At 41.9% G+C, this 221,582-nt stretch overlaps 7 protein-coding genes across 16 annotated transcripts; 4 read left to right on the forward strand and 3 right to left on the reverse strand.

The window, feature by feature from the left end:
* Positions 1 to 9,143: 9,143 nt before the first annotated feature.
* On the reverse strand, positions 9,144 to 52,095 carry LOC125704951 (CTD small phosphatase-like protein). Of its 3 annotated transcripts, none has more exons than XM_048971136.1 (8): positions 51,715 to 52,084; positions 24,908 to 25,065; positions 23,163 to 23,195; positions 19,953 to 20,054; positions 15,921 to 15,977; positions 14,991 to 15,083; positions 11,456 to 11,641; positions 9,144 to 10,280 (listed from the first exon to the last, which is right to left on the reverse strand). In XM_048971136.1, the coding sequence occupies exons 1-8, from the start codon at positions 51,785 to 51,787 to the stop codon at positions 10,155 to 10,157; spliced, it is 828 nt and encodes a 275-aa protein (XP_048827093.1). In that variant the 5' UTR covers positions 51,788 to 52,084; the 3' UTR covers positions 9,144 to 10,154. The 3 variants fall into 3 exon arrangements, with proteins under 3 accessions (XP_048827093.1, XP_048827101.1, XP_048827112.1); XM_048971155.1 differs by lacking the exon at positions 9,144 to 10,280 and adding an exon at positions 14,789 to 14,888 and having other exon boundaries at positions 11,463 to 11,641; positions 51,715 to 52,095; XM_048971144.1 differs by lacking the exon at positions 23,163 to 23,195.
* A 22,707-nt stretch (positions 52,096 to 74,802) lies between these two features.
* Positions 74,803 to 85,211, forward strand: hhatlb (hedgehog acyltransferase like, b). Its single transcript, XM_048970987.1, has 12 exons — positions 74,803 to 74,987; positions 76,754 to 76,893; positions 77,670 to 77,737; positions 78,156 to 78,269; positions 78,803 to 78,997; positions 79,676 to 79,885; positions 80,639 to 80,810; positions 81,417 to 81,561; positions 82,553 to 82,588; positions 82,829 to 83,030; positions 83,400 to 83,541; positions 84,357 to 85,211. The coding sequence occupies exons 2-12, from the start codon at positions 76,788 to 76,790 to the stop codon at positions 84,590 to 84,592; spliced, it is 1,626 nt and encodes a 541-aa protein (XP_048826944.1). The 5' UTR covers positions 74,803 to 74,987; positions 76,754 to 76,787; the 3' UTR covers positions 84,593 to 85,211.
* Positions 85,212 to 86,237: 1,026 nt separating this feature from the next.
* On the forward strand, positions 86,238 to 91,922 carry LOC125704833 (kelch-like protein 40b). Its single transcript, XM_048970935.1, has 6 exons — positions 86,238 to 87,700; positions 88,112 to 88,272; positions 89,343 to 89,450; positions 89,841 to 90,026; positions 90,407 to 90,556; positions 91,231 to 91,922. Exons 1-6 carry the CDS (start codon positions 86,576 to 86,578, stop codon positions 91,340 to 91,342), a joined length of 1,842 nt encoding a protein of 613 aa, XP_048826892.1. The 5' UTR covers positions 86,238 to 86,575; the 3' UTR covers positions 91,343 to 91,922.
* Positions 91,923 to 92,901: 979 nt separating this feature from the next.
* nktr (natural killer cell triggering receptor) lies at positions 92,902 to 111,850 on the reverse strand. Of its 8 annotated transcripts, none has more exons than XM_048970782.1 (17): positions 111,642 to 111,850; positions 108,910 to 108,988; positions 107,708 to 107,782; positions 106,504 to 106,611; positions 105,816 to 105,860; positions 104,129 to 104,216; positions 101,058 to 101,087; positions 100,819 to 100,964; positions 100,319 to 100,547; positions 99,907 to 100,056; positions 99,044 to 99,131; positions 98,413 to 98,561; positions 95,276 to 98,131; positions 94,828 to 94,917; positions 94,029 to 94,088; positions 93,839 to 93,931; positions 92,902 to 93,537 (listed from the first exon to the last, which is right to left on the reverse strand). In XM_048970782.1, the coding sequence occupies exons 2-17, from the start codon at positions 108,971 to 108,973 to the stop codon at positions 93,468 to 93,470; spliced, it is 4,341 nt and encodes a 1,446-aa protein (XP_048826739.1). In that variant the 5' UTR covers positions 108,974 to 108,988; positions 111,642 to 111,850; the 3' UTR covers positions 92,902 to 93,467. The 8 variants fall into 8 exon arrangements, with proteins under 8 accessions (XP_048826739.1, XP_048826722.1, XP_048826730.1 ...); XM_048970765.1 differs by having other exon boundaries at positions 99,907 to 100,053; positions 111,642 to 111,785; XM_048970773.1 differs by having other exon boundaries at positions 95,276 to 98,074; positions 111,642 to 111,785.
* Positions 111,851 to 112,718: 868 nt separating this feature from the next.
* On the forward strand, positions 112,719 to 124,144 carry sec22c (SEC22 homolog C, vesicle trafficking protein). Its single transcript, XM_048971097.1, has 7 exons — positions 112,719 to 112,901; positions 113,880 to 114,091; positions 114,925 to 115,088; positions 116,646 to 116,825; positions 118,406 to 118,524; positions 119,366 to 119,431; positions 119,761 to 124,144. The coding sequence occupies exons 2-7, from the start codon at positions 113,910 to 113,912 to the stop codon at positions 119,959 to 119,961; spliced, it is 912 nt and encodes a 303-aa protein (XP_048827054.1). The 5' UTR covers positions 112,719 to 112,901; positions 113,880 to 113,909; the 3' UTR covers positions 119,962 to 124,144.
* Positions 124,145 to 138,328: 14,184 nt separating this feature from the next.
* vipr1b (vasoactive intestinal peptide receptor 1b) lies at positions 138,329 to 206,771 on the reverse strand. The gene is made up of 13 exons (XM_048971015.1): positions 206,405 to 206,771; positions 195,481 to 195,568; positions 179,144 to 179,254; positions 167,944 to 168,038; positions 151,583 to 151,680; positions 150,575 to 150,707; positions 147,816 to 147,969; positions 147,621 to 147,681; positions 146,773 to 146,845; positions 144,817 to 144,908; positions 144,311 to 144,440; positions 141,686 to 141,727; positions 138,329 to 141,542 (listed from the first exon to the last, which is right to left on the reverse strand). Exons 1-13 carry the CDS (start codon positions 206,459 to 206,461, stop codon positions 141,366 to 141,368), a joined length of 1,311 nt encoding a protein of 436 aa, XP_048826972.1. The 5' UTR covers positions 206,462 to 206,771; the 3' UTR covers positions 138,329 to 141,365.
* Positions 170,841 to 177,795, forward strand: LOC125729369 (G-protein coupled receptor family C group 5 member B-like). Its single transcript, XM_049005675.1, has 4 exons — positions 170,841 to 170,851; positions 172,939 to 173,951; positions 174,054 to 174,160; positions 177,667 to 177,795. The coding sequence occupies exons 1-3, from the start codon at positions 170,841 to 170,843 to the stop codon at positions 174,152 to 174,154; spliced, it is 1,125 nt and encodes a 374-aa protein (XP_048861632.1). The 3' UTR covers positions 174,155 to 174,160; positions 177,667 to 177,795.
* Positions 206,772 to 221,582: the final 14,811 nt, after the last annotated feature.

The following is a 221,582-nucleotide window of genomic DNA, read 5'->3' on the forward strand; positions in this document are numbered from 1 at the left end:
AACCTAAATTTGTCTCTACCTGAGATGGGCTGGTGCAAAGATTTAAATCTGGGGAAGTGATGTGGTACATGTTCTTAAGTACTTGTTTGTAGAGTTGCATTTCCTTGTTCAACCATTCAAGTTCCTGTATTTTGTAAATTCCTCGTGTTTTAACATGTTTTAATACACTTTCTTTCTAGATATATATTTTAAAATCTGGTTGTTCATTTAGAATGGGAATGACAAACAGAATATTGGTTTCAAATAGTATCATTTTTATATTCACGAATGAAACATCAGCATAAAGTATCCAAATCCATAGTTGGGAAGGCATTTATGAGATACACATGGATCAAGGAATTTACATTCTTGTATTTTCTTACATTTAATATATTTGAAACGCAACAAACTGGAAGAACTGAGGAGGCGTACTAAGTAGGTCTGCTCTCTTCCGTATGTATTTTCAAATATGTATTTTCTTACATATTTGAAAGTCCAGTCAATCAAAATTTGTAAAAAAAATAATAAAATAAAAATCCCGCCCGCCCTACCCACCCCTCCAATAAAAAAGGACGAGAACCATTTTTTTTTTTAAGTGACCTTAAATATAAATATCTTTCATTCAAGGGGCGGCATGGTGGTGCAGTGGTTAACACTGTTTCCTCACACCTCTGGGACCCGGGTTGGAGTCTCCGCCTGGGTTACTGCGTGCGGAGTTTGCATGTTCTCCCCTCCAGGTGCTCTGGTTTCAGGCATGCTGAGGCTGACTGGGCTTGGTGTGTGAGGGCTGGCCCCCCATCCTATCCCGAATAGTCTCCGGACCCCCCCCCCCCGGCGTCTTTGGATCTTGTTTTGGATCTTTCATTCATTGCCAAAATACGACATTCGGTCATAAATAACGTTATCGATGTAGTTATCGTGCTGTCAATTGAATTGTTTAGCCTATGTGTGGAGTTTACATTTCCTCTCAATTCAATTTAATTTAAATAACACACAGTCGTCCCAAGGCGCTTTACATGGATGTGATTTGATAAATTAAACATCATTAGAGAGAGTAATACAGGATGGGTATAGGAAGGAAAGAAATGAAATAAAGAAATCCAGATGACAACGGAGGATAGGAAGCAAAAACTCTCAAATAAGGAGAAAAAAAAACTCTGGGGGCCCAAGGTCAACTGGCTGCCCAACCCCCCTGGGCATACTAACATTACTGAAAACAGAGAAGAGTGGACATGCTTGCTAAAAGCTAGATACAAGCTAGCACTGTGTTGGTTTCTTTTTACAGCAATAAAGTTAAATAAAACATAATAAAAAAACTGCAGTTTGGTTAACTGGTGTCGCTAAATTATACAGAGTGTCAGAGCCGGCAATCATATAGCGGACATAGGCAGCCATCTTGGCCTCTTCGGAGGGGATGCCGTTAGTGACGCTTGCTGCTGTATTGCGACCGACTGAGTGCATGCCCTGCAGTAGAGTTCCTTCCCATCCAGGGTGCCCCCTGCTTTGTAATCTCTGCTGTCTAGGAGCCACTCTACGTTCGTAGCGTTCCCCTCTGGATTGACTTGACTGATGGTTCACGATTTATTTAAAATAAAGTAATTACAAAAGCTTAGCTTAACGATGTTCTGGTAACCGAAAAACCGGAAGTCCCTCAAAAGAAGGGGTCCCATTAACAACATGGGAATTAAAACTACATAAGCGTAAATGATTGCATACAAATGAATACAGAATACAAACGTATATAAAAAATATGTAATACGCAACTCAATATGTTTTGTAACATTAATTAGTTTGTCTCGTGTCAAACCTTAGGGTTATTTACGACATTCGTAACCCTGTACTGGATAAGACCATATGAAAAATGTGTGGATGGCTGGATGGACCAAAAGGAGAAGCATGTCTGTGTTTCTCAACTCTTGCAGCTGGCAAAGAAGTATCAAGTACCCCAGGCTCGTCAGAGCTTTCATATTTCATGTTTAGTAGCCACTCACAGAAACTGCGGGACCTTCAACCTACTAAAGAGTAATGCATAATACACCAATAAAAATCCGGTGTATTCTTGGACCACGGGTGGTGAATATTATCCGCAAAGGCCAGTGTGTATGCAAATGTTCCCACCAAAGTGCCAGGACTCTCCAACTAATCGGTCCTTTAATTAGTAATCTAATCAGAATCAGTTTTATTTGCCAAGTACAGAGAAGTACAGGGAATATCTTTTGGTGCAGGTGGTGTCATAGCTTAGCAAATTAAACATACAACTAAAAATCAAAATGTAAAAGTAAAAGACTGTAAATATACACTACCCGCATACACAGTGGCTCTTTCTGGATAAGATCTGTCATCCCTGGTTAAGATGAATGACTCGTATGACTTCAACATTTATTATTGCACCATTTATTTGATTAACAGACCTGCATAACTAGGGCGTTTCACTTCGCCCACAGTTACCTTTCATTTCGCTCATTTAGTCAAAGCACAGATGTGGATTAGGAAAGCAGTTAAAAATGCGTTTAGACCTGACCTTTAACCTTCGGGGAATTCCATCACTCGCATAGGCTATAGGCCTACTTGCCGCAGATCTTGCTTGCCATTTGGGACACGTCCTGCTACCCTACATTGAATTTCTCATGTTTTCAGATCTCCATCAAAATGAAGCACTGCCTTCGAAGAATAAGATTTGACTACGTCAGTAACATTTACTTTTACAGTTGCAGTAATTCATTTATCAGCTCATGTAAAATATCGGATCCTAACATATATGTAGTGTTGATTTTGCAGTTGTAGGCTAATAAGGAAACTAGCGGTACGTACGACTTAAAGTTATAATATAATACATGACGCATCTAGAAGCTGATTCACAAACACGAACACAAAATTCACCCCCAGCATTATTCATGATAATTATGCATCTAGTTACCAAATTGCCCACAGGTGTTTGTGTGTGTGTGAACGGTGTGTGAGTGTGCCCTGCCACGGGTTGGCGCCCCTACCTGAGTTGTAGCCCCCGGGATAAGCTCTGGACCTCCCGTTACCCTGAATAGGACAAGCGGTTACAGAAGATGGATGGATGGATATTAGGGGGACGTTACTTTTCATTCGTCTTCCTTCCCAGACCCGCTTGTCCAGTGTAGGTAGGGGTAAGCTAGGATGCACAGCACACAGGGGAGAGATGCCTGTCCGCCATAGGGCATGCACAGACCATTACAAAAACAAATATGGGCATTTTAGTGACATCAAACAACCAAAACCGAATGTTTTGGACAGTGGAAAGGAAACGAAAACTCAGTGAGAAACCTGGGAGAACAGGCGTACTCCACAGCCACCCAGTTAGGGTGAGAACACGCGTGGCCTGGGATGCGGCAGGTGCCTGGGTACCTTTGCAGATTCAGGGGGCTCAGCACCTCACAGGGCAGCTGGATACGTACAATTATATGTGACAAGGTGACATTTTGTCCAGGGGCCAGATATTTCTAACCACGCCCCACGCTGATAAAGGCATATAAAATACCACAAATAAAACATTATAATAAAACAGGCATCAACCCATTTGGTAAAATATTTCCAACTTAATTTGTCCATCTACTGAAGGTTCAACTAATGTTACCGGCCTGACATCTGCTGGTCTATCATAGAATTATCGTTTTAATTTTTTTATTTTATTTTTCGGTGATTTAAACTTTACTACATTTTTCTACTGGGTACTTTCTAAACATTTTAAACATTATATTTTGGAGAATAGAACACTGGAATCTCACAAACGAAAAGCGACATATATACTGTTTTAGACTTTATGCTTTATTCGTAAAAACACCACGCAAAAACACTACCACGACGTACACGCGAATCGGTCTTTAAGAAGGGGCGACATTACTACGTTTGTTAGCAAGTAAAATACATATTTTATGAAACGGCAAATTAAACATTTCTGTAATGACATGGGAAAAGCTGCAATAGAAAAGCAATTGGCAAATTCTATTTGGGAATGTGGCTTTCTTATTGAAATGATTTCTCTACATGCCATGTTGCCAGTGGATTTACAGCTATAACACCAATCTTGGGCAGGCTAATTTTAGTGTTTCCTTACAGTAGCGTACCTGTTATGTAGTATGCATTTAGCATTTACCAAGCCCCAGATGAATAAAACCTTATTAGAATCCTGGCTTCTTATTCAAATCAATGTGTCCACTTCCTCTCTATGCCCTGCTGCCATTTTACTGTAGATTTACTGTACTGTGCATTTACTTTACATTTACTACAATAGAAAAATCACATTACGCCTGTGTAATTTCACCATGTTAATTATAGGGAGATTTGTGAAATTAAACTGATCCATCCCAGACCCCAAAATCTGTGCAGGATCCTATAGTTGTGATGATTTTTCAGATGTTTTCGTCTGTATTTTGAGGTGTAATTTTGTGAAATATTAACGCTGTAAAGTGTTTCAATTTTGAAATTACACATGATAGGACAATATGCATATCTTTTACTCATTAAGGATTTTTTTTTAAATAAATCTCCAATACGGTGCAGTTGTTAGCATTGTTGCCTCACACCTCTGGGACCCGGGTTCAGGTCTCCGCCTGGGTCACATGTGTGTGGAGTTTGCATGTTCTCCCCATGTCGTCGTGGGGTTTCCTCCGGGTACTCCGGTTTCCCACCACAGTCCAAAACAATGCTGAGGCTAATTGGAGTTACTAAATTGCCCCTAGGAGTGAGTGTGAGAGTGAATGGTGTGTGAGTGTCCTGCGATGGGCTGGCCCTTCATCCTGGGTTGTTCCTTGCCTCGTGCCCATTGCTTCCAGGATAGGCTCCCCGACCCAGTAGGATAAGCGGTTTGGAAAATGGATGGATGGAAATCACCAATACATCATATTTCCATTGCGCTCAACTTGCCATGCATGGATTTTTAATTAACACTAAAATGATTCTCCAACAAAAATGAAATGTTTGCAAGCCATGGCACATAAGTTTCCATTTTGTTCTTTTGTTATTAACCAGGAGCTTATAAATAATCTTAAAATTAATCAAAATATAGCTATAGACCCAAATGTGTTGCTGGTCGAACAAACTGTAGGCCTAGAATGAAGGCCTAGCATGAAGGCCTATCGTGTGTTTCTATCTGTTCACCTGCTAAGTTTCTAAATCATTAACAAATAGGTGTACATCAACACATGATTATTAGTAGGGATGTATCAGAGGAGAGCGCGAAAAATGACACTTTTAAAGGTCATTTTTTGCATAAAACAATTACAGCTGACCCCTTTTAAGTTATGAGCACATGCAACAGTAGGAAGTATTTAAACAAAGCAATACACACATTTCTGTCTTATATACCCATAAGTCTACAGGTCTTCTCTTATACAGTACAATCTCGTTATAATGGACTTTAAGGGTCCGTTATATCCAGAGTTGCTGTATGCCCAGAACATAACCACTGGACACCATTTACTCATGGCACACCCCAGCAGACACACTTGTGGTATAGATTATTATATTGTACATGTAGTAATCCAACTTTACCTGACCAGATGCGTGACTATTAATAATCCCGACTACGTATCTGCGCTGGATATCACCGGCACGCCACGCACCTTGTAGGCTGAGCCTGCATGTCCCTTACAGCGAACAAAATTACAGCTAAAAGTGTTAAGAGTTATAAGCGAAATTCCGTTATATGCGATTCCGCTATATCCAATGCTTTTTCTGCATGTTCTTAAAGGCGCACAGACCAAATTCTGTGCATATTACAACAGCATGGCTCCGTAGTAGAAGAGTCTAGGTGCTAGACTAGGCTGCCTGCAGTTCAAACCAGCAGACCTCATCCGTTATAGACGATATTCCGTTATAAGCGAGTCCACTATAGCGGGATTTTACTGTATAGCCTAGCAGTATGTGGTAGGTGTCAAGTCAAGGCAAACAAGCTTCGTTCAGTATGGAAACATGGAAATATGAATTTCATGTGACCAGTGATTTCACAGTTATGTTAATTGGATAAACCTTTGTTTGCAGGCTTGTGTTATTGCTCATTTTTAATTGTGTCACATTTATAAATATAGGGCCATGAGTACCCCATTTTAATAGTCATGGTTTCTTCTTGCCATTCCATATTAAGCGTAGTATCGTTTGTACAACCCTGTTTACAAAAAAGTGGGATGTCGTGTAAAATGTAAATAAAAACAGAATGCAATGATTTACAAATCTTATAAACAGTAAGTTGAAAATAGAACAAAGACAACAAATGAACTGAGTAATTTTATTGTTTTATGACAAATATGTGCTCAATTTGAAGTTGATGCCAGCAACATTTTTTAAAAGTTGGGACAGGGGCAGGGGCGGCATGGTGGTGCAGTGGTTAGCACTGTCGCCTCACACCTCTGGGACCCGGGTTCGAGTCTCCGCCTGGGTCACATGTGTGCGGAGTTTGCATGTTCTCCCCGTGTCGTCGTGGGGTTTCCTCCGGGTACTCCGGTTTCCCCCCCACAGTCCAAAAACATGCTGAGGCTAATTGGAGTTGCTGAATTGCCCATAGGTGTGCATGTGTGAGTGAATGGTGTGTGAGTGTGCCCTGCGATGGGCTGGCCCCCCATCCTGGGTTGTTCCCTGCCTCGTGCCCATTGATTCCAGGATAGGCTCCGGACCCCCCGCGACCCCATAGGATAAGCAGTTTGGAAAATGGATGGATGGATGGGACAGGGGCATGTTTACCGCTGTGCGGCATCAGCTTTTGCCAACACGACTGATACCGAGGAGACCATTTGCTGGACCTCTGAAAGTGAAATGTTGTCCCATTCTTGCCTAATATAGGATTCCAGCAGCTCAACAGTTCAGGGTCATCATTTTTGTTTTATGATGCACCAAATGTTTTCAATGGGTGAAAAGGCCTGAACTGCAGGCAGCCCAGTCTGGCACCTGGACTCTTCTACTACGGAGCCATGCTGTTCCCCTGAATGTGGTTTGGTGTCTTGGTGAAATACACAAGGCCTTCCCTGAATGGCAGCACAAATTGCTCCAAAACCTGTGTATGTCATTCAGAATTAATGGTGCCTTCCCAGATGTGCAAGCTACCCAAGCCATGGGCACTAATGCATCCCCATATCATCACAGATGCTGGCTTTTGAACTGTCCGCTGATAACAAGCTGGATGGTCCTTCTCTTTAGCCCAGAGGATGTCGGGTCCATGATTTCCACAAAGAATTTGAAATTTGGATTCATCAAACCACAGGACAGTTTCCATTTTCCCTCAGTCCATCTTAAATGATCTCGAGCCCAGAGAGATTGGTGGTGTTTGTGGATCATGTTTAGATACAGTTTCTTCTTTGCATGGCAGAGTTTTATCTTGTATTTGTGGATGCAGCAAAAGCAAAAATTCTTTGCAATATTACATTTAGGAACATTATTCTTAAATTGTTGCGCTATTTGCCCACAAAGTCTTTCACAGAGTGGTGAACCTCTCCCCATCTTCACTGCACAGAGTGGTGAACCTCTCCCCATCTTCACTGCACAGAGTGGTGAACCTCTCCCCATCTTCACTGCACAGAGTGATGAACCTCTCCCCATCTTCACTGCACAGAGTGGTGAACCTCTCCCCATCTTCACTGCACAGAGACTCTGCCCATCTGGGGGTCTTTTTATAGCCAATCATCTTACTGACCTGTTGCGAATTAACCTAATTAGTTACAGATATTCAGCCAGGTCTTTTGTTTAATCATTACACAACGTTTCCAGTATTTTGTTGCCCTCACTGGCATCCAATTCAAATTGACTATTTATTTGTGATAAAACAATAAAACTTTCAGTTTGAACATTTGATATGTTGTCTTTGTTCTATTTTCAGTCAAATATGAGTTCATATTACTTGCAAATCATTGCATTCTGTTTTTATTTGCATTTGATTTCTTTGGAAACGGGGTTGTAATAATGATTCTGAAAACAAGTGGAACGTAATTGATTAAGCCAGCTGTGTTGTTTCTACGCTACTCAACATTGGTTCCTCGGTATCTTATCACTTAGCAAGATCTGACGGATAAATATCACATTGTTGGCCTAGTCCTACTACAGTCCACAGGGCCACCATAATCTAAAAAGGATGTTTGCAAGCAATCTATGAATTATAGTGAGCCTTCTTACTTCATTGCCAAAGTTGGGTAAATCAGATCCAGAGAGTATAAGTCCAGACCAGGATTTTGTTTCAACCAACCAGTAGAGTACTCTGTGACTGCGACTCTTTATGCTCAACTGCTTGGTTGAAACAAAATCTTGGTCTGGATTTGTACTCTCTGGACCTGAATTACCCAGCTCTGTTCCTTGTTAATATAATAACCAGAACACCACTGCTTATACTTGGGTTTAATTCTCTTTTATGGGATCAGGGAGAGACCAGACATCTAAGAATGAAGGGCAAGTTACAAAAACTAAAAAGGTAGGAGTTTAAAAGTGTGAAGTATTCTAAGATATTTCTGCTTCTTATAAATTTTGTGTGTTTGAAAAGCTCAGCACAACCAGTGTTGCCAGACATACGATAATTATCGTATTTGTACGATAATTGTACCCTCTATACGATGTACGATCAATAATTCAAAAAATCCCATAATGTACGATAATTTTACCCAATGAAAGTTATTTCATTAGCACGATAAGGTACAGATCTGTTTTCATCCGGCTGCGCAGACATACTGTAATTGGCTTGTTTATGTACAGTAGTAGCACGTGCCTTTACAGCCAATCAATGCACAACGTAACACGTGGTGACGCACAAAGTAAACTGATGAGCGGTTTAAGCACAGATTTGCATGGCGAAGTTGCAGTTACGGAAGACACAAAGAATGAGCACACGCAACATCGCCATCAGACCTACAGAAATGAATGGGAGAAAGACCCTAGTTTCACTGTGCTAGAGGTGCTGTTCTGCCCAGAGGTGGTTTTTACAAATGTTCTGTAGGTAAAAGTTGCATTATACACTATAATATTCACAGTCTATGATAATATGTGTTATTGAAGCAGATTTTCTGAGCAACGTCAGAATGGAAATTGCGTGTGTACGATAATTTTTCTCAGAATACGATAATTTTAAGATGCTGGTGCGATACTTCAACATTTAAGATCTGGCCACACTGAGCACCACTGAACTATGGGGGGAAGTCACAAACTCCTTCAACAGGGAAAACTAAAGAGTAAACATTTTAATCAATGTGACCAATGAGCTCCACATCTTATGCTGGTCTCTTAGCCTCCATTTGCCATTTTAATGCCCCTAAATCTTTCTTATTGGCTTTTTTATAAACTTTTATCCATCCTTCTGCACTGGGGCCTGTATCATGAAGTGAGATTTGTTGGTTAGCTACATAACCTATTAGATTTAAGGTACCCCAGTTTGGACTTTATCTTTGTTCACTTACATTTAGCCCAGACTACCTTAAATCTGAGAAGTTATTTTGCTGACAAAATTCTGCTTCATAAAACAGGACCCTGATATACAAAAACTTGTTTTCATTTGTTTTCTCATGATAATCAACACAAAACACATCACAGATTCCAAGAAAGAGTTTCCTGTAAGCCACTAGAAAACATTATAATGACGATGATACACAGCTTTCGAAAATTATCAGCATAATAGTTTTAATACACAGCTCCACAATTTAAAGCAATGCCCTGTCAGTATGCTGTATACAAAACATACCATTATAATAATGTATCTGAAAAGGCACTTTATTCGGTGATAAAAGGAAAGAGAAAGAAATTATGTTTTGCATAGCTAAAATAACACAACTGAAAATAATTCTGCATTATCCCTTTCTTCTCTCTTTTTGTACGGTTTTTATTTTTTTTTGTAAATATAAAATGATTGCATACATTTGAAAAAATGTCTTTGATAAAATAACATATCTAGTTGTTTTTAATTCTGCACTCCTCCAAATTAGAAATATAAAGTTAGTGTTTTCCGTGCGTTGGGACTTTCCAGCAGTAGTTCATGGGAATGGGATTCCAAACACTGCGTTCTTGCGAGGGCAGTCAGCGGGAATGAGGCGCCGCTCCCGTCTCCCGCCACTGGACCTGAGGTGGCAGTGTGGAAATGGGATTCCGAACACTGCGTTCTTGCGAGGGCAGTCAGCGGGAATGAGGCTCCGCTCCCATCCCCTGCCGCTGGACCTGAGGTGGGGGTGTGGAAATGGGCTGTGCTACCTGCCCCTCAGGCTTCTGAGAGCACTGCACACATCTTCTTCCACACTCAGGGCCTCGAAGACTGGGATCAGGTCCAGGAGCTCCGTGTCTGTCATGTCGTCGAACCACGACTGAACCGCGACCTGAAGCAGCAGGACAGTACTGTATGGTCAGCACAGCATGTGTGAGATGTACTCTGACAGAGCCCGTTTAAATACCCAGTCTGTGACAACAGCTTTTCACACGTTATTAAGTCAGGTGTAAATTTTCTATCTACATTTTCAATAATATCTCTACCACGAATAAAAAAATGAGTCTCCCTGAACTCGTCAGGAACAGTAACTCTGTCTTGCCTATGGGGGGTGTCAACATCGGAAACTTACCCCCCACCCCCATGACACCCCCCGGCTGAAGCTGCGACTTGGGCTGCTTTTGATTAAGCTGCGTAAGAGCTGTCGCGCGACTGTCTGACACATCGCTGCCTAAGTAAAGGATGAGAGATGAGAAGCCGACAATCCCAAAGTCTCTCTTGCAGAAAAGATGATAATCCATTAGACCTTCTTATTGCGCTAATAAGATTTGTAGATGTTATCTGCTGCTCTAGCAGTAGGAAACAGCAAAATCATGCAGACCTCTTCAGGGTTTGTTTTCACAACACACTACTTCGAAAGGTTTGTTACTGCCAAACTGGCAATGCGAACGCTTTAAAAGGTCCGACTCAGCAATCCGACTCTTTAATCCCAATAAAACTCTGTACTAATAATTCTTAAAAAGTGACACCTTAGCCCAGGTTGCAAAAGCAGCTGAATAATTATTTACGTTTGTGTCATACAGGGTTGACTTTTAGGGAAATGATATTCAGTTTGTTTTGGTTCCGTTTAAAATGAAGGCTTTGTGTGCCCTGGGGGAAGGAAGAAAAAGCACTGGATTCTGGCTCACTGTGCAAGTATTTTACATTTAAAACATAATCATTTTAGCTAGAGAGCATTTTCAATGGGATTTGGTGCAATAGGGTGACAGTTAATGGCCCAAAATGAAGTGCCCAGTTTGCTAGTGATTTTCCTAAAACGTTAACACAGCTAAGGATTGCATGCTGTATGTAACCAGATATTTAGCGTCCTAGAATCGAATGAAGACATAACTTCCATTCACGGTTGTTTATTTAGGCCTATATTAGATTGATTAGGCTAGCTGATGCATAATTTTTCTTCAAAATCTAAGTATTCTCTATGCACAAATGTAAGCCTATGGAAATAGAAGAAAACATTCAAAGGACAATCAAATTGGGGGGGGGTTAGGACAAATACACAGGACTTACTGCATTTTCAGGGTGGAAGATGTAGGAAGCCGGTGAGTTGTCTACTATAATGACACTACTGAGTTCCCTTCCTAAGCGACTGAGGTCCTTCACATAGTTGCCGCGGTGAAAGACGCAGGACTCTCGGAACAGCCGAGCCCGGAACACGCCCCACTTATCCAACAGGTCTGCTACTGGATCTGCGTACTGAAGCAGAGCGTGACAGGATGACCTGGGTTACAGGCAATGAAATCTGATCAAAACTGTACCTCCAGAAAAAAATACTACTATAAAAACAACTATAGCTGTATTTGTTTTATCTACAGCTCACATCCATAACCACTATTGCAGGGATAAGAAACACTATTACTCTGTTGAACAGGCTTCACAGATCAGGTTTCAGCTGTCTGACTGCAGTGAGTGGGAACTCTGGTTTCTTTTCACAGCCCAAACACATACAGTTGGGCAAATTTTTCATCTCAAAATAGATCATAAAGTTTGTGTGCCCAGCAATGGACTGGCATCCCACCCTAGATGAGCTGCATACCTGCGCTGCCTGGGATATGCTCCAGGAACCCTGTGACCCTGTGCCCTGTGCTGCCTGGGATATGCTCCATGAACCCTATGACCCTGTGCCCTGTGCTGCCTGAGATATGCTCCATGAACCCCATGACCCTGTGCTCTGTGCTGCCTGGGATATGCTCCATGAACCCCGTGACCCTGTGCTGCCTGGGATATGCTCCATGAACCCTGTGACCCTGTGTCCTGTGCTACCTGGGATATGCTCCATGAACCCTATGACCCTGTGCCCTATGCTGCCTGTAGTTATGCTCCATAAACCCCATGACCCTGTGCCCTGTGCTGCCTGGGATATGCTCCATGAACCCCATGACCCTGTGCTGCCTGGGATATGCTCCATGAACCCCGTGACCCTGTGCCCTGTGCTGCCTAGGATATGCTCCAGGAACCTCGTAACTCTGTGCCCTGTGCAGATAACCATTCGTGGAAGATCGATGGCTTTATCGTTTTATAATAGCGTAGTCAATGACAAAACCCTCACAGGAAATCGGATAGTGTCCCTCTGACTTGTGATTTGGAGTTTATTTAGACTTCTGTGGATAGGGGCAGGTCCTGAATTTAGGATTATAGAGACCGGGTGTCCTCAGACTGGGGCAACAACAGGTGAGTGGTCACGCCCATCACAAAGATAGAGAAAAAGAAAACTGAGGAGAATATGACACCAAACAGGAAGGTTGGAGTTTCAGTGCAGTGACAAAGTACTTTGCTAATTCCTGCTTTTGCTTATCCGTAGCACTTGATTGTGTGATCGCCAAACAAATTTAACAAAATACAATGGACAACCAGAGTAAACACAAAATACAGATTTAAACTGACCATTTGACTTACTGAAGGAAAGTATTTCACCATCACCCATATGACAAAGTCATTACCACCTAAACTTAATATTTAGTTGTGTATTTAGCAGCGACAACTGCAATCAAACGCTTGCAGTAAGAGTAGATCAGTCATTGGCTTTGCTGTGGAGAAATTTTGGCCCACTCTTCTCTACAGAATTGTTGTAATTCAGCTACACTGGAGGGTTTTTGATTAAGAACTGCCCATTGTAGGTTCTGCATCAACATCTCAATGGGATTGAATTCCGCACTTTGTCTAGCAGGACCCTCCAAAACCGTGCACTCAGAGGTGAACTTGCATGTTCAGATCGGTGTCCTGCTGCATAACCCAAGTTGTGCTTGAGCTGCAGGCCACAGACTGATATCTGGACATTGTCCTTCAGTACTTCCTGGTAGGCAGCTGAATCGCCCAGGTCCCAAAGCAGAAAAGCATCCCCACACCATCGCACCATGTCTGGCTGTGGGTGTGATGTTCTTTGTGAGGAAAGCTGTGTTAGCTTTATGCCAGATGTAGCAGGATCCATACCTTCCAAATAATTCCACTTTTGACTCATTAATCTATAGAACATTCAAAACATTGTGTGTGGCTCAGTGAGCTAAGCCTCTGTTCCTGTGATCAGAAGGTTGCTGGTTTGAGCGCAGCCTCATGATGTCCGTGGGTCCTTGAGCAAGGCCCTTAATTCCTATCTCCCTGAGTCCTGCTATAGGTGGCTGCCTTTTGCAGCCAACTTGCTCTCACATACAGATAGCAGGTTAGGGGGAGGCATAAAGAAAATTTCCCCATGGCAATCAATAAAGGATCAACTATTATTCTCACAAAAGTGTTGAGAGTAATAAATTGTTTTTCTGGCAGGTGTTAGAGGAGCCTTCATGATCCTCTTGTTTGGCAGTGGATTCTGCCTTGCAGCTCTCTCATGGGCGCCATTTATTTCCCCTGAATCATTCTAACCATGGAATCATGAACACAGACATTAACCGACATGACAGAGGTCTGCAGTTCCTTAGATGTTCATCTGGGGCCTGCTGTAGCTTCCCTCATGAGTCTTATATGCATTCTTGGAGAAATTCTGCAAGGTCGGCCACTGCGGGGCGGATTTGCCCCTGTTCCAAGTTTTTCTGTTTGGAGACGATGGCTCTCATGGTAGTGTGTTGGGGCCTAACAGTCTTGGAAAGTACTTTCTTTCCCTTTTCTGACTGATATATTTCACTACAATTCTTTCTCAGGTTTACAGTAGGTTCTTTTGACTGAGGCATGGTGTGCTGCTTCTAGAGACCCACAAAACTCTACATTGCTAGAATGAGTCTATTTGAGTCATGGGTACGTTCAACAGGGCAGGCAGCAATCATGCTTGGGTGAGTCTCGTTGAATTTAGCCAATTATAATTTAGATTTGATTCATTGGTTGATTTAGTCGCTGAGGTGGTTGTTAGAGAAATATGTACTTTTTTATTGTCATTTTGCTAGATGCCATTTCTTAGAAATTACACCCTGCAGCAGCTGATCTTAATTTAGCAATAACCCTTCTTAAGAACTGTCGCTTGAATATTTCCACCCCATACATGGTGATAAACAATGTTGAATGTTATTTGCATATCTTGTTTGTGTACCTCCATAAAAGACACTGCGAGGGGAGTTCCTCTTTCGAAGTTGGCTGAGTTCGACTGAGAGGCGGACACCTCGAGGTCAGGACTGGGCTTCCCATGCAGCAAGTAAAAAGTCATCACAGCTGTCTGTGTTGTTCTGTGTTCAGAGACTGGTTAGTTTCCAGCATATCTTCAGAAGAAGATAACCCTAACAGTGGTAATTACTCTGTCAGATGGGTGATATTGGTGCTGGTGAATTTTTTTTCCTTCCTATCTTGTCCTTTGTATTACACTAATTTTGTTTGGAGATGAGACACAGTAGAAGGAATCAGAAATACTTTGGCATGGCATTGTACCTGGATGCCATTCTGGGGTGGGTATTTGGGCATGTTGGGTGGGCTCAAGTGTTCGAATTGTCAGAGGGATTGGGGAGTTCCCTGGTCTGCATTTGTCGACCTGGGGGGTGCAACAATACTAAATATTAAGATTCTTTTCCCATAAACATGACCCTGACAATGCATCGTCTGTGAGCATGTGACCCAGCTGATTGGGACGCACCTTGGCTAGGCTGGCCGTGAAGAGCACGCACTCGAAGAGCTCACCCATCTTCTGCAGGTACTGATCCACGTGTGGCCGCTTCAGCACGTAGACCTGCAACGGGAGAAAGGCTGGAGGACGCTGTGAGGTGATGCGGCGCAGCCTAAAGTTGGTGAGTATTCTGTAATAACTGTAAGAGGTCAGGACAAGCCCAGAAAATGGCAGCAGCCACTTCAGGGTGCACAAATCTGATCTTATTCCTTTTTACCGCTCTGCTCCTTTTCTTCACTCCGAAGCCTGTGACTGCCCCCGAGTGCAAGTAATCAAGCATAGGCCAACCTGAGCACACGGAGCCTATCCTGGATTACTTGAACCTGGTCACAGCCTTTCTGCTTTTTCCTCATTGGCCACTGGAGGGCGTTTCAGATAAGCGGAAGAATAGTCCTCTTCCACCTATGAAGAGATCTTCTGCTCCTTGGCCTACAGGTTTGACAGTTCAAGCTGCTGTCCGCTCCTTGTTGAAGATCAACATCTGATGTGACAATAGATAGGTAATCCATAGTAGGACATGATAAAAGTTACTCCTACAACAGCCATGTCACAATATCCTAATAGCAAAGGGTATTTAAGGTAAATAAACCCAAATACACTTGATGTGCTGTTTGGCTCGAAGTGCTACAGACATAAACCATTCAAGCAAAACAGGCAGGGACCTGTGGGATTTTGCCTCTACATCATCCATATGTTTGCTGTTGACAGTTACTGAGAGGTTATCACACAGCAAAATGTTACATGCTTATCAGAAAGGCCTGCAAAGACACCAAAGGACTGAGGGTGGAAAGGGAAAACAAATAAAAAATGATTTTCATGAAACTGAGAAAAATAGGAGCCGCTGAATCCATCTCAGCCCATCCTTCCGGCACCTTCTATGGAAAGTTTTCAGCACCATACCTGGTGAACCGTGCCATCGATCTCCACAGGGACGATGAAATCGGCATTGCTAATAGGCTGCAAACAAAAAAAAAAATCAAGTCTGATAAATTAATGTCCTTGCCCTATTGTTGACCGTCTCACCCAACATGCACATTCCAGACTTCTCATCTTAATGACAAACATCCCCCCCCCCCCCCCCGCCGAACTAGTGAGCTCACCATTTCACTGACCTCCACACCACACTACTCATTTTACTGGCAAACCTGCTGGCCTGAACCTCAACACAGCTTCACCTCGGTGCCACTTCAGCAGAAAGAGGGCGATCAGGGCAGTATTAAGGTGTGTTAAGAAATAAAGAGTTCCAGAAAGTTCAAGGGCAGGCAATGCTCTGATTTTCTATGGTAAACAGAAACAAGGCTTCAGGTTTTTCAGCATCCTACCTGGGTGAGTGCTGAGCTTTTGGCAGAAGTTAGCAGTGCGCAGGTATTAAAAATACATTTCACCCAGTGAGCTTGCACCCTGGTAACTATGGCAACCTCTTCTTGATCATACAACCACTGCACAAAATTTTTATAAATAATACATGCATTTTAAACATTTATCTGCTTTAGACAAATTATTTCAGCCAGTTGGACAGCAGAAGAAACACTACAGTCATGGTCAAAAGTTTTGAGAATGACACAAGTATTGGTTTTCATTGGTTTTCAGTCTGCTGCTTCAGTGTTTGTAGATCTTTTTGTCAGATGTTTCTATGGTTTACTGAAGTGTAGTTACAAGCATTTCATAAGTGTCAAGGGCTTTTATTGACAATTAACATGAACATTAAGTTTATGCAAAGAGTCAATATTTGCAGTATTGGCCCTTCTTTTTCAAGACCTCTGCAATTCGCCCTGACTGCTGTCAATGAAGTCCTGGGCTAAATCCTGACTGATGGCAGCCCATTCTTGCATAATCAATGTTTGGAGTTGGTCGGACTTTGTGGGTTTTTGTTTGTCCACGAGCCTCTTGAGGATTGACCACAAGTTCCCAATGGGATTAAGGTCTGAGGAGTTTCCTGGCCATGGACCCAAAATGTCTATGTTTTGTTCCCCGAGCCACATAGTTATCACTTTTGCCGTATGGTATGGTGCTCCATCAAAGGCATGTTCGTCATGTAACTGTTCTTGGACGGTTGGGAGAAGTTGTTCTTGGAGGATGTTTTGGTATCATTCTTTATTCATGGCTGTGTTCTTAGGCAAAATTGTGAGTGAGACCACTGCCTTGGCTGAGAAGCAACCCCACACATGAATGGTCTCAGGATGCTTTACTGCTGGCATGACACAGGACTGATGGTAGCGCTCACCTTTTCTTCTCAGGACAATCTTTTTTCCTGATGCCCCAAACAATCAGAAAGGAGATTAATCACAGAAAATGACTTCCAGTCCTCAGCAGAACAATCCCTGTACCTTTTGCAGAATATCAGTCTGTCCCTGATGTTTTTCTTGGAGAGAAGTGGCTTCTTTGCTGCCCTTCTTGACACCAGGCCATCCTCCAAAAGTCTTCGCCTAACTGTGCGTGCAGATGCACTCACACCTGCCTGCTGCCATTCCTAAGCAAGCTCTGCACTGGTGGTGCCCCAATCCCCCAGCTAAATTAACTTTAGGAGACAGTCCTGGTGCTCGCTGGACTTTCTTAGGCCCTGAAGCCTTCTTCACAACAATTGAATCTCTCTCCTTGAGGTTCTTGATCCGATAAATGGTTGATTTAGGTGTCATCTTACTAGCAGCAATACCCTTGCCTGAGAAGCCCTTTTTGTGCAAAGCAATGACGACTGCACATGTTTCCTTGCAGGTAACCGTGGTTATCAGAGGAAGAACAATGATTTCAAGCACCACCCTCCCTTTAAAGCTTCCGGTCTGCTATTCTAACTCAGTCAGCATGACAGACTGATCTCCAGCCTTGTCTTCATCAACAGTCTCACCTGTGTTAACGAGAGAATCACTGCAATGATGTCAGCAGGACCTTTTGTGGCAGGGCTGAAATGCAGTGGAAATGGGTTTTTTGGGACTAAGTTAATTTTCATGGCAAAGAGGGACTTTGTAATTAATTGCAATTCATCTAACCACTCTTCATAACATTCTGGAGTATATACAAACTGCCAGCATAACAACTGAGGCAGCAGAATCAATATTGTGTTATTCTCAAAACTTTTGGCCACAGCTGTATATGTGGGTACATGGCATTATGGTCACCCAACAGCAGGGGGAGCTATTGCTCTTTTAAAAAAATTTATTCTGTTTCATGACTGTAATTTACGAACAAAATACAAGAATACGGGGTCGCATTATGCCTTTCTTCAGCACAGGAGGATCACAGACATACCTCCTATAGATCTGGCTCTCAAACGGCTGAGATTTCAGGGATCTGACAAGGTCTTCACTTGTCAACATATGTGACAATGGCTCCTAAATTAATGCAGAATCTTGAAATCACGTATCTCCTTCTACTAAATCACATTAATCTGTCATTTGAATATCCCCACAGTTTAGATGTAGGTTTGATATTTAAAGAGAACTGCATTTTATTTTTGTTGAAAAACAAGGAATGCCTGGGGAATTACAAGATGTGATTCTAACCCAGCAAAATCCATCCGCCCTCTACCAAATTTACAATGTGTGCATAAGACAATGTATCCTGAACTAACCAGGACCCCAAGTTGACATCATTTCAAGTAATTATTCCGGTCACGCGCCTAAGGCCTTGGCCGCCACACGCCGGCCTTCCGGTCACGCGCCTAAGGCCCCGGCCGCCACACGCCGGCCTTCCGGTCGCGCGCCTAAGGCCCCGGCCGCCACACGCCGGCCTTCCGGTCGCTCGCCTAAGGCCCCGGCCGCCACACGCCGGCCTTCCGGTCGCTCGCCTAAGGCCCCGGCCGCCACACGCCGGCCTTCCGGTCGCTCGCCTAAGGCCCCGGCCGCCACACGCCGGCCTTCCGGTCGCTCGCCTAAGGCCCCGGCCGCCACACGCCGGCCTTCCGGTCGCTCGCCTAAGGCCCCGGCCGCCACACGCCGGCCTTCCGGTCGCTCGCCTAAGGCCCCGGCCGCCACACGCCGGCCTTCCGGTCGCTCGCCTAAGGCCCCGGCCGCCACACGCCGGCCTTCCGGTCGCGCGCCTAAGGCCCCGGCCGCCACACGCCGGCCTTCCCGTCGCTCGCCTAAGGCCCCGGCCGCCACACGCCGGCCTTCCGGCCGCTCGCCTAAGGCCCCGGCCGCCACACGCCGGCCTTCCGGCCGCTCACCTAAGGCCCCGGCCGCCACACGCCGGCCTTCCGGTCGCTCGCCTAAGGCCCCGGCCGCCACACGCCGGCCTTCCGGTCGCGCGCCTAAGGCCCCGGCCGCCACACGCCGGCCTTCCCGTCGCTCGCCTAAGGCCCCGGCCGCCACACGCCGGCCTTCCGGTCGCTCGCCTAAGGCCCCGGCCGCCACACGCCGGCCTTCCGGTCGCTCGCCTAAGGCCCCGGCCGCCACACGCCGGCCTTCCGGTCGCTCGCCTAAGGCCCCGGCCGCCACACGCCGGCCTTCCGGTCGCTCGCCTAAGGCCCCGGCCGCCACACGCCGGCCTTCCGGTCGCGCGCCTAAGGCCCCGGCCGCCACACGCCGGACTTCCGGTCACGCGCCTAAGGCCTTGGCCGCCACACGCCGGCCTTCCGGTCGCTCGCCTAAGGCCCCGGCCGCCACACGCCGGCCTTCCGGTCACGCGCCTAAGGCCCCGGTCGGGACACACGGGCCACCAGCAAAAATAAGGGGAAAAAAGCCAGTTGGGAATTAGCTCCCTGTGCAAACAATGACTTTAGCGCTGAGGCAAAGTTAATAACTTCTTAAAGTTAATCAATGAGTCCTTCTATTGAAATAGCTGCCTCACACGTCTTTCTTATGAGGGCTCTTCGTATCGCCAGATTGAACATATTCATCGAAACTTGTTTAGTGAGCGAGAAGGAGCATGTGAACACTGCATGTGAAAAGCTACCCACCTACATAAGCTGTTTACGGTTTTCATGCAGATCAGTATTACCTTAAAGGAGCTGTGCACCAATGTTTCGTCCAAGTCAATCACCACACAGTTCTTGCCGTAGTCTGATGTGTTCCTTTCAGGAAGGAGGTATTTCACTGGGGACTGGAAACATAAACAGACCAAAAATGTGGTTACGGCAGTACAAGGGAAGAAAGGGTGGTTGCTGGGATGAGTCGGTCTGATGAAAATACATGACATATACGCAGGGGAAGACATTAGGACTTGGGGTGTTCAGAAGCATGTTCTCATGAAATGGGATGACTTGACTGGTCCCAGTGGAACAGAGGACAGCGCCCAATTCAGTCTGTTTTGGAGGACTTGCTTTGGGTATCTCACTTGGATGGGTTAGTGCTGTTTCTTTAATTTAAAAGTTCCTTTTCTATCCATCTGGTAGCTGAGTGTGTTTCTTTTTTGCCTGACCAATAGAAAACCTTGAAAACATCAAGCCTGAACTCGAACATATATGAACAAGTGTCGCATGTTTCACTTAAGAGTTCATTAAAGGGTGTGTAAGACCTACTACTGCATCAATGTCTTACAATACAATGTGGGGTCAAGGTGAGGTCAGCGTGGGGTAAATTAAGGGTAACCTTACTTAACATTCTTGTATTAAAATCATAAAAACTGACTAGATGAAAATGAACTTGCAACTATGAACTCAGGAGGACCGTGTTGGCCAGTTTGGTTCTTATGAGGTCTATCAAATACTAGTTTCTTCTTAAAAACTGAAAAAAACAACAGCTGTAGTGGTTGTTATCAGCATCCGCAGGATGGTGGTTAATCTGAATTATCAGTTTGGCTAATAACTGTCTCACCCTGTCTGAGCTGACAGAGATACAATGAAAACTGATGGGTTTGCTAGGATCACGCAGGACAGTAAATTATGATGCTCTGGACGACCGTGATGGTTCTTGGAATGAATAAAAAGTTGCTTGATACATCCTTGAAATATGATGAGTTCTGTGAATTTTCTTCATTCACGGGTTCTTCCCTACCAGACTCAGAAAATAAATCTCAAGTACATTTTCCCCCTCTTAGTTACAAATTAGGGCTTCTGCAGGCTGCAGAGTCTTCAGCACATCAAGACAAATTGTGGAATTAAGCTCTGCTGACTTGAGACATTTAGTCTGGTGGAAACATGGGATAAATTGCATAAATCATAATTACAGTTCATTTCTTCTGTCTGCTGCATCTCCAAAAAAACTACTACATACCATTTATCACCTTTTATGTAAGGTAATTTTTTTCCCTGCTAATCATCTGTCCAGTTACAATCCAGGTCAATGTTTACTTTTGAAGGATCCCCTATCCATCCATCCATCCATCCGTCTGTCTGTCCATCCAATCATCCATCCATGCTTCAATAACTTGCAGTACAGGGTTGTGGCCCCAGTAGACACTTGGCATGGGACAGAGGACACCCTGGTTAGCATGCAAGTCTATCGCAAGACACACACTCATACATACAATCAAGCATTGTGGCCAATTCAGAGGCACCAATTAAATTAAATATATCTTTTGGACACTGCATTATCTGGAGAGGAGTGGAATTTATGAACATGGAAACTCCACACCTACAAAGCAGAGGGTGGGAATCAGATGGTTGCTGGTTCAAATCCCATGGTTTGCAGAAGTAGTTTACTGGTCCTTAATCCCACTTGCTCCAGGGCAGTGTTTCTCAACTCAGTCCTCTGGGATCCCAATACAGTCCACAATTTCGCTCCCTCCCAGCTTCCATCACAGCCATACCAGGCATTCAGTGTTCTCAATCGCTCAGTTTGTTCTTGAATGTTTGGTTATTTCTTGATTGTTCGGTTCAGGTGTGCTGGAAGGGAGTTTCCAAGGATTGGGTTGAGAAAAACTGCTTCAGGGATCTGGCTGACCCTGTTTTCTCAGTTGTACTTTAGATAAAAGCTTCTCATAAATTAATACATCTATGAATCTGATGCTAAAAAAATAAGAGAATTATTTAGGTCCAGTCTTACAACACCAGACATACAAAAAATGCTGCCACAAAAGTTGAGAACAGGTAAAATACAAGACAAGTGACACTATAACAAGTTTTAGCCCAATATAATATCTTTTCCTTCCTATTTCAAAATTGTACCGATTTATGTAGCGCTTTCATTGGCTGAGAAGGTCTCCTCCCCTAAATCCATGTTAAAACAGACTGAACCAGCTGTCCACAAATCGTTTGGGCTTCACAGAAGTTGGTGCCGCGTGTGGAATGAAACATGGACAATGCAACAACCCTTTCCATACAGGTGATGTTACACGTACAGAAGATCTGCGTCCCTCAGAAATGGAACGACAGCCATTTCTGAGATAATGCCAGAACATTGAATGTTAAACTGCACATTGACATGAAGTCACCCCAGGATTTGCAACAACCATCCAATACACTCTTGTGGTCTTTGCCTCATTCAGTAGCACATCTCATATGGCTAATCAATACCACACTGACTCTTTAAACTCATTTAATTAATGAATTAATTTGGATGTGAAATGTTATGAATACATGGAATAACTGAGGTGCCCCTGAGGAGAGGTTTGGGAACTGAAGCGGGGTTCATCTAGCCATCCAGCAAGACATCAGTACCTTTTTGGAGATAATACTACGAAACTCCTGATACTTCATATGCTGCTATTCTTCATGTACATAAGTTTGAATGTTAAATTACACTTTTTCATTGTTGTTCTGAGCAATCACTTACTACCCAGATACATAACTTCAAACATTTCCTTTGACTGCTAAACACTTTCACACAGTACTGTATCTACGTATACATGAAGAAAAAACTAAAGTAGACCTCGTGTGATTGGAACCATTTCTGTTTCAGTTTTTTCCTCATCGTTACCGTGGATACCGCAGCTGATATGAAACTGGTCATGAATCATATAGCACAGTTGTGAGAATCCCATTGTAAGAGTGCTCACATCTAGCCGCAGAGATGAAATGCAGGACTCCTGCTGGCCATCCAGCATCACTGCAAAGCTCTACTAAACTATGTATTTATAGTTAATTCACATCCCGAGGCCCAGAGCGTGCACGCGGCGGAGACCTGCTTAAAAAAATCCCCTCCGCCAGGCCCTTAACTGCTCAGAACCGTAAGGTCACACCGTTAATTAAATAAAGTGAACAGGCCGCCCTGTTGCTCTGGGAGAAAATGTGGAAGGGATGAGAGAGAGAGGAAAGAGGTGGATACGTACGCTAGAGGTAGGAAGGACCGGAACCTGGTCATGCTGGGGAGGGTTAGAGAGAGAAAGTGAGAATGAGACCAAACAGTTTCAAAAATAATTGCAAGCGACACAGCAGATCAGCCTGCACTGCGGTCATTTCCAGTTACCACAACTGGGAAAAGGCATAAGCAGTTATACTGCGGGTGCAGGTGGCATTCAGATGAAAATGCTATTTGGACATGTCATTCAATGAAATTAAACCATACTGTACAGTTATATTTCAAAAAGTGGCCTGTGTTAGTCATATCAATGTGTAAAAATAATTTATAGTAAGTATATTTACAATTTTTTTTACAAATTTATCTGGATGAATGACTGTTTGGGTTGTCTCACCTTGTACCCCCCGGGTGAAAAGCATAGAGTCACCTATGGGTAACGGGACTCACAAATACAACTCCTTCGTTAAAGGGTGAATAACGTTTAAAAAAAAATAATAATAAAATAAACATAACAACATTCCCCCGCAGGCAAAGCTCTTCCCACAGCATTATTTGATGCCAGGACAACAGAATAATGGAGACGCCCCTGGGGAATTCGCAGCGAGGGAATCAAATCTCCGCCAGGCACCCGATATACTCCGCTGTCCTCGACATAATTTCTTTCTGTACCTTCCTGGCAGGCTGAAGGAAAATGTACATAAATGCACGCAAACAACAAATGCAGATGTCTGCACTGCCTTTTGGAGTGAGTGGGGGGGGGGGTTTACTCGCTTTTACTTTCCGGATGCTTTCAAGCAGACAGATTGAAGTGCGCTAATTTGGGAACGCTTTGTTTGTGTAGCGCTGACATGGCTGCTCAGTCCAGCGTTCACTAAGGTCAGAGGCTGACGGGATGTACATGTACGAGCGATTCAGACCTCAGACCGCTGTCATGCTTGAATCCGAGGCCAGCATCAGTTAAGAATGAGGTAAACAGAATGAAAAAGCCACATCAAGTGGTCAGGGTCAAGGGCTGGGTGAGGAGAAGATTCATCTGACAGATCAGGTTATCCATCATAATGTAGCAAGGAAAATGTATGGCGTATAAGGTATGTAAGTCAGCATTTCCGGGGGGTGTGTGTGCATTTATGTGTCTGGTGCCTTGATTTTATGTGTCAAAGCCTGCAGATAAGTGTGTGTCTGAGGATGCATGTGAGTGTCCTGCCATTGTTTATTGTATCTAAGTCCCCTCATGCCTGTGTGTGTGTGTGTGTGTGTGTGTGTGTGTGTGTGCATGATTGCGCTGCTGTTGTTTATGTGTTTCTAAGTCTCTGTGCGCCTCGTGCTTTTCTGTGTGTCGGGAGATGGGCAGATTCCAGCAGCGACTTGGCAAAGATGCCTGCCATCTCCGGGCCTGGCTTCGAAAGGCGGCTCAGGGTTCAGCAAGTTCAGGGCAGCTGGAACGATCTGCGGGGCTTGAGAAGGAGCTACGAGACTCTACTCAGGGACAGAACATGAACAAATCCAGTTACGCGTTCTCAGTTGGGGCAGAAACAAATAGGAGATTTCCATTTGTTGTGAGGGACTCTCAAGTTCAGCATGACTAATCTGTATCAGTGAGTAAACAAGACCAGAGCTTACAGGAAGAGAGGAAGCCACTGTAGCTTCAGTGCTGTCTGACATGCACTACTGCCCCCTGCTGGTCCAATCAGGTAACTCTTGACCCAATCACTGTTCCCCACTTTTACTGGTAGCTCTTGGATGGCCCTTTTGATGAGCGACAGGAGGCAGTCTTACCTTTGCTGGAGTACCGTTCTCCCCAGCGGGGAGCACCAGGGCCCTGGAGCCGTGGTTGGATTGTACCGGCTCCACATTGTAGTCGCGTAGGCAGCAGAGAAAGGTGCCAAAGATGCTCCTCTTCCTCTTTATCTTTAAGCTGCCGTCCGACTGCGAGGCTGAAAAACAGACAGCAGCGGCATCAGGTTTACACAGCTGGTCATGGAATTGCACTCCTGGTGGCGATTTCAGAAACTGCATGTCCCAATACCCGGAGGAATCTCACAGGACACTGGGAGAACATGCTAATTCCACATGCATGGAGCTGGGTCTGGATTTAATCCTCCATCTCCAAAAATGTGAGGCTGTCCTCCACATCACATCAGCTCAAAAGAATAAATTAAGCAAAACACATTCGAATCAAATGTTTAGGAGTGTGGGTGTTTTTTTTGTATTTTTTTTTTTTTTACAGAAATCACCCAATGCAATTAACCCTAAACCTAACCCAGTTATCACCAAGGTTTGTCTGAGAAGACAAACACAAAGACCAGGTGCATGTTTCCATGGAGACGCAGAGCCATATTCTGTTCAAAGCAGGTTCATTGCAGGTTTCATTTGTGATGCTACAGGTCCTACACTGAGATCATACTCAAATAGCATGTTCTCCGTTAAGATGCATTATTTAACCTTCAGTAGTTACACCTCACATTGAAAATTTTGCCCTGCGTACATTTATGGCCACTAGTAAACATTAATTAAACTCAAATACAAATTAAAGCGCTAAAGGCGTAGTACAGTTAAGAGTAAGTCAATAAGTCAAACAACTGGACATGCATCCATCCAACCAATTATCCAGGACAGGTGCATGGTAAACAAAGGACACATGATTGTACTGCATACCTGACGATGCCTGTGAAGAGATATATGTGTATGTGTATGTATGTGTCTGTGTGCTACGGAGCCTATCCCAGATCATACCGGGCAGCTTGCTCTCCCCTACATATGTTGTCTGTATGTTATGGAGAGCAAGATGGAGTAAGGAAAAAAGAGCATTTCCCCATGGGGATCAATAAAGAGTCATTATTATTATTATTATTATTATTATTATTATTATTATTATTATTATTCAGCTCTGACTTTGTGGTTTGTTGATGAAGAACAATTCATTCCCATCTCAGGTAACAAGCAGTCAGGTGACCATCTGTCTCTTCTGCAGTCTGTGGTCTAATAGTAAGTAGGCTTCACTCCCTTCTGGGGTACAAACATATGCTCATCAATTAGCAGCAGACAGGGTCATATCAATATGCACCTGGAGCACAAGACTGTTCCCTCCCACTCAACTGGAGAAAAGTATTTGAGTTTCTGTGCCCACCTCCCTCCAAACTCCCATCTGCAAGGCGCCTTTGGACTAAAAGTCAAGATGCATGACGATAAACATACTGTCTTTGAGGGGAATGATCTTTGCTAAAATGTTCTGCAGACAAGCAGGTCTCCTCACAGACGTCTGCATTTTCACCCTGATCCTCATCACTGATCCCACCATAGTCTTTGTAGGCGCCAATGACTGGAGAGTCCCTCTGTGTTTCCGATTCCAGGACGTCCACGACTGTGAGACGGGACACATGCATGCGAAATGTAGGGCTACAAAACCAAAGTCGAATTCTGAGTCAGAGACAGATTCATATTCAAAAATCTGTTGTACCACACAAGTGACCCCTCACCGACAACCACGGAAGAACAAAGCCTTTGTTTGAAACAAAAAAGCTCAAAACCCTTTGTCAAGCATGACCTTCCAGTCTCTTGCATCAACGGTAGTCTCACGTCCCTGAAGAACATTGCATTTGAATCAAAGTCAAAACTGAGTACTATAACAGTTCTAAAAAACATCCATCAAAGCATCAATATAATTTCTTTAGTGGCTTTTTGGATGCCAGCATAAAGTCTGTCCTTCTCTATGTTCAGCCCTGCCAGACTGGCACTGACCTCCTAAACCCCGCTTAATATTTGAGCGCATTATTGACATTTGATTTCAGTCCAATTTCAAATAGCTCATGTGGTCTTTTTAACTCCTATCAAACCGATGTTTAATTTAACCAGTTATGTGAGTGGCAGGGGTCTGAGGTACAATTTCTTTGGGAAATTGTTAAAACTGATCTGGGCCCTTGTGACTCCCCCAGGTCTGTGTAGGGCGCAAACAAATGAAAAACATGGCATTTTCTCCTCCGTCCACACAAAAAAGAGCTCTTTTCTTTCCAGACAGTCCTTAGTATAAAGAAAAGCACAGCATTTTGTCTCCTGTACAACCTTAACGCAAAGAAAAACAAGATATTTTCTCCCGAGTCCAACCTTAACATGAAGAAAAACAAGATTTTCTGTCACCGACAGAGCCTTAACATCCAGAAAGGTGAGGTATTTCCTCTCCCGCTGCTTGGTTTTTATCTGAACTTCCCAACAGAAGCGTCTAATAAAGAGCCTCTAGAGGGCCAACTGTTTGCCCTGAATGGCACTTGAACAGCATGAACCGAGTTGCTATTGCCATTCCCCTAAGCCTTTGTGTTTATCTGTATGGCCGGACAAATAATGGACTCAACGCCGACGAGAGTGTGCAAGTGTTCAGGGACGTTCCTCGGCCTCCCCTCAGATTTCAGCCTTACCACTGATTCCTGCACGTATGCACACATAGAAGTGCTCAAACCAAAAACCAAAGGCTAATGTAAATATATATTAAATCAGAAGTCATTTTATTTGCCATGTACAAAAAAGCACAAGGAATTCAAGTCAAATTCTTTATTGCCAACACATACATATACACATGGAAATACCGTTTGTTTTGCCCACCCATGGTGTTACAATATAAATGAAATTAAATATAAATGCTGTACGAAACAGTGTTAGATTTTGTGGATGTGTGCAGTGGAGTGCAGCTCAAGAATGTCCAAGTGTAACTTAAAAAGACTTTTTTTTTGGTGGCAGCACGACTATAAAGTTTAAACATACCGTCAGGAAAAAAAAATGGTACCCAATCGACCAAACAACGGATGTAATAGCTGAAGATAAAGAGAGAGGCAGAGAATAAGAAAATGTGCTGTAAATAAACAAACATGGAGATGCATGAATAAGGGCAGTATGACAGGATGTGGGGTACAGTTTGGGGTATGTGCAAATGAGAATAAAGTACAGTGGGTGAGTAAGTGTAGACGTGTCCCCTGGGGGCCAGCGTGCTTCTCAGGGGACCGTGTTTCGGAGGGTAATAGCCTGGGGGAAAGAAGCTATTTGGATGGTGAGTTGTCCTTGTCCGTCTGGGCCTGGAGTCTATCCAGAGAAGCAGAGGCCTGGACACACCCTGGGTGGGCGCCTGTACACACTGACACACACTAAAGGCAGCTGTACACTTCTAACGATGCCCGGACAGAATGAAATCACATCTGCGAGGACAGTCTTTCGCAAACTTAAAAACGATACTGCCACCTTGTTCATTCTACATGATGTCACAACCCTAGAAGGCACAGGATGCTTTCGATGAAGCAGAGCCACTTACTGAGCGCAAATACACATATTGTGGTAAGTGCATGAATCATTCTGATAAAGGAGATGACAAATCATTTAAAATGGAAGTCTCTTTTGTTTATTAACAGTCACTCTTGGTTTAACTGCACAGACAGAGAAGCCAGCGATTTACACAACACTCGTGGTGACACACCAACGAAACACATTCCACCACAAGCATTACAGTCACGACATTTACCATATTAATTTACACTATTTACACGCGATGCAGTCCAAAGCATGCTGGTACCTGCATAATTATAGTCCAGGTAACTCCATGGAGTCATATTATGTCAGCCAATCATGGGAAGCAGACAGGATCAGAACAAACAATAAAGTTTGGCTTGGGGACCCTATGCAGGCAATAAACCAACACTGCTTAAAGGACATCAGTTCAGTCAAATTCTTTAGAAGTATGCAGCCACCATAATTTAAACACCTAGCTAGATGTTTTTTTTTTATATATATAACAGGTTGAAACCAGGTTTAACAAGGAGGGTGAGAATCAAACCCCTAGGTTTAAGGGCTGACCAGTGAAGCGCCAGGGGGTATAACATACTGAGCCACCAGTGAAGCACCAGTGGGTATAACATACTGAGCCACCAGTGAAGCACCAGTGGGTATAACATACTGAGCCACTGATAAATCCTCCAAAACTTGACTGAAGGCTCCATTCTGTGTTTGAGAGCAACCACACTAAAAACATGATAGCCCTAAGGCTCCAGGTTCATTGTTAAAAATGTCATTTTAATAAGAGGCTGTCGATAATGTCCCCACAGGAATTCACAAACTCCTTCATAATCCTTTTAAAAGATTTCCTCGTTTCACTACATTTACTAGAAGCCTCCAAAAACAGCTTTGAAGAACAAGGGATAAGGTAGGTTTTCCGAGGCAGTAATCCTGCTGCATCGCTTTGTGGGGGAGGAATTCCCACAGGGCCCTCAGGGTGTCCGTATCCGTAATTCTGTATCCTTCCTCCGAGACACAACAATACCTCAAATTCACCCCATTTTTAAATTCCCTCTAACCACAGGAATTTGCTCCTAGTCTGGACTTTTGACAACTGGGAATGACTCTCCTGTCAGCCAAAACCGCGCATATTCACGACCACCTAGACTACAAACCTCCAGGACGTCTTGTAAAGAGACTCTTTATAACACTCTAACTAGGTATTATAGTTATTCCAGAGCATCAATCAATTACTGAACTTTCAAGAAACTGCTACAACACAAACACAATCTGACCAGAAAATGCAGTCCAATTTCCAAAGTGACGTAAAATGCATTTTTGTATTTTTCAGTTTAGATACACTGCATTGTGAAGAACTGATTGCAATCTTGCAAGAAAGAATGTTTCCTAGAAAAAAAACACTTTCTATAAAGAATTCTTAGCAATGCTGTGGTTTAGGGTAAAACTGTATTTTCTTGGTAAACAAGCTTGACCGTACAGCCCTGTCGCATAAAGGATTCGGTGTGTCATGGTCCTTTGTGTCACACTACCTCTGTAAGGAAATTTGCCCATGAGGAGAAAGAAAGATTTTGCAAAACTGGAGGGAAAAGGAAACAAACGAGAAAGAAACCACAATGGAAGTCTGAAGGAAATTCCTGACATTCCTGGCAGGAGACGACAACAGCAGCCCGCTCCGTGGAACAGAATGAAAATGTGTTACTTTAAAAAAAATGTAAATTCCAGCGTGCTGGAAAATAAACAGCCCCCATTTTTTGTCAACTGACAGCAAGATGAGTGTATGGAGATGGAGGGAAGGTCATTCACACGGAAGATGCGGCATTGCTGGGATCCAGGTGAAGCCTTAGAATTCCGTGCCTTGACAATTCACATGGAAAAGCTATCGTTTGTCGACAGCAACAATTATCATAGACGTGAGCGTGCTGTGGAGTCTTCAAGCACCAAACATGTCTGCCGGCGCCAGATCACTGTGATTGCGGGGCCAGGAATGCCATTCCAGTCCAAAATGAAAGTGGTAATCCCCGCTGATTTGTGGCAAGGGGACTGAGTGTTCCTCACTCACAGTGTCGGGAGTGACAGCGCAAGGCCGTCTGGGCAGCCTGGCAGAGCAGAGTCACAGTATGTTCATGCTGGTTTCATCTGAGCACCTTCAACTTCCATATAACTCACACCAAATAACTAAAGGGCCCACGGAATTAATCATATATACTGTACATACAAATATACTACACATATAAGCTAAGTTAAGGGACGCTAAGATAAAATAAGATAAGATTTATTGATCCCATGGGGAAATACTTCGGCATACAGCAGATTATACTGTATATAATGAGAGTAAGTGAATTTTATTGTCTTATAACTTACCTTAAACAATGTGTGTGAGATCTGAGGTCTACAGTATATCATGAAGCCAGATATTTTTTGCTTAGTCAGGCAACTTTGAGGCTAAGCAGAGGTACCCGGCTTTCGTGACGCTGCTTAACTTCTGCTTAACTTCTAAGTGGAATACATTACCATGTTAAGCCACATGGCTGACTTGCTCACGAGCAGGTGATGTTTCAAGCTCACGCATCTCAAACAGTGCTTGGACCAATCAGAGAGAATATAATGCCTGACGTAACAAACGGATTTTCCCAAGCTCTCCACTCCACCGCTCCATTATTCTCCTTTCCACCATTCTCTCTCTAAATGGCTTGTCATTGAGAATCCTGTGACTGTGGTAAAGTTAACTGTACTTTGGATATCATTTCGGACAGTAATTTCTTTAAGCAAACAAAGTCAGGCAGTTTTTAATCACATATCATTGATGTCCGCAGGCAGTGATGCGCACTGATCATTTTTGCATTTTGAGCCCTTTCACTGTGTGTGCTAAATCTTGTTAATATCTACGAAAAGAGGCGCTCTCTGCCATAACGAGATATTGCTTCAGCATTTTGAGTTGATAGCAACTTCTGCACACTCCTTGGTTTTACAGATTACAGCCGAATTTCAATTAATATTTTAATGTTCACATGTGCACTTTACATTCAATAGCTCTCTTACAATCACTGGTGGTAAACGGACAGAGTGCAATTATTAATAAAGATACAGAAAGTATAGAAGTACATAATCTGAAAACCAAGTGGTGTACATTGTCCCCCATAGTCCATTGCTAAAACCACAATTTATCAAACATGTCTATATCATATAATTTATTTCTATATCATTTAGTTCTATAGTTATTAGTCCATTTATTTTACCCTTGTCTACTGGGACAAGTTTATTTACCACTGACTAATAAAAAGCAAATATGAACACGAATAAAAAGACTAAGAAACCACAAAAACCACAAAGCACATGTTTAAAAATTAAGTCAATTATTGGCATTTTCTTAACAGCAAACTAAACGTATGGCCTTTTTCACTGGCAGCAATCTGTTGCCTGCTTGCCTTTCTAGCTTTGTCGACAACCAGTGTTGCTCTTTGCCATTATTGTACTTTTTATTCTTCATATTTCACCATAATATTTCTCCATTCCGCTGCATTGAAATATATAGCCCTCTTGCAATCCATGCTTACATGATTGGTTGACTGTTGCACACAGCAAGCTTTTATGGGAAATAATCCTGGTTTCAGTAAAAAAAACCTGGCTAGATTATTGATAGTCAGCATCACAATACTGTGTATCTCAGATTACATTTGTGTGGTTTTGTAAAGCTGGAACTTATCTTCTAGCCCTAACTTTGTTAAACTAGACTTGTGAAATAGGCCCCTGAAATCAATCATTTTAACACAAAATAAACACACAGCTACAGGACGGGCAAGGCAGGCAATTGCTGGGGGCCCCGAGCAGGGAGGAGGGCCCATGAAGACAGTCGATTACATACAAATGTGCTTTATTTTTGTATTTTGTTTTTCCCTTAAGTTGAAATAAAGGACTTGTGGTTAATAAATTCTCTTTGTTAATATTATTAACTTAGGGTGTCTTCACACTTGGCTCGATTCAACCAATTTAATTGGACTCACTATGTTTCCCACATAAAACAAACCATATGTGAATGCTCCAAATGAACTCAGACTCGCCCCCCCCCCCCCCCAAAAAAAAAAAAAAAAAAAGCAAACTGAACTCAGACCACCTCAAGTGGTTTCAAATCCAGGTTCGTTGGCTGACAATATGCGAATGGACAATGCACCCAGCTTACTTCGCTTTTCTCTGTCCTTTTTAGCCACTATGGGATAACATGCAGTGCTGATGTCACAACTGTCAAAACATTATGAATTCTACAGATATACAGTCATTTATACAATAATGTACAATAACAGCAAAGAACAACACCATGACCACCTCCAAAGCTAGAAGTGCATGCTGGCAACAACTAGTCTATAATAGTAACCGATAATTAAATGAAATAATAATAATAAAAAAAAATCTAATGGAGGTCCTCCTTTACAGGGATACCTACATTTCAGGTGAGAATTACACAATGGTTGTCAATTGCATCAAAACTAAGCCAAATGTTATTTGGCATTGCTGAAGCATATGTTTTCTCCTTAGAATAATGTCTGAAATTTTTCGGTGGTCTTTGTTCCTGTTTAAATACTTCAAAAGTAAATAGAAAGCACATGTTGCCAGTATAAGCACGGCCATCTTACTGAGGCAGAAATGACTCTCATGATCAGTTCAGTGTCCAAAAGGACCAAGTGTGAATGTGAAGTGGACTGAGACCACATAAAGGATGAAGTGCACCAGAAAGTGAACTGAGTGCTTTTGGAAGGCGGTGGGCAATGTGAATCCAAAGAGAAATGAATTCTCTTTCTTTTGGCCTACTTTCTGATCCTCTTAAAGCAGACTGAGTTTGGTTTGTTAGGTCACCCTTAGACTTCAGGGTAAAATAATGGTAGTAAATTTGACCATGTCACGGGGAGGGAGAGTTCGAGGGCCCCCAGAGCCCCTAGTATCACCTCTGATAACACCAGACATCTCGGGTGAAAGAAATAAAAACCCTCTGATGTTGTGTCAATGAACTGTGTCTCAGTCTGTCAGCATCCAGTAATATCTCTTGCCGTTTCTGTGCAGACACCCCTAAAAGCTATGTGCAGAGACAAAAGCAGGGGACAGTCATGCACTCACACATGCAATCACACACTAATGGCACTAGCTGCATGCTTTTGGGCTGCGGAAAGGTAATACAGGGAACTCAAAGGTTATGTAAAGAAACGAACATGTAAACCTCACAGGGCTGGGAACTGACTCTGGTGCTATGAGCTTTCAGCGCTGCTCATTAAACCACTACTTAATACATGAATGTTTTTTTGAGTAGAGCATGCACTTTATTCCCAGGGTCACATGACAAAATACTGCTGTACAAATACTATTTACATTTTTCTTTTTTTTTTTGGAAAGCAGGGGTCAGCTAGTTCTTGGAACAAATTTCAGATCGGTGTATCAAACCTGGGCTTCAAACCAGCAACCTTCCGATAACAAACCCACTCAGACATACTGCGTCTCCAATTTCGAAGGTAGAATGGCAAAGGGGCTTTCCGCATCACGACTCCGCGCCACGGCAACACGCCAGGGCTGGAGCAAACGTGCCGTTACACTCGAGTAAGTCTAATGCGACATATGGCAGAGACGTTATGCAGACCAGGTGCTGGGAGAGAAATCAGATTTAAAAAGCAGCAGGGTAATAATATTCTTCATTTAACCTCATAAAGCCTCAAAATGCAACACAGGCATAGGAGATACATCCATCGGTGCCACTTATGCAGTACAGGGTCATGGTGGCCTCGAGCCTATCCCAGAATGCACTGGGCAGCAGGGGAAACCACATAATTACAAACCACACCCACAATGGGCAATGATGTACAGAGCTACCAGGCTACCAGGCTTTGGACACTAATGCATTATATGCATTTTCTAGGATATGTAAAGACTAAAATCCATACAGTGGAGCTAACCTTTTCATTAGCCAATAACATACTTTGAATTGATGTGTGACAGGGGAGGGGCCACTCTGTGGGCCAATCAGCTTTCAGCTGTGGTCCTGTCCCTGTTTAAACCCCAGATAAACTGATAAATATCCCATCATACTTCTCATATTAGCCTTATTACATTGATATGGGAACAGGTGCATTGAGGACATCTGGCCTGTATATGACTGTAATGGGCTACACTGGACTATGGGGGTGTTTTCTCAGGCTGAGAGAGGAAGCAGAAGCCCGTTTTATCTTAGTGGCAATTAGGCACAGCAAAATGAACAAGCCATGCATCTGCCATTGCCTTGCCCTCCATCTTGTAGAGATGTTACTGTTACCTACCACAGTGACCTTATTTTCTCTTAATTCTCCCTCTTGCTACATTTTATTTGTTCGACAGAATCGTCCATCCACTGAAATGTGTGTTTTTGAGAGAAAATAGGGTCAGCCAGACCCAGGAGCAAATGGCGGTTAAGGGCCTTCCTCAAGGAGCCAATGGCAACATCGCTGCTGACCATGGTATTTGAACCAATGACCTCCTGGTCACGGGAATAGGAGCCTAAACAACTTAGCCAAACGCCAGCCCTTATGAAAGAGTTTACTATTATTTCTTGGTGGTGACCACATACCTATCAGCACCGATCTGTTTAGCACAGCGAATTTGACTGATTTACATGATAAACATGCAAGTGCAGCATGAACGGAGGCCAGGAGGTGGGAGAGAGCAAAAAATGATTAACAACTGTTGCTCATGATTGACTGCTCTATAAGAGGCATGATATAAAACGGAGCACCAAAATAATTTGTAGATGTTTATTTCTGATATGAAGGTGTATCAGATGTGCCTAAGTCATGTGTCTAATTGAACAAAGTCGGAGTAAAAAGATAAGTTCCAGTTTTACAAAAGCAAGCAAATGCAATGTCTTTTTTGTGCTTCTAAAGGTCTACAACTGAAAGCTCTGAACAGATGCTGCTATGGGTGGAACAAACATTGATTTTCACAGGACTATTACTGGACACTATGCACAATATCGTGGCATGTTTGAAACCAAAACAATTACTAGATGGTCGAATTACAACCTCATGCGTGAAAAAACCTGCAAATATACAACATCATGACACACTTCGGGTAAATAACCACCCTGTACTGGATAAACTGTTGGATGAAAGATGGATGGATGGATATGGTGTTGCATATACTGCAATAACAAATTATATTTATGACAAAAAGCTTTCCATAAAACTTAAAAAAACTACTTTAATGCAAACATTCACAACAATTTCATGTTAGAAGTCCATCCATCCAACCATCATCCACCTATCCATCCATCTATCTTCCATAACTGCTTCTCTGGTACAAGGTCATGGTGGGCCTGGAGTCTATCCTAGGAAGCACAGGGCACACGGCTGGGGACATGCTAGTGTAAGAAAACTAATTAACTGAAACGCAGGCCAGACCCCTGCCTTCTTCTTACATAATCAACCTGGAATAAAATAACAAGGGCAGTCTGGCAGGGGGGGTTGGGGGTGGGGGGGGGGGTGGGGGGGGCTGAGAGAATCGGCTCGCTGGGGGTGTGAATTCTCCAGGCACACTCTGACGGAGCACCAACGAGAGTGGTCGCTTATGCCAAGACATATTTGTATGGCTCAGCACTGCACTACATCATGTGCACAACACAAGTAACACAACTCCAGGATTAACCAGTGAAAAAGCTATGTGGCTCCAAGATCCAGCAGCCCAGTGCATTACTGCGTTGCATTGCAGTGCATCCCATTGTATATGTTTGAGTGAATGGCATGTGATTGTGCCATCCTGGGTTGTTCCCTGTCTTGTGCCCGTGGTCAAGGATTGGCTTTATATTTAGGGGGTTTCATTCTTGTATATATCCTATGCTTTAAAAACACACAAAGATTCCAGTGTTAACTGAAGTGTTTCAACTGTAGTTACAACCAGTTTAGAAACAGACGGATGAGTCCAGGACTGAAACCAATCACCCATCTTTCATAACAGCTTACTTTGGACAGGTCTGCAATGAGCCTGAAGCCTTACCTAAGCATAAAAGGCAGCGGATACCCTGGACAGGAAGAGGACATCCCAGGGCACACACTCAAACACTGGGGACTATTCAGAAACACCAGTTGCACAGCAGATTCTAAGATTTTTAAGCATAAACTCCTGACTTCATGTTTTTGGGCTGCAAAAGGAAACTGGTGTATCCAGAGGAACATCCCACGAACACGGGCTGAACATACAAACAAGAGTAGAATTCGGACCCCCAATCTGGGAGGTGTGTGCCTACTGAGCCACTGTTACTGAAAACTAATTATGGTTAAATTGCCCCAAACAGAATTACATTGCTACAATTACATTACTTTGGATTTAATAATGCAAACTTATAGCAATTACCTTATCAATAAAAAGGACATACAATTATGAATCTACAGAACAGTATGCAACTGGGAAATTTCACTGCACACAGCTTGGGGAAAAATTAAAGCTAAACAGTAGAAAAGGAAGGCTGATATAAATGGAATGATGCCAGTGATTTATTAGGTGTCAAAAAAGTATGACGGTATTTCAAATGTGCTAAAAATGCATGTTTTGAGCACCTGCCCTGAATTCCATCATGGATTAAGCAGATGTCATGCAAACGCTTTTTTAGCCCACATCGCCCCCCTGAGGTAAAGCCTAAAATGTGCGCGGTAATTCATAAGCTCAAGCACATGGGAGCCGTGGATGGACAGACGGACGTGATGCTGCTTAAACCCACTAACAGATTTTGACACAATGTTTCCACTTCATAAGCAGATATATGTAGCTGTGGAAATTTCCACTGCAGTCAGGGGTGTATAGTGGGGTGGGGTCACAGGGCCACAGGCCTCACCTGACAGCTGATAGGCCCCCGGGGTGCTCCCTCCCCTGTCACTCATTGATTCAAAACATATCATTGGCTGGTAATAAGGTTGGCCCTCTGAATGAATTATTCACCCTCTTATGCCCCGCCCCCCCCACCCTACCGTGAAACAACTCTAGAAAAGACACCCTAACTAAAGACACGTTATGTGGCCTATAAAATAAATTTAAATTAACAAAATTTAAAAAGGTACACAAATAGGACATAGGGCAGTGTGAATGGCACATTATTTAAAAGAAAATGACTGTGGGGTGGGAAAGGTTCTCATTGCAATCAAAATGGAGCCACCATCCATCCTCTTATGCTGGGTAGAAGGGCCTGGAGCCTATCCCAGGCAAGGGTGCAGCCTAGACACTCACACCTTACGGGCAGTTTAGAGATCCTACAGTACTGTGCCTAACTGCATGTGTTTAGACAGTAGGAGAAAACTGGAAGAAACCCCACATGAACAGATTCAAACCTCCAGGCCTGAAGATCAGAGACAACAGCAGTACCCACTGAGCCACCATGTCACCCCAAAAGCCATACAAACCACTTTTGAAAGAAAAGCGTAGGAAAGAGAGCCAGCCAGGCCCAGAGCAGAGTGTTTGACAGGCAAAGGCGGCTTCTTCCCGTGGCAGAGAATTGTCTGAGATAACTGAAGTTATAAAGTCCTGATGTGAATCTGCGGTGACAGTGGGCGAATCCTGCAGTAGGACAGCGGGGAGTCGCTTGGAGGAGGGAAATCCCCCCTGTTCTGCTGACCCTGCTTTACGGAGAGGTGGGGGTGGAGTGGAGTGGTTCGGTCATGCCACAGCTGCATCGCGACCACCTCCGATCGATCACATGGTGCACGGCATCCCTAACAGCTCAGCACATTTATAGGAGAACAGTGTAAGAAGTGTCCCGGAATGCTTCAGATTTAAGTGTGGTGTCTCTTTCCAGAGGTACCTCACATAAATAATTCTTTTGTGAAAGATATTTCTTCCACTTTTTTGGCAATCTACAGTATGCCTTGTCGTTATTTCTTTCAAAAAACACACTGAAATCATTCACTGATCAGAGTCAAGAAGCTTACAACAAAAATATTGGTCAATTTCACCATCAAAATGCTCAAAAATAACCCCACTAAACTAGGTACCAAAATAAAGCCCGAAAATTGTGCTTTTTGAGAGATTTATAGCAAAATACCACAATCAATAACAGAAACTGGCCATGCAAATGCAAACGAGGTCTGCACTCATCAGGGTAGGAGGTATGCCAGTAGCCCTACCTCAAAACCAGAGAACGACTTCAATTTTTTGGTGTCTTTGTTTGGTATCAAAATAAAACATTCTGACTTACAAAATGGTGGTCAGCACTGTTGCCCCTCCCCGCCCCCACCCCAGGAACCAAAGTCTGAGTCTCCACCATGGCTCCATGTGTGTGGAGTTCGCATGTCCCCATGCCATTGTGGGGTTTCCTCTAGGTACTCCAGTTTCCCCCCACAGTCCAAAAACATGCCGAGGTTAATTGGATTTACCAAATTGCCCAAAGGTGTTAATGGTCTGTCCTGTCCTGGGTTTCTCCCTGGATGGATGGACTTATTAAATCTAACCTGGGTCAATTTTCAATTTTTTCCTGCCAGAGCCCAATATAAATGAATAAAATGCCCATCTCGGCTAGGCTCCTGTGACTCCCGCGCTTCCTCAGAAGTGGAGAATCGACGCCTGTATCCGACGTCTCAGTTCTGCCACACAGACGAAATGCCTTCTTCCCCCAAACCCACGACACAGGCCTGACAATGACAGTAGGCCAATAGTGTTTTGGTATTTCTTCATGGCCACATAACAGATTCTAAATGGATTTATTTCTGATGTTATGAGCGACTTTTCTAGCAACACGTATTACTTGCATTGAACTTGTATCCAGTCTTGAGAATAATGAGCCAGGGGCTACCTTGGAAGGCATGGTGAATGGGGCAGGGTTCATTCAAGATGACACTGATGCACGCACAAAGTGCACCTCCACACCAAGGCTAAATCTACAATCTCCAATCTGCCTGAATGGCATGCTTTTGAAATAAAGCGAAAATGAATGATATAATGAGATCAGAAATGCTCAGGAGATACCAAGCGAGATACTACCATTAAAACAGCCAGATGCTCCTCCCTTTACGATGGTTGACTTACAGTATTTTGACTTTACGATGATGCAATAGCGATGGATATTCAGCTGTTAACATTGAATTTTGATCTGTTCCTGGGCTGGTGATATGCCGTATGATACCTCCTACTGATGCTGGCCGATGGCAGCATCCAGTCCAGTCTCAGTAGCACCTCCAGTCTCAGTAGCAGATGCAGACAAAAACATCTCATACAGTGTTTAACACCATATCATAGATACTTATTTACTTATCATATTATATTCATATACGACACAATATTTTCCACTTACAATGAGTTCATCATGATGTAACCCCATCATAATTTGACAAACACATGCATCAGTGATATTCACAGTATTACAGTGAGCAAAACGGCCAATGGGTTCATCAAAATAAATTATAAATACTATTTCGGGCCAGACCTCCTGTTTCCCAAGAACATAATCCTCTATTTTTTTTTGGTGATCAGTGTTGACACGCCACAGCACACAGTGCACAACAAGGAAATGTGTTTGCTGCATTTAACCCATATGTGACATCGTGATATAGCAGGGGGGTAGCTAATTCAGCGGCCTGGATGGTACCATGCTGGTCAGGGATTCGAACCAACAACCGTTCAATGATAAGTGTGCTTCCCTAACCATTAAGCCATCACTGCCCACTGGCCGGTTGAGGGATTCCCCAGCACTGCAGTGTCATCTGAGGGATGTGATCCCTCTAGCGGGGGCTGGGTCAGCCCATTGAACCAGTGGGATAACCTCAGAAATTCTGTACATAATGCCTTTGGATGGGACTCCTCATCGGGTACCAAACCATCTGCTCTGGCTGGGAGCTGGAAGGGAGTAAAAATGCAGACTGTCTGAGGGTCCTCGACAACTGCGTTGAGAAACTCTGATTTACCCTGAAAGTTAAATTTATTCCAAGTACTTTACAACACTCTTTTCTTCTACGTGCTAAGACTGAAGTGGTGTAGATGTGTAAATGTTATTTGGGTTAAGAGCTTCTGTGATGTGATTCAGATGGCGAGTGGGAGTGATTCCCACAGGCTTTCAACATGTGTTCAGCAGGGATATCGAGAGATCCTCGAGGTCGCTCTGATCTGATTACCGGGCTCATCCAAAAGGTACCTGAATGTCTTGAGATTACTTGAGCAGAAACATTCCAGATCATCTGTAGAGAATGATGAGAGCCTCTGGACCTCTGATACCTCCTTGAGACAAAGCCGTAAGTTAGAACAAATCTCATTTCACACAAGTCATCTACCCACAGGGACCTGAACCTTACCACGCAGACGCCCCGTTCAGAAGTGGAGATGTGGCAACAAGCAAAATGAAGTGAGAATTATTTTTTTTTTCGAGGCATCAGCAGTTTTAAACTTGCTTATGCTAATCTTATATGCTACATACTGAACATCATTTACCACAACCTGATCTATCAGCATAATGCAAACTGTGCTCTTCAGATGAGGTTTAAGATAGAACTGGTTCCTATTTACGACTGCTTGCTGTTTTGAGTCATGTGAGTATTTTCATTGTGGCTGTTCATGAAGAGTGGGATACTGGCACAAGGCTGGTCACCCATTTGAAATTATGTTTTATTGGCCCTTTGCACAAGACCTAATACAGGTGCACTGGAATGCTTTTCCTGCACAGGGCCAGCCAAAGGCTCGAGGACCTTGCTCAAAGGCACAATGGACATGTGGCTATTTTGCCCAGGACAGGGGTGGTAAGTGACACAGTGGACTAGATCTCTGTGTTTGTGATCAGAAAGTTGCTGGTTTGAGCCCTAGCAGAATAGTGACATGTCCACAGGTTCTTGAGCAAGGCCTTTGACCCCCAACTCCGAGGATGCTGCATGTTGGTCAACCCACCGCTCTTGACCCCACCCCAAGCTCTTTATGGACTGGTGGGTGACCTTTTAATCACAGGCACAGAGGCCTAACCAGTGGCACACCACACCAAGTAGCATGTCCTGCCAGCCCCACGTTGAGTGCTCTTGATGACCAGCTGGTTCTTAGGTCAATTCAACCACCTCTGAGAGGAAGAGCCTACGGGGAACTTAGGGAAACCCAGTCAACAGGGGCAACCAGTGAACCATAAATAGAGCCTGTAACAGATGATTAACAGTTTATCATTTTCATGGCTCATCATCTAGGCAGCTTCTGTGCTTTATTACCTGGGAACATCTACATTCTGTAATCTCCTTCAATAAATCTCCCATTTCACTCCTGCTTTATCCTTGGCACCATATCCTGGCTCTGTGGTTTCTGCTAAATGTCAAAAAGACTCTTTACTTGTCTAAGGGAAAAAAAGATGCTTTTAGCTTGATTTCTTCTGAGGACGAAGACAAGGCTTGGTTTAGGACTGGCTAACCGTACTCCCATATGCGAATAATGAACCCAATTCGCTGTTTGCTTATAGGTTTGTGTATACCTTTCCTTTCCTTTAAGTATTATGCAGAAACATGTGTCTGAGAAGTAGTTTGAAATGTACAACCAAGTAACAAGTTCAGAAATGACTTCCCCTCAGTCATAATTCTCTCTAATGGGCACGTGGGGCTTCAGCGTTACCCATTTGTTGATAAACACAGATTTTGATGCAACAGCCTGTTAACAGCTCACATTTTATAAAATCGGGACGCTAAGATCATGCACTGAGGGAGGCGAGACAGCAACAAAATCCTGCTTTTGCCAGAAACATCTTTTGGGCCTCCTTATTGATTCCAGCACTGAGCGACTTGCAGGAAGTTCTGTCATTACAACATGCTACACCTCCCTCATTCCAGACCTGTGAAGTCACAAAAAAATCCCCCTAAAATCCACATTCTTGCAGCCAAAAAAAAAGGAGCAAGAAGAGTGAGGACAACTCCTGAAATGGCCAAAAACCCTGTCTCATTTCGGCATACGACACACACCACTGGCACGTCCCTTTGCTTGGCCAGCGTGAGTCTGTGCTTTGGGGTGTTAGAGAGCGGGCTGACCGCAGCAGTGCAGGAAAACAGGGAGGCCCGTTCAGGGCAGGCATCAGAATCCGCACCCCTACGTGGGCCTCCGTGAACAGCATGCTTTCCAAGACCCAGCCAGACATAGAGCTCGTGAAACACATCCAGGACTGTCCCGTCTCACAGGTGCAGACCTCTGAAGACCCCCGTCCTCACAACCACAGCCATCCCCATACTCAGTAGGTTATAGATACCCTGGCTGACTCAGGGGGGGCAGCAATTTACAGGGGCCCTCAAATATATAAAATTGTGAATTTTATGAGGGCCTGAGGTAAGATTTTGTCGGGGGGGGGCACAAAATTCCTAGCTACGCCCATGCAGACGGACACAGTAAAATCACGACCTGCTCATACCAACAAACATTCGGGCTTCATACCTTGGACTGTAACTGAAGCTAGCTGACCACCTCCAATGCAGAAATGAAACCAAGGCCAACAACACATAATAAGCCATAAATCATGCTTTTTGGTGTAACCTCAGCTCTTAATATGCACAGCAGGGTTTCTGACAACATTAATATACCAAAATACAAACTGCAGTGACTCTGACCGACATAATACTAATAAATACTTGTTCATGAGGAAATATTGGTCATTGATATACTCATCAACACAGCTTTCTTAGAAGATCTGTGGCAGGTGAGATCTGCTATGAATATTCAGATGAGGGCAAGATGCTGAGATCTTTATTTTCAGGTTTTCCCCAGGACTGTTTACTCATCATTTACTCTTGTGGTTCACTGCAAGAACCTTAACTAAGTGCAGAAAACATCATTCAGCCAATCACCCGAGCTATTAAAAAGGGTGGTGTGGGGCTCAGTAGGTTAGGTTACTGTGTCTGTGATTGGAAGGCCGCAGGTTCAAATCCCAGGGTTGGCAGAGTGATGTCATTATTGGGCCGCTCAGCAAGGCCCTTAACCCCTCAATTTCTCAGGGACTGTCTGACCCTCCCTTCTCGATTGTGCATTGGATCACTTTGGAAAAATGTGTCTGCAAAATAAATAAGATTTATGAAAGTTAAAATAACACCTGGCTGCATGCAGCTTTCAATGTAATAGGCGTGGAGGGTATTGAAAATAACACTTTGGGAAGAATATTCCAGACACATAAGAACAAGAATCACTGACTGTCATTCAAGATGGGAAGGAATTATGGAGAAATTAAGAAACGTCCTTCTGGATTCTAGGGCTTTATATGAGTCTCCCCAGGCCCTTGTTCCATCACCTTTGTTCCATCAGCATTTAAACTGCAAGCAGCACAGCTCAATTTAAGCTATACCAAAAGTTAATATATTTAGCAGATGCTTTTATCCAATATAACAGACAACTAAGAAAGCAGGATCAGACAGTCCCTGGAGCAGCTAGGGTTAGGGGCCTTGCTCAGGGGCCCAAGGGTGACATCACTCTGCCAATCACAGGATTCAAACCAACAACCTTCCGACCACAGACATAGCACGCTAACCTGCCAAGTCACACAGCACCCATCAGACTAAAGGAGCACGCAGCAGCTTCTCTTTACCGACAGAATGTTAGCAGAATGTTGGATGCTCTGTAGCTGAGCCTCAAATGAGCATCTCAAGTTGAGTGCAGTTGCAGTAAGGTGATGTCATTCAATCATTAATATTCACATAAATATTACTCCATTAGAGGATTTTTTTCATATCTTATTTTTGTTTTCCCCTCAGAAGTCAAGCATTAGATGCTAATAGAACTATCTCATAAAACATACAAAGATATTAAAAAATCTAATATTTTGGCCTAGAACCAAAAAGACTTCTTTCAAGTTTTCCCTTGAGAAGACATGTCAGATTGCCCAAAACTTTGGTGCCTCTAAACTTTTTAAAAAATGTATTGCAAAAACATCATATATATACAGTATATATATATATATATATATATATATATATATATATATATATAATATATATATATATTTATATATATATATATATATAATATATATATATATTTATATATATATATATATATATATATATATATATATATATATATATATATATATATATATATATATATATATATATATATATATAAAATATGCTTCTGTCTTAGCTATATAAGTGAATACTCGACTGATTCACCTTTAAAGGCTGTGTGTAACACTGTACCACTGTACATCTGGGTACTGCATTATTCATAGATTGTTTTTGCCCGATTACCAAACTGGCCGCCTTTCTTTCTCCCATCCATTCTCGCTTGGCTTCAGGGCCGTTTTCTGCCAGGGCCTCTGCAGGATATTCACGTTCTTGTTTCATACTCCAGGGTTTCCTTGGCACTTTAGCTAACCGTCCCGGCTTAAAGGACTCTTGCGGAGTGAATCAGGGCTTCCCTGAGGACTTTCCCATGTTTGATTCTGTCCATCTTATCCACGATCCTTTCAACCTCCCTAAATCTTGCCAATGAGGGGGGATCGTGATAATGGAAATGCTGCCAAATGCTGCTGGAAGTGGTATTATCAGGGGTGATTCAGAAAGTGCACGTGACCCTTTCCCTGTATGCTACCTAGGTGATAGACAGATAGATGGATAGATTCCCACAGGAAAATTTGGAGCTGAAGTGTACAACAAAAACTCCTATTCCAGATACCTCCAAATTTTTCTCCATATTTTCAGTGCTACATGCCTTTACACACATTTTTGTGCAGGATTTCCTGCTGGCTTCTATCCAGAAATGGCTTCCTTCTTGTCCTTCTCCCATGTTAGCCAGGCACCTTGAGCACGCTTCCGATCACTAGCACATTGATACTTGATCCAGTCGTATTTAAGGAGGTCTCTGTCAAACTCACTTCTTGCCAGCTGCTCGGCTTGAGAGAAAGGCGCCGGCATCCCGTTTTGGGTGGTGCTGTATACATTCCACATCCCACATCATCATACCAAGTGTTTTCCAAGGAATATTCCATTGTCTGAAATGTGCAGATGACCCTCCCTGCCACATTCTCACCCAGACTTCAGTATGAATGTTTCAGGATTGGTATCATTCCTCTAATATCAAGTCAACAACATTCATCGTTCATACAGCTTACTTTCCAGCAGGGGGGTAGCTAAAAATTATGGGCCCCCTGACAAAATGTCACTTTGAGTGCCCCACCCAATAAAAATGTATAATGTCACATACTCCAGGGCCCCTGTGCAATGCTGGATCTTGTGAATCTGCCAGTGTGTGTAAATCATCTAAAATGTGCATTGTTCCTGTAGGCACTGTGTTCGCCACACCTGGATAATTACCAAAACGAATTATGCGAGGATCTCCATTCCTGTCTCTCCCATGGGACGCACCATATTTTAATCAGACAAACGGTTAATCTGCATGTTGCATTCCGGTCATCATTCTTCTAACATGGGGATTAGAGAAAGCGTTCCAGAACTTTCACAGTGGTGCGCATTCTTGTTAAAAGAGAAAGAGAAGGCACCACGGGGACTCAATCAGTGAAGGAGCCTTCCCTGAGTCCAGGCCCAGCCCTACAGCTCATACTGTGATTTGGATGTAACCCAGAGATTGTGACTGGGAGTCCTGGAGGGATTCATTAAGTCACAGTAACTCCAGTTATTGTATGAGTGCTTCCGGCGCCTGCTTGGGTGCATGGTGGTTGCTTCCATGGATTTTGCTTTTCCGAGCCCATCACTCCTTTACAGCGTTCCTCAACCCAGTCCTCGGGGACCCCCAGATGGTCCACATTTTTACTCTCTCCCAGCTCCCAACACACCTGAACCAAGCAAGCAATGAAGAACAACCCAAACAATGAAGAACACCGAATACCTGGTATAGGTCTGTTGGGAACTGGGAGGGAACAAAAACACAGACTGTCTGGGGCTCCCTGAAGACTGGATTGAGTAACTCTGGATTAATAAAACTCAGTGAAGGCAAAATCACGTACTCTTTAAGGAGATCGATACAGAGAGAAGCCAACAGTTAATAAATTGGTGTGATGTGTATCTGTATGGGGTGTTTGCAGGAAAGGGAGCTGGACCAGAGCACAGAAACGCATCACGCAGAGAATCTGGGGAAAAATATGCGCTTTGTTATTTGTGGTTTCTCTGTTCATGGGTGTAGAAAGACTTGAGAAAGGAGAGGAGACTCCATGACTTTAACAAGAAAAACAAAACGATCCTCTGTGGCAGAGTTTCGCAGTATAGTCCTTGGGGATTCCCAGACAGTCTATATTTTTGTTCCCTCCCAATATACCTGTAGCTGGTATTCGGTGTTCTTGATTGTCTGGTTTGGGAGGGAGCAAAAATGTGTGTCTGGGGGTCCCTAAGGACTGTGTTGAGAAACACTTTCCTATGGCATATGAAAAGATGTTATTTTAGAGGGGACCAGGAACACCAAAACGACTGTGAGCACAGGGGACCAAGAGGACCAGGAACACCAAAACGACTGTGAGCACAGAGGACCAAGAGGACCAGGAACACCAAAACGACTGTGAGCACAGGGGACCAAGAGGAGCAGGAACACCAAAACGACTGTGAGCACAGGGGACCAAGAGGAGCAGGAACACCAAAACGACTGTGAGCACAGGGGACCAAGAGGACCAGGAACACCAAAACGACTGTGAGCACAGGCGACCAAGAGGAGCAGGAACACCAAAACGACTGTGAGCACAGGGGACCAAGAGGAGCAGGAACACCAAAACGACTGTGAGCACAGGGGACCAAGAGGAGCAGGAACACCAAAACGACTGTGAGCACAGGGGACCAAGAGGAGCAGGAACACCAAAACGACTGTGAGCACAGGGGACCAAGAGGACCAGGAACACCAAAACGACTGTGAGCACAGAGGACCAAGAGGACCAGGAACACCAAAACGACTGTGAGCACAGGGGACCAAGAGGAGCAGGAACACCAAAACGACTGTGAGCACAGTTTTTAAATAGTTTTAAATAGAACATGTAAAATAACCTTTTATTTACCAGATGCTTTTATCCAAAGCTCGGTACATTTTATGAGAAAACAGTGTCAACCAGTCCCTTTGAGCAATTACGGATTAAGGGCCTTGCTCAAGGTCCCAATGGTGACATCACTCTGCCGATCCTGGGAATTGAACCAGCGACCTTCTGGTTACAGGCACAGCATAGGAAGCTACTGATTAGCTCCTAAGATGAATACACCTGGAATGTTTTAATAACAAAGTAAGTACAAGTGAGGGGGTTAAATCTTCCCCTTTCCTTACTATATAAGGGTTTCTATGGGTTACTTCTCACAGCTAAAGTGAGCTTCTGATAAAACCATCATCTCTATCTCGCTTCTCCTGACAGGAGGGCGGGGGGGTTTGTGGCAGCTTTAATGCCATTAAAATGTCATCGTCGTGTTGAAGAAAGATGATGGACTGCCCTCGTCACTCTTATGTGTCATTCAACAAAAAATAAAACAAAAAAAAAATACGTTTTACTGCCCTAGTTCTGCATTGCCACCAAATCAGGAAATATAACGTTGATCATACATCTTCCTTAAATTAAGCAGCAGGCATTTAAATTAATTACCCTTACTCATTACAGATTACTTCTGATTGTGCTTTTTTTGCTTCGTCAGCAAAGTCGAGTTAACATGCTGTGTCGATTGGTTTGACGTACCCATTTAAGCTTTACAGTAGATGTGCTGAGAGCAGAACCTAAAAAATTATGGAAAATTAACTATGCCTGACCCTTCCATACTAAAGATTCTATTGTCTCACTGACAATCATATGACGAATCACATGGGACAAGACTAGTAGCCCGGAGTGGAAAGAAAATGCAAGTCCATGAGACAATGAAATCTGCCAGGCAGGGCTAATTTAGCCTGGTGAATAGCAGCCATCCATCTTACAACCAGCAGCACAGGGTCACAAAGAGTACGAGCGCTTATTTCAGGAAGCACACTGAAGAGATGTCAGTGCATCACGAGCATCGTGCACTACGGCCAATTTAGCAAACACCAATACACTTAAGAGCATGTCTTTGGACTGTGGGAGGACGCTGGAGTACCTGGACGCATCCCACAGTGTGGTGAGAAGACACAAACTGCATAGTGGGGGTGAGATTCAAACCTACAGCACTGGAAGTAGCAGGCACCAGTGCTTTGCAGTACCAGTGGAAGCTTCACTGCCAGTGCCCTCCATCCCAGGCAAAGTGAGACTGACTTGTTAAACTGGTGCCCTCACAGAAGATGGAACCTAGGTGGGCACCTCCATCACTTAATGGTGTGATCGGCACTGGTGTTACCCATGGCACTAGCCCAGGGGCAGAACCAAATAGCTCAAATTACTTAGAAGTAATTCACTTCTGTGCAATTTTGTATATTAATGTCGTTGTAGGACACAGCGTGACCATGCCGGGGCTGTACTGAATAGCTCTCCTCCAAATGTAATTTCTTTCTCAGAGCGATGACAGAAGACACTCCTCTCCCTATAACTTCTACCTTCCTGGCATGAAGAGGCATCCTGCAGGAGGGTGACGTCAATGTAAACGGTGACATTGGTGGTCAGCTCAGACATTCCGAGGATGGAAGCAGGAAATAAAGTAGTGCTTGAATACTGGAAAAAGTGTTCAGTGACTGGATTGCCAGAAGTTTGTTTAGCAATGGGTGGTGCTGTGGTTGTGGGGTCAGATCCCACCTCTGGCCCTGTGTCTGGAACTTTCACCCCATGATTGAGGGGCTTTTCTCCATATTCCAGTTTCCTCCCACAATCATGCGTCTTACATGAACTGATGGGGATTTGTGTCCTTGTTTAGACATGAATATAGAACACCCTGCCTTGTACCCTGTGCTTCCTGGGATAGGTTCTATACTGAGACCTTGTAGTGGATAAGGTGATATGGAAGATGGATGGATACATAGATGCAGGGTCACACAAAGACATGGTCAGGCCCCAGAAAATGTCCAGCAAATGCTTCCCCATTCTCCCCTTTATGGGCCGCCCTGCAAATTTGAGAACCAGTTTACATATTAAGGGACTGTCCAATAGATAGTGTAGTCATGACTTGACTTCCTTCCTCATCGTTCATAAGCAGTTACTATATTTACAAAATCTTATGGCCCCCCTGGCTGTATCTGATGGATTTGTATGGACTAAACATTCAGGCACCCCCCCCCCGCCAACTATGAATTTTACTGCTGCATTATCATCACCAGAAATGATCTGACAGTATGAAGATAGTCTAAAGCATCAATCTGTACAAAAGCTGGCATTGAAGAACAGCACGTGGGCGTATAACATTACGTAAGAGTTAATATTAGTTAGAGACATGGTTTTGCAAAGTGAAAGTAGCATTAGCGATCTTTGAAATCCAATCAATTCCTAGGCATTGAGCATGCAAGCAAACCCTAACAATTAGTGTAGTTCAGGTCAGCGCCCTCTGCTGACATTATGTAACGCAACAGACATTTTGCAATGTTACCAAAGGAGAATGAAATATCTATTGCTGTTCTCCATAAGAGGATGCAACATCCATAACATCTCCTGCTGTTCATATGACAAAAAAAAATGTTTCCATAGTGACCATTTTTGAATGTAGTCAAGTCTTTTGTTTAAAAATCACTTCAAGTATTTGTCTAAGAACCCGAACTTTAGAGGTATAACATTTCTCTAGCTTATTCTGAGATCTCTCAAAATGCTTACTAATTTCAGTTACATCCTTTTAGACTCCTTTTATGTTATAGTATGTTACTGTTACTACATTAGTATGCATTACAGTGACTGCCATAATTATATTTAAAAAATATGTGAACATTTTATTCTCTAATTTTTAGATTTGAGGACAAAAAAAACACCTCAGATGAAATATAAAATTACGTAATTTCCTTTAAACTCTAAATGTAGCATGCTTTTCACTCACAGCACAGCGAGTGAAGTAGACTCTTACTAAAACAAAGATCTCAGCCTTTCTAGTAAGGAGAAAAACCCACCAGGTTATAAAGGGAACGAGAGAGGCAGCATGCGGGTCGGACTAAGAACCAGGACAAACTGCCCATAGGGTCAGTGGAGGCAGAGAGACCTTACAGTACCTGCAAGTACCTGTTGGCCATTTGGGTCTCACACGGATGCCAATTCTAATTTGCTGCATGTGCTTTTACATACTACTTTATACTTTCCACTGCAAAACATTAACATGGCCATTTAGCCAAAACACTCATGCTAAAACCGAAATATTTAGAACTATTATTGTTCATATGATATTAATAATTTGATTAAGGACATAATGGGATCAAAGTTGTTTTAATTTTTTTTTTCTTAAAAAAGATTACATGATAATAATATAACAACAACAACAACAATAATAATAATACTGTACTACTACTAAAAATACTACAATAGTAATATCTAATAAAAGCCATATTTTCACTGTTAAATGCCTCACTCTACATACTAGGCAACAGATTATATATAGGCAATATTAGACTTATTTATAAAGAGATGCAAGTATGTAGTGTGTGCTGAGTACTTTGCATAAGTTACAGAAGTTTACTGCCAACCTCTATAAATTAGCAGAGCTCCGAAAAACAAGCTTGAAGCTCGCTTTGCATAATGTCTCCAGTGATAAACCCACAACACACTACAGGCGTATAATTTTATGTGATTTATAACAGGCTACGACAGCAATTTAGTACAATAATAAAGCCTGTCTAGTCGACAGATCTGTATTTAGCCATTGTGATTTAACTATAGTGTTTTTCTTTTACATAATCTGTTATCTCTGCGCTGTAAGGATTTATTTACACGGCCAAGCTAACGTCAAGTTCAGCACATGAGACAATCACACACCAGGTTTTATATTCGGTTATATATTCAGACGTATCTGGACGTCTAATTTGTCGTTTAAAGCCAGGCACCCAGCCGTCTGCGGGCATTTCAATACTGCGAAATTAAACCGTTTACCAAATAGTACCCACCTACAACCATACTAACTTATGAATCCAACGGTGTTTTAAAAAAAAATTAAAATAAAAATGGCAATTTGACGAAGTAACTGATCAGATAGAGGGCAAGTATAATTTTAAGAACCTGAGAGTGACAAGTTGGTTGTTCGTCGGGTAAAACCACCATGCAAGCAACCTTTCCAAATGTTGTAGCCATACGAACGATGACAGCTCTGCGACCCTTCCTTGCTATCCTACGTATTTATTATTATTATGCAATTTTTTCAGCGACTGGCCAAACACGTGTTCCCCGATTTTGTTTTCATCAACACTAAAACCTGATGGCTGGATAGATCACAGGACTGCATGAAAGACAAGGCAGATCAGAAGCGCCAGATAAAACGAGACATTCGTCACAATATAAGAATACTCCAGCACCACATTTAGCCGTGCAGAAGCGTCATGCTGCTTACCTTTCTCCTGATTGCAAACGATCTCTTCATCCTTTGGGTTGGCAACCTGAGTAATTATGGACGTGCTGTCCATGGAAACGGACGGATTGTTTTTCTTTCCCTCCCTCTCTCTCTCACTCCCTCTGTTTCCCCCGTTATTTCTCAGTGTATGTTTCGCTGGCTGCACCGAGACCGCAGACGGTGAGCGTCGATACTCCTTCAGCCGCTAAAATAACATTACCAGAGCCGCACCGGGCATTCAGCTCGCCGCCGCCGTTTATTATAATATCCGCGTCCTCTGGGCGCGCACACATCGGAATAGGACCACAATAAACCCAAGTACACAGGAGAAGTGAGCTGCGGAGACTGACGGTACAGAGCCAGCCGGTCCTCCTTCAGACTCCCGCGGGGAGGGGGAGGCGTAGCCCCCGCCTCCAGCTTGTCCGGTCGGCGTCCCTGTCAAAGCTTGCAAGTCCCGCACCATCACGGTCGCCCAGTGTGAACGGCGTATGGGAAGACTGGTTTAAACACCACCGCCGTAAAAACCCTCGCTAGGTGTGCGTTCACGTACACCTATGTATTATTAGTTAATATGTTATTTTTTTTTAAATCCAAATCATCATTCTCACATCTGTGTGAATTCAGTACAGAAACGCAATACATAAACGTATAAAAACATTTCTTAAAAATAATAATAATCGGCTACTAATAATTACTTCATGAAGAACTGTCGCCCGCCCTATCAGATTAATTGAAAGGAGTATTCGGAACGTGGGACAAACATAGACTGCGTGCCGATACTCTAATTATATTGTTGAACTATTAGGTTAATTAGGCTCTATTCAATGTGAACCCGCACAAATGAAAAAGAATAAAAGCACTGCACTTCTGCGAAAACTCAATCTTTGCGAAGTAACAAGACGTGTTTAGTTTAAAATTAAATGCTAAAATTCCTTGAATATAATTAAAGATAGAGTGATAATGCGTAAAAAATACGCTTAACTGCGTTTTCACAAATATGATAACTGGGTGCTAAAATAGCCTAATGCAGTGACACTTGTACCTGAGTTGGCTCCTTGACATCTGTGTGCTTGCAGGATTGCCAACTTTCACGCTTTCAGAATCTCATACTCAGGCAAAAAATCTTAAGGCACATCTATAGTACTCCATTATAAATCTAAAATTAGCTACATCAAAAGCCTTGGGGTAGTTTGCAAACCCTACGGGATGTTTACAAGGTAATAAAACTGTTACATACATGCAAATGTGCAGACATGTCTCAAAATGAAAACCTCACACCAGCCAAATGACCAAAGTTGGAAACCCTGGGGCTTACAGTATGTAGGCCTATTGACTGCGTCAGTTGTATGTTTCTTTGCACGAAAGCGCCCGCTGAACAACTAATTATATGTTGTAGGCTAATAGACAAAAAAAGTTGTGTTTCTGTATGATTATTTTAAGTTTGTATTCAACATGTGTCACTCATCTGGCCTTGTATCTCCATCAGATCAGGTATATGAGCAGTAAGCAGCACGGTTGCAGAAGGTTACCAGTATTCAGCATAGTCTTCACACTGCTAATCCAAAATGTCTAATATAATTACACATTACTGCAAGCATGTAATGATGTTACTGCACACAAAAGGAAAAACAAAAGATTTCCTAACAAGTTATAGTGACTTGGGGAAGAACTTCGTCTTTTCTTTTTCTTTTTTACTGTTGTTATCAAAGTTCTTATATACGTGTAAGAACCACTTTTTAAAACTTGAACTTCAAGGTTGTCAAACTTTGTGACTGTTTAAGGTTTACTCTTCTCTGAAACTTAGTTAATTGTGGCAACGTATTTTCTGAAGTCCTCAGTACAAATATCCTACTAAGATCTCTTTGTATAAGACAGCAGAAGGCTCAAGAGTAAATAAGTCATTCATTAAACATACTCGAGATGCATATCATATTTTCCGCCAATAGAATCAGTTCACTTAACCTTTAGCTTGGCATCCAAACTTGATACTCATTTTATAATTTAGTGTCAGAGTCGATATTCTCCTCTGGTGCCCTGTCTCATATTTTGTCAGTTGTGAAATGCAAAAAAAAATGGATTCACTGAATTCCCCAAGTCGGATGAATGACTTCATGCCCAACTGAACAGTCAAATGTAGCTCTATCACCAGGGCATGTGGAGAAGCCTAAGTAACAGACAGTCTATACTGTATTCTAACTCCATATTTATTTGTAAGGGCTGGAGGATATCATTCCTATAACAAATTGGACATGGATAGGAGCACACATACATAATATTCTGTGGCTTCCCACACTTCCTCCTTTGAGGGTCTTTGACTTTGAAGAAGTAAAATATCTGTCCTTGAGAAAATGACACAGTATTGTTACAACCTCATGTAATGACTTAAGTTCCATCAGTTCCATCTCCATGGTGCACCTTCTCCCCAGATCTCTAATGAAAGTTGCTCAAAGGCCTGGTGAAATGTATGGATAGCCCCTGTCACAACAAAGAATAGAAGGAGTAATTAAAATAAAAAGAAGGATCCAACACACTGCAGTACTGTACCATTTATTCCTTATAGATAATAATAGTTACCCTACTGTTGACCTGGGCAAGTCTTCCAAGAATTATTTACTTGGATAAGATCCTTCTGATAAAATCCCAGAGCTGATGAGCATCTCTGTAATGAAAGGATTATTTATGAATTTGTCACTGAATTACAGGAATTTAATCTCATAAGACAAATCGCCATGATGATCGCCCTCACTGTAAAAGCCTGTAACAAACCAAAAACTGATAACCTAATGCTAACAGACTGTCATGTTAATGTACTCACTGTGACAGCCAGGTGGACAGCTGCTAGTTTGAAGGGAACATCATTATTGCCTTTGTTTAGGAAATAAGGGCTTCAAAACATTGCAATCTGGGGAAAAAAACACATTTTAATTGTTTTTAACCAATTTTTAGTTTTTGCGATCTTATGATTGATCAGTTGGTCCTCGACACAAGCCTTTTGAAGGAAAAATGATGACAACACTGGTACTCACCATAACAAGTATACCTCATCAGTGCCTTGCGACACAGGACTCAGTCATCAGGCAGAAGACCCCGGCCCTCATTGCAGCACCTACAAGGCTGACTGCACCTCACTTATGTCATTACTGTAGCCTCCTGAACATTCATAGCCGACTAAACCACTCAAAGTGTTGGCATTGCTGGATGTGCTAGACAGCGTCAGCATTTTACCTGACGGTCGTCCTGGTGTTGCTCTCTCTGCAGGGTTTCAGTCTTGCTCTCTACTCAGTAATTAGTCGATTGTGATCCATCCAGCCCCTGGGTCAGTTGTGGAGGAGGCAAGGGGGGATTATCTGCCCCCAGGCCCATTACAACAGGGGGCCCACAGCGAAATACATCACCCCCACTCCCACTGACAAATTTTACTGGGTACCTCTTTTGGTAACAGTTGATCACACAGAATTCGCAGAGACCCCCTCCTCCCTGGGTTGCCAAATTTTACCGAGCCGCCGCCCTCCCCCCGGTTGGCCACCCCTATTGTAACACCCCTCTTCTGCCCCTGGCCTGTTCCTCGGCAAAGTCTTTTCAAAACGTCACATTTGATAAGGCAACTGAAGGAGATAGCCATCTTACTAAATTCTATAGCTTAGTATTCTGCCATTCCCCAAAGTCGCAAAAGTTACACTTTGAGCTGTTTTAAGTGACAGCAGAGGAGCAAATAGCATAAAGCAGCAGAGCAGAAGTGATCATTTACCAGATGATTGTTGAATGCAGTGTACTTGGTGACATTCTGAGTGCAGTAGGACATGTACTGCACCATCTTCCCATCCACAAGCTGCAGACACAGAAGAGTGTTTCCACTGAATGTCACAAGCTCAATAAATGCACGCAAAGGACAAAGAGTGATGCTATATTTCTGCTGTCAAACTGGTACGAACCCCACATAACTGAGCAGCATCGAACTCTTACCTTGGTGCCTGTGACTTCCTGTAGTATTGTTGCATGCAAGGAAAAGCCCTTCAGAACAAAGAATGAGTGAGGTCCCCAGTCTGTTTCAGTGATAATACAGGTCCTACCTTTGTAATCAGGTGCCTGGTATATGTGATGTTTGCCCTGAGCCACTGGCAGTTAGCTCTGAATCATACTAAGCAGCCTTAAGGATTCTAACCATAAAAACATTCTATAATAAGTAACCTTTTATTGAGGCTGCCCTCAATGAACACAGGCGAGGACAGTGACGTTGTTTCGTCGAGTTTCCACATACTTGCTTATTCACAACAGAGTCACAATAAACTTATTTCTGGAAGAACATGACACTGGACAGCTAGAAGCGCTAATGTCCAAGCTGAGTCCCCTGAGGTTTCAGTATCACCCCCTGAGCTACCAGGGTGTTACACATATGTTTTTAATCTAATACTTTTAATGATGTGACGCTTTTCCATTACTGGGCAAGTTCAATGGCCACTTCACACTTAGCATGATGCCATTTTCACTAGGGGGAGCTTCATGACACCTTGGTCAGGTAATAATGTTGCTTGCTGCATCAAATCAGAAATCAGAAACTTTTATACTGTATATATGAATCTATTTGAAACTAGGAAAAAATTCTAAGAAATACTGTACTACGTTAGCTAGAAAAACCGTGTTGAAATCCATAACCTTCACCAGTGGTTCCTTGTCAAGATATGGCAGGAAATGTGGATTAGACCATGATGCAGTAGGGAACAAGGCGGTCATCACAGCTCATCCACAAGACTAAAGTACGTTCTGAGAGAGCTCTGTTGCAATGAATTAATACAAGAGGTGCAGCCAAATGTATAAAACTTCATAATGAAGTTTCGGGGAAAATTAACCAAAATAAAGCTTTCACCTATCCAGGCAGTCATCTCACAAATCCATCCAACCGTCATCGAACTGTTTATCCTGATCAAGGTCGTCGGGCCAAATGTACCAAATAATAATAATTCATAAGGTATGTTTCAGGCATATATAACAGTTTCATCGAGAATTATATACTTACTGAACTGGACAGCTTCCCCTGAATAGCTTTGTAAATTAACATTTGTCAATGTAATTTGACCTTACATTTACACATCTGAGGGTCTCACAGATAAATAGCTATTACATTACAAGCTCTGATTAATAGCAGCAGGGCCTTAGTCGAAAGCACCTCTTTTGTCTGAAAATAACATTTAAGGTCACTGTCGAAGCACCATGTGTGCGTCAGAAGGCATGGTGGGTGTCACTTTAATACCGCAGCTGAAGGAGATGCTGTATCGTAGCTGCAGAGGTCACATTCTATGAAGGCCTCTAATTGTCCAAGTGTCTTCAGCTCTGCACACCATATTTTCCACAGGCTTGTCTTTCATGCAATCTGCACTGGACATGGTCTCTCAGGAAGTGAGGCTGCTGCCTCACACCTCCAGGCCTAATTGTCACCTCCGGGCCTGGTTGTCTGTGTGTGGATGTTCTCCCCATCTTCTGTGTGTTGGCACCATTGGGGGGGGGGGGGGGTAGCCTTGCTAAATGACCACCTGTGCCCCCACCCCCTACAGAAAATGAAAAAATAAATAAATAAATTACCCAGATATGCTCAAAAAGGTTAAATTAAGGGTTGTGGGTTACAGAAGGCCACACACAAATTGTGTTTATATCATATATATAATAACCTCATTATTTTCAATTACCAAGCTGCACTGTTTGACCTAGTAACATGTTTACAATGCATAGGTAGGTCAAAGATTTTAAACATGTTACGAAATCTTCCTCAACCAGTTGTCCCCTGTGCATTCTGGGATATGCTCCAGGCCCCTCCACAATCCTGACCAGGATAAACAGTCAGAAGATAGATGGATGGATGGATGGATACAAGGCAAGGCAAGGCAGCACAGTTCAGACACAAGGCAATTCAAAGCACTTTACAAAGGTAGAACAACACATTGAATTAAATGACATTAAAATCACATTTAAAAGACAAAATTACATAACAATAATAAACCTTAAAAGAAAGAACTTATATTGCAGTAACACAAATATGCCAGTGCTATCAAGAAAAACATCCACCATCACTGTCAGTAACTACCGTCTCTATTTTCCAGCTATCTGCTTGTAAACCCTTATAACCCAAAGAATTCCTCTGTGGTGCTGTTGTGGTTCTTTAAAGTTGATGGTTGCTATGGTAAAATCAATGAATATTCATGAAGTCTGTCCCATGTGTCAGCGCTCTGCTAGCAGGGCTACAATTAAAAGGCCCGGTACATTGAAATTTTAAATGCACGAGGGTATTCTCCTTTTTTTGCATCTTCTTCCAACATCGAGAACTGAATGTCAGCCATTTTATTTACATTTTATTTTTTGAGCACATATGGGGAAATAAAGACCTTGAAAGAGTTGGCAGTGCTCAGTTTTGGTTTAAATATCACAATGTACACAGCAGCCTTGGGGAAATGCAGCAGACGAGGTGGCTTAAGAAAATGCCGATCATTTGTGTGCACAGTCCATGCGGACATTCAGCACCGGAGCACCTGAGTCTCATGACGTCACCAGATAATTTTTTTTTACAAAAACAAAAGGATGACTCTTTGATCACAATGCATGTAATATGGTCTAATGGGGTATTCTGCACAGAATTCCTCTTTGATGTTTTTCCTACCTACCTTAAAAGGTACTTAATGTAATGTACTTATTTGATTTTATTTGCTAAATGAAGGGTAACAAGTAAGACTATCTTAAGGGAACTACTTAAGTGGGTTTATACAAAGAGACATTGAAATATTAGCATACAGTAATAATAATAATAATAATTGTTATTGTTAATAATAATAATAATTGTTATTGTTAATAATAATAATTATTATTATTATTATCCATCCATCCATCCATCCATCCATTTTCCAAACCGCTTATCCTATTGGGTCACGGGGGGTCCGGAGCCTATCCCGGAATCAATGGGCACGAGGCAGGGAACAACCCAGGATGGGGGGCCAGCCCATCGCAGGGCACACTCACACACCATTCACTCACACATGCACAATTCAGCAACTCCAATTAGCCTCAGCATGTTTTTGGACTGTGGGGGGAAACCGGAGTACCCGGAGGAAACCCCACGACGACACGGGGAGAACATGCAAACTCCGCACACATGTGACCCAGGCGGAGACTCGAACCCGGGTCCCAGAGGTGTGAGGCGACAGTGCTAACCACTGCACCACCATGCCGCCCCTATCATTATTATTATTATTATTATTATTATTATTATTATGATAATAATTGACTATGATGATCATAATCATTTTTATTTAAAGGCACCTTTTAGGACACTCAAGGTCATCTCTCAAAGAATAAGAACGACACAAAATGACACCAATAACTTCCGACATGACAAAGCAATAAATCATGAACTTTCAAGTAAATGGACTGAGGATGAGTACGCCAGCCGAAAAAGATGAGCTTTGAATTGATAAACCCCCTTGCCTCCCAGTATTCTCACAGAACTGTCCTAGCTTGACAGACCTTTTGGTTTCTCCAAGTCAAGAATAACTAATCCATTGAGCGTAAACTCAATCTGCCACTCAGCAATGGAGACAGTGACACACCAAGATGTCTTACCTGTTGTTTCTCCCTTGCTGTGCTCAAAACTGATTGCCTTCAGATAAAATACTTACATGTTAAGAATAGTATGACCTTGTGGCACTAACTGAGTGTCACTGGACTGAAACATCAGGTAAGATCCACATCGCTGGAGTGGAGAATTTGCTGATAATTACGGGAAGTGTTTGTTAAAAATGTAAATATTTCTAGCTTGTACCTTTGAGTTTCAGGTAGGTGAAAGAAAAATCCCCCAGCAGAAATGATGTACGGACAAAAACAACCTGGTATAGCCGTTTCAGACCTGGAAGTAATACATGTGTCCTATTCCTTCTGCCACCCACTGGGACGAGTGACCGAAAGGGAAACAGCATTCCATTGGACGCTTCCCAGAAGTAATAATGACTGCGTCCTTGAACTGTTACTCAAAAAAAAAAAAAACTTCATATATCCTATAAATCAAATGCTACTAACATATATTGGCCAGTAAAAAGAGAAAAGTGGGGTCAGACAGTCCTTGGAGCAATTGGAGGTTAAGGGCCTCGTTGAAAGGCCCAACGGTGACATCACCCTGCCGACCCTGATTTGAAGCAGAGACCTTCCCTTCATGAGTACAGTGCCCTAACCTGCAGAACCACAAGCTGCCCCACACTGCCACATTAGCTCTCATTATGAAAAACTACCTTGATTCTCTCCATTATTATCAATACCTAAATACCTTCTGCTTACAGCACATTTCCCTTCATGTAATGCTTTGAAACATTTAATCATGAACTGCACTCAAAGAGATTTAAGGATGAACGAGTATTGCCTGTTACATTCAATGGGAAAGCATGACTAGCACGTTTATATGACAGTGTAGGATAAGCAGGGCACTCTGCATACTGCCCAGCGATGCTGGTGACCCCCTGGCCACGTACCCAGAGATCCCGGCCTGATCCTAACGCCTGTTGAGGGGCAGGGAGCAGTGCCACGGGTGGCTGCTATATTTAGGTCTGACTCAGCTTTGCCGAAAAATGTAGACAGGAAGTGCAGATGGTGGAGTGAGAGAGACACAGTAGCCGTTATATAGCTGCCCTATAGCTTTCCATAGATATTCTCGTCACACTCCCCAAGCGTCTCAAAAGCTCTTTTGTTGAAAAATCTCATCGCATATCTTTTTCCAGTTTAATAACTGTAAACATCAACCATTTCACATTCATATAATTAATTTCCAAAGTAATATACATATTTTTTTGAGGAAACAGCTGAGGTTTAAGGCTAAGGGCCTTACGCATAGGCCCAACAGTGAAATCACTTAGTCAACCCTGGGATTTGAATCAACAACGTTCTGATCACAGGCACAGCGCCCTAACCTCCTAAGCCACGCACATCAAGCATTTGCCCTTAAACCTTAAAAATATTAATTCAAAATTAATAAAGTTGTATTAAGTCGAATGGAATCTTCAATTTCTTTTTAACATAGACGGAAAAACAAAAAGGGAAATACAACACCAGGTGATTTGTTTTCCATACAAATCCATACCTGAATCATTCCATATGCTGTGGACAGGTATACAGTTGGGGAAAAAACACACACACACACACACACACACACACTACTTTCATAATGTTCATAACACAAAACAACTACAAAGAAATTCATCCATCCAGGCATTTTCCGTATCTACTAATCCAGAGAGTTGTCGCAGCGCAAATGCATAACCTAAATATCCATATTTGATTCTTTTCCAGAGCGAGAAACTGCACCACAGAAAGTTAAGTAAACATTATATCAAGTGAATGTTTCCTTCACGTAATTCCTTCTACACACAGACTTCATTACAAAGTATGAAGAACATAAATTCATTTAATGGGCTGTGCCACATTCAATGAGCTGGAGGATTTATGGAAGTGGACATTGTAAAATAATGAAAGGAAAATGGCAGCATAAGTGCATGGCTACTACAGTCCAGATTTGTGTTTGCTATTTACATGTCAGAAGTCAGGTGCACACGGTGAATGAAACTGGGGGTTGGTGGGTACTTTTGAAATAAAAATTCCCTACAAACCAATTAATCTTTACTAACAAAAGCCTGAATTTCATCCATGTTTTGGAAAACAAAGGGTTAAATCTGTCCCAAAGCAGACAGACCAGTGGACTTTACACCCCCCTCGTTCAGACGTGTTGCACAGCCCAAGAAGACACAATTTCCTAAATAAGCTCAAACATTTTTCCTTGATATAGGGAATGTCTGTTGGTCTATTAAATCTTTTTCCATTATTCCCACAACAGTCATCTCTGCTCTGTCTATTAATATAGTTAATTGCTGCGTTAACAATTAAAAATGACCCACAGCCTATAGGATTTGCTTCATTGCATGACATCACAGATTCAACTGCATTATTCCACTACAAGACTGCACTGGAAACTGTGGAAACACTTGCAATTTTTATAGATTGCAGAATTTTATTCAGCTGATGTTCCAGTTACTTATTTAATCATCCAATGTATGACATTCGTAGTATTCTTAGATTGTTTATAAACATTACAGCCAATATTTGAGTAGTAGTTTTTAAAGCGTAATGTGAAAAATTCAGAGTGTTTCCACAATTTAGGTCACTAGTGCATATTCCTGTCTGGATGGAGAGTACAATGAGGGTTTAATGAGAAACTAGGAAAAAACACGCATCACATGCACAACAAGCACCACAAGCACAGGTGGTCATTTGCTCAATTAAAACCAACATAACACACATTTAAACTTATAATATAATGTATAAGGGAGCCACGTACCAGCACCATGAACATGAAGTCTTAACAATTGTATATTATTATTATTATTATAATCATGTATAATAACAGTTGCTAAATTGCCCGTAGGTGTGCATGTGTGAGTGAATGGTGTGCGAGTGTGCCCTGCGATGGGCTGGCCCCCCACCCTGGGTTGTTCCCTGCCTCGTGCCCATTGCATCCGGGATAGTCTCCAGACCCCCCGCGACCCAGTAGGATAAGCGGTTTGGAAAATGGATGGATGGATGGATGGATGGATGGATGGATAATAACAATAATAATAATAATATGTCGTTATTACTATTATTATTACTATTATAGGTTTTATTTAAAGCCTTTAACGACACTCAAGGTTACTTTTCCCAAAGAATATAAATAACACAATAACACCAGTAAAATCAGAGATGACAAAGCTGTAACTGATGAGTTTTCATGCACATCGACTCAGACATAATATGCCAGCCAAAGATGATAAACTTAAATTGCATTATAGAGGTGTAGTGCGGGAAAAGGCTCTATTAGGTTAATTAATAAAACTATGAACATTCAACAGTCTCATCAACATCTTAACAACGAATACTTCTTTCAGGCCTTTCATATTCATTTAACTGTGTTGTCCAACTTCAAGCCTGTACAACAGTACTTAACTAACCAAGATTGATTCAACTTCCTTTTTCCCTCTACCACTGTCATACACAAAGCATTAGACTCGCCGTTCATTCCACAACCTGTCAACTACCAACGCTAACCGTCCGTTGACAGCTTACTTCACCAATTTGATAGATTACATAATGTATTGTGTTTTAACACAATGGTCAAATCACTTTTGAGAAGGACCAGGAAACACTATACAATGCATCAATGATTCAGAGGTAAAAATGTATTCATGCCTGCATTTCCCATCACAAAACCATATAATATTTCCATATTAATTCCAAGTTACACTGAAGCCAAGATTTTCATTAAAAAATGATGCATGGACCTGCGTGCCAATGCAATCAGAACGTAATACTGAGCAATCACCCAGTGCTGGCAAAACGCATCATGTAGGATTACAAAACCAGAGACCAATTTATAGTTTATGACAAGAAATGTATTGGGATTAATGACAGCTCAGTATGTGCAGGATTATTGGGTTCTTATTTTGGTTATTGTGGTCTTACAAGACATAAGAAAGCTAGCATTGACATTTATTACATACCTGTATATCCATCCGTTCATCAGGCAGTTTTCAATGTCTCATCGTTTCCCCATTCTTCTGCTGGCAGAAGGATACACACCAGGTCACTTCCAGGCTCAGAATTTGAAAGACGGCAGCACACGAGAACAAGGTGAAGCAGGAGACACTGGGAGCGACCAGAAACCAGCCAGGTAAGTGACTTAGAAGTGACTTTCTAATGCCAGAGATGACCGTTAACTTTTCATGAATAGGGTGGAAGACATCAAGTGACCTTCAAAAACCAATGGGAAACATTAATTACAGTGCTAGGACAGTTCGCATTAGGCTCCTAGAAGTATGACTGAAGTCCCATAAAGCAAGGAAGAAGCCCTTCATTAAAGAGAAACAGGGAAGAACCAGACTGCAGACTGCATGCACGCATGCGCACACACACACTATATATATATACATACATACACACACACACACACAAATTCCCAGATGCATACCCATAAATTGAGAAACAAAACAAAAACTTGTGCTGTGGTCTCTTAATTTTTCATACAGCTGTATGTACACATAGTTTTATGTACACAGAGAAGTGGCTCATCTACAACACTATATAATTATTTCAGCCATTAATTTTTCCATAAGCCCTCATCCAACGCAGGGTTTCTGCCTACCGCAGGAAACACAAGGCAGATCCTAGGCACATACGGAATAATCTATAGCCCTACTTTTGATTATAATTGATGAAAGAAAAAAAAAACAATACTCATACGTTTCATACTTAAATGCAAGGCTGGAGAAACACTGGGCTGGAATATTGATTGACTAAGTACAATAATCCTACCAACTCTGGGCTTCAAGGCCTCATTTCTCCCATCACGACTTCACAGGCTCTTAAATTACATCAGAGATTAAAACATCTATCACTGCTTATTGATCCCAAACACTGATGAACTGGAAAAAAACATTTCTAAATCGAGGAAGCCACACAACTCAGAAAGATGTTTTATCAAAGCAAAACATATCCAGAGTAACCCCAGGTAGTGGCAAGTCTCTTTTTATGTTTTCCCTGACATATTTCATGTTTCTGTGAGGTTAAGAATATTTAGGAGCAAATTATCGGTGTCCTTACCAATTCATATCATGGGCTGTAGTGCAGCTAAACTTGTCAGTGTTACAAGAATCACAGGTCGCCCAGAATTTTGAAAAACAACTATACTGTAACACCTGAGACAGCTTAATAATTGAATCTATTACTTACTGTAATATGGTACAAACCAGAGATGAACTGATTGCATCGGCCGATACTGCAACAAACAGCCATCAGCCGACGATGAAAAACAAGTCAATATTTAAGGCCAATAATTCTCTTTAAAATTCCCCTAAAAAAAATTCATGAGGAAGATCTTCTAATAAACATTTCAAAGTAACAAATTTGATTTCTCACTTTAAGTTGAGCTTACAGTCTTACAGAACTTACAGTCCTCTTCGTTCGTATGTCTGAAAGTTCGTAAGTTGAAAGTTTGTAAGCAGAGGAGCGTCTGTATACACTCTTTACCTTGCTGGAAAATCTCTCTCATTCAAATTTTTTATTTTCTTTTTATGTCAAAGCTATAAAAGCTTATATTGCATACCTTAAGGATGTTTTATAAAGAAACATATGTATAACATTTAACCATTAAGGGGCAGATGCTTTGTTGGTCTATTTTTGTATGTCTAATTTTGGCTTTAAATAAAACCTTTAAAACCATTTACTCTGCAAGGAGATGGATCTCCTTGTGAATCAAAAAAGGAGATGAAAGCACAATGTTTTCCAGCAAGTTGAGGATGAGATTGAAGTTAATAGCATCAGTAATACAATTCAAAACTAACAGTGTCTTACTTAAAGGTCACAAATATTACATCTATAATTATTCTACATTTTTAAATCCAGTACATGCAGAAATTGAATCAGCTAGTGTCAGTAGCATTAAGAAACATACGATGATTAGATCTGACTCAATTATAATTCTGCTGCACTATTTTAATAGCTTTGATTGCTGACTCTGGGGTCAGCCACTTGGTACCTGTTAGATGTCTGTAGCAGACCCCAAAGAGAAATCTGTCGTTGCCTCTCTGCTTCCCTTGCTTCTCCAGTGAGAAGCAGGCCAAATGATTAGGTGTGAGGGACATCGGCAAACCGTATCCTGCTCCACCAAAATAAAGCTGAGCTTCTGTAGATGTTTTAGTTCAGAAGTGACTGTGAGATGAGCAACTAGCTTATTTCTATCTTTTAATAGAATATTTTGATGTCCAAGTTTTTATGTATATATCGTATTCTATATACTACGTCCAAAACATTATACACTCCATGGTGCTGGCTGGTTATTGCTCTGTGTTACTACTGAATATTATTTTTGTAATTTACTTTATTTTACTGTAATATGACCAGTTAGACCAAAACAAATTGCTTGTACTCAGGCTGTACATGGTGAACAAAGCTGATTCTAGATGACACTGTGGGTAGAAATGTGGTTTCACACCTTCAGGTCTGAGAGGTCGATACTGAACCCCCACCCCCTCCCCCCAGCTCTGTGCTTCTGCAATTTACATGTTCTTCTACGTGTTTCCTCCCAAAGCCCGGTATCATGTGATTTATGACATAGTATATACATGTGTGTGTGTGTGTGTGTGTGTGTGTGTGTGTGCACTCTGCAATGTAGCGGTATCATCATGCCTCATGGGACAGACTCCAAATTCACAAAAACCCCACCCTGGTTAAACAGTTATGGAAAATTGATAGATGTTACATTGATAGATATCTATTTTTCTAATTGTGTAGTTTTTCTGATTACTTCACCTACTAATCCAAAAACATAAAACTTGGTCATTTTTGTTCTTTATTAATGTGCCAACAGCCATGTTGCATGTAATTAATACAACCAAAAAATACAAAAACACAGCCAAAAATTAATGTCTCTGATTCTCGTTAGTGCCATGTTCAGAAATCATAGAGAAATGTAAATCCTTTTAGTTTCTTTATACAATGTCTTCATATCATTCCATTCTAGGTTACACCTGGATTCAAGAAAGATTCCGATATTTTGCACGTAACCTGTCTTGCCCAGTGAATGCTTTTACCCTCACTTAGCTCCGCGAGTGGCTTGGTTCAGGAAGAGCAATTTTAAACTCACACAATCGCAACCTAGAGAGGCAATCAATTTCAGAATAAAATTTATACTTAGCATGGCTGCATGCTAAGTGTTTGCGGGAGGCTCCCGAGGCTGCAGCCGCTGAGGCACTCGCAGAATAATAAACGCCCTGCTAAGTATTTCAGCAAAAAATCAATCTCTGCCTGTCAGTTGGGAGAGACAGAAGGCACCTTTAGCTCTGCTGAGATACACCAGCACAGTAAAACATTAGTATAACACCAATGACACAACCAACACTAGTTCAAAAGCACTAGTTTCACATCAAACAATACTCGCGGTAACACATTTAGTTGTTGCGCACTGTGTGCTGTGGTGTGTCAACAATGGCCACTGATCTCTAAATAATGAGATAACCAGCAATATGCTTCTTTGGTTTTGGGTTGAAGTGCAACAGCGAAGCTATCTTACACTCTTAAATTGTTTAGCTGTAGTATAAGATGGATTTGAATTTATATCAGCAAATACTTAAGAGCTAATGACTGGATCATTATTACACCCCAGCAACGTTATGCAGCAGTAAAGTCAGTACCTGAATCTACTGACTGGCCAGGTTACACCTCCATCCACCATCAATTGATTTTTTTCTTCCCTGTTGGCATGAGCATATACCAGGACAAGAATGCCAGTATTCATTGGGTTCGAATTGTGTTTCAGGGAGCATGAGGAATCATTTTCACGCATGACTTGGTCACCACAGAGTTGTGGCCTTAACCTCATTGAAGGTCTTTGGGATGTGCTGAAGGAGGCTTTATGGAGGTTCAACTCACAAGTCAATACAGGATCTCAGTGAGAAATGAATGTAAATCTGGATGAAAATAAAGGGTGAGATGTTGCATAAGCTTGTGGAAATAATGGTATATTAAATAATCAAAGCTAAAGGCAGTCCAACAACAAAATCAAATGCCAACACTACTACTACTACTACTAATCAAGGGCAGCATGGTGGTACATTTTCACCTTACACCAGGACCCAGGTTTGAGTCTCCGCCAGGATTCCATGTGTGGGGAGTTTGTTCTCGGTGTCTTGTCATGGGGTTTCCTCTAGGTACTCGGGTTTCCCCCCACAGTGAGTGTGCCCTGCAATGGGTTGGTGCCCCATCCTGGGTTGTTCCCTTCCTTGCACCCATAGGCTGTAAGCGGTTACAGAAAATGGATGAATAATAATATCTACAAAAACAAATTATTTGTTGTTGTCTTATGCAGTATCTGTGCAAACTATGAGAAGTGTTTTTGCAGTTATCATGGACACTGTCACATTTGAGGAGGGTGTTTGGTGCATGTTGTTCTTTGTATTGGCCAACGGACATTATAACATAATGTTCGGTAAAAGGCAATGTTATAATAATGGATAATTGTACATTTTGTCAATTTTTTTTATACAGATAGTTGTTCCCTATATAAGTCAGTCTGCCCCAGAATAGCACAGCAGTGTTTATGATCAATGAAAATAACACCTGGCTTTTGAAAGGAGACTCACAGTGTCCGATACGCATGTAATCGATTCTCTGTGGTCAGTATCACCACAGGAATCCAATTTATGTTCATGCAATTTGTAGTCACGCATTATTTAAGATGGATCAAGTTTCACCACAGTTAGTTTTTGTGCAGATACTGCATGCAAGAACTTGCAGTATAAAGCAACGTCTAAGCTACTTCATGCAGAGAATAATGGATCATTTGAGCCAGGAATATTACAGTCAAGTATTTACTCAGTCTTTTCAGTTACAGTACTGGGCCTGTTAATGGTCACATTCCACTACACAGAACTCCCTCATAGAAGGAAGGGCTCATAGACTCCTAAACTCTTTGCCTTAAATGTGTCTGTTCACCATGTCATTATTAACTCTATTAACCTATTTAATTATTGTGATCATTCTATATGCTATAGAGCAGATTCTCATCCTGAACAACACAGAGGCCATTTGTAATTACTGCATGGTAGAGATGTCGCTGTGTCTTGTTTTAGAGAAATCAAGGTGCATATCAAAACTTTTTAATAGGTGATTTTTAAATGTTGTGAAACTGATTGTCAGATGATTGTCGGTTCACCATATTCAGTATGACCCTGCTCCTTTAGAAATGTGATCAAAGTGGAGCCATTGAAAGAGCATAGAACTTTGTGCTTGCATAGACCTTCACTGTCTCAACTGTTATGTGTCCAACAATAAGCACTATTATGTGCCAGAATTGTCTCTGAAGTGCTTTGAAATATCTCTATGATTTCAAAAACAAATACTATGAAACATCCAGACAATTAGACACATCAGTCACTGTGTGTAACGGTGAGGTACACCACTTTGAGTTTGTTAATATAACCCAGCGTATCAATCAGAAGCAGGGGTGAGTCAGACGGGGGGGCAGCAGAGGGATAATTTATGAGGAATCTGAAATGAAAGAACAAGACACTGAAAGGGCTGGTGAAGATGCAGGAATGGTCAGCCCTGAACCCCCTACCCCCCCAAAACACACACAGTACTCCCACAATATCGGTAGGGACATGTCCATACCAGCAATACCGAAATGTACACCCTTGCATTACTACAGGGGTTATTATACTGCTGACTGCTGACAACTACAATGTCGTTATATTGAACAGCTGTCATAAATTTATTCATCAGGGTGTGAATAAGCTTCAATGTTTTAGTAATGCGCTATAAGGAAGTCTGGTTGTGTGAATTTTATGTGTTTGGTCTTTACAGACATGATCAGGGGTCACGTATAACTGGTTTTTTTTTTAAAGGATTTTGGTCATATAACGATGGAAACATTTTTTTGTAAACACATACTGGCGTTTCGGTGTTTAAACATTTTGATAAATATTCAGGTGCAGGAGAGTGATTTCCAATGGCTTCATTCCTGACAAACACCACAGTTAGTAATAAAATAAACACGTAAAGCGAAGGCTGACAGTACACCAACGCCGTTTTCGCTGATGCAGTTGCATGCATGTATACATTTACCGACAATTTGTATAATTTATATGACACCCAACAGAAACTCTGCTTCCTCTGAGTCACCCCCCCCCCCCCCCCCCCCAGTATGTTTTGAAAGAAAAATAATTCATATCCTGGTTCTGCCCTCGCATGTCTGTTACTGACAAAGTGGGTTTCCAGTTTGCTGGTTCCCCCGACTGTCATCAGTTTTTAGACCCGCTCCGTTACGAAGCTCTTAGTGCACCGTCTTCATTTGATATGAACAATGTTATATGCCGAGAGATGAAACCCAACAAGGTACCAGACTTGCATGTCTTCGCAAGCATCTTATCTAAGAGAAAGTTACGCAATTATTAGTCTACAATAATCGGCGTCCCACGCCGGTAGTATGAAGTTCATTGTCTCGCTTGTCATTTCTACACGATACACTGTGGGTTATTAATTTCGTCTTATTATTTTATAACCGCTTTTTCATTGCTACCTTTCCTGGAAAGGGGAACGTGTACCTTGATGGTCGGCGCGAGATGCAACGGGCTAGCGCGTGCCCGGCTGAATGACTGGCGCGCGCGCGTGGGGCGCCTATGCTTCGGTTTGCTGCCTGCGACTTGGCCTCCGGCTCCGCGCGGCTGGCTGGTGAGACACTGCCACCTGCTGGCAAAACAAAGACTCGACCGACAAAAAACTACCAGACTCTTTTAATTGGTGTCTTCAGTAGAAGGCGATGGTCCTTAATCTGAATTTGAAGCATTACTCGCCAGACATCTGTCCACTCGATATCTAGTGGAAAACAAAATAATCATTATGATCAATAGTTTGCGCGTAAAACGTGTATATATGACAGATAATGCAATCAGAAGATAATTTATTTGACCCTAGAGTACTGTAACTTGTGTTATTAATGTTTTCGGGGTCATCATTCTTCCAGACCACAGGAGGGCATGTCTATTATCTCGTACCAGCATGTGTTTGTAAGCTGTTGCATTTTTGTGTCTGTTTGTGAAAATGGGATATGGCTCCTGGCTCACCCAACTTGTATCCATTTATCCATCACCGTAACCGCTTAATCCCAACCGAGGTCGCGAGGGGGACTGGAGCCTATCCCGGGGGCAACGGGTGCAGGCAAGAACCAATCCTGGGCAGGCGTCAACATACCGCAGGGCGCACACACTCGCACAACTACGTGGCCAACTTAGATTCGCCAGTCAATTTACCACACACACTTTTGGACTGCGGGAGGCAGAGCCGGAGCCCCCGAGGGAAACCCACACGAACACGGGGGGAGCATGCGGACTCCACACAGAAAGGTTCTATACGCCCGTCCCGGGGACCGTACCCAGGACCAGCGCTAACCGCTGTGCCACCGTGCCACCCTCACCCAACTTTTAGGAGAAAAAATTGAGCCAACCGTTCGTGCAAATTAATTAGCATCGAGTTCTTTTGGGGCAAGTAAATATAACTAAACCAGTAACTGGTTAAATATTACAGATACTGCTCTACTTGCGAAAGAGATACGTTCCGAACAGCCGTTCGCAGCTTGAAATCGTCAGTCGTTATTCACATCATTTTAAGGGTATACGCACGTACAAAAAACTAAGATGCTGGGAGTACGCAGGTTACGCTGATGCGCGGCGGGAGTAGCGACCGGAAGTCGTACTAGGCGGAATTGGCGCGCAGTTTTTTCCCCACCCACCCATTTTCCAAACCGCTTATCCTACTGGGTCGCGGGGGTCCGGAGCTTATCCCGGAAGCAATGGGCACGAGGCAGGGAAAAACCCAGGATGGGGGGCCAGCCCATCGCAGGGCACACTCACACACCATTCACTCTCACATGCATTCCTACGGGCAATTTAGCAAGTCCAATTAGCCTCAGCATGTTTTTGGACTGTGGGGGGAAATCGGAGTACCTGGAGGAAACCCCATGACAGCATGGGGAGAACATGCAAACTCCGCACATATGTGACCCAGGCGGAGACTCGAACCCGGGTCCCAGAGGTGTGAGGCAACAATGCTAACCACTGCACCACCATGCCACCCCCCAGCTTTTTTTCCCATTAAGTAAAAATGTATTTTTAAAATATAGGCATATAACCAAGTCTTTGGTTTTATTTGTTGCTTAACTCATATTCACCTCCAGACCATCACCCACCTGTCCCACCATATTGCACTCCCCATCAGGTCAGAACACCTGAAGTCAGACTGTCACCATGGTTATTGCTGCTGTGCCGCACCTCGACCTCATCACACTACGCCACATCACCAACATTCCGCAACACAATGCAGACTCAATGTGTCTCAATGGGACGATCCTGGGCCTGGCTTGTACCTTCTTCATCATGCCACACCACATCGCCAACACACCAAAACAAACTCCCTCTGAGGAGTGTAAAGCCACAGTAACCACCACTAAGCAACCCATTTAAAAAGTACTGCTTTTTATTCAGAAAATATGAAACCACTGTTATAACATGGAATGAGATATACCTCCATGCGAGAGCACAATTTGCACTTTTTTTTGCCATTGCCATTACCCCTAATAATCATTTTATTAGAATAAAGATTTTTTTTAGATCCTTTATGAACACATAATGTTACAGGAAATATTTTGCAAATCTCCAAAGGCTAATGCTACACAAATAACATTTCTGTGAATCATTGCTTGCACTTAGAAATCTATTATGTTCACTGATGACATTTTGAATGTCAGCTAATATGCTAACATTAATGCTTGTTCAGTTACAGTAGGTGGGCATGGAGCCACTGGTCACATTGTATTAAATAATGCAGCCCAGTGATTTTCAATAAACATTATTGTGAAATTATATAAGCCAGTAACCATCCATTTGGCCTTACGCAAGATATAACTGTGACACAAATGTCAACATTTACATACAGTAGACCACCCTCCCTCAATATAAAGACGCATGGCGCCAACTGTTCATACTCCAAATCCGGCATGCTACCAAAACCTAACCAATTAGTTCCAGTCCCTTTTTTAAACTTAATTTGCAGAAACAGCATCTGAATCAATCGAGGGCCATCTGTCCCCACACAATGTCCAAATCCAACTATCCACAAAAGTAAAAATATTTGAATTTTGGTTTTTCTGGGGTAGGCGGTGGCAAAGAGAAGATGCTGTTTCATCTGGGCAAGGATGAAATAAAGCTGGTTATCTCCTGTTATCACTTGGCTAACATATTGCTGTGCAGAAACAAACCTTCTCAAAATATGTTGACAACACAGCCTTCTACAGAATGTAGCTGGTGTTTAGAGTCACTAAGAGGAATATGGTGATCTAGATGCCCAAGGATTTGATGCTGCTGTCTCAACAGGTGATCCATCGATGAAGAGTGGAGAGTGAAGGCCTCAGGTTGAGATTGATCTCCTTTGTCTTTAGCGAGATGTTGCTTTCATGGCACCATATACACTAGTTGAGTCTTTCACAACCTTCTTTGCAGCATCCTCGTCTGCATTGCTGATGAGGTCAGTCACAGCGGCATCTTCTGCAAACTGGATGATGTTCTTGCTCTTGAGTTTTGCTACATAGTTGTGGGTGAATAAACTATACAGCAGCAGACTGAGGTAGTAGTCCTGTGTAATGCCAGTGCTGATGATCACTGTGGATGGTTGCTGCCAAATCTCTCCATCTGGGGCCTGTTTGTTAGAAAGTTAAACACCCAGTCACAAATGGAGCCACTTAGGCTGAAGTCTCTTAGCTGTACCACCAGGTTGGAAGGATCAGTGGTGTTAAAGCTTGAGTCACACACAATAAACAGCATCCTGACGTGAGTGTATTTTTTTAGACGTCCCACGGCATTCATCTATGGATCAATCTCACCGGAATGTGAACTGGAGTGGGTCCACGGATACAGGAATGTCGAGACTGATGTGTGACATGACAAGTTTTTCCAGAAACTTTCCAAACTCTCAAACCAAAGACCTTTAGGTGCCTAGGTATCATTTATGCCATCTTCCACCAGACTGTATGGTTATTTCATCCATCAATACATTTCCCATACTCGCCTGTCCTAAGCAGCGTCACAGGGATCCGGAAGCTATGGTGCAAGACAGGGAATAACCTAGAAGAGGACACCAACCCATGACTAATTTATACACATTCAATTTTAAAACCAAATTTCAATTTTTTACAATTATCTTGGGATAATGTACAATATAATTAAAAATGCAAATGATGGCATTAGCTTAATTTTAGTCTCTCCATTAAAAAGGAAAGAATAAGGGAAGCATATTTATATAAGAAGCAGCTGCATATGTATGTGTTTGTTTCAAAGGAGAGCAAGATGACATATGCAAAAATAAGCATTCCAATGCACCTGCACTCATACCTGTGCAAATTCAAGGTGACAGAATTTTACTACTGACATGCATGAATGTACTGGTACGCCAGCAGTTGAAAACTGCAAGACAGAAGGATAACAGAATGAACATTAACAGAATAGGTACTAAAAATCTAGAAATATATAAAGTATAAAAAAGTAAAGAAAATATTTATAGTGCGATTGCAGTTACAGATGATTTGAACTCGGTGATGTTTATGACCCTAATGCCTAGGGGTAGAATCTTCTCAGCCTCTCAGTCCCAGCCATAACGCTCTGGAGGTGCATACCTGAGTTCACGTGGGCATGGATTGCGGGGATGGGGGATGTGGCCCCCCAATAATCAAAACTAGCTAATAAACCTCCACCACCAATAATCATGTTTCCCCCTAAATGGGTGGAGATTTCAAATCCCCCCAGCATTCAAACCAAAGTCAGGCCCTTGTGAGCGCAGCCACTGGAAAGGTTTATCGCCCGGCTGGTGAGTGTCTTTGATGAAGCTTGCTGCTCCGGACCTACATCGTTGGACATCATTTCATTTCAATTTATCGAAAAGAAAGCACAGTCAACTGGAAGAACAAACCCCCCGCCATTGTGTTACGCCGTTTCTAATGAATAATATATGTAAATACACGCTAATCTGTACAATAGTACTGTTATTCCTAATATCATCTATATAAACTGCTGGATATGAATATTAGTATTAGAATATTAGAATTATAGTAACTGTGGATATGAAGTACTGTGGATGTAAAAAATGCAACTTTATGGTTATGGAATATACTAACATAGAAGAAGCAATAAAGACAATAATACCCAAGGCTAAGCATAAAAAAACAGACGATTGATAAAAAGAATAAACTATACAACATTTACGAAGGTTTTGTATAGTCTTGCTCGGTAATGCTAAGCCTATATCTAAGGAATATTCCTTATGTCAAAACCCTTTTAAAGTTCAAAAATAATGGTCTCTGCAGCACTGACGTTCAGAAATCTAGTTTAGAAGAAAATCAGTGCGCAAATGGTAAAGGCTTAAATGTCACGCTGAGTTATAATAGGGAACAGGAATGCGCACACAATAGCTTCTAGCTTTAGGTGCCACCCCAATACCTATAAATGCACCGTGCCCTCACCACTGTCCCATCCCCAGCCCCCGCAACAGGGATCAGCCTTACGATAGGCAGCACATATATTCGTTTCTAAACATTTCTCGATTTTTATTGGTTTGGAAACGGGGGTTCTGCATACTACAGTCACTCGTCCGCATTCCGGGAATTGTCACCTGAGTTCAAGGTCAGTGCAACAAGTGCCTCTGCTGTGTGGAAACGCGCAGGTCTTTCGTCAAACCGTAACATCTCCCGCATGTTAATAGTCTATGTATATGTATATATTTCTTTTTTGAATTCGTATTTACATGGCTAAAAATATCAGCAAATTCTTTGGGGTTCGGTTTATGATATAAAACTTGCAAAAGTTCACACTTAATATTTCCAGTTCTGACACTTGGGATTCTTTATCATCTGCAAAGTAGGTAAATCAGTGGTGCTTTTTTCATACAGCCTACTGTTAAGGCTGAGGGAGCAAGGCATTTCGCTCATGAGCCCAGGGGGTCACCGGAGGTTGTAACAGACGTGGGGAGAACAAATGTTGGATCTAAAATAGAAACACGGCTGCATGGTGCAGATGACTAGGGTCGAGTTTGAAGCTGTTGCCCTATTTAAGTAGAGGCGGGTATTGTTACGGTCTACCTAGAGATCAATATTTAATTGCCCTTGGTTGGCAGAAAGGACATGTATATTCCGTTGGGATTGAGGCTGTTGAATATAGACCTAATTCATTAATATAATTGAGACAGGAATACTAAAAGGAGCATTTGCATGATATATTGTAAAACTGCGCTATTTAATTTGGAAAGGTTAGGAAATAATTCTAAATCACTTTTGAAGTAAATTACAAACTGTGGCTTGTTATGATGATTAAGGAGTTTATAATAGTTTGACGTAGAGCTTCCTATAATTTACCTTTTAAAAAAGGTGTAGAAGTGGAATTCCTTTACAAATTGAAATGTACTGGTAACAGCAAACCACCTCCAGTTTGAAAGTTGTCTTTAAACTATTTGTTTGTGTGTGTGTGTGTGTGTGGGAGGGGGGGGGTGAAGGTATACCACATGTCCCCACAATGTAATAAAAACCTGTTATTTTGACTTGTGGGCACCTTTTATTCAAACCTCACAGTGGGAAATTGAATTTTATAAACATCTGTGACTGCAATCAAAAAACTAAAAATGCCAAAACACTTTTTGTATTTTGTTTGGTTACTTATGGTTAAGGTTAGAGTTGGGTAGGAGTTAAGTTTGTCATTGTTGGGATTAGGGTTTTGCCCGTAGAAAAGAATGGACGGTCCCCACAAAAGATATGAGTACGGGTGTGTGTGTGTGTGCATGTGTGTGTGTATGCATAGATTACATTTGAGGATGAAATTGTCACCGAACTGTAGTAAAACCTGAAACTTCCTTACTTTTAGGGACATCTTTTGAGGTCCCCTTTTGGATGACCTCAGTTTTTATAAAAATCTGTGAATGCAATCAAAAAAGTAAAAATGCCAGAAGTTTTGTATTTGGGTTACTTATGGTTAAGGTTAGGGCTGGGTAGAGGTTAAGGGTGCCGTGACTGGGATTAGGGTTTTTCCCATAGAAATGAATGGACGGACCCCATTTAGATAGGTACGCTAACTTGCGTGTGTGTGTGTGTGTGTGTGTTTGTGTGTGTATGTGAGTGGGTGGGTGGCTGGGTGGGCTGTACACACGTATCTTGGATCTAGCATTTTCTTGGTTCAATGGTGGTGTGTGTCCTGCTTTCCCAGTTTTTAGCAAATATAAATAGACAAAGCTTTTACTTTGCTGTTGTTTTTCTAACTATGGGCGGCGGAGCCTAACTGAGATATTCAGTATTGAGAAAAGGATGCTAACATGTGTTACCATGCTTTTGAGTTGTTTAGCTCTGCTTGCTTGCAGGTTTAAAGTTTTATTACTATAATTTTTTGCTTTTGGTATTTGGCAGATTCTTCCTGGATCAGCACAGTTAATGTTCCGCAATGAGGGTCAAGGCCGCCCTACCTAGGTATGAGATTTACCTTTATACCGCTGTGCTCTGCATGGCTCTGCTTTGGACTGCAAGCTGGATTTTTGAGGTCTCCAGAGGTGAGTAGGGTAGCCCAGCAAGTCTTCAAATCATATTACATGTGTACGTATAGTCAAAAATCGATGGCTTCCTATCACAAATTTTTTAATTGTCTCTGAGAGTGTGTTGTGGCATTAATGAGAAATGAGAACTTCACGACTGAACAGTATATTATTGATAAAATGTTGTCGGTTTTGAGCAGTCATGAAGAATGCAGATAGCGGACACTCCTATATTCGGTTAGAAGAAACGCCCATCCACACACAAATTCAGAAAGAAGGTATCAGTTTTAGGAGAGATAGCATACAGCTGTCATTTAAACAGTCACCTTACAGCTCATATCTGGCTGTGTTGCTGATTGCCTGCCTTTGTATGGTATAGGGTCTTGTACCCTTTGTACGCTGGGTGAAAAGGACCCAAGGTCACCTTAACCCTGGTCTGAATAACTGCTTGGAAATAGGAATAAAGATTAATCATAACGGTCTTTTGACTTCATTGATATCTCTCTTTGTTTGGGAGCAATTTGTCTGTCTACACATCGAGTGATAACGTGATAATACAAGAGCTTATAAGCTCTGTATTGTTATATATCTGACCGTAAAGGCAGCAGAAGCTTGGTTCTTTAGTTTTCAGTTTTGGGAGACCCTTCCTGAGGGATACCAGGAGCTACAAAGTGCTAATCATTTCCTTATAGTATAAGGTTTGTGAACATTTGGACTGCGACTCAGACCTAATTAATCAACCAAGAAAAAAGTTGGCCACAGTTTTCACTGTAAACTCACCCCTTATCTTCCAGCTAATGTGAACAGAAAGACATTCAAAGCCAGTGTAAAGGATGGCTGGTATTACTTTGGGGGGAAGGTGGTGAGTCCTGCACCAGCAGAACCGATATTTTAAAGATTATGTGACCTTACAGTATTCTTAATCAAGTGCTAACATAAACACTTTCTAAAGCAAGAAATGTCTGAATGCAGTTTAGTTATGAAAAACTAACACACTATTAGTAAGTACTAATACTGTATTATAAATTCTACAATGCATGGAATAAAGACCATGATTTGGTCAGATTATAAATTAATAAAGGTAAACCTGATCCTTTCTGTACTAGTAACTAGACACTATTACTTTTAATACTGTGAGTTTCTTTGTGTGTCAGAATTTAGAATTCAGAAATGTTGCTAGCTAAACTTAGCCATAATTTACAGAATATTTGTGAGAAATTAATTCAAGCTCAGTTACATCACCTTGATCCTTTGATGATGTCATGTTCTGACACCTGCAGGACATGGCAGATACTGAGTGGGTCATGTGGTTCCTGAACTTCCGCAGCCACATTCTCTTTGCCTTGTCGGGTCATGTGATCTTCGCCAAGATCTGTTCAATGCTGGCCCCGAAGGTACTTTCTGGCTTCTGTCCAATGAGTTTGCCAAGGGTAGCCGGTGATTCTCTTCCTCTCATTCTGAAATACAGCATAGATAGACAGTGCTTAAAACTTAGTGCTCTCTGCTAAGAATAACTGGGTGATGGAGGGAGCCAGGCTAATTAAAATAGCATGGTGGTAAATATTTGACTCATCATTCATGGTGTGCATTGGCAATCTTTATGATTTAATGGAGAATATATTAAGATATTTTAGCTTTCATTGATGGATATTCCTGTTATAATAAAATATTACATTTTACACGTAGTACTTAAGCACAGACATACTTCACTACAGTGCAACTTCTACAGTGACGTTTGCAAAAGCCGATCAATCTGTCATGAAATAACACAATCTGATCAAGCATAGTGCCCAATGTGATTACCCTGAGTCACTCTTAAGCAAATAACAATGTCCACAACACTGAATAGAAACCCACACCACTGGTGTGACTGGGCTTTAAAACGGATGGCTGACCATCACCAAAACAGAGATCATTTCCCCCACAGCACAGATCCATAATGTATACAGTGTATGGGATGATGGCGATTTTTACCAGCATGGGCTGGACCTACGTCACTCTGGTGTTATCCCACTGCGTGCTGCTCTACAGCATCTCACTAGTCAAGATCAAGTGGCTCTGTTTCGTGGCCGGACTCACCAGCCTGGCCACCTTCAAGATAGAGCCCTTTGTCACCTGGCAGGTGAGTCATATGGCTGTACAGGGAGAGGAACCTGGCCTGAAATTGGGCGGAACACAGTCTTTAGCCATGCTAAGGAATATGGGCTTGACATGCCACATACTCAGGGGCGGGGCCACAAGGGCACTGGCCCCAGCTGAAAGCTGATTGGCCTCCAGAGTGCCTACTCCCTTGTCACTCACTGATTCAAAACATTTCATTGGTTAATGATAAGGTCGGCCCCTCTTATGCCCCCACCCCCACCTTAAAAATCCTACAATAACCCCAATTGGATGAGCACAGGCCTGGGATCTTGCTGAGGAAGATAGTCTTGATAAGGAATGATAAGGAATATGGGCCTGAATTGGGCCAACTTTGCTCACTCAAAAAACCTCTCAGAATGTTTTGGTTCTACGATCAAGGTTAGAACAGGAATATTGCTTCATAACAAGCAATATGGAATTATACAAAGTTACAGAACCATGTTTCATAGCTTTCAGCGACATCTCACCTACATTCTGGACATCCTCAGTCTTTAGTGTAAAATGGGCCTTGAAAAATTAAATATCTTATGTTCTTACTCCTGCATAGCTCATAATGTCCAGTATTATGGTATTATTTCCTGCATTTATTCCTTATACACACCTTCCAGGATTCCTCCAGTTGCACACAATAGATGTTGGTCTTATGTGTTTCTGTCAGGAAGGTTTCGTGACCGGAAGCTTTCAGCTTCAGGGGCTCCTCTTCTATGGAGGCTGCGGCTTCACCATCATGCGATGCATGAGCTTCGCCCTGGAGAACTGCGAGAAGAATGACGGGAACTACAGCTTCCTGGAACTGCTCAAATACAACTTCTACCTCCCGTTCTTCTACTTCGGACCTGTTATGACTTTCGATAAATTCCACGTACAGGTGAATATGTAGTTCACAGCTAAGTTAGAAGCAAATTAAAGTTTCTTTACATGGAGTTTTGCGTGGGCTGCCTTCTGAAGCCAGTTCTAGCTCATCATGACTGGAGGCTGCAGACTCTTTGTTTGCATGGTTTCCTTTTACAGTCCAAACACTTGACATTGAGGTTGGTGGTGATTTTAGCACTTAGCATGTCACACATGTATCTCTCTTGCAGCCTATAATATAACTGTCTGAATAACAATACAGTGGGAGCCCCGTCTCCGTGGTTTCAGGTTACCATGGTGTACAGGCTGTAACATGGTGAAATCCGCCTGCCCAGTTACCCCCAGTATGTGACTCTCCCCCCTTTAGCTCCATACCCACACTTCCCAGCAGGACTCTCATCCTGTCTGCCTCTCACCTTCTTGCTGATCACATTCCTTGCTATGTAATCAGAGTGTCTGTGTTATAAAAATGCATAAAAAGCATGGGGAATAAGGGATTTTCATTCCTCTGTCATCCCTTGACTCGTGATATTACGTCATTATCGGCTTTGGAAAACTATCCTAAAACATCAGAATCCCTTTCATCCGAGAGTGAGAGCAGTACTGCACAATGTAATTTATTATTACTGTATTTATTGTTACTAATCTCTTACTGTGTGTTCTTCATCAATGAACCTGTACCATATGTATGTACACAAAAAAATAGCATTATATGTGAATTTTAAGGTGTGAATTAAGAAATCAGGCTTCTACATTCCTCCCCTCACAGGTGAACAATCCTGACTTGACCCGAAAGGAGAGGGAGATGTGGAACATCATCGCTTGGGCCATGGGCCACTTCGGGATCATCATCATGGTGGATGTCTTGTTTCACTTCATGTATATTTTGACAATACCTTCTGACCTGAAGCTGGTGAAGCATCTCACAGACTGGACACTAGGTGAACAAACGATGCCTCGATGACTTAAGATCCATCCATCTTTTAACTCATTATCTTGGTCAGTGCTGGTATTACCAGGATTCCATCCTGGGGTGGGCATTTAGGTATGTTAGGTGGGCACCAGTGCTCAATTTGAGTCTTGGGTCTTGGGGAGTGGGGTCCCCATGACAATGATAAAAGTTGTTCTCGTGGGGAAGAGGAGTAGGATATGTTAAAAGCTCTTATAGTTGGTTAAATTTGCCCACCCAAAGCCATGCCCGTGCTGGTCAGGGTCACATGGGTGCAGGAGCCTATCTCAGGAGGCCCCGAGCATGTGGGGTATATGCTTGACAGGATGCCAGGGTGCAGACATACTCAGGCTTACACACAATCATATACTATGGGCTATTTTAATAGGCTAATTAGGGGAGAGTCAGAGTACCTGGAAAAAACCTGAGCAACACAGGGAGAGGATGGAAACTCCACCCACATACCACAGAGGAGGCGGGATTAAAACCCCCCAACAATGATGTGCGAGGCCACAGAGCTACACTCTGAGTTACCATGCACCCCTCTTTCTTATGACAGTCTATAAGACGCATAGTTTCTGCTTGGTTACTCCCACAGCTGGACTGGCCTACTCTAACCTGGTGTTTGACTGGGTAAAGGCCACAGTGATGTTTGGGGTTATAAACACTGTCTCCAAGCTCGACCACCTGGATCCTCCAAAACCACCTAAATGCATCACCATGCTCTACGTCTTCGCTGAAACGTGAGATACTACAATTTATCCCTTCATGTGATTATTTATCTTGCATTTTTAACTAGTGTATTAATTGCACATTTCTAAATACACCTACCCAGACAAAAGTTTGGACACAAATACACATAGAAAGGTTTATTTGTACTATTTTCTACTTATTACAATAATTATAAAGACATCAAAACTATAAAATTAACAGGTATGGAATTATGTACTGACCAAAAAAATATCCATCCATCCATTTTCCAAACCGCTTATCCTACTGGGTCGCGGGGGATCTGGAGCCTATCCCGGAAGCAATGGGCACGAGGCAGGGAACAACCCAGGATGGGGGGCCAGCCCATCGCAGCCAAAAAAATATGAAACAGAAAAATGTATTTCTTGTGGGGGGGTGGGGGGTGGAACTCAAAAGGTTGCTGGTTTGAACCTCATGGTTGGCGGAGTGATCCCACCATTGAGCTCTTGAGCAAGGCCCCTAACCCCATTTGCTCACAGGGACTGGCTGACCCTATTGTCTCCTCTATGGCAGCTTCATGAGGTGGCCTCCTGGGATGCTTTTCCAGCTGTCCTGAAGGAGGTCCCACATATATGCTGAGCTCTCATTGGCCGCTGTTCCTTCACTCTCTGGTCAGACTCCCCAAAAACCATTTCTAATGTGTTACGGTCAGGTGGCCAGGTCATGTGAATCAACACCTTGCTTTGTAGACAGCTTGGCGTGTCCAAACTTTTGATTGGCTTCATTTTGGAGAACATGACGAAAGATGAGGAATATTAAAGAGCCACAAACTGGGCCACAAACCAGCTACTTGTTCCGTCAAATCGGCCATAATCACCATTGATCTTACTTCAAATTGTTATTAAGACTTTAAACACGCTTGACGAAATACACAATGAGTTCTGGAGACCGGTGAACTGGAGCAGGCCCATGTTGTTTGACAAGGCTGATGGCCTGTGCGGTAATGAGGCTCGTCTAACACTGAAATCACTACTCTTCCCACAGACACTTCGACAGAGGAATAAACGACTGGCTCTGCAAGTGAGTGCCCAGATTAGTGACATCACATTCCCAGTGCGGTGTTTTGAAACCCGAGCTCAGTCTCCTCCTAAATACACCTCGTGCGCTGACTGGAAGATGTCGAGACTGCCTTTTCATTTTTATTAACGTCACTTTTTAACGTTATTTTACACCATAGAGATGCACTTCCTTATTTTCTGTGCTTTAGCTATGTCAGACTGTAATTAAGTCTTCCAGAGATATGTCAATACTTATCCACAGGTATGTTTATGACTACTTGGGTGGAAGCCATGACAATATCTGGAACGAGCTGGTGGCAACGGTTTGTACGTTTAGCGTCACGGCCCTGTGGCTGGGGCCCGGCCAGATTGTCTGTGTATGGGCTTTCTTGAACTGCTTCGGCTTAAACTTTGAGCTTTGGCTGGCCAAGTTCTTCTCGCTGGAGCCCTTTGCGTCCATTGAGGTGAGGCAGGCCAGGGAAGGCCTTGTGTATGGCTTTATTTTTGTAACAAAGTTAGTGCCTGTTTACTGTGTCCAAAGTCTTCAACTAACTGTCACATTACATTTAAATCCATTCCATTTGTATCCATAATGTTATTGAACAAGCAACGGTGTGTTCCTCATGTTGTGTGTATTACATATTAACAGTGTACACCACAATCAAAAAAATGCTGCACTGGTTAATGAAACATTTCCTTAGAATCTGTAGAGGATTAACGTCTTTTTCCCTCAATTTTCTACCATACCCGCTGCATCAGTGTCTGGTTTATTGATGAGTAATTCAAGTCATTATTGCAATGGATGAACTGCAGTTCTGACTTTCTGCCAACAGATGGCAATGTCCGAGGCCATGTCACGCAGGATTAGGGCTGTGTTTAATGCCTTTAACTTCTGGGCTATCATCCTGTATAATGTTCTAGCCCTCAACAGTCTCGATTTTGCCTGGCTGGTTGCCAGAAGGCTTCTTATTAGAGGTAAGACAGTTGTGGTTCCCAGTTTTTTTTTTGATTCAAATAATCTTTATTTTGTCTGTAAAATAAAAACAGCATATTAATATTGTTTGATCTTGAACTGAGGAATTGTCAGTGTTTGCAGAGGCAGACTGCATTGTGAAAAAGGATACCTAAATTACAATTACACTAATTACTAACAAGAAAATACTATATTTACCTGTAATTGAAATTTATGAAAGTCATTACAGGTCTGAAGTAGAAGAAGCGGAGGTAGAAGTTGTACAGTACCAGTTGAAAATCTGGACACACCTGCTTTTAATGCATTTGTCTCTATTTTAGCTATCTTATTCACCTTATACTAAAAGGCTTTGAGAAAACGAAGTAATACATATCAGATACTGCAACCTTAATTCTGACATTATCTGGCTAAGCAAGAAATTCAACTTCATGATACAGGCCCCTTCTCCAACAGTCCTGAAGGAGTTTCCACAAGATATGGGCACAAGTTGCCTGCCTTTCTCTTCCGCTTGTGGGATCGTGGGACCCAGCTCACCTCTCTCAGCACTCCAACTATTTCCTTGTTCACACCCTAATACTTACTACTCAACCTCAAAGTGTGCTTAGGGTCATTATCTTGTCGAAAAACAAATGATTTTAAGGTGCATCTAGACATTTGACTGGTACTGTAAGTGAGCAGTGAAACTTCATTATTTCCGGTTTTTATGCTGTTATGTTTCTTATAAAAAGGTGATGGCTTGCTTTTATGTGTGGTGATTTTTCTTAGCCCTCGCTGACCCAGGCAGGTGCTCAGGGATTATAAACACTCTCCCGTGCAGGTTTTCCTCTGTCCACACTGTCTGTGCTGATCGTCACGTACTGCGGAATACAGCTAATCAAGGAGCGTGAGAGGAAGCAGGCTCTGCGTCTGGACCCCGATCCCGCGCTGACCCCAGAACCCACCCCGATCCCTGCCTCAACCCTCTCCCCTACCACAACACCCACACCTTCACTCAAAGCTGTGGCAGTGGATGCCCCAGGAAAGGAGGATGCGGGGAAGGAAAAGGCAGAGTAAAGTTTACCATAATGACATGGCTCCCTAAACGTGCATCTGTGATTGTAGTTATGTCTGGGAGTTACCAGGAACTCTCAGCCAAGCTCAACACCATGTCTCTGAAGAGGAAACGTCAAAGCAGTTCTAAAGTGTAAATCAACCCGCTACAGAAATTTCATACCCCAGTAAATGTTTTATTATTAAAGCAAAATACTCAGAGTGCATGCTTTAACTATGTGGGGGATTCTGTTAAATAAACAATTCTGTTAATTAAGTATTCTGTCAAATAATACAATGCAAGATCTGCACCTAATTTTCATTTAGGAAAAAAAAAAAAATTAAAAGCCTCGCAAATTTTTTTGGGACAATTTTATGTTAAAGGTTTTAACTTTATGCCTTGGTAATACTAAATTTATTAATTTCTTACAGACCACAAGGTTTGGTTTTCTTATGTGTGAAATGACACAGTTCATGTATAAAATGTTAAAAGAATATATTGCTTCCACTTTACCGACATTTTTCTTGATTTTAATGTTGCATCTAATTATTTTTGTCATTTTTGCTTTGTTAGCAGATTGCAGAATTAAGATATGACCATTACATATATGAACCGGCTGCAATAAATTTAGATTTGGACTTGGTCTTGTATGTTTCTGGGTAAAGCAGCACAGTTGAGATTGAAGCCGAGGATGTAATTCTGTTATTCCTACGTTCACATAGCTCAGTGTCTGTCAAAGCAGAGATTAAGGGGTCCAATTCACAGGCATTCCTTTACAGAGTGATAACAATGCATAGACCAAACTCCCTTTGACACTGCGGCCAATTTTAGAGACTGAAAGATGATAGACCTGCTAAAAATATGGATGAGCCACCCCAAACTCCCCCGCAGCCCCCCTCCTCTGCCTTAAATCCTACATGGTAGAAGAGGGATCTGAAGCAGTGATAAAAAATTATATCGGACTGGAAGTGACATCATCAATATTCCTGTCCTGAAGGTGGCTTCTGTCTGGCAACAGTCTTCGTAAAAATACTCATTCAATATCTTACTCAGGGTCTAGTCCTTATAAACATTATATTAAATATTTCCATTTTAAGAAATAGAAAAATAACAAGAATCAATATTAGACCCCAGCTTCAAAAGGAAAAGTCTATAAACTTCATTTATAATGAGCTCATATCTCCAGTTATTTTTCAGGTATTCCTGTGAAAAACTTGAGGCTACCAAACTAGGAACTAAAATGTCACAAATGTCACAGCAGCTAAAATCTAGATTAATGTGTGAGTGAGAAAGAAAATATTGTACGGATGAAGGAACCTGTTTACTCTTCATTTTAAATGTCCGAAAATCAAGAATCAGTACTAAAGTTTAAGTTAACAATAATTATTAGCCATTTTCTTAAACGGTTAAAATAAAAATGTGTCTCATACATACGTAAGAATAGTAATGTTGTATTTCCAGGGTTAAAAAAAAACTGTAACAAATTATGAAATGTACAATATAAATGATTATACCAATATATCAATATAATCAAATTATTTGTATTATCGTCATATACATTCAGGCATAAGAAAAAATTTTTTGATTCAGTTCCAAGATGACGTTGCATTGACTCATCAGCCAAAAAGGGGGTCCTGCTCTTTGCGGACAGATATCTCACTCAGGGTCTCATGTCCTGATCTGATGACTGCGGTATGGCCACCCTCCCTCCCTCAGCTGTCCACTGGGTCAGGCTACTGTGGAGAGTGTTTTTTTTCCCCAGGGCTGGGGGGGATTGTGTTTCGCATGTACTATTATAGATTATTCGGCTTTGTACAAGTTGAGCCTAAAAATAGGCCCCTGTTGGACATTGAAGGGTTGAAGCAGCTGATGAAGCTAGCAGCAGTGGATTCGGGGGGTTGGTTTCGGCATGGTTAAGGCTTCTCTTTTTCACAAAGGCTCTGAATGAATAGGTCAACCCCAGAGAAGGGATCTTCTCTAGTCTCACGAATATACACAGGTCAACGATGGCTGCACAAATAGACCCCCTAGAGGAGCCCCGGATATATCAGCAGACGTTACTGCAAGATGGCCTCTACGATCTTCTGGAGAATGACAAGCTGGTGGACTGTGTTTTAAAGATCAAAGACAAGGAGTTCCCATGCCACCGGTTGGTGCTGGCAGCCTGCAGTTCTTTCTTCAGGGCCATATTTGTGTCGGACCTTGATGAGAGCAAGAAGCGGGAGATTGTGCTGAACGATGTGGAGCCAGGTGTCATGGGCATAATCCTCAAGTACATCTATACTTCCAGCATCAACGTGACGGAGCAAAATGTCCAGGACATCTTCATGGTGGCTAACATGTTCCAGATACCCTCCGTCTTCACTATCTGCATCTCATTCCTCCAGAAGAGGCTCGGTCTCAGCAACTGCCTGGCCATTTTCCGACTGGGTCTGATGCTGGATTGTCCACGGTTGGCTCTCTCTGCCCGGGATTACATCTCTGACCACTTCCAGCTGATTTCGCAAGACCAAGACTTTCAACAATTAAGTGCTAGTGAGCTGGCCGCCATCATCACCTCCGACTCCCTGAATGTGGAGAGCGAAGAGGTGGTCTTCGAGACTTTGCTGAAGTGGGTGGACCACAGCAAGGACACCAGACTCAAGGACCTCCCTGAGCTGGTGGACTGCATTCGCTTTCGACTCATCTCGCCCGACTACTTCGCCGAGAAGGTGGAGAAGAATGAATGGATGAAGTCCAACGAGAAGATAGCAGAGAAGCTACAGCTGGTCAAAGACGCTTATCAGGGAAAGCTTCCAGAAGTCAACAAGAGTGAGAAGAATAAATCAGATGTGGATGAAGCAGAGGGAGGAGAGAACAAAGAGCAGGAAGAGGAGGACTTATTTCCGGGGATCCTCAATGACAACCTACGTTTTGGCATGTTCCACAAAGACTTGATATTCATGATTAGTGAAACGGGAACAATAGCTTACGACCCCATGGGAAATGATTGCTTTGTGGCATCTCTGTCAACTCAAATTCCCAAGAACCATTCTAGCATAGTGACCAAGGAGAACCAGATCTTTGTGGCTGGAGGACTTTTCTACAATGAGGAGAGCAAAGAGGAACCGCTGAGCTCTTATTTCCTACAGGTCAGTAACTAGTCCATTACTCAGAAGCATTTGGGTTTGAATCTCATTTAAAGATGACAATGAACAATGAACCATCCATAACCATCTTCTACTTGAATGTATTATATAGTAGCTTATTGTGTTATTTATGGAAAACTAATACCTGGTTCTGTCTTCATCTTTTTTACTAATTATATTTGTTTCGTAAGTTCAAGGTGATAGTATACCAAACTAAGATCTAAGAAATTAATTGTCAACTGTGACATAATGTATAATTTTTAAATGTATAATGCCTTATCATTCATAAATTGCTCTGTGTTTGGTCCTTTGTCACAGAAATATTGGAATATTCATGCTTAGGCATGATTTTTATATATTATGACCTTTATTTATTTTAACTGGGTTTATGTCCCTGGTTTCGTCCCTCCTCAGTTCGATCCTGCTGGCCAAGATTGGCTGGGGATGCCCCCTCTCCCCTCTGCACGATGTTTGTTTGGGCTCGGCGAGGTGGAGAGCTCCATCTTTATTATTGGAGGCAAGGAGCTGAAGGAAGGGGAGCGTACGCTGGACTCGGTGATGGTCTACAACAGACAGTGAGTATCCCGAGGTCTTGAAGCATGTGCTACAGATTCCTTCAAATGCTTAGTGATATTTACCCTATTCCAATGTTTCACAACCCAGTCTTTGGGGACCCCCTGTAGTCCACATTATATCAAGTAGTTGATGTTCCTGATTGGCTGGGAGCCAGGTGCATGCAAAATCGTGGGCTGCCCAGGGGGCCCCAAGAGCTGGGTTGAGAAACACTGTCCTATTAAGCATCAATCAATCATCCATTACTGCTTATGCAATAGGGTTGGAGTGAACCTGGAACCCGTGGCCTGAAGGACAGGGCAAGAGGCAGAGGACAGTCTGCATGAGATAGCAGCCTATGCTAGAGAGTGAGCGCGCACACACACACACACACACACACACACACACACACACACACACACACACACACACACACACACACACACACACACACACACACACAATGGGCAATTTAGAGACAATAATTCTACCTGTTTTTAGACTGTGTTAGGAACTCAAGCATTCTAACTGGAAATGGTAAATGTGTTTGTTAGGATGCTAGCTATGGGGAAAAACTTGGTTTATGGGAAGACAAAGAATGTAGGCTATTTATTTAGCTTAAAGCTGACTGGAGCTAAACAGCACGTTTTGTTCTATTGGATTGACTGCATCAGCAATAAACAGAACTGAAAGTATGCAATGTGATGCCAATTCTGACTTAGAAAAGGGATGTTCAACCATACTCTCTACAAGAGCCCAGCTCTAGTAAATAGGACACCCAAAACAAACATTTACTAAAGAACAGAATTACTTGCCATTAAATCACAACCAGAGCAACTGTCGTGGGCATAGTGTTCAGATGGTGTGGTTTCTCTTAATTGTTGACTAACATGAAAGCCTTGGTCACACCACCAACAAGACTGTGCTTCAGTCTCCCCAGAAACATCAAGGGTTAATGGTACCAGAGACTCATCTTAGTTACCAGCGATCGAGAAGGTGATCTTTGAGTTGCGAGAATCTGATCTGGGTCTCTTCAGGAAGAGGGTGAGTGTGTGTAGACAGAACTAACCATGCGCTGTTTAAATTCACTTAGGTCTTTCAAATGGGAAGACTCAGAACCTCTTCCGTACTTGGTCTATGGCCATGGAACGGTTTCCCATGATGGAATTGTATACGTATTAGGAGGAAAGTCTGATGACAAGTAAGTATTTAGCCCTACATATCCTATTCCATATCTCTCACTCCTTAGTTATACTCAATGCTTTCCATGTGAAACCTGATCTATTTACTCAGGACATCTTTAAGAGAATATTGTGATTCCAAAAAGGCTTTGAATGCATACCCCCTTAAAATAATTCAAACCAGTTTTCTCTCATACGACAAAAAATAAGTCATTTTCTTTCTTCTTCCGTCCTTGTGTTTCAGAATTCACTGTGATGGGGATACTTGCACTACACATCTCACTTACTTAGTAGAAGCTTTTATCCAAAGTAATGGACGTTTTTTAAATAAAGCATGATAGGCCAGTGCCTAGAGAGACTGGGTTATGGTTCCTTGCCATCACCCATAACACATCATGTTTCACATGTAGGAAGTGCCTAAGGAGGGTGTGCGCGTACAACGCCAAGACATCGAAGTGGAAGGAGCTGGCCCCGATGAAGACCGCCCGCTGCCTTTTTGGTGCAGCCGTCCACAAGGACAAGATCTATGTGGCGGCCGGGGTCACGGACACAGGCCTCACTAGCACCATGGAAGTCTACGACATTTCTAAGAACAAGTGAGTAGGGTGTGGGTGCAAAGACTTTGGTGGCTCAGGTTAGCATAGCTAATGTACAACACCATGAACACTTTAATAACTACCATGTTTCTGCATACATCCATCCATCCATCCAACCTAGTTTTTCCTCAGCCCAGTCTCTCTCCCAGCTTCCAACACACCTGTACCTGGTATTTGGGGTTCTTCATTCCTTGATCATTTGGTTCAAGTGTGCTTGGATGGCGAAAAGATGTGGACAGTCTGGAAGTCCCAAAATACTAAGTTGAGAAATACTGCACCTGCACCATGCCACTAAAGCCAGCTATTGCCTAGCAGATTGGCTGTAGGTATGTGAATCCCTTTCACAGCTTAACAAACGGGGCTCCTTCTGCACGCATTAGGTGGTCAGACTTCGTGGAGTTCCCCCAGGAGCGCAGCTCGCTCTGCCTGATCACACTGGCCGGCACCCTCTACGCTGTGGGGGGGTTTGCCATGAAGCCCAGCGACTCCAGTGACGAGCTCATTCCCACTGAGATCAACGACATCTGGAAGTGAGTCACGTGAAACTGCCAGTGTCACATGCTTGGTGCTAAGAATATAGTTTTATATAACCAAACCATACAGTCGGAAGTCAAATAAAAGAAACAGGGAAATTATAAAAGTTACGGAAACTATTATAATTAATTATTACTGTTACCACTACTACCATAAGAAAACATCAAAGAGCATCACTAAAATGTGCTGCTTGTCAAAACTGATAAATAAAAACTAAATCTAAGGAAAAGTCAGGAACAAGAAGGGAACAATAACCAGACAGTACCACTTTACCTGAGGGGACACAAATACTTAGTAGTACAAATCATGAACAAATATAGTTGCTATTTAAGGTAAAAGATTTCATAATTCATTAATGATAAACAAACATGACATCAGCTTGTAACTAACACACACAGCATAATAATACATTGTGTCCCCTGAAGTAAAGTGTTAATTTTATTTTTCTAAAATAAAAAACTTAAAAACAGCGAGAATTAAATTCGTCCTGATCCATTATCATGCAAAATTCGAGCCTTTTAAAGTAAATAAATAAAATCTTAAAAAGATGTATAAATAGCTTATATTTTTGCTCATATACTGCGTCTGCATAACAAGTTGTATATGATTACGAATTATTCAGCAGAAAATTAATTCCCCCAATATGCTATTAACGATACTATTTCCACAGATACGACGAGGGAGAAAGGAAGTGGAATGGAATTTTGAGAAACATCCAATACGCATCGGGAGCCACCATACTGGGCGTACGTCTGAATACGCTGCGTTTGACCAAAATGTAACGAAACAGCGCCCCCTGCTGATCGGCTAGGCCGTTTGCAGAGCGTTTTCCTTCACAGACTATTCAATTCATCCTACAAAAACCCTGCATACTCATTGTGAGTAAAGCAACAGCAAAGATTATCGTATTCAACTACTATTTAGACCAGTTTAATATCCTACTGCGCAGGATAACATCGTCTTTGTAAAGCACTAGTTGACCTACCTGGAAAACGTGACTCATGATGTACTGCTTATATATATCCATTAAATCGTTGTAATGTCAGGACACTCAGATTTAATTTTGAAAGCAAACCGAAAGCGAGCACCCATACCTGTCAGTCTGGTACCGAAAATGGCCTGGTGCAGAACCGCGGGAAACATAGTTGGCTGTTAGCGATTTGGGGTCCCATTGAATTTCTCTCTACAGTGCATTAACATGTACATTATTAAACAATAGCATTTCGCTCCTTGTGATTTGCAAATTCAGATGATGTCACCCACCCCAAAATCTGCCGACATATTTTACCTTTTAATTTTCAAGCACGGACGGACGGACGGACGGACGCAGACTTGATATAAACAGGTACAACCAGGCTCATACTGATGATTGAGGTTATTTCACAATCCACAGTTTGTCTGCCAGTGACCTGATATGTGCGTGAGGCCGAAGGGGTGAAAAACAGCTGCTTCAGCACTGGAAGCCTATTTCCAAAACTCACACTGCCAATCGTTTTAAAATGCATTTGTGTCAGGGCAACATTAATTTGTAAAAAGTCACAAACATGTTTTAGCACATTTGTTTATTTTTGCACATTTCACTTCACTGAGCTCCAAAAATGAGAGATCTAATACCAAAACAAGGACCAAACCAGCTTCATATTGACCAGTTTGATGTGAATTTTTCACAAATCAAATGCGGTCAGTCAGGTCAGTGCACATATCAGGCCGGTACACGGAAAATAGGCCGTTTTTATACTTAAAGCTTACTAACAATAAAAATACCCTCCTAAATCACAATATCCATGTTGTTTTTGACAAAACCTGATGGGGGGAAATCAAATATATTTGTATACATAATATTAAGCTTTGAGAAAATGTGCACAAATACAGATGAAATAAACGCAGAGTATGGACAGAAGGTTCCATTCGTATCCATATATGTATGACGTTGAGCATAAATGAGCCTCTAACTGCTTTTTTCCCTCCCTGAAAGCTTGTCTCTATGTAACCGTGCTGGTGTGACCTGCATCCTTTACTCCTAGCTAATCCAGATCACGTTTGCATTAGATTACCAAAGATAAATTGTAGTGGTTTTTGTAATAAGATACTGGGTTATTGCAACACAAGGACTTATTTGCTAAAATTCATATCTATTTTTTTACACATGCATATGAAGGTTTTGTCATTATGTTCTCATACCATTAACTGTCGGAGAGGCTTGAAGCTGGCCTTAAAGTTACTACCCTTGCAAAACTGTCACCTTCCCATGTCAGCTGGGTTTCTCATTAGTTACGACTATATATAATCTTTATACGGCTGTTCGGGGAGGGGAGACAAAACAGGAGCAATTGCAAATAGCAAAACTGCAAAAGTATTTATTGGGTTCCCAAGTTGATGGCTCTGTACAGCCATTGCTACAGAAGATGCTGAAAACAGGACAGGGACAGGAACTTAAACACAAGGAAAAAAAGCACAAATATGCATGAGCAGCAAGGATTACAGTGAGCCTTCACACCAACAGCAGTCGATTCCCTTGTGTACACACATCCGGTATTCACTTCTCAGTGTCCTTAGTCAAAACCCGATAATTAATATCATGTTTGGTGGCTGCAGTCCCTGGAAGGGAATACTAATCGAACGCAGAGACACCCTGGAATAGAGGGCACTGTTATTATATCAAAGTAGATATGCAACAATTTCATTATGTAACTTATAAGAGCAAGTATAAAATTCAACAAGTGTGTGGGGGGAGATCTGGGAACAAATGTGCACAAGTATTTACAACATTTGTAGATTCACTGGTTTCTTTGAAACTCTGAATGGAAAAAATTAAAATCCTGATATTTAGCATTTTATCAAGTGGCAATAAAAATGTCCTAGCAGTGGAGACTCGTACATCAGGACCCTTCCTCTCCTACAATACCGTCAGCTACTCCAACTGTGACTGCGACGCCTGGAGTAAGATCGGTCACTTCGGCTATAGGACCGGTACGACCTGCGATAAAGGATAAGAAATAAATGAGGCAAATTCATGCTTCACTAAGCACAAGACTCTCACAGAGTCTTGGGTCTTGGAGGTAACTGTATAAAATAAAATCACATAAGTTCAAAGACGGAGATATTAAGACAACAGAGTGAAAAATGATCAAATATAAAATAAATAAGTATGAAGACTAACAGGATAATGAGGTTTGTTATAAGGTGACTGAAGTGTGCATGTGCAAAGGTGTTTACAGAAAACTGCAGAAAACAGTCCGAGATTGATGGGATCAGAAACTGTGTGTGCTCGGACCTACCTGGATCTATTGTCAGAGCTCCGGTAACTCTTGCTTCTGCGTCTGCTGCTCCGGCTCCAGCTCCGGCTGCTGTAGCTGTCGTACGACTCGGACCTGAATCAGAAGCCGTCATTAGGCCTGGCAAAGCCAATGCCTGAAGAAACTCTTAAAGGGAAAGTGCCAAATGACAGTTGATTGGGGGTCTCATTACCTGGACCTTCTGTGTCGATCATATGATCGGCTTCTGGAATGACTCCTACTGCAGGTACGGCTGACAACAGAGACGAAAAAATACATAATATATGGAAAAGAACAAAATGTGACCTGCGCTGGCAAAATGAGTCACAATGAGGAAATTTTCAAAATGGAGTTATTATTTTTAGATTCTCCTTTTTAAAACCTTCAAAATGATGTATGGTTTGTTGGAATCGGACAAAAACTGACTGAGTTACATCCGTTAGAAGTTGTTTACATCAACAGGGCTTTATAAAATCGAGTTCTATTGGTTCAGAGTGATGTCATTGGAAATTCTATGCAAATTTTTAGAAAGTAGGCGAGCCTCGCTTCACGGTGATACCAAACAATCAGTGGGGGGATTCCCAGTCATGCCGCGAGTGAGTGGAGAAAAACATGGGTTTTCTAAGAAAATTTAAGATAAAGGACTAATTTCTGAAGACAAAGCCCATACAAAACATTCAAATAATGATGGTTCAAGGTATTTATTTGCTATTGGGATCGATAGATAATGACTTAATGGACTCATTTTTGGGAAAATCTCAATTTGAACGAAAATCATCAAAAAAAAAAAATCTTTGACATTTTTGACTCTAGCTCACAATTAGCCTGTGTGCATTCCAACTCATTTTGCCAGCACGGGTCACAAATGTTACTTAAAAAGCAGATTTAGAGAGACATGTTGTATTTATATCATTATAGAGACTTATGTTTATTTTGTAATTTAAATAATTTGGTCAATGCCCATCCCAATTTTAGCATCCATTCTCACACACCTGTAACTGCGGTCGCTACGGTAGGTGCGGCTTCGAGTGCGTGAGCGCCCCCTGCTGTATCGTCTCCGACTGCGGCTCCTGCTGTAGCTCCTGTGTAAAAATTTTTTACACATGCATAACAATTTTAATCAGACAGTTTCTCCCCCCCCCTCCAGTCTACATCACTGTGTTTTTCAAGTATTTCAATTCACTTTCAAGTATTATATTGTACTGTAGCATGATTTTACTGGCCAAACAGAGTAACTCCTTTTACTTTTTACGGGTCTAACACTTTTGTTCAGCAATTAGTGTAAACCCGATAAGTGTATATTCACTTTGACTATTCACATATTCAGTAATCAGGCCACAGGCATATGACAACACAGATGCTGGAATTAAGGAAGGCTATATAGATCTACGGTTATGAATCTAAGGTTTGTCTGAATGTTAAGTCAACAGTTTAATTTACCTGTAGGAAGAGCTGGTGCTCCTGGACCGGCTTATAGAGTGACTGTACGAGCGCGATCTACTTCTGGATCTTGACCTTGGGCTGGAGACTGAGCGAGACTTGCTCCTTGAACTGCTCTTGCTGTGTGACTTGCCTTTGTCTTCTGCTAAAGGAGATCTTTCTTCACTGGAGCTGTCCTGATTCCTGGGCCTCTGGTTCAACCGGGCAGTCTTGCGGACTTCGTCGAACAGTGATCCTGGGCGTACTCTGCTCTTACTCTTTATTTCGATCCGGACACCTTGGGTTTTACTCTCACCCTGACCTGGGGCTCCTGCACTTTTGTGCTCTGCAACATTCATATTCAGCCCCTGAAGTGTAGATGTCCCTAGAGGCCTCCACCGAGAGTTGCTGGATACTCCTGAGGGTTTACTTACCTCAGGTTCTTCACTAGACCCACAACTTGGTACTGAAACAGTCACGGTTACTGGAGACTGAGGCTTCTCCATGACGGGAACTGGAACAGTTTTAACATTCTTCATTGTACTTAAGGGGTCTGTTATTGCAGATACATTCCGTGAAATTTCCAGAGCATCAGGACATGATTTCTCAAGGTGTGTTGCTGGTGTGTGACAGTCAGGAGTGCATATCTCCATAGAATCATCTTGCTGTTGGTCTGGAGACTTCGAAGACTCAGAGGCAGCAGCTCCCAATTTCTGAGCAGTGACATCTACATGTCCAACCTTTGCAGGACTTGCAATAGGTGGTTTTATATTCTGCCCCTTTTTGGCTGTTCCAATTACAGGTTCCACAGAACAAGCTGTTGATTGTGACAAACCCTTCCCTTTATGCGTTTTGTGAGTTTTGTCCGTTTTGGTTTCTTTTTTCAAACCATGTGACTTCTGGGTCTTTCCTGCATCTGTTTTTGTGGGACTTTTTCTCAGTGACCCATGTTTCAGGCTGACATGCTCCTTTTGTAAAGGTGCCTCTTCTTCTTCCTCCTCCTCTCCAAATTCTAGAGGTGGCTGCCAATGGAAGGTTTCCTTGGGTTTCTGATGTTTTTTCTTGGACTTTTTTGTCTTGGATTTGGACTTTGACCCGTGTGGCCGAATTTTAGTAGAATTCCTTTTTTTGTGCTTATGCTTTCGTTTAGCTTTCTTCTTCGTCTTGTGTTTTTCACTTTCATTTTCTATCTGGGGACTTTTATTAATCGAAACTGGTGCATTTTTTGGAGCCTTCGGAAACTCAACATCTGAATTTACAGGCACTGCATCACCGGCAACTTTACTTGTTTTACTGTCCAAAGGAACCTGCTCTTCAATGTCAGATCCAGAGCTGGCCTCTCCTTCTTCTTTGCCAGAGGAATGTTTTGAATCCGTTACCTTATCCCTTTTTTCAGCCCTTTCAGAGTCACTCTCGGAATCCAACTCAATCAAAACTGACTTCTTCTGACCCTCCTCACTCAGATTAGTAGATCCTAGTTTATGCATCTCTAATGACAGGTTAATCTTTTTTCCAGATTTTTCACCAACTGTAGGAATTAAAGCATTATTTTGTTTCTCCCTTTCTTGGTCAGTGATCTCTTGGCTAAAGGCATCTAAGTTAAGCTTACTCTTTGACCTCTTTGAATCGGCAACATGTCCATGACTGTGAATTGGGCTCTTCTCACTGTCAGCTGCATTCTCTGAACAAGAATGTGAACTGTGATTTTGCTTTCTGATTTTGGGTGTACTACTGGTCAATGAATATTTTGCAGATGCCTCTTGTGTACTACGATGCCTTTTATCTTTCTTTTCACCTGAATTTTCTCGTCTCAGAACCTTGTGTCTCCTGTAAGATTCAACCGAATCTGATCTGCTGTAAGATGAGGACCGACTGTCATACCCAGATGGGGACAAGGACCTGGATCTGGAATGATCCCTACTTCTGGAGCGGCTACAGGATCTGCTGTTGCATCTGCTTCTAGAAGAACTACTGCGTGCCCGTCGTTCATGTTTCCGTCTCTTGAGACTGTCTCGCCTGGAGTTGGTGCTTCTTTCAGTGTCCGAGTTGTCACGCTGATCACGGTAGGAGGATATAGGTTTGCTCTGTGTAACACCAGTGACTGTGTGGCTAGTCTGAATGTGTGGGACTGGTGTTTTTTCTTTGATTTCCTGGATACGGACATACGAGGGTTTCCAAGGTTTCTGTCCAGGTTTCCATCTTGATGGTGGAGGACTATCACTTAAAGGTAACACTGGAACACTCTCTGCAGATGCAAGAGGAGTCAGAGTATTTTCAGTTTTAACTGGTGCCTGTACAGCAGTGTCTACTTTTGGTTGGCTGGTCTCAATGAGCTTTGTTTTTCGAGGGGATCTTGATAATTTCCTTCTCTTTGATCTCGATAGTGACCTGGATCTTGACCTTGACTGTGAAAGACTCCTGGACCTTGAAGAGGATCCTGACCTACCACGTGACCTTGAACGACTTGAAGAATAGGATCGACTTTGTGATCTGGTGTATGAGCGTGAGTCTCTTGAGGTGGGTATCGATCGGTGACCTTTTTCTGAGCCTGACCACTCTTTCATGGGGGGTCGGTAGTTGGAAGAAGAACGAGACCTCCTATCACGATAGGAGTGCCTTGATCTTCTCTCAGAGGAGAATGACCTTTCACCTTCAGAAAGCTGCGATTGCCGGTTTTTCTTCTTATGAGCTTTATTCTTCCTCGAATGCTTCTGTTTTTTAGACTTCTTTTTATGTTTGACCTTCTTGTCTTTCCTGCATCGGGAGTGGTGGCTGGATCTACTCGAGCTATGATCAGAAGTGTAGTCCTGTGACCATGACCTGGACCACGGAGAGACAGTTCTGTTGTCCCATCTGCTTGAACAATGGTCATTCAATCTGTTAAGTCAAAATTTATACCCTGAGTAGAAGGAATACCATCTACTGTAACATAATCTAAGCACTATCGTATTAACTAAAACCTCAACATCTAAAATCATTGCTAATCTGGTGTCAGCAGACATATACACTGGGAAAAAAAGAACAAAAATCTAACTTCATCTTTTGTAACACAAGCACATGCCTACAGGACTTCAAAAAGACTGCTTGATCGTTGTTTGATGTAAACCTAACTGGTGGGTGTTTCCCTGTATTTTCACAAAATGCATAACACTGCATACTTGTCCCCTTTGCTCCATTTCTCCACGGTCGGTGGCTGGTATGTCTTAGTCCTCTGCATCTCCTCTTTCCAGTGAGGCGGAGTTTCACTGCTCCCACGATCCTCTTCGGACACCGAGCGGGACTTCGACCGAGTGGGAGTATGGTATCTCTGCAGTAGGAATTTAACTGGCTGTGGCACACTGACGACATAACAACCCTTACCACAGACTTTGGGCTCCCCTTATTCTCTATTACGTTCTCCGGATAGCTCGCAAATTGCATGATTACCTTATTTCCATGAAGTCAACATCGAAGGTATGCTTTTGTAGGGGAAAAATAATCTAACAGTGCAAAATGAGAGACAGGTAGTTATACCGAGAAGAAGAGGCAAGGACAGAAGAAAGAGGGAGAGAGAAAACATTTGCAGGGATTTTAGTTCAGGTTCGCTTTCTGGGCTATTCTGAAAATCCAAAATAGCCGTGTAACCAAAAGAACTGCAGATCTTTTTTTCTTCATTCTATACGTTGTTAGTCTTGCGTGAAGATGAATTAAAAATGCCATAAATGAAACAAACTGGGATGGTGACACCGAGGAGACAAATCTGGCCATGGAACACCGGTCTTAATAAGCCTGTAACGTGGGAAGGCGTACCATTGTTCCGCGGCCTTTGATTTTCCGTCCGGATTTGGTGACTGCTGGCTTCACGTCATTTGGAGCCGAGGGGATCTCTTGCTGCGTTCTTAAAGAATAACATAAAAAAATACAAAGAATAAATGGACTTCCATCAATCTGCACTAGGTAGCTTTGCATTCAGCAATATTAGTTAAGCTGAATGAAATTAATAAAAACACTAAAACTTCATTAATGCCTGTGGGGTTAGTGTTTTCACCTATCCCATCTAGCTATGCATAAGAAACACAGGCAAGTGAGAGCAAGTTTGGGGGTCGCAGTGCAGGGTTGGGGGTAAGTGTTTTTACTCAAGGGACCGACAATGGAATGGGATTACAACTGGTGATCTTCCAGTCACAAGCAAGGACCCATAACCCACTCAATCACGCAGACATAATTTGGCAACAAGGCCTTTCATGGGTCCACTTGCTTACAGGTATGTGCAGAGACCCATGAATGACAGTGATTATGGTGTTTGCTTCACTTTCCAGAGCACACCATAGATGCACGGCAGTACAACTCCTCAGCCACTCCTTTGTCACATCCAAAGACTCACACCTTGAATTTGATATCTAGCAGCTAAATTCATCCCTTTGGATAAACTAAGCATGCTAATCCCACTGCCCATCATATACATCTGGCAACAAATTCACATTTTCAAGGCATTATGGTTAAGGCTGCCAGACTTTCATAACCTGCACATTGCCCACAAAGGTTGTGCATATTAAGCATGTCCCTTCGTGTGTCACAGAGAATACTTCAATTATCAAACAGAAATCTCAGCAATGCGTTTGCAAGAGTTCAAGGAATCAGATCAGCTCTCTCTAATGGATGTAGATGCTCACGTGTCAGGCTTTTCTTCTTCATCTGGTGGGTCGCGCCTCAGAAGGAATCGGTTCTCTGGCACAGGTGGAATCTCTTCTGGCCGAACCACTGGCTTCTCCCTTTTCACATTCAGGTCTTTGTCTTCCTCAGCTGACTCTTCCTCAAAACTACTGCAAGACACAATACACACGGTAGTCAAAATTAGCTGCAGAAACAACACCGTCACAGACGGTCTAGTGAATGACCTTTCATGGTGAAATAGTTATCAAACAGTAATGTCAATTACACAATACAGAAAGCTGCAACGGATTTACAACGTGAATGTTTCTGTATACTATAGGCACCTTTTTAAATAATGGGCTTGGTCAAACTGATTCCAAGGTTCTGATATAACGGCAGCCTGAGGTGATATGGGTCACTCCAGAAACGCACCTCTGGCTGGATTCTGTCCTTCGGTGCCGGCTCTCCTTCTTCTTCGCCTCCTTCCTTCTCTTCTTTGAGTGCTTGCTCTTCGTGGGCTGCTTCCGCCGGCGACCCCGCCTGTACTTCTCTTCTGATTCGCTGTCCGACTCCGGAGATGAGGAGGAGGAAAAGGAAGAGTCTGAAGAACTGAGGGAAGAGTCTGCCGAGTGAGACTGCCTCTTTCTCTTGCAACTGAGCACTGCAAGTCAAAGGCAAGATAAAATTATATACGATCTGTTTTATATACACACAGACATATACACACACACACACACATATATATATGTATAGTCTCATATTAGATGTGACTGAAAAGACTTATATAAATAAGAACATATGGTTTAACACCTTGTGCAGAAGCCATATGACTTGTCCAATAAAACATGGGCTCTGGTCTACTTCCTGGGTAACTTCACGCCCTGATTCCAGATGGGGCCTTCGCAAAACAGCACAGAGGGAGGAGAGCTCACCATCATTGGCTGATTTTGTTATCAGCTGGCCGCAGTCAATCACCCTCACATCTGCGTACGGCCTGCTGGCTGAGTCGGTCTTCAAGGACTCGATCTTCTTTACCACTTCAAAGCCGGAGATGACCAAACCGAAGACCACGTGAACTCTGAGGAGGAAAATTTGAACGCAGTCACATTTAAAATTAAAGATTATGCTGAAAGACACTGAGTTAAAGTTAAAGGGTTAAAGAACATCATACCCATCCAGATGTGGGGCCATCTTCGTAGTACTGTTAAAGCATTGTCAGTTCAGCCGGGTGTATTATTTTGTCCCCGATGGTCAAGGTGAAAAAGTCAAAGAGAAAAAGAAAAACAAAATAAGTATGTGGTAATTTTGGAGATCATGAAAAGCAAAAAATCTGGTTACAATTTCACTGCTCAATAATTCCTGCCATATGAGAAAAAAAAAAACTCTACAACTAATACTGCTGTTTATTTTTTGACATGAGACTGAGCAGGCTCTACAATGAGATTAAACAGAAAGCCACACTGGGCCACTTTCACAAAAATGACAAAACAAATCAGCAAATAATTAATAATGTAATTTCATTTGGACATCTGGGCAAAACTACATGGGCATATGGGAGAGTCTTCACCTTGAGGCAGTTTTCATTATACCCATTCAAGTTTAAAATAGCACACCAATACCACAATATGGATGGACATCATACCAAGTCACTTCTAAAGGACTTTCAGATGCAGATTGTCCATCATGCATCAAACCGAAACCTGCTACAAGAGCTTTAGTCTCGGCCCAACATCTCATCTCCGAAAAATGAATTTCAAATTTCAATTTTCCTGTTGAAGCGTCTCGGAGTCGAAAACAGGCCAAGGGTTTCTCGTACCAGCTATCATAAGATGACAAAATCGGGGCTTTCTAATGCATAGTGAAGCTTCTGAGCACGAGCCCCAACAATTCAAAAACAGACAATCCAAAGGGTGCTCTGCAGCGACAGAGGAAAGATGGCAGCGACAAGCAGCTAGTAAATGATCAATACACAGTCAGGAGAGAGAAGCACAGCCTTAGAGTGACACTTTACCTTGGAAGAGCAGGATGCTAGAGAGTTTCTGTAAATTTTACACAAAAACGGCAAGAGAAAAATTGTAATACATTTGTAGGCAAAAAAGGACTCGAAGTCTCTTTAGTTTCTGTTTTAAATGCATATATCAAGTGGAAGAGAAATAAGCATGTTGAAGTCTTCTGCATCAGACAAAGAATGTATTGCAGTGCTTTAGCAATAAAAAGGGACAGGGGGCTTTGCTAAACCTTTAAGCCAAAAAAAATTGTGTCGTAAATTGAGAAATACTGGAGGACCCTAAAATTTTCACATGAAATACCAAAAATGTAATCTTGCTTGTCCCATTCTAGATTTATTTTAACTTTAATACTAAATGTGGTACTGTACCAAAATCTGCTTTTTAGTATCCATTCACAAAATATTTGATTTTAAGCTCTTAAAATAATGGATAATGCCTTACATTAACTGCACCTTCATAATACATTCATAGAACATTCAGTGCATGTTCATAACATATTGATAGAACATTCATAAGCAACATGTACCTTAACATCCTAAAATACCATATCAGCTTTAATATACATTGATAAATAACATTTATTATTTTATTTATCAATGTATATTAAAGCTGATATGGTATTTTAGGATGTTATGGTATACTTACATGATGCTTATGAATGTTCTATGCATGCATCATGAAGGTGCACTGAATCTTCTATAAAGACATTATAGAAGTGCAGTTAATGTAAAGCAGTGGTTCTCAAACTCGGTCCTCGGGCCCCACTGCCCTGCTTGTTTTCCAGATGTCGCTGCGCCACACACAAGTCTCAGCTGTCTTTCAGCTTCTGATAGACTGAACACACCTGATCCAGGTAATCAGCAGTGTGTAGGGCAGGGATAGCTGGAAAACAAGCAGGGCAGTGGGTCCCGAGGACCGAGTTTGAGAACCACTGATATAAAGCATTACCGAAATATATTTAGAGACAACTTAAAAGAAAAAACTGGAGAACTTGTGCATTCAAAGGTAGATAAGCCTTCTAGCAGTGTCTTGTAAGCCTACTTTTCAGGAAGTAATAAAAAAAGCCACAAGACGTATTTTAAGTTAATTCTAAGCTTTCATTATTTCTTTCATATCCACATTTACCCAATTCAGTTTCAGATCTGCAATAAAATTGAGCAGTAAAGAACATTTGTGTCAACCCTTGGCATAACAGAAAAAAGAAAATTTTAGAGTCCTGATTCCAATTCACGTATAACTGAAGCACAGATGCATGGAACTGACATTTTAAAATTTCCTTTTGTTTTTCCATAAACACCAGATTCCAAGAAATACAGGGGACGATAATTAGGGAAGCACCATTCAGTGAATGGAAACACAGCTGTACAACTAATGATTTTGACATGCACTATTCAGGTCAGAAAGCATAGAAACGTATTGTACAATCCATGTTGGAAATATGGCACAGATCTGCACTTGTGGTGAACCCATACAGTACCAGTCAAAAGCCTGGACAAGCCAAATTGAAAATCATTTTATTTTTCAACCAGATAATAACCCTAAGCACACATTTATGTTATGTAGTATTATTTTGTGAACAAGGAAAGAGTGCCACAAGTGTCAAACCTGGTCCCCACAATCCGGGGACGTAAAACCTATGGAGATGATTTGGGGTGAGTTGGATCAAACAGTAAGAGCAGGGTGGACACCTTGTGCCCAAAATGTGTGGAAACATTAAGGACTGTTGGAGAAGCATTCCAGGTGGCTACATCTGGAAACCAGTAGAAGGAATGTCATGAGTCAGCAATGCTGTCACTGAAGTCACAGGGGGCTATTTAGAAGAGTAAAAAATATAAGTGAATTTTGAGATGTTGAACACTTCTCTTGGTCGCTGCAGTAACTGATATGTATTCCTTCATTGACTTGAGAACTACTATAGGGTGAATAACAGCTAGAATACAAACGCATTAAAAATTATGTCCAGACCTTTGACTGATACTGTATCGATTAAGACAATATACATATAAATGCCAACTGTTGCTCGTTACAAGCTAGTAGAAGGCTTAACATATGCAAGATGAACCTTCCTCAGTATTCTGTGAGAACAAAAAACTAAATCCTGACAAAACAAATGCTATTTAATTGTGACCAGTTAGCCAAATTAAATAGGTCAGTGGTGTTCAGAATGTACCAAATTTCAACTGAATTATGCTTCCCAACAAAACCTTCAGACACCAAAATAGATGCTACTCACATGAAAAACTGAGAACCGTTTGTGTCTTTGCCTCGGTTGGCCATTGACAAGAGAAAGGCTCTGTCGTGTTTGAGCTTAAAATTCTCATCTGTTAGAAGAGAGAGACACCCAATGAGATGTGTTACATTTCCTTCTCAGAAGTGCCAGCGTTTAGGATTAATGACGCCAAGTATCCTCAAGTAAGGCGGCCCAGAAAATTGCCCTTCTGCAAGAAAAACGGTCACTCCTACCATAAGTAAATCTCAAGCTAACAATGCTTAGGACATTCACTTTAACCTTCAATAATACACATGAAAAACATTTCAGAAAGACACGTAAACTGCTATTCAAGACTGACCTCCTCACTAAAGGTCTGATTTCAGTTGACCATAGCAGTATCCTTTATTTATTCAGATTGCCCTTTATTTACAATTGCGGCAGGCACTGTTTTTTCCCAATATTTATCAGAAGAAATAAAATCTGTCTCCTCCTTTCAATTTGTTCCGTAAGTTGCATAAGAAATTGGATTCCATCCATTTTTACCAATCCCCTAACCATATGGAATGAAATAATCCAAGGCCTATTTTGGGAAACTGGCAGTTTACGGTCACCTGTACAAGTCCTTGGATTATAGGCACAACCCAGAATACTGGAGAACATCCACACAAACACTTAGAGAACATGCAAACTCCGCACACAGAGCTGGGCCCAGATTCAAACCCATAACTTCATATCTGCGATGTGACTGCGATGAACTATGATGCTGCCCAAGTATTAATGAACTTATTCTATTATTGAAACTCTAAAATCTTAAATTAAACACAAAAAGCTACATAAAGCACAAAATGTGTTTATCTAGAGCAGATAAATAAAAAGCAAACAGACCTTATAGAGACATGCAATATAAGGTGCTAAGTGTGTACGAAACAAATATTTCCCATAATAATCTTTAAAGAATCATAATAAAATGATCATTAGAATAACATACAGCTCTTAACATTTAATAAGTGAGAAAACCCATAAGGTATCTGGTCCAATAAATACGTTGTCCACCTTGCCTACGAACCCATGTGTGCATATAAATGTGTGGTGATTAAAAACAATAAACAAATATACAAGCTATCACATACCCAGTGTGATAATTCTATCACTACAACTAATGATGCGAAGAGGGGAAATGAAAAAGAAAAAAAAAGAAAAGATACACCTCAAAGTCTTCAATGAATATTTATCCACACATTGATCACGGAAGACTTTTGGAACCATCGTTGTGGGGAAGGTGAAAGGGCACAATGTATTGTGTTACTGAGCTGTGTGCATCTCTTACCTTCATTTTGCATAAGACCACAATCTCTATAAATAAAAACATATGTTCATAAATTTAGGCAGGAAGATTGACCTCAATTTAAAAAAAAAAAAAAAAGCCTAATCCTCATGCTGAGTCAGGAAACAAAAAAAAAAAAAAAAGTTACCCAGTTCGAAAGTCTACAAAGACAAAATAAAAATTACCGCCAGTGAAATTAAAAGTAACCTTAAGATGTAAATAAGTCTGATAAAAAAAAAAAAAAAGTTTCTAATAAGTTCATGCAACATTAGGCTCATGCATAAATACAAAAAGATGGCAGGTACTTATACAGCACATATATACAACATCGGTACTGAGCAACACCTCTAGGACTTTATGTCCCAAGTCGACAGACCTGCTTACCTTCAAAGTAGCCACCGTATATCGACTCGCCCCCTCTTCCGTTACCTACAAATCACAGAGGGTAATCACAAACTGGTCCTTTAAAAAGCCACAGTACGTGAGAGGACACATCTGATGACTGTCATAAGTGACTGGACGAAGAGCGGAACGCACGTTATCCTGACAAGTTCCTGGTAATACTCACAAGTTTGATAATGCATATCTAAATAAGACCTGCTCACGGAGAAACTGTTTTTTTTTGCATTTTCAATCTTACTCCCCATGAGACACACAGACAAATAGGCAGCGGAGAGCAAGCTTGGGAGCACAGGGTCAGCTAGCATGCAGCGTCCCTGGAGCTGGGGGTTAAGGGTCTTGCTCTGAAGAACAACAGTGGTATCAGTCTGCTGACCCTGGGATTTGAACTAAAGTTCTAATCAACTGAGCCACAACACCATCTCCGAGCTGAGTACAACTTCGTGAACACTCACACACGTGTAAACAGCAGCAACCCAAAATACTCCATGAAAGTGGTGGGTGACAGTACTTTTTTAAAACTGGCTTTGGTGATATTAATTTAGAAAATATATTTTTAATTCTCCAGCTTCAGATAGAAGAGCAAAGATATAAACAACTTGCTGTCAGACCTACAAGGAACAAAAAAAACTTCCGAAATGGATGTCTCCATATGTAGTGTGAAGAACTTTACCTTCTGTGAAATCTCCACCCTGGATCATGAAGTTCTTTACCACTCTGTGAAACGTAGAGCCTTTATAGCACAAGTTTTTGCCTGTGACTTTGCTCGTCCCTTTTTCACCTACAGAATTGGTGCGAAATAACAGTTAATATTGAAACATTAAAGCAGACAGTTTGCCCGGAAAAGATAGGATTCTGAAACTGTTTTTAACATTTACATATTTAGCAGATGCTTTTGTCCAAGGCGATGTACAAGTGAAGCAATTAGCACATCAAACATATGTGCTGTGAAGGAGTCAGCTGGATAGAAGTGCAGCTAGGCTGAGCTTCCAGTGAATGCCCAGGTACACGTGTTAATAGTACTCGAACGGAAGCTACACAGCAAGTGCAAACAAAGAAAGAACCTAATAAGACTATTCAATGACCGTGCAACATGAGAACACTGAGGGAAAGCAGAGAGACATCAAGCAAGAAGAGGGAATATTACAGGATTCATTAGTTAGCTATACAAATAACTCAAACTAAATTCACTTTTAAAATTAAACTTCAATTAGTTTACTGTCTTCTGGGCCACCACGTTTAAAGCTCATTATTACAAAACACACAAAACCATGGACGCCACAGACAAGGAGGAAGCCGAGTATCAATAGATCTGATATTTCAAAATCATAGCCTGCCTGCACACGGGTCTTAAAGGGCCCGTTCTTACCTACTCAGTCAATTATACATTTTACACAACTAATACAGAGGAACCTTTAATGGGCATATTTTTGTGACTGTTGTGGATAATGTATGGAGGAGAAAACATGTTTCCAGAGCGTGCAGATTATAATCTACTGGACAAAGCTTAAACAGAATAGAGTAAATAAAGCCTTGCTGTAGGTGTGTCCTTGTCAACTTAAAATTCCTTTTGTTAGGTATCCAGAAAAATGTTAGCGTATCAATCCCCAGCTGCTTCCTAGATACCTCTAACAGCCTCCAGACGGGACAAAAACCCAACAGCTGAGGTAATACTTCACTGACTGATGCACAGTGGAAATCCAGGGGACATCAAGAATGATTTAACTAAGTGTCCAAAGGTGATTTATGATCTGCTGTATGCATTAAAATGTGCTCTCTTTTGTTCTCCTTTAAAGGAAGAACAAAGGCCGATAAAACTAACACACAATTCTAACCGCAAAATAAAAAGATATTATGCAAATAATGAAAAGACTTACCGGTACATAAACTGAGAAAATTTTTACTTGTCTTGGGGCAAATATCAGAAAAAAGTTGAAAGACAATACGCCCAACTACAGAAAAAAGGAAGGTAAATATATTAAACATTTTCCATTACAAACACACTTTACATTCATTATTGACTATTTGCTTTCACCCAGAAGACCATCTGCTAAGCGCAAGCAAAGTGAAATATACATCATGAGTTCATATCAGTGTAGCTTGAGGGAAAAACATTCAAGACATTTTTCAGAGCAATTTGGTCCTTAGTAGACATCCTTAATGTTTACTTTGTATGTGTGGACAAACATCCAATTATTACTTTAGGCTTCACATGAGATCCTTCTAGAGGGTCATCAGTCCCATATAAAGAAGCTTAACTTACTGCAGTTTATAGCCCTAAGTATCCCACATTGCTATATTATTAATTAAAAATCCAATGCACCTAAGCAAACCTAGACAAGAAGCTAAAATGAATATAACCCAATTACTCAATAACTGTAAACCTGTCATCTTTACATTTTCTTTTATGACATCACTTATAGTTTCTCAAACTGAATTTAGACAGTACACCAATGAAATTAAATTTATTGCTTTATCCTTTACACTACGCTCTCACCTGAAAGTCAACATTCCCGTTCTGGGAAGGTGGACGTTACCACACACACACACATACACACACAAAATATGCGATAGAATACAAATTCAGTCTTGAATGAGGCTCATTATCTTTCTTGTTCAGCACAATAGCCGAAAACTGCCTGGATATTACACAGCTATTTTCACCCTTTGGGGCAAACATGCTGGAAGTGTAACCTTCCTCACCACTGAGGTTAGTAACAGCTGTATTTGTACAAAAACAGTGAGCAGAATCAGAATTTAGTTACATGAATACTGATGTAGGGCATTTATATATAACTATACATACTGTAAATATTTACAGAAACACGGAGGAGGTTGAATAGTTTGCAGGAATACAGTGATCATTTCAATAACAGAAAGTTGGTTAATTCCTCAAACCAACTAACAGTATGTTATACTAAAGGACTGGATCGTATTACTTTAAAGTATACTCGTGCTACTACTATCGATTCCAAATTATTCACACACCATTATCTGTGAACAACTTCAATGGGTTACAAAATTAATTCCACAACTAGAATCCCAGGGATTTGAAAGACAGAAAGAAAAAAAATCTTACCTGGCTCCCTGTTTACTTCCACGTCAAAGTAACACTGAGGGCGGTCTTTAATCCCCATTATCATCAAGGTATTATCTTTCTGCAAAACAAAATATACGCAAGAATAGCAACGGTGTATCCAATTTCCAACCACACAATGTTTGAAGAAGTCCTGATTCACTGGGTAGTGCTATACATCTCTCCTATGGATGACAGAAAGAAAAAAAAGGATGGGAAACCAGAAAGAAAAGATCTGCATGAGAAACACTTGCAAATCCAACTACTTCCTAAACATTATGGTCCAAACTTCAATACTAAATTAAAAATGATATATGATTCCAATGATATATCTTTAATGTGATAAAAAGGAAAAAGCACAAGTACAGTAAAGCATTTGCGGTGTTATAAGAGCCTGGAGATGCCACACTGTTTCGGAACTATAAACAGATGGTAAAATGGCTTCATGGCTGAAGTATCACATAATTGTATCCAAATGCAAAACTGAATACTTCAGGTGCTCCTGTTTACCCAATGCCATACAAATATACTCAACACTGCTTCTGTTAGCCACACTACCATGCTTAGTGACCACTGAATATACACAGAAGCAGTCCCCAGGTTATAAATGAGATCTGTTCCCTAAGTCTGTGCTTAAGTCTAATATGTTGGTAAGTCAGAACAGCAATAACAAAGTACATATTAATAATAGAGTAATAAAACATACTGTACTCTACCTCAAGCTGACGAACCACTGACGCCACATGTTTTCATGAATGTCACAAAGTAATGTTTGTGTGTTAATCATGAACCACTGAATTTAACTTACATTTTAATATAATAGGTGTTACAGCAGCCAGATTATAAATACAAGTTGTTCATTAGTTGATCACTCTTAACCCGGGAACTGTTTTTATACGCCATTTGCACATAAGACAGTTTTGTACTGTATTTCCCACATCGGTATATTACTTTTCCTCTTATTTATTCTTTAAATGCATTACTTTTTAACATGTATTCTTATATTACCCTCATGTTGTAATTATTTCTACTTACATTATCCTTTGTTGTATTTCCTCTTTGTACTATTGGACAAAAATGTCCATCACAGAGATCAATATTCTACCTCGTCTAAGCTGCCATTGTACATGAAAATATATTTTCTGCAGCTTCCCAAAGTTTCTCCTCTATTGGAGAAGGCACCTGTCAATCAGGTAAATGAAACCAGAATATACCAGGGGAAAAGGAGGGGTTGTAAGTTATGACCATACATGATGTTCAGTGTTAATTATAACTTCCGTGACAACAGAGTTAGTTATAGCAGGTTTCTTTTAAGGTTAATTTAGAACTAAACTTACATGATCTGTCCACAAGACAAGATGACACACAGTAAAGCAACAGTTTAACAGGAAACATTAAACTATTTCTCACTTCTAGAAAAAAAGATGCCCGCATTTTGTGGCCACATCAAAAAACATCTACTCAACATATACGAGGCAATAATCCGTAACTATGTAAAGATTCTACTAAACTATATAGAAATGCGTGCCTGGTCATACATCAAACGCAATATCCTTTTTTTACCAAAAAAAGCAACTATAAAGTTCAGGACTACACTAGGGATGAAGATATACTGCCCATTAATAGTTCTCAGTATTTTATTAAAAGATTGCCTACGCCATACAAAGACTTGAACAGCATTAAAAACCGATTACAACCCACAAAGAAAGCCCATTCAAAAGCAAAACATGTTGTAGCTTGTAGTTCTACAGATTTCACTTTAACAGAAAGGTTTCTTCATACGACTGGCTATTTACGTCGGAACGGCATTAAAATGGTTTAAAATTTTTATTTATCAGTATAATACACATTCACTCCAGTTCCATCGTTTAAATGACCCTCTTGCTGATAGAACGACTGGCGGTTTGTTCGTGATTTTTGTACCTAAATTCCCATCATATTTTGTATTCAGGCAAAACACAGAAGCAGTGAGAGCACTCCAAAGCAGTAGCTGGTAAGCCGTTAACTAGACGCCCATATAGCAGATTTATTTAGTGACGGCATTTTGTCTAAGCTAAGCAGATATACAGAGGAAACGTCTCCGGAAAGAAAGTCGCCTAAATACGCCGTTCATCGAGAACACGTCATATTGCCACCCAATCAGGCCTCCAGCACTTATAAAATGTAGATAGCTACTATAAGTCTTTCTCCATCAACGGGACTTTGACAAATTATAGTAGGTCGGGGCATCACGTCAAAGAATGTGAAGTGAGTCCCTTTTTGATATTTTTCACTAAACTAATAAGATAGGTTCGATAAAACCACTAAAACCAGAGTTTTTATTAAAAACGTGTGGAAAGCTGAGGACCCCTCTGATCGCTGCCAGCCGGATCAGAGAATTTAAAATGAAAGCAAAAGAGACATGGCCAGACAGCCATCCAGCACCCACCTTGGTCTTAAAGCATGAAAAACAAAATGCGATTAAAGGTTATTAGTTATTATTAAATTACTGAATGCGCAAAGGTACGCTGCAGACCCCAACACCCAGCCACCGTAACTAGCCAATACCGTCAACCTTCCCCGAAACGCAGGGCTACCGCGGCCTCCGGTTCTTATTTACGCCTGCTCATCTAGTTATTAAATCCGAGTCAAACATTTTCCCTCGCACGGTGTACATTTTGATAATGTAACATACGTACAAATTGCATTTTAACACGGTTTTAGTACGATTTTTCACGAACGGCTCATTGTCCTACCTGTCTTAATGCCGTCGTCCACCAGCCAGCTCGAGCCGCCTTTCGGATACCGTCGCGCTTGCGCTCGAGCGGACTTCGCTCCCCCCTCCCCCGTTGGCTCTCGGGATCTTGGAGGAACGTCCGCTCCGGGTGATCCGGGGGACCCTAGACATTCAGTGTGATCAAAACAAATTCCCAACTTTTGTCGATCCTGAGGCTGTTTAGAGTTACTAATTCATTCCCATGGAGAAATTCTTTTCGCTTACATCCCAATAGATGTTTTAAAACAACGAAACAACTACTAATATGCTGATCAGAGGCTCAATTACAGGTCTGACAGGGCAGGCAAGGCAAAAAAGATGAGAGGGCCTCGAGGGCGGCAGATTACACATTACATTGCAACGACAAATCTTCTTTATTTATGTATCCTGTTTTTCCCAAAAGTGAAAATAAAGGTCATGTGTTTTTTTGATTCTCTTTGTTTATATTATAAATTTACACTTCACAGTAAAATAAAGATAAATTTTAGCATACGAGGGAGGGTCCCATGTCGCTAGATTCGCCTCTCAAGTTGAGTAACCTCAGAAATGCACTGAATTTGTGATCGATATTTTTAACCATTTCACCCTGGATGAGGGCGTGACATAAATATAATGTACATTTACATTCATAATGTCTGCTGAGTATGTATCTAACCACGGAAAATTTTGTGTTTGCGAGTTGTTTTGCAGACCCTTTTAAACAAAGCAACTTACTCATTTTATCTATATAATGTTCTGCATTTTACTGGGGAAATTCAGGTTAACTGCCTTGCTGAAGTGTGTTACTGCTGAACTCCGTTTGAAGTTTGGACCCGCAAACGTAGGGTTGCAGCCATGTCACCACACCGCACTTTCGAGTGCTGTTTAAATAACATTTTTATTTTTTGTTTATATATTTTTTTTAAAAAAAAGCCAAATTACAGTTTCAAGATGGCAATTCAGATAAAACACCAACATTAAAACAGTATTAGAATTTCACTAACGCTACAAGCACAGCCACTAAAAGCAGCGCCACGAAAGCGATGACGTCATCAACCAAGGGCGCCTTCCCATAATTCCCAGCGTTGTCTGTCAGAACTGAGGCGAGCTGTCAAAGTGTGGCGCTACAAAAACATTAACGTTACTACAGTTATCACGACGTGGCAGCCGTCCGAAGCAACCCCGTTATTAACCATTTTCAAATCAGTGCGTTTGTACATATCAGTTATATAAAATAAATAATAAACCCGGCGATGATGAGGTAAGGAACAATGAATTGGTACAAGCAAGAGACCTTCCACCGCTAATTAAAGGAGTTGCCTGTCTTCTTGTTCAAGTAAACCCGAAACATATATTAATTTTTGGTGTTTTTCCAGGCACGGCTAATTTTCTAACTGAACATGACTTATTGTATATACTGTAAATGCACTTATAAGTGCCCTGCGCTTCAAGAGAGCCAGTTCACTTAGCTTGCCTCGGTTAGCCGCATACATGTCATTAGTGTTCGGCTGTATCAGGCGTTAATCGTTCCATTGGCAGGGATACAGATTTCCCCCACAGTTTGTACTTTACGGGATTCTCACGTAAGAATAAAAGCGTGTTCAGTAGCAGGGGATGTAAATACGCAAACCGTCCGTGGCGTAGAGCAGCAGCCTTTTCTCCCAATCCTGTAATCTGCTTGTGAGGATTTTCTACAGGTGTTGTCATGCAGAATTAGTAGTCAGCAGTTCCGTATCAGTATTAAGTAACACAAGTCAGTTAAAAAAATTAAAAGTATTATCTTCCCTACTTTTACGCCCTTGTACTTTCAGGACATACCCAGGAATAGAACTGCTCAGAGTGTATGCATTGAATATGTGGTTTATTGGCTTATGCATTGGCTTTAAAAATGATACGTTAATTTATACGCAATTATAGGTAAGAATATATATAACAAAAATGGTTTGGGCAATGGGTTACTAATCATTTGCTTTGCTTTGAGGGTTGTCGGTAGCTTGGTGCTAAAGAAAGCTTGACAGCCTGTTGTGTCATGGAGTACAATGACAGAACTAATTAAATTAAGTATAGAGTACAAACTGAACAAAATATTTGTTTGCCTTGCTAATACATTTGTTAGACAAGATTAAAGACACTTGAAAATGTAAAAATAAAAAGGGCAGTCACACTGTCCCTGTTGCCTTTGAAGATGTCCATACTCTTACCCACAGAAAAAAAGGGTATCTGTTTGCTCCCCCTGCAGGCTGCATTTCACAGTGGCTCTCTGCGGAGCATGTCACTGATCCTGTTTGCCTTTGTGGCTCGGGCCAGGGATGGACTCCCTCTCTCGGCTTCCACGGACTTCGAGCACAACCAGGAGCTGCAGGAGCGCAAGCACCAGCTGAGAATGCTGTCTAAGTGCCTGCCACTTTGCCCAGAGAGAGGGACAATCAAGGGCCATGATCTCAACATATAGTGAGCGGATCCAGTTTACAGTTACTGCCCTCTCAGGTTCATAGCCCTGGTGCAGTCAGGCAGTCGAGAGAACCAGAAGCTCTTAAAGCTATATGCATGTAAATTCAGGCATCAGAGATTACTGCTGTGTATCCATCCATCCATCCATCCACCTATCCATCCATCCATCCATCCATCCATAACCACTTCTGTGCTCAGCAGGTTAGGTCTTTGTGACCGGCAGGTTACACAGTTGAATTCCAGGGCCAGCAAACTGATGTCACTGTTGGACCCTCATAATTTGTAATTGCTCCAGGGGTGCTGGCTGATCTTGCACTCTTACCCCCAAAATTGCTGTTTGCTATTTGCTGCCGCCCAGGCAAATGCAGAACGGGGGGCTGAGAGTCAGTCAGTGACGATAATGTCAAGCCCCTTCATACTCCAGGGTTGGCAAAATTTATTGATGAGGACCCCCTGTCCAGCCGGCAAATATTACTAATCGATGACAATCACACTAAGCTTACCAGGTTGAACCCCCCCCCCCCCCCCCCCCCCGCCCCCAAGGTGAGCAGTTGTGTACCTGCCCCACAAAAAGTCTGTGAGTAACAGTGCTTTAACCTGAATGTCTGTGTATCTCATACTGAGCAAGATGCGGTAGGCGAAAGGCCATTTTCCTCACAGGGGAAATATATTCTACTCTGTTACGCAGTACGGAGTCACAGTGCTTATTTTTGCTTTTAAAAAACAAAAGGAAAAAAAATCACAAGCATACATTGAAGTGGATAGAGAGTATAGCAATGATAGTGTGTGGATTCCCTCCGCTTGTTTGTTTACAATGTGTATCCTCTCTAAAGCTTCACCTCCGCAGAAGGAGTCTCCTACATGGCCATTTGCTCCAGCAGACTCCCCATCGCCACGGCCTTCTGCTTCCTGGAAGATCTCCGATGGGAGTTCACAGCTTGCTTTGACAGTGCTACGGTCGCGCTGGCAAACAGACCGTATCCGTTTTTGGAATTTGGTAAGGATGTCGGAAAGGATATTTGGGGCTTGGTGTACGGGCCCTCGCTCACCTGGATTTATCTTAGGGAAAAGGCAGTCCTACTAATCAGCTGCATTGTCTGTGATTTGGTAACTTTAAAATCGTAGGTTCGCTGAGATTTTGTAAAGCATTTATCATTCAATGGGTCTCTGAAGGTGTAGAAGGTGTGTGAACTTGTCCAGAAGTGGTTTTACAGGCCTATTTGCAACCTTATAATTTGGCCCTATAATGAAACAGGTTGTTTTCCTTTATTTGGTAGGCTTATTAATATTTGGTAGGCGTATTCAGAAACTGTGCTCTGATTGGCTGGTTTACAGTGAGGCCCTGTGATGGCTCATACAGAAACCAATATAGATCACTTCAGGTGAGGTGAAACATGAAGCATCTTGGCATCCAGCTGTGTATGTCTGGCCTATATCAGTGAAGGATTCTGATGTTGAGGAGTAGCCAGTTGCTCGGAAGTTAAAAATATAAATTTCTGAGTGGTAAGTTTTGTCATTTAATGTTTCCTGGAACAATTTGTTGCACTTTAGCCTAGGTACAACGTTAGCATAATCATAATTTTGTTTTCAGCATTGTAACATGAACATTGAAATTATTTATCATCTCATGCAACAGATGATTTTACGATGCTAGCTTTGTCATGCAAGTTACATCAAGGACTCCAACCAGGAAGTAAATGTGTTGTTTGTGATAAATTTGGAGTTCTGCTTTCTGAGCTAGTATCGGAAAAATTAATCGTTAGTCTCAAAGCACTTATGTAAGTCGCCCTGGCTAAGGGCGTCTGCCAAATACTGTAAAGGTAAATGAAATGTAAATGCTTTCATTTTTCAAATTTTTCTAATTTTTCAATTTCATTGTCAAGTGACAATTACAATAAAAATTTATCTTATCTATCTTTTTTTTAGTGCAGTATCAATTAGATATTTATTTAGTTAACCAAAAGTAGGCTACAGGAAGTACAGAAGCTTGTCAATGTCAGTATTATAGGCATTGTAATGTTGTTACATATTAATGTCATTCCCATGTACCAAACTTTACTTTTTTCACCTATGCCGAAGTAAAGCCAGATTTTCATGGCACCTTTAATGGAAAAATAATGGTTTATTATAAAATAATACGTGTATGAACTAGCATAGTATACAAGAATCATGTATACATGTATACATGTATATACAAGAATCAGTGAATGAATCCTGTAAAATGGGTGGTGTTGATCTGCAGGTTATTAATCTGTACTTGTGATCAGAAGGTTGCTGATTTAAATGCCGTGGCGGAGTGATTCACCATTGGGCCCTCAATGTATATCTCTTTGGACAAACGCATCTAAAAAATAAGTAAATGGGCAGTTTGTCTGATTATTGTTTAGTGTGCATTTAAGAAAATTGACTTGAGCTTTATGGTTTCTGGTATTTTAGATAGAGTTTTAAATGACTTAAGCATATTCACCTTAATGGCTGGTGTTGTATGACACATGCAGAGGCTCGATTAACAGCGTGTTTGTCTGTTTCCATGTTGTTGGCGATGTGGTGACAGACAGCATCATCCAGAAAGTGAAGCAACAGTACAGCCAGGCCGGAGGCCCCCGCAATGGCACCCGCCTGGCCAAGGTGCAGGAGGAGCTGAAGGCCCGACCGCCCAGGCTCCTCAGTTTTGAGGAGATGATGCAGAGCAATGGGGAAGCTAATGGCCATGTGGACCCGGTGCCAGGATGTGGTGAGAGATGTTCTCCATTAGCGTGTTGGCATCGGACAGCATTCTAAGCACAGAGGCATAGTGTACCCATGTTGACAGGCACCATCGCTGATACGGTCTGCTCAAGGAGTCTTGGTCCACAAGGCGGTTAGGTAGCAATGCTGATTTTAAAGTGAAGTAAAATAGGTGTGGTTGATCTTATGATTTTATATTATGATCGATCGATGCTGATGACTCAAATGACATTGCTTTTCAGATAAGTCACACATGAAAGAGACCCTGTAATAGAGACACATGATATAACTTGGCCAATCAGCACAGCCATCTAGTAGGAAGTCATTTTGTCGGTTTGTGAATGTAGCACGTATCCAGAGTGTAACTACTTGATCTGTACCACCTGCCCGATTTGTATCTTGCAAGTCTGCACATCATATTTTCTGGCACTGCGCAATCCATTCATCCTACATTTTATGGCAAACTATATTGTGTATATTTACAGCAAACTACATGGGTCTCTTTATTGTTTACCAAGAACTGGTGTTAATGATTACTGAAGGATAATCAGAAGAAAAAACAGTTTTCTTTGCTTGTCATTTTAAGTGATCACTCCGGTCGTTTTTAGATAAATACTATGATCTAAGTATCCCATATCTAAAATATTAGTTTATATTTCCAGCAGTTGAAATTGCTGTTATCCAGCGACATGGTATTTTGACATAGCTTTGGTTCATTCTGAAATGACAAGATAAGAAGACCCATGATCAAGCACTCAGACACAAGTGCAGGTGCTATGCAGAACCTAAAGAACTGAGTATCTGGCTGAATATCCCGTTCTGGGTTGGTGGAGATCGCTGATGTACAGTTTGCAAAATGACCCTGATGTGAAAAGAAATATAAATGGCATCAGGTGTATGTTTACCAAAAGCAGAGTTGCTAACGGTGTTAGCAACGTACATAGTTAGAGGCGTGTAACTGAATGGCAAAGGAAGACGCATTTCTAGGATGGATTTGAAGGAACCTACGAAATGGGACACCTTTGATATTTTGCTGCAGTGCTTTTGGTATTCGAATGCGGCCACAGTTGGCACTTCTGGAGGTAATATAACAAATCTTTACAAATATATAACAAATACCTTAAAAGGTATCATCCAGCAGCTATTTAATATTTGAAATAAAGTTTACTTCAGGATTGAATTACCCTTTTGAAAACAGTGTTTTTAATGCAATATTGTGTTTTAAATGGTGCTTATAGATAAGTCCATAGTCATGTTCGAGTATGGGTATTCTTGACAGTACATTTCAAAACTGGGAAGAAGATCAAAATTAAGATCGTGGATTGCGATTGTATGTTGTAAAGATCACAATATGATTTTTTGGGAAGATCGCCCACCTCTAAAATGATCTTTAATGGTGTACTTTTATCACAACACATTTTGAGTACATTTTAAAACTCTTTTTACCATAATTAAGCTCCAATTAATTCTAAGCCCAGGGTCGAACCAAACTAAAAAAACACGTAAAACCATCCCCGTCACCCTCCTCGATGGAACATTCCAGTTAAGCCATTCATGCCTCTCTTCTCTCTCTGCCGGTTCCCAAAGGCCTGAGTCCCAGACTGGAACCTGTGACGGCCCCCGGGATCCTCTCCTTGGTTCTCAATATCATGTGTGCATCCCTGAACCTCATTCGAGGTGTACACCTCATCGAGTACACCTTCCAGGTAAGTTCATATGGGCTAGACGGGGCAGGCATTCAGATAGTAGAAGAACATGAACGAAGGGGAAATTCCTCAGCATTGATAAGTCCTGTTTATGTGGGGGGCGTACTCCATGACTTATATAGAAGGATTTCAATGTGTCAACATAGGCAGAGCCCAGGTTTAGAATAGGATATAGGAAGTTCTGATTAGAGCTGATATCACATTGCGATTATATGGAGCATGTGTATTAATCACCAGGGCTTCAGATGACAGGCGATAACGTTTGTCCAGATGCCGGCTTATCGGTACTATATGGGCGTTTGCTTACACCCACATTTTGGTAAGTAGATTAGTAGTGTGCCTAAAATATTAACGTGAGGCATATTGTGATGCCCAAAAGTTAGTCATCTGTATGAATTCGGCATATCATTATGTTTAATAAATGTGTCCGACTTTAAACTGCAAAACATACCATAATGCCACTGACATGTTTACCTTGTTCGTCCACAATATCTCCACTGTGAAAAGGTTGTTGAGCTGTCCCATTCTTCACCACCACTTCAGTGCTTATCGCTTTCATGATTTACCAAAACAGTATTATGTGACATGCTCTGCTACCCACATTTAATAAACATAAGGAGTTTATATAGATTACTGGGCGTCACGATATGTCTTTCATTAATATTTTAGAGGCATTACTAATATGTGGCATATAATCGGGATTGTATCACAGTGTGACATCATGCAGCCCTAGTTTTGATAAGAAAATGCCATATGAAACCAGTTTTGAGTTTTTCAGGCTGAGACAAATCAATTGTAAAGTAATTCCAGAACTAATGGGTCTTATCATATGTTCCAACAGGACGATTATGAAGGAATCTGGAATGTTATAGCATTTCTTACGGCGTTCACCTGCTGTCTTTGTCAGGTAAAAAGATGTTTCACACTTCCATGCTGCATAGTAATGCATGTTCAGTCAAATCACTGTTGGTGTAAATGTGCAATAATGCACAATTTTAATTAGTCTTTTAGGTTAATACCAAAAATACACAAAAAAACTAAAAAAACATAACAATGTGATATTCAGAAATATATTTTTATAAAAATATGTCACAGTAATCTATACAGATTTTCTGCTTAACATTTTTTTTCACCTCATTGAGGATAATCGAACCAAAAATTCTTAAGTCACAAAGTCTAAACAGAATCAAAGTCAAGAAAGCCTGAAGAGAGTGACTGTCTTCCTTGTACTCCCAGTGCTACCTGTACTTGTTCTACACATCACTGAAGAAGCCGAAGACATTTTCCCTGCTGACGCTAATCATTCTATGCAACGTATATCTGTACGGCCTGAGGAATGTCTGGCAGCTGATCTTCCACATAGCAGTGGCAACCCTTTCCACCTATCTCACCCTGTCAAGGGGACTCCTCGATAGGATGATGGACTGCGGAGTCTGATACAGAACACTGCAAAGTCACACGCAGTCACACCAAGTTGGACACATGCCTCGGACAGGAAGCGGTATCGCAACATCTTTCTTTTTTGTAATTATATATTTCTATATTTTTAACTGCCAAGTTATGTCAAGAAGAAGAAGCCCATTCTGTATGTATGTATTAGAATAGAGTAAATTCAGCTTAAAGATTTTATGTGGAGTTTTCTAGGCCTTTAGGGATACATTAGAAAATTCACATGATTTTATCTTATTTATTAGTCTTGTTTAAAGCTCCTTTTTTAAGTTTGATATAAATCTAAAGGTTTAAGTAGTGTACCACTGAAGTATATATTGACTGTGTGTGTGGTGGTGCTTTTCCACTGGCATACAGAAACCGAGCCGAACCCAAGCCGTACAGAAGTCATATGGTGAAGAGAGACTAGTTACAGCACAGTTCCAGCTCACTGTGGTTTTCCATTGCCAAAGGATCAACTTGGTAAAGGCAATGCCGGGTTTGGAGAACTACAGCAGTGTAAAACCGAATAGATGCTTTATTGTTCACACAGTGTACGTCACGATTTACTATGTCCTAATTTCTGCTAGCAAGTCTGTGACAATCCTCATCATCTTCTTTTTTTTAGAATTGCCATCTTAGGTTAGCATCAAATGCTAACAGAATTAGCGTTTGTTTGCATAAATTTGCATTACGAATCCATTCCTTTGAGCTGTTTAACAGTACTTTCTAAGTAGGTTGTGGAAGATTTTCAAGTTCATTGATATCGGGAATGCATTAATACTTGGCAATGTGCGATGCTACTAATAATGAATAATATATAGAATGTTTTTCCTTTTGATAATCGATGCATATTGATACAATACCTACAAAGGAAAACCATCAGTTTGCAGTGTGGCTCGGTTCTTGGTGGCAGTGGAAAAACCCCATAAGTGTCTGTCCTACAAATGAAGTGATTTTGCCCCCAACAGGAATAATTCAAATTTTCGTTTGTGTGGAATCATAGGCAATAGGGGGAGAATTTCAAAAATGAAGTTCTTGAAATTGGGGGCGAAATGGGACAAATGATTGTTAAAATGGTCGTCGTCAAGAGATGAATTTTGAAGGATGTTCTAGAAAGTTCTAGAGCAGAGGCATTCAAACAGTGGGCGTAGGTGAGGGAACAAAACAGAACTGTAAACCTGTTTCAGAAATCGCAACCTTTGCAAGTATTAAAAATGTGAACACATTATATGCCACTAAAAAACAGCAAATTAAAATTATTCAGTTTTAGATAATGTATATAAGCGCTAGGAAGGCCTTGTCAAAAAAAGGTTTGAATATCACTGTGCTAGAGTGAGGTTTGACTGACACAAGGCAAATGTTTGTACGGAGGATCAGCATTTATGACCAAAAGACTGACTGCTAATGTGTCAGAGGTCTCCTTCCAGTGTAGGACAGGGGCACAATGTGGCAGGGTTAACTTCGCAGGGTGGGGGGTTGAAACTCAATAAGGTTGACTCATTAACTGACTGAAAACACTGGAAAAACTAACCAAACACCCTTACAACTTAAAAAAAACAACCAAAAACACATCTCATAGGAACCACAGTACAGGATTGCCCTCCAGAATTTGCCTGGCTGACACTATAAAACCCTAAAAGGGCAATTAGCCCAATTAGGGCCAGCTGGGTTTCATTAAACTGTGGGTCTTTGATAGTTTGCCATGGTAAATCTAGCTTGTGTCATTGGTGCACGCCCTGCTTGCTTACATTTTATTTTAAAAGTTTAAAATGTATCATTTTCTACTTAAACTGCACACATCCATTTTGGCACAAAGGAATACTTGTAAAAAATCCTTTAACAAATTGAACCGATGTCATCTTTAATTGATTTAACATATTTCCACAGTTTTATTTAAATAAAACTATTTTACTCATTTAAACCAAACCAAAATTTCATACTCCTTTGTGCCTGTGTACAGACATTAGTTGAACCCTCTGCAATTGAACTGCGGACTTGCAGCATGTATGATAAACAAGTGTGTACATCAATGGTTTCACTTACCATTGCACATATAGTACTGTGTGTAAGTTTTAAGGCAGTCATAGAAAATGTTAAAGCCATTACACTTGCTCAAAAAACAGCATTTAACAAGAGAATATATGCAACTAAACAGTAACACAATGAAAATGAAAAAATTTTCTGTTCTCCAAAAAGTGACTGATATCTTGCTGGATGAGCACCGCTTCAGTTCCCTAACCTCTCCTCAGGGGCACGGTAGCTGTTACATATATTAATTCATTTTTACCATCAGCTCAATAAATTCATTATTTAACTAATAATATGTTAATAATGTGATTAGCCAAACAAGGTGTTCTAGTGCTTGAGTCAAAAAATACATGGGTGTATTGGATGGTTGTTGTGAATAATCTGGTGATTTTATGAGAGGTTTTTAAATGGCTAAACTGACATAATTTGGCAGACATCATAGTTCTACACCAACAAAGAGATGATTTTCTTTGCCTGTTTAAGGCTTTTGCACAGTACTATATGCTTTGTGGAATTATACTATTTTTTCATTGAACTGATCTGTGGATGGAAATTTCACTTTTCCCTGTATGATTTTCAGAAACAAAATAATGTCTTAGGCGTTAGTCGTTGTGTTACAGTGTAAATTCCAGTACTTGGCCAGGTCCATCACAGCATCATAATAAGCCGTGGTAGTAAAACAAAAGTAAAGCAAAAGGTAATGGAAACAAATGGAATGTTCTAAGCATGGTTTTTGGTACATTTTTGGTGAGTATATACATTTTGAAGATTTTGACATGCATAAATGAAAAACCATTGCTTCTGATTTACAAACCAACAACTTAGGTTTGTAAATACCAAGTCATGCTTATTTATTAGATATCCAGCATAAATCGGCACCCCATGATAAGTTAGTTGTGTAATTTAGAGGGATTTTAGCAACTTCATCTAGGCATTGTACACATTTTTGTTATATAATTGATGATGTCAAAAGTAATACTGAATGTGAGCATAGGCAATGATAAATTTGTTTAAAACATTGTGTCTGATGCACTGATACAGTCAATTTAACAGGAATGAAATTATAAAAAAAAAAAATGTTTGGATGCCTGTGAAGAAATGTACATGATATCTTATGGAATGTAGATTTAGATTTGTGTGTTTCATACTTGGACAAGAATGTATGCATTTTTTATTGGTTCTGAACAAAGAAAATCTATGTGAAATTCAAGGGCTTTATTTGTATGAAGTGGATTAAAAATGTATATATTTTTTCAGGATAATCAGTGAATCGAGTTGTTAGAACATTGAAAATCATTGTTTACACACACATGTTGTGTACAAGTTTTGTGTACATTATTGAATTGGAGGGAACAAAATCTAAACAACAGGCGAACTCTCCAGCCCTAGGAAAATCCAGTTCATGTGGGTTTTGTTGATTGTATAGAGTTTTTTTTTTCCTACCGAAGGTTTTTAGATCGTAATCTGTGTTTGCACTATTGACAGTTATATAATAAAAGATCACACAAATGATGTATCACATTGACTGTAAAGCAAGCTGATTAATAGTTATGTTGAGTCACTGATGTGGCTAGCCGATGCTATGTAATGCTTTTTGCCTGTTTATTTTTTAACCTATTTATACCTCTGTTTGAATCGAAATCCCACTGTGTTTACAAGCTAGTACTTGCAGATTAACGCAAGGCGTCAGAAAATGCAATGCCAGTTTTGAGCATATACATGACTTCAAAATTCAGATTTTTTTCAAAGCACCCTATTTAAGAAATAAATTCCAGGTTTACTAGATTCAAATACTGATTTGACCGCGGCTCTTGCAGGCCAGATGTCTGGACCAGCTGACCTACAGTATGACCTCCAAAAGGAACTTAAACGTAACGCAAATTCCGAGCCGTAGCTACGCTGGTTAAAATAAGTAGGCGTGTGTGTCTATCTCACTGCGTTAACATTATGTTCATGTTGCTGTTATGGACAGCTACTCTCAGCTGAGTCACAGTGCTGTGCCCTGCTTATCTGCCAAGCTGCTTTGCTGAGTTGCAGCATATTTGTTTGGTGTACATTGTTAAATTGTGCACAAACTTGTTTGTAATTGTCAAACTGATGCAGACAGCTGTACTTGGAGCTTTAATGTTAATATGAAATAAAACATCTTTTTGCTACTTAAGTTAGACTTTGTGTTTTCATTTCAGGCACTCGATACACTTTCATTTCCTGTAACCAATACAGCCTGAATCACTGTGTTTAAGCGTACAGGAAATTGTATAACGTATATTGAAGACTATTACATCACAGATGATGTAATTTCCAAGTGCACTGTAAAATAAAGCAAGGAAGAAGCCCTTCATTAATGAGAAACAGAGAAGATCAGTCTGCAGTTTGCAAAAAATATATATAATTCACAGACATATATGCCCATAGATTGAGAAATAAGTGAAACAAAAAATTGTGTTGTGGTTTCTTAATTTTTTCCGCCGCTGTACTTTGAAAGAGCACAGATAGCACCTTATGCAGTCTAGTTCTATTTTTTCTGTTCTGTTAGGTTTCCTTGTTTTGGTTAAACTGTCAGCAATTAGCAGCTCATCGTGATGTAAACAGATGTTTGTTTACTGTCTGCCTGCTGTTCGCTGACATTCACATTGTAAATAATTGCCAAATCACCCTAAAAAATGGACCAGTTAACAAAAGCATATTGATCAATGGAAATCAATTCCTCATTTTTGAAATTAAAGAATAGCACGAGTGTCACGTCTCAAATAACTTAAAACTAAGTACCTGTGACTCTATATTAATGTGTTAAATGATGTTACTTTACAGTGTCAACTCAACAACTAAAAGTGAAAGTTAAGCATACATTTATTGCAGAGCATCAGACTGTACAGGATTTATCTAGGCTGATATAATGTACGCATTTACACAAAAATACAGAAATCAAGAGGCCCAATACTGCAGTTGGAAGCCTTGGTACAATTTCTCTTAGACTAAAGCTATTCGCTCTTCTAAATCAAGCGGGGTCCCAAGTCTCTGAAAACTTGACTGAAAAATGGAATAACAAACTTAGGAACCCATGTTCTAAATCAGGGGTCTTGAGCTCCAGTCCTGGAGGGCCAGAGTCCTGCACATTTTTGGGTTTCCCCTCATTTAACACGCCTGATTCAACTCCTTGTGCTAATTACCACACAGCTCTTGAGCTGAATCACTTCTGTTGGAACAGGGAAACAACTAAGCTATACAGGGCTCTGACCCCCCCAGGACTGGAGTTTGAGACCCCTATTCTAAATCATTTTAAGGCTATTGTTATGCACATCTTGCCACTTGGGGGAGCCAAAATCAAGCAAGAAACGAATTCTTGGGATTTGTATCCATTTATCCAGTATTGGGTTACAAAGGGGGGTGGCATGGTGGTGCAGTGGTTAGCACTGTTGCCTCGCACCTCTGGGACCCGGGTTCGAGTCTCCGCCTGGGTCACATGTGTGTGGAGTTTGCATGTCCTCCCCATGTCGTTGTGGGGTTTCCTCCGGGTACTCCAGTTTCCCCCCACAGTCCAAAAACATGATGAGGCTAAATGGAGTTGCTAAATTGCCCGTAGGTGTGCATGTGAGAGTGACTGGTGTGTGAATGTGCCCTGCGATGGGCTGGCCCCCCATCCTGGGTTGTTCCCTGCCTCATGCCCATGTTGTGGTTTTTTCTCCTTCCCCGCCAACTCTGAAGTCAGAGGTCCACTTGTGCAGTATCCAGAATTCAGTCTTTATTGCAACAATGAAGTTACAACCAAGGCTGGACACGTAAAAGTGTGTCCAGTACTGTTTTACACCAATTTTTATATAAGTTCTTATCATTTAACAATATCTCGTCACTTAAGCATCATCATTCCTTCAGCCATTCACAATAATTGTTCTTTCCCTTAATCCACACCCCTAGGTGATAAGTTTGTCCATCATTTCTTTTACCGTTTGGTCCCTCGGCTGAACATAATGGTGGCGCAAGCAGCTCCACTTGGTTTTTTAAAAATGCTCAGCCGTGAACTTCTGGTGAACTCAGGCGAATCCCTTCCTTCAGTAGTAAACCTAGGCAGTTTCAGTCTTTTACACATTGTCTAACTAAAAGGTTAGGGTTAGGTTATAATATATTTGTCCTTTAACATAGTGATAAAATATACGCTAATAAAAGTGAATATTCATAGATTCAGGACTAACATAAAGTAGCCAACAGAAACTCAGACTAACAAAAGGTGCAAATACATACTCAGTTGATTACATTGTGTTGATTACATTATAATGTTTACATTGTAATGATTACATCATGGATATTTGGCATACTTTTTAATAATATCATAATACTTGTATTCTACGTTATATAGTGCTAAATAATATTCCATACCCATTGCTTCCGGGATAGGCTCCGGACCCCCCGCGACCCAGTAGGATAGGCGGTTTGGAAAATGGATGGATAGATGGATGGGTTACAAAGGAAGTTGCATATTAACAGCGGTGGATAGTTCAGGTCTAGAAAGTAAAAATCCGAACCAAGATTTTGTTTCAACCAATCAGTTGCATTCTCTGTGCCTATGACTTTTTGAACTCAGCTGGTTGGTTGAAACTAAATCTTGGTCTGGATTTTTACTTTTTGGATCTGAACTATCTACTTCTGCATAACCATGTATTTTCATATTAAACTGCAATACGACAATGCAAACAGAAGTCAACATATCAATATTAATTACTCTATCTCATGTCCATAAATCCAGTATTTTAAGCAGTATGTGAAATAAGTAACTCTATAACTCTAATAAGTAACTATTTGTATGCCACTGTATATGCAGTGATTCAGGGATATAAAAAGCACGCTTGAAGGCCTTAGATGAGTGACGGGAGCGGAGAGATGTGCATAGAGGGGCTGGTCAAAGAGCCAAGTCCCTGCTAGAGCACCCCGGTGTGCAGACTGTCTGGCTGCATCAGCGGTATCACTATCGCCACCTGTTCCTGGTCTGACTTCCCTGTCATCAATGGTTTGGCATGGATTGTGCTATGCTAAAATGAGTTTAGCCTTTTTAACTTGGAACAAAAAGGAATTGTAATCCGGCTTCTATGAATAACATGACAATCACACACGATACAAAGAGAGGAAGGAGAGATGGAAAAGCAGAAATAATAAGTAAAATCTCGTGGGCATTGGAAAACTTGTGTTTTTTATGGTTATTTTAAATTAATTTTAATCTCAAAAATGACTGTTCTTTTTTATGAAACATTGTTAATTTGTATTGCCTGCTTTGCAAAATATCTAGTAACTGTTTTGTATCCAGTTGATTAATGACATGCACACATTTGATTCAGCATTTGACCCAGGGTTCGATGCCTTGATCATCATCACTCCCATGATCATCATCAAAGTTATCTGCCATCTGCGCTGCAATAGCCCTTCTGTCAGTTCATACCAGATGGAATAACTTTCTTTCACATCCCACATCCACGAGTCCTGGCTGGCAAACATCCTGTACTGGTTGTTCCCTCGGTGGACCACTCTCAGTAGGGGTGCTGGCTGACCGCGAGCACCCCTGAGCCTTGCCATTTCAGAGCTGATCTCACACAATCTCCTGGCCATAATGGTTTGGTCCTTGTCAAAGTCACTCAGATCTTCATGCTTGCCCACTTCTTCTGCATTCAACATGTTGACTACAAGTACTGAATGTTAGCTTACCATCTAAAATGTCCCAGACCTTGACACAAACAATTTTTACAAGATACTCAAAATTATTTACTTCATGTGGGGGTGGTCATGCTGTTTTGGCTCATCTTTCTATATATACTTATGTCAATGATGCATTTATTGGTAATTTAGAGGCATGTGACAGATTTAAGCTAATTTATAAATCACTTCCTTCTGCATGCAAGTAAGAGGGGGTTTCTCCAGCTGGAATGATACCTCAATAGGATGGCTGGAGTGATGTAACAAACAGTGACACCAGAAAAACCACCAGATGTATGAGCTACTGCAATGTAGCAGACTGTACCGTTGACAGTGCAGGTGAGCTTTATTTCCAGGGACGCCGTTCCTTTCGGTCTGCAGTGTTCACAGAATGCATGCTGATTATTCATGCTCAGCTTCTCAACCATTGCCTGAAACACAAGGAAAACCCCAAATCTCCCCACCTTTTAATTGTCCTCTCTGATCCTCTTTCCACTTACACAGTATTACTTAAGTATTTGTTTATAAATATAGTAATGAATTTCCTTCTTACTCAACTCATTGATAGGATAATGTTTGTGTCATGCGACCATATTAAACCATTTTATTAGATTGTACCATGAAGTAATTGTTCCATTCAACTTCCGATAAGAATTTAACACAGCAACTATACTTGTCATTCCTGAAGCTGTTGTTTTAACTTGCTCTATCTTTGCGAGGATGTTACTATTTCCTATGCCTAGAAGGAGAGAAATTTATAGCATTTTCTGCTATAATCAGCTGTAACAGACTCAGATGATTCATTGGTAAACACTACTACCATACAGAAAAATGACGGAAAACGTAATACATAACAACTCTATTTGTTTAGCAGACACATTTGTCCAAAGTGACATATTGGTTGAATGCTAGCTATCTCAGGCCAAAGGTCAAAAGAAAGAGAATCGGAATTTCTTGTGCATCAGTTACAAAAACTGTAAAATTATGGTACTGTATGTTTCAATGGCAAAAATTATGACATCATGTCAAACATGGACAGACCAAGGAACAGTGGTTGTGAATGGAAACTCACTGAGAAGGATTAAAAAACACTTTTAATAGGATAGTAGCTTAACATCACTACAGAATTAAAATGTACCTCTGTGACTCAGTCAATGAAAACTCCAGATCACCAGCTTCACAACTGTTTTGCAAACCATATGGGTCAATGGTGCCACCTACTGGAGGACACAAGTTGTGAGTTCTACCCTTCTTACTGAATCTAAATCATTGACTGACAGTTCTCTGAATCTCCATCAAACGATAATTACAGGGCTTTTTGACTAACGACTATAATGAGGGACACCTGTTACATGATGTCCTTGATCAGCAGTTTAATCATACGGTAAAATTGATGGCAAACATGTCAGTTTTCCCATTATGATTAAACTGGAGGGGGCAGCATGGTGGTGCAGTGGTTAGCACTGTTGCCTCACACCTCTGGGTCCCAGGTTTGAGTCTCCGCCTGGGTTACATGTGTGTGGAGTCTGCATGTTCTCCCCATGTCGTCATGGGGTTTCCTCCAGGTACTCCAGTTTCCCTCCACAGTCCAAAGACATGCTGAGGCTAATTGGAGTTGCTAAATTGCCCGTAGGTGTCCATGCATGAGTGAATGGTGTGTGAGTGTGCCCTGCGATGGGCTGGCCCCCCATCCTGGGTTGTTCCCTGCCTCATGCCCATTGCTTCCAGGATAGGCTCCGGACCCCCCGAGACCCAGTAGGATAAGCGGTTTGTAAAATGGTTGGATGAAAATGGTTCTACTGCAACAGACATGATCATGCAGGACAGAAAAAAACGTATATAATCTTCTGTTGCTTCAAATTTGGCAAGATGTCAGGCAAAGGCTGTAGCTATGAGAAAGCATCTAAAATACATCCGTCTATAAACACATAACGACAGAACAATGTGCATGTACTGCACAGGACAATAATCTCAATTGGGGGGCTTCCGAGCCGCAGGTATTAAGCCCCCTCAATTCCGTTGACAAAGAGGACACATAACAAAAAAAAAAGAAGACTAATTAAATCAATTAAAATCCCATTACTTCTGAAATTATTCCAATTTAATTTAGATTCTTAGTAATTATATATAACAAACATGGCCCCAATTAATAAATTTGAATATTGACAACTCAATCTGTATTGCAAGTCCAATGAAGGACTGGTGGTAATATTTAATTATATGGGACGGAAATACATCAAAGAGGACATTTCCTTTAATGCAATCAATAGAAATATATAAATTATGAGAAGCACTGCTGCTGTTTCATGAGACCAGGAACATTATATAATTAATTTGCGTAAATAGTGGTTTTAGAAGATCTGCTGTTAATGATATTGTTAAATAAGTCCTGCTGTTTACTGGAGATAAACCAAAAAAAACACAGTAATCGTGTTTTGTTTATGTGGTAGGTTATAAAAGGAATATTATAAACTCAGAGAACTGAAAAAAAACAAAAACTTCATAGTATAAAAGCCAGCTAATTGTATTGTACGTACTATTTGTAATTATCATTATTATTTTTTTGCAGTAGGAGTGTGAAGGACACATAATAAAGTGAAGGACACATAAAATTACATTATCTGAAAAACTTCCTAACCTTAACCTTCCTAAGTAATAAACTGCACAAGGCTGGTTATTTGCAGTGTTTAATATGAACCAATATTAAAACCAGTGGTGGGTGAGATCTCCATGCACAGCCAATGAGAGGCTGCTTTAACTGGCTTTCCATTGGTTACTTTATCAGGTCCTTTTGCATTAAAAAGGCAGTAACCAATAATGCCATCACTGCTGTCCAATCGGTTAAAAAATTGATCTTAGATAACTGTATTACAGGGCCTCCAGAAAGAATTCAGACCCCCCCTCCATTTCCATATGTTGTATGAAGACTTACACCTGCTGGAAGTCCTACAAAGCACTGAATAAGAAGAATATTTTTGTCTTTCTACATATGCAATAAAACAGGGTCTGAACACTTGTGTAACTGGCAGATTTTGCAAAACTTTGTCCCTTTTTTTCACCTTCAGTATGGGGTGTTGTGTCTATTGATGGGGGGGGGGGGGTGGAATTAATGTTGTTTGAGACAAAGTCTGGAAAAGCAGAGGGGTCTGAATGATTTCTCAAGGTCAAGAACCTGGAATAAACCCATGTAAATACAGTACCATGCCGAGCTCCATTCAGTGTTATTCATTTTGTTGATTGTGTCCTGTACAGCCCACAGTCGCCATGGAAACATACACATGGCACTAAGAGTAGAGTTTACCAAGTGTTCCGGCCTTAGTCATGTGAAAATTCAATGTGACCACTTATGTGCTTACACAAGCCAACCTCTACCACTAAAAACAGAAGACTACTAAAAGGAACAACTTCATCAGCAGTGAGGTGACCATACAAGGGAACACTCCTGGCTATCCATCCTGGGAGGCCAGCGAGATGAAGTGTTTTATTTACCAAGAACCCCGCCCGTGTTGGGTTCTTACGGTCTATCCTGGGAGGTCAGCGGTATGACATGTTTTATTTATCAACCAGACTACCCCCATTAGGTGCTTATGGTTTAACTCAAGAAATGTCATGGGACGAAACACAAGGCAGAATTTTCTCATTAGTATCTCATTAGTTTTATGTCTAGTAAGAGCTGATGCTAATATTATATCAAAATAAGCTGAGATGTGGTAGAATATCTGATCTCTTTCTATTCAGTTTTTTAACTGAGAGAGGATATGCTATCTTATCAGAGTAAAAAAATCAGTTTAATCTACATTCTAGTCTCTGGTATGAGCTTCTATTTAGTGAGGTTTCATCATAAACTCTGTGCTTGCTGGTAGAATTCCCTATAGTCCAAGGGTTAAGGTCTTCTAATCCAGTGGTTCACGACTGGTTTAGCCTCAGAATCTAAATTTTACCCTGGTTGATAAGTCACAACCTAAAGTTAAAAAAAAAACATTTTCCTCTTGCTGACCTGGGGGGGCGTGCTAGCTGTGAAAATACACCCACCAGCTGAAAAAGAGTGTTTTCCACTGTCCAAGAAAATATGAAGAAGCGTTAAAACTTAAATTCCAAAGCAAGTATCTTTATAGATGTCCTACTACATTTACACAAGTAAAGAACTGGTAACATTTTATATTAACTGCACCTTCATAATGCCTTTATAATGCATTCGTAGAGCATTCAAAAGTAGGATATGAGTATACGTTAACATGCCGACATACCTAAATAGCTTTAATATAGGCTACATTAATAACAAACCTTATATGGTTACACAGTTATATTGTCATATAATGGTTGTTATACAACAAAATTATAGGAAGGTGAATGAGCATGAATGTATGTGCACACACACACAAAAAAGGGGGGTGGGGGGGGTTCAAGGGCTGTTCTGCTGAAACTCAAACCGGAAACCTTCTGATCACAGACACAGAGGCCTAACCCACCGCACACTGCCCCCCATATGTCATGCCCGGCTCGTCCGCTCCTCGTGTGTGCCACGCCCCCTGATTACCCACGTGTACTTCCCTGATCGTCTCCAGCTTTGTCCGTTTACTTTGATTAGTCTCTGTGTATTTAAGTCCTGGTCTGACCTGTTCCCTTTGTCCGTCATTGATGTTGTCAATGCCTGTGGTCCGTCCTGCCTGTACCTTCCCCAATAAATCCCCGCTTTTCCCCGAAATCCGTCTGCTGGCTTGCTCCCTGCTTCCTGCTCGCTCGCTACCCGCTCGTGACACCATAGTTTTGAGCAAAATATGCTAATCCACCCCAAACGTGTCATGACAGAGAATATAAAAAAATTGCCTTAAGCAAGCTGAAAAAGATTAAGAAAAAAATTGGAATCAGTTCATTTTACAAGTTCCTGTTTTACTTCAGTGCACAAAACGAATTACTGCAATCTTCTGGGATATTACTTGTGGGCTCTCCGAGTACATCTGCGAGCGATGTAAATTAGTGGACCCTCTCATGGTCAAAGTTGGTGACCTCGAGGAACATCTGGCTCTCATCCGACACAACAAGGAATTAGAGGAGAGAGTTAATATGCTTTTTAGGGAGACGGTGTGTACGTCACAAGCAGGAAAGGGGGAGAATGAAGAACACAGAGAGGTCGAGAGAGTTGTCACAATTTATTGTTCCTAATTAATTTTATTTAATGATAGTGACACCAAGACATACAGTAAACTGGTTAAATTTGCAGACACCAAAGTGGGTGGTGTAGCAGATACTGATCTAGCAGCACAGGGGCTACAATGGGATCTTGATTTAATTAGCGACTGGGCTGATACCTGGCAGATGAAATTTAACATAGATAAATGTAAGACAATCCATGCAGGGAGCAGAAATATAAAGGATATAAACAGATATTTTATGGGTTCCCCTGAAATAAAAGTAGCTGATTATGAGAAAGACCTCGTGTGTATGTTGATGCTTCCATGTCATACTCTGGCCAATGTGGGGAAGCAATTAAAAAGGCCAATAGGATGCTTGGTTACATCTCTAGGTGTGTGGAGTTTAAGTCAAGGGAGGCGATGCTAAGATTATACAATTCCTTGGTATGACCCAATCTAGAATATTGTGTGCAGGTTTGGTCACCATACCTTGGAAAGGGTACAACATAGGGTTACAAGAATGATTCCTGGTCTTAGAGGAATGTTTTATGAGGAGAAGTTAGCTGAGCTGAGTCTGTTCAACCTCGAGCAAAGGAGATTAAGGGGGGACATGATCCAGGTATATAAGATTCTAACAGGTCTGGATGCTGTTCAGCCAAATGGCTACTTTAATATTAGTTTAAATACCAGAACTCGTGGCCATAAGTGGAAATTAGCGGGAGAACATTTTAAAATGAATTTGAGGAAGCACTTCTTTACACAGCATGTAGTTACAGTGTGTAATAGTCTTCCTGCTAGTGTAGTGCAAGCTAAAACCATGGGTTCCTTTAAATCAGAGCTAGATAAGATTTTAACAACTGAGCTATTAGTTAAGTTCTCCCCAAACAAGCTTGATGGGCCGAATGGCGTCCTCTCGTTTGTAAATTTCTTATGTTCTTATGTACTGTTGGTGGTATGTGTACTACAGTTTGAGAACCATTCGGTTAGAACTTATAAACTGTACTTAAATAAAGGAGAAAGTGGGTGTTAATCAGAGATGGACTACTAGTTATAATTTGAGTTTTTTTTTTACATAACTGTACTATGGATCTTTTACAATTAATTTTCTGCACTAAATTGCTAGAATATTCAGAATATTTTAGAATATTTAATTATAATTCTTATATTGCTTGGTGTGACAGCAATCTTATAATAAATAATAATAAAAAAGAGGTTTATCAGAAAAAACAGAAATATTTAAAATGTCGTTGACAAAGATTAAAAATATGGGTTTCCCTGTAAGTATGAGTACGGCTTATTACATTTTGGGACAAAATCAGAAAAGCTTGCCTTCATCGACCAGCAGAAATGCTAACATACAGCCATAACCTTATCTGTAGTGATCAAAGAGGAAGTCAGATATTTGTCTGATAAATTACATGTATGGGGTAGGTGGCTCACTGCCAGCAAGCAGACCGATATCACTACTACAGGCCTGGTGAATGACAGTAACACAAACAGTTAAAGAGTCACATTTTTTATCCAAACTATGCAGTAAAATGGAGAAAATAATTGCCGAGTTGTCTGGTGTAAAAGACTCATGTATGACATACGTTCAAATGCAGGGTTCAACACGTCCAAAACACAGGAGTTTACAGCTACTGATTAATCCATTCGCAAGAATTATTATTGGTTTACTTTTCCTAAAAGTAATGCTTGAAAAAGGTCTGAATTTATTCCATGTCTCACATATGTACCTGTTTATATTGATTCCTATCCTAATCAAGAGACAAATGGTCTCAAAATACATCAATGCGACTGTTTCCTGGCCTATTTTCACTATTGATGATAATTGGCCTGAAAGCCAACTATGTAAAGATTGTACACATAATGAAGATATACTGTACACCCCTTGAGAAGATTTTGTTTCCATATAAGGTTCGCCAAATATTTAATAAAGCCCATATTACTTAAAGCATGCCAATCTGAAGGCCAAGAAGTGGTTATCATGTGAGTGGGACCAGTAACTATTATTGACTACAAAATCTGTGCACTAGAAGTAAATGGGATAGTCATGCACTCACTTTCAGTTTTCCTCAGTCAAACCCTCTAATGTCGGCATAACCATATTGTTAGAAGAGTTATAGAATCATCAGTTAGTATCACCAGTTAGCGTAATTCTGAGCTTTTTAGCAGGTCTGTTCCACAGTAAAAAGAACATGTTTGAAATGTAAATAGGAGCAGTATTCAAGGTAACCCCAGCCCCCGTATCTTTCCAATTCAGAACTCTTCACGTCATCATTTTGATGTTTATAGCAGTTCTTCAGAATGTCCTACCTTCTGCCTTGGGTCTTCAGGCAGAATTCAGCTATAAACCATAGATGGGCAAAAATACTTCAAAGTGTATCAAAATAAACTACAAAATACAGCCTCCAAGCAAAGTATCAAAGGAGCTTTTAAGTCATTTGGTTCATGACAAGTCATCAACTATTGGCTCTAATGACCATTCATTAAAATTTAAGAAAAATCTAAACTTTCTCCTTGTGTATACACAAATACGAGGCATATATGATATTGTCATACAAGGGGGAAAGTATTCCTTGTATTTTCAAAATACAAAAAAGTATTTTGATGCAAAATACATAATTTATATGAAGTCAAATACAAATTACAAAATACAATTTTATATTTAAAATACATATTTAAAATACATGCATCAGAAATACTGCCCATCCCTGCTATAAGCTACATTAAAAACATCAGATCAGTCTCTATTAGGAAGGGGGATTCAAAGCTAAAAGCTGAAATGCCAGCCACGTCCGTCCTGTAGGTTATGTGGGACATTACTGCACTCCTGTTGAGAGTTAAAAACTTTCCCATGGATTTTCTGTGATGATTAAAATGTCTTTAGGATAAGTTTTGGCATGAAAGCCCTGACTCTACATGACAGCTCTGAGATTTGTGTGGACTTTGAATCCCTGAACTGAACTGCAGAAGCTGAGGTTGTCCTGTGGAGATCTGAAAGGAGGTGAAAAGCTTCTGTAACAAAAGCCTGCTTTAGGAATATTAAAAAGTACATAAAAACACTGCTTGTAATATAACTTGCAATTCTGATATGTTATCACAATCTGGGCTAGTATTTGCAATTTTTGCATGCTTCATTTTTGGGGGTGGTTGGGTGTTGCTTTTGCATGCAAAGGTACTTGGTGAGACTTGTCAAGCAGAGTTTGACTTGTCTGCTGGAAAAGTAGCACCCAGGAAAGAATTGAGGGTTTTTTTTAAGGTGGGGGGCATAAGAAGAGCCATAATTCATACAAAGGGGCCAATCTCTTCATTAGCCAATGATATGCTTTGAATTAGTGAATGACAGGGGAGTGGCTTCTCTGGGAGCCAATCAGGTGTTGGTTTCCAAGGGTCCAAATACTTGAATAACTATTTTTAGTTTCAGTTCTCTTTCCTGGACATTTAGTACTAAATGCCTTTGAGAACTTTCTAAGAGTTAAACAGGATATATTTATAACAAAGCAAATAAATACAAAAATCACCAATGAAGATAAGGTTGGGAATGGTGAACTCCTGATAAGAGCATTAGATTTTCACCGCTATTCTCTAGTGATAACACACGGAAATAAACTATTCAGAACAAAAGGCCCGAGAAGAGTTTTACAAAAGTGCAGCAAAAGTTTTTCTTGTCAATGACATTTTGAAGAATGTCACTGGTGTACAAAACTCTACATGAACAAGGCTGAAAATGGAATTATTGGACCTTTGGCTAACTCTTAAAATAGCTTTCCAGAAACGTGTCTGTTTTGTGCTAAAAATCTAACACAGGAAACAGATCAAATGAAACTTGTTTCACAATCACTTGGCACTTTTCTAGTTGGTTTCCTCATGTAATATTACCAGCCCCAAAGGAGAAAACAACCTAATGAACACGACTGACCACCTAATGTATTAAATATCACACAAACAAACATGTAGCTATTAACTTCATAACTCACAAACTGACTGTGCTTTTGGACACAGATATATGTGCATGTGTGACAATATGCCCAGGGGAGCTTGGGAAAAGAAACAGCTGGCAAAGGAGATAAGGCTGCTATCAAAAGGCAACACGGCCTTCATGCATTTGTAAGTGAGAATTTCTGAGGAAGTATTTGCAAATTCTTTTTTATCTGCTCGTTCATACAAATCTTACCACGTGTTTATTCTACTGTCTTTTATTGCTTAAGGCAGTACAGGAACAGTAAATCTATCACCATCGCAAAAAGCTGCAAAAACATCAAAACATTATTCTACAGTGTTATTCATGACTGAATTGTATAAGCGGCATTTCATTTCCTGAGCATCGTCAAGGAAAAGAAAAGAGCAAATAGGTAATTCAAATTATTGATTAAATCAATTCACACATATGCGCATAATCATTTATTATGAAGTATTTCATGTGCTTCAGGAGTTCATTATAGATATGGGGTCAGTAGGTTGTGAATTTGATTCCCACTCTGTCTACGTGTGTCTAAATGGGATGCTGGTCCATCACAGAGCCCAAGGGAGGGGTCACGTGAAATGGGATATCCATCACAGAGCCCAAGGGAGGGGTCACGTGAAATGGGATATCCATCACAGAGCCCAAGGGAGGGGTCACGTGAAATGGGATATCCATCACAGAGCCCAAGGGAGGGGTCACGTAAAATGGGATATCCATCACAGATCACATGTTACTGGCACTTTGGAGACAGTTTGCCTACAAGTATGTCTCTGGACCTCAGGAGTAAACCTGGACTACACCTGGAATACACCCACTAAACATTGTAAGAGCACACACAGACACACACACACACACAGTCATTTAATTATATCTTTTTGGGGACCGCTCATTCATTAATATGGGGAAAATGCTAATGCTAACTATGACAACCTTAACCACCCTAACCATAAGTAACCAAACAAGATACAAGCGTTTTTGCATTTTTAGTTTTGTCATTGCAGTCACTGATTTTTATAAAATAGAGTTTTCCCATATGGAGACCAGGAAAAGGGTATTCATGAAGTTGTGGGGACATTTGGTCTCAACCAGGTAAGGTATACCTGGACCACTTACACACACACACACACACACACACACACAGGTGGAAGAAGGCTTTAATCCCCCAACCCTGGAGGTGTGAGGCTGCAGAGCTCATCGCTGAGCCATATTGCTTCCTCTTAGCCCAATCTAATTCTAAAGATCAACAATGTAAAGCAGTGTTTCTCAATCTAGTCCTTGGGGACCCCCAGACAGGCCACATTTTTGCATCTTCCTAACTCCCAAACACTTGTACTAAACAATCAAGCAATACAGGACACCAAATACCTGGTACAGGTGGGAGCAAGAATGCAGACCGTCTCTGGGGTCTCCATAGATTGGTTTGAGAAACACAAACATATTTACAAAGACGAACCAAACGTTGTACAGGAAGTGCAATACCACCCCATTAGCAAGCACGTGTAGAAGAGAGTCAGTGCCTCAAGTCCCCACCAATGCCTTGAAGTGAAGCAGCACCAAACAGCTAAAATTCTGACCTCAATTTGCTTACTTTATTGACCACAAATTAAATCTTACAGTACAGTATCAATTCTACTTAATTACACAAAACAAGATCACATACTGTAACAAATTGTACATTGAAGCCGTAATTCAGTACCACAGATTATGGGAACATGCGGGTAGTATATATCTACAATATATATTATGTGTGAGCATGCATGCCTTGCACTACACATTGCAGCAGAACAAACAGAATTACGAGACGACAGCGTTCAGGAACCACACACTGGCATCCTTATATACAACAGTAATATTGAGTGGAACCCATAATTTGACAGAAGTAACAGATGGAACTAGTTCTGTAAAATATTAAATACTGCAGTACGCTGTAAATAAACACTGCCAGCAATGCTTAAACACTGTTAAAGCACAATGTAAACACTTGTAAGCAAAACATACATAAAATCCATTTGTCTCTTTCTCCAGGAGGCTCCAACAGTCAACTGAACTTCATTCCAGAAATATTATTACAAAAGTGCAAGCCTCAGACACTGTTGAATGATAGGGACATGTCTCTCTGTCCAAATTTAACATTTAAAACATTTTAATAGCAATGCACATTTGAGTCGGGGTTTTAACTCCGAAGAAATGTCTGTACATGAATGGTCAGAACTGATAAGTCACATTCATTATGAGTCCATTGTGCCTACTGTGCGAGTCTGCAGTCCCCTATAGATATGCAGGTTATTTTACAAAGAGTTTTTGTCTTCCTGAACCTAATCAGAGCAGTACAGAGGTAAGTGTCAAGGGTGACAAAAAAATCTATTTTAAAAATACTCACATAATTTTTCTGATTAGGCTCCAGGCTCCACTGTCACTCTGTTTAGGACAAGAGGTTGGAAGATGGATGAATGGATTTTGATTGTGAGAATTACAATAAATGGTAAATGTGGATAATACTCTGCCAAGAACAGCAATGACCTCTGCTATTATACCAGGATACTACACAAGCAGAAGAAAAGAGATCTCAAAACTGTTTCATTTCTCATAGACAACCATGAGATCACTGGGAAACCAAGATCTCATTAAGCTCTAAAATAGTTCTCAGATAGTTTCAACTTTTGCGTCTAATTTTGATCTACGGTGGAGAAATTATAAACGCAAACTCATTCTCATTCCAGACAGATTCAAACACCTAAATGAAGTTCACACCCACATGATGAGAAAATAATAAAATCACTTCTGCTCATTTGTGCTTGGTTTGTGCTGGTTTGTCCACAAAAAAAGAACATTTGTGCTTTACTGCTTCAAATATTTCAATTACTGATTTAGCTCATTCAAGTACTGCTTCAAATTCTGTATATACTGCTGCAACGAAATTCAGTAGTAAAGTTTATGCTTTTCTAGTTTGTCTATTTTCTCTTTATCCTCAGATTCAAGGCCACCCGGTACCATGGTCAACATGGTTGCCTCATACCTCCAGAGACCAGAGTTTGAGTCTCTACACTGGCTCCAAGTCTTTTGATCTTCCGGCTCCAGAGCTGCTGCTCATTAATGAGACGGAGTCAAGTTCGGCAAGATTTCTTCTTTGTCCCAAATACTAACTCTGCCCTCTGGCTCACCTATATCTACTTTATTTCTTCTATTGAATTTTAGGAGAAACATCTCAGACAAAACAGTAACTAAAATGATGCAAAAATAATCACAAATTTGTTTCCCTAAGCTGTTGAAAATTAAGTTGATGAATAGTAAAAATTTCCCCTGGCTGAGACTTGCAGACCAATAAACTCTACAGAATCTCTAATAGATTTTCCAATTATTTTGTGTTGTAATGCCACAATGAGGTAGACCCGAGTTTATAAAAAGTAGAGTTTTGTGTGTTCAGTAATATAGGAGTGTTCTGTATCGATAACCACTGTCAATGTATTTAATTAGGGACTATGCAATAAAAATAGTAATCAATGTTTAGCTACACTCTTATTTGAATCGCCATTGTATACTCCAAATATATTATATAAAATTCTCCAGTAATATTCCCAGCAGATTATTCAATTCCAAATATAACAGCTGGGAACCGTAATATAAATTGTCATGACTGATGTTAACTCCAGCTGTAGTACAATATTCAGGTTTCCCCCACTATCAAAAAGTAGAGCATTCCTCTGAAACCTTTCATATGCAAAAATGGCGTAAAATGAAGATGCAACTACCATTACTTTATATGAGAAAACATTTTGAGCGTTCCCTGACCCAAACGATAACCTACCAAACCACACCGAATAAAACATAAACCTAAATAAACGCTGACACATATTAAAAGCAGGAATGATATAAATAACTTCTGTACCTTAGGACACATCTTGCTAACAGATGCAGCAAATAAACTGAAATGAAGCACAGATGCTCACAGACACAGTCCAAACCTATGGCAGCTTGATGCTGAGATGCTGACTGTAGTTCCTGGGGAAGTAGCTTGGTGGCGCCACTTTCACTGCTCAGGATGGGTGTTCCCTCTGTAATCACTAGCTGCAAAACAAATGCTGAGTCCTATTGTTCCTTTTTGTCTTTTTTTTCCGTAAAAACAAATATCCTCTTTGGATTTCGTTTGGTTAGCAAAAATAGATACTAATGTAGGTCTTTCGTAAAAGTGGAGTAAAGCAAACTTTCAAAAAGTGGCTGGCGCCTGTACATGCACAGTGTAATGAATGAACGCTTCTACGACAGTCCCACAGAGTACAGATTACTGGTCCTCTTCCCTGCTAATGAGTCAGGTGATAATGAGGAAAATACTAGAATTGCTTTGTTTAGAATGAAACACACGTGAAATGTGGTCCGTAGTTTACTGAGGGTTTGACGCATTAAAATGTGATCTGTGTAATTGACAAAGTACTGCATTTAAATGTTCAAATGTATCTGCTAGCAGCACAAAGTCAGCAGGGAGGGCTTTCCTGATGCACGCTGCTCTCAGATCGTCTTCTTTGTGATCAGTTCCGGTCCCTCACTCTCCCTGTGCTCTTCACTTGGTTCCCCTTGAAGACAGAAACCAGCTAGAGAAGGACATCATGTCAGATCGATTCGTCCTGGCAAGCGGAGGCTCGGGGCGTCTTGGGGCTGCACCGCGTGAGCATAGAGATCTGCGTAGCAAAGTTGTTGCCATTGGAGGGGTGCTGATACTTCACATCGGCGCCCAGGAACCTCTCCAAGCGCCACCTCCTCCATTTCCTCCTGATCTCTGCCTGCACCTGTGGCAGCAAGGGAGCAGGGAGAGTCGATCTTAGTCTTAGTGCTGCAGAAAAACCCTTTGGCACTCTTATAATGTCACACATATAAAAGTACATTTGACTTTCTATAGAATTTTAAATTCTGCATTTAAAAGTATAAATACCTCTCCATTCAGGAAACAATATAGGACGGCTACCACAAAACCCTAAAAAAAGAAATAAAAGTTGCAGCATTAGTACTGTTTTGACAAGAACCGTCCACTCACTGTACTCAACAGATAAATGAGATAAAATTAAGTCGAAGCAATTTTTAATAGAATCAATCAATTAATAATCAGCACCAGGAGACTGGACACATGATGGATGACAGGCAAACCCAACCGGGAGCCATCATCCAGCTGGTAAATTCCCTGAAGCCAAGGAAGAGAATGAAAGTGGTAAATGGGAAGTAAGAACACTATATCAGTCCAGCAAACCTGCCCAAGAGTTTGACCATTACAAGCTGGACATCCTCGGAGTAAGCGAGGCACGATGGACAACAGAGGAGAGGAAATTATAGTCAGGCCACACCATACTGTATTCTGGAAGACCAGACAACCAACACACAGGAGTTGCCCTCATTTTTAGCAGAAGAATGAAGAAGACACTTCTAGAATGGACCCTTTTGGACTGAGACTTCTCAAGGCTAGATTCAATTCAAGGTACACCAAGCTGACAGCTGTGGTATGTTATGCACCCACAGAAGAGACTGATGAAGATTTAATGATGATTTTCACAAACAAGCTGCAATAGAGGAAGTGAAGCCGCATGACATGCTGCTGATCATTGGAGATCTGGACGCCAATGTTGGAGGCTATTGACACAGGCAGAGAATGACTGATGGGAAGCCATGGCTGTGATATCGTCAATGACAATGACAATGGAACGTCTGTGTGACTTATGCCAGGAAAATGACCTGGTCGTAGGAGTGACTTTCTTCCAACATAAGAACATGACAACCTGAAAAATGATCCCCACAACTTCAAATTAATAGGTTTTATTGGATTACTGGGGCATTCAATTAGCAAGGTAAAAGGAAGATCAGTATTCCAAGTTTTACAGCTCGGATTTGGAAACCCAAGAACAACAACTATCTGAGCCTTGATGAAAAGATCCAGACTAGTGCTGGCTGGTATGCCCTTGTGGCCGGGGTGGAGGGGCTGCACAATTAGGTTCTAATAAGAGTGAAAGAAAGAGTGCTGGTGTTTTAAGAATTCAACATGCACCCCCCCCTTCTCACACACAGTACCTCGAAGAGAGAAGGACCTGTTTTAAGATTTGCCTATTGTGTGTCTTGTCTAAATGTTTACAATAATATACAATCAGCATAAATATTCAGATGTGTTACAGTATGTTTGTACTGTATGTTCCTTTAAATAATTTTGTTACCTACACAAAAGTATTATGCACCATGCAGAGAACCACCCCAGACCTGCCCCCCCCCCCCCATCACCAATCAAACTTTCATAGACTCCATCCACGATCATGTAAACTTCCTTTCATTCATTTGATAATCTAACCTGTCCTCTTAATCTGTTTTATAATTTTTGGTCACTTTTTCAAAATTGAGAGCTTGCTATGCAAGCACTATATACCTTTAAGGATACCCAAATAAGTTACTGCCTTCCCATATTCCATCCTGCTCATTGATTTTATTCTGATTTTTCTGTTATCTTGTGTTTCTTTTATATTAAGTGTAATATCTGTCATGTATAAGATGACGTGTTAGAAATAAATCCATGCCTTTTATACACCTTAAATATCAGTTTCATTGAATGCTCATAATTAAGTTACTTAACTGGTGCGAAATCATTATTATGCTTTAAGTCCCAAATTTGTCCTAAAGCACCGGGAGACTCACTCTACATCTGACCACTACATTACCTGGTGAGAGTTACAGCTGTAAACCCTTTGGTCATGTGTTTGAGGGCAGCCTCCTCTGGTTATTTGTATTTATTAGATTTCTGTTCCCCAGTGTTTCTTTTCTATTGGTTTTCTTGTTCCTAGCTTGTGATTATGTATTACTTCTCTTTGTTATTTTCCTACTGTTAGATTCTGTTTCCTAATTTCCCTGTTAGTCTCTTAGTTCTCTGATCAAGTTACTGTGTGTTGTTGCTGCTGTCCTGTTTAGTTCTGCTCCCTGTGTTGCTCTTTTCCCCTCGTTATTACCTTTTTGATATTATTTGTACTTAGTTCTTGTTTCCCCCCATTTGCCTTTGACCCCATGTGGTCATTTTGATTTGTAGTTTACCCAGTGTGTTCAGTTTTCCCAATAAACCCCTCTGCTGTCTTGGAGTCACAAATCATTGCCTACTTTACTGCCTAGACCTTGTTCTGCCATCATGACAAATATAGTAAGTTTTGACCTTAGTAATGATTCTGCCTTGGGCATTATAGGCTCTAGGTGTCAATTTCAAGACAATCCAGAAATACTCCATGGAATCTCCGTCTGATTGAATGCTCATAATAAAGGAATCCAGGAATGCTGTCTTACAAGGACAATAAGACTAAACAACATCGCCATCTTCCATTAATGGAGCAGATGCGAGCCATATTTTAATTGAACTCACCCAATTAAATCTGAATTGCATATAATAAAAACTATGAGCATAATTAATTACACCACATTAAGAATCTGTAAGGCAAAAAGCCAACTTACCATGATTTATTTCCTCTAATTTTTACTTGAGACATCTGACCAGCAAATTAATTTCTGACAAAAAAAAATGTACTGGCATTTGACTACGCACCTGAAATGAGCCCAAAATAAGGTCAAACACCAGCCGCAATTCAGTCTTCACATTGTCAGGAATGAATGCGAAGATGATGTAATTGATTCCAAAGAGTGGAATCAGGAGCAAAGTTGATTTTGCCAGCCTCCTGCAAACAGACGAACACCATCATGGGTCTCACAGGCATTCATAGGTGCTGCAAGTCATCTCATTACAAACTGCTCAGAAACTGTCAAGAGACACGCTTAATTGACACGGTGGCATCCTTTTTTAAACTTCCCAGCTTACTGCGACGTTGCATGCTGTACGAACAGGCAGGGAGCGAGGAATCAAGGATCCAGGAAACGGAGAGTCAGGAATGAGGCTCATGACACATATTGCTTTGGAAATTTTGGCATAAGTTCTGTTACACATTGACTTCAAATGCAAAGATACTGTAACTTTAAGGAAAGCAAGCAGTTCACTAAGGCACAAAGCACAAATTTTAATTTCTCAAACATGGCTGGATGTAACAGCAGGCTTACGAATACTGATGGGACTCATTCCGTCCTATATCGGGGCAATTTATCTTCTGTCGAAGAATTCGGACAATGCAAATAAATAGCATGAAGTTCATCTGTAAAAAAAAAAAAAAAAAACAGCAAAAGTAAGAGGATCTCAATTACATTTGCAGGTTAAAACCCCAGTGTGGAAGGAGAAAATTATCATAAAACATGTCAAAGAAACATAACCCTGAAAATACTGCATGTCTGTATAAAAAACTACACAGCCTTTTCACAGAAAAGTCATTATTACAATGTTGAATTTGGTACAAAAGTATTGAAATGCATTTCATATGCCGCATTCATATTTTCAAACGTATTACACATCCTTCATACAATATATTCCTACGTAATGAATACAATTAAAGATGTGGTTAATTCACCGCCTCTGAACATAACCATAGGAGCTATTAGATATGAGGCTCCTTTGCGGGGGACAGAATAAAATCCATGGACCATAAAATCCAGTCTAAAGCCTCACTACAGAAAAATGGATTGGCAGACTTTAGCCCTGCAGCTTGAGGTTCTAGACCACTGGTGAACAGAGCAATACTGGAAGATTTTATATTACAATTATGGGGTATAAGTTACTCCCCTGAACACAAGAAAAGGTCACTAGTGAAAGATCATACATATCTAACTGAGTCTTTCCATTGCAACTTTAACCTATTACTGCTTTTGCATCCACATTACAAAACCAAACCATTTTTTTTTAAAATTTACTTAGAATATACTTTTATGTAATTAAAATAGCAGTGAGACAGTCCCTGGAGTAACTGAAGGTTAATGGTGAAGCCACACCGCTAACCTTGAGATTTGAACCAGCGACTTTGCGATCAGAAAGCACAGTAGCTTAACCTGCCGAGCTGCACACCAACCTCACTTGAATGGTGAGACCTGCAAATCAAAAATGTCTTGCACGTGGAAGTACCTGCTGGTTTTAGCTCATTATTATAAAACTAGTACTACTCATTTTCCATCCATCTGCCACTTATCTGGTTAGGTCATGGGAGCAGCTCCACCGGGGGATTACCAAAGTGTTCCCAGGCCAGCCGGGAGATATAATCTCTCCAGCGTGTCCTGGGTCTGCCTCGGGGTCACCTCCCAGTTGGACACGCCTGACACACCTCCCTAGGGAGGCATCTAGGAAGTATCCTAGACAGATGCCTGTTACAACTCGCTGGTTTAGGTCAGCGGTGAACAGGTGGCACGAATGAGGTAAGATCTCCTATACTGTAAGCTGTGCAGTGAACCACGGACGACACACAGAGACTCAAAGATCACGCACTGACAGTTGTTTTACAGAACGACGATCATGATAGCAATTGCAAAGGACGGGAGGCTAAGGAGGCTGCCAAAGGTATGACCAAAATAAAACCCGCGATATTTCCCTATACGCGCCTTCTTTCCCGCCACAGGTTAGGCTAACCTTGAAAACATACAGGGGTCAGCACTCACCTTCTAACCTGGTATGTTTAACGAAGGCTTCCTACAGGTGGGTGTGGACGTGCGCATGTCTAAACTTCCTCCACAAGTCAGTGGGTAACACTGATGATTGAGCAGAGACTGTGTCTGGGCCTACTTTATCAATAACTGCTAAAATATTTATTTCTTTGGTTAAAAGAAAATAATCTGACCCTGGGTTGGGGTAGGTTGGGTCTGAGCTGTACCCCAGCAAGTATTAATAACTATGTATTAATAAGTATAAATATTGAATTACAGTTAGTGGGGAAAATTACTAATAGAAACTAGACAGGGAATGGTTTAGATCATCCATCCATCCAACTTTAAACTGCTTAAACCGGTCAGACTTGTGTGCCGCTTTTATCAGATTAGAAAACATTTCTTTCTCAGGTGTAGGGGACTTTGGCAGCAGTGTATTAACCTTATTACGTGAAGGATTTTACAGCTATTCAAAATGTGAAAAGGCAGACTGACCAATATTGACGCTAGAATCGGTGTTTTGATGATCCACCAAAACGGATCCGACGTCTCAATGATGTCCCAGCACCTGGAGCAGAATGGGCCACAGTCAACGTGTGAAAACAAACAATGCAGCCCCTTGTAGGGTCTTGACTCCAGTAACAGGGGGCATATTGCGAGGTATTCCTGCAAGCTCTTCCACTGAATTAACTTCCTATGTAGTCCATGTAAATGTTCCGTGGGAATAATGGAAAAAACAGCTATAATTTCACAATAAATGTGTTGTTACTGTGGTTGATTTGGAATTACAGATGTCTTAATTCGTGCAAATAAGAACTAATTGGTAAGACATGAAAAAGCTTTGCCAAAACGTGCCAACCCTAAATTAAACTAAAACTGTATTATGAACAGTTTCTTTGTATTCCTATGAATACAATGACGACATACGTGCCCTTGAGAGGTAAAGTGGGCTGTCCCACGTCAGTCAAAAATGAGTTCAGTGTCCAATATTAATTATTGAGGGTCTATCTATCTTTTAAATATACCGAGATCTGTGCTACCTATGATATAAATCAATTGTAGGGTATAGGCACACTGATTTTTTGAAAAAAAAACTCAACTTTAGAGCTCATTTTCTCAAAACTTTGTTTTTCTGGGATAGCCCACTTTACCTCTCAAGGACACATATGATCGTATGACATCCATCCTGGCAGTTTGATGCTCAAGGTGAAAAGAGCCCTTTATTTAATGATTGAACAAAACAACATGAATATTTAGAAAGAAGCTGCACAAGAAAAGTTAAGTAAAAGAAATTCAGACAGAATCAACCAACTCGAAAATTCATCATGTGTGTTTTGACTTACCCAACATCATTAAAATAGGCCTTAGTCACACTCCACGAAGTTATGAAGATAGTCGGTCCTCCTACGAATACCAGCATTGCATCATGCAAGATTCCAGACAAAATTCAGTATTTGTAATTTTGTTGCCTCTTTTATCAAGGAACATTAGTTTATTATGCTGTATAACCAAACACAATTAGTTTGATGCATACTTACCCCAGCCAATCAGAATGTACCACCAGAAATATTTCCTTTTTGAGAAGAAGGAGACAGCCAATAGTGCGTGGAGGTATAGGCCCTCTACTAACAGCCAGAAGAAGCTGGCCATTATGCAGTACTGGAAGAAGACAATAGCTGCTTTGCATCTAACCTAACAAAGGGGAAAAACAATACATAAGGACAAAAGGTCTTAGCTGCCCCATTCAGTTGTAAAATCACATACACAACACAAATATCAAGGAAAAACATGTATTGAATATATGTAGTTAGTAAGTGTAATTTGCTTGATTAACTTCAACAGAAGAAATTTCACAATAAAATACTGTACAGAATTAGCAGAACAGTGGCGCTCAGCACATTGTGATGCAGAGAACATTGGCCTGGACTCTCGCCTTCCCACTCATGCCTCTGTGGCCCTGCAGTTTCACTGTCCTTCTAGTATATGCAGTTAGGTGTCTTTAAATCACCCAGAGTGTGAGTATGCCTTGGTGCCCCCTGCCATTATAATGCATGTCTTAACATTATGTCAGAGTATGTTGTCAGCTTACACCTTTAAACATCAAAGAATAAGTTACATAAACTATAACAGCTTCACTGGACCATAATCACTTACCTGCAGTCGCTACCATCCTTGATTAACACAGAATTTAGATACAATTTCCTAATTTGGCACCATTCCTGTTCTCCTATAGTCACTATATCCACAAGAATGCAGAAGTCACAGTGGCCCAATGAGGAGATGAACAGAAATTGGCAGAAACTCAATAACGCTGTATAAGCAAAGCTAAGCGTCCACAGTACTTGTTCTATCAATTACTATGTGCAAAAAAATTACAGGGTAATTTGGACAACATCTCCAATAACCATAAAATCATCCATCCGTCTTTCAACCGCTGATCCAGTACATGAGGTGTTGGAAGCCAAAGGCGCACAGATTCAGTTAATGAAAAATGCCACAGCCCTGTTGGATGACATCAGCCCTCCTAAAGCTGACACTACAGACCATAGCAGGGGTGCCGTAGGGTGGGGGGCGTTAGGAGTGACAGGGGTCCTAACGATTTGGAGATGACTGGCTTGGTCTGGGTTGGGGACCCATATGATGTGAATTCATGGGGTCTAAAACCTCTAGCGACACCTGTCTACAAGCGCATTGGTAATAGGCTTCTTTTCAGTTTCTTCTGCATCCTCTGTTCATAAATCCTACAGAAATAAATTGAAATTCTGTCCCACTTTGTGTCTGCAATCGTGAGTAATGCCTGTCAGGCTCTGTTACCTGGAATAAGAAACTGAAGAGAAGTACCTAAAGAAAATGTCATGATTCGGTGGATTTTTTTCTTTCCCCAAATCCCAATAAATATGTCTGTCAGAGCACATGCTATTACCCCATTTCCTGAATGCCGTTTATCCCATGCAGGTCTGCACTGGGGTGTAGCATGTTGAAGATGCGGTTCCTGCTACAGATTGGTGACACAAAACCACCGATAACACAAACAAGATAAGTTTGTCTCCTCTAGGCAACCAGGAGATACTGGAGAGACTGACAAGTCCATTTACCAATGATGCATGAAGCGGATTAATCAAGCACCAGAGTACATCTGAAACAGCTTTCGCATGTCTCTGCCATAGGAGAAAGAAGACATGCAACAGTGGCTAGCTTCATTCATTTTCTCGGCAAGGGCTCGTTGCTTGAGCTTCAGCCGTGACTAAGCACATGCTCCCTGAGAAGAGCCAGGCCGTGCGTGTTTTCACTCACATGTATACAGCTGGGGGGGGGGGTGCTGTTGGTGGCAGGACAGTCTTAGTTTACGAGGCATAACCGTGACAGATGTTTTGATGACAAACAGCTGGACCTCTCCCAGTGACCAAAATAATTGTGGATAACTGCTCTGGAATAGATGCTTAGCTCTAAACATGTCATGCCCCGCTCGTCCGCTCCTTCCGTGTGCCACGCCCCCTCATCTACCCCATGTGGATTCTCCGTGTTTACCAGCTGTTTCCTGTTATAGTCATTAGTCCTATGTATTTAAGTCTGCTTTAGGTATGTCTTCCCCAGTCCGGTCACTCTTGTGCTTTGCCTCGCGTGTTCTTTCAATAAATCCCTCATTCCCCACTTCCTCATCTCCCTGCTCTTGCTTCTCCAGTCGGCGTTCGTGACACAAGACTATACCTCCCAGGGTGCCCATCGTCCAGGTCCGATTGGGCAGCTACCAGGGGCACCATCTTGTGAGGGGGTGCCCATCGTCAAATAGTTACCGAGCACCTCTAAGGGACCCCAACACTGAACAGTATCTCAGTTACATCAGATACTGAAGTGCCTGACTTTCAAGGGTTTTCATTTTCGTCTTTCTGTTTTAGCTCAGAAATGCCTGTTTCTATGTCTGCTAGGACGCACAGAACAACAAGTTAACTATGTGGGTAACAGTATCACCTCAGATCTCCAGGGTTAGAGGTTCAAGGTCCCTATACTGCACAAAGTGTGAGTAAGTGCATGTTTCGTGTGGTGGATTGATACCCCAAATCTGAGATATTTTGCAGGAGGTTCTGGAGCCTGAAATAAACATTTAAAAACCAGATAAATGGAAACAAAAACTGGACAATCAGCATGGTTGGCCTATACCTAATAGGAGGACTGGCAGTGTGGGAGGTATAGCCTTAATGCTAAAACAGGTAAATGGCTCCTAAGCTGCACCGACTGAGCCGTCTCCATGTTTCCATGCTCGAGGTTGCCCACTGCTGGGCTGGGACACACATCTTACCATTTTGGAGGGGCAGTTCTCAGGTTCCCCGACCTCGTACAGGATGGCATCCTTGATGAACACAGCAATGGCTTTCAGGATGAATGACACAAACAGGTTCATGTGGATGTAGTTCCGGGTGCAGTACAATTTTCTGAGGAGCAAAAAAATGCACAGAGAGACACATACTCAAGCTTTTCAAATACTTCTGCTAGCTGGTACAAAGAACATATTTTAACTAGTAATGAAACCAGGAAATTGAATTTGATGTTCAAAGTGTTGCAAGTGGCTTAATTATATAGCAGGGCACAAACACATGCATATAATTATACTCTATAAGCCAGATGTCTCTGAATTAGTTTCTCTCAGAACCAGCGTTTGTAGAGCCAACAACAGTGAGATCAGGAGCCCCTGCTTAGGCAGTTACTCTGCCCTACTTGAGACACATGCACAGGCTAACATGGGCTATAGCCCAGGGCATCAAGCTGTGGTCAGCCCCTTTTTTTCAGGTTGTTACAGCAGCTGTAGTTAGGACCCCAACAATGGCTTTAGCCCGGGGCCCCCACCTCTCAATATTCAGACCCTGCTCCTACAGTATTACACACACATTGACTTGTCTACACCCTGCCTTTCAGCATGGGAAAGAGAGCAGGTTGCATTAATATTGCATTAATAAGTTTCAAACAAAAAACTCAAGTACTCTACAAGCAGAGAATGGGAGCTTTTTCCTCTCTAACTAACCACCAATGTGTGATCCTAATGTTTTATTTACAGTAACTATGCATGCAATGTTTTGATACAGTAACTAAGCATGCAATCCATCACAGTCTGGGTGAAAAACCATCACAGACTGATTCACAAATGCCCATTGTCTTGATCACTGTAAATATCAAGGAAGTAAACAGACTTTTTGAACTCTTACACCCAAGCACCCCACCCCACATCATTTCACACATCAGCATACAAATTATTATACATTTTAAAGGAAGGAATTGCCCAAATTGTCAGGAATGAAAAATGAAGTGTTACCTGAATAGAAAGAGAATTATGATGGCCGTAGTGAGAGAGATCAAGGACACACTGTGGCCAATCGTATATCCAATCTTCACTGTCCAAAAAAAAGTACCCTTTGAGACATAAAACATAACACTGTATCAGGAGTGTTACTAGAGAGAAACAGCACCGTGTGGGGGAGTGTTACTAGAGAGAAACAGCACAGTGTGGGGGAGTGTTACTAGAGAGAAACAGCACAGTGTGGGGAGTGTTACTAGAGAGAAACAGCACTGTATGGGGGAGTGTTACTAGAGAGAAACAGCACTGTGTGGGGGAGTGTTACTAGAGAGAAACAGCACAGTATGGGGGAGTGTTACAAGAGAGAAACAGCACAGTGTGGGGGAGTGTTACTAGAGAGAAACAGCACAGTGTGGGGGAGTGTTACTAGAGAGAAACAGCACCGTGTGGGGGAGTGTTACTAGAGAGAAACAGCACCGAGTGGGGGAGTGTTACTAGAGAGAAACAGCACCGTGTGGGGGAGTGTTACTAGAGAGAAACAGCACCGTGTGGGGGAGTGTTACTAGAGAGAAACAGCACAGTGTGGGGGAGTGTTACTAGAGAGAAACAGTACCGTGTGGGGGAGTGTTACTAGAGAGAAACAGCACAGTGTGGGGGAGTGTTACTAGAGAGAAACAGCACCGTGTGGGGGAGTGTTACTAGAGAGAAACAGCACCGTGTGGGGGAGTGTTACTAGAGAGAAACAGCACAGTGTGGGGGAGTGTTACTAGAGAGAAACAGTACCGTGTGGGGGAGTGTTACTAGAGAGAAACAGCACCGTGTGGGGGAGTGTTACTAGAGAGAAACAGCACCGTGTGGGGGAGTGTTACTAGAGAGAAACAGCACAGTGTGGGGGAGTGTTACTAGAGAGAAACAGCACCGTGTGGGGGAGTGTTACTAGAGAGAAACAGCACCGTGTGGGGGAGTGTTACTAGAGAGAAACAGCACCGTGTGGGGGAGTGTTACTAGAGAGAAACAGCACCGTGTGGGGGAGTGTTACTAGAGAGAAACAGCACCGTGTGGGGGAGTGTTACTAGAGAGAAACAGCACCGTGTGGGGGAGTGTTACTAGAGAGAAACAGCACCGTGTGGGGGAGTGTTACTAGAGAGAAACAGCACCGTGTGGGGGAGTGTTACTAGAGAGAAACAGCACCGTGTGGGGGAGTGTTACTAGAGAGAAACAGTACCGTGTGGGGGAGTGTTACTAGAGAGAAACAGCACTGTATGGGGGAGTGTTACTAGAGAGAAACAGCACTGTATGGGGGAGTGTTACTAGAGAGAAACAGCACTGTATGGGGGAGTGTTACTAGAGAGAAACAGCACTGTATGGGGGAGTGTTACTAGAGAGAAACAGCACAGTGTGGGGGAGTGTTACTAGAGAGAAACAGCACCGTGTGGGGGAGTGTTACTAGAGAGAAACAGCACCGTGTGGGGGAGTGTTACTAGAGAGAAACAGCACCGTGTGGGGGAGTGTTACTAGAGAGAAACAGCACCGTGTGGGGGAGTGTTACTAGAGAGAAACAGCACAGTGTGGGGGAGTGTTACTAGAGAGAAACAGCACTGTATGGGGGAGTGTTACTAGAGAGAAACAGTACCGTGTGGGGGAGTGTTACTAGAGAGAAACAGCACCGTGTGGGGGAGTGTTACTAGAGAGAAACAGCACCGTGTGGGGGAGTGTTACTAGAGAGAAACAGCACCGTGTGGGGGAGTGTTACTAGAGAGAAACAGTACCGTGTGGGGGAGTGTTACTAGAGAGAAACAGCACTGTATGGGGGAGTGTTACTAGAGAGAAACAGCACTGTATGGGGGAGTGTTACTAGAGAGAAACAGCACAGTGTGGGGGAGTGTTACTAGAGAGAAACAGCACAGTGTGGGGGAGTGTTACTAGAGAGAAACAGCACAGTGTGGGGGAGTGTTACTAGAGAGAAACAGTACCGTGTGGGGGAGTGTTACTAGAGAGAAACAGCACCGTGTGGGGGAGTGTTACTAGAGAGAAACAGCACCGTATGGGGGAGTGTTACTAGAGAGAAACAGCACTGTATGGGGGAGTGTTACTAGAGAGAAACAGCACTGTATGGGGGAGTGTTACTAGAGAGAAACAGCACCGTATGGGGGAGTGTTACTAGAGAGAAACAGCACCGTGTGGGGGAGTGTTACTAGAGAGAAACAGCACTGTATGGGGGAGTGTTACTAGAGAGAAACAGCACTGTATGGGGGAGTGTTACTAGAGAGAAACAGCACAGTGTGGGGGAGTGTTACTAGAGAGAAACAGCACAGTGTGGGGGAGTGTTACTAGAGAGAAACAGCACTGTATGGGGGAGTGTTACTAGAGAGAAACAGCACTGTATGGGGGAGTGTTACTAGAGAGAAACAGCACAGTGTGGGGGAGTGTTACTAGAGAGAAACAGTACCGTGTGGGGGAGTGTTACTAGAGAGAAACAGCACCGTGTGGGGGAGTGTTACTAGAGAGAAACAGCACTGTATGGGGGAGTGTTACTAGAGAGAAACAGCACCGTGTGGGGGAGTGTTACTAGAGAGAAACAGTACCGTGTGGGGGAGTGTTACTAGAGAGAAACAGCACAGTGTGGGGGAGTGTTACTAGAGAGAAACAGCACAGTGTGGGGGAGTGTTACTAGAGAGAAACAGCACAGTGTGGGGGAGTGTTACTAGAGAGAAACAGCACCGTGTGGGGGAGTGTTACTAGAGAGAAACAGTACCGTGTGGGGGAGTGTTACTAGAGAGAAACAGCACCGTGTGGGGGAGTGTTACTAGAGAGAAACAGCACAGTGTGGGGGAGTGTTACTAGAGAGAAACAGTACCGTGTGGGGGAGTGTTACTAGAGAGAAACAGCACCGTGTGGGGGAGTGTTACTAGAGAGAAACAGCACAGTGTGGGGGAGTGTTACTAGAGAGAAACAGTACCGTGTGGGGGAGTGTTACTAGAGAGAAACAGCACAGTGTGGGGGAGTGTTACTAGAGAGAAACAGCACCGTGTGGGGGAGTGTTACTAGAGAGAAACAGTACCGTGTGGGGGAGTGTTACTAGAGAGAAACAGCACAGTGTGGGGGAGTGTTACTAGAGAGAAACAGCACCGTGTGGGGGAGTGTTACTAGAGAGAAACAGTACCGTGTGGGGGAGTGTTACTAGAGAGAAACAGTACCGTGTGGGGGAGTGTTACTAGAGAGAAACAGTACCGTGTGGGGGAGTGTTACTAGAGAGAAACAGCACCGTGTGGGGGAGTGTTACTAGAGAGAAACAGCACCGTGTGGGGGAGTGTTACTAGAGAGAAACAGCACCGTGTGGGGGAGTGTTACTAGAGAGAAACAGCACCGTGTGGGGGAGTGTTACTAGAGAGAAACAGCACCGTGTGGGGGAGTGTTACTAGAGAGAAACAGTACCGTGTGGGGGAGTGTTACTAGAGAGAAACAGCACCGTGTGGGGGAGTGTTACTAGAGAGAAACAGCACCGTGTGGGGGAGTGTTACTAGAGAGAAACAGCACTGTATGGGGGAGTGTTACTAGAGAGAAACAGCACTGTATGGGGGAGTGTTACTAGAGAGAAACAGCACTGTATGGGGGAGTGTTACTAGAGAGAAACAGCACTGTATGGGGGAGTGTTACTAGAGAGAAACAGCACTGTATGGGGGAGTGTTACTAGAGAGAAACAGCACTGTATGGGGGAGTGTTACTAGAGAGAAACAGCACCGTGTGGGGGAGTGTTACTAGAGAGAAACAGCACCGTGTGGGGGAGTGTTACTAGAGAGAAACAGTACCGTGTGGGGGAGTGTTACTAGAGAGAAACAGCACCGTGTGGGGGAGTGTTACTAGAGAGAAACAGCACTGTATGGGGGAGTGTTACTAGAGAGAAACAGCACTGTATGGGGGAGTGTTACTAGAGAGAAACAGCACTGTATGGGGGAGTGTTACTAGAGAGAAACAGCACTGTATGGGGGAGTGTTACTAGAGAGAAACAGCACTGTATGGGGGAGTGTTACTAGAGAGAAACAGCACTGTATGGGGGAGTGTTACTAGAGAGAAACAGCACTGTATGGGGGAGTGTTACTAGAGAGAAACAGCACTGTATGGGGGAGTGTTACTAGAGAGAAACAGCACTGTATGGGGGAGTGTTACTAGAGAGAAACAGCACAGTGTGGGGGAGTGTTACTAGAAGGAAACAGCACTGTATGGGGGAGTGTTACTAGAGAGAAACAGCACAGTGTGGGGGAGTGTTACTAGAAGGAAACAGCACCGTATGGGGGAGTGTTACTAGAGAGAAACAGCACCGTGTGGGGGAGTGTTACTAGAAGGAAACAGCACTGTATGGGGGAGTGTTACTAGAAGGAAACAGCACTGTATGGGGGAGTGTTACTAGAAGGAAACAGCACTGTATGGGGGAGTGTTACTAGAAGGAAACAGCACTGTATGGGGGAGTGTTACTAGAGAGAAACAGCACCGTGTGGGGGAGTGTTACTAGAAGGAAACAGCACTGTATGGGGGAGTGTTACTAGAAGGAAACAGCACTGTATGGGGGAGTGTTACTAGAAGGAAACAGCACTGTATGGGGGAGTGTTACTAGAAGGAAACAGCACTGTATGGGGGAGTGTTACTAGAGAGAAACAGCACTGTATGGGGGAGTGTTACTAGAGAGAAACAGCACTGTATGGGGGAGTGTTACTAGAAGGAAACAGCACAGTGTGGGGGAGTGTTACTAGAAGGAAACAGCACAGTGTGGGGGAGTGTTACTAGAGAGAAACAGCACTGTATGGGGGAGTGTTACTAGAAGGAAACAGCACTGTATGGGGGAGTGTTACTAGAGAGAAACAGTACTGTATTGGGGAGTGTTACTAGAAGGAAACAGCACTGTATGGGGGAGTGTTACTAGAGAGAAACAGTACTGTATGGGAGGTGTTACTACAGATTAATGAAGGGGAGGGGGGGGGCAAGCCTTTAAGAGATGGGTCTGATTTTAGCACACTATTTATTAGTCTACATTTATTTCGGGAGGGCAGCTAAAGAACATTTTGGGGAACCCCCACAAAACAGCCACCATAAAACAGTGCAAGTTATCCCACTGCACTACATAAAATGTCATAGTTTAATCTTTAGGATCATATTATATAGCAAAGTTCCTCACTTAGTTCAACACTTGGGATATGCTGGCGCAGTTGAAGTTGCAGTAAATCTATACGAGAATTTCCACCTTCATTAATGGATGAAAAATGAGATTGTCTGTATATCACAGCTACCTGTATGTTAAGTCAAAGACAAAGGAGTTCAGCTCACCTGTCAAAGCAACACTTTTCTCACTCTTTATCATTTACAAACCAATAGTGAAAATGATTTATTATTATTATTATTATTATTATTATTGTTGTTGTTATTAATAACAATAATAATAATAATAATAATAATAATAATAATAACCCAGGCCGCACAATGCAGAAGGATGGAACACATCCTGCATGGGATTCCTATACACTGCAGGACACACGCTCACACACAGTTATATTCTATGGGCAATTTAAAGCTTACAGTCAGCCTAATGGCATGTCTTTGGACAGCAGGAGAAAAGCCCATAACTCCGTGTAGGTGGAGGGAACAGTACACACTGAGCCACAGCACCAAACTATAATTGAAGCAAATTAAAACAAGCAATCAGAACAGCATAATGCAAAGTTCTTTTCTTATGTAAATTGGCTCTCTGGTTGTCATTCTGGTGTTGAATTCAAACAGTTTATAGTGTTACATCCCGACAGGTCCATTGTCCACATTTTTTCATGGTTTCTGCTGAGACTTTTTCAACATCATCCATGCATATTTAATTTGGTTTAATAATGTAGGACCAAGCCCAATTTAAATGGGTGACCACAAGACTTGCTCGTTAGAAAAGCTCGTTCACTCTTTGGACAGAGATGGTCCTTCATGATTCTCTGCTCATGACCCACCCCCTGAAAAACCCCTGGACTTCCCTATTATGCAATTTTAATGGGCTGCTCTATGTGACATGTGGATCGGAGCATTCATTAGGATGAATTTAATGGAGGAAACTGCCTACTCACTTGGATTATAATGTGCATCATTAGGTACCATAAAATGATGCCCCAAGTAGTCTTTCCCAAAGTTAAGTAGAAGGTATTAAGGTAGTTTCTTCCATCCATTTTCCAAACCGCTTATCCTACTGGGTCGCGGGGGTTCCGGAGCCTATCCCGGAAGCAATGGGTACGAGGCAGGGAACAACCCAGGATGGGGGGCCAGCCCATCGCAGGGCACACTCACACACACCATTCACTCACACATGCACACCTACGGGCAATTTAGCAACTCCGATTAGCCTCAGCATGTTTTTGGACTGTGGGGGGAAACCAGAGTACCCGGAGGAAACTCCACGATGACATGGGGAGAACATGCAAACTCCACACACATGTAACCCAGGTGGAACCTTGAACCTGGGTCCCAGAGGTGTGAGGCAACAGTGCTAACCACTGCACCACCATGCCACCCCAAGGTAGTTTCTTATTTATTCAAAATTTAGATTCTGTTCTTCTTTGCCATGGAACTAGCAGTACAAATATAACGGCCAGGTGTCCCAAAACTGGGTGGTCCATATAGTGTGTCAGTGTGTGTGCGTATCATCACACCTACAGCAACTGTTATGATCCCATTCCATATCCATAGGACAAAGTAGCTTTCATTTCGTAACAAAATGCATTACTTATACGTTTGTGGTGAAGTTGATATGAACAAACCTACTGTACTGCCAATCATATAAAAGCATGTAGAATTATAACTCATAGTTATAGGCCTATACAGTACATAATACTTTGATGATAATGATGATAAATAGCTATGTTACTGGTTTATATAAATTACATGGACAAAAGTACTGGGACACCTGGCCATCACACTTACAGGAACTTTTATCACATCCCATTCTAAATCCATAGGCATGAACATAGAGTTATAGCTGCAAAGAGAGGATCAACAGCTGCCACTCTTCTGTGAAGGCTTTCCACATGTTTTTGGAGTGCGTTCGTGGGAAATTTTGCCCATTCAGCCAGAAGAGCATTTGTGAGGTCAGGCACTGATGTTAGATGTGAAGGCCTGGCTCACAATCTACATTCTAGTCCATCCCAAAGGTGTTTGATGGGGATGAGATCAGGGCTCTGTGTGAGCCAGTCAGGTTCTACCACAGCAAACTTACCTAACCATGTCTTTTTGGACCTTGTTTTATGTACTGCGGCACAGTCATGCTGAAACAGAAAAGGTCCTTCCACGAACTGTCCCCACAAAGCTGCAAGCACACAATTATTCAAAATGCTGAAGCATTAAGAGTTCCCTTCACTGGAACTAAGGGACCTAGCTCAGCTCCTGAAAAACAGCCCCATACCATTATCCCTCCTCCACCAAACCTTACAGCTGGCACAATGCAGTCACCTGGCACAACATTCACCTGGAATCCGACAAACCCAGACTCATCCATCAGACTGCCAGACACTGAACACGTTTCCACTGCTCCTGAGTCCAGTGGCAGCGTGTTTTACACCACTCAGTCTGACACTTAGCATTGCACTTGGTGATGTGAGGTTTGCATGCAGCCGCTCGCCCATAGAAGCCTATTCCATAAAGCTGCCGGCACACAGTTTTTATGCCGGGGTTAATGCCAGAGGAAGTTTGGAATGTTTCAATTATTAAGTCAACAGAGCATTGATGGCTTTTACGCACTATGTTCCTCAGCAATCGGGAAGCCCACCCTGTTACAAACTGGCAGACCACGTAATGTAACTGAGTTTCTCTTGACAGATTTCAAATTTTCAATAATACCACTTACAGCTGACCATGGAATATCTAGTATGGAAGAAATTTCATGAACTGCAAAAGGTGGCATACTATGACAGTACCACACTTAGTTTCTTACACACACACACGGACACATATATACTTTTGTCCATACAGTATGTGTAAGTACACACTTCTTAATCACTCTCCCGGAAAATGATATTTCTGTGTCTTTTGCACACAACATGATATTGTACACACAAGAAATTAGCCAAAATTTAAAGCAATGGGTACACTGCGCATCTCTGTCCCAGTAACCAGCCTCACTCACGTTAGCAGTCTTTGTGACCGTGGAATCTCACATTTCTTGCAGAAGCTTTCAAACTTGACATGCAAAGCGTACAGTACAGCACGGTTTGTTTAGAAATTGGTAATACACTTTTTAAGTTATGGTTCAGGGGTGTGTCTCCTAGTAATGTTCTTAATGCAAAGCGGCAAGATAAACAATGTAGGTAAAGAACGAGTGAGATCTGTGAGTGTTTCCCATACGCCCTTGTTATTCCACAATTAACAACAAAACTTTAAGTAATACTTTGTTGGCTCCTCCCCAGTTTCTGCATGAGAAAAGCACAGACTGTCAATCACAAAAACATCGATTTCAATGGTAAAATATGTTATATGATTGTTACATCAGACATGTGCATATGTACCAAAATAGATATATAAACCAATTAGAAAATCAATAAACAAAAACTAAAGGAACCAGAATTAAGACCAAAATATACTGAACAAAAATATAAACGCAACACTCTTGTTTCTGCTCCCATTTTTCATGAGATGGACTTAAAGATCTACAATTCATTCCAGATACACAATATTACCATTTCTCTCAAACATTTCTCACAAATCAGTCTAAATGTGTGATAGTGAGCACTTCTGCTTTGCTGAGATAATCCATCCCACCTCACAGGTGTGCCACATCAAGATGCTGATCTGACATCATGGGTAGTGCACAGGTGTACCTTATACTGCCCACAATAAAAGGCCACCCTGGAATGTGCAGTTTTTTGCTTTATTGGGGGTCTGGGGACTCAGAACCGGTCAGTATCTGGTGTGACCGCCATTTGCCTCATGCAATGCAACACATCTTCTTCGCATAGAGTTTATCAGATTGTCAATTGTGGCCTGTGGAATGTTGGTCCACTCCTCTTCAATGGCTGTGCGAAGTTGTTGGATATTAGTGGGAACTGGTACACGCTGTCGTATACGCCGGTCAAGCACATCCCAAACATGCTCAACGGGTGACATGTCCGGTGAGTATGCTGGCCATGCAAGAACTGGGACATTTTCAGCTTCCAAGAACTGTGTACAGATCCTTGCAACATGGGGCCGTGCATTATCTGTCTGAGTGGCTGGTCTCAGACGATCTTGGAGGTGAACCTGCTGGATGTGGAGGTCCTGGGCTGGTGTGGTTACACGTGGTCTGCGGTTGTGAGGCCGGTTGGATGTACTGCCATATTCTCTGAAACGCCTTTGGAGACGGCTTATGGTTGAGAAATGAACATTCAATGCACGAGCAACAGATCTGGTTGACATTCCTGCTGTCCGCATGCCAATTGCACGCTCCCTCAATGCTTGTGGCATCTGTGGCATTTTGCTGTGAGACAAAACTGCACATTCCAGGGTGGCCTTTTATTGTGGGCAGTATAAGGTACACCTGTGCACTACCCATGATGTCAGATCAGCATCTTGATGTGGCACACCTGTGAGGTGGGATGGATTATCTCAGCAAAGCAGAAGTGCTCACTATCACACATTTAGACTGATTTGTGAGAAATGTTTGAGAGAAATGGTAATATTGTGTATCTGGAATGAATTGTAGATCTTTAAGTCCATCTCTTGAAAAATGGGAGCAAAAACAAAAGTGTTGCGTTTATATTTTTGTTCAGTGTAAATTAACCTATTTGTTGAAATGGGCTCACAATGTGAAATTGTTTCCTTGTAAAAGGAACAGCATGGCAAACAAATACAGCTTAAGGAGGTGGCCAAAAATATATTTTAATAAAATAGTCGCTGCAATGTTATGCAGCACAGCACACAGAACAACAGCAGCACAGCTGCATTCATGGGAAATCTTAGATCTCCCAAGGACTTGTGTAGGCACCAGAATCACACCTTCCACATGCCTACAGCAATGTGTGTTCTTTGGTGTGCAGTGTTATACCTCTCAGTTACGGTTTGGGGATTCAACATTGGAGACAGCAGGTATTCGCTAAGCAGGTACCTGATGTCTCCCAATAACCAGCCACCAGCAAACACACCATCCTTTGCCATCTGAGACACTCCAAAGCTGGACTAGATATAAGCATGATGTGTCCTCTCAGGCCACTTGGCAACAATGTCTGTAAAATGTCCTTGATGGTTGCATATCACCTGAACATTTACACCTAGTGCCAAGAATTCTTTTCGAGAGATGCAGGGGGGATTCAAGGGGCTGCAAATATGAATAGGGTTCAAGATTCGACGCACTCCAACTGCAATGCCAGGTATGCCTGCAATGGCATGAAAACCAATTTTACTGTCTTGCAAGGCATCCCCTCCTGCTGGACATGGTATGCAGTTGTGCACATGGTGCAACAAAAACGTGATCAATGGAGGCACAGAGTTAGACAGAGTAGCCAAGAGGAGGCTATGTGAATTACTAGCAGTGTAAGAATTCACCAGTGGTGTAGATACAGAGAGCTGCCATGAGCTACATGGTGGACAGAGAGCAAAATTTTGACCCATCACCACGAAATGAGTCTTATGGGTGAAGTTCTACCAGTGCGACTTAAGACTCATTTCATGGCGACTGGTCACAATTATGCTGTGCTCCTCTTTTCAATTTATCCCGCACCACACCAAGGAGGCTTGTTATTTTATCCTAGGCTCCAGTCTGTATTTCACTATGAATTGTACATTACTGAGATGGTCCAAGGGGTTCTGTCTGCAAAACAACATTTAAACCAACAACTTGGCTTCCTGGATGGCGTGATCTCATCCATCTTCAGATGAATTGCACATTTCTCTGCCATTGCTGATTGTGAGGGGTAATTCACCTTTCCAAATCAAAGGATATGATCAAACACATAGCAAATTTGATTGGTTAGCTCATTATGTAAGTTTGTTCAGAATTTATGAATATGCCTCATTCAATTGGCGAACTGGTATTTGAATTGGCCACACACTGTAAGATTGTTGAATTGAACTGGAATAAGAGGAAGAATAAATTAATTAATTTAAAGAAATTCAATCCAGTCTCACAACACAGGAATGTCATTTAATCTAACAAAAAATAAATAATTACAGTATATAACAGATGTACTTTATAATAGGCAGATGTATGTTCAAATATTTATTGGTTTTAAATATTCAGCTGTATGTGTGTTGGCATTTGTGAGGAGTCTGCAGTAGCTTTCTGTGTGAAGGTCCGTGAGTTGTCAGATGGATAAGGTTGTGATAGAGTTATTTATGACTGAAGTGCCCGTCCACCATGGTACACAAAGTGAGAGTTAAATTATTTATTCCAGAGGTGACATTTCAAATGTGGCATTTTATTTTATTTTGAAAAACACTGACAGATGTTCAAACAGGGAGGCAAATGCAACGGGGACTTTCTGCTGCTGTAAATTTTTGTGATTGCTGGGTGGGGGGGGGGGGGGGTTTTGGAATTTGGTGTATGCCGTTTATGTTAACATTTCAATATGAATTACGTAGCGTGTTAAGATGTATTGTTACAGCTGCACCCACATTGTGTATAGGAATTAACGTGAAATCAATTCCATTTTTATTCTATATCCTTATATTCAAATTCGAATTGTGATTCCGCACCCTGTTTTCATCCAATTTCATGAATTAAACTCGAGTTAAGGTCCTTCTGGTGCACAACCCTGTTATGTACTCAGATTGCATCCAGGTGTTAAAACAGTGAGCTCCTTTGTACTAATTTACAGCTTACATTGTAGTTTTATACGGCAGCATTAATCCCTTTTCATGATTTCATCATCTTTGTCCAAAATAGAGTTCCAATGTGTTTTTATGATCTATTTTGGCCGATCTCTGTGTCTCTGTGACAGGACAGCAGGCAAAGGTTCAAATAAAGTAGGATGTACAAAATAATTAGTGGGTCTGAGTGTGTCATGACCCGGCTCGTCGGCTCCTCGTGTGTGCCACGCCCCCTGATTACCCGCGTGTGCGTCCCTGATTGTCTCCAGCCTTGTCTGATTACTTTGCTTAGTCTTGTCCTGTTTTAAGTCCTGGTCTTGCCTGTTACCCTTGTCCGTCATTGTGGATGTTTGCTAGTCCCTGTCCGATGTTCCCTAGTCCCCGTTACTCCAATAAAACCCCGTTATTCCCCGTACCTGGTTTCCCTTGCCTGTTTCCCGCACGATCGCCGTCTCCAGTATTTCCGGATCGTGACAGAATGACGGACCCAAAGAAGAAGCGGAGAGGGAGGAAGAGGCTCCCTCAAGAGCCGATCTCTCTCGGCGCCTGCTCGCTCTCCAGGCTTTGGCTTCCGGCGGAGGACGAGAGGGAGGTACCTGCCCTACCTCCAGCCCGGGGGCCGACCACACGCGTCCCCGATCCTGCGTGGAAGTACTGGCTCTCAAGTGAGGACGAGGACGAGGAGCCCTTCCACTACCCGGAGCCAGAAGCCTTTCTTCCACCGTCCGTTTTCACGGACATCGCGCCGCCTCCCGCAACCACCAGGCGCCTGCGAGGGAGACGGAGGAGCACGGCGATCGCCCGTACGGAGGACCTCCCTCCGTCATTGCCGGCGGACCCCGCTCCCGTGCGGCCGTCATTGCCGGCGGACCCCGCTCCCGTGCGGCCGCCATTGCCGGCGGACACCGCTCCCGTGCGGCCGCCATTGCCGGCGGACCCCGTTCCCGTGCGGCCGCCGCCGCCTGCGCAGCCGTCTTCGCTGCCGCCGCCACCCATGATCCTCGCTGACAGGTACTTCACCCTCCAGGGACTGTATTGGAGGGTGATGGGAGAACCGGCCCCACAGGGCCCTCCGGAGGGGGAAAAGCTCGCAGTGCAACTGGGGCAGGATTTCGCCTCTTTCACTCCAGAATCCCCGTATTCAGATCTGGAGAGGATGGCTGAAGACCTCCGGAGGCTGATCAAGCTCCGGAGAGCTCCGGAAGCGCCCCCTCCGCCTGCAGCTCCAGGGCAGGCGCCCCCACTGCAGCAGCCTGCAGCTCCAGAGCAGGCGCCCCCACTGCCTCCAGTTCCTGACCGTGCTCCAGTTCCTGCAGAGGCACCCCCTCTGCAGCCGCCTGCTGCAGCTCCAGGGCAGGCGCCCCCTCTGCAGCCGCCTGCTGCAGCTCCCGGGCCGGCGCCCCCACTGCAGCCACCTCCAGTTCCTGACCGTGCTCCAGTTCCTGCAGAGGCACCCCCTCTGCAGCCGCCTGCTGCAGCTCCCGGGCAGGCGCCCCCACTGCAGCCACCTGCTGCAGCTCCAGGGCAGGTGCCCCCACTGCAGCCACCTGCAGCTCCAGGGCAGGCGCCCCCTCTGCAGCCGCCTGCTGCAGCTCCCGGGCCGGCGCCCCCACTGCAGCCACCTCCAGTTCCTGACCGCGCTCCAGTTCCTGACCGCGCTCCAGTTCCTGACCGCGCTCCAGTTCCTGACCGTGCTCCAGTTCCTGCAGAGGCACCCCCTCTGCAGCCGCCTGCTGCAGCTCCCGGGCAGGCACCCCCTCTGCAGCCGCCTGCTGCAGCTCCCGGGCAGGCGCCCCCACTGCAGCCACCTGCTGCAGCTCCAGGGCAGGTGCCCCCACTGCAGCCACCTGCAGCTCCAGGGCAGGCGCCCCCTCTGCAGCCGCCTGCTGCAGCTCCCGGGCCGGCGCCCCCACTGCAGCCACCTCCAGTTCCTGACCGCGCTCCAGTTCCTGACCGCGCTCCAGTTCCTGACCGCGCTCCAGTTCCTGACCGCGCTCCAGTTCCTGACCGCGCTCCAGTTCCTGACCGCGCTCCAGTTCCTGCAGAGGCACCCCCTCTGCAGCCGCCTGCTGCAGCTCCCGGGCAGGCGCCCCCTCTGCAGCCACCTGCTGCAGCTCCAGGGCAGGCGCCCCCTCTGCAGCCACCTGCAGCTCCAGGGCAGGCGCCCCCTCTGCAGCCGCCTGCTGCAGCTCCCGGGCCGGCGCCCCCACTGCAGCCACCTCCAGTTCCTGACCGCGCTCCAGTTCCTGACCGCGCTCCAGTTCCTGACCGCGCTCCAGTTCCCGGGCAGGCGCCCCCCCCGCGGCCTGACCGTGTTCCTGTCCCGGCGCCCCGGCGACCTGACCGTGTTCCTGTCCCGGCGCCCCGGCGACCTGACCGTGTTCCTGTCCCGGCGCCCCGGCGACCTGACCGTGTTCCTGTCCCGGCGCCCCGGCGGCATGCAGCAGCTCCAGAGGCGCCCCCTCCGCCTGCAGCAGCTCCAGAGGCGCCCCCTCCGCCTGCAGCAGCTCCAGAGGCGCCCCCTCCGCCTGCAGCAGCTCCAGAGGCGCCCCCTCCGCCTGCAGCAGCTCCAGAGGCGCCCCCTCCGCCTGCAGCAGCTCCAGTCCCTGTCCTAGTCCCCGAAGTGGTCCTGGACAACTCCATCTTGGCTCCTCCCTCTTCGGAGGTGGAGGAGCTGGAATGGGACCCCTCGGGGACAGAACTCGTAACCCCTAGTCCCTCGCCCCGGCGAGATCGACCCCGAACTAGGGTCGGCTTGTCTGTGTCCCGCAGGGGAAGGGGACACAGACGCAGGGCTGGGGTCCCGCCCGCCCTGCCCCCTGGCTCGCCCTCCCTCGCCTGCGCTGGGGTCCGGTTGGCGCCTGCGGGTCCTGGCCCTCCGCGTCGGCTGTCGCCTGCAGGTCCCTCTCCGGTGCCTCGTCGCCCTGCCTCGCTCCCCTCTCTGGGTCCTGGTCGGTCGCCTGGGGGTTCCCCGACGGCGGCTCCTCGGTCGCCTGCGGGGCCCTTACCTCCGGCCCTTTCCCGGACGTCGCCGCCTGCTGCGGCTCCCCCCTCCTCCGGGCCTTCGCCCTGGCCCCTTCCTACTCCCTCGTCCCCTTCCCCGGTGCTCCCTCCTGCTCCCTCCCTGGCCCCTCCGCGGGTCCCTCGCCCTGTCTCCTCGGCCCCTCCGGGGTCCCCTCCGGCTCCGGCCTCCCGGCCGCCTGCGGCCCCTCCGGCTGCCTCCCGTCGCCCGCTGGGGCTCCCTCGGGCTCCCCTTGGTACCCCCTCCTTCTCGCCCTATGCCTCTGCCTTCGTACCTCATGTCTTTGCCCCGTCTGCTTTTGTTGCTCGCCCGTCTGTTCCGCCCTTTCCTGCTCCTCGTTTCCCGATGTTCCCTCCTTGCACTCCCGCTCCTAGTGTCCCGCCTGTCCCTCCTGTCTCTCCCTTCCTGGTCTGTCTCTCCGCTATCCCGGTCCTGTGTCGAGTCGTGTCTTACGTTCTGTCTCTCGCTGTGTTTTGTGCCTCTGTCCTGTTTCCGGTCTCTCGTTAGTTTTGTTCTTTTCTCGGTCCCGGTTCCTGTGTCCCGTTCGTCGCCTCCTCCCTGGCGCGCCCGATGAAGCGCGCCTTTGGGGGGGGGTTCTGTCATGACCCGGCTCGTCGGCTCCTCGTGTGTGCCACGCCCCCTGATTACCCGCGTGTGCGTCCCTGATTGTCTCCAGCCTTGTCTGATTACTTTGCTTAGTCTTGTCCTGTTTTAAGTCCTGGTCTTGCCTGTTACCCTTGTCCGTCATTGTGGATGTTTGCTAGTCCCTGTCCGATGTTCCCTAGTCCCCGTTACTCCAATAAAACCCCGTTATTCCCCGTACCTGGTTTCCCTTGCCTGTTTCCCGCACGATCGCCGTCTCCAGTATTTCCGGATCGTGACAGAGTGTAAATTTACGAGCACCTATATTCTTTCTAAAGAATTTCTACTTTGAAGTTTCATCTGTGTTCCATTGTATATTTTGTACTGGAGACTTTTGTGTGCTTCTTGACTAGAAATGAGTAGTTGGGGTATGCAGATATATTTTTATGACTGATTTCTTTAATTTGGCAACAGATTGCACAATTTGCACTTTAGGAAATATTTCTGTTAATTTTTGTTACTGAATAAAACAAAATAGCAGACTCGTATAAAAGAGTTTGGCCATGGATTTCGTCCTGTGGCGTAGAAGCATAGCTTTCATTTAAGCAATATGAATATGTTGTATATCCCGATACTTAGCATACTTATTTCCATTACAACGCTAAAAGCAGATAGTTTGCCATGTTAACTGAAATGTATTGATACAAATATTTCATTTAATGCTTAATATTTGATAGTTGATAATATTGGACTGGAATCTGTATTGACAGATACTCAAATTTTTTATATCAGTATCGGGATCTGACCAGAAAAAAAATGATGTCATGCCATATAATCTGAGTTCCATGTATTTAATGTGTTAAATGTTAATATATCTGTTAAGTGTTGGCATCAGATAAAATGGAAGAAAACACAAATGTGAAGTTATGTCCATACCATGAGACCATTCCATATGGTACATATCCACTGGCATACTTACATCATCACTGCTACTATTGTAACCACAGTTCCGGACCATGGTGATGGGGTCCATTTCTGTCCAGCCTTCAGCTGTGCAAACCTTTGAGAGATTACCTAAAAGGGAAAAAATAATAAAAACAATAAAAGGCAAGTTATCAGTTGGATTCCCAGCCCGCCTTTGTGTGTGTGGAGTTTGCATGTCCTTCCAGGATCTACATGGGTTCTGATACTCCACCTTCCTCCTTCAGTACAATGATCATTCCCTTTCCATCCATCTCACACAACCAACCATGGAGGACTGTGTTACGTGAGCCTGGAGCTCCTCCAGGTGCTCAGTTTCAAGTATTAAAGGTATTAAGTTCCACAGAGCACAGCAAAATTATTGTGCCACAGCTACAATCTCCTCCATAGTCCATGCAGAGGCTAAATGACATCTTTAAATGACCCATTTTATGAGTGGGTAAGTATATGAGCTTTATCCAGTATGTATGTATTTCAAGATTAATCTCTTTTTGGCCAGAGATGCATAATCTGTGGCATTTGACACGAACTGAATTTCTGCTTCCTTCAAACCTATCACCTGACACAAGGCCTGCCACCGCTAAACATTCCCAATCCATGACATTATACTTAAATGTGAGTATGTGTTTCTTACTTTGGTTCATCTTTAGCTTTATCAGTCTAACAAAACTTCAGAGAAATGACTAGAAGTAAATTCAGGAAACCAAAAAAAGAGCAGCTGTTTAGATCAAAATGAACCTATCAGGGTTTATTTTCCTCTGTACAGTGCAAATAATTGTAATGAGATTCCTACACAGCACAAATTTGAATGAACAACTTTGAGAGATGTAGAGAACTCAGATAAGAAAAACAGACTCAGTCTGACTGACTTTCAGTGAGATGCCATCTTCTGCTGTCTTAACAGGTGATTTAAGAGGTTGCAAAGTGGCCATATGGTCAACAAGCTGTGTGTTGACGATCCAGTTCCTCCCTGGTCTGTATGTGGCTGAGGACTGGAACATTCCGTTTTAAGGAAGTGAAAGCTTATTTATCATTCGCTATCCCGGCTCATTTGGTTATCCCAGCTGTTACATTTTCCACGGCCGACTACCCCACAAGCACTTTAAGAAACTGGGAATGCCTAGATGAATGCTTTCTTCCTAAAATTCTGCTTTCAAATGTCCTTAGATGGTCTGACTGCTCTGGTAACAACCCAGCTCAGACCATTTTAGAAACAATGAAAAATAAAATGAACCTTTTTTTGTTCGTTTTTTTGGCGTCCAACAATTCCGAAACCTTCTGTCACACACTCATACATATTGCAGCCCCCCCCCCCCCCCCCGGCCACACACACAGCTTTGAAATGTACGAATTAATTACCCGTGAACAGTTCCCATTGCCCCAAGATTGCACGCAAGTCTGAACTTGTCTTTTTTGTTCAACTCAGTGGACCATCAGCGGTCACCCTGCCTGCCAGCTTCTGTAGCTAAACAGGCCTTTAAAGCCACAGTGCCTATGGACGTCCTCTTCCATTCCAGCCAAGCTTGGCTCAAACAATGTTTACTCATTTATTCCTTTGTGCAAACTATAATCATTCCCCCAAGTCCATATTTCACATTTCACAACCCACCCCCCAACCATTTTCTCTTCTGGTCTCTGATCTTGTTTTTCTTTTGCATTGATAGATTGTACATTTATTATTACTGCAGTTTATTCTGTGTCCTGCCCATCACTTTCATTGTTGGTAAAGATGAACTGCTTCTAAAAGAAAGGGTGCTAAACAAAAAAGAGTCACGGCCGGTCATGTGGGTAAGAACAGCTTAATGAGAGAAATCAAAGCAGAAAGACTAGAGCTGTTAAAGCTAACAGTATGGCCAAAAGTTAAAGAAAAGTGCCGAGGAAAAACTTCTAAATACTTCTGGGTCCGATACAGTAGGAGTTAGTTGTGCTGAATAAAGTGGCCACTGAGTGGGCAAACAGTAACCCATCCATCTTCTAACTGTTTATGCTGGTCAGGGTCACAGAGACCAGGGGCCTGTAAATCCGACAAGCTACCCCGATAAGAAGGTAACCCCACTTCGTAGTACAGGCCGTTGGAATTTTATCCCAGCACAGGGCACTAGGCTGGAATACAATGGGATGCAAACTTGCATTCTCAAGAATATTTTTGGGGCAAATTTAAAATACCGATTAGTTTTTTTACTGCAGGAGGAAATAATAAAGAAAGAAACAAACAACAATAATAACAACAACAATAACAATAATGGGGCGGCATGGTGGTGCAGTGGTTAGCACTGTTGCCTCACACCAGGTTCGAGTCTCTGCCTGGGTTACAAGTGTGTGGAGTTTGCATGTTCTCCCCATGTCGTTGTGGAGTTTCCTCCGGGTACTCCGGTTTCCCCCCACAGTCCAAAGACATGCCGAGGTTAATTGGAGTTGCTAAATTGCCCGTAGGTGTGCATGTGTGAATGACTGGTGTGTGAGTGTGCCCTGTGATGGGCTGGCCCCCCGTCCTGGGTTGTTCCTTGCCTCGTGCCCATTGCTTCCAGGATAGGCTCCGGACCCCCCGCGACCCAGTAGGATAAGTGGTTTGGAAAATGGATGGATGGATAATAACAATAATGTTGTTATTGCAGTTTCAGCGGAGCATTGGGATCAGACACACGATCTGCATAGCAGCTCCAACAAACAAGGTTTTATTAACGCAACAGAACACAAAGGGAGAACCAAAAATTAAGGGCACTGCAAAGGGTCAAAAACAAAATGGGTAAAAGAAGAACCAACTAAAATAAAACACAAAAAAACTAACACAAATATTAATGTGGGGACCAAGCAAGGAGCAGAACATTAAATAACACAGGAACCAATACCCTGTGCCAACCATAATGACATTAAATACACTTATAACAAGACTAGATGACAGAGAGGTGAGAACCATAATCGATTACTAAGGACTTGAAGCAACAAGGAACAGGTGGCAATCAATCAATCATAAGGTAGACAGAGGTCTAAACATCAAGGAAAAGTAAAACTAGGAAAAAAGAACACACTACACACGGAACAGGGTGCATACACAAGGAACTGTAACTGAAATACACAGACACATGATAACCCAAGAAAACACAGAATAAATGTTAAAGCACAACTTGTTGAGACTAGCCTCTGGCCATCCTCAAACCCACAACAAAACAGGGAAGCTGGATGATGGCCAACTACTTAGCCCATTAAACCACAGAGCAGCCTGGCGAGCAAGGAAACATGTTTTACCCTGGTCCTCAGATCATGCGGGCCACTTAAATTTTTTGACAAAACAGAAAAAAACAAGACACGCATAATCCTGCAAACAGCCAAAGGTAAAATTTGCAGACTGGGGAGGGGAGACATTACTTACCTGCTTATTTACTTAGGCCTGTTTATTTAGGAATCAGCAGGTCAGATTTAATAATGATTTAAAAACATGTTGCAAGATGATACCTTGACACCCCTGATTCAGATGCAGCTTTTTAGGCAGTATTTTTTTTTTTTTTGTAAACAGTGCTGCCGGCTGAAACATTATCAGATTATCACATTCACAAGTTAAAACCAACAACTTAAAGCAGTGAAATCGCAAAAAGGATAAGTTAATTGTTGATTTATACATTTAACAATGTTTTTAATTTATAATTAATAATTTGAGGAACCCTGTAAATTTAAAGCTCTAAAACATAAGGCTGACAATCACTAAAAGTGAATTTAATAACCGTAAAGATCATCATATTAAGGCATTTGCATAAGGCATAAGTCTAAATTGCAAAGCGCGATATACTCGTCTTATTTATGTCTCCATCTGACAATTTTTAAGGCCAAATGAAAATAAGAATGTTTCCCTGCATTTATTTCCCATCAGCTTTCCCGTGAGATGCTAAGTGAATCTTCTGGATTTTACCTCTCAATCCTGAGATTCGGTGCAGTATCACCCGAGAAGTCGACGTTCGCCTAAGGCGCCCCCTGGGGCTGGACCAGCACGGGACACCGATATTATTAGACAAAAAGGAATTTCAGTCAACGGTATCCGCCAACTTTTCCACATCGGCGCACCATTAATTACAAAAAGTAGGTTTCGACAGTATTTCGCTGTTCTTTAATTTGTTTGCTTGGATTGTATTCGTTACAACACGGACCGTGAAACCGAAAAACAGGCGTGCCCGTTTAACTTTTGGAGCGCCACTAGAAATGCAAAATTGCGATAACATACTTTAAAATACTTTCATGCAAACCGAAAACACGTTATTATTTAAAGTCGAAATTATATTCGCGTTTATTCTGGAGGTTCTCTCTAAGTTTTTCAAAGTCTAACTGAAAACGAGCACAGGTGATTCGTGAACATCGTGTTTTATGGGAAAAATGACATGGACGATGTAATGACCCGTTTGTACTTCGTTTAGATCAGGGGGCTTAAAAAACGTGAGGTCTTCAGATCATGCGGGCCATTTAAGTTATTTTTCGACGAAAGATTAAACAAGATACGCATAACCCACTAAACAGTCGACGGTTAAACCTCTCCCCCCCTACAATACTTATATGCCTATTTATTGGCAGGTCAGATTTTATAATGCTTACACACACAGTGGTGAGCTGGTACCTTAACCCTGCAACACTTTTTAAACAAATTCTAACTGATCAGATTGCAGCAAATTCAGAAATAAAATTCTCCTAAGCCTTATAGTCTCACAGCTTTTAGTTGTTAGTTTTCACTTGCAATTCTGTGGTTCTTACTGCCATATCAAGCCTTTGTTTTCATCATTTATGTACAACACGGTGCTTGTGGAAGGAGTCCTTTAGCCCTCAACATTTTCCATTTTGCCCAAAGTAGCTCCTTCATGTTAATTGCGCTGAGCTTATCCATGTCTCATACACTTGGAGTGTGTTACTTTCATGTCTGGACAGGCAGTTTGTGACCTGTAATGGGTCCTATACACTGTTTTAATTAACGAATTTAGCCACCCATAAAATTATCCTGTTCTCTCTTTCTCAGTGTCAGTGGTTGCAGTCTTTGTGGTTTCTTCAACCTCCTCATCCTCTCTCTGGTGGGCAGCAGCTTCGCTGTGGATGAAACTCCTCCTCGTGGCTGCAGCACCTTCCTGAAGAGGCCCTACATGGCCTTTTGTGACCTGGATGCGGTATTGGGTGTGGCAGTGATGACGGCGGCGAGTGGGGCAGCCCTGGCATCGATGATCCTGGCCCTCGTGCTGCTGTTCTGTCTGCGTCGCATCACAGCACCCGACAAGCACAGCGGGGTTGCGCCACTGCTTCTGCTCCTCACTGGCATTGTTGGGCTCTGTGGCCTTAGCTTTGCTTACCTCATCAAGCGTGAAAAGCATCTTTGTATTGCACGCCGCACCATCTGGGGCACGCTGCTCGCCCTGTGCTTCGGATGCCTGGTGTGCCAGAGCGTGCGACTGCAGCGGTTGGTGCAGGGTGCCCTTAGCCCCAGTGGCAGGGCCCTGGCAGGGTTGGCGGTGCTTTTGGCTCTGGTGGCTCCTGCATGGGTGCTGCTGAATGTGACGCCTGAGGGTCTTGCGGCTTGCCAGTACAATTCACTGGACTTGGGGTTGACCTGCACCTATGTGCTGCTACTGCTGCTAGTGGCGCTGGCTGGTGCAGCCTGCAGCCTGTCTGGGATGCAGCCGCAGTGGCGATGCAACGCTGCTTGGCTGCTCGCCACCTGCCTCAGCTCCTCCCTGTTGTGGGCCACCTGGCTCACATTCTACCTTTATGGCAATAGGGCTCTTGGCTTGTCCTCCACCTGGGACGACAAGGAGCAGGCAGTCGTGCTGGTGACGCAGGCCTGGCTGCTACTGCTGGTCCACGCTGCCCCCGAGGCCCATGCCTGCATGCACACAGCCCCGCAGCCCTCGGACCCCACTGACACTGCCCCCTCGCAGGCTCAACCCCACCTGAGGGAGGCCAACCTTGAAGAGGGCATTTCCCTGTCCCACTGGCAGTCTAGAGAGAACCAGGGTGTTTCAGTTAACCGCAGCAATTCAGGTACAGTTCTTTCCTACTTTGCACTCTGACCTACACTGTGTGTGAACATTTGAGAGAGAGCATAGCCCTTACTGTTTCCCCCCACCCTCATGATAATGACAGGTACTTCTAGAAGTCATAGGAACAGCAGCTTAGGAACAGGGCCCAGCACTGTCTTCCCCGGTAGCCACGACCAGCCTACTGAGATCGTAATCCTGAACTAGGCAGCAGTGAGTGCTACACCTTACACACACACTGAGGCAACCAAAATACTGAGCTGAGTATATGGTCTTCATTTACAGTATGGGCCTTCCCCTATTACCCAGAGCCTAAATACCATGGCTAGAAGTCCACTTCAGCAATCCCAATCAAAAATTTCCAGTGTCACCACTGAACTGCTGAATAATGATTACTTGATCTCTAAATACCAGACTCTCACTCACAGGTAACCCCCAAGACCCCTGGGAATACACCAATATAGTATCTGCATGTTTTAATAAATAATACATATGATTATCTGTTGAATTGCTGTGTTCTTTAAGCTAAAGTGTTGAACCACCACTGAATTGTACTATTCACACCATACATGATTAACTCAGCCACTGGTCAATTTCTCTAATCTACCTTTATAGATATTGAGAAAACAGCCATTTGTAAAATGTGGGTGTTTTTGCTATATCAGGACGGTTTTATTTTGCAACTTATGAAGGACATAAAATAGTATTGGCATACACAGAACATAAGGTCCTGTCCCTGTCCACAACCAGGCCAGGAAGGGATTCCAAAGCAGAACGAATACTTTAGCAGCAACTTTAGAGGCATCAACTACTCTTTTTACTGAAGAAGGAAATCAGTATACCTGAAGGAAACTGTGCAACAGAGAGTGAGGGCATGCAAATACACACACGTGCACACAGTGGAGTTGGGATTCCATCCCCCAGTCCTGAGGATGTAAGACTAAGGTCCTACCAACCAAATCACCATGCCACTCCAGTAAATATGTGTATGCGTGGAAAGTGGCATCCTGTTCAGGACATCTCCTTGCCCCTCTGTGCTACCTCCTTGCTACAGGCCCACCACCACCCTGTACTGGAGACACAGTCCTAGAAGATGGATGGACCTACAGTATGTTTGTACGTTATTGTTAGCTCCACAAGTTACACTATTATTCAAAGGGGATTATTACCAGGTTCTCACTATTCAGTGATCCATTCCATGCCACACTCATTCTATGTCATAGTCATTTTTCAAACTTAGCAGCACCAGACAGAAATAAAGACATAACTAATAAAATAAAAGGGATGAATGCATTGGATGATCAGCCATTTTCTGTACTGGAAGATGACAGATTTTCTTGGCTCATTCACGACTTAGAACCTAGTTACAGTCTCCCAAGAAAGTGTCACTTTTCCAGTATCTCATTGCCCGTGTAATGTGATGTGGCTGCCACACAGTCACAAGATTTCAAGAAGTAATTTCACTGACATCAGTCTTACCCAGATTTGCAGAGTTCAAAGATTAACAGTTACGGTAGCGGTAACCAGTATTGGAAGGGCTAGAAGGGCGGGGCTTGTGACAGTAAAGGTTGTCCATCGGACAGATGGCTATAGTGTACAGAACGAAAAAATAAATAAATCACCTTTTTGACTGCTGGTACGTTGATGCCATGTGATCTGACCTCTTTTTTATTTGTAATTTTAAAGTGCCTGATTTGTTTTTGCTGCCATTCTCATGATTGTAAATGAGAAAAATACCAAATTTCATGTATTGCAACCACTACAGAACATTATTAATGTTATTAATGGGGTGTGTGTGTGTGTGTGTGTGTGTATTAGGTTTATTAGATTGTGGGCGAGAAATGTCCCTCCACAATGTGATAAAAACCTGTTATTTTGGTGTTGTGGGGACCATTTTTCAGGTCCCCACAAAGATCTGTGAATGCTATCAAAAAACTAAATATGCCAAGTCTCATATTTTGTTTATGGTTATGGCTGGGTAGGGGTTAAGGTCATTATGATGGGATTAGTGTTTTCCCCATAAAAATAAATGGAGAGTCCCCACAAAGAATTACAAATCTGTGTGTGTATGTGTCTGTGTATTTCTGCATTTCATTTCTCTGTACATTGACATCCAATTTCTCTCTTTTTTTAAATTGTATATTATTCACAACCATTTTATCCTACTTCCTAGATAATGCTGTCACCCCCCTGCTTGGAAAATTAAAGTGCAAATTGGCTTTATGTAATGGAATTTGGGGAATCCTGGCATCCACACCGTAAATCTAAAACCTATTTAGAAAGTGGCTCTAAAAACAGAAGCCTGACAACCACTGAAAGTGCACTTAACTAGAAAGATCTTACATTTTAAGCTATTAACCTTCAACAAACCAAAACTAATATTGTAATTTCACAATATTCTTTAAATTATATTAATGCTTCCCTCTGGCTGTAATTTAAAGCGAAATGAACCAAGTAATAACTTCCCTGCCACTGCTCTCCATCGGCTTCCCTGTGAGATGCTAACTAAATCTTTTGATTTTAGCTGTCAATCCTGGGATTCTGTGCAGTATCTCCACCAAAGCTGACATTTCCCTTGGGCGCCACTTGGGCTTAGACCAGCACCGGGCATCCGTAATATTAGACAAAAATGTTTCAGTCATTGATATCCAACAAATTTTCTACATCGCTGCACCACCAAATATAGGAAGTAGGTTTAGATTTTTTTTATTATTATTTGAATTGTTTGCTTCTGAAGCTGTGCCCAGGTAACGTTTGCAGCATCATTAAGAATGCAGTGGTGAACAATTAAGGGAAGAAAATACCTTCAAATACTTTCATGCAAACCAAAAACAGTAGGAATTACATCTGAGTCTTTTTTAAGGGTTATATTTGAGTTTTTCGAAGGCAGACAAACAACCCCTCCACCCCCCAAGTGTGATAGACTGACCCCTTACAAACGTAATCATAGAACTAGCTGTCCTTGATGCTGAAACTAAAATACAAAAAAATAGTTTAATTCTTTGGCCAGGCCAGCTGCGTTATGTAAAATCCTTCATCACAACACTATGTTACAGGGCCTATTTTGTCTGGTTTTGCAGCCATGTACTGCTGGTGGCAATTGATGACGTTGGTTGTTAGGTTTTTGGTTCCCATTTCTTAAGAATTCAGTTTTACCTGGGATGCAGTGATGACAATATAAAGAGAAAATCTTTTGTCCACGAGTCATGTCAAGCTTTCCTACTTTGAGCTTATCCATCTTCTCCTCTGTGTCATGCTTTTTCTCAGCAGCTTTTTAATGGCGTGACACCCCAGGGATATCAGAAACCATGCGGTTGCATGTTGTCAGTGGTTTGTAGCATGAGAGCCAACATGGCAAAGTGGCCAAATTTAGACGGATTCGCTGACAAATTCCGTTCGAGTTTTTCATGAATACTTCAACTGCTACATTTTCTCTCCCTTAAAAAGCCTGACCACTGTAGTGCTATCTGCTCAGACTAAGCACAGAGAAAAAAATCTGAAGGAAGATGAGGTAACAAAGCAGCTTTCAGCTATATGAAAAGTACCTACCACAGGCGAGGGTTAGTTTGTGTTACCAGGGCATTTTAGCGCCTGTTTTGACATCTTTCCATGGTCTGCTGATTTAAAGGGCAAGTCACCATTGTTTTTGTTTGAGTTTAGTTCTACAAACGGCATAAAGTTCCCGACTGGGTTGTCACGTCTTATCCTTCTCTCCCCAGAAATGGACACAGCTTGCTGCTCCGCATATCCATCCAGATTCGGAATGCAGTGCAATTTCCTGGGATTCAGCAGCTGGTTCATATCACCAGGGGTGTAAATTCGCTGTATGGTGGTTTCCCCAGAAGAGCACGGTCAGTGTCATACCTAAACATCCAACGAATAAACGACAGCTACAAAGAGGGCCTCCTGGCTGAAACAGAGAGCACGACCAAATATTTTGGTCCGAGTCAGACATGTTCATCATAAGGGTTTCCTGATTAAACTGGGGTGGTTTGAAAGTTGACAAATTTCCATTGCAATAACACGGCCGTTCAGCAAGACCACCAGAAAAATTATGGTGTTTGAAAGGGCCACCCTATCAAGTTCAGCGCTGGATTTTACATTTTTATTTATTTAGCAGATGCTTTTATCCAAAGTAAAGTTCTTTTTTTAGGGAGCAGAATCAGCCAGTCCCTGGAGTAATTGGTTGATTAACGGCCTTGCTCAGGAGCCCAATGATAAAATCACTCTAACGACCCTGGGATATGAATAGACAACGTTCCAATCGTAGGCGGAGCACCCAAACATGCTGAGCGACATACCCAAGGGCTAAAGGCTAGAGCAAGTCACTATTTACTCCTTGGGAAACGAACAAGATTTGAATCCTGTACTTGACCAGCCAAAAAGCTGACACGAGAGGGCAGCTGAGTTTCTGCTGCCATTTGCTGAACTACTCAGTCGCTATAATCCATCATCCTCACGTGATTTATAGCTTCAAGCCAATACACAACGCATACTGATTTCACTCGAGTTTCCTAAACGCCGCAAAAGGCACTGCCGTATTTCGAAAGCCTTTTTAAAAAGCCGATTAGTTACGTTTCCAGACAGCACAACACAAAGCTTGTTCTCCGGAGAAACTTCTGAGGAAAAAAATACCACTCACTTCATACTGATGCCCATACTGATACTGATGTTAGAACATTCTACAATGCCCTCATCAAGGCGCACGGCACTTAGAAGTACCCCACAACATATTATTCTTCATACTGGTTAACGCAAATTGCTTGTAACAAGGCAATTAAGCAAGTTAAATAGGCAAAAGTATTTTCATTAACAGCACATTTCTAAACTCAAAGTCAAAGTTTGACTTTGAAGTTATGAAGACATGCAAGAAATAAGACAGAAAAATGTAATTAATTAACCTGTGATATTTTTTTCTTCTAATTTTTATTTGGACTCAGACTTTAAATATGCAGTATGTACATATTTTGCAATGCTAAACTTGTAACATTTTCAAAGAATTTATTCAACTAATTATTTATAACAGTAATTTATAGATAATATACAAGTATTTAATGACTGTCCCATGTTTGCTTATGGATAATATTTCATCATCCTTAAACTTCTTTTATACAATTTACAAATGTTTAATTGTTTCTGCTGATGGCTAATATTGAATCAGTGTTACACGTGTTTTAGTATTAAAGGCATATTTACCTTTGTGATGGTCGCTGAAGTAACTGAAGTATTTGGGACAGGAAATGGTGACCACCTCTCCCACCCTGGCTGAGGGCCAGCAGGCAACGATTTCCCACATACCTTTGCAGCCTGTCAGGATGAACAAAGCTGCTGTTTCAGCACATGGTCAGTGGAAACAACAGTCACATACATTACTACTACTACTGCTGGAAGTTTGATCCCGATATTATTCATGTAAATGGATACAGAAGTCACCCTTTTTGAATTTTTTTAGGAGCAGATAATAGTGCATGTGCCTAGATTAAAAGAAAAGATAAAAACAGAGACAGAAATTTCAGGTAGCCTTAAAAAGTTCAAATACTATTTAGCAGAAACATTAGAAACTGTTTATTCAAACATTTTGCATATAGAGAAGAACATCAAGCATGATAGAACAAAAACATACCAAGGGGCAAACTGGAATTGCCATTAAATTGGTGACAAAACGAACTGAAATTCTTTATTCAACTGGAAAACAATAAATCTTACAAACAAAAAATGTTACTTTTCCCCTGATCTCTGCAGTTAATAAATTAATACACAACTATCTTTGACTTACTGGTCACTGAGCGGAAGCTCAGCCTAGCAGCACTTGAACCTAATTTGGGTCCTTGATTACTGTGTGCTTGAAATGTACATTACATGGACAACAGTACTGGAACACCTGCCCATTACACCCACAGGAACTTTTATGACATCCCACTCTAAATCCATAGGTATGAATATGGAATTGGGCCCCCTTTGCAGGTATTACAGCTGCCACTCTTCTGGGAAGGCTTTCCACAAGATTTTGGAGCATGTCTGTGGGAATTTTTTTACCCATTCTAACAGAAGAGCATTTGCGAGATCAGGCACTGATCGTGAGCCAGGCCTTCATGTTCAACATCTCCATTCTAGTTCATCCAAAAGGTGCTTGATGGGGTTGAGATCAGGGCTCTGTGTTGGCCAGTCCAGTCCTTCCACACCAAACTCACCCAACAATGTCCTTATGGACCTTGCTTTGTGCAATGGGGCACAGTCATGCTGGAACAGAAAAGGCCCTTCCTTCCCCAAACTGCTCACACAAAGTTAGAAGCATAGAATTATCCAAAATGTCTTTATACTGAAATATTAAGAGTTCCCTTCAGTGGAATTAAAAGGCATAGGTCAACCCCTAAGAGATAACCCCATACCATTATCCCTCTCCCACCAAATTTTACAGATGGCACAACGTAGTATGGCAAGTAATGTTTTCCTGGCATCCGGCAAACCCAGACTCGTCCATCAGACTGCCAGAGTAGCATGATTTGTCACTCCTCAGAACATATTTTCACTGTTCTAGAGTCCAGTGGCAGTGTGCTTTACACCACTCCATCCGAAGCTTGGCATTGTGCTTAATGATGTGAGGCTTGCATGCAGCTGCATGGTCTTGGAAGCCCATTCCATGAGGCTCCCAGTGCACAGTTTTTGTCTGGAACTCTGCAGTTATTGAGTCAGTCTGTTGGCGACTTTTACATGCTATGCGCCTTAGCATAGAATGACTCCATGCTACTTGACTTGGTCTGCCACTTTGTGGCCGAGTTTCTGTTGTTCCCAAATGCTTCCACTTTGCAATACCACCACCTACAGTTGACCGTGGAATATGTAGCAGGGACGAAATGTCATGAACTGACTTATTGCAAAGGTGGCATCCTATGATACCGCCACACTTCACTGAGCTCTTCAGAACAAGCCATTCTTTTAAAAAATGTTTGTTAACCTGACTGCAAGACCCAGTGCTTGATTTTATACACCTGTGGGAATGGGTTTGAATGAAACACCTGAATTCAGTTAAGAGGTGTGTCCCAGTACTTATGTCCATATAGGGTATTATCTGTCTCACTTGTATATTACTTTGGAAAAAAGCATCTGTCAGATAAACCAATATGGATATACTGCAGACAGTGCACACCTGGATCCTACATTCACTGCATAGAGAGGCATTCCAGCTTGCACACTGCCCAGGGTTTTAAGCTCATGACACCTGGCAGCTTAACAAAAACTAACTTGATGTGCGTCCTGGCACTTGGGAAGCTTGTGCATGTTCTGGGTTCCATCACGTCAGTCGTCATGGTAGCAACCTTCTTGCTTAAGGGCAAAGGGAACCCTGACCGAAATTACAAGCTCGTGCCTGCAAACAAGTCCATGAGAAACTGTAGCTCCTGAGAAATCGTGCACCAGTGAGATACTGGCCAGCTTGTATGTTCCTATTCAGATATTTCTTAATCATTTACTACAATGCAGGAAAAAGAGTCATTTAGGCTTTGTTTCTCTTTGCCATTAAAGGGAAACCCATTTCCACTCAATACCCACTCCTTCCTCTCATCCCTATTTTATGGTTCACCATCCCACCCAGTACAAATCTAACATGGTTTACCTATGGACAAAACCCACCAAGAAACAAACCTGACCGAAAATAGATCATACACCCACAATCATTGTGAATTCCTGGGAAGAACAAAAATAAAAAAGTAACATCATAAATACAGAAACCAAATCGGCATCCAGTTCCAATTCTCCTCTGGTTATTGAAATATATTTATTATTTTTTAAATTTGTATACAGTTTGGGTCAGCAGATTTAGAGTGTAGTTATGTACATTACAATGTATGTTTTATTTTGATCCATTTCCATCAATGAAATAACATTTTCATAGGAGATTAACTTATGATCAAACAAGCCTTATTTACACGAGACGGGGAAGGTTAAAAGCCGGCATAAAATTAAACTCTGCAGCCTCTTTTGCTACCTCTCAAAGAAATTTCCATGCAATACTATTCTCAATCAACAGAAAAGTTTCCCTCCACTCTGATTATACAAATTTCTCACCGAAATCATACTGTTGAGGTTTCACCAGGTTCCCATCATGCAAATGTGCAAGTTTTTTTAATATAATAATTGATTCTTTATTGATCCCCATGGGGAAATTCTCTTTATACCTCCTCCAAATTGTTCTCTGTAGGTGTGAGCAAGCTGACTGTGCCTAGGGAGCTGGGGGTTAAAGGTCTTACTGAAGGACCTGCAGATATGCCAAGACCAGGCACAAACCAGCAACCTTCCGATCACAGGCACAGAGGCTTTGCTCACAGAGCCACTCACTGCCTCCAGAATAGGAATCTTGCATGATACCACTACACCAGCAGTGCTGACGAGACAGATTCTGCTGACCTGAAAAATATGGCACCTCTGTCCACAATACACAGTTGGATAAGTTGGTCTTTACTGTCTTTAGCACACACACACACACACACACACACACACACACACACACACACACACACACACACACAAAGGAGGTTCAGAAAGATACAGCATGTTGTCATGACAACAGGACAGAGTGAACAAAAATCAAATATTAACAACTAGGTGAGCATGGAACATGGTCCCAGACAGAATGGGTTGTCCCAAACTGCACATACCCCTCTGGCCAGGTTTGCTGCCTGTCAGTTGGGATGGGTATCGTTAGGATTTTATCAATACTGATACTGCTTATCGATACCGATACATTTCAGTGCTCTTAACATCTTTCCATAATGTGGTGCAAAATATGGACATGATACAAAAGAACTGAATATTACTTCTTGAATTATGAAGATGGCATCAAAACAATCGAATGTTTCCAACTATATTTGTTGTTTTGGAATTAATTTTGAGCTCAATTCATGTTACTGAATTATAAACATTAACTTTATAAACTGTGTATTTTGGAACTGAATTGTGGAAGCTGAATACTTATACTGATTATTTTACCACCGAAATTACAACTGAAATATTCAATGTTTAAAAATAGTGACATTAAATTACAGCCCACAAATATTTAAGCATTACTGAATGCAATGCGTTTTTATTTAAGCATTATTACATGCAATGCATTTTTATTCGATTAGTGTACTTTAACGTGCTTTTTTGCATCAACCACATTAGTCATTAATTTACTTCCATAAGCATAACATTTACTAAAGCGAATCCACACTTTTGAACGCTTTAACTTATCTGTCATGATGACTGGAGAGGACAATCACACTAGACGTGATTGCGTGATGCCTGTAGTGTCGTCCTCATTAGGGGACGGTTTAGAATTTAAAAAAGGCACCATGTTAGGGGGCTTTTCCACTTCAACAGGTACGGTATTTATGGTACAGTACTCTCGGTACTTTCTCTTTTCCATTGACTTCCATTGACCGGTCGCTTACAAGTACAAAAAGTTCGGAAAGTACGGAAAGGGACAAACTGGGGTGCTTTTCTGATATTTCGGTACGTTGGGTTTGGACTTGAAATGCTTTCTTCGTCGATTGGTTATACAAATAGCCTGCCTCTGAAACACAATACAACCACCGTCTTGAAAAAGGTCAAATAAGAGAATAAGGATAAATGAAGTAAGACGATAAAAGTAATAATAATGGATGTGTGGACAAATGAGAAGCTTTAACTGCGATCTAGTTGGAAGAACAGATACAAGATCAGGGTTACAGGGACAAGAAATAAAGTATTTTGTGTAATATACTAGGGCGGCACGGTATTATTTTGTTGTAATAATTATTTGTTTTATAAATACTAAAAGTGGGGTTGCATGGTGATTCAGTGATTAGGACTGTTGCCTCACACCATGTTCGAGTCTCCGCCTGAGTTACATGTGTGCGGAGTTTGCATGTTCTCCCCATGTCATCGTGGGGTTTCCTCCGGGTACTCCGGTTTCCCCCCACAGTCCAAAACATGCCGAGGTTAACTGGAGTTATTAAATTGCCCGTAGGTGTCCATGCATGAGTGAATGGTGTGTGTGTGTGCCCTGCGATGGGCTGGCCCCCCATCCTGGGTTGTTCCCTGCCTCGTGCCCATTGCTTCCGGGATAGGCTCCGGACCCCCGCGACCCAGTAGGATAAGCGGACTTGAAACGATGGATGGATGGATGGATGGATGGATGGATGGATAAAACAAAACGGAGTTCGACATACATTTCTCACAAACCCGTCTAGGAGTGATTTAAGCAGCAACAATGAAAATTATTATAACCGTGTCGGAGAACGCATGGAATGCTCATACAAAAGTAGCGGACGTAAACTTTAAACTGATATTTAAACCTATATTACATAACCCATTAAAGGAATAATCATTAAACTTAGCCTAACTAGTATCTCTAAATGGTGTGTGAGTGGTCGAGGTATATCTTACACAAACACCTCCTCACAGTGTTAATTTGCATTACCCATGTATTGCCAAATGTTAACATAACATTTGCATGTTATTTCATTTGTAGCATGTCAAAGGACAGGAAAGGTATCTGTTCTGAGGTGAGGCATAAGTGATAAAGCATAAATAATTACAAATTTACTCTCAGTACATACTGCTGCGGTCCTGCCTCAGTTTGGTTTCCCCAGGGTGGTATAAAGGATACGGGGATGTCTTTGAACGTGGATAAATTTCTTCAATCCATGAAATACTCATGTGGGTGGTAATGTTTGTATTTCCCCAAACTGTGAATTTTAAATATTTTTTTTGTGCATCCTTACTCAAGCTCTCCAAATAACTACATATTATTCAAATGTGACTGGGAGTTTTGTTTTATTTAAATAGGGGTGATAACATTTCAGGGTTATTTTGTGGTAATCATTATAGTGGCTGGCTGCCAAGTAAACAGGCATTTCCCCCTAAACCAAGGTTTTTATTTTCCCTTTTTGGGAACGCATGGTAGCAACGGGCAGTGGCAGATCTTGGCTGGGGCAAAATGGTCAGTTGCCAAGGGCGATATCTTTGGGGTGTCGACTCTGCAAACAACCCTCTGGGCAGTCTGGCTTGCCTCAGGCCCCACACGAGTTTTGACTACTACTGCTATAATGGCTTCTTGTTTTAATCCACACATTTGGAGAAATCTCTCAAAACTCTTCGCTGTTTAATATTTAATAAAGTATCACTATTCTGCATTACAGCCATGGAAAAAATTAAGAGACCGCTCTATTTTTACACAAAAATGCATTTTTAAATCCTGGTTTAATCGTGGTTCTGCTGGCAGAAGGCTGCGCTGAGCAGCAGGTTGCTTCCAGGTTCAAAATTTCTAAGACAGCAGTACAGAAGAATAAGGTGAAGCAGGAGACACTGGGAGCGACCAGAAACCAGTCAGGTAAAGGGTGGAAGCGACTGTCTAATGCCAAAGTGTTAACGTATCTGACAATTTCTCATGAATCATAGGATGACATTAAGTGGCCTTCAAAAGCAGTGGGAAGCATTAACTGCAGGTGTGAAGTGCACTGCTAGGACAGGATCGTATCAGGCCTCTAGAAGCAGGACTGAAGTCCTGTAGTCCTGTAAAGCAAGGAAGAAGCCCTTCATCAATGAGAGAAAGGAAAGAACCAGGCTGCAGTTTGAAATATTTTATTTATATATTTATATACATATACAAAAATAAAAACATTCACAGACACACACCCATACATTGACAAATGAGTGAAACAAAAAATTATGCTGTGGTCTCAATTTTTTCTGTAGCTGTGTTAAAAAATTATGCTGAACTATGAAATGCGGTTCTGTTCTTTGCTGTTGAGATGAATGGCCATCAGTAGAGGAGGCTGCTTTGTTTGAAATGAATAGAATCAATAAAAGTAAAGTCCCTTGAAACAAATGCAGCACAAAGGGCTTGTTAATTTGAGCCACGTCTATCTCCCCATCCCTCTTCCTCCTGCATGCTTGACTTTTTATTTTTTTATTCAATTTCCTTTGAAGATGGAAGTGGTCTCATTTTGGTTGAAAAATGTATTTGTAATTTAATTTGTCATTTTCTTGGCAACAATCCTCAAGAGACATTTTTGTTCGCAGTGTTTACAAATACATATCTTGTATTATTCATTGTTCCTGGCTCAGGAAAAAAGGTATAATTAATACTTCTACACAAAAAAACTGGTGTTTGTTATGAAATAATACTTTGTTATGGTTAGGGCCAGGGATGGATACCAAGAACTGGTACTGAACTGGTACCGGTTCTGGACTCGGCAATACCAATCCTATCAATAAGCTCCTGGACAAACGGTACCACTATTTTTTGCCATTAATTCATTCTAAGGGTGCTTTTCCATCGCACCAATTACTGCACTTTTGGTACTTAAAAAATGGGTTGTCTTTCCACTGCCGTAACTGGTACCAGCACAACGCAGGGTGGGGTATTTTGTACCGAATTCGAAAAAGGCTATCGTATATTAAATGGCGAGACAGTGTGTGATATTAATACATCACATGTTATGCACATGCAATTACATCACTAGTCAGCTAGATTAAGAACAGGGATCATCTTACTTTCAGTTCTGTACGGACATTATAGTGCAAGGAGTTTGTATCTTTAAAACATTTTTGCTTTGTCATAGGAAAAAAAATAAATTGCAACGCTAGCCAAGTTAATTAGTACTTTTACAGATTATCTAATATAGGTCTAAACATCAGTTTAAAAAGTTTACCTCCATTACTTTTGTGTAAGCATTGCCTACGTTCTCCGAGACAATTATAATCATTTTCATCGTTGCTGTTTAAATCACTCCTAGACGGGTTTGTGAGAAATTGATGTTTAACTACTTTTTGTATTATAAATACCCCAATAATTATTACAACAAAATAATGCCTCCATAGTATATTATACAAAATACTTGATTTCTTCTCCCTGCAATATTGATCTTGTTGCAAACTAGATCACAATTAAAGCTAGGGTTTTCAATAATTATCTAAAAGTATTGCCATAAATAAGCAGTATCGGTATTAATATCAGTATCGATAAAATCCTAACGATACCCATCCTTAGTCAGATATACATGGCCGACAGTTACCACGCAATGAACTCCAATTCAAGTCATTCTTCTGATGCATACAAGACAAATAATTCAGAAGCTGGGAGCTTGCAAGGAGCAGCAGGTGGACAAGACAGATTCAAAGCATGAACTGGGGCCTGTACTACGAAGGGGTTTTAATCAAATCAGATTTAACCATGAGTCAATTTGCGAGCATGGGGTTGACAAAACCAGGTTGTCTCAAATCGGTGCTAATCAGTACAACGACTCCAGTTAAGATTGGTGTTAAATCGAATAGGAGTTTGTGCACGTTCACATAAATGGAGCAAACGTTCGGCAGCGCAAGTCACCATTTGACTCATGGCGCGATCTCCATATTTCACGGAGGAAGACTGCATGCTAATTATGCAGGGTTATGAAAATCCATCATCTTCTGCTTAATCCGGGGTCGGGTCGCGGGGGCAGCAGTCTCAGCAGGGAAGCCCAGACTTCCCTCTCCCCGGCCACTTCATCAAGCTCCTCTGGGGGGATCCCGAGGCGTTCCCAGGCCAGCCGGGAGACAGTCTCTCCAGCGTGTCCTGGGTCTTCCCCGGGGTCTCCTCCCAGTGGGACATGCCCGGCACACCTCCCCAGGGAGGTGTCCCGGAGGCATCCTAATCAGATGCCCGAGCCACCTCATCTGGCTCCTCTCAATGCGGAGGAGCAGCGGCTCTACTCTGAGTCCCTCCCGAATGACTGAACTCCTCACCCTAAGGGAGAGCCAAGCCACCCTGCGGAGGAAACTCATTTCGGCCGCTTGCACCCGCGATCTCGTTCTTTCGGTCACTACCCATAGCTCATGACCATAGGTGAGGGTAGGAACGTAGATCGACTGGTAAATTGAGAGCTTTGCCTTTTGGCTCAGCTCTCTCTTCACCATGGCAGACCGATGCAGCGCCCGCATGACTGCTGACGCCACACCGATCCGCCTGTCGACCTCCTGTTCCATCGTTCCCCCACTCGTGAACAGGATCCCAAGATACTTAAACTCCTCCACTTGGGGGAGGACCCCATCCCCAACCCAGAGAGAGCATTCTACCCTTTTTCGGCTAAGAACCATGGTTTCGGATTTGGAGGTGCTGATTCTCATCCCAGCCGCTTCACACTCGGCTGCGAACTGCTCCAGTGAGAGCTGAAGGTCACAGTCCGATGAGGCCAACAGAACCACATCATCTGCAAAAAGCAGAGACCTAATCCTGAGATCACCAAACCAGACAACCTCAACGCCCTGGCTGCACCTAGAAATTCTGTCCATTAAAGCTATGAACAGAATCGGTGACAAAGGGCAGCCCTGACAGAGTCCAACCCTCACCGGAAACAAGTCCGACTTATTACCGCCTATGCGGACCAGGCTCTGGCACCGCTCATACAGGGACCGAACCACCCTTAAAAGGTACAAAATACCCCACCCCCCGAGGGACACGGTCGAATGCCCTCTCCAAGTCCACAAAACACATGTAGACTGGTCGGGCAAACTCCCATGAACCTTCTAAAACCCTGCTGAGAGTATAGAGCTGGTCCACTGTTCCACGGCCAGAGCGAAAACCACAGTGCTCCTCCTGAATCCAAGGTTCAACAATCCGGCGGACCCTCCTCTCCAGGACCCCCGAACAGACCTTACCAGGGAGGCTGAGGAGTGTGATCCCCCTATAGTTGGAGCACACCCTCCCGTCCCCTTTCTTAAAGAGGGGGACCACCACCCCGGTCTGCCAGTCCAGAGGTACTGCCCCCGATGTCCACGCGACGCCGCAGATGCGTGTCAGCCAGGACAGCCCCACAGCATCCAGAGCCTTGAGGAACCCCGGGCAAATCTCATCCACCCCCGGGGCCCGGCCACTGAGGAGCTTTTTGACCACCTCAGTGACCTCCGCCCCAGAAATAGGCGAGTCCACCCCCAAGTCCCCACACTCTGTTTCCATATTGGAAGGCGTGTCGGTGGGATTGAGGTCTTCGAAGTATTCCTTCCACCAACCCAAAACTTCCTGAGTTGAGGTCAGCAGCGCACCATCCCCACCATAAATAGTGTTGGTGCTGCACCGCTTTCCCGCCCAGAGCCGCCGGATGGTGGACCAGAATCTCCTCGAAGCCGTCCAGAAGTCGTTCTCCATGGCCTCGCCAAACTCCTCCCACACCCGAGTTTTTGCCTCAGCAACCGCCAAAGCCGCATCCCGCTTAGCCTGCCGGTAGCTGTCAGCTGCGTCTGTAGTCCCACAGGCCAAAAAGGCCCGATAGGACTCCTTCTTCAGCTTGACGGCCTCCCTTACCACCGCTGTCCACCAGCAGGTTCAGGGATTGCCGCCGCGACAGGCACCGACCACCTTACGGCCGCAGCTCCGGTCAGCTGCCTCCACAATGGAGGCACGGAACATGGCCCATTCGAACTCAATGTCCCCTGCCTCCCCCGGGATATGGGAGAAGTTCTGCTGGAGGTAGGAGTTGAAACTCTCCCTGACAGGGGATTCCTCCAGACGTTCCCAGCAGACCCTCACTATACGCTTGGGCCTGCCAGGCCTGGCCGGCTTCCTCCCCCACCAGCGGAGCCAACCCACCACCAGGTAGTGATCGGTTGACAGCTCCGCCCCTCTCTTCACCCGAGTGTCCAAGACATGCAGCCGCAAGTCCGACGACGCGACTACAAAGTCGATCATCGAACTGCGGCCTAGGGTGTCCTGGTGCCAAGTGCACATATGGACACCCTTATGCTTAAACATGGTGTTCATTATGGACAATCCGTGACGAGCAAAGTCGTCCAATAACAAAACACCGCTCGGGTTCAGATCGGGGGGGCCATTCCTCCCAATCACGCCCCTCCAGGTCTCACTGTCATTGCCCACGTGAGCATTGAAGTCCCCCAGCAGAACAAAAGAGTCCCCAGGAGGAGCGCTCTCCAACACCCCTTCCATGGACTCCAAAAAGGGTGGGTATTCTGAACTGCCGTTTGGCGCACAAGCACAAACAACAGTCAGAACCCATCCCCCCACCCAAAGGCGAAGGGAGGCTACCCTCTCGTCCACTGCAGTAAACCCCAATGTACAGGCACCCAGCCTGGGGGCAATAAGTATGCTCACGCCCGCTCGGCGCTTCTCCCCATGGGCAACTCCAGAGTAGAGAAAAGGGTCCAACCCCCCTCAAGGAGACTGGTATCAGAGCCCAAGCCGTGCGTCGAGGTGAGTCTGACTATATCTAGCCGGAACTTCACAACCTCGCACACCAGCTCAGGCTCCTTCCCCATCAGAGAGGTGACATTCCATGTCCCTAGAGCTAGCTTCTGTAGCCGAGGATCGGACCGTCAAGGTCCCTGCCTTTGGCCGCCGCCCAGATCACATCGCACCCGACCCCTATGGCCCCTCCCATAGCTGGTGAGCCCATTGGAGGGGGGACCCACGTGCCTTGTTCGGGCTGTGCCCGACCAGGCCCCATGGGTGTAGGCCTGGCCACCAGGCGCTTGCCATCGAGCCCCACCCCCAGGCCTGGCTCCAGGGAGGGGGCCCGGTGACCCGCGTCTGGGCAAGGGAAAATGTGGTTCCAAAATTGTTCTCTTCATAGGGGTTTTCTGAGCCGCACTTCGTCTGGTTCCTCACCCAGGACCTGTTTGCCTTGGGTGACCCTACCAGGGGCATAAAGCCCCAGACAACACAGCTCCTGAGATCACTGGAACACGCAAACCTCTCCACCACGATAAGGTGTGCAAAGAAAGTCCAATACTGCAGCCAACAAAAGCCGGCAGGCTTGTTAGCAACGTATTGCCAACCGAGGAAATGCACAAGTACATTTTCATGGTTATAAAACGTGGTCCAAAATATCTCAACCGATTATTAGACTATGAAGTGTTGTCTAAAAAGAAATTAAATACTGTTAATAAATACAGAGGCTCACAGATGTGACAATTCAGCAGTAAGCCTATTATTTGCTGTTAAGTAATGTAATGCTCCCTAAAGTTCCATTACTGTGAGGTTACTCATAATGTGAACCTAATCTTAACAATAACTTAACTAATCCGATTTCAAATGCAATAGTAGTGGAAAGCGTACGTGGCACCGAGTCAAGATGAAATATAAAAGCATCATGTCAAGTGGTAGGGCTATGTACAGGTCCTTCTCAAAAAATTAGTATATTGTGAAAAAGTTCATTATTTTCTGTAATGTACTGATAAAACATTAGACTTTCATAAATTTTAGATTCATTACACACAACTGAAGTAGTTCAAGCCTTATTGTTTTAATATTGATGATTTTGGCATACTCATTGTGAAAGATTTGTGTCTAGCCTCCACTTAGTGTGTTTCTGTTTTACAGCTAATAAGAAAAATGCATCTGTATTACATTTACAGTAATAGAAGGTGAGCCATTTAAACAAATGATTTACAACAGGACAAAACAGAAGTATGTGTGTAATAAGAAAATGACTAGAACCTGTCAATTTTTCCTTAAAAGTACAATATACCATCAAAATAGAATATCAGTCATAAATATATGATACAGAAGAAATGCCAACTAGTGACCACCTTACGTGACTCAAATAAGTGAAGAGAAGGTGAACCTAAGGTAGACGTGTGGTCACTAGCCCATACATCACATCTAAAAGCATATTATGTGAAAAATACCTGTACATTGATGCTGTTGATGCATGAGGGCGATTCACATAATCGCCCTCATGCTTTCCCAGGGGTGCACTAATTGGGATGTGTGTGCAATCGATGATGCCTATGACCCTTGGGAATCCTATGAGAAATCGTGTTCAGTAAATGCAATTTTCCTATGAAAATAGAATATTTTAATGCTGTGATTTATCGGCGATTGCATCCAACAGTTTAGACAGAGCAAGCACCACTTTGAGAACCACACAGCAAACAGGATTCTTGTTCAGATGTTCAGTATCACCTATGGAATATATAAATTGGCCACTGGCAAAATATCGCAGCGAGTGGAATTAGAGACCTCTGGACCGATCAACTGACAAAGGTAATGAATTGCCTTTCACAGAGAATATGTTCATGCTACGTCAGCGGATTCTGACAGTCTCTAAAAACCCTCGTCCAGCAGAGAGCGCCCCTCATCATTCGCGTGCCGAATGGATCATCCAGGTACGCCGGTATTGTAGTTGGAGAGGAAGTACTCATATAGGGCTGGCTTGCGCAGAAACCTCAACTTAACCAAGAACAAAAACTGCTTGAAGCAGGTTTGAGATGCAGCATAAATTTCCATAGCAACATGCCTCGAGTAAAACCTAACCACCTTTCGTAGTACGGGTTAATCGTGAAATTACACCACAGGTCATCAAGTTATTCGCGAGGTTACCTCGATAAGCCAGTAACCCCGCTTCGTATTACAGGCCACTTGTCGGAGACTCAAACCTGTAATCTTTCAATTACAACTGTGCTTCCCAAACCATTAACCCCTCACTGCCCACTTGTTTTTTTTTTTTTATTTATACATTTTTAAAAATATGCTGAATTAGTGTGTTTATTCTTAGCATTCTTAGTCTTCTAATCTTCCATATTCTCTTCTATGCATCTGACTTTCAAAATGGGGAGCTGTCGGTGGCACATTAAAATAACAATGACAACCGCATTCCTTTTCATTTATAGCAAGTTATCACTTATCACGTTACTGACTTCTGCTTCAATCGAAGCGCCCAAGCGGTAATTAATTCACCATTGTTCCCTAAGAATAATAAAAAGATGATAAACAATGGGGGACAAAAACAGAACTTTTCCAGAGACCTAAACATTAACATTCAAATGCAGCATGAAATGAAAAGAGAAGCACTTCATTGTTGAAAATTAGCAATACTGTCAGCTCTTCTGGAAAGGAGCTGTTCATAGCAAATATCTGTCAGCCAGCAAAGACCCCAGGATCATTTTAGGAAGCCTTATAATCAAATAAGAATTGTTATTTGTTACTGTAACAGTAGGTTACAAAAGTGCAATGAAATATATATATGAAGTTTCCCCCACTATCCAAAATCAGTGTTGCTCTGAAACCTTTTGTAAGCCACAATGGTAAGAAACGAAGTAATTGCCATTAATTTATATGGGGCAAAACCGAGCATTCCCAGAAAAAAATAAGCTACCAAATAACACATGAAATATAAACTAGCACTAATATATATTACGAAAAGGAATGATAGGATAAACAGTCTACATCAGTGGTTCTCAATCCTGATCCTGAGGCCCCCTCTGCCAGAATGTTTACATTCCAACCCTACCTTAATCAGGCTCATATTCTCCTAAATAGGCCAATAATGAATGTGGCAGGTTGAAAGCAGTGTGGGTTGGAATGAAAACATTCTAGCAGGGGGGGCACCAGGAACAGGATTGTAAATCACTGGCCTATTTAAACTAGAAATACAGTGTAGTTTCACTCACCAGAATCAGTAATCATGCGTCACTTAACAGGGTCATATATGAGAAATGCATCGTTAGGCGACTGTGCAGCTGTGAGAACATCATAGAGCGTACTTACACAAACCTACAGTAGGTGATATAACCTACTACACACCGAGGCTATGTGGTATAACCATAAGTACGGTATAGTACATACACAATATGGAACAAAGGATTGGGACACACCTCTAAACTGAATTCAGATGTTTCAAATTAAATCCACTGCCACAGGTGTATAAAATCAAGCACCTAGCCATGCAGTCAGGCTTACAAACATTTCTGAAAGAATGGGTCGTTCTGAAGAGCTGTTAATACAACTGTGGTACTGTCATAGGATGCATGGAAACATGTTCTGTGGAATGATGAATCATGCTTCTGTGTCTGGCAGTCTGATGGATGAATCTGGGTTTGGCAGAGGGCAGGTGAACCTTACCTGTCTGACTGCATTGTGCCAACTGTAATGTTTGGTGGAGGATGGATGATGGTACAGGGCTGTTTTTTAGGGGTTGGGCTAGACCCCTTTGTTCCAGTGAAGGGAACTCTTAATGCTTCAGCATACCAAGGCGTTTTGAACAATTCTATTTTTCTTTGTAGGAACAGTTTGGGGAAAGACCTTTTCTGTTCCAGCATGACTGTGCCCCAGTGTACAAAGCAAGGTTCACAAGGACATAGTTGAGTGAGTTTTGGGTTAAAGAATTTGAGTTGCCTGCACAGAGCCCTGACCTAAACCCATCAAACACCTTTGGGATGAACTAGAATTGAGATTGAGAGCCAGACCTTCACCTCCAACATCAGTGCCTGACCTTACAAATACTGTTTTGGATGAATGGGCAAAAATTCCCACAGACATGCTCCAAAATCTTGTGGAAAGCCTTCACAGAAGAGTGGCAGCTGTTATACCTGCAAAGGGGGCCCAACTCCATATTGATGCCTATGGATTTAGAATGGGATGTCATAAAAGTTCCTGTAAGTGTAATGGCCAGATGTCCCAGTACTTCTGTCCATGTAGTTTATATAAACCAGTAACATAGCTATTTATCAAAGTATTATGTACTGTATAGGCCTATAAACTATGAGTTCTAATTGTACATGCTTTTATATGATTGGCAGTGTAGGTGGTTTGTTCATATCAACTTCACCACAAACACTTAAGTAATGCATTTCCTTATGAAATGAAGGCTACTTTGTCGTTAAGCCATAGGAATTTTTTGAAAACGTTATGCAACACAACTGTATATCTGTATTAGGCTCGCTGATAAACGGCAAACACCATTTTCACTTTTTGTCCTTGATCCATAAAAGCGAAAATCCTCTTTGAATTTCTTTTGGTTAGCAAAAGCAGGTGCTAATGTAGGTTTTCCAAAAAGGCAAAGTAGCTTAACGTGAATGCCCATAAAGCCGAGGATATCTGTACACTTATTTAGCTCTTATCCAAAGCAAACTACAACTAAGAAAGCAGGATCAGGCGGTTCCTGGACCAGCTAGGACAGGGGTGGCAAAGCTGATCCATGTAGAACCACCATGGGTTTTTGGGATGACCCCTCACCTCAGCAATAACAGTGGGTCCACAGGACTGGAGTTGAGAACCATTGCTTTATTATTGGCTGATTAAGAGGTTCTCAAAAACCTGCACCTACAGCAGCTCCATGGATCAGGGCCACCGCCCCTGAACTAGTTTATACGTATTATACTGTGTTTGATTTTTGCATTGTGTGTGTAAGACTATGTATGTATGTACTGTATGCAAGCAGGCTGTGTCCAACACAGCCCACACCAAAGTACTTAACACATCACCATCATATCAGAAAGAGGCAGAAATCATAACTGGTATATAAATACCTCGATATCAAACCCAAACAACAAAGCTCACATGTGCCCAGACCAAACCGCAGCCAGACCATCTTCCAAGTGTGGATTAAAAATACATCACCAAGAGCGTTACTGCATCCTGCCCCGTGAATGCGCAAGGTCTGTGGCCCTACTGCATCCCGACCCCACCGCTAAGGGAGGTAAGGCAAGGTAAGGTATACTTTATTGTCCCCAAGGGGAAATTTGTTTTGGGCTCCAAGCCACTGCATTCCAAGTAGTGTTTAAGGACTCACCAAACTCACCTGAGGTGACGTTTTCTAAATTCTTCTCACACTGCTCTCTTTGTAGTTCGATTTCATTCTTGACATTGCACATTTGCACAGGCTGTACCTGTAAACATAAAAATGAATATATTGTATAGAAACACACACACACACACACATTGTCCTTTCACAGTTTGTCACATATGCTCCAGCCCTTCGTAGCTCTGAACTAAAACATTTTCAGAATGTATATATTCCATACTTTCATTTAAGCAATATACTGTTTCTCTCAGATTTCAGTTCTCACTCAGTGTGAACAAAAGTATCACCAAATGATGGCAGAATTGATCGTACTTGTCAAAAGCTTCCAATGGACACAATCACTAACATGAGAGACTCTCAAGCAAGAAAAATCTAGAGAAGGAGCGGTGCTGAAGTTTGGTGAAACAAAGGCTGGCAGATGAGAGATGGAAGTGTAGAAACTACAGTACTACTGTCTTGGAAATCATCAGAAAAGTATGGATGGGGAGGTTCCTTCACTCGGATTTGCATATTTAGAATGATGCACTGTATGTACCTGGACTAAAGATAGACTGAGATATGTAGATACGAGTTATTTTCAGTCACATTCTATTTTCACAAGTGAAATTAAGTGACGTCATCCATAGCAACAGCATTGCAAAAATCAAATATATGGTACAGTAAACAGAGGTCTTGTTTTACAGCTGGATATTTTTAGAACAGCACAAGACTTTGACATTTAGTTGCGATCACAGTCCGGTTGTGTTTATGTCACCACCTAATCAATTTTGCTCGTTGTTATTGATACACATACTGCCCTTGTGTAACTCCAGCCGCTAAAAAATGTAAATATATCTTCACGCCCACGAGTAAAACTCTAGGAGATGGCCTTCCAAATGCCTTCCAATTAAGGTTCTGCATTTTCACTTTCAAAAAGTTTATTCCCTCCCTGCGGGTACAGTACAGCCTCACTGTTCAGCAATTGGGTCAAGTCAAACATCCACCTACCACCTGGACAACCAAGATAGGAGCAGGTAGCGGCAGGTCAGTGCAATAACTGGAGTAAAGTGTAAAAACTGGCCCAAAACACTTCATATAACTCATTTCGCTGTTCAGAAATGTCACATTTAATATTTTTTCCCCTCGAAGGATATTTCTTACTATTTTTGCTAAATCTACACCTTTCCAGTCACTTTCAAACACTGCACCGAAATGCAACAATTTTTTGGTTTTGTTCAGCCAAAACTATTGGACAATGTCACCCTCAAATTCTCTCAAAGAATCAAAAAAACCCACTAAACTAAGCAGCAAAACAAGGCTTGAAAAATGTAACCGAAAGTGAGGTCCTCACTCATCAGGTCATGGGGTTCCACAATAGCCACACTGCAAAAACTGATACGTTAATAAAGAAACAAAAAGTTATTTAATCAAATCTGGATCAGCTTTAAATTATCTCCTGCATGTACTTAATAGGAGGCAAATCAGACTGTGGTGATGCTGTCCTAATCAACCCTTTAGCCTGCTCATTAACTTCAGCCACCAGACCAAAAAAAAAAAGAGGAGATATGTACGATAAATTTGAAGTGATTTTCCTTCACTATCTTCTGCCACGTAATGAGGTTGCTATGGTTAGATGGTCGGGTTGCTAAGGATTTTTTTTTTTTTTACCCTGCTTAACCGACAGCTGACTGAAAAACACTGATTAAACTATTTCCATAGAGAGAAGAAGCTCAAACCATCAAAGGAAGCATGTGAGCTACAGCAGTTCACACCCTGCTGTGGCGGCCACCTGCTGCATCAGCCAGGAACACCTTCTCACAGCATTCAGCTGTGTTATTCAAAATAAAAGTGTCCCACTTTAACGCTCAAGCAAAAGACAAACATGTCCCCTCCCAATGTTCAGCATCTCAGCAGCAAACAGGAATGTCCTTTATTATGATTATCTATAAACTGTACAATCCATAGACATTTACAACCCAAATATAACCTTAATAGTCTATTTTACAAATTTTACTTAAATACCATGTCTTACTTCATGCCTACCATAAATGGGAAACAAGTATATCATCAAGGTAAAACAAACAAACAAGACAGTGAGGTTTTTTAATGGAAACTAGTTATAGAGTATTAGGAACAACTAACCAAAAGCAACATTATCCGGGAGCAGTATGTGGCGTGTCCAGAGTGTTTGCATGTTGCCATGCAGATTAGAGAGATCAGAGTCTCAAGAAAAAAGAAAAGCATCTTCCATACCAGATGTGTGTGTGTGCCAGGTATACCTAACCTTGTGGGGACCAAATGTCCCCACAACGTGATGAAAACCTTTTTTTTTTACCTTATAGGGACCAGTGTCCCGGCCCCCATATGGGAAAACTATTTTATAAAAAATCGGAGACTGCAATGAAAAAACTAAAAATGCAAAAACTCTTGTATTTTGTTTGGTTACTTATTGTTATGGTTAGGGCTGGGTAGGGGTTAAGGTTGTCATAGTTAGCATTAGCATTTTTCCCATAGAAATGAATGAGCAGTCTCCAAAAAGATATCACACGACTGTGTGTGTGAGCATCGTCATGGAATAACATCTCAGCCAGTGTTCACCCTGCAGCACTCTCATTCTGCATTCTCCAATATTACATGGACAAGAACCCAATGAAGAGTAGCTCCACCGTATTCCTTCAGAAGACCATCAGTCCTTCTGGGAATGCCATCATAAAAGAGGAGGAGTGTGTGTAGAGGGATAATTGACCACTCTTAATGAAGAAAATCCTCTAGTAATTAGAGGGGGGAGAAAGCTGCAAATTCGCTTCACACTCCACACTCTGCAACATCCCATGAATTCTCAGTGATTGTTAGATCTGGTGACTAGGGTGGCCATGGAGGGGATTTTACCTTCATCCTGCTGTTCCAGAAACAACTTTTGAATTTGATTATTGGGCTATATGGGCCTTATCATCTAGGAATACAGGAGCATCATGAGAGAACAGCGTCTGCACCACAAGGTGCACCTGCTGCTGCAACACTGCCTCAGGATTCCTTGGCTACTGTGTGACCATGCAGAGTAATGACTGGATCTAATGCCCCTCGCGAGGCAGGTGCCTACACCATTATGGATTCCTCAAATAGAATTTAGAATGAATTCTTTAGCTTTTTGTGGACGTAAAACTGTCCAGACGCAGGGAAAATACTGAGAGACTCATCAGACCGTATTACTTATTTTCTCCATTGCACAAGGGTTCAGGGCTCGTGCTTCTTACACCAGGATATGCATCTCTGAGCACTGACCTTAAATACAAATGTTTTCAAAACCATGTACCTGCCATACAATTCCACTGAAGTTCAGGACATGCAGTTGCTGTTGAGACTGGTCACAGTGGCGTGGATTCAGTTCTGAGGTGATTTTTCAGGATATACTTCAAGGGTTTGCAGCAACCATCTAGTTAAGTACTGTATCTGTCCCTGTGGCTTATCACTGCTCCTCTCCAGTGATGAAGTTTGTCCATGTTTGTCAAATATCACCATGATACATAAAAATCATGATTCATTAAACAAATAATTCTGACACATTAAATTTTGCAATGCCGACCTCTGTTACCTACTTCACATTGCTTTAAAGAACCCACATATCAAAGTGCTGACTAACCTCTTAGAAGACACACACTGTGCTAACTGGCATTCAGTCTAACGTGACTCACTACTGTATCTGCATTTGCAACAGTGATTTAGCTACTTCCAGGTATTTATTTTGCACGTCTTATAGCATGCAGATATAACATATTTACCATACAAATGCATGAAGTATATTTATATTACACAGACACTTGCATTTTAAAATATACTGCACAATTACTGTCCAATGCATAATTCAAATGACACTCAAATTACATATTTACAATAGCTATGGTGTACCCAATTATCTTAACTTTAACTTTCTAGTATCTACATGAAGGCTTCACTTAAACTGCATCAAAAGCAGTATCAAACTGTACTACAGTATAGTTATGTTAATCTGTACAATACTCATCCTTTGTAAGTATTCAACCAACTTTCCTGCAAAAAAAACTTTGTAAATCTCTTCTTTTAGTTTAATAAAAGAAAGGAAAAAAGGGAAACTGTAAAAGTTGAGGCCATGACGTCACGAGTGGGACCGTTTCATTATCATGGCCCAGGCATCTTTTACACCACGTACTGTATGGACTTCTTCCTCTTTTAATGCATCTGCACACATGCACTTATGAAAATGGCATCCACATACCACTAATGATACCAGCCCTCTGTTTTAGAGTTATAAAAAAAAAAAAAAAATCCAAAAGCCAAGTTCAACTTTTATATGCTTTCCCTACATGACTCAGTCAAAAGGGAAAAACGAACACAAAGAAAATAAACAACGATAATGCATTTCTAGTCATTTAACTCTGACATTTGATTACATCTGCGGATATATTAAGGTATTAAAACAACTTGCAAGCACACCTGCTACAAGGCGCTTTTTCTCAAAGTAAACTAAATGCATCAATCTTTCTTTATCCCGCCCCGCGTGCCATTTCCTTATACTTAGGCTGCTCAGGCAGTCTAATACCTCAAAAGTAGTAAAAGAATTACGCAACCGCTGTTTACTAAATTAAAAGGCAAGGGGGCATTAACGGCATTAAGTATGTTAGTGCTCGAATAATTCCTGTATTATTGAAGTTCGCGGTAAACATTTTTGGTTGATGTTTACAATACTGCAGTTAGTCATATTTTCCATTGCTGTTATAAAACTACCAGTCATAGTAATTAATTTGACGCTTGTTTTTTCTCCATCCCTTATCAATGCTAATACCTTATAAAAATGTAGAGGTACATTTACAAAATAAATACTGTATAAGTTTTTGACAGTGACATTTTAAAGATTTGCTCAGCTACAGCTGCTCCGCTAATAAGATTCCGCTGTTTTGAGATCCGGGCGCGCGCTGCATTTCCGCGAGCGGGGATAGTTACTTTGAAGCTTTAAAGGAAAAAGCAATTTAATGAAAAAGGAGAAGATGCGCTACAGTAGGCCTGCTCTTCGTTGTATATCATGAAGGACGAAACTTGACTTAAAAATATTCGACACAAATGAATAAACGAAACATTGGCATTATGAATACATTAATTGAAAAAATAAATACGGTTTATTCATTTATAAAAGGTATATTTATTAATTCGTTTATTTCTACCGGACATTTAATTTCTTCCTCTGGCATGCGGTCTAATGAGGTGGGCTGTATGTACAGGCCGTTGGTTAATCATCTTTTCCGTGTTTTTTTCCTCCCAAGAAACAAGAGTCCAGTATTATACCCACTGAGTTCGGTAGTCATGGCAGGAGTTCCGAGTCATGCTTTGACACTCATATAGGGCAACCATAAGTTCATAAAGTACGTGTATAGAAACGAATACGGAGTACATTAATATCAAACCTTACGATGAGGTCTGAGTGTATTAAATTTGACATTGTCACCTATAGGGGTGGGCGATCTGACGATTTTATATTGATCGATCTTGAAGATGTCTGCGATCAATTTTTTTATGCGAATCATTGAGATTTTGACGTTTTGTCTTTTAACTGTTTCCAAACTTCACATAATGGCCAGTAATGTGGATCTGTGCTACGTTCACAAATCAACAGAAAGACTTCCTGCCATTTACTGTATCAGTGTATTCCTATATGTATTCTTTCCTGGCACCTTCATGATGTGGCTCATGTTCACATACTAAGTATGGCAGTACTGGTTATTAATAAGAAGTAGAGATGGCTGAATACATTACTTCAAAAAATGTATTCCGAATACATATTAGCATTGTTGTTTCACACCTCTGGGAGTTGGGTGCGATTCTCCACCTGGGTCCCATGTGTGGAGTTTGCATGTTCTCCTAGTGTTGCCGGGAGGGGTGTTCCTCTGGATACTCCCCCCCGAGCCCAAAAACATGCTGAGGATTACTGGAGTTGTCAATTTGCCTGCAGGTGTGCATGTAAGCAGTGGCATGGTTGCACCTGGACCCTGCATTGGATAAGCAGTTATGGAGGACAGATGGACAGTGTTTTGGTTTTAGCTACATACCTTCAGTTTTCTGTAACAATGACATTCTTGTGCCACCCAATGAGCCACCAATCAATCAAATTATGATATAAGAAAATGTAAGTGGCAGCACAGTGGTTAACACTGACGCCACACCCCTCTAAGACCAGGGTTTGAGTGGATGTGGAGTTTGTATGTTCTTCCCATTATTGTTGTGGGGATTTCCTCTGGTTTCCCCTCACAGTCCAAAAGCATGCTAAAGTGAATTGGAATTACCAAATTGCCCATATGTGTACATGTGTGAGTGAAGGGTGTGTGAGTGTGCCCTGTGACGGGCTGCCCCCCCCCCCATCCCCATCCTGGGCTGTTCCCTGCCTCGTGCCCATTGCTTCTGGGACCCCCAACGACCCAGCGTTTTGGACAATGGATGGATGGTGGTGAACCCAGGCTAATCTGAAGCAGCACTCTGGCCTGGAGAGGAGCTTGACTTAGCATTTTCAGACCTTGATACTACAGTGACAGTAAAGACTACCATTAGCCACCTAAGTCAAGCCGATCCTCGTACAATATCCATGCACAAGTGCTTATAGGTAGCTTAATTAATGTTGTACATTGTCATCTGCGACAAATGCATAAATTAATTACAATTAATAAAAATTACAATTATGATTACATCTAACAATATCGGATGGTCTTCTACTGGTCATGTAGAAACCGATTTGTACAACCATAAAATGCACAAGTTTGTATTTCTAAGTCGTATTACGACATGATCACACCACAAAATACAATTGATATTAGTACCCAAGTCCAATACAACACAATGACATTTGTGTTTACACGATTTTCAGAGACAAAAGCATTACGTGAAGTACAACATATGACGGTTTAGCAAGAAACTATACCTGCATACAAAAACAGCAATCTAAGTGAACAATACTGATGCCTAATTCATGAACCGGTTCTTTTCAGTGAATCAGTCATACCAGTTTTCAAATGTAAAAGAACTGGCCTTTTTATACATTCACATACTGCACAATTTATTTATTCACTGATGCCAATGATTTATTTTTATAGAACAATTGTTTTTAAGTTCCGTTTTGTCCTGCATAGCATCATGCAATCTGTGTATAAGATAATGCATTTAATAAATCATATCTGGAAAACTGTTGGCATGAAAAAAATACCAATAAATCAACTTGGCAAACTCTGATTAGGAATATAGGCTACAGTATAGTGATTTAAAAAAAAAATTAAAATACAGGCTACATATTAGTGGTATACATAAAATGTATGGTTCAGTACGAAATTTGAAATTTATTATTAAACAAACAAGAACAGTTGTAAACCAAAGGCAATGCATCTGTTGATGTGTCTGAAAAACAAAACCTAACAGATGCTTATCTGCATATTGCAAACAAAGTAACGGAACAGTATAACAATATAAAACTCATCCATCCATACAGTTTACAGACAACTGTTAAAGGATGGAGTAATATAATATCTTAATTTTATATATTGGCAATGAATATTCCCATAAAAGTTACAAGGAAATCAGAATAATTCTCGGGAAAATACACAGTCAGAATATGTTAAGTGGGTTAGATATAACCATTGTTCAAGAGAGGCAAATGGTGAGGCTGACCGTGGGACACGCGATCTCTCAACTATCAGAGTGCATCAGCCCAATGCACGACTACAGATGATCAAAATTAAGTGAAAACTAATGTTGATATTTCTGAGAATTAATTACCCTATGTTTGCATAATGTTTATTAATTTGATTTCTGTAAAACGTCCAGAAATAACTTAACATGAAAACTATTCTTAGGATTTCTTGGATGTTAAGTACAACCTAATTTCAACCCAATCAAGCAATAAAATAAGCAATTGGTGAGGCTTAGAATACGCAAACAAAGAATCGCAAAAACGTTGAGGGCAAAACTTTGAAAATGTATAACAAAAAGTATTTGGGGGACAGCTATAGGATTTTTGCATGGTCCCATGAATGTATTGAAAGTTTTTGCGTATTCTTTTTTCTCCAAGAAAATTCATGACATGAGCCCAGAGGTCTAGACGAGTTGGTATAAAATGACGTTAATGCAACCAAAAATCCTAAACCTGGTTAGCAATCTTTTCAGACGTACAGACATTTATAGTAAAACGTATGCTGCATGACAACTTATGTGTGCTGACAACTACATTCAAAAGTTTTGAACACATTTTAATACACCAGAGACAAAAAAAATAGTTCTGAAAATACTCCTCCTACAGTACGTTTGTCACAACATACTAATGATTCTGGTACTATACAATTCAGTACATATCCCAGAAACGAAACGCAGAGTGAATTTCTAAAATAGCAAATCAAGCTGGTGACTGCCCAGCTATTTCAGTGTTGGCATTCAAGAAGGGATATGTCAGACTTTAGTCAAGTGCAGTAGTTTTTTCTTCTCTGCACTCAAGCAGTTGAACCCTTATAATCATTGGTTTCTGCCTTACATCTGTATGACGACAGCCAAGGGGCATGCAAGACATTTTACCCACTACCTCTAGCTCCAGCATATATTTCCGTATCAAAACCAGCTTTCCACTGTTGGTGCTCTATTTAAGGAGGCTGACAAGCATGAATGTGAGACCTGAACCATTTGAACGAGATTGTCTGGGTCACCACCAAACCCCCCAAGGAATGTACAGCGATATCATTAGGGGGCTGGGGATTCAATTATAGCAGACATACAGTAATTAAAGTTAAAACCTAAATAATGACCATCCTAAACGTTATATTCCATTGACATCATTTACCATCAGGTGATGTCCTAATAAATTCCTCAACAGTGGACTTGCATGCTGCTTCTGAAAGGATTTATGAATGACACCATGAGAAATTTCCAATCCACTTAGAATTTAAAGTTTACTGGGATTAAATGTAACGTACTTTGGCCAACCGGTCCACTGTACATAATTCCAGGACAGAGGACAAAATTACTTCAACCAGGCAACTCTTTGCCCCTTGACCAAATTATGCAGCTCCCCCCCGCCCCCCAAACCGAGTAAAAGTAACTTATGATGATTTTACTACTTTTGGAAGAAAACAAAGCCACATTATAGTAAATTTACAGCAAAGAAAGTGTTAAATGAATGCAATTCAGTATACAAATACATGGTTGAATGTAAAATGGTCAACAAACTAGACCACATTCTCTCTACAGTCGCCTGTGGATTTTCCCATACATTGACGTCATTCTGTTGGTCCTAACTACCACGTACCACAAACTTTACATTTCTAAATTGAGCCAGTACCCTCATCCTGCCATACATCTGACTGCTGACAGTTTAGTTTCACATAAGGAATATGCATTTTCAAAACATTTACCAAATCTGAGGAGAAAAGTTTAAAGCAACTCATTCCAGGTAACAGTATTGTATCACTAATGCTCATGGAAATGCAATAGCGTTTGCACAACTTGGAGTCATCTAACCCAGGCTTTAAGGTTCTCTTGCTTCACTCTCTCTCTCTCTGTGGTAGTGTGCAAGATTTTATAAATTCCTCCCTTCCATCCATAAATCTTGGTCAATGTCACCAATCAGCCCATCTGTGGGACACAAGGAGAACATGCAAACATACACACACACAGGCAGTGGAGGTGGGATTCAAGCCCACGCCCTGGAGGTGTGAGGCGCCGTACTATCCAATGCATTTTAAATGCAGTTAGCCAACCATTTACAGTGAGATTTGCAATTATATTTTCAAAACCATTCCTCGCATGTGTAAAAAAACTTCAGTTACGGAATGGTCTCCAAATTTCAAGGAAAGGGTTACCAATTTTAAAAAAAAAATACTGCGCTCTGATAACGCACTACGCGGAAAACAATCACGCACACTCAAGTCGCTATTAAAGTATACAGGCGTAAGCAAGCTTTCGGGAAACGCTCGTTAAAGTCCCAAGTAAATTCCACGCAACTATCATAAAGTCTCTGCTTAATCTCAAAGATTAACCAGAAAACCTCTCTCGCGTAATGAAAACCCCTATATATAAAAAAAACTGTTCCTACAGAAATCCATGCCACTTTCATATTAAAAGGTCCATGTTTTGAATTCAGTATCACTTTCAAATGGTCATTTTGTCAGAAAATCAACTGTTCCTCAAGAGCACAAATGTGGAACCAGAAAGCTTCGTGGTATTCTGTGCAGTGGAGATCAGATCTTAAAGACGGCTGACTGACTAAACATCAAATTGATCCGGCTGCCGACGCTAAACAGTTAAAGCTTATTAATTGAAGCATTTGCTCTTTCAACACTTTCAAATCGACATGACAATTAATCGTATGAAAGCTATTTTCCGAACTAACCGTATAGTGCAGCCTAACAGGCTAACACAAATGGGAATCCGCAAGCAATATTAAAGTGTGCTTTGCTATTCCTGATTGCAAGTAACAATGAAAAGAGTCGATGGAAATGAAATAAGTAACCGCGGTTTTGGTTGCATAAAAACAAGCATAAAAGTTGAGGCAAAACAAAAGCTTTTTACTAATAGAATTAACAGAAATTCTAAAAGACAGGAGTCGTCGACGGGGATGTATACGAGTTTCCAAACAGCCGTATGCTGGAAAAAGGGGCATAACTAAAGAGCACAACGCAACCCTTCACTTCTCACTGTGTGTAATTCAAGCCAGAACTGACGAATTTGTAATGCATATAGTATTACCACTGTTGCATGTTACGAATCATGTTAGCTAGTTTATATTACCTTTAACATAGTTTTACACCACTTTGACCTGTTCAGAGTAATCTTTTATCATTAATCACGTACGAACATGGCTCAAACAATCATTACCGATTTTCGATTCGGATAAAATAGGCCAATTTGATTAGTGCCAAACGTAGAATAAAAAATAAATACTTACATGGCATGGTAATATATTAAGGATAAAAGCAAATACTATACAAAATGAAGCGTCCATTTCCTTTGTGTAATTATTCGTTGCCTATATGCTTCCTTTAAGGTCGGCTTTTATTCCGTAGCGCTAAACTTGGTCCGATCGGAGTAACTTTCGACAGCACTAGATGATCTAACCTGACCCCCTAAAAGAGCCACCTACTGTAATCATATGAAATAAAACACCTATTTCCAGTACGTCGCTCACAAGCACAACCGATCTACATCCCCAACTCCATTCAGAATTAGAACATAAGAACTATACAAACGAGAGGAGAGGAATTAAGTGCATTCGTCGGACCATCATCAAGTCCCAGACGCGGATCTTTTTCTAAAGGGAGGAGGTCTGGCGGCTCATTTCATCACGCCTGTGGCTTTATCACAAAACCTTAAACCGGATGTTAAAAAATATCTGCTGAATGGATCCCTAATATAATAATTTCTCTAAACTGCAGGAATTTATGAATTTACTAAATTAATTTTAACACATCTATTTTTCTGTTAATTACTGTAATGCAGGCACATACACAAGTAGACCAAGTAAAATTATTGGTTTGAACCCCCCTCCCCAACCCAGTCTACTCAATGGGAGGACCAAGGGGCAGCCTGCCTAGGGTTGCCAGACACCACATCAAAATCATCATGAGAAATGTGGGGAACATGATATGAAATATGATTTTGGATTTGAATTAAAAACATAAAACATCATGTACATTTATAGACGAATTGCTCTGTCCCAACGGAGCAATGTACAATACAGCAGACAATAAACTTTAGAACTTTTCAGATCGATTTTTGGCCCCATGATGAGAAGACGGCGATTGGGGTTGAGAAGACATGAACTGGATTTCATGTTCTCCTTCTTCAAACAATATTACACCCATTCCTGCAGAGGATACACAAGGACACATTTCTTGTCGCTTGGTAAAAAGAAATGTTTTGTTTTAATCAACATCATTCCTGACCTCCCTGCTTGATGAAAGATCCATAACGTTGTTTTGATAGTCACCAATATCATCTGAGTTGTGACATTCATCTTTCTGTCATCCTACTGCAATTTATCACACTTCTGCACATTGTCACACAATACAAAACATAGCTGGTATATTTAAAATGTAGAGGTGCATAGATATAGCAATGACAAGTTAGCCTTTCACAAAAGCAAGGTCACTCTACAAGGAGGGAGACAAACATACACACATCTAAGCAATTTAGGAAGAGAAATGTTCTTAAATGTCTTTAAGTCAGATTTAAAAGTATAACATAAAGAACAATCAAGGATTCCTGCTAGATGACTGGAGGGAGCGAGGGGAAAAGTTCAAGGGGTCAGGAGTTCGCTGAGGTAAGAGGGTGCAAGGCCATGTGGTGCTTTGAAGGTGAGTAACAGGATTTTGAATTAGACATGGGACAGACCTGGTAAGCAGTATAAATAAGAGAATGGGAGTGATATGAAAAGAACCCTTGTTATGGGTGAGGATTCTTGCAGCAGAGTTTTGAAGCGGGCATGCACCAGGGCATGCTGCAGGCAGGAAATGAGGGTGACAATCCACTTGCAGCTCCAAGACAAAATGGACACCAAGGGGTAAACCATAAAATAACAGGACCACGAGGGGACGAAATGCAAATAGGAAAAACAAGAACTAACTACGAGATTCCTAAGGTAATATAACAAGGGATCAGGGCAACACAGAGCAGGATTATAAAACAAGCAGCATACTGAACACAAAGCAACATGAATACAATGACTGACTAGAGAATATGAGTGGGAATCAGGGAAATCAAGGAACAGGTGTAACTCAATAATCAAATAACCAATCAGGAGACACGGGAATGAGAAACAGGTGGAACTACTTAACCAAGATGAACACAGAACTAGGAGGCTTAGACACACTCTGTCACTGGGAATACAAAGCCAAGCTAATTACAAAATCAAAAGGTACAAAACAAAACCAGAACAGAGGGAGGGTGAAGCAAGCTCGGGAATTAACGCTCACAATAAACACTGAGGAACAGAAAACTAACAAATACAAATAACCGGTGAGGCTGGTCACTGACCCATGGCTCACACTCAACACACACTCAACACAGCGTGCTAAGCAGTAGTCCAGGGAGCAGGGGAGACACACAAGGATTATCAGACAAGGAATGACAAGACAGGATGGCCAGCAGCACCTGATACATTTGAAAAATTAAACAGCAACGCATCTTACCAGAAATCATGGTCCGGTAACTCAGAATAATCCACAGACTTTGCAGTTGAATGTAGGAGCTATTTTCTTCTATTGCACTCCACACACCAATCGTATCACAGAGCAGGAGATACGAGCTCCCAGGTGATATCTTCCACACAGCAATATGATTCATGTGTGAAGGTTCATGAAAGGAAATAGGAGGAACTAGACGTAGTAATCAGTTCTGAGACAGAAGTGAGTCGACAGATGAGAAACTAGCTAGCATTGAAATCAAACTGGGTGAATCTGTAGATAAAACTGGTTGGAAAATGGCTGGAAGTGTCATTGATTTTGTTTTCAAAAAAGTGCAAGAAAGCCTGGCACTGCTCAGCCCTTAGAGGACATACTAGTGCAGAAGGCTGAAGGAGTTTTTACAGTGTTTTTGGCCTAGACTTAGAACTATTTATTATGGAGGAGAAGTAATTCATCCAAGCAGCATTCAGGGCATCCCTTTACTTGTGGATATGCTCAGTGTAGAGTATATAGAGTGGATTGTAAGGTTGGTCCGTGCCTTTCATTACTCTGAGTTCAGAGGTGAACCACAGGCTAATACAAGTGACTGGAACCAACCTGCTATTTAAAGGTGCTACATCATTAAGTAATGAAGATAGTGTCATTAAATAGGGAAACCATACAACTGGGGAAAAATCATGCCAGCCAGAAAGGGGTGAGAAAGGAAGCAGAAAACAAATCTGAACTAATAGACCTAATACTACGATAACAGACCGTGATTTTGTCCAGAAGAGGAGGAGTGCGGATACCAAAATTGCATACAAAGAGTTTATGGTTAGAGATACCACAGATCGTTCCAGAAAGATTGACAGTGAGACCATGAGTATGAGTTGGTCAAGTTTCAAGTTAAAACATTCAGATCTGTAAAAGCAGTTAGTGTCAATAATATCCATATTCTGCTATCATTACAAGGTCGCATGACGATAATTAATCATCTACAAAGCACTTTCCTGAAAACTTCCATTACAACTTTACAAGTATGTGAGTGTGCTTTTAGATTAAGGGGAGTATACAGACCCAGGTTTACAAGAGTGCCTAACAGGGCATAGCACCCTCAAATGAATAATGGTGGTGGTCAATCATCCATGACTGTGACATGGTTGCGGGGATCGTGCCCCCTGGCTAATTTCAGATGCACCACTAGTGATTTTGTTCTGGACTCAACCCAGGGTGATAATAATTTCATATGCAATCTATAAGAACATTCCTCAGGTTTCCATTCCATTGGGACTCTCTTCAAATCTCTGTAGGCTGCGTAAGATTTACAGCCCGTATCTGATGTGACAGTTAAGAAAACAAAAGTATTACCACCTGTTTGGTATTCAGCACTAAGGAGACTGGGATCACCTCTTCAACAAACTGGCTGATTTTTTTCTGAATACTAATTATAGTCACATCCCAGACCTGGACATTTAAATAGGCTGCAGTCTAGAACTGAATTTATTGTGGCATACAGTTATCATTCGTCATTTGAAGGTAAATACTAGGAAATGACGCTTGGAGCAGACAGAGGCAGAGGGATTAAGGTCATTGTTGGGTTTTGATAGAGTATTTGTCTAATAAACAAATTCTTGTGGGCTGAGGAGTTGCATGGTTCTCTGTTGAGTCCTTGAGAAAGGAGATTTAGCTTAAATTGTCTAGACAATCTCAGTGTAAAACTCTCTGAGTTAGTCACGTATACCCACTACCCACTGTATAAATAAGGTAATTCAGTAATAAGGTTGTTTAGAGAAATGACAGGCCAGAAAGTTATTAATAAACATAAACTGCAAAGCTGAAAGGACACACAAAAGTGAATGTGGCGTCACAGACAGGAGCGAGATGCGATCACGTACATTTAGCTTTCACGTGAGAGTTAAAAAAATGCAGCATTCTTTAGCCGCCTCAACCTGGATTGGCTGTGACTGACAGCTGATTCGCTCCGTAGCTTCTCCCACATGCATCCAATCACACGGCCAAGTCACTCATGCAGTCTGAACTGAGCAATTATATACACTTTTATTTAGACATGTTAATCCTCTGAGTGCTTGTGATTGTCAAGGAATACATGTTGTTGAAGTTATTCTGTATACCGGTCTGGAAGCAGATTTATTTCTGAGTGACAGTGTTGTTTAGGATATCCCATTTCATGTCTAAATAAGTAACACGAGAGTAGACAAATTGACATTAATACTCCTGTCCCGCACACCAGGGACCCTACATTCCCTGTGGCCCATTGCACATCATCAGGGGGGCTGAGTGGCCTGGCCCACATGACTGATGGTGTTTACAGACCTGATGTGGTTTGAGACCTGCACGTCGCCCTTTACTTCCATATACACACCCGTCTACTCTTTAGATATTTAGAACCAATGGACTGAGCCCTTTGACCTTGACGTGACACCTCATCTATTTCTGTGGCCAAAAATTGGATTTTTCTGTGTGCATGTGGTGCGGTTTTACCCTTTCAAATTAAAAGTCAGATAAGCAAAACATACTAATTTAAGTGTGTGTATGTCAGAAAATCATACTGTCAGGGTCAGTTCCTGTTGTCCCACTCTGTTCCTTCCCCATTTGGCCAGCAGGCGTTGCTGGTCATCCCGTCCCTCATGTTGTCAGTTTTTGTGTTTTTGTGTTAGTTGCATGGCTCAACTCACTGAGCATGCAGTTGCCACTAAAGTCTTCTGTCTTGTGTTCGAATCCTACCTCCTCTGTTTTTGTATTTTGTTCCCTAATGTTTCATTTGTATAAGTTTTCTTGTTCCTGTGTCTTGTGCTTTGTATTTGGTTTTGGCTTCATGCTTTGTGCCCGTGCTTCTGTTTTCACCTATACTCCCCTAGTTTAAGTTCTATTTCTTAGTTTCTTTGTTAGTTTGAGTTCCCTGAGTTTAATCATTAGTTTCCGCTGTTGCCTGTTCTTGTGCCTGCTCTTCTGTGTTTACCTGATTGCTCGTTGCCCTGCCCCCTCCCAGATTGGTTAATTATCTGTCTCACTTCTGTTGTGTCGTTACCCGGTTTAGTTTTGTGTTTAAGTTCTGTTCTGTCTGGAGTCATTGATGTTTCTTTAATGTATGTTTGTTAGATTTATGATGTATGTTCTGCCTGCCCGCCCACCTGCCCCTTGTTTGCCTTGACCCAATTGTAATTTGTTTATTCCCATTTACTTTTGACCCTCCATGGTCCTTTTGGTTTTTTGTAGTGTTTCCCAGTGTTTTCTATTTTGTTAAATACACCCCTTCCGTCCCGTGAGCCACAAGTGGGTCGTCCATCCTCTGTTCCCCGCCTGCACGATGCCACGTCTGCCACGTGCCCAAGCCGACCCGTGTCATGACACATACAAGACAACCTATTTTATAAATATACTTTTATTTAGTTCAATTTGTATTTATTCCGAAGTTAAATCTTATTGTGTGTAGCATGTGAGGTGGTGGGGCGTACCTGAGAGGCATCGGAGCACAGACTGCTCCGAGCCGGAGTTCCAGAGCTGAGCCCTGGCAGGCCTTGGCACAAATGAAGCACTGCCCTTAACTCGGGTCGCTCCAGTGACTCTTACCCTGCTTTCTGTAAGCATAACCATAACCTATGTGATATTTTGAAAGAACTCATGGGTTTAATTTCAGTACCCTGTCCTTGGTATTTTAGTCATTGTGCATGTTGTTTATACTTAGAAACATAAGCGTTCACAATTCCCTGTGAGAGGCAGATTCAGCGGTATCTGAGTGTTTTGCCTTTGATATAGTTCACATATCCAGGACAAAAGGGGCCTGGGTCTATTTAATAAGCTCAGCTGGTTCTGATCAGACTGAATAGACACTGGCTAGTTGAAAGCGAGGCAGATGGACAGTGAGAGGACTTTGCAGGCGGATGACATCCTCATATATGTAAATAGTTATATACATGATTAATCCTCACTTGAAAGTTCAACTTTCCCTCTTTTTATCCCATATGATGTCCTGCAGTCATTTAGTTTCTGTTTCATTACACTCAGATATTTTAGTTTTTGTTCACTTGGCATCAAAGTTTTTAAATCTTTCAAGACCTGACGTTCTGCCTGCGTTCACTTTTGAACATATCACATTTATCAACTTGAAATAAATGCTGATGTTTGTTTTTGGATCCGCTTCGGAATCCTGTACTGAAATATTTGTACTGAAATATATATTAAGAATCCACCCAGACGCTTCCAGATTAGTTTGAGCAAAACTGCCTTTAAGAAGAGTAAAAATTTCTGTTGCTTTTCTAATAGTGGGTAGCATGTTGGCCCGAGGCTTGTGTTATTCTGTATTTTCTTGTGGTGGAAAGACTGTTGTTGGTGGATTTCCTGTCGCAAGTGTTTTGGTGCTTTCTGATGGAATGGCGTCCTAACCAAGATGTCTCCTGGTCCGTGCATTCTGGGATACGCTCCAGGCTCACCTGGACCCTGCACTGGATAAGCAGTTATGGAAGACAGATGGGCAGTGTTTTGGTTTTAGCTACATACCTTCAGTTTTCTGTAACAATGACATTCTTGTGCCACTCACTGAGCCACCAACCAATCAAATTATGCTATAAGAAGATGTAAGTGGTGGCATAGTGATTAATACTGACACAACACATCACTGGGACCAGGGTTTGAGTGTGTGTGGAGTTTGTATGTTCTTCCCATAGAGTTATGGGGATTTCCTCTGGTTCCCCCCTGCCACAGTCCTAAAGCAAAGGTGAATTGGAGTTACCAAATTGCCCGTAGGTGGGCGTGTGTGAGTGAATGCTGTGTGAGTGTGCCCTGCGATGACTTGGCGCCCCATCCTGGGTAGCTGCCTGCCTTGTACCTGTAGCTTCTGGAATATGATCCGGACACCCCCCCCCCCCCCCCCCCCCGAGACCTAGAATATGACAAGCAGGTACAGGAAATCTATGGAATTGTGAGCAAGAGTGACGAAGAAGTGATTTTACAGTCGATTCTGGTGTATGTTTATGGTTCATGCAACCTCTTCCTCACGATTCACGCATCACATATCCTGTCAATTCTTTTAATTAAAGTAATTAGTCAGTGTTACACATATCCCCAAGATTACCATAGACGCAAATGTCACATTTCAATTTAATTACAAGGGATCTTGATGAAACATTAAAAGATCGATCTTGCAGACAGATGAAGTAAGATTATCATGGCAATATATATTTGCAAAATTGATTGATAGATTTTTTTCCAATTGTACTGCTCCATGTTGAGTTTTGTGAGTTACCCTGAGCAGGAAATGGAGTAAGTAGATGGAAGGATAGATAATTCAAGTTCATAAGAGTATTTCATGTGTATCTTTGTTTTAGGCAGATGTTTTTAAGTCATAAAATCAATCATAAAAGGCAAATTGCATTTTCCAAAATCATTTTTTCTCTAATGTCCGTTTCATTTTTCTAATGCCTGAAAGCATCAGTAACCCAAAAAAGTTGGTTTGTTGAATCTTCATGGGCAATCAGTTACTGCCAATCCGTCTTCCTGAAAGTGCGAAGGTCATTGTGCAGGGTCGTGGTGTAAGCACGATTTTTGTTGCACAGTTTAAAGTTGCTGATTCATATGGCAATGGCCTTGGTCACTTTCTGTGATGGATCTCAGGCACCGGAGCCATTTCAGACCAATAGTCTTGGAGATTCTGTCTTCCGAGGACAGAACTTTATACACTCATGCCGCCATATTAAGCCAACATGACAGTAGATAATGAAATTGATTCAGCTAAGGTGAGATTATCTCAGGAGATGAGAGTGTTGGGAGAAAAATGATTGTATGACTGTACAGAGGAGTATAGAGGAGTCAGGACTCAGTTACCTTGACTAATTTCAAGATCAAATATGATCTGATTTTATTTACTCCTTTTGCAAACTGTGGCAACTATGTGCTAAAACCTTGTGAACCATGTCAAAGGCAAGGAATAGCGTGACATTTGAATGTTCCAAATGAGGTTCACCACAGGAAATTGTCTCTCACAGAAAAAGGGAATGTTTTCAGAATTCTGGATTGTTCCCACTTGAATTGTAATTCAATGAAAAAGGCAGTTCCAAATGGATTGTGATTTTGTATATTCTTGTAGGGGTGACTTTTTTGAAAACTTTGGACACTATTACAAACAACATGCACTTAAACTCTTTACTTTGTCTCACAGTAGGTACATTTTCTGTTTTAACACACCTAACACTTTCTACCGAAAATAGCACATTATTCACTCTAATTTAACTTACTACAACACATCATGAATACAGATAGGCCGACCGCAAGGGAAAATCCTGCAAGTTAAAGGTCTTTAGAAGCATGTGGTTCTTGTGTAATGTAAATGTTACAAACATAATTGACTTGAGACATGCTGGATGAAATGTACGAGGCTGTGTGTTGAGGGACTTTGGCAGTTAATGTCTCAGAGATCATCCACTTAAACCTCTCCACCATCCGCACACGCGGCCTAACTGCAGAGGGTGACACACACGGAAACTATGCAACCAGGCTGCCACCCTCAAAAGCTGCCTGTTGCCTTGCAAATCACAAAATTTGTCAAATAGACCAAGAGTTTTAATGCACAGTAATGGGTTCAGTACAAGATGGGAATTTATTGAACGTTTCTGTTCTGACGAGCTTGCTGTACCCGATGTTGCAAATTATTACATAATGTCAATAGTTGAGGAGATTATGATCGTAAATATTTTGTTAAAAGTGGATTATGTGGTTACTCAGAGATTCCATATCAACATGAGGGGGTGTGGAGTTTTTTTCTTTTGTTGATAATGATCTACTTTTGTTATTACTTTCAGTTTTATACAATTCTGGTTATTTCTCTGTCTATAACAGTCACAACTATCATTTGTTGCACTGAGGATTTGTCATGCAAATTCTTTTCATTCCTGTGATAACAGCCGTTATGAAATTTATGCATTGAAGGCTGAGATCATCCAGATGTAATGCATCATTGTATCATCAGTGAAAATGTACAGCTCTGGAAATTAAATGACAGCTCTACACTTAGTATGTGCTCATCTTCACATTTTTATTGTTCCTAAAGTTTTATGCATCTATTCACAATTTACTCAATTTACAGTACATTGCCTTTGTTTCATTGGTTGTATTATTTATTATATCCTTATAAAGTAATTGTTAGAAGCCCACCCATGCACTGGATATATGAAAGTTCTCCTGTGTGTTTACAATGCTAGTCAGATGATGCAATTTTTCTGTCCAGTGACAACAAAACTATTACAATTTAACTGAAAGCGGAGCAGTTTAAATCTTGTCTTTTGCCTTGTGCCCTGTGCTTTCTGGGACCGGATCCAAGCTCATTGTCGACCCTGTACTAGATTAATGATTATAAATTTGGATGGATGGATGGATGGATGGATGGATGGATGGATGGATGGATGGATGGAGGAATTCAGTCATAACAGCTGGACAGATGTGCTCTACAGGAGGGTTTAATCAAAAACACAGCCAAACTAAAAAATAAAAAGAATTAAAAAAAAAAAAAAACTTAATGAGCAATAGTCCAAAACATAAACCGTTACAAAAATTAACTAAAACAAACTTTAAGTCAAACATACACTAAAGAAACAAATCAGTTTATATCCAGCCCATTAAACATACAGACCCCTTCCATGGATCAGGTGTCCTTGCAGCCCATCAATGGGATTGTCCAGGTAATCATTACCAGGGACAACTAAAGGTAATTTCCGAAAAATCTGCAAAAAATCAACCACATCCAGGGGCAAATTTACATAAACAAAGCTGTAGTCGGTCTGCAGATAGCACACGCTATGTCCTGTGATTTAATGTCGGACATATAAGCGTCACTGGTGATGCAAGGTTACTTGGCAAGCGTAGTTTTAATTTATTTCACAACAAATTATTGGCAGATTAATTGTATTTCCACCAGCTCCATTCAACTAGTGTTCCAAGTATTTACAACAAACATCACATATCATATTTGTCAATATGCTGCAGGTGATTTAAATATTTTACTTATATTTAAGGTGGTGGTGGGAATCCCCAACAGCCAAGGATAAAGGCTCCGTTAACAATCCAATGACTGCAGCTCAGCATAACTGCATTCTGACCAGGGCTGCGAAACATTGCAAATAATAACAAAGCTGCTGATTGTTCATTGTGTTTCTTCTCATTCCAGAAGTTGTAAATTATTAGTGTGTTCATTTAAACCTAATGTTCTTGTTTATGTTTATCATGGTTGAATCGAATTTTTACAGGTTAAACTGAATTAATTCATCACATTGAGGCAACTTCAACTATTTTCTGCGCTCCATTTTTTCAAATATTTTAAGGTGAATCAACATTTCCGACATTTAATTTTCTTTAGCGTGTCATTGACAGAGTAGCATGTTTTCTGTTTCTTGAAATGTGCTTATGGGGGGGGGGGGGCCGGGACCTTCCTTATATTTCCCCTACGCATGTAAACATGCAGCCTGGGTTACACCTGCTTTTCAAGGTAGAAAAATTTCAGCATAAACCAGATGTGTGATTTTCCCCAAAAATGTCTTTCTACATCTTTCCTTCTGTATATATCCCAGACATTTTTTCCTGAACACATTCTTAATTGTCTATATGTGCCTTTCTATGCTCCAAGTGTCACGACTCGAGGAGACACGGAGCGATGAAACACGAACTGAAGTCCAGAATCATGGAACGCGAGGTTTATTAGGAAACAATACAGCCCACGTAACATCAATGACCGGACTGGGGAAACAAACTGAAACGCGGATTAAATACATAGAACTAATGACAGCAACAGGAAACAGCTGGTGAACATGGGGAATCCACACGGGGTAGATGAGGGGGCATGAGTATGTCATTCTTCCAAGAAAAACTGGTGCAACAAAACATACTTTGGTCCAAATCATCAGTATTTTTTTTTGGTTTGAATCAGATAACACACTCTTAAACCAAGAGGAGCTTCCTTAGTATGGAGCCGGGTTGTGTAAAACTCATAATTTATGATTTGTGCCCCGTTCCTTTCATAAATTGGAATGTGAATCGAACTGGTCACACTCCGCAGGATGTTAAACTGGAACGGCAGGAAAAAGAATTAAATTTATTTCAATAAAAAAAAATCAATGCAATCACACAACAAAGGGATGTCATTCAATCGAAAAAAAATCACATAATAAATCTGCTGCGTAAATACTAACCTTGTATATATACAAGTGAATGAAATGTACTTTATATTTGCATAATTATAAGCAAAAAAAAATGTGTATATAACTTCTAGCTATATTCCTATTCTAACGATATACATTTATTTTATGTTGGGCCTCTAAGTGCATTTCCACGGACACATCTCACTATGTACATATGTTAGCATGTTTTAGGAGTCTGCAGTAGGTTGTTTCGTGAGTGTCCATGGGCTGTCAGATGGACAGGGTTGTGATTAGCTTACTTGAATCGCTGTTTGACGAGGTCTTCCACCATGGCACACAAAAAAACAATTAAAATATTTAGCGTATAGGTGACACTTCAAATGTTGCATTCATACATTCTGAAAAACATAATATCTTTATAACAATATTACAGTAGGTGGTGTGTATATTAACCTGTTTAAAGATAATCGTATTGAAATACTAAGCTCTATTGTTACAGCTGCACCAACACTATACATATAAATATACAGTATCTGAATTCAACTCCGTTTTAATTTTGCTTCCTTAAGTTCAAATTTGATTAGCTATTCTGCATATTGTTTTCAAACACAATTGAAATTCAGTTCAACTCTAAAATCCCAGGTACCGTCCTTGTGAGTCCAGTTTCTTAGGTTATGGGTGAAAAACTGATTTTGAGGAAAATGATTCAATAACAAACATATCTGTTGAGTTAGAAATGATTCTGGCATCATTTCACCCAAATAAAGATTACAGCTTTGAACATTTATTTTTTTGAATGAAAATAACTGTCAGACAAGGATGGTTTATTTAATGTTTTATGATGCTTTAAATGTCAGAACAGACCAATGTGCAGAAGTGTAATTTGCCTTCAGCTGTTATGCATCTTCACAACTATTTTAAGTGAATTCTGGGTAATCAAACAGAACATAAACCATCCGAAAGCATAAGCAGAAATACAGGGAATTCTCATGTGGCGGGTGCAGTTTTCATTTGAAAAGCCTCACATGCTTCCCCTCTTCGTTACAAAGTCGCCCATCTCGCCTTTTGGCTTATAATGCGGCATTTTGAAATCTGCCCACACTGTTTGTAATATTGACGCTTTCCCAGCTGATGCTTAACAAACAGAACAGCACACAGCAGGCAAGAGACAACCTCCAATGTCCTGATGACTACTGAAGACCTGGACTGCTGGACGTGTGGCTCTCAGTCACGTGATGCACACACACTAGAATCAGTAGATCATTTTAATAATGCTCTGGACTAAAATGAAACTTACTGCAGAAATACATTGCAGCTAAGGAAGGAGCTGTAGTTTTATTGTAAATAGTTCTTGTTGGTGTTGCTATTGTTGGGGGTCTTCCTAGGGGGCAGAATGACAGATGGAATGATTGATGATTTGGGCGACTGTAACGTCCTAAACCCGGGAATTAGGAGACTATTTAAGGAGGCATTTCCTGGGCTTTTTCTCTCTCAGTGTACTGAGAATTGTGGTTACTTGTAAGGCATGGCTGTGGCCTACAACAGCCATTATTAAACTGTTGAGAGAAATCATTTGATTTATTTAGTAGCAAGCATTAAAATATCGTATTTATAAAACACTCGATGAAAATTATTCCTGCTTATACCAGACTTGCTACTTCAATATAGCTAGCTAATCAACTGTCTGCATGATAACACGATTTGGCTGAATTTTCTTAAAACTTGGCCATCCTATAGTCAATAAAATGAATCAATGTTGAGGTGCAGCTTTGGGGGCCTTTGCATCTGCATTATTACTGTGGCCCTCAGCAGACTGACAGTACCAGAAATCCATACACTGACAGAATTATGACTTTTCACCTTCACAGTTACAACAGGAGAGTCTGAAAATGAACAGTAAACCTTTCACAGATTAACATTTATATACATTTTATTTAAAGCCCCATCATTTTCATGAAAGTACTTTTCTATACATATAAACATCTTGCTTTTAATGATTTCTAACAAATCCAAACTTGACACTGGAAAAATCAAACTTACCGAAAAACTGTTTTATAAATATTTAATTCTAGAGGTGTGTAATGTACTGTCTCATTCATCCACTGTAACAGATTTCTTCTAAATGTGCTCTTTGATCTACTTGCTCTTGCTCTTAAAAAGCCTACAGCTGTTTCGACTGTTGAGAAATATACGATATGTGCTTTATTGCCGTATGTCCGTCGTCCCTGTTCCCATCCTTATCAGTATTGCAGATATTCAATGAAGAGGTAGAGTGTGAACCTACGCCCCCCGGGGAGGAATTTCAATCGCCACGGAGACCAGCAAGTGACACGTTTGATGGGCAGTGTTCCAGAAAGCCCAGGTATGTGATGGACTCATGACCAAATAAAGGAGAAATCTGAAAACTAAAAAAAAATTCAAATGAAAATGTGGGCGCGGTGTGTGACTGGGTGGGTTAGGACTCCGTGCTTGTGACCGGAAGGTTATCAGCACAAATCCCAGACTCGGCAGTGTGGTTTCCCCATTGAGCCCTTAAACAAGGCCCTTAACCCTCAGTGTTCTCCAGGGACGATGTGGCGCTGCTCTCTCAGCTGTGCATGACCTTGAATAAAAGCATCTGCTAAATAAATGTAAATCAAAACAAGCGTACCACAATGCAGACGAAACCGAAATGCAGACGAAACCACAAAAGGCCACCTTAACACAAAACTTCCATTTTCCAGAATCACCTGCGCAGTGCAGCTCACAGGATAAGAAGGCTACCAGTCAGAGAAAAGCTGCTGTCGATCTGCAAACTGTTCCTTAATGTTACCTTTTTAAACACAAACATTGCCTTTCTCGTTCGTTATGTAACTGAGCCAATTTGGTACCTCTGTAAGCATATTTGGTGTAACAATATCCTGGATTTTTAACATTACATTTAAATTACTTGAGGAAACTAACCAGTAGTCCATGTTGCATAATATTCTCAAATACACCTAGATGCTTGTGAAAACATTCAAACATGCTGTTTGAAATAGGATTCGGAACTTAAGCCTTTCAAAAATTCTCCTTTGAAATATTTACAGACAGACGAGAGATTAAAGTGGGCAGCTTTCACTCCCTCGGGCAGCAGCTTTACCCAGTGCTGCTCCGGCTCCGAGTCTGCTGGAAAGTACTCAAGTACCTGTGGATGCAAATGAAAGATTTCGTCCATCATGTCTATTTTCTGATGCCCTGTTTCTCTGCCGGGGACAAATTACCTTTCTCACAGGAAATTCCCAAGTCTTTATTCTTTCATTCATTCTGTATTAATCCTTACATCTTCTTCAGCATGACATGTTGTGTACTATCGGTTTTCCTATAAATATGTAAATAAGGTTTTGGTGCTGCAGCAATGTGTCATTTATCAAAGCTGTAATTAAGAATTAAACTGATCTCTTTGCAGATTAATACATCCAGCAACAGGCCACATTGTTCTTTTTTGGAGTCGCTACAAAGTGATTGTTTCATTGTCGTACATGTTTAACTTCAGTTGACAGGTTAGGGAGGGGGTGGGCATGGTGACTAGCAGTTACGGAAGATCATTGGTTGGATCTATGCATATTGCTATGGATCCAATCCAGCTTCACATTAGGGCCAGAGTGGGCCTGGTTAATCCAATCACAAGCTTGGCCCACCCTAAGGCTGGGCAAATGCCAGCCAATCACATAATTTTATGTAAATAGGCAGGAAATAACCCAATAAAAATAAATTCAGATGGATACTTTGATCATACAGATATATATGTTTCATTTATAGAATCTTTTGGCCCACTCTACATCATTTCAGCCGGAGCTCA

The sequence above is a fragment of the Brienomyrus brachyistius genome, chromosome 1 (genome assembly GCF_023856365.1).
Source record: "Brienomyrus brachyistius isolate T26 chromosome 1, BBRACH_0.4, whole genome shotgun sequence".
Lineage (NCBI taxonomy): Eukaryota > Metazoa > Chordata > Actinopteri > Osteoglossiformes > Mormyridae > Brienomyrus > Brienomyrus brachyistius.

Coding starts and splice junctions, on each gene's coding strand:
- LOC125729369 (XM_049005675.1), top strand. Junction 173,952..174,053: donor AGTTAACCGCAGCAATTCAG/GTACAGTTCTTT, acceptor TGATAATGACAG/GTACTTCTAGAAGTCATAGG.
- hhatlb (XM_048970987.1), top strand. CDS start 76,788: ATGAGGGTCAAGGCCGCCCTACCTAGGTATGAGATTTACCTTTATACC. Junction 81,562..82,552: donor CTCTACGTCTTCGCTGAAAC/GTGAGATACTAC, acceptor CTCTTCCCACAG/ACACTTCGACAGAGGAATAA. Junction 82,589..82,828: donor ATAAACGACTGGCTCTGCAA/GTGAGTGCCCAG, acceptor ACTTATCCACAG/GTATGTTTATGACTACTTGG.
- sec22c (XM_048971097.1), top strand. CDS start 113,910: ATGTCACTGATCCTGTTTGCCTTTGTGGCTCGGGCCAGGGATGGACTC. Junction 115,089..116,645: donor GTATCCGTTTTTGGAATTTG/GTAAGGATGTCG, acceptor ATGTGGTGACAG/ACAGCATCATCCAGAAAGTG. Junction 119,432..119,760: donor TCACCTGCTGTCTTTGTCAG/GTAAAAAGATGT, acceptor TTGTACTCCCAG/TGCTACCTGTACTTGTTCTA.
- vipr1b (XM_048971015.1), bottom strand. CDS start 206,461: ATGGACGCTTCATTTTGTATAGTATTTGCTTTTATCCTTAATATATTA. Junction 151,681..167,943: donor ACAATAGTAGCAGTGATGAT/GTAAGTATGCCA, acceptor TATGTCTCAAAG/GGTACTTTTTTTTGGACAGT. Junction 144,441..144,816: donor AATGAGTCCCATCAGTATTC/GTAAGCCTGCTG, acceptor GTCTGTTTGCAG/GAGGCTGGCAAAATCAACTT.
- LOC125704951 (XM_048971136.1), bottom strand. CDS start 51,787: ATGGACAGCACGTCCATAATTACTCAGGTTGCCAACCCAAAGGATGAA. Junction 23,196..24,907: donor AGAACGGTACTCCAGCAAAG/GTAAGACTGCCT, acceptor AACCCTCCCCAG/CATGACCAGGTTCCGGTCCT. Junction 11,642..14,990: donor TCACGGCCAGCCTAGCCAAG/GTGCGTCCCAAT, acceptor GCTCTGCTTCAG/TACGCAGATCCAGTAGCAGA.
- nktr (XM_048970782.1), bottom strand. CDS start 108,973: ATGATAATGGGGATTAAAGACCGCCCTCAGTGTTACTTTGACGTGGAA. Junction 104,217..105,815: donor ATACGGTGGCTACTTTGAAG/GTAAGCAGGTCT, acceptor CTCTTCTAACAG/ATGAGAATTTTAAGCTCAAA. Junction 98,562..99,043: donor TCAAAGGCCGCGGAACAATG/GTACGCCTTCCC, acceptor TTCCTACTGCAG/AGATACCATACTCCCACTCG.
- LOC125704833 (XM_048970935.1), top strand. CDS start 86,576: ATGGCTGCACAAATAGACCCCCTAGAGGAGCCCCGGATATATCAGCAG. Junction 88,273..89,342: donor GTGATGGTCTACAACAGACA/GTGAGTATCCCG, acceptor AAATTCACTTAG/GTCTTTCAAATGGGAAGACT. Junction 90,027..90,406: donor TACGACATTTCTAAGAACAA/GTGAGTAGGGTG, acceptor TGCACGCATTAG/GTGGTCAGACTTCGTGGAGT.